The 284,988-nt window shown below is 44.7% G+C and overlaps 8 protein-coding genes and 15 long non-coding RNA genes across 44 annotated transcripts in view; 10 read left to right on the forward strand and 13 right to left on the reverse strand.

Moving 5' to 3' along the window:
• Nucleotides 1–7,557: 7,557 nt before the first annotated feature.
• On the forward strand, nucleotides 7,558–9,142 carry LOC148641090 (uncharacterized). 2 transcript variants are annotated; one of them, XR_015930313.1, is made up of 4 exons: nucleotides 7,558–7,677; nucleotides 8,184–8,236; nucleotides 8,380–8,430; nucleotides 8,890–9,142. It is a non-coding gene; the product is annotated as an uncharacterized LOC148641090 (long non-coding RNA). The 2 variants fall into 2 exon arrangements; XR_015930312.1 differs by lacking the exon at nucleotides 7,558–7,677 and having other exon boundaries at nucleotides 7,691–8,236.
• Nucleotides 9,143–10,206: 1,064 nt separating this feature from the next.
• On the reverse strand, nucleotides 10,207–13,397 carry LOC148641091 (uncharacterized). Of its 2 annotated transcripts, none has more exons than XR_015930267.1 (5): nucleotides 13,306–13,397; nucleotides 11,339–11,495; nucleotides 11,150–11,201; nucleotides 10,861–10,915; nucleotides 10,207–10,432 (listed from the first exon to the last, which is right to left on the reverse strand). It is a non-coding gene; the product is annotated as an uncharacterized LOC148641091 (long non-coding RNA). The 2 variants fall into 2 exon arrangements; XR_015930268.1 differs by having other exon boundaries at nucleotides 11,138–11,201.
• LOC148641092 (uncharacterized) lies at nucleotides 13,396–14,028 on the forward strand. The gene is made up of 2 exons (XR_015930266.1): nucleotides 13,396–13,526; nucleotides 13,815–14,028. It is a non-coding gene; the product is annotated as an uncharacterized LOC148641092 (long non-coding RNA).
• A 12,241-nt stretch (nucleotides 14,029–26,269) lies between these two features.
• LOC148641093 (uncharacterized) lies at nucleotides 26,270–26,986 on the reverse strand. Of its 2 annotated transcripts, none has more exons than XR_015930322.1 (3): nucleotides 26,843–26,986; nucleotides 26,654–26,705; nucleotides 26,270–26,419 (listed from the first exon to the last, which is right to left on the reverse strand). It is a non-coding gene; the product is annotated as an uncharacterized LOC148641093 (long non-coding RNA). The 2 variants fall into 2 exon arrangements; XR_015930321.1 differs by having other exon boundaries at nucleotides 26,642–26,705.
• Nucleotides 26,987–28,596: 1,610 nt separating this feature from the next.
• On the forward strand, nucleotides 28,597–29,544 carry LOC148641094 (uncharacterized). The gene is made up of 3 exons (XR_015930317.1): nucleotides 28,597–28,646; nucleotides 28,940–29,034; nucleotides 29,331–29,544. It is a non-coding gene; the product is annotated as an uncharacterized LOC148641094 (long non-coding RNA).
• Nucleotides 29,545–42,292: 12,748 nt separating this feature from the next.
• Nucleotides 42,293–44,687, reverse strand: LOC148641095 (uncharacterized). Its single transcript, XR_015930330.1, has 4 exons — nucleotides 43,432–44,687; nucleotides 43,243–43,294; nucleotides 42,954–43,008; nucleotides 42,293–42,525 (listed from the first exon to the last, which is right to left on the reverse strand). It is a non-coding gene; the product is annotated as an uncharacterized LOC148641095 (long non-coding RNA).
• Nucleotides 44,688–45,172: 485 nt separating this feature from the next.
• Nucleotides 45,173–45,987, forward strand: LOC148641096 (uncharacterized). Its single transcript, XR_015930369.1, has 3 exons — nucleotides 45,173–45,237; nucleotides 45,531–45,617; nucleotides 45,910–45,987. It is a non-coding gene; the product is annotated as an uncharacterized LOC148641096 (long non-coding RNA).
• Nucleotides 45,260–46,345, reverse strand: LOC148641097 (uncharacterized). Its single transcript, XR_015930370.1, has 2 exons — nucleotides 45,943–46,345; nucleotides 45,260–45,590 (listed from the first exon to the last, which is right to left on the reverse strand). It is a non-coding gene; the product is annotated as an uncharacterized LOC148641097 (long non-coding RNA).
• Nucleotides 46,346–55,161: 8,816 nt separating this feature from the next.
• Nucleotides 55,162–56,736, forward strand: LOC148641098 (uncharacterized). Of its 2 annotated transcripts, XR_015930393.1 has the most exons (4): nucleotides 55,162–55,272; nucleotides 55,779–55,831; nucleotides 55,975–56,025; nucleotides 56,485–56,736. It is a non-coding gene; the product is annotated as an uncharacterized LOC148641098 (long non-coding RNA). The 2 variants fall into 2 exon arrangements; XR_015930392.1 differs by lacking the exon at nucleotides 55,162–55,272 and having other exon boundaries at nucleotides 55,597–55,831.
• Nucleotides 56,737–58,109: 1,373 nt separating this feature from the next.
• On the reverse strand, nucleotides 58,110–59,557 carry LOC148641099 (uncharacterized). Of its 2 annotated transcripts, none has more exons than XR_015930245.1 (3): nucleotides 58,931–59,557; nucleotides 58,742–58,793; nucleotides 58,110–58,506 (listed from the first exon to the last, which is right to left on the reverse strand). It is a non-coding gene; the product is annotated as an uncharacterized LOC148641099 (long non-coding RNA). The 2 variants fall into 2 exon arrangements; XR_015930244.1 differs by having other exon boundaries at nucleotides 58,730–58,793.
• A 1,159-nt stretch (nucleotides 59,558–60,716) lies between these two features.
• On the forward strand, nucleotides 60,717–61,667 carry LOC148641100 (uncharacterized). 2 transcript variants are annotated; one of them, XR_015930236.1, is made up of 3 exons: nucleotides 60,717–60,899; nucleotides 61,129–61,223; nucleotides 61,459–61,667. It is a non-coding gene; the product is annotated as an uncharacterized LOC148641100 (long non-coding RNA). The 2 variants fall into 2 exon arrangements; XR_015930237.1 differs by having other exon boundaries at nucleotides 61,462–61,667.
• Nucleotides 61,668–76,075: 14,408 nt separating this feature from the next.
• LOC148641101 (uncharacterized) lies at nucleotides 76,076–77,922 on the reverse strand. Its single transcript, XR_015930303.1, has 4 exons — nucleotides 77,619–77,922; nucleotides 77,121–77,175; nucleotides 76,539–76,600; nucleotides 76,076–76,265 (listed from the first exon to the last, which is right to left on the reverse strand). It is a non-coding gene; the product is annotated as an uncharacterized LOC148641101 (long non-coding RNA).
• A 991-nt stretch (nucleotides 77,923–78,913) lies between these two features.
• Nucleotides 78,914–80,087, forward strand: LOC148641102 (uncharacterized). 2 transcript variants are annotated; one of them, XR_015930264.1, is made up of 3 exons: nucleotides 78,914–79,151; nucleotides 79,226–79,419; nucleotides 79,885–80,087. It is a non-coding gene; the product is annotated as an uncharacterized LOC148641102 (long non-coding RNA). The 2 variants fall into 2 exon arrangements; XR_015930263.1 differs by having other exon boundaries at nucleotides 78,920–79,151; nucleotides 79,888–80,087.
• A 6,401-nt stretch (nucleotides 80,088–86,488) lies between these two features.
• LOC148641103 (uncharacterized) lies at nucleotides 86,489–91,439 on the forward strand. Its single transcript, XR_015930262.1, has 3 exons — nucleotides 86,489–86,654; nucleotides 87,424–87,496; nucleotides 91,169–91,439. It is a non-coding gene; the product is annotated as an uncharacterized LOC148641103 (long non-coding RNA).
• On the reverse strand, nucleotides 87,256–91,331 carry LOC148641104 (uncharacterized). Its single transcript, XR_015930265.1, has 3 exons — nucleotides 91,230–91,331; nucleotides 90,533–90,680; nucleotides 87,256–87,478 (listed from the first exon to the last, which is right to left on the reverse strand). It is a non-coding gene; the product is annotated as an uncharacterized LOC148641104 (long non-coding RNA).
• Nucleotides 91,440–96,678: 5,239 nt separating the features above from the next.
• kmt2a (lysine (K)-specific methyltransferase 2A) lies at nucleotides 96,679–158,673 on the reverse strand. Of its 4 annotated transcripts, none has more exons than XM_088619834.1 (36): nucleotides 158,364–158,673; nucleotides 136,330–136,402; nucleotides 131,232–134,815; nucleotides 129,969–130,146; nucleotides 129,063–129,297; nucleotides 128,318–128,382; nucleotides 127,150–127,638; nucleotides 126,645–126,718; nucleotides 125,876–126,001; nucleotides 124,936–125,049; nucleotides 124,260–124,406; nucleotides 123,897–123,995; nucleotides 123,024–123,144; nucleotides 122,484–122,597; nucleotides 121,482–121,666; nucleotides 120,668–120,841; nucleotides 120,180–120,290; nucleotides 119,529–119,602; nucleotides 118,003–118,199; nucleotides 117,340–117,446; nucleotides 116,923–117,060; nucleotides 116,385–116,543; nucleotides 115,459–115,576; nucleotides 114,700–114,778; nucleotides 114,242–114,402; nucleotides 113,600–113,761; nucleotides 108,655–113,404; nucleotides 107,999–108,055; nucleotides 107,270–107,352; nucleotides 106,908–107,054; nucleotides 105,635–105,709; nucleotides 104,387–104,561; nucleotides 104,111–104,218; nucleotides 103,808–103,891; nucleotides 103,072–103,201; nucleotides 96,679–102,373 (listed from the first exon to the last, which is right to left on the reverse strand). In XM_088619834.1, the coding sequence occupies exons 1-36, from the start codon at nucleotides 158,607–158,609 to the stop codon at nucleotides 102,098–102,100; spliced, it is 13,215 nt and encodes a 4,404-aa protein (XP_088475960.1). In that variant the 5' UTR covers nucleotides 158,610–158,673; the 3' UTR covers nucleotides 96,679–102,097. The 4 variants fall into 4 exon arrangements, with proteins under 4 accessions (XP_088475960.1, XP_088475959.1, XP_088475961.1 ...); XM_088619833.1 differs by having other exon boundaries at nucleotides 123,897–123,992; nucleotides 127,150–127,641; XM_088619835.1 differs by having other exon boundaries at nucleotides 118,003–118,196; nucleotides 127,150–127,641.
• A 2,105-nt stretch (nucleotides 158,674–160,778) lies between these two features.
• On the reverse strand, nucleotides 160,779–163,841 carry atp5mg (ATP synthase membrane subunit g). Its single transcript, XM_088619428.1, has 3 exons — nucleotides 163,661–163,841; nucleotides 161,943–162,103; nucleotides 160,779–160,982 (listed from the first exon to the last, which is right to left on the reverse strand). Exons 1-3 carry the CDS (start codon nucleotides 163,722–163,724, stop codon nucleotides 160,884–160,886), a joined length of 324 nt encoding a protein of 107 aa, XP_088475554.1. The 5' UTR covers nucleotides 163,725–163,841; the 3' UTR covers nucleotides 160,779–160,883.
• Nucleotides 163,842–165,568: 1,727 nt separating this feature from the next.
• On the reverse strand, nucleotides 165,569–189,011 carry ube4a (ubiquitination factor E4A (UFD2 homolog, yeast)). Of its 2 annotated transcripts, none has more exons than XM_088620003.1 (20): nucleotides 188,898–189,011; nucleotides 184,681–184,853; nucleotides 183,631–183,807; nucleotides 182,532–182,644; nucleotides 181,532–181,684; nucleotides 179,932–180,091; nucleotides 179,486–179,688; nucleotides 178,768–178,959; nucleotides 178,178–178,511; nucleotides 177,407–177,533; nucleotides 176,470–176,777; nucleotides 174,793–174,925; nucleotides 172,962–173,152; nucleotides 172,063–172,163; nucleotides 171,340–171,453; nucleotides 170,492–170,666; nucleotides 170,017–170,197; nucleotides 169,564–169,711; nucleotides 168,812–168,969; nucleotides 165,569–168,330 (listed from the first exon to the last, which is right to left on the reverse strand). In XM_088620003.1, the coding sequence occupies exons 2-20, from the start codon at nucleotides 184,808–184,810 to the stop codon at nucleotides 168,195–168,197; spliced, it is 3,234 nt and encodes a 1,077-aa protein (XP_088476129.1). In that variant the 5' UTR covers nucleotides 184,811–184,853; nucleotides 188,898–189,011; the 3' UTR covers nucleotides 165,569–168,194. The 2 variants fall into 2 exon arrangements, with proteins under 2 accessions (XP_088476129.1, XP_088476128.1); XM_088620002.1 differs by lacking the exon at nucleotides 188,898–189,011 and adding an exon at nucleotides 188,083–188,207.
• A 13-nt stretch (nucleotides 189,012–189,024) lies between these two features.
• On the reverse strand, nucleotides 189,025–203,015 carry LOC148641108 (Na(+)/H(+) exchange regulatory cofactor NHE-RF3-like). 4 transcript variants are annotated; one of them, XM_088620013.1, is made up of 11 exons: nucleotides 202,830–203,014; nucleotides 198,412–198,439; nucleotides 196,641–196,705; nucleotides 195,629–195,840; nucleotides 194,869–195,073; nucleotides 193,759–193,895; nucleotides 192,837–193,041; nucleotides 191,934–192,130; nucleotides 191,291–191,476; nucleotides 190,237–190,458; nucleotides 189,025–189,701 (listed from the first exon to the last, which is right to left on the reverse strand). In XM_088620013.1, the coding sequence occupies exons 1-11, from the start codon at nucleotides 202,843–202,845 to the stop codon at nucleotides 189,669–189,671; spliced, it is 1,506 nt and encodes a 501-aa protein (XP_088476139.1). In that variant the 5' UTR covers nucleotides 202,846–203,014; the 3' UTR covers nucleotides 189,025–189,668. The 4 variants fall into 4 exon arrangements, with proteins under 4 accessions (XP_088476139.1, XP_088476138.1, XP_088476140.1 ...); XM_088620012.1 differs by having other exon boundaries at nucleotides 191,291–191,506; nucleotides 202,830–203,002; XM_088620014.1 differs by lacking the exon at nucleotides 202,830–203,014 and having other exon boundaries at nucleotides 191,291–191,506; nucleotides 198,321–198,416.
• Nucleotides 203,016–204,304: 1,289 nt separating this feature from the next.
• nlrx1 (NLR family member X1) lies at nucleotides 204,305–224,272 on the reverse strand. 7 transcript variants are annotated; one of them, XM_088620005.1, is made up of 10 exons: nucleotides 221,264–221,432; nucleotides 217,740–217,899; nucleotides 213,711–213,839; nucleotides 213,540–213,615; nucleotides 213,068–213,174; nucleotides 211,867–212,492; nucleotides 210,006–211,450; nucleotides 209,179–209,265; nucleotides 208,147–208,398; nucleotides 204,305–207,395 (listed from the first exon to the last, which is right to left on the reverse strand). In XM_088620005.1, the coding sequence occupies exons 2-10, from the start codon at nucleotides 217,804–217,806 to the stop codon at nucleotides 207,065–207,067; spliced, it is 3,120 nt and encodes a 1,039-aa protein (XP_088476131.1). In that variant the 5' UTR covers nucleotides 217,807–217,899; nucleotides 221,264–221,432; the 3' UTR covers nucleotides 204,305–207,064. The 7 variants fall into 7 exon arrangements, with proteins under 7 accessions (XP_088476131.1, XP_088476132.1, XP_088476133.1 ...); XM_088620006.1 differs by lacking the exons at nucleotides 217,740–217,899; nucleotides 221,264–221,432 and adding an exon at nucleotides 223,596–224,272; XM_088620007.1 differs by lacking the exon at nucleotides 217,740–217,899.
• A 7,509-nt stretch (nucleotides 224,273–231,781) lies between these two features.
• LOC148641110 (ATP-binding cassette sub-family G member 4-like) lies at nucleotides 231,782–264,926 on the reverse strand. Of its 2 annotated transcripts, XM_088619098.1 has the most exons (15): nucleotides 264,283–264,926; nucleotides 256,696–256,936; nucleotides 242,289–242,406; nucleotides 240,700–240,832; nucleotides 239,671–239,721; nucleotides 238,897–239,042; nucleotides 236,684–236,807; nucleotides 236,327–236,441; nucleotides 235,957–236,105; nucleotides 235,382–235,480; nucleotides 234,825–234,993; nucleotides 233,989–234,089; nucleotides 233,481–233,639; nucleotides 232,924–233,042; nucleotides 231,782–232,330 (listed from the first exon to the last, which is right to left on the reverse strand). In XM_088619098.1, the coding sequence occupies exons 2-15, from the start codon at nucleotides 256,925–256,927 to the stop codon at nucleotides 232,105–232,107; spliced, it is 1,941 nt and encodes a 646-aa protein (XP_088475224.1). In that variant the 5' UTR covers nucleotides 256,928–256,936; nucleotides 264,283–264,926; the 3' UTR covers nucleotides 231,782–232,104. The 2 variants fall into 2 exon arrangements, with proteins under 2 accessions (XP_088475224.1, XP_088475225.1); XM_088619099.1 differs by lacking the exons at nucleotides 256,696–256,936; nucleotides 264,283–264,926 and adding an exon at nucleotides 248,267–248,839.
• An 11,316-nt stretch (nucleotides 264,927–276,242) lies between these two features.
• Nucleotides 276,243–279,366, forward strand: LOC148641111 (transcobalamin-2-like). Its single transcript, XM_088619366.1, has 4 exons — nucleotides 276,243–276,402; nucleotides 277,521–277,677; nucleotides 277,914–278,038; nucleotides 279,104–279,366. Exons 1-4 carry the CDS (start codon nucleotides 276,333–276,335, stop codon nucleotides 279,166–279,168), a joined length of 417 nt encoding a protein of 138 aa, XP_088475492.1. The 5' UTR covers nucleotides 276,243–276,332; the 3' UTR covers nucleotides 279,169–279,366.
• Nucleotides 279,367–281,838: 2,472 nt separating this feature from the next.
• Nucleotides 281,839–284,988, forward strand: part of LOC148641112 (cobalamin binding intrinsic factor-like) — a 3,695-nt gene continuing 545 nt past the window's right edge. Inside the window, exons 1-3 of the mRNA XM_088619365.1 lie at nucleotides 281,839–281,996; nucleotides 283,014–283,158; nucleotides 284,528–284,652. Coding sequence (XP_088475491.1) covers nucleotides 281,927–281,996; nucleotides 283,014–283,158; nucleotides 284,528–284,652 — 340 coding nt within the window. The 5' untranslated portion in view covers nucleotides 281,839–281,926. The remainder of the gene's footprint in view (nucleotides 281,997–283,013; nucleotides 283,159–284,527; nucleotides 284,653–284,988) is intronic.

Below are 284,988 nucleotides of genomic sequence, written 5' to 3' on the forward strand. Positions count from 1 at the left end.
TCTAAAACAGATAATTCTCCTGGATCAAAATACACAATTCTTAAAGCTAGAAAAATAAATACTTCAATTTTCTCCCTCAAAAATAGATTCAATCTTTTCTTCTTACCAATATAAAATAAACTGCCTTATAATTGGGCGTTTCTTATATTCCTTTCTTTAATAATTAAACCCTGAATTCAGAGAGAAACTACAGTATGCATGCTTGTTAAGTCATTTTTATCTTTCCAATTTCTTCATTCTCTTTCAGTCTCTTCTACAGAGTACTATGAATGAAATGAGTGAAATAACCTTTATTGCCTCAAAGGCAGCTTGTCTTGCTGATCAGGAGCACATAACATACAACATATATGACAATAATACAATATTACAAAGGTGCAATACTATGATGCAAATCAACATGTTAACAACATTGCTCAGTCAGAGCTCGATCCTATATCATAAGATTAAAAACAGACAACTAGCTAGTAAAGTGTCTGAAATACCAACAATAACAATAGGAACCCTACCTCTGAACGATCTTTTCACTGCTCCACAATTGGATGCCTTTAGGTAGAAACGAAGTAAATACTTGCCTAGTCTTTATACAGGGGATCTGGTACCTCGATCTAGGGGATAGGGGAGTATAATCTAAAAAGAATGAATGACAGGGGACATGTAAGATTTTATGTGCAAGATTAATAATATGTCGCTCCATTAGACATGTTCTTGAGTCCAAGGATGTGCCGGTAATCTTGCCACCAGCCCTGATCGCTTTGTTCAACTTGTTTTTGTTCTGCCAGGACAAGGCCCCGCCCCAGCTCTGAATACTAAAGCTTAAAATACCTGGAATCAAACTGACAAATAGTGTCAAACATTGTGCTGTCTACATTACAACTCCTTACGTTCCTTAGGAAATACAACCTTTGCTGCATCTTTAAATACCCTGCCTCTGTATTGGCGATCCAAGTTATTTTACAATCAATAAGAGTGCCAAGGTATTTATATTCATTTACTGTTTCACTATCTGTTCCATTCAGAGTTACAGAGTTCAGAAGAAAGGAACATTTCTTCCTGGATTCAATGATCATTTCCTTTGTTTTGTGTTTAAAAACTTATCCTGACACCAATTAGAAAAAGGATTTACTGTATCTCCTGTGTGTAATTGTATCATCACAATCACCAGTGTACAGTGTGAAAAGCAATGGGGACAGCACACAGCCTTGGGTTACCCCTGCGCTGGTGCTGATGATGAGAGACTTCCCCAGGATCGCTCATACATACTGTTCCCAATGAGTAAGAAAATTGTAAGTGTATGATGTACTCCTATATCCAGAATCTTCACTATCAACCTGTATGCCTGAATAGTGTTAATTAGTAACAAAACGTCCTGTATGTGCACATACGATGATGAGGTTTCTAAATGCTTTAATACTTGACTTAACAAGGCAAGAGACTCACTTTCCACTGCTTGTTTCACCCTGTACACAAATGGTTAAGGGACCTTGAGGACACTGTTGGCCAAATGAAGATGGAGCAGAACTTTTGTCCAAAACATTTCATTGAAACTAAACTTAAGTTTTCAGGATGGAAATCTTGTTATTCAACAGGTTTTGTTCTTTTAGATATTGGTATCACTGCAGATGTCTTCCACAAACTCAGAACTGTAAATATTCCAGTTACTTTTGGGAAAGTTAACAGAATACAGGACTAAGTTGTTGAGGACATTTCTGCAAAGTATTGCCTCCCAGATTTTCCAGGCCCATTGATTTTTGAGTACTTACTTGCAAAAACAGACTCCCCACTTCTTCAGATGTTATTGTAAGGGGAGACACACCAATGAGCTCAATTGCATGTTAAAGAGTTCTTCACCAGCATTTCTTTTAATCTTTACTGTTTGTATAGCTAAAAATGTGTTTGGATGGGATCACATTTTCAACACAAAAATGTTATTTGAAGGCGATACCATCAGCCTGGTCATTATCATCCTCACAGTCACCTCACAGTCTGTTGAATCGAAGCAGCCTTGCAAAGCTTGGACTCTTTCATGCTCCAACGCATGCATAAGTCTGGTCTTTGGCTTCACTGTTTTGAAATTCTGTCGGTACAATGGTAATAGGCAAACAGATCAGATCATCCTGTCAGTGGTTTGATAAGATCTTTACAGGCATTCTTAATGTTTCAATAACAGAGATCTAATGTTCTAGAACCTTTTGTGTAGCCTTTTAAGTATTGATAATAATTAGTCTTAAGCAAACAGCCAATTAAATCTCCCAGAATTAATTTCGGGGCATATTATTCAAGGTCTTGACTATAATTGTAAATAATTTCAGAGGCAGTTTTATATTTAGCATCAGTAGGAATATAAGAGCTACAAACACCTGCCTAAACTCCCATGGCAGGTAGCTCGTTGTGAAAGACACAGATGGGGAGCTCCAGGTCTGGTGACTCTAATTTTGTCTATAACTGTCTTATACTATCTGAGGGTCTCTTCCTTATCTCTTTACCTTTTTTGCTTCCAACACAATCCCATTATGTCCTTTTCCAAATGGGAAATCATATACTCACCGAATACAGTCAAATGTAGTTTGTGTGCAGCTTGGCTTCAGTAAGCACTGTACTTTCTACTCTCTGCCATCTCTGGGTTCGATTTATATGGCCTGCAGGTAGGAGCACACCTTTGTCTTGTTCCACTATTGATGTCATTGCGGCGATCTATGTTGCTGTACCTCTGTTCTGCCATCTGTGGTTAAAAGTCTCAGAGAAATCTATGACACTCCTGTTTCAGCGAGCTCAATAACAAAGACTGAGTTCAAATTATGTGTTGTATGTACACACTGTGGCGACCACACCTCTAGATCACTGCAACACACAACGCAACACACAGCTCTTTTAGCAGCTCAATTGAACACAGTATTTGTTAAAGGTGGATTCTATTGTCAAACATGATAGTTATAAGGGCTCTGCCTAACTAATTTGTGGTCATTTTAATGCTGAGTTTTTATGAAGATGTAAAAGTTATTCATGGGTTAGAAAGTTGCCTTCTATTTGATTTGAGCAAATTTTTTGTTATCCTACCAGGTCTATATTTTCAGGAACTTCAAACATCTACTTTCATAGAGAAGTGTATCAAGATTGTCATCTAGTCTTGTCACCGATATGATTGGCTGCTCAGCTCCTTATGTCTGGCCAATCGGAATTGAAAAGATGCCTCCTCTTATCGACCAATAGGAATTGCTCTTCAGTATACTGTATGAACAACTGATCAATAGGAAGTACATGTACGTCAGCTCCCTCCCCAAGCTGATAACAGACCTAGGCATGTGGATTCTGAGCTGAGCCCAGTAAAATCTCCTCACCTTTTCAGTAAGGAAGCAGATCTGGAAAATAACCTTGTAGTTTGGTCTTTTATTAAGCAAGGCCAAGCCTACTTAGGACTGGTACAGAAACTGGAAATCTATTCTGTTTCTGCAATTGTTGTGTGGGGTGAGAGAGACCTATTGGTGTCGCTTTTCCATCTTATCCCAAAAAGATTTGATCATTTGGATGATAAGTTTAAGCAAGGTCCCTAACGATTAAAGGGTATTGGTGTTAACCCCAGAATCCTGGCGAGATACCTGTCTAGACTAACAACCTGGGCAAATAAATGGGAAATAATGTTTCCCATTTATTTAATTTCTCATTTCTGTACCTATTAGAGGGTCTGTTGGTGCATCTCACCAGGTACTGCTGCATTGTTTGGCAAACACTAATCTACAGAAAAGGACTTAGTCTTGTACTTCTTTTGCGTGGTGGTGAAATGACTGCAGTAGGATAAATCCTTTAAAAAAATGAAGATGAGGTACAGCTCTGCTCTACAAGTATTTCTAAAGACATGTCTGCATGTGTGACAATAATGCAAACTTTGTAAAATCCCCTGCATTCTGTATCAATGCTAAATTACATAGTAAGTACATGCCTGCCTCCAGCACACCTCCAAAACGCAAACTACATGAAGTATTTATACAAAATATCTCAAGAAGAACAGTAATTTTGCCATGTACCAGACAGCAATTACATCTAATAAATTAAAATAGTTGTACTCGAAAATGCACTTCACTTCAGATCATCCACATTGCTTGATTTTGAATGCAACACCCTCAACATCTACACAGATCATCACTGAACAGAAGTCCTGCAAATGCAATTTACTGCACAACTTCAACCCACCCCAATGGAATTTACCCATGATCTGGTGCACACACACCACCTCAGCACATGGGGCACTCCCTCCTAGACAACATCGCTTACTGCATTTCCAAGCCACAGCACAGCTTGTCACTCCCACCGATGATCAGCTGGCTCCAGTAACAGTGTTCTGGTAGAATATTCCAAGCCATTGACATCTTGCTCTTCTCACTAACCAGATCTCAATATTCCAGAGCCACAGAAATATTGTTAGTACAGCTCACAATAAATAATTCTTATGTTCCCCTCCAACTCAAAGCACAATCTTTTCCTCCCAAGCTTCATTTTTTAAGCCATTAATTACAGATGCTCGAGTAATTCCATTAGAACCTTTCCCAAAAGCTCTAAAATCCTCATGTGGAATGCCCAGGTGTGTCTAGCTCAATAATGTACACCTGCTTCGAAACTCCCTGCCTGCTTAGAAACCATCTTGACTCAGAGAAACAGCACAGCCTGGGCTTCAGCCAAAATGCTTTCCTGTAACAGCCTTCTAGGGACACTACAGCATTGTTTGAAGAACTTTTCCTTGAACAATATTAGAAGTGTGTTCTTTCTAAACTTTTCAGTATCCTCAGTCTATTTCAGAAAAAATTTAAGAGTGAAGGATAGTGAATTGATTATTTATATTTAGATATTTCTTTATACATATAGAGATTATATCTTAAATCACTTCAGAACTCAATCTGATTTTAATACCTGCATCAGAGGATGTCAATGCCTCCTATGATCGGAATGGAGTTCTCAGCTGATGTCTTCCAAAAAGGAGGTCAGTGCTGCAGACCCACTATAAAAACAGGCTTTGCAAAAAGTGTCCTTCATATTTAAAATAGTAATGACTGATGAGATCGTTGTAATTTCAGTTTATAAAATAGATTGAGGCATTAATTTGAGAAACATTATTTGCCTTCCAATATTTTTATGCCATCTATTGGCTGATGATTTTTAACTGTTTTTCTCCTATTGAACACCTTCCTTCCATTCTCAATCAGAACTGGTCCTTCTGCTTGGTAAGTAGGAGTTTAAATAAACTAGCAGGCTGACTGTTTTGAATCATCAGTAGAGTCTGAAATGACATCTTATTTGTTTCTGATAATGGTTTTGTTTTTTCCTCATGTACTCAAACAACCCCATAACCTATGAGTTTTCATTTCTGTAAATCCTTTTTCCCCTGAAAATGTGGCATCATCATTGTTTTCTCCTGGCTTCCCCTACTCAGGCACAACCCATTATTAATTAACTCCTTTGTCTGCTTCCAGCATTTTAAAAAAGCTGGGGATGGGAAAATGGACCTTCCTCCAAAATGTTTATACATCCCCTCTCTTTGGGGACAGAAACTCAAGGAATGCTATAGGAGATACCGTGTTTGTGTAATACCTGCAAGAGAAACACTTACAATTAACTAACACAGGGCTTCCTGTAGTTTGCTTTAGTTTGCCAAAGCTTATTCCTTGGAAACCAGATTTGTGAGGATACTACATGTATTTGCTTAGTGATTTGGGCCACTTACTCTTTGTTTCCTGCTTCTTTGACAACAAGCAGCCCCTGTCCTGTCCAAACTGACTGTCCTGCAAAACCCCTATAGCCAACATCAGTTGGAAGACTCCATACTCTCCATCTGTTCTACTGACACTCGAGGATGAGAGACTGACATTTACCTAAGGGCACTAGGTAAGGTGTTTTGGCTTTCTCTTTGCTATCTCTAGTCCAGTTGCCAGCTGTGTGAGAACCTGTTCATGTTGCCACCTATTTCTCCCATCTGACAGACTTGCTTGACAGAATGAGAGCTCATTCTCTAAACTTGCAGGTCGTCCACACTGTGTGAAATTAGTTCTCTCTACCAGCCCCCTGTATGGAGGCTGGTTATTGTGGGCAGAACTTATTCAACAGCAAAGCAGTAATTTGATCCCTTGTACATCAATATTCCAGATGTCTTGCCAGGTCAACGATCACTCCCTTGTCCCTCCCCAGTGTATCCAGTTGCTCTCCTTCTTCATTTCCACTGCTCTTATCAGTTCCTGGCAGCCGGACAATCCTGAAATGCCACTTTTATACAGAAGAATCAATAGAATTTTGTTCAACATGCACCTAGTCAACCTGCTTCCCAAAACTGAGAAAATAAATGACCTTCCACATTAAGAAGTGAAATGTTTTTTAATTGTTTGAGATTTGTTGACTTAATGTAATGAATGAGTTGAGTCTGAGTGTACGAGTGACACGTTGGAGACACCAGGCTGTGTGAGTCCCTGACCAGTGGTGGTGGGAGGTGATGTCAGCGGCTAGAGGAGGACCTGGTCAGCAGCAGAGCAGTGCCTACGGTGAAGGAGCAGGAGGCACTGTGAATCATCTGGAGGCAGGAGGCTCCTGGAGGGGTGTCTGGGAGTAGGGAGACTGCTAGAGAGATCGAGTACAGTCATTGAGCTGCAAGGAAGCCCTTAAGGAGTAGAAGGTTGCTGCTAGCCGGTAAAGCAAAGGAGACATTAGAGCTGGTCTTTTCATGGGACCGACCAAGTGAAGGGTGTTCCACTGCTACTCCTTGAAAGGAAGTAACCAGAGGGGGAGATCTAAAGCTGAAGCTCATTGAGCTCAGGGAATCATGACTGAAGGGCTCACACCCCTTTGCCATAAGCCAGCTTTCTTTGAGGTAGTTCTTCCTCCCTACAGATTTCAGCAGCTTCCGGAGTCTCCGCCTGAGTCTCTCGCAGAGTCTGTGATCCTCTGGCTCTGACACTGATCCTGCTCTGGACCTTTTCAAGAAATTTGTCATCTCACACCAGGTAGGTTCCCACTCTTCAGAAGGAATGGTGGGTTCATCTGGTTTAAACAGTGTAGCCATCATCTCTAGCTCTTTACACAAAGGGTTGTGGGAGAATGGCACAGGTTTTCCAACGATTTTGTTGAAACCAACTGCTTGTCTTCTTTTGAGTCATTTCTGCATGACAATACAAAACTGAGAGCAGTAACCAAAAGGGCAACATGGATCCAATACTGTCCTCTCACTTAAACTTTCTCATGTCCTTGTAATTTCTTACATGAACACATCTGCTGCATGACTAATTAGAAGTACAAAGGTAGTAAACTGAGTGTGTGATAAATGTTTAGAGAGGAAAAATGTCTTCTTGGTGCAGTGTTAAGATAAATCAGGTTACAGAACAGTAGGTGTCCTGCTGTAAACATTTTACCCCACAGCTCACCTCCATATTTCTAAACGCTCATTCATATTCCTGAGGCCCTCAAATACTGATGAGGATTAAATATACCTGGTGGCCATGGGAAAAAAAGGATTTTGAAACTTGTAACTAATAGGTACTTCTGAAAACGTGCTTGATTGCTTCCGCACGCTTTGGAAAAGTCAAGAAAAAAAAAAGAAAGCGACCTGCAACGTCAGGCTGTAGCCACGCCCACTTGAATGACATCTCTCGCAGGCCACGCCCCGCACACCTGTCCGCCGGCTTCTGCGAGAGAGAAGGGAGCTGGGTGAGTTTGTTCCGCGTTTTCTGTGGTTATTTTTAATTTTTCGTTTGTATTTGAATGTAAATAAAATTTAACTAATGTAGTTATGTAGTCTACACCTCACAGGAGAAAGGGGTAAAACAAGTATTCTCGATAGGGGCTAAATTGTATTTTTAATGTCTTCTCCCCCGATTCTCTTGTTTTTAAGAAGCCACTTGTTTTACACAGATAACATATTTCTTTTACACTGAAGAAAAGCTCTGTTGTAGCCATAAAGACATTTGAATTGGCTTTTTTTGTGAGTTACTTTATCCTAATCTTTATCAAACACCTCTGTTCACAAAATTAAGCGTGTGCAATTATCCAAATCCGAAAATAGCCAATTTAGAATTGAAGTTCTTTCATTATATTCTAGAGTATGGTAGGTGATTATGTGCTTATATTCGTGATAAACATTTCACTTGCAAAGAATACTTCTCAGTTTAAATGGTCTTTCAATTTTAAATTCTGCTTTTTTTGTGTGTTTTCAGCTTATTATCTACGGGCAAGACATGGTTCGCACTAAAGAAATTGGAGTATTAACGTAAGTATAAATATTTTATTTATTTCCTTACACGCATCTTATTCAAATATTTTCTGTTTTATATGTCTTGGTGTTAGCTTATAAGAAACCTTGTTTTAAATTATCTTTAAATGATCTTCTAAATGTGTTATTGTGTTTTGCAGTTGGGCGTCTTCGGGAAGGACATACTTGGCTCAGGTGCTGCAATTATCTCTGTAAGTAGAAACTCTTTAATTCTTTCACACGTATCATATTGAAGTACACTATATACTGCACCTCCCGAAAATTGTTGGAAAACGTGATGCACCTTTTGAAAAGGAGACTCAGGCTAGGTAGTATTAGATTAGATTTCTCCAAGGCAGATACGGTTCTGAAGCGACAAAAAAAACTATCGGCCTGCTGTTTATTGAAAGCAATTTCTGCTAAAACTGCGATCACATTTGCTTTTTCGATGCGCAAAATACAGTTTCAGAAAAAGAACATGCTAACCAGAATGGAAGAAAAACAGTAGAATGTGGTAGTTCTGTCTAATCGACACATGTAGCTGTATTGATTGTATTTTGCTTCGGTACTCTACACACTTCAATACCCTGTTAAACAGGAACATGTCCCGTTACACCAGGCTAAGCGCTTTATTCCAAGCTCAGCTAATACGGATTTCTGTTGTTTTGCAGGAAATGCAACAAAGTTCCAGTCTTCACTCTGGTCGCTGCCTCGACAGATCCCTTGGAGAAACAGTAACGTGCCGTATGTTTCTGTGCTTTTCCATGTAGTTGCATGCAACTCTTTTCGTACCCTTTTTACTTGTAAAAGCATTTAGCGTAAATGTACCCGTGCTTTGACATTTTGTTATTTAAATGCATGTTACTTTTCACTTCAGATCCTGTACATCTATCGTATGTAATGGAATGCGTTGTTTAATGTTGGATGCTAATGTTTTGGACTCTGCTTACTTGTAAAAAGTCTTTATTGTTAATGTAGCCTTGCTTTGACGCTTTGTAATTTAAAAGGTGTTAATTCTCATTTCGAATCTGTGCATCGCTCGTACTGGAATGCTTTGTTTTGTATGCAACTTTCGCTCAATAAATTGTTGATTGGAGTTTGATGTGTTTTGTTGTTTCTGTTCTCATGCAGAGTTCCGTACACCCTTGGTCCTGAAAAAGCCCGGTGTTGGTGAGTTTTTTGGCGGAGAGATTTTGCAAACAGTTTCCGAGAAGCGAGGCGAAGGGCTGTTTTTTCCTTGTTGTCACTGACCGCAAGGGGACACCCTATCGCTTTGTGACTTGGAAACTGCAGAGGCTACCCCCTTGTTAAGTCTGTCCAGATTTTCCCGCCAAAAAACTTAGTATATACCGGGGCTCTTGCAGGGCGTGGTCTCCTCCCATCAATCAAACCCAGCCCCGTCTACTCCTCTTTTTGGAGAGAGGGGCTGGGCGATTGACTCCAGCTCTAGCCAAGCCCACTCACTCCCAGCAGGAGGGGAAGGCAGGTTGGTGATGGCCTAGGTCCCTGCAGCGAGGCAGGTCTCCTGGTGTGGACTTAGAAGTCTGTTGGTTGCAAGCTGTGACTGATAGGCTGAGTCCACCCTGGGTGCCTCCTCTCTCTCGGGCCAAAGCCACCTTCAGCCCGCCTTCCTCTCAGCTGGGAGTGAGGGGGCTTGGCTAGAGCTTCCCTCCCTTCTCCTCCCCTAGGGGCTGTACCTCGGCTCCCTCCTAGGGACCCTAACCCCCCAGAGACTATCTAAAAAGGCGGGAAAATCTGGAGCAACTTAAAAAGGGGGTAGCCCCCGCAGTTTCCAAGTCACGATGCGATAGGGTGTCCCCTTGCGGCCGTGGCGCAAAGGACAAAACAACCCATCGCATCGCTTCTCGGAAACTGATTGCTCTCTCCAGATTTTGCAGCCAAAACTTACAGCAGTGAGACACCAGCCCAGAGCAAACCCTTCCAACACACCTTGAAAAAATAACAGAAAATGCAAAACAATGTTTTTTTATTTCAGAATGCACAGCACATACAGTAGCAGCAGTCAACAGGAAACAGTTTAACAACATAACGACATTAAGAGCAAGATACAACACTGAATCGGTACATTACAGTCACTGTTGTCAAAAATAAAATTTAAAGAAAAGCACACACTGTCAACAATAACTTGCCAACGCACGAGCTGCTGGAGTGGAGACGAGATCGACGGAGCGCTGAGGATCAGGAGCAGCAGAACTGAAGGCAAAAGAAAAAAGATCAAGTTAACAAAACACGGGATTTGCAGAACGGATTCACTTGATGTGCTAAATAAAAGTTAAACATTTAAACGTGGTGCTTGAATATATATATATGTATATAAACACGATGAAATGCAATGAGAAAACAACTGATTAAATGAGAAAGCAAAGATAGATCCCTGTCCCGCTACTCCAAAAAACTCCAGAACATACGTTCAGCCACATGAGAATTCAATTCCGTTGAAGAACCAGCGTCTTAAGAGTTTGCTTTTTCCGTTCAACAAAAGCACAACGAAACGAAAAGCAGCAATGTAGTTAATATATGCCTGTTCCGGGTAAAAATGTGTGAAAAAGCAGGCAAAACGTGTTGTCTTAACGAGTTACACAAATATTAATAGTATAGCAGAAGGTGGGAATATAACTTACCGTTAAAAAAACACTTTTCAGAACTGGTATCCCGTTCTTGAAATCCTTTTGGCACCTGGAGAAATAAAAACCTAACGAATTAATCCGTTTAATCTTGACAATATTTGTATCATTTCGGAACGAAAAACGTTCTTTTAGCCCCAATCCGCCAAAGGACATTACACAGCTAAGGACTTTAAAAAGTTAATATTAGAAGAAAAACTACATCCCCAGACACCTAGAGATACCATATTTTAAAAACATACAATGAAAGTACAAAGCATGATAGTATAAGAACCTTTATACAAACTTTTCAAACTTCGAGAGCACGCTCCAACGGACAGGACACTCATTTCGGCGTCCTAAAACACAAAGAAAAGAAAAAACAACAATTAACAACAGTAGCAACAACAAAATAATTTTCATCTTGCTTTCCCCAAAGTGAAATTTGATTTTTTGCACTTAAAATAAGAAACTTCGAAATAAAACGCAAACGCACCTCGAGCCGCACCAGCTCGTCCCGCCGCCATCTTGCCGAGCGCACCTGTGGAACAGGTGGACGGGGCGTGTCCGCTGAGGAAGGTCACTCTGGAGGCGGGCTCCGGTCCTGACGGACAGCTGCGGATTCTGTTACAAGGGCTTCAACACTGACGTTACTGGAGATACATAGAAGCTTCAACTCACCAGATTATACATAAAGCATTTGTCGGCTAAGGATTCTCAGAAAACCTAAAACAGTGACACTCCCCTACGAGGCTGTGCTCGACGGGAACTTCTAGCTTGCGGCCAGTTGATCGAATCAAGAGAAATGTGCTGGATAGGGACCCCTGCCGCTCCTAGTTAGGACTGCACCTCTCTTTCACTGCTAGTGCCACACCCGTCCTGCAGGTGTCTCAGTGGTATAAGGGGCTGCTTTTTAGAATTCACTTCATTACTATTCATTCATAAAGGACTTAAACCCCCCATTTTCCCTGTTTTGGAGGGCCCCGAAAATGGAACCCCCCAAAACGGCCGGCGTGGCAGAGAACAGCCACCTACACAAACTCACCCCGACAGCATGAGAGCTACACCCGGGGCTTAGATCTCAGACTGACGGGGAGGCTCGGGGCTCGTCTTTAACTCCCCAGCGTCTCTGGGAGTCGATCCAATTGTCTGAACTTTAGAAAGTGCCCGATGGGTTAGCCCACGGAGCCACCAGGCCGGCCAGGCTAAAGACCGGCCATGTAACTCTCTTATTCAGTCTTAAGCCAAGTCACACTTAGGAGACGAGGCGGTTCCCCCTGTTCAGTCAGAGGGGGTAAAATGTGAATGTTTTTTTTTTTTTAATGTCTGAAATGATTTTAAAGATAACATTTTAGAAACCTACATGAACGATTTAATTGTTCTCAATGTTTTTATGCCCCGGCTGGTGTTAGGGTAGAGTATCCCTTCAGTTCCTTTATACTAATAGTTGTCACGACATGATCTGTTTATATTTCCATGGGCGTTTGACAAGGTTCCATATCTAAGTTTTATTCCCTCAGATGAAAGATGAAAAAATCAAAAGCTATGCACGTAAATAAAATGGGAACGAGTGTATGCATAGAAAACAGAATAGTGATAAGGATGTAATAACTAGTTTTGCAATCAGTGGATAATCACATCACTCTTATTATTATATATAAGAAGCTAATATTCAATATCCTATAAGATAAGAGAGTTACTGTAGTCAAGTGAAAAGAGTGCAGGTGGTTAGAAAATGTTTTCTATGAATATCAGACGGCTGGCACTATTTTGATTAATTAAAAAAAGTCAACAAAATTCTATATACTATTATTCACTGTGTACACAGGTATAAACAGGGATATACACAGTGTACAGTGATGAGGAACCACTGTCAATGAGTGATTTACAGTACAGTAATCACAGGTGAGATTGACTGTCAGACAGTAGCAGTTTAATTCTTACTGTTAAAAGACGGGAATTCTGAAACTGTTTCTAACGCAAGGATCACGCTAATTTCTAACCTTTTACTATTCACCAGCTGAATCCCTGGGGAAGAATAAAGTATTCTGAATTGAATTGAAAACAAATCTTAAATGTTCAATTAAAGTTGAATAAAGTTACTTTATCAGCGGCTCAGTTGAAAATGTGGAGTGGGAATGTACTCCAAATTATTTGCGTGGGAAGGACCATTTTCAAAGCGGAGACGGCCAACTCCAGAATCCAGTCCGTGTTTTAGACGTTTCTAATTAATTAAAAGCCAGAACCCAGGTGTGATTCATCTCGTATCAGCTGTCAATTGGTCTCCTTTAAAAACGTTCTGGTAGGCGCATGGCGTCTTTAGCTTTATATAGGGGTTTTTGCAGCCAAAGGAAGATCATGTCGGACAAAAGTCTCTTTGTATTAGGGAAGGAATAGCTCAAAAGTAATCGAGAGAAGTTTTCAAAGAAACATTAATTGAAAATAAACCAACAACTTGCGTACCGCTAGCAGGGGGCGAACTACAACGTATCGTTTTTGCTACTCCTTAATCCTGCTGTTTGTATTTGTAGACCTTGGTCAGGTATGTTCCTCGTGTTTCGGCAGGGCTCTCATTTAAGGCAGTTTCTCCTCTCCAGCCTTCCTGTCCTCCACAACCGTCTGAAGGCCGAAGCGCAGAGCTCCCGTGTAGCGTGAAGCTGGGGAGATGAGCGGCGAATGCAAAGGTGAGAGAATCCGACCGGTCTGTGCTTTGCTGATCGAGACTCTTTAAACGTGAAAGCACGTCGTGTGCTTGTACTTGGGTGGGGGAATTACCCCGTGAAAAGGGAGCCAAGCTTTTTTTTTTTCCTCCCCCACCCCCGTACCGACTGCTTAACACATCCCTGCGAATAAACCGCTTATTTCTGCCTTCAAAAAGTGGTGCTACCTTTGTATCGGCTATGGTGAGAAGCCGAGACTTGACGCTTGAGACCGGTATAGGAACGCGAAACGCTTTCTCTCCTGTGTTCAAGCGGCAGTTGATCCCGGGGAGCAGCCGGACTCACCTCGCGGTCCCTGGTTACCCACCGTCTCTCCGGCTGTGTCCTGAAAGAAGCGCTTCCTCTCCCGGGGCTCCAGACTGCGGACCGCCTGAGCGATGTTCAGTACTGGATATTAACAGCCAGCCGGGTTATTCCTATGCGGTTTCTTCTTGTTTAGTTATTGCAATAAACTCGTGTCCTTGGATTGTTTTTGAAAGGCTGTGTGAATTTCTCCACTTTTGATTATCCTCCCAGTTTTTTTTTTAATGTTCCCCTTGCAGGCTGTTCAGGGTGCTTCGTCTTCCTCTGGCGTAGTTACTGCGCAGACGTCTTTCCTGCAACTCGGCTGTAAAATACAGCCACTACTTGCATGTATCTAAAAAAAAATGAATCTCCACATTAAATTGGATAGAGTTTAATCTTGTTAATACTGCTCTTGGACAAACTGGTGCTTGAAATAAAGATCTGAAACAGCAGCTTGAGCTCTACAGCTGGCAGGTCTTTCTCAGAATCCAGTCCTGTTCACAGCTTCACCCCTGAGAAATTAGAAACTCAGGAAGGACAAAAGACTCTAACGTTAATTACAAAGTACTGTGTGTAGAAATGGTTCATGTGTTGTTGCCAGGAACTTGAGAGAATGCAAATATGTTGGGGAGCTTGAAATCCTTTCCTGAGGCTGAGCACATCATTGGGGGGGGATGATCACAGCACTTCAGGAACCAATCAGACTGTCCTCTGAAACAGCATTACATGGTTAATCATGGGCCTATGTGGTGCTGTAACACATACACACCCACAATCTACTGTGCAACACTACAGCTCTGAATGCTGTTCCACTTCTAAGTAGAGGTTTAGAGAACAGACTCAATGGAAGCAGTTTGTCTTTTAAAGATCTGTATATGCTGAAAGGAAGAAGTACTCAACTCTTCAAACATTAACTATCATTCAGTAAGAGGGAAAAAAAACTTTAAATATTCAAGGAATTAACTTTAAATGTGCATGAAATCCAACTTTGGGGCCCTTCCTTAAAACAAAATATACTGTTCACTACTTTTGGACAAATGTAAATCAATATGTATCTGTCCAGTTCCCCAAAGAGATCTGTACAGTACTCCCAGTCTACACACAACAGACTGTAACTCCCTCTTAATCATATAAGTAACTGCTCTTACTGTGATTGTATTTCTCAATTCTCATTAGCGCTGAGAATCATTAACCATGGAAATAGGATAATTTTTCCCATCGATGCACATGAAAACAGATTTCATTATGTGACAAGGCTACTCAGAACCAAAACTGCTTATGTAACCATTGCATGTCCATTTAAATGTAGTAAATTGATATTGAACATCATTATAACCTTAATATCAGTTTATTTCTCAACAGTGAAGGTTAAAAACCTATTCAACATCCCTCTGCATTACACAGACAGTAACTGGCCTTTTACAGGCTCAGTTTACATTGTCCCAGAGCACCCACAATACAATGTGTACGTACAGACGCATGTTTAACTGCAGATACATATACATACACATACATATATACTGATGGAAAACAGAAACTCAACACCTCCTCCTCCACACTCTGTCCCTCCCGTCTGCGTGGAACAGGCTGAAGAGTGACTCATCTGTGAAGAGGACCTGATCCCACTGCTGACGAGTCCATCGCAGCCTCGTAATATGTTGCACTAAGTATTCAATGAAAACTAAATGAAAGTATGATACTGTGAGAGTTCAGTCATCTTTTGGGTCAGTTGGTAGACAGAACTCAAGTCCAGAACACACTTTAAGCAAATTACAGTTAAAAAAAACAAGTCTTCATTTCAGAGCGAGAAAAGTAATCAGAAAAATAAAACAGATCCTTCTGGTAGGCATATTCTACAAAAAATAGCCTCTGTATGGCAGAAGCTGGTCTACTGTGATAAATTAAAACACAATAACAAAAAAAAAGACCTGACACCAAAACACTCTAAAACAGATAATTCTCCTGGATCAAAATACACAATTCTTCTCAAAGCTAGAAAAATAAATTTCAATTTTCTCCCTCAAAAATAGATTCAATCTTTTCTTCTTACCAATATAAAATAAACTGCCTTTTAATTGGGCGTTTCTTATATTCCTTTCTTTAATAATTAAACCCTGAATTCAGAGAGAAACTACAGTATGCATGCTTGTTAAGTCCATTTTATCTTTCCAATTTCTTCATCCTCTTTCAGTCTCTTCTACAGAGTACTGTGAATGAAATGAGGGAAATAACCTTTATTGCCTCAAAGGCAGCTTGTCTTGCTGATCAGGAGCACATAACATACAACATATATGACAATAATACAATATTACAAAGGTGCAATACTATGATGCAAATCAACATGTTAACAACATTGCTCAGTCAGAGCTCGATCCTATATCATAAGATTAAAAACAGACAACTAGCTAGTAAAGTGTCTGAAATACCAACAATAACAATAGGAACCCTACCTCTGAACGATCTTTTCACTGCTCCACAATTGGATGCCTTTAGGTAGAAATGAAGTAAATACTTGCCTAGTCTTTATACAGGGGATCTGGTATCTCCATCTAGGGGATAGGGGAGTATAATCTAAAAAGAATGAATGACAGGGGACATGTAAGATTTTATGTGCAAGATTAATAATATGTCGCTCCATTAGACATGTTCTTGAGTCCAAGGATGTGCCGGTAATCTTGCCACCAGCCCTGATCGCTTTGTTCAACTTGTTTTTGTTCTGCCAGGACAAGGCCCCGCCCCAGCTCTGTATACTAAAGCTTAAAATACCTGGAATAAAACTGACAAATAGTGTCAAACATTGTGCTGTCTACATTACAACTCCTTACGTTCCTTTGGAAATACAACCTTTGCTGCATCTTTAAATACCCTGCCTCTGTATTGGCGATCCAAGTTATTTTACAATCAATAAGAGTGCCAAGGTATTTATATTCATTTACTTTTTCACTATCTGTTCCATTCAGAGTTACAGAGTTCAGAGGAAAGGAACATTTCTTCCTGGATTCAATAATCATTTCCTTTGTTTTGTGTTTAAAAACTTATCCTGACACCAATTAGAAAAAGGATTTACTGTTTCTCCTGTGTGTAATTGTATCATCACAATCACCAGTGTACAGTGTGAAAAGCAATGGGGACAGCACACAGCCTTGGGTTACCCCTGCGCTGGTGCTGATGATGAGAGACTTCCCCAGGATCGCTCATACATACTGTTCCCAATGAGTAAGAAAATTGTAAGTGTATGATGTACTCCTATATCCAGAATCTTCACCATCAACCTGTATGCCTGAATAGTGTTAATTAGTAACAAAACGTCCTGTATGTGCACATACGATGATGAGGTTTCTAAATGCTTTAATACTTGACTTAACAAGGCAAGAGACTCACTTTCCACTGCTTGTTTCACCCTGTACACAAATGGTTAAGGGACCTTGAGGACACTGTTGGCCAAATGAAGATGGAGCAGAACTTTTGTCCAAAACATTTCATTGAAACTAAACTTAAGTTTTCAGGATGGAAATCTTGTTATTCAACAGGTTTTGTTCTTTTAGATATTGGTATCACTGCAGATGTCTTCCACCTCAGAACTGTAAATATTCCAGTTACTTTTGGGAAAGTTAACAGAATACAGGACTAAGTTGTTGAGGACATTTCTGCAAAGTATTGCCTCCCAGATTTTCCAGGCCCATTGATTTTTGAGGACTTATTTGCAAAAACAGACTCCCCACTTCTTCAGATGTTATTGTAAGGGGAGACACACCATCATCCTGTCAGTGGTTTGATAAGATCTTTACAGGCATTCTTAATGTTTCAATAACAGAGATCTAATGTTCTAGAACCTTTTGTGTAGCCTTTTAAGTATTGATAATAATTAGTCTTAAGCAAACAGCCAATTAAATCTCCCAGAATTAATTTCAGGGCATATTATTCAAGGTCTTGACTATAATTGTAAATAATTTCAGAGGCAGTTTTATATTTAGCATCAGTAGGAATATAAGAGCTACAAACACCTGCCTAAACTCCCATGGCAGGTAGCTAGTTGTGAAAGAAACAGATGGGGAGCTCCAGGTCTGGTGACTCTAATTTTGTCTATAACTGTCTTATACTATCTGAGGGTCTCTTCCTTATCTCTTACCTTTTTTGCTTCCAACACAATCCCATTATGTCCTTTTCCAAATGGGAAACCATATACTCACCGAATACAGTCAAATGTAGTTTGTGTGCAGCTTGGCTTCAGTAAGCACTGTACTTTCTACTCTCTGCCATCTCTGGGTTCGATTTATATGGCCTGCAGGTAGGAGCACACCTTTGTCTTGTTCCACTATTGATGTCATTGCGGCGATCTATGTTGCTGTACCTCTGTTCTGCCATCTGTGGTTAAAAGTCTCAGAGAAATCTATGACACTCCTGTTTCAACATGCTCAATAACAAAGACTGAGTTCAAATTATGTGTTGTATGTACACACTGTGGCGACCACACCTCTAGATCACTGCAACACACAACGCAACACACAGCTCTTTTAGCAGCTCAATTGAACACAGTATTTGTTAAAGGTGGATTCTATTGTCAAACATGATAGTTATAAGGGCTCTGCCTAACTAATTTGTGGTCATTTTAATGCTGAGTTTTTATGAAGATGTAAAAGTTATTCATGGGTTAGAAAGTTGCCTTCTATTTGATTTGAGCAAAATTTTTGTTATCCTACCAGGTCTATATTTTCAGGAACTTCAAACATCTACTTTCATAGAGAAGTGTATCAAGATTGTCATCTAGTCTTGTCACCGATATGATTGGCTGCTCAGCTCCTTATGTCTGGCCAATCGGAATTGAAAAGATGCCTCCTCTTATCGACCAATAGGAATTGCTCTTCAGTATACTGTATGAACAACTGATCAATAGGAAGTACATGTACGTCAGCTCCCTCCCCAAGCTGATAACAGACCTAGGCATGTGGATTCTGAGCTGAGCCCAGTAAAATCTCCTCACCTTTTCAGTAAGGAAGCAGATCTGGAAAATAACCTTGTAGTTTGGTCTTTTATTAAGCAAGGCCAAGCCTACTTAGGACTGGTACAGAAACTGGAAATCTATTCTGTTTCTGCAATTGTTGTGTGGGGTGAGAGAGACCTATTGGTGTCGCTTTTCCATCTTATCCCAAAAAGATTTGATCATTTGGATGATAAGTTTAAGCAAGGTCCCTAACGATTAAAGGGTATTGGTGTTAACCCCAGAATCCTGGCGAGATACCTGTCTAGACTAACAACCTGGGCAAATAAATGGGAAATAATGTTTCCCATTTATTTAATTTCTCATTTCTGTACCTATTAGAGGGTCTGTTGGTGCATCTCACCAGGTACTGCTGCATTGTTTGGCAAACACTAATCTACAGAAAAGGACTTAGTCTTGTACTTCTTTTGCGTGGTGGTGAAATGACTGCAGTAGGATAAATCCTTTAAAAAAATGAAGATGAGGTACAGCTCTGCTCTACAAGTATTTCTAAAGACATGTCTGCATGTGTGACAATAATGCAAACTTTGTAAAATCCCCTGCATTCTGTATCAATGCTAAATTACATAGTAAGTACATGCCTGCCTCCAGCACACCTCCAAAACGCAAACTACATGAAGTATTTATACAAAATATCTCAAGAAGAACAGTAATTTTGCCATGTACCAGACAGCAATTACATCTAATAAATTAAAATAGTTGTACTCGAAAATGCACTTCACTTCAGATCATCCACATTGCTTGATTTTGAATGCAACACCCTCAACATCTACACAGATCATCACTGAACAGAAGTCCTGCAAAAGCAATTTACTGCACAACTTCAACCCACCCCAATGGAATTTACCCATGATCTCGTGCACACACACCACCTCAGCACATGGGGCACTCCCTCCTAGACAACATCGCTTACTGCATTTCCAAGCCACAGCACAGCTTGTCACTCCCACCGATGATCAGCTGGCTCCAGTAACAGTGTTCTGGTAGAATATTCCAAGCCATTGACATCTTGCTCTTCTCACTAACCAGATCTCAATATTCCAGAGCCACAGAAATATTGTTAGTACAGCTCACAATAAATAATTCTTATGTTCCCCTCCAACTCAAAGCACAATCTTTTCCTCCCAAGCTTCATTTTTTAAGCCATTAATTACAGATGCTCGAGTAATTCCATTAGAACCTTTCCCAAAAGCTCTAAAATCCTCATGTGGAATGCCCAGGTGTGTCTAGCTCAATAATGTACACCTGCTTCGAAACTCCCTGCCTGCTTAGAAACCATCTTGACTCAGAGAAACAGCACAGCCTGGGCTTCAGCCAAAATGCTTTCCTGTAACAGCCTTCTAGGGACACTACAGCATTGTTTGAAGAACTTTTCCTTGAACAATATTAGAAGTGTGTTCTTTCTAAACTTTTCAGTATCCTCAGTCTATTTCAGAAAAAATTTAAGAGTGAAGGATAGTGAATTGATTATTTATATTTAGATATTTCTTTATACATATAGAGATTATATCTTAAATCACTTCAGAACTCAATCTGATTTTAATACCTGCATCAGAGGATGTCAATGCCTCCTATGATCGGAATGGAGTTCTCAGCTGATGTCTTCCAAAAAGGAGGTCAGTGCTGCAGACCCACTATAAAAACAGGCTTTGCAAAAAGTGTCCTTCATATTTAAAATAGTAATGACTGATGAGATCGTGTAATTTCAGTTTACAAAATAGATTGAGGCATTAATTTGAGAAACATTATTTGCCTTCCAATATTTTTATGCCATCTATTGGCTGATGATTTTTAACTGTTTTTCTCCTATTGAACACCTTCCTTCCATTCTCAATCAGAACTGGTCCTTCTGCTTGGTAAGTAGGAGTTTAAATAAACTAGCAGGCTGACTGTTTTGAATCATCAGTAGAGTCTGAAATGACATCTTATTTGTTTCTGATAATGGTTTTGTTTTTTCCTCATGTACTCAAACAACCCCATAACCTATGAGTTTTCATTTCTGTAAATCCTTTTTCCCCTGAAAATGTGGCATCATCATTGTTTTCTCCTGGCTTCCCCTACTCAGGCACAACCCATTATTAATTAACTCCTTTGTCTGCTTCCAGCATTTAAAAAAAGCTGGGGATGGGAAAATGGACCTTCCTCCAAAATGTTTATACATCCCCTCTCTTTGGGGACAGAAACTCAAGGAATGCTATAGGAGATACCGTGTTTGTGTAATACCTGCAAGAGAAGCACTTACAATTAACTAACACAGGGCTTCCTGTAGTTTGCTTTAGTTTGCCAAAGCTTATTCCTTGGAAACCAGATTTGTGAGGATACTACATGTATTTGCTTAGTGATTTGGGCCACTTACTCTTTGTTTCCTGCTTCTTTGACAACAAGCAGCCCCTGTCCTGTCCAAACTGACTGTCCTGCAAAACCCCTATAGCCAACATCAGTTGGAAAACTCCATACTCTCCATCTGTTCTACTGACACTCGAGGATGAGAGACTGACATTTACCTAAGGGCACTAGGTAAGGTGTTTTGGCTTTCTCTTTGCTATCTCTAGTCCAGTTGCCAGCTGTGTGAGAACCTGTTCATGTTGCCACCTATTTCTCCCATCTGACAGACTTGCTTGACAGAATGAGAGCTCATTCTCTAAACTTGCAGGTCGTCCACACTGTGTGAAATTAGTTCTCTCTACCAGCCCCCTGTATGGAGGCTGGTTATTGTGGGCAGAACTTAATCAACAGCAAAGCAGTAATTTGATCCCTTGTACATCAATATTCCAGATGTCTTGCCAGGTCAACGATCGCTCCCTTGTCCCTCCCCAGTGTATCCAGTTGCTCTCCTTCTTCATTTCCACTGCTCTTATCAGTTCCTGGCAGCCGGACAATCCTGAAATGCCACTTTTATACAGAAGAATCAATAGAATTTTGTTCAACATGCACCTAGTCAACCTGCTTCCCAAAACTGAGAAAATAAATGACCTTCCACATTAAGAAGTGAAATGTTTTTTAATTGTTTGAGATTTGTTGACTTAATGTAATGAATGAGTTGAGTCTGAGTGTACGAGTGACACGTTGGAGACACCAGGCTGTGTGAGTCCCTGACCAGTGGTGGTGGGAGGTGATGTCAGCGGCTAGAGGAGGACCTGGTCAGCAGCAGAGCAGTGCCTACGGTGAAGGAGCAGGAGGCACTGTGAATCATCTGGAGGCAGGAGGCTCCTGGAGGGGTGTCTGGGAGTAGGGAGACTGCTAGAGAGATCGAGTACAGTCATTGAGCTGCAAGGAAGCCCTTAAGGAGTAGAAGGTTGCTGCTAGCCGGTAAAGCAAAGGAGACATTAGAGCTGGTCTTTTCATGGGACCGACCAAGTGAAGGGTGTTCCACTGCTACTCCTTGAAAGGAAGTAACCAGAGGGGGAGATCTAAAGCTGAAGCTCATTGAGCTCAGGGAATCATGACTGAAGGGCTCACACCCCTTTGCCATAAGCCAGCTTTCTTTGAGGTAGTTCTTCCTCCCTACAGATTTCAGCAGCTTCCGGAGTCTCCGCCTGAGTCTCTCGCAGAGTCTGTGATCCTCTGGCTCTGACACTGATCCTGCTCTGGACCTTTTCAAGAAATTTGTCATCTCACACCAGGTAGGTTCCCACTCTTCAGAAGGAATGGTGGGTTCATCTGGTTTAAACAGTGTAGCCGTCATCTCTAGCTCTTTACACAAAGGGTTGTGGGAGAATGGCACAGGTTTTCCAACGATTTTGTTGAAACCAACTGCTTGTCTTCTTTTGAGTCATTTCTGCATGACAATACAAAACTGAGAGCAGTAACCAAAAGGGCAACATGGATCCAATACTGTCCTCTCACTTAAACTTTCTCATGTCCTTGTAATTTCTTACATGAACACATCTGCTGCATGACTAATTAGAAGTACAAAGGTAGTAAACTGAGTGTGTGATAAATGTTTAGAGAGGAAAAATGTCTTCTTGGTGCAGTGTTAAGATAAATCAGGTTACAGAACAGTAGGTGTCCTGCTGTAAACATTTTACCCCACAGCTCACCTCCATATTTCTAAACGCTCATTCATATTCCTGAGGCCCTCAAATACTGATGAGGATTAAATATACCTGGTGGCCATGGGAAAAAAAGGATTTTGAAACTTGTAACTAATAGGTACTTCTGAAAACGTGCTTGATTGCTTCCGCACGTTTTGGAAAAGTCAAGAAAAAAAAAGAAAGCGACCTGCAACGTCAGGCTGTAGCCACGCCCACTTGAATGACATCTCTCGCAGGCCACGCCCCGCACACCTGTCCGCCGGCTTCTGCGAGAGAGAAGGGAGCTGGGTGAGTTTGTTCCGCGTTTTCTGTGGTTATTTTTAATTTTTCGTTTGTATTTGAATGTAAATAAAATTTAACTAATGTAGTTATGTAGTCTACACCTCACAGGAGAAAGGGGTAAAACAAGTATTCTCGATAGGGGCTAAATTGTATTTTTAATGTCTTCTCCCCCGATTCTCTTGTTTTTAAGAAGCCACTTGTTTTACACAGATAACATATTTCTTTTACACTGAAGAAAAGCTCTGTTGTAGCCATAAAGACATTTGAATTGGCTTTTTTTGTGAGTTACTTTATCCTAATCTTTATCAAACACCTCTGTTCACAAAATTAAGCGTGTGCAATTATCCAAATCCGAAAATAGCCAATTTAGAATTGAAGTTCTTTCATTATATTCTAGAGTATGGTAGGTGATTATGTGCTTATATTCGTGATAAACATTTCACTTGCAAAGAATACTTTTCAGTTTAAATGGTCTTTCAATTTTAAATTCTGCTTTTTTTGTGTGTTTTCAGCTTATTATCTACGGGCAAGACATGGTTCGCACTAAAGAAATTGGAGTATTAACGTAAGTATAAATATTTTATTTATTTCCTTACACGCATCTTATTCAAATATTTCCTGTTTTATATGTCTTGGTGTTAGCTTATAAGAAACCTTGTTTTAAATTATCTTTAAATGATCTTCTAAATGTGTTATTGTGTTTTGCAGTTGGGCGTCTTCGGGACGGACATACTTGGCTCAGGTGCTGCAATTATCTCTGTAGAAAGTAGAAACTCTTTAATTCTTTCACACGTATCATATTGAAGTACGCTATATACTGCACCTCCTGAAAATTGTTGGAAAACGTGATGCACCTTTTGAAAAGGAGACTCAGGCTAGGTAGTATTAGATTAGATTTCTCCAAGGCAGATACGGTTCTGAAGCGACAAAAAAAACTATCGGCCTGCTGTTTATTGAAAGCAATTTCTGCTAAAACTGCGATCACATTTGCTTTTTCGATGCGCAAAATACAGTTTCAGAAAAAGAACATGCTAACCAGAATGGAAGAAAAACAGTAGAATGTGGTAGTTCTGTCTAATCGACACATGTAGCTGTATTGATTGTATTTTGCTTCGGTACTCTACACACTTCAATACCCTGTTAAACAGGAACATGTCCCGTTACACCAGGCTAAGCGCTTTATTCCAAGCTCAGCTAATACGGATTTCTGTTGTTTTGCAGGAAATGCAACAAAGTTCCAGTCTTCATTCTGGTCGCTGCCTCGACAGATCCCTTGGGGAAACAGTAACGTGCCGTATGTTTCTGTGCTTTTCCGTGTACTGAAGTTGCGTGCAAATCTTTTCGTACAATGTTTACTTGTAAAAGGTTTTAGCGTAAATGTATCCGTGCTTTGACATTTTGTCATTTAAATGCATGTTACGTTTCACTTCAGATCCTGTGCATCTGTCGTATGTAATGGAATGCGTTGTTTAATGTTGCATGCTAATGTTTTTGTACTCTGCTTACTTGTAAAAAGTCTTTAGTGTTAATATAGCCTTGCTTTGACGCTTTGTAACTTAAAAGGTGTTAATTTTCATTTCGAATCTGTGCATCGCTCATACTGGAATGCTTTGTTTTGTATGCAATTTTCGCTCAATAAATTGTTGATAGGAGTTTGATGTGTTTTGTTGTTTCTGTTCTCATGCAGAGTTCCGTACACCCTTGGTCCTGAAAAAGCCCGGTGTTGGTGAGTTTTTTGGCGGAGAGATTTTGCAAACAGTTTCCGAGAAGCGAGGCGAAGGGCTGTTTTTTCCTTGTTGTCACTGACCGCAAGGGGACACCCTATCGCTTTGTGACTTGGAAACTGCAGAGGCTACCCCCTTGTTAAGTCTGTCCAGATTTTCCCGCCAAAAAACTTAGTATATACCGGGGCTCTTGCAGGGCGTGGTCTCCTCCCATCAATCAAACCCAGCCCCGTCTACTCCTCTTTTTGGAGAGAGGGGCTGGGCGATTGACTCCAGCTCTAGCCAAGCCCACTCACTCCCAGCAGGAGGGGAAGGCAGGTTGGTGATGGCCTAGGTCCCTGCAGCGAGGCAGGTCTCCTGGTGTGGACTTAGAAGTCTGTTGGTTGCAAGCTGTGACTGATAGGCTGAGTCCACCCTGGGTGCCTCCTCTCTCTCGGGCCAAAGCCACCTCCAGCCCGCCTTCCTCTCAGCTGGGAGTGAGGGGGCTTGGCTAGAGCTTCCCTCCCTTCTCCTCCCCTAGGGGCTGTACCTCGGCTCCCTCCTAGGGACCCTAACCCCCCAGAGACTATCTAAAAAGGCGGGAAAATCTGGAGCGACTTAAAAAGGGGGTAGCCCCCGCAGTTTCCAAGTCACGATGCGATAGGGTGTCCCCTTGCGGCCGTGGCGCAAAGGACAAAACAACCCATCGCATCGCTTCTCGGAAACTGATTGCTCTCTCCAGATTTTGCAGCCAAAACTTACAGCAGTGAGACACCAGCCCAGAGCAAACCCTTCCAACACACCTTGAAAAAATAGCAGAAAATGCAAAACAATGTTTTTTTATTTCAGAATGCACAGCACATACAGTAGCAGCAGTCAACAGGAAACAGTTTAACAACATAACGACATTAAGAGCAAGATACAACACTGAATCGGTACATTACAGTCACTGTTGTCAAAAATAAAATTTAAAGAAAAGCACACACTGTCAACAATAACTTGCCAACGCACGAGCTGCTGGAGTGGAGACGAGATCGACGGAGCGCTGAGGATCAGGAGCAGCAGAACTGAAGGCAAAAGAAAAAAGATCAAGTTAACAAAACACGGGATTTGCAGAACGGATTCACTTGATGTGCTAAATAAAAGTTAAACATTTAAACGTGGTGCTTGAATATATATATATGTATATAAACACGATGAAATGCAATGAGAAAACAACAGATTAAATGAGAAAGCAAAGATAGATCCCTGTCCCGCTACTCCAAAAAACTCCAGAACATACGTTCAGCCACATGAGAATTCAATTCCGTTGAAGAACCAGCGTCTTAAGAGTTTGCTTTTTCCGTTCAACAAAAGCACAACGAAACGAAAAGCAGCACTGTAGTTAATATATGCCTGTTCCGGGTAAAAATGTGTGAAAAAGCAGGCAAAACGTGTTGTCTTAACGAGTTACACAAATATTAATAGTATAGCAGAAGGTGGGAATATAACTTACCGTTAAAAAAAAAAACACTTTTCAGAACTGGTATCCCGTTCTTGAAATCCTTTTGGCACCTGGAGAAATAAAAACCTAACGAATTAATCCGTTTAATCTTGACAATATTTGTATCATTTCGGAACGAAAAACGTTCTTTTAGCCCCAATCCGCCAAAGGACATTACACAGCTAAGGACTTTAAAAAGTTAATATTAGAAGAAAAACTACAGCCCCAGACACCTAGAGATACCATATTTTAAAAACATACAATGAAAGTACAAAGCATGATAGTATAAGAACCTTTATACAAACTTTTCAAACTTCGAGAGCACGCTCCAACGGACAGGACACTCATTTCGGCGTCCTAAAACACAAAGAAAAGAAAAAACAACAATTAACAACAGTAGCAACAACAAAATAATTTTCATCTTGCTTTCCCCAAAGTGAAATTTGATTTTTTGCACTTAAAATAAGAAACTTCGAAATAAAACGCAAACGCACCTCGAGCCGCACCAGCTCGTCCCGCCGCCATCTTGCCGAGCGCACCTGTGGAACAGGTGGACGGGGCGTGTCCGCTGAGGAAGGTCACTCTGGAGGCGGGCTCCGGTCCTGACGGACAGCTGCGGATTCTGTTACAAGGGCCTCAACACTGACGTTACTGGAGATACATAGAAGCTTAAACTCACCAGATCATACTTAAAGCATTTGTCGGCTAAGGATTCTCAGAAAACCTAAAACAGTGACACTCCCCTACGAGGCTGTGCTCGACGGGAACTTCTAGCTTGCGGCCAGTTGATCGAATCAAGAGAAATGTGCTGGATAGGGACCCCTGCCGCTCCTAGTTAGGACTGCACCTCTCTTTCACTGCTAGTGCCACACCCGTCCTGCAGGTGTCTCAGTGGTATAAGGGGCTGCTTTTTAGAATTCAGTTCATTACTATTCATTCATAAAGGACTTAAACCCCCCATTTTCCCTGTTTTGGAGGGCCCCGAAAATGGAACCCCCCAAAACGGCCGGCGTGGTAGAGAACAGCCACTTACACAAACTCACCCCGACAGCACGAGAGCTACACCCGGGGCTTAGATCTCAGACTGACGGGGAGGCTCGGGGCTCGTCTTTAACTCCCCAGCGTCTCTGGGAGTCGATCCAATTGTCTGAACTTTAGAAAGTGCCCGATGGGTTAGCCCACGGAGCCACCAGGCCGGCCACGCTAAAGAGCGGCCATGTGACTCTCTTATTCAGTCTTAAGCCAAGTCACACTTAGGAGACGAGGCGGTTCCCCCTGTTCAGTCAGAGGTGGTAAAATGTGAATGTTTTTTTTGTAATGTCTGAAATGATTTTAAAGATAACATTTTAGAAACCTACATGAACGATTTAATTGTTCTCAATGTTTTTATGCCCCGGCTGGTGTTAGGGTAGAGTATCCCTTCAGTTCCTTTATACTAATAGTTGTCACGACATGATCTGTTTATATTTCCATGGGCGTTTGACAAGGTTCCATATCTAAGTTTTATTCCCTCAGATGAAAGATGAAAAAATCAAAAGCTATGCACGTAAATAAAATGGGAACGAGTGTATGCATAGAAAACAGAATAGTGATAAGGATGTAATAACTAGTTTTGCAATCAGTGGATAATCACATCACTCTTATTATTATATATAAGAAGCTAATATTCAATATCCTATAAGATAAGAGAGTTACTGTAGTCAAGTGAAAAGAGTGCAGGTGGTTAGAAAATGTTTTCTATGAATATCAGACGGCTGGCACTATTTTGATTAATTAAAAAAAGTCAACAAAATTCTATATACTGTTATTCACTGTGTACACAGGTATAAACAGGGATATACACAGTGTACAGTGATGAGGAACCACTGTCAATGAGTGATTTACAGTACAGTAATCACAGGTGAGATTGACTGTCAGACAGTAGCAGTTTAATTCTTACTGTTAAAAGACAGGAATTCTGAAACTGTTTCTAACGCAAGGATCACGCTAATTTCTAACCTTTTACTATTCACCAGCTGAATCCCTGGGGAAGAATAAAGTATTCTGAATTGAATTGAAAACAAATCTTAAATGTTCAATTAAAGTTGAATGAAGTTACTTTATCAGCGGCTCAGTTGAAAATGTGGAGTGGGATTGTACTCCAAATTATTTGCGTGGGAAGGACCATTTTCAAAGCGGAGACGGCCAACTCCAGAATCCAGTCCGGGTTTTAGACGTTTCTAATTAATTAAAAGCCAGAAGCCAGGTGTGATTCATCTCGTATCAGCCGTCAATTGGTCTCCTTTAAAAAATGTTCTGGTAGGCGCATGGCGTCTTTAGCTTATATAGGGGTTTTGCAGCCAAAGGAAAATCATGTCGGACAAAAGTCTCTTTGTATTAGGGAAAGAATAGCTCAAAAGTAATCGAGAGAAGTTTTCAAAGAAACATTAATTGAAAATAAACCAACAACTTGCGTACCGCTAGCAGGGGGCGAACTACAACGTATCGTTTTTGCTACTCCTTAATCCTGCTGTTTGTATTTGTAGACTTTGGACAGGTATGTTCCTCGTGTTTCGGCAGGGCTCTCTTTAAATGCAGTTTCTCCTCTCCAGTTCCCCAGCCTTCCTGTCCTCCACAACCGTCTGAAGGCCGAAGCGCAGAGCTCCCGTGTAGCGTGAAGCTGGGGTGATGAGCGGCGAATGCAAAGGTGAGAGAATCCGACCGGTCTGTTCTTTGCTTATCGAGACTCTCTTTAAACGTGAAAGCACGTCGTGTGCTTGTACTTGGGTGGGGGAATTACCCCGTGAAAATGGAGCCAAGCTTTTTTTTTTTTCCTCCCCCACCCCCGTACCGACTGCTTAACACATCCCTGCGAATAAACCGCTTATTTCTGCCTTCAAAAAGTGGTGCTACAGTACCTTTGTATCGGCTATGGTGAGAGGCCGAGACTTGACGCTTGAGACCGGTATAGGAACGCGAAACGCTTTCTCTCCTGTGTTCAAGCGGCAGTTGATCCCGGGGAGCAGCCGGACTCACCTCGCGGTCCCGGGTTACCCACCGTCTCTCCGGCTGTGTCCTGAAAGAAGCGCTTCCTCTCCCGGGGCTCCAGACTGCGGACCGCCTGAGCGATGTTCAGTACTGGATATTAACAGCCAGCCGGGTTATTCCTATGCGGTTTCTTCTTGTTTAGTTATTGCAATAAACTCGTGTCCTTGGATTGTTTTTGAAAGGCTGTGTGAATTTCTCCACTTTTGATTATCCTCCCAGTTTTTTTTTTTAATGTTCCCCTTGCAGGCTGTTCAGGGTGCTTCGTCTTCCTCTGGCGTAGTTACTGCGCAGACGTCTTTCCTGCAACTCGGCTGTAAAATACAGCCACTACTTGCATGTATCTAAAAAAAAAATGAATCTCCACATTAAATTGGATAGAGTTTAATCTTGTTAATACTGCTCTTGGACAAACTGGTGCTTGAAATAAAGATCTGAAACAGCAGCTTGAGCTCTACAGCTGGCAGGTCTTTCTCAGAATCCAGTCCTGTTCACAGCTTCACCCCTGAGAAATTAGAAACTCAGGAAGGACAAAAGACTCTAACGTTAATTACAAAGTACTGTGTGTAGAAATGGTTCATGTGTTGTTGCCAGGAACTTGAGAGAATGCAAATATGTTGGGGAGCTTGAAATCCTTTCCTGAGGCTGAGCACATCATTGGGGGGGGGGGGATGATCACAGCACTTTAGGAACCAATCAGACTGTTCTCTGAAACAGCATTACATGGTTAATCATGGGCCTATGTGGTGCTGTAACACACACACCCCCACAATCTACTGTGCAACACTACAGTTCTGAATGCTGTTCCACTTCTAAGTGGAGGTTTAGAGAACAGACTCAATGGAAGCCGTTTGTCTTTTAAAGATCTGTATATGCTGAAAGGAAGAAGTACTCAACTCTTCAAACATTAACTATCATTCAGTAAGAGGGAAAATAAACTTTAAATATTCAAGGAATTAACTTTAAATGTGCATGAAATCCAACTTTGGGACCCTTCCTTAAAACAAAATATACTGTTCACTACTTTTGGACAAATGTAAATCAATATGTATCTGTCCAGTTCCCCAAAGAGATCTGTACAGTACTCCCAGTCTACACACAACAGACTGTAACTCCCTCTTAATCATATAAGTAACTGATCTTACTGTGATTGTATTTCTCAATTCTCATTAGCGCTGAGAATCATTAACCATGGAAATAGGATCATTTTTCCCATCGATGCACATGAAAACAGATTTCATTATGTGACAAGGCTACTCAGAACCAAAACTGCTTATGTAACCATTGCATGTCCATTTAAATGTAGTAAATTGATATTGAACATCATTATAACCTTAATATCAGTTTATTTCTCTTTAGTGAAGGTTAAAAACCTATTCAACATCCCTCTGCATTACACAGACAGTAACTGGCCTTTTCCAGGCTCGGTTTACATTGTCCCAGAGCACCTACAGTACAATGTGTACGTACAGACGCGTGTTTAACTGCAGATACATACACATACACATACATATATACTGATGGAAAACAGAAACTCAACACCTCCTCCTCCACACTCTGTCCCTCCCGTCTGCGTGGAACAGGCCGAAGAGTGACTCATCTGTGAAGAGGACCTGATCCCAGTGCTGACGAGTCCATCGCAGCCTCGTAATATGTTGCACTAAGTATTCAATGAAAACGAAATGAAAGTAGGATACTGTGACAGTTCAGTCATCTTTTGGGTAAGTTGGTAGACAGAACTCAAGTCCAGAACTTTAGGCAAATTACAGTAAAAAAAAAAACAAGTCTTCATTTCAGAGCGAGAAAAGTAATCAGAAAAATAAAACAGATCCTTCTGGCAGAAGCTGGTCTACTGTGATAAATTAAAACACAATAACAAAAAAAAGACCTGACACCAAAACACTCTAAAACAGATAATTCTCCTGGATCAAAATACACAATTCTTAAAGCTAGAAAAATAAATACTTCAATTTTCTCCCTCAAAAATAGATTCAATCTTTTCTTCTTACCAATATAAAATAAACTGCCTTATAATTGGGCGTTTCTTATATTCCTTTCTTTAATAATTAAACCCTGAATTCAGAGAGAAACTACAGTATGCATGCTTGTTAAGTCATTTTTATCTTTCCAATTTCTTCATTCTCTTTCAGTCTCTTCTACAGAGTACTATGAATGAAATGAGTGAAATAACCTTTATTGCCTCAAAGGCAGCTTGTCTTGCTGATCAGGAGCACATAACATACAACATATATGACAATAATACAATATTACAAAGGTGCAATACTATGATGCAAATCAACATGTTAACAACATTGCTCAGTCAGAGCTCGATCCTATATCATAAGATTAAAAACAGACAACTAGCTAGTAAAGTGTCTGAAATACCAACAATAACAATAGGAACCCTACCTCTGAACGATCTTTTCACTGCTCCACAATTGGATGCCTTTAGGTAGAAACGAAGTAAATACTTGCCTAGTCTTTATACAGGGGATCTGGTACCTCGATCTAGGGGATAGGGGAGTATAATCTAAAAAGAATGAATGACAGGGGACATGTAAGATTTTATGTGCAAGATTAATAATATGTCGCTCCATTAGACATGTTCTTGAGTCCAAGGATGTGCCGGTAATCTTGCCACCAGCCCTGATCGCTTTGTTCAACTTGTTTTTGTTCTGCCAGGACAAGGCCCCGCCCCAGCTCTGAATACTAAAGCTTAAAATACCTGGAATCAAACTGACAAATAGTGTCAAACATTGTGCTGTCTACATTACAACTCCTTACGTTCCTTAGGAAATACAACCTTTGCTGCATCTTTAAATACCCTGCCTCTGTATTGGCGATCCAAGTTATTTTACAATCAATAAGAGTGCCAAGGTATTTATATTCATTTACTGTTTCACTATCTGTTCCATTCAGAGTTACAGAGTTCAGAAGAAAGGAACATTTCTTCCTGGATTCAATGATCATTTCCTTTGTTTTGTGTTTAAAAACTTATCCTGACACCAATTAGAAAAAGGATTTACTGTATCTCCTGTGTGTAATTGTATCATCACAATCACCAGTGTACAGTGTGAAAAGCAATGGGGACAGCACACAGCCTTGGGTTACCCCTGCGCTGGTGCTGATGATGAGAGACTTCCCCAGGATCGCTCATACATACTGTTCCCAATGAGTAAGAAAATTGTAAGTGTATGATGTACTCCTATATCCAGAATCTTCACTATCAACCTGTATGCCTGAATAGTGTTAATTAGTAACAAAACGTCCTGTATGTGCACATACGATGATGAGGTTTCTAAATGCTTTAATACTTGACTTAACAAGGCAAGAGACTCACTTTCCACTGCTTGTTTCACCCTGTACACAAATGGTTAAGGGACCTTGAGGACACTGTTGGCCAAATGAAGATGGAGCAGAACTTTTGTCCAAAACATTTCATTGAAACTAAACTTAAGTTTTCAGGATGGAAATCTTGTTATTCAACAGGTTTTGTTCTTTTAGATATTGGTATCACTGCAGATGTCTTCCACAAACTCAGAACTGTAAATATTCCAGTTACTTTTGGGAAAGTTAACAGAATACAGGACTAAGTTGTTGAGGACATTTCTGCAAAGTATTGCCTCCCAGATTTTCCAGGCCCATTGATTTTTGAGTACTTACTTGCAAAAACAGACTCCCCACTTCTTCAGATGTTATTGTAAGGGGAGACACACCAATGAGCTCAATTGCATGTTAAAGAGTTCTTCACCAGCATTTCTTTTAATCTTTACTGTTTGTATAGCTAAAAATGTGTTTGGATGGGATCACATTTTCAACACAAAAATGTTATTTGAAGGCGATACCATCAGCCTGGTCATTATCATCCTCACAGTCACCTCACAGTCTGTTGAATCGAAGCAGCCTTGCAAAGCTTGGACTCTTTCATGCTCCAACGCATGCATAAGTCTGGTCTTTGGCTTCACTGTTTTGAAATTCTGTCGGTACAATGGTAATAGGCAAACAGATCAGATCATCCTGTCAGTGGTTTGATAAGATCTTAACAGGCATTCTTAATGTTTCAATAACAGAGATCTAATGTTCTAGAACCTTTTGTGTAGCCTTTTAAGTATTGATAATAATTAGTCTTAAGCAAACAGCCAATTAAATCTCCCAGAATTAATTTCGGGGCATATTATTCAAGGTCTTGACTATAATTGTAAATAATTTCAGAGGCAGTTTTATATTTAGCATCAGTAGGAATATAAGAGCTACAAACACCTGCCTAAACTCCCATGGCAGGTAGCTCGTTGTGAAAGACACAGATGGGGAGCTCCAGGTCTGGTGACTCTAATTTTGTCTATAACTGTCTTATACTATCTGAGGGTCTCTTCCTTATCTCTTTACCTTTTTTGCTTCCAACACAATCCCATTATGTCCTTTTCCAAATGGGAAATCATATACTCACCGAATACAGTCAAATGTAGTTTGTGTGCAGCTTGGCTTCAGTAAGCACTGTACTTTCTACTCTCTGCCATCTCTGGGTTCGATTTATATGGCCTGCAGGTAGGAGCACACCTTTGTCTTGTTCCACTATTGATGTCATTGCGGCGATCTATGTTGCTGTACCTCTGTTCTGCCATCTGTGGTTAAAAGTCTCAGAGAAATCTATGACACTCCTGTTTCAGCGAGCTCAATAACAAAGACTGAGTTCAAATTATGTGTTGTATGTACACACTGTGGCGACCACACCTCTAGATCACTGCAACACACAACGCAACACACAGCTCTTTTAGCAGCTCAATTGAACACAGTATTTGTTAAAGGTGGATTCTATTGTCAAACATGATAGTTATAAGGGCTCTGCCTAACTAATTTGTGGTCATTTTAATGCTGAGTTTTTATGAAGATGTAAAAGTTATTCATGGGTTAGAAAGTTGCCTTCTATTTGATTTGAGCAAAATTTTTGTTATCCTACCAGGTCTATATTTTCAGGAACTTCAAACATCTACTTTCATAGAGAAGTGTATCAAGATTGTCATCTAGTCTTGTCACCGATATGATTGGCTGCTCAGCTCCTTATGTCTGGCCAATCGGAATTGAAAAGATGCCTCCTCTTATCGACCAATAGGAATTGCTCTTCAGTATACTGTATGAACAACTGATCAATAGGAAGTACATGTACGTCAGCTCCCTCCCCCAGCTGATAACAGACCTAGGCATGTGGATTCTGAGCTGAGCCCAGTAAAATCTCCTCACCTTTTCAGTAAGGAAGCAGATCTGGAAAATAACCTTGTAGTTTGGTCTTTTATTAAGCAAGGCCAAGCCTACTTAGGACTGGTACAGAAACTGGAAATCTATTCTGTTTCTGCAATTGTTGTGTGGGGTGAGAGAGACCTGTTGGTGTCGCTTTTCCATCTTATCCCAAAAAGATTTGATCATTTGGATGATAAGTTTAAGCAAGGTCCCTAACGATTAAAGGGTATTGGTGTTAACCCCAGAATCCTGGCGAGATACCTGTCTAGACTAACAACCTGGGCAAATAAATGGGAAATAATGTTTCCCATTTATTTAATTTCTCATTTCTGTACCTATTAGAGGGTCTGTTGGTGCATCTCACCAGGTACTGCTGCATTGTTTGGCAAACACTAATCTACAGAAAAGGACTTAGTCTTGTACTTCTTTTGTGTGGTGGTGAAATGACTGCAGTAGGATAAATCCTTTAAAAAAATGAAGATGAGGTACAGCTCTGCTCTACAAGTATTTCTAAAGACATGTCTGCATGTGTGACAATAATGCAAACTTTGTAAAATCCCCTGCATTCTGTATTAATGCTAAATTACATAGTAACTACATGCCTGCCTCAAGCACACCTCCAAAATGCAAACTACATGAAGTATTTATACAAAATATCTCAAGAAGAACGGTAATTTTGCCATGTACCAGACAGCAATTACATCAAATAAATTAAAATAGTTGTACTCGAAAAATGCACTTCAGTAACAAAACTGTGTATGCTCTAGACTAAGCAGAGACTCTCTCAACCCTGCTTTTGGGGAGTGTGAGCTCAGCAGGTTCTATAATTTATTACTAATTGATCAGGACCTGCATTAAACCAATGCAGGTTAGTAAATGTAAAATTCTGAAAGAGTTGATGGAAAAAAAAAACAGAAGACCCAGCAAGGTAAGGAGATCTTATCAGTGAGAGAACAAATTACATAAACAGCACAATAACTTTCCAAGGTGCTCCTAGTTTAACAGAGGGTGACTTGGAACACTGCCTCTAGTCCAGCATTTTGCCCCTGCTCTAGTCCAGCATTTTGCAGGAAACAGATCTTCAAAGAGTTGAAAGTCACTGGGGCAGCTTATGGTGGGAATGCAGGGCTGGGTCTTTACACTGTTTGGAAATGCCAGGTAAGCTACTCTGCATCTTTGAAGAAGGAAACTGCCCTGCAGCTGTGGTGGGAACAGACCAATTCCAGCCAGGAAACCCTGTCAGCTCCCAGCTTGTCACCTTGGCTGCTGAGCTCTAGCAGCGCTGATAAGCCTGTGCTACCCTGGTCCTGTCAATACTAGTGTTCATCTACAGCCTCAGTATATTTTATCTGTGCAGTATTGGTGTGACAACTGCATAACTGAAGCTCCTTGGTCAGTTCATGGTGTGATTTGTCTGTTAAGACCTAAGCAGTATATATCCCCAACATTCCCTCATTATACATATTACAATATAGCAATGTTCCTCCAAGTGGCACTGTTGCCTGAGAAAAGCTATCCCTGAAGATACTGTTATCATCAATTACTGTCCTCCCACTGATCTTCAGATCAATAAAACATTGGAGATTATCCAGTGCTACCATAACACCAGAGGACAATTCATAGAAGGTAATGGTAGTATACAAGAGAGACTTCCAGTGACACCTTTATTTTATTGCACCGACATGATACAGTTGTTACAGGATCAGGGTCAAAGACATGACAGGTCAGAGGATCACCGTACAAACCAGACATGTTTGTTCCCCTTTACAGACCCAGTGTTGAGGATGTCCTATTCCTCCTATCTCCTAATTTTGCAGAACGCTCAGTCTTGTGCTTAAGAATGTACTGCCTCCAGGGGCAGTACAAAAGAGCAGCCAGCTAGCCCTGATCTAAAGCAAGTATTTAAAATATTGAAACATTAAACACACCTTGTCCACATTGCTTGGTTTTGAATGCAACACCCTCAACATCTACACAGATCATCACTGAACAGAAGTCCTGCAAAAGCAATTTACTGCACAACTTCAACCCACCCCAATGGAATTTACCCATGATCTCGTGCACACACACCACCTCAGCACATGGGGCACTCCCTCCTAGACAGCATCGCTTACTGCATTTCCAAGCCACAGCACAGCTTGTCACTCCCACCGATGATCAGCTGGCTCCAGTAACAGTGTTCTGGTAGAATATTCCAAGCCATTGACATCTTGCTCTTCTCACTAACCAGATCTCAATATTCCAGAGCCACAGAAATATTGTTAGTACAGCTCACAATAAATAATTCTTATGTTCCCCTCCAACTCAAAGCACAATCTTTTCCTCCCAAGCTTCATTTTTTAAGCCATTAATTACAGATGCTCGAGTAATTCCATTAGAACCTTTCCCAAAAGCTCTAAAATCCTCATGTGGAATGCCCAGGTGTGTCTAGCTCAATAATGTACACCTGCTTCGAAACTCCCTGCCTGCTTAGAAACCATCTTGACTCAGAGAAACAGCACAGCCTGGGCTTCAGCCAAAATGCAAGTTTCCTGTAATAGCCTTCTAGGGACACTACAGCATTGTTTGAAGAACTTTTCCTTGAACAATATTAGAAGTGTGTTCTTTCTAAACTTTTCAGTATCCTCAGTCTATTTCAGAAAAAGTTTAAGAGTGAAGGATAGTGAATTGATTATTTATATTTAGATATTTCTTTATACATATAGAGATTATATCTTAAATCACTTCAGAACTCAATCTGATTTTAACACCTGCATCAGAGGATGTCAATGCCTCCTATGATCGGAATGGAGTTCTCATCTGATGTCTTCCAAAAAGGAGGTCAGTGCTGCAGACCCACTATAAAAACAGGCTTTGCAAATAGTGTCCTTCTTATTTAAAATAGTAATGACTGATGAGATTGTTGTTATTTCAGTTTAAAAAATAGATGGAGGCATTACTTTGAGAAATATTATTTGCCTTCCAATTTTTTTTATGCCATCTATTGGCTGATGATTTTTAACTGTTTTTTTCCTATTGAACACCCTCCTTCCATTCTCAATCAGAACTGGTCCTTCTGCTTGGTAAGTAGGAGTTTAAATAAACTAGCAGGCTGACTGTTTTGAATCATCAGTAGAGTCTGAAATGACATCTTATTTGTTTCTGATAATGGTTTTGTTTTTTCCTCATGTACTCAAACAACCCCATAACCTATAAGTTTTCATTTTCATCCTTTGATTTCTGTAAATCCTTTTTCCCCTGAAAATGTGGCATCATCATTGTTTTCTCCTGGCTTCCACTACTCAGGCACAACCCATTATTAATTAACTCCTTTGTCTGCTTCCACCATTTTCAAAAAAGCTGGGGACGGGAAATGGACCATGAACATCTTCCTCCAAAATGTTTATACATCCCCTCTCTTTGGGGACAGAAACTCAAGGAATGCTATAGGAGATACCGTGTTTGTGTAATACCTGCAAGAGAAGCACTTACAATTAACTAACACAGGGCTTCCTGTAGTTTGCTTTAGTTTGCCAAAGCTTATTCCTTGGAAACCAGATTCGTGAGGATACTACATGTATTTGCTAAGTGATTTGGGCCACTTACTCTTTGTTTCCTGCTTCTTTGACAACAAGCAGCCCCTGTCCTGTCCAAACTGACTGTCCTGCAAAACCCCTATAGCCAACATCCGTTGGAAGACTCCATACTCTCCATCTGTTCTACTGACACTCGAGGATGAGGGACTGATATTTACCTAAGGGCACTAGGTAAGGTGTTTTGGCATTCCTATGCTATCTCTAGTCCAGTTGCCAGCTGTGTGAGAACCTGTTCATGTTGCCACCTATTTCTCCCATCTGAAAGACCTGCTTGACAGAATGAGAGATCATTCTCTAAACTTGCAGGTCGTCCACACTGTGTGAAATTAGTTCTCTCTGCCAGCCCCCTGTATGGAGGCTGGTTATTGTGGGCAGAACTTAATCAACAGCAAAGCAGTAATTTGATCCCTTGTACATCAATATTCCAGATGTCTTGCCAGGTCAACGATCGCTCCCTTATCCCTCCCCAGTGTATCCAGTTGCTCTCCTTCTTCATTTCCACTGCTCTTATCAGTTCCAGGCAGCCGGACAATCCTGAAATGCCACTTTTATACAGAAGAATCAATAGAATTTTGTTCAACGTGCACCTAGTCAACCTGCTTCCCAAAACTGAGAAAAAAAATGACCTTCCACATTAAGAAGTGAAATGTTTTTTAATTGTTTGGGATTTGTTGGCTTAATGTAGTGAATGAGTTGAGTCTGAGTGTACGAGTGACACGTTGGAGACACCAGGCTGTGTGAGTCAGCTTTCTTTGAGGTAGTTCTTCCTCCCTACAGATTTCAGCAGCTTCCGGAGTCTCCGCCTGAGTCTCTCGCAGAGTCTGTGATCCTCTGGCTCTGACACTGATCCTGCTCTGGACCTTTTCAAGAAATTTGTCATCTCACACCAGGTACGTTCCCACTCTTCAGAAGGAATGGTGGGTTCATCTGGTTTAAACAGTGAAGCCATCATCTCTAGCTCTTTACACAAAGGGTTGTGGGAGAATGGTACAGGTTTTCCAACGATTTTGTTGAAACCAACTGCTTGTCTTCTTTTGAGTCATTTCTGCATGACAATACAAAACTGAGAGCAGTAACCAAAAGGGCAACATGGATCCAATACTGTCCTCTCACTTAAACTTTCTCATGTCCTTGTAATTTCTTACATGAACACATCTGCTGCATGACTAATTAGAAGTACAAAGGTAGTAAACTGAGTGTGTGATAAATGTTTAGAGAGGAAAAATGTCTTCTTGGTGCAGTGTTAAGATAAATCAGGTTACAGAACAGTAGGTGTCCTGCTGTAAACATTTTACCCCACAGCTCACCTCCATATTTCTAAACGCTCATTCATATTCCTGAGGCCCTCAAATACTGATGAGGATTAAATATACCTGGTGGCCATGGGAAAAAAAGGATTTTGAAACTTGTAACTAATAGGTACTTCTGAAAACGTGCTTGATTGCTTCCGCACGTTTTGGAAAAGTCAAGAAAAAAAAAAGAAAGCGACCTGCAACGTCAGGCTGTAGCCACGCCCACTTGAATGACATCTCTCGCAGGCCACGCCCCGCACACCTGTCCGCCGGCTTCTGCGAGAGAGAAGGGAGCTGGGTGAGTTTGTTCCGCGTTTTCTGTGGTGATTTTTAATTTTTCGTTTGTATTTGAATGTAAATAAAATTTAACTAATGTAGTTATGTAGTCTACACCTCACAGGAGAAAGGGGTAAAACAAGTATTCTCGATAGGGGCTAAATTGTATTTTTAATGTCTTCTCCCCCGATTCTCTTGTTTTTAAGAAGCCGCTTGTTTTACACAGATAACATATTTCTTTTACACTGAAGAAAAGCTCTGTTGTAGCCATAAAGACATTTGAATTGGCTTTTTTTCTGAGTTACTTTATCCTAATCTTTATCAAACACCTCTGTTCACAAAATTAAGCGTGTGCAATTATCCAAATCCGAAAATAGCCAATTTAGAACTGAAGTTCTTTCATTATATTCTAGAGTATGGTAGGTGATTATGTGCTTATATTCGTGATAAACATTTCACTTGCAAAGAATACTTCTCAGTTTAAATGGTCTTTCAATTTTAAATTCTGCTTTTTTTGTGTGTTTTCAGCTTATTATCTACGGGCAAGACATGGTTCGCACTAAAGAAATTGGAGTATTAACGTAAGTATAAATATTTTATTTATTTCCTTACACGCATCTTATTCAAATATTTTCTGTTTTATATGTCTTGGTGTTAGCTTATAAGAAACCTTGTTTTAAATTATCTTTAAATGATCTTCTAAATGTGTTATTGTGTTTTGCAGTTGGGCGTCTTCGGGACGGACATACTTGGCTCAGGTGCTGCAATTATCTCTGTAAGTAGAAACTCTTTAATTCTTTCACACGTATCATATTGAAGTACGCTATATACTGCACCTCCTGAAAATTGTTGGAAAACGTGATGCACCTTTTGAAAAGGAGACTCAGGCTAGGTAGTATTAGATTAGATTTCTCCAAGGCAGATACGGTTCTGAAGCGACAAAAAAAACTATCGGCCTGCTGTTTATTGGAAGCAATTTCTGCTAAAACTGCGATCACATTTGCTTTTTCGATGCGCAAAATACAGTTTCAGAAAAAGAACATGCTAACCAGAATGGAAGAAAAACAGTAGAATGTGGTAGTTCTGTCTAATCGACACATGTAGCTGTATTGATTGTATTTTGCTTCGGTACTCTACACACTTCAATACCCTGTTAAACAGGAACATGTCCCGTTACACCAGGCTAAGCGCTTTATTCCAAGCTCAGCTAATACGGATTTCTGTTGTTTTGCAGGAAATGCAACAAAGTTCCAGTCTTCACTCTGGTCGCTGCCTCGACAGATCCCTTGGAGAAACAGTAACGTGCCGTATGTTTCTGTGCTTTTCCATGTAGTTGCATGCAACTCTTTTCGTACCCTTTTTACTTGTAAAAGCATTTAGCGTAAATGTACCCGTGCTTTGACATTTTGTTATTTAAATGCATGTTACTTTTCACTTCAGATCCTGTACATCTATCGTATGTAATGGAATGCGTTGTTTAATGTTGGATGCTAATGTTTTGGACTCTGCTTACTTGTAAAAAGTCTTTATTGTTAATGTAGCCTTGCTTTGACGCTTTGTAATTTAAAAGGTGTTAATTCTCATTTCGAATCTGTGCATCGCTCGTACTGGAATGCTTTGTTTTGTATGCAACTTTCGCTCAATAAATTGTTGATTGGAGTTTGATGTGTTTTGTTGTTTCTGTTCTCATGCAGAGTTCCGTACACCCTTGGTCCTGAAAAAGCCCGGTGTTGGTGAGTTTTTTGGCGGAGAGATTTTGCAAACAGTTTCCGAGAAGCGAGGCGAAGGGCTGTTTTTTCCTTGTTGTCACTGACCGCAAGGGGACACCCTATCGCTTTGTGACTTGGAAACTGCAGAGGCTACCCCCTTGTTAAGTCTGTCCAGATTTTCCCGCCAAAAAACTTAGTATATACCGGGGCTCTTGCAGGGCGTGGTCTCCTCCCATCAATCAAACCCAGCCCCGTCTACTCCTCTTTTTGGAGAGAGGGGCTGGGCGATTGACTCCAGCTCTAGCCAAGCCCACTCATTCCCAGCAGGAGGGGAAGGCAGGTTGGTGATGGCCTAGGTCCCTGCAGCGAGGCAGGTCTCCTGGTGTGGACTTAGAAGTCTGTTGGTTGCAAGCTGTGACTGATAGGCTGAGTCCACCCTGGGTGCCTCCTCTCTCTCGGGCCAAAGCCACCTCCAGCCCGCCTTCCTCTCAGCTGGGAGTGAGGGGGCTTGGCTAGAGCTTCCCTCCCTTCTCCTCCCCTAGGGGCTGTACCTCGGCTCCCTCCTAGGAACCCTAACCCCCCAGAGACTATCTAAAAAGGCGGGAAAATCTGGAGCGACTTAAAAAGGGGGTAGCCCCCGCAGTTTCCAAGTCACGATGCGATAGGGTGTCCCCTTGCGGCCGTGGCGCAAAGGACAAAACAACCCATCGCATCGCTTCTCGGAAACTGATTGCTCTCCAGATTTTGCAGCCAAAACTTACAGCAGTGAGACACCAGCCCAGAGCGAACCCTTCCAACACACCTTGAAAAAATAGCAGAAAATGCAAAACAATGTTTTTTTATTTCAGAATGCACAGCACATACAGTAGCAGCAGTCAACAGGAAACAGTTTAACAACATAACGACATTAAGAGCAAGATACAACACTGAATCGGTACATTACAGTCACTGTTGTCAAAAATAAAATTTAAAGAAAAGCACACATTGTCAACAATAACTTGCCAACGCACGAGCTGCTGGAGTGGAGACGAGATCGACGGAGCGCTGAGGATCAGGAGCAGCAGAACTGAAGGCAAAAGAAAAAAGATCAAGTTAACAAAACACGGGATTTGCAGAACGGATTCACTTGATGTGCTAAATAAAAGTTAAACATTTAAACGTGGTGCTTGAATATATATATATGTATATAAACACGATGAAATGCAATGAGAAAACAACTGATTAAATGAGAAAGCAAAGATAGATCCCTGTCCCGCTACTCCAAAAAACTCCAGAACATACGTTCAGCCACATGAGAATTCAATTCCGTTGAAGAACCAGCGTCTTAAGAGTTTGCTTTTTCCGTTCAACAAAAGCACAACGAAACGAAAAGCAGCAATGTAGTTAATATATGCCTGTTCCGGGTAAAAATGTGTGAAAAAGCAGGCAAAACGTGTTGTCTTAACGAGTTACACAAATATTAATAGTATAGCAGAAGGTGGGAATATAACTTACCGTTAAAAAAACACTTTTCAGAACTGGTATCCCGTTCTTGAAATCCTTTTGGCACCTGGAGAAATAAAAACCTAACGAATTAATCCGTTTAATCTTGACAATATTTGTATCATTTCGGAACGAAAAACGTTCTTTTAGCCCCAATCCGCCAAAGGACATTACACAGCTAAGGACTTTAAAAAGTTAATATTAGAAGAAAAACTACAGCCCCAGACACCTAGAGATACCATATTTTAAAAACATACAATGAAAGTACAAAGCATGATAGTATAAGAACCTTTATACAAACTTTTCAAACTTCGAGAGCACGCTCCAACGGACAGGACACTCATTTCGGCGTCCTAAAACACAAAGAAAAGAAAAAACAACAATTAACAACAGTAGCAACAACAAAATAATTTTCATCTTGCTTTCCCCAAAGTGAAATTTGATTTTTTGCACTTAAAATAAGAAACTTCGAAATAAAACGCAAACGCACCTCGAGCCGCACCAGCTCGTCCCGCCGCCATCTTGCCGAGCGCACCTGTGGAACAGGTGGACGGGGCGTGTCCGCTGAGGAAGGTCACTCTGGAGGCGGGCTCCGGTCCTGACAGACATCTGCGGATTCTGTTACAAGGGCCTCAACACTGACGTTACTGGAGATACATAGAAGCTTCAACTCACCAGATCATACATAAAGCATTTGTCGGCTAAGGATTCTCAGAAAACCTAAAACAGTGACACTCTCCTACGAGGCTGTGCTCGACGGGAACTTCTAGCTTGCGGCCAGTTGATCGAATCAAGAGAAATGTGCTGGATAGGGACCCCTGCCGCTCCTAGTTAGGACTGCACCTCTCTTTCACTGCTAGTGCCACACCCGTCCTGCAGGTGTCTCAGTGGTATAAGGGGCTGCTTTTTAGAATTCAGTTCATTACTATTCATTCATAAAGGACTTAAACCCCCCATTTTCCCTGTTTTGGAGGGCCCCGAAAATGGAACCCCCCAAAACGGCCGGCGTGGTAGAGAACAGCCACCTACACAAACTCACCCCGACAGCACGAGAGCTACACCCGGGGCTTAGATCTCAGACTGACGGGGAGGCTCGGGGCTCGTCTTTAACTCCCCAGCGTCTCTGGGAGTCGATCCAATTGTCTGAACTTTAGAAAGTGCCCGATGGGTTAGCCCACGGAGCCACCAGGCCGGCCACGCTAAAGAGCGGCCATGTGACTCTCTTATTCAGTCTTAAGCCAAGTCACACTTAGGAGACGAGGCGGTTCCCCCTGTTCAGTCAGAGGTGGTAAAATGTGAATGTTTTTTTTTTTAATGTCTGAAATGATTTTAAAGATAACATTTTAGAAACCTACATGAACGATTTAATTGTTCTCAATGTTTTTATGCCCCGGCTGGTGTTAGGGTAGAGTATCCCTTCAGTTCCTTTATACTAATAGTTGTCACGACATGATCTGTTTATATTTCCATGGGCGTTTGACAAGGTTCCATATCTAAGTTTTATTCCCTCAGATGAAAGATGAAAAAATCAAAAGCTATGCACGTAAATAAAATGGGAACGAGTGTATGCATAGAAAACAGAATAGTGATAAGGATGTAATAACTAGTTTTGCAATCAGTGGATAATCACATCACTCTTATTATTATATATAAGAAGCTAATATTCAATATCCTATAAGATAAGAGAGTTACTGTAGTCAAGTGAAAAGAGTGCAGGTGGTTAGAAAATGTTTTCTATGAATATCAGACGGCTGGCACTATTCTGATTAATTAAAAAAAGTCAACAAAATTCTATATACTGTTATTCACTGTGTACACAGGTATAAACAGGGATATACACAGTGTACAGTGATGAGGAACCACTGTCAATGAGTGATTTACAGTACAGTAATCACAGGTGAGATTGACTGTCAGACAGTAGCAGTTTAATTCTTACTGTTAAAAGTTCGGGAATTCTGAAACTGTTTCTAACGCAAGGATCACGCTAATTTCTAACCTTTTACTATTCACCAGCTGAATCCCTGGGGAAGAATAAAGTATTCTGAATTGAATTGAAAACAAATCTTAAATGTTCAATTAAAGTTGAATGAAGTTACTTTATCAGCGGCTCAGTTGAAAATGTGGAGTGGGATTGTACTCCAAATTATTTGCGTGGGAAGGACCATTTTCAAAGCGGAGACGGCCAACTCCAGAATCCAGTCCGGGTTTTAGACGTTTCTAATTAATTAAAAGCCAGAAGCCAGGTGTGATTCATCTCGTATCAGCCGTCAATTGGTCTCCTTTAAAAAATGTTCTGGTAGGCGCATGGCGTCTTTAGCTTATATAGGGGTTTTGCAGCCAAAGGAAAATCATGTCGGACAAAAGTCTCTTTGTATTAGGGAAAGAATAGCTCAAAAGTAATCGAGAGAAGTTTTCAAAGAAACATTAATTGAAAATAAACCAACAACTTGCGTACCGCTAGCAGGGGGCGAACTACAACGTATCGTTTTTGCTACTCCTTAATCCTGCTGTTTGTATTTGTAGACTTTGGTCAGGTATGTTCCTCGTGTTTCGGCAGGGCTCTCATTTAAGGCAGTTTCTCCTCTCCAGCCTTCCTGTCCTCCACAACCGTCTGAAGGCCGAAGCGCAGAGCTCCCGTGTAGCGTGAAGCTGGGGTGATGAGCGGCGAATGCAAAGGTGAGAGAATCCGACCGGTCTGTTCTTTGCTTATCGAGACTCTCTTTAAACGTGAAAGCACGTCGTGTGCTTGTACTTGGGTGGGGGAATTACCCCGTGAAAATGGAGCCAAGCTTTTTTTTTTTTTCCTCCCCCACCCCCGTACCGACTGCTTAACACATCCCTGCGAATAAACCGCTTATTTCTGCCTTCAAAAAATGGTGTTACCTTTGTATCGGCTATGGTGAGAAGCCGAGACTTGACGCTTGAGACCGGTATAGGAACGCGAAACGCTTTCTCTCCTGTGTTCAAGCGGCAGTTGATCCCGGGGAGCAGCCGGACTCACCTCGCGGTCCCTGGTTACCCACCGTCTCTCCGGCTGTGTCCTGAAAGAAGCGCTTCCTCTCCCGGGGCTCCAGACTGCGGACCGCCTGAGCGATGTTCAGTACCGGATATTAACAGCCAGCCGGGTTATTCCTATGCGGTTTCTTCTTGTTTAGTTATTGCAATAAACTCGTGTCCTTGGATTGTTTTTGAAAGGCTGTGTGAATTTCTCCACTTTTGATTATCCTCCCAGTTTTTTTTTTAATGTTCCCCTTGCAGGCTGTTCAGGGTGCTTCGTCTTCCTCTGGCGTAGTTACTGCGCAGACGTCTTTCCTGCAACTCGGCTGTAAAATACAGCCACTACTTGCATGTATCTAAAAAAAAAATGAATCTCCACATTAAATTGGATAGAGTTTAATCGTGTTAATACTGCTCTTGGACAAACTGGTGCTTGAAATAAAGATCTGAAACAGCAGCTTGAGCTCTACAGCTGGCAGGTCTTTCTCAGAATCCAGTCCTGTTCACAGCTTCACCCCTGAGAAATTAGAAACTCAGGAAGGACAAAAGACTCTAACGTTAATTACAAAGTACTGTGTGTAGAAATGGTTCATGTGTTGTTGCCAGGAACTTGAGAGAATGCAAATATGTTGGGGAGCTTGAAATCCTTTCCTGAGGCTGAGCACATCATTGGGGGGGGGGGGGGGGATGATCACAGCACTTTAGGAACCAATCAGACTGTTCTCTGAAACAGCATTACATGGTTAATCATGGGCCTATGTGGTGCTGTAACACACACACCCCCACAATCTACTGTGCAACACTACAGTTCTGAATGCTGTTCCACTTCTAAGTGGAGGTTTAGAGAACAGACTCAATGGAAGCAGTTTGTCTTTTAAAGATCTGTATATGCTGAAAGGAAGAAGTACTCAACTCTTCAAACATTAACTATCATTCAGTAAGAGGGAAAATAAACTTTAAATATTCAAGGAATTAACTTTTAATGTGCATGAAATCCAACTCTGGGGCCCTTCCTTAAAACAAAATATACTGTTCACTACTTTTGGACAAATGTAAATCAATATGTATCTGTCCAGTTCCCCAAAGAGATCTGTACAGTACTCCCAGTCTACACACAACAGACTGTAACTCCCTCTTAATCATATAAGTAACTGATCTTACTGTGATTGTATTTCTCAATTCTCATTAGCGCTGAGAATCATTAACCATGGAAATAGGATAATTTTTCCCATCGATGCACATGAAAACAGATTTCATTATGTGACAAGGCTACTCAGAACCAAAACTGCTTATGTAACCATTGCATGTCCATTTAAATGTAGTAAATTGATATTGAACATCATTATAACCTTAATATCAGTTTATTTCTCAAAAGTGAAGGTTAAAAACCTATTCAACATCCCTCTGCATTACACAGACAGTAACTGGCCTTTTCCAGGCTCAGTTTACATTGTCCCAGAGCACCTACAATACAATGTGTACGTACAGACGCATGTTTAACTGCAGATACATATACATACACATACATATATACTGATGGAAAACAGAAACTCAACACCTCCTCCTCCACACTCTGTCCCTCCCGTCTGCGTGGAACAGGCTGAAGAGTGACTCATCTGTGAAGAGGACCTGATCCCACTGCTGACGAGTCCATCGCAGCCTCGTAATATGTTGCACTAAGTATTCAATGAAAACTAAATGAAAGTATGATACTGTGAGAGTTCAGTCATCTTTTGGGTCAGTTGGTAGAACTCAAGTCCAGAACACACTTTAGGCAAATTACAGTTAAAAAAAGTCTTCATTTCAGAGCGAGAAAAGTAATCAGAAAAATAAAACAGATCCTTCTGGTAGGCATATTCTACAAAAAATAGCCTCTGTATGGCAGAAGCTGGTCTACTGTGATAAATTAAAACACAATAACAAAAAAAAAGACCTGACACCAAAACACTCTAAAACAGATAATTCTCCTGGATCAAAATACACAATTCTTCTCAAAGCTAGAAAAATAAATTTCAATTTTCTCCCTCAAAAATAGATTCAATCTTTTCTTCTTACCAATATAAAATAAACTGCCTTTTAATTGGGCGTTTCTTATATTCCTTTCTTTAATAATTAAACCCTGAATTCAGAGAGAAACTACAGTATGCATGCTTGTTAAGTCCATTTTATCTTTCCAATTTCTTCATCCTCTTTCAGTCTCTTCTACAGAGTACTGTGAATGAAATGAGGGAAATAACCTTTATTGCCTCAAAGGCAGCTTGTCTTGCTGATCAGGAGCACATAACATACAACATATATGACAATAATACAATATTACAAAGGTGCAATACTATGATGCAAATCAACATGTTAACAACATTGCTCAGTCAGAGCTCGATCCTATATCATAAGATTAAAAACAGACAACTAGCTAGTAAAGTGTCTGAAATACCAACAATAACAATAGGAACCCTACCTCTGAACGATCTTTTCACTGCTCCACAATTGGATGCCTTTAGGTAGAAATGAAGTAAATACTTGCCTAGTCTTTATACAGGGGATCTGGTATCTCCATCTAGGGGATAGGGGAGTATAATCTAAAAAGAATGAATGACAGGGGACATGTAAGATTTTATGTGCAAGATTAATAATATGTCGCTCCATTAGACATGTTCTTGAGTCCAAGGATGTGCCGGTAATCTTGCCACCAGCCCTGATCGCTTTGTTCAACTTGTTTTTGTTCTGCCAGGACAAGGCCCCGCCCCAGCTCTGAATACTAAAGCTTAAAATACCTGGAATAAAACTGACAAATAGTGTCAAACATTGTGCTGTCTACATTACAACTCCTTACATTCCTTTGGAAATACAACCTTTGCTGCATCTTTAAATACCCTGCCTCTGTATTGGCGATCCAAGTTATTTTACAATCAATAAGAGTGCCAAGGTATTTATATTCATTTACTGTTTCACTATCTGTTCCATTCAGAGTTACAGAGTTCAGAGGAAAGGAACATTTCTTCCTGGATTCAATAATCATTTCCTTTGTTTTGTGTTTAAAAACTTATCCTGACACCAATTAGAAAAAGGATTTACTGTTTCTCCTGTGTGTAATTGTATCATCACAATCACCAGTGTACAGTGTGAAAAGCAATGGGGACAGCACACAGCCTTGGGTTACCCCTGCGCTGGTGCTGATGATGAGAGACTTCCCCAGGATCGCTCATACATACTGTTCCCAATGAGTAAGAAAATTGTAAGTGTATGATGTACTCCTATATCCAGAATCTTCACCATCAACCTGTATGCCTGAATAGTGTTAATTAGTAACAAAACGTCCTGTATGTGCACATACGATGATGAGGTTTCTAAATGCTTTAATACTTGACTTAACAAGGCAAGAGACTCACTTTCCACTGCTTGTTTCACCCTGTACACAAATGGTTAAGGGACCTTGAGGACACTGTTGGCCAAATGAAGATGGAGCAGAACTTTTGTCCAAAACATTTCATTGAAACTAAACTTAAGTTTTCAGGATGGAAATCTTGTTATTCAACAGGTTTTGTTCTTTTAGATATTGGTATCACTGCAGATGTCTTCCACCTCAGAACTGTAAATATTCCAGTTACTTTTGGGAAAGTTAACAGAATACAGGACTAAGTTGTTGAGGACATTTCTGCAAAGTATTGCCTCCCAGATTTTCCAGGCCCATTGATTTTTGAGGACTTATTTGCAAAAACAGACTCCCCACTTCTTCAGATGTTATTGTAAGGGGAGACACACCATCATCCTGTCAGTGGTTTGATAAGATCTTTACAGGCATTCTTAATGTTTCAATAACAGAGATCTAATGTTCTAGAACCTTTTGTGTAGCCTTTTAAGTATTGATAATAATTAGTCTTAAGCAAACAGCCAATTAAATCTCCCAGAATTAATTTCAGGGCATATTATTCAAGGTCTTGACTATAATTGTAAATAATTTCAGAGGCAGTTTTATATTTAGCATCAGTAGGAATATAAGAGCTACAAACACCTGCCTAAACTCCCATGGCAGGTAGCTCGTTGTGAAAGACACAGATGGGGAGCTCCAGGTCTGGTGACTCTAATTTTGACTATAACTGTCTTATACTATCTGAGGGTCTCTTCCTTATCTCTTTACCTTTTTTGCTTCTAACACAATCCCGTTATGTCCTTTTCCAAATGGGAAACCATATACTCACCGAATACAGTCAAATGTAGTTTGTGTGCAGCTTGGCTTCAGTAAGCACTGTACTTTCTACTCTCTGCCATCTCTGGGTTCGATTTATATGGCCTGCAGGTAGGAGCACACCTGTGTCTTGTTCCACTATTGATGTCATTGCGGCGATCTATGTTGCTGTACCTCTGTTCTGCCATCTGTGGTTAAAAGTCTCAGAGAAATCTATGACACTCCTGTTTCAACATGCTCAATAACAAAGACTGAGTTCAAATTATGTGTTGTATGTACACACTGTGGCGACCACACCTCTAGATCACTGCAACACACAACGCAACACACAGCTCTTTTAGCAGCTCAATTGAACACAGTATTTGTTAAAGGTGGATTCTATTGTCAAACATGAAAGTTATAAGGGCTCTGCCTAACTAATTTGTGGTCATTTTAATGCTGAGTTTTTATGAAGATGTAAAAGTTATTCATGGGTTAGAAAGTTGCCTTCTATTTGATTTGAGCAAAATGTGTATTTTTGTTATCATACCAGGTCTATATTTTCAGGAACTTCAAACATCTACTTTCATAGAGAAGTGTATCAAGATTGTCATCTAGTCTTGTCACCGATATGATTGGCTGCTCAGCTCCTTATGTCTGGCCAATCGGAATTGAAAAGATGCCTCCTCTTATCGACCAATAGGAATTGCTCTTCAGTATACTGTATGAACAACTGATCAATAGGAAGTACATGTACGTCAGCTCCCTCCCCAAGCTGATAACAGACCTAGGCATGTGGATTCTGAGCTGAGCCCAGTAAAATCTCCTCACCTTTTCAGTAAGGAAGCAGATCTGGAAAATAACCTTGTAGTTTGGTCTTTTATTAAGCAAGGCCAAGCCTACTTAGGACTGGTACAGAAACTGGAAATCTATTCTGTTTCTGCAATTGTTGTGTGGGGTGAGAGAGACCTGTTGGTGTCGCTTTTCCATCTTATCCCAAAAAGATTTGATCATTTGGATGATAAGTTTAAGCAAGGTCCCTAACGATTAAAGGGTATTGGTGTTAACCCCAGAATCCTGGCGAGATACCTGTCTAGACTAACAACCTGGGCAAATAAATGGGAAATAATGTTTCCCATTTATTTAATTTCTCATTTCTGTACCTATTAGAGGGTCTGTTGGTGCATCTCACCAGGTACTGCTGCATTGTTTGGCAAACACTAATCTACAGAAAAGGACTTAGTCTTGTACTTCTTTTGCGTGGTGGTGAAATGACTGCAGTAGGATAAATCCTTTAAAAAAATGAAGATGAGGTACAGCTCTGCTCTACAAGTATTTCTAAAGACATGTCTGCATGTGTGACAATAATGCAAACTTTGTAAAATCCCCTGCATTCTGTATCAATGCTAAATTACATAGTAAGTACATGCCTGCCTCCAGCACACCTCCAAAACGCAAACTACATGAAGTATTTATACAAAATATCTCAAGAAGAACAGCAATTTTGCCATGTACCAGACAGCAATTACATCTAATAAATTAAAATAGTTGTACTCGAAAATGCACTTCACTTCAGATCATCCACATTGCTTGATTTTGAATGCAACACCCTCAACATCTACACAGATCATCACTGAACAGAAGTCCTGCAAAAGCAATTTACTGCACAACTTCAACCCACCCCAATGGAATTTACCCATGATCTCGTGCACACACACCACCTCAGCACATGGGGCACTCCCTCCTAGACAACATCGCTTACTGCATTTCCAAGCCACAGCACAGCTTGTCACTCCCACCGATGATCAGCTGGCTCCAGTAACAGTGTTCTGGTAGAATATTCCAAGCCATTGACATCTTGCTCTTCTCACTAACCAGATCTCAATATTCCAGAGCCACAGAAATATTGTTAGTACAGCTCACAATAAATAATTCTTATGTTCCCCTCCAACTCAAAGCACAATCTTTTCCTCCCAAGCTTCATTTTTTAAGCCATTAATTACAGATGCTCGAGTAATTCCATTAGAACCTTTCCCAAAAGCTCTAAAATCCTCATGTGGAATGCCCAGGTGTGTCTAGCTCAATAATGTACACCTGCTTCGAAACTCCCTGCCTGCTTAGAAACCATCTTGACTCAGAGAAACAGCACAGCCTGGGCTTCAGCCAAAATGCTTTCCTGTAACAGCCTTCTAGGGACACTACAGCATTGTTTGAAGAACTTTTCCTTGAACAATATTAGAAGTGTGTTCTTTCTAAACTTTTCAGTATCCTCAGTCTATTTCAGAAAAAATTTAAGAGTGAAGGATAGTGAATTGATTATTTATATTTAGATATTTCTTTATACATATAGAGATTATATCTTAAATCACTTCAGAACTCAATCTGATTTTAATACCTGCATCAGAGGATGTCAATGCCTCCTATGATCGGAATGGAGTTCTCAGCTGATGTCTTCCAAAAAGGAGGTCAGTGCTGCAGACCCACTATAAAAACAGGCTTTGCAAATAGTGTCCTTCTTATTTAAAATAGTAATGACTGATGAGATTGTTGTTATTTCAGTTTAAAAAATAGATTGAGGCATTAATTTGAGAAACATTATTTGCCTTCCAATATTTTTATGCCATCTATTGGCTGATGATTTTTAACTGTTTTTCTCCTATTGAACACCTTCCTTCCATTCTCAATCAGAACTGGTCCTTCTGCTTGGTAAGTAGGAGTTTAAATAAACTAGCAGGCTGACTGTTTTGAATCATCAGTAGAGTCTGAAATGACATCTTATTTGTTTCTGATAATGGTTTTGTTTTTTCCTCATGTACTCAAACAACCCCATAACCTATGAGTTTTCATTTCTGTAAATCCTTTTTCCCCTGAAAATGTGGCATCATCATTGTTTTCTCCTGGCTTCCCCTACTCAGGCACAACCCATTATTAATTAACTCCTTTGTCTGCTTCCAGCATTTTAAAAAAGCTGGGGATGGGAAAATGGACCTTCCTCCAAAATGTTTATACATCCCCTCTCTTTGGGGACAGAAACTCAAGGAATGCTATAGGAGATACCGTGTTTGTGTAATACCTGCAAGAGAAACACTTACAATTAACTAACACAGGGCTTCCTGTAGTTTGCTTTAGTTTGCCAAAGCTTATTCCTTGGAAACCAGATTTGTGAGGATACTACATGTATTTGCTTAGTGATTTGGGCCACTTACTCTTTGTTTCCTGCTTCTTTGACAACAAGCAGCCCCTGTCCTGTCCAAACTGACTGTCCTGCAAAACCCCTATAGCCAACATCAGTTGGAAGACTCCATACTCTCCATCTGTTCTACTGACACTCGAGGATGAGAGACTGACATTTACCTAAGGGCACTAGGTAAGGTGTTTTGGCTTTCTCTTTGCTATCTCTAGTCCAGTTGCCAGCTGTGTGAGAACCTGTTCATGTTGCCACCTATTTCTCCCATCTGACAGACTTGCTTGACAGAATGAGAGCTCATTCTCTAAACTTGCAGGTCGTCCACACTGTGTGAAATTAGTTCTCTCTACCAGCCCCCTGTATGGAGGCTGGTTATTGTGGGCAGAACTTATTCAACAGCAAAGCAGTAATTTGATCCCTTGTACATCAATATTCCAGATGTCTTGCCAGGTCAACGATCGCTCCCTTGTCCCTCCCCAGTGTATCCAGTTGCTCTCCTTCTTCATTTCCACTGCTCTTATCAGTTCCTGGCAGCCGGACAATCCTGAAATGCCACTTTTATACAGAAGAATCAATAGAATTTTGTTCAACATGCACCTAGTCAACCTGCTTCCCAAAACTGAGAAAATAAATGACCTTCCACATTAAGAAGTGAAATGTTTTTTAATTGTTTGAGATTTGTTGACTTAATGTAATGAATGAGTTGAGTCTGAGTGTACGAGTGACACGTTGGAGACACCAGGCTGTGTGAGTCCCTGACCAGTGGTGGTGGGAGGTGATGTCAGCGGCTAGAGGAGGACCTGGTCAGCAGCAGAGCAGTGCCTACGGTGAAGGAGCAGGAGGCACTGTGAATCATCTGGAGGCAGGAGGCTCCTGGAGGGGTGTCTGGGAGTAGGGAGACTGCTAGAGAGATCAAGTACAGTCATTGAGCTGCAAGGAAGCCCTTAAGGAGTAGAAGGTTGCTGCTAGCCGGTAAAGCAAAGGAGACATTAGAGCTGGTCTTTTCATGGGACCGACCAAGTGAAGGGTGTTCCACTGCTACTCCTTGAAAGGAAGTAACCAGAGGGGGAGATCTAAAGCTGAAGCTCATTGAGCTCAGGGAATCATGACTGAAGGGCTCACACCCCTTTGCCATAAGCCAGCTTTCTTTGAGGTAGTTCTTCCTCCCTACAGATTTCAGCAGCTTCCGGAGTCTCCGCCTGAGTCTCTCGCAGAGTCTGTGATCCTCTGGCTCTGACACTGATCCTGCTCTGGACCTTTTCAAGAAATTTGTCATCTCACACCAGGTAGGTTCCCACTCTTCAGAAGGAATGGTGGGTTCATCTGGTTTAAACAGTGTAGCCATCATCTCTAGCTCTTTACACAAAGGGTTGTGGGAGAATGGCACAGGTTTTCCAACGATTTTGTTGAAACCAACTGCTTGTCTTCTTTTGAGTCATTTCTGCATGACAATACAAAACTGAGAGCAGTAACCAAAAGGGCAACATGGATCCAATACTGTCCTCTCACTTAAACTTTCTCATGTCCTTGTAATTTCTTACATGAACACATCTGCTGCATGACTAATTAGAAGTACAAAGGTAGTAAACTGAGTGTGTGATAAATGTTAAGAGAGGAAAAATGTCTTCTTGGTGCAGTGTTAAGATAAATCAGGTTACAGAACAGTAGGTGTCCTGCTGTAAACATTTTACCCCACAGCTCACCTCCATATTTCTAAACGCTCATTCATATTCCTGAGGCCCTCAAATACTGATGAGGATTAAATATACCTGGTGGCCATGGGAAAAAAAGGATTTTGAAACTTGTAACTAATAGGTACTTCTGAAAACGTGCTTGATTGCTTCCGCACGTTTTGGAAAAGTCAAGAAAAAAAAAGAAAGCGACCTGCAACGTCAGGCTGTAGCCACGCCCACTTGAATGACATCTCTCGCAGGCCACGCCCCGCACACCTGTCCGCCGGCTTCTGCGAGAGAGAAGGGAGCTGGGTGAGTTTGTTCCGCGTTTTCTGTGGTTATTTTTAATTTTTCGTTTCTATTTGAATGTAAATAAAATTTAACTAATGTAGTTATGTAGTCTACACCTCACAGGAGAAAGGGGTAAAACAAGTATTCTCGATAGGGGCTAAATTGTATTTTTAATGTCTTCTCCCCCGATTCTCTTGTTTTTAAGAAGCCACTTGTTTTACACAGATAACATATTTCTTTTACACTGAAGAAAAGCTCTGTTGTAGCCATAAAGACATTTGAATTGGCTTTTTTTGTGAGTTACTTTATCCTAACCTTTATCAAACACCTCTGTTCACAAAATTAAGCGTGTGCAATTATCCAAATCCGAAAATAGCCAATTTAGAATTGAAGTTCTTTCATTATATTCTAGAGTATGGTAGGTGATTATGTGCTTATATTCGTGATAAACATTTCACTTGCAAAGAATACTTCTCAGTTTAAATGGTCTTTCAATTTTAAATTCTGCTTTTTTTGTGTGTTTTCAGCTTATTATCTACGGGCAAGACATGGTTCGCACTAAAGAAATTGGAGTATTAACGTAAGTATAAATATTTTATTTATTTCCTTACACGCATCTTATTCAAATATTTTCTGTTTTATATGTCTTGGTGTTAGCTTATAAGAAACCTTGTTTTAAATTATCTTTAAATGATCTTCTAAATGTGTTATTGTGTTTTGCAGTTGGGCGTCTTCGGGAAGGACATACTTGGCTCAGGTGCTGCAATTATCTCTGTAAGTAGAAACTCTTTAATTCTTTCACACGTATCATATTGAAGTACACTATATACTGCACCTCCCGAAAATTGTTGGAAAACGTGATGCACCTTTTGAAAAGGAGACTCAGGCTAGGTAGTATTAGATTAGATTTCTCCAAGGCAGATACGGTTCTGAAGCGACAAAAAAAACTATCGGCCTGCTGTTTATTGAAAGCAATTTCTGCTAAAACTGCGATCACATTTGCTTTTTCGATGCGCAAAATACAGTTTCAGAAAAAGAACATGCTAACCAGAATGGAAGAAAAACAGTAGAATGTGGTAGTTCTGTCTAATCGACACATGTAGCTGTATTGATTGTATTTTGCTTCGGTACTCTACACACTTCAATACCCTGTTAAACAGGAACATGTCCCGTTACACCAGGCTAAGCGCTTTATTCCAAGCTCAGCTAATACGGATTTCTGTTGTTTTGCAGGAAATGCAACAAAGTTCCAGTCTTCACTCTGGTCGCTGCCTCGACAGATCCCTTGGAGAAACAGTAACGTGCCGTATGTTTCTGTGCTTTTCCATGTAGTTGCATGCAACTCTTTTCGTACCCTTTTTACTTGTAAAAGCATTTAGCGTAAATGTACCCGTGCTTTGACATTTTGTTATTTAAATGCATGTTACTTTTCACTTCAGATCCTGTACATCTATCGTATGTAATGGAATGCGTTGTTTAATGTTGGATGCTAATGTTTTGGACTCTGCTTACTTGTAAAAAGTCTTTATTGTTAATATAGCCTTGCTTTGACGCTTTGTAATTTAAAAGGTGTTAATTCTCATTTCGAATCTGTGCATCGCTCGTACTGGAATGCTTTGTTTTGTATGCAACTTTCGCTCAATAAATTGTTGATTGGAGTTTGATGTGTTTTGTTGTTTCTGTTCTCATGCAGAGTTCCGTACACCCTTGGTCCTGAAAAAGCCCGGTGTTGGTGAGTTTTTTGGCGGAGAGATTTTGCAAACAGTTTCCGAGAAGCGAGGCGAAGGGCTGTTTTTTCCTTGTTGTCACTGACCGCAAGGGGACACCCTATCGCTTTGTGACTTGGAAACTGCAGAGGCTACCCCCTTGTTAAGTCTGTCCAGATTTTCCCGCCAAAAAACTTAGTATATACCGGGGCTCTTGCAGGGCGTGGTCTCCTCCCATCAATCAAACCCAGCCCCGTCTACTCCTCTTTTTGGAGAGAGGGGCTGGGCGATTGACTCCAGCTCTAGCCAAGCCCACTCACTCCCAGCAGGAGGGGAAGGCAGGTTGGTGATGGCCTAGGTCCCTGCAGCGAGGCAGGTCTCCTGGTGTGGACTTAGAAGTCTGTTGGTTGCAAGCTGTGACTGATAGGCTGAGTCCACCCTGGGTGCCTCCTCTCTCTCGGGCCAAAGCCACCTTCAGCCCGCCTTCCTCTCAGCTGGGAGTGAGGGGGCTTGGCTAGAGCTTCCCTCCCTTCTCCTCCCCTAGGGGCTGTACCTCGGCTCCCTCCTAGGGACCCTAACCCCCCAGAGACTATCTAAAAAGGCGGGAAAATCTGGAGCGACTTAAAAAGGGGGTAGCCCCCGCAGTTTCCAAGTCACGATGCGATAGGGTGTCCCCTTGCGGCCGTGGCGCAAAGGACAAAACAACCCATCGCATCGCTTCTCGGAAACTGATTGCTCTCTCCAGATTTTGCAGCCAAAACTTACAGCAGTGAGACACCAGCCCAGAGCAAACCCTTCCAACACACCTTGAAAAAATAGCAGAAAATGCAAAACAATGTTTTTTTATTTCAGAATGCACAGCACATACAGTAGCAGCAGTCAACAGGGAACAGTTTAACAACATTAAGGTCAAGATACATCACTGAATCGGTACATTAAAGTCACTGTTGTCAAAAATAAAATTTAAAGAAAAGCACACATTGTCAACAATAACTTGCCAACGCACGAGCTGCTGGAGTGGAGACGAGATCGACGGAGCGCTGAGGATCAGGAGCAGCAGAACTGAAGGCAAAAGAAAAAACACCAAGTTAACAAAACACGGGATTTGCAGAACGGATTCACTTGATGTGCTAAATAAAAGTTAAACATTTAAACGTGGTGCTTGAATATATATATATGTATATAAACACGATGAAATGCAATGAGAAAACAACAGATTAAATGAGAAAGCAAAGATAGATCCCTGTCCCGCTACTCCAAAAAACTCCAGAACATACGTTCAGCCACATGAGAATTCAATTCCGTTGAAGAACCAGCGTCTTAAGAGTTTGCTTTTTCCGTTCAACAAAAGCACAACGAAACGAAAAGCAGCAATGTAGTTAATATATGCCTGTTCCGGGTAAAAATGTGTGAAAAAGCAGGCAAAACGTGTTGTCTTAACGAGTTACACAAATATTAATAGTATAGCAGAAGGTGGGAATATAACTTACCGTTAAAAAAAAAAACACTTTTCAGAACTGGTATCCCGTTCTTGAAATCCTTTTGGCACCTGGAAAAATAAAAACCTAACGAATTAATCCGTTTAATCTTGACAATATTTGTATCATTTCGGAACGAAAAACGTTCTTTTACCCCCAATCCGCCAAAGGACATTACACAGCTAAGGACTTTAAAAAGTTAATATTAGAAGAAAAACTACAGCCCCAGACACCTAGAGATACCATATTTTTAAAAACATACAATGAAAGTACAAAGCATGATAGTATAAGAACCTTTATACAAACTTTTCAAACTTCGAGAGCACGCTCCAACGGACAGGACACTCATTTCGGCGTCCTAAAACACAAAGAAAAGAAAAAACAACAATTAACAACAGTAGCAACAACAAAATAATTTTCATCTTGCTTTCCCCAAAGTGAAATTTGATTTTTTGCACTTAAAATAAGAAACTTCGAAATAAAACGCAAACGCACCTCGAGCCGCACAAGCTCGTCCCGCCGCCATCTTGCCGAGCGCACCTGTGGAACAGGTGGACGGGGCGTGTCCGCTGAGGAAGGTCACTCTGGAGGCGGGCTCCGGTCCTGACGGACAGCTGCGGATTCTGTTACAAGGGCTTCAACACTGACGTTACTGGAGATAAACAGAAGCTTCAACTCACCAGATCATACATAAAGTATATAAAGGCTAAGAATTCTCAGAAAACCTAAAACAGTGACACTCCCCTACGAGGCTGTGCTCGACGGGAACTTCTAGCTTGCGGCCAGTTGATCGAATCAAGAGAAATGTGCTGGATAGGGACCCCTGCCGCTCCTAGTTAGGACTGCACCTCTCTTTCACTGCTAGTGCCACACCCGTCCTGCAGGTGTCTCAGTGGTATAAGGGGCTGCTTTTTAGAATTCAGTTCATTACTATTCATTCATAAAGGACTTAAACCCCCCATTTTCCCTGTTTTGGAGGGCTCCGAAAATGGAACCCCCCAAAACGGCCGGCGTGGTAGAGAACAGCCACCTACACAAACTCACCCCGACAGCACGAGAGCTACACCCGGGGCTTAGATCTCAGACTGACGGGGAGGCTCGGGGCTCGTCTTTAACTCCCCAGCGTCTCGGGGAGTCGATCCAATTGTCTGAACTTTGGAAAGTGCCCGATGGGTTAGCCCACGGAGCCACCAGGCCGGCCACGCTAAAGACCGGCCATGTAACTCTCTTATTCAGTCTTAACCCCAGTCAAGGCTTTGAGACGTGACAGTTCCCCCTGTTTGCTCGCTTTTCAAGCATTAAGCCTACTGAGACGCCTTTGTAATGTATTTTTCTAGGTTTTTTGCGACTGGACATGATAAACCTTTCGAACGACAGTGAAAAATAAAGTATTAAAATTAGCAGTAGAGTTGGAGGAGCCTGTATGTCATGAGTCAGACGTGAAGTCTGAGAGACTAAAATGTTAGTTTTTATTTTTTTAAACACAATGCCTGAAATGTTTCTAAAGACAACTTTTAAAAAAACTACATGAGCAATTACATTCATCATGATCATCAGTCGGTGTCACGACATGATAAATTTATATTTCACAGACTAGTGATGATGTAATAACTCGTTTTGTAATCAATGGATATCATATCGATCCGTTTATTGTTATTTTATATACTATGTACTATAAGATACAATTACTATATTCAAATGCAAGAGTGCAGGTGGTAAAAATGTTGTCTATGAATATCAGACGGCTGGCACTGAACTAGCGGAAGCAGTGCGCGCCAGGTATTTAGGGGTTTAATTCATAATTCTAATCTCTAAGAGATGTGCAAATTAATTTTGATTAATTTAAAGTAATCAAAACTATAGTGTTATACACTGTGTATACAGGTATATAGACAGTGTACATTGTTGGGGTACCACTGTCAATGAGTTGTGTACAGTACAGTAATCACAGGTGAGAATGACTGTCAGAAAGTAGCAGTTCTTACTGCTTGATCCAAAGGTAAAAAAATCCGAAACTGTTTCTGACGCAATGACGCTAATTTCTAACCTTTTACTATTCGTGATCTGAATCCCTGGGGATGAATAAAGTATTTTGAATTGAAAACGAATAAACAAGTCGTAAATATTCAATTGAAGTTTGAATAAGGTTACTTCATCAGTGGCTGTGTTAAAAGTATGGAGTGGGATTGTACTCCAAATTACTTGCGTCTGAAAGAATGCGTTTTCAAAGCGGAGACGGCCAACTCCAGGATCCAGTCCGTGTTTTAGACATTTCTAATGAATTAAAATCCAGAAGCCAGGTGTGATTAATCTTGTATCGAGCTTCAATTAGTCTCCTTTAAAAATTGTTCTGGCAGACGGATTGCGTCTTTCCCTTTAAATAGCAGTTTTGCAGTAGAAGGAAAGATCCGTGATGTTTTGTTTATGTAACAGAAATCTGTATAAAGAGCATCTTCCTATTAAGGTGGGAACAGTTCCAAACTAAATGACAGGAAGCGTCTGAGCTACGGAGTAATAAATAAAATGACCTTGCATTAAAAAAAAAAAATTGAGTTACAGCTAAGCCAACAACTTTCCTACTTGTAAAAGGGTGAAAATGTTATACCATTCAAAAGTGCGAGCTATGTTTTAATGCTTGGCCAGGTACGTTGCTCGTGTTTCGACAGGTCTCTAATGCAGTTTTTCCTCTCTAGCTCCCCAGCCTTCCTGTCCTCTACAACCGTCTGAAGGCCGAAGCGCAGAGCTCCCGTGAAGCTGTAAAGTGGGGAGATGAGCGGCGAATTCAAAGGTGAGAGAAACCGACTGGTCTGTGCTCTGCTTATCGTGCCTCTTGGCTTCAAGTTAAAAGAGCTTTGTGTTTGTACTTGGAGAAATCTCGGAACCGGTTGAGGTTTCTCCCTGCGAATAAGCCGCTTATTTGTGCCTTCAAGAAGTGGTGCTACCTTTGTATCGGCTATGGCGAGAGGCCGCAGTTTGTGACTAAAGGTATTAAAATGTGAAACGCTTTCTCTCCTGTGTTCAAGCAGTAGTTGATCCCGGAGAGCAGCCGGACTCACCTCGGGGTCCCAGGTTACCCACCGTCTCTCCGGCTGTCCTGAAAGACCAGCGTTTTTCTCTCCCGGGGCTCCAGACCCCTGACCGCCTGAGCGATGTTCAATACTGGCTAATAACGGCTGGATTCGTTACGCCTGTACTGCTGTTTAATTTTTCAATAAACTAATGTATTCCAGGATTGTTTCTTAATGACTGAATTTCGAGGGCGAAGTGGTTCATGTATCTGTAGCGGGGTTACCTCATCTAGGACTAGCGAGTTTCCATGTGCGATCTTCCCATCTCTTTAAAGAGCCTACAGCTATTTCTCTTGTCGCTGCAGGCTATTCACGGTGCCCGTCGGTCATGAAGTTAGGTGCTTCATCTTCCTCTTTATTATGTACTGCATCAGCTTCTTGACTGTAAAACCCCAGTTGTTGCTTGTATGTGCACAAAAGGATGCTGCCTGTGAACAAGCACCTGCTTGCTAACAAAACGATCTTGCATCATAATACTGGTAAAATACACTCGTTATCCTGCAGTCCTCTTTTGGGGAAATATTGCTCTTGCCCAAACTGTTGCTGGCAATGATAAAGATCTTGAAGAGCAGCTCCAGCCTTGAGCTCTACTGCGGGCAGGTGTGTAGTCCTGTTAACATGTAGACTGCTGAGCAGCTAAAGGCAGGAAGGACAAGAGCCTCCAGTGTTAATTGTAAAGTGCTCTGTGTAGAAATGGTTAACGTGTTATTGACCAGAACCTGAAAGAGAATGCAAACAAGTCAGGGAGCTTAATGTGCTTTTGTGTGGCTGAGCTCACCATGTGAAAAATCACCACAGCACTGTATGAGCAAATCAAACTTCTAAAAGCGCATTGCAGGGTTAACCAGGAGCTTATGTGGTGCTGAACACACACGCCCATAATCTGCTGTGCAATGCTATAGTTCTGAATGCTCTTCCAAATTTACGTAGATATTTTGAGGACAGACCCAGAACTGAAGCAATTTAACTTTTAAAGATTAAGACGTGTGCATGTTACTCGGGAAGTCTTCAAACATTTAACTATTGGTCAGTGACTGGAAAAAAATAAAATTTCAACATTCAAGGAATTAACTTTCTATGTGTATGATGCAGAATCCAACTCAAAATCGTTTCCTCAAAGCAATATGTATTCTTCACTACTTTTGGGCACATATTTAACAAATGTAAATCAACATCCATCTCCATCCAATTCTCCAAGAGATCTGTACAGTACCCACAGCATAGACACAACCAGGAAAAAAATGGACTTTACTCAGAAAAAAACAAATAAGAAAACCATTCTGCGTTTACATACTAAGGCAGTTTACATTTCCTCTTTTTTTCACAAAACAAACACTGAACTACTGTATGAACAGATTGTTTGAAATACAAGAGACATAGAAAGGTTCAATATTTGTTGTTCCAGGTGCAGAGCTGTTACTGAACATGGAGAATGTGTATCAAGTGATACAATGATCACTGTATTGTTTTCCTAACTATTCAATCTTTTTATATCAACATTTGTTCCACAAACTGGGAATGTGATATTTTTTAATCCACTGAAAGAGAAAACCCTGCATCATGACTCCCTGTTAACGATGTAAGAAACTGCTGTTAAGAGTGACCTCTTATATAGGTGAAGCTGCAGACTGTGTTGACTGTCCAGGTGTCCTCATGATCCTTCCAGCTCAGGAATCAGGGTAAAGGCCTGTGCTCGTCAGCACTGCTGAGAATTGAAAAATACAGTCATTAATCACTGGAAATAAAATCATTTTTCCATCAATAAATACGAAAACAGATTTCACTATGTGACAAGGTTACCTAGAACTAAAACTGCTATATAACAATTTTGTGTGCATTTCATAAATAGGAACTGATACTGAATATCATTACAGCCTACATCTCAGTCTGTTTCACAAAAGTAAAGGTTAACAACCTGCCTAACATCCCTCTGTATTACTCAGATAGTTACTGGCCTTTGCCAGGGTAGATTTACACTCTCCCAGAGCAAATACAGTATATACTGTACACATACAGACAAACACGTTTAACAACAGATACTAATATAATTCTCAGAGTTCAAAACAAGTATTGACAGGTTTTCAGAGGAATAGGGTGTCAGCAGCAGGGAAGGACAGTTGCCGAAGACCAGAGGAAATTATAATCAATATAAAGCCTACTGTTTAATCATTATCTATGATGAATTATATTGCTTTTGATAAAAGCATATTATGAGCTCAAATGACAGTGATAAAACTTAATTAAAGCAGTCTAAAATAACAGTACACATGCTAGTGATGGATTTCTGCTCTGACAATTTGGCCCCCTAATCAAACAATTGAAATTCATAACATGCTTTTATCTGGCTGCATAAGTAAGGTTGGAATTAACTTGCATAGTGCAGAAGTCAAGGAGTGTGTAAAACTACCTGTTGGCAAATACTGAACCCAGATAAAACTGCGAGAGGATGAGTGGCAGTGTCCTGTCTGAGCCCTGCATAACCTAGGATATACAGTGTAAATATACCTCAGGAGTTAGGAAATGTACTTTGTAAACTGGAATATATTACATCCACACACAAAGTATATATGACAGAAATACAGAACATGCTTTTTCATAACATGGTAGGAAGTCAGTAAAGCAAATTCACCACAGTTACAGACCTCCAGCTCTTCAAGAACCCCTACCAGGTGCACTGATAAAGTACTTCTCACCCCACAGGAGGGGACCCACTTCACTCACCCCTCAATGCAGCTCTCCTGGGTCACTGACGTATAGCCGCAGTTCAGTCACAGCAGACCAGGTGAAGGAGTGAGAACAGACTGTGAGGGAATCAAATAGGACATTTCAGGAGGCCAGACTGCTGCTGCAAAAACACAGGAGAGTAAAAGTTATATAAGGCTTTCCATTAGGAACTGAATCCCTAGCATTTAGATTGAAACGTGTTGCACTTACACTAGGTAATAAGTATTCAATGAAAACTAAATGAAAGTGTGATGCCGTGGGGGTTACAGTTATCTGTCAGGGAGATTAGGAGATGGAACTCAAGACCAGACCACATCTTAGGCAAATTCCAGTTCAACAAACAAGCCTTAATTGTTGAGAGAGAAAAGTAATCAGAAAAACAAAACACCCTCTTCTCGCAGGTATATTCTTAAATAATAAGCTCTATATCAGGGAATCTGGTCTACCCTGATAAAATAAAACACAAAAACAAAAAATACCTTGATGCCAAAACACTGGAAAACAAATAAGTCCAGGTGTCCTCATGATCCTCCCAGCTCTGGGACTCAGGGTAAAGGCCTGTGACTGACAGCACTGCTGAGAATGGAAAAATACAGTCATTAATCACTGGAAATAAAATCATTTTTCCATCAGTAAATACAAAAACAGATTTCACTATGTGACAAGGTTACCTAGGACTAAAACTGCTATATAACAATTTTGTGTGCATTTCATAAATAGGAACTGATACTGAAAATCATTACAAGCCTAAATCTCAGTCTGTTTCACAAAAGTAAAGGTTAACAACCTGCCCAATGTCCCTCTGTATTACTCAGATAGTAACTGGCCTTTGCCAGGGTAGTTTTACACTGACCCAGAGCACATACAGTATATACACACACATACAGACACACCTGTTTAACTGCAGATACAAATACAATTCCCAAAGTTCAAAACGAGTATCAACACGTTTTCTGTAGTGTCAGCAGCAGGGAGGGACAGCTGCTCAAGGCCAGAGGAAAATATAATCAATACAAAGCCTATTGTTTAATCATTGTCTATGATTAATTATATTGCTGTGGATAAAGGCATATTATGAGCTCAAATAACTGTGATAAAAGAAACTGCCAGACAAACCCAACCCAATTAAAGCAGTCTAGAATAACAGTACACATGCCAATGATGGATTTCTGCTCTGACAAAGTGGTCCCCAAATCACAACAATCATGTTCATAAAAAGCTTTTATCTGGCTGTATAAGGGAAGGTTGTGAAGGTTCACCCACCCCTCAGTGCGGCTCTTCTGGGTCACTGACGTGTAGCAGCAGCTCAGATTTCAGGAGGCCAGACTGCTGCTGTAAAAAATAGGAACATAAAAGTCAGGCTTTACATTAAAAACTGAAATGCTAGACTTTAGATTGAAATATGTTACACTTCGGTGAAAACTACAAAGTGTGATACCATGGGGGTTACAATTATCTATCGGGTCGATTAAAAAATGGTATTTGAGACCAGTTAAACAAGTCTTTATTTTCTAGAGAAAAGTATTTGGAAAATAACAGGATTCATTTACATCTGGTTAGTATGTTCTGAAAAAGTAACCATTATATTGAGGACAGTGGTATACCCTGTTTAAAAAAAGACTTAACAAAAACTGTTGGAAACAATTATCTTTTATTAAAAAAAAACATACATTTCTTCTGAAAGTTAGAAAAATACATCTGGTCATTTTTCTCACAAAACAATTGATTCAATCTTATCTTCTTAAAAGTATAAAAATAAACTGCCTCAGTAACGGGTCTTCCATTTATTCCTTTTCCTTAGTCATCAGTAAACCTCCTTCCTTGAATTAAAAAAGTGTGCCTGTTAATCCCATTTTATCTTTCCCTTTTTCTCATCCTCTCAGTCTCTTTAAAAAAGGACTACCGGGGGGGGGGGGGGGGGTCTCTTGCTTATTTATTTACCTTTCTCTTTTTTCCACTTCTCTCTTCTTCCTTTGCCCTTCCTTTGTTTTGCTATGTTTTAGTTTTAGTTTTAGTTTAGGGAATTACATTACCAAATACAGTCAGATGTAGTTTCTGTGCAGCTTGGCTTCAGCAAGCACTGTACTTTCTACTCTCTGTTATCTCTGGGTTCGATTTATATTGCCTGCAGGTAGGAGCACACCTTTGTCTTATTCCACTTCTGTCATCATTTTGGTATTCTACTATGCGGTACCTCCACTCCACCATCTTAATGCGATCAGAATTCTCAGTGAAATCTACAACACTTCTTAAAGGTCTTCCCATTCAGTACTGTGCCTCTAGCAGCAAATTCATAGTTTAGAACAAAGTGATGTGAAACTAAACATCAAACATTTACCTTCCTTGGATAACTGTTTCACAGTCCTGAATATCAAGAACATTCTTGCATTCTACCAGTGAAGCAGCTGGACAGAGCTACAGCTAGAGAATCCAGTTCATACTCAAACACTGCTGGAGAAGGACAGTGGAGCTGTTATTTTACAAAGTCCCTTACATTAGACAGGGGGCTTCGAGCAAAAGAACCTGGATTATAAAACACAGGTTGTGTGTCAGCAGAGCAGAAATACTCCTACCTACATTGTGGCAGCTGTGTCCCCTAACAAGCTCAGTGTGCAGGATCTCTCCTTCCCAGAAGCAGCAGCCTTCAGGTCTGAAATAAACCACAATGCACACACTCTCCATTAAAACTGGAAAGAGTCCCCTCATTAGCAAGTGAACACTGTAAATTTCAGTTTCTCTCATTAGAAAGTGAACATTGTCACAGAAATAGGCATTACTAAATTCTCTCACCTCACTTGCACGCTCTTGGCATTCTGTATAAATCTCTAGGTTAAGGTACTGTTTGCTCAAATTCCTGATAGGGAGGAATCCGGGTTTTCTCCATTTTGTATTTTGTGCTTGTACGGTGGCTGGATCATCCCTACGGCTTATTGGACTGTTACAATTCTGCCTGAATGGCAAAGCCGTCATCCTCATAGCACGTTTAATGGTCTGTTACAGTTTTACAGTGAAAGCCTGCTTCATGTGTAGGCAATAGCTAACTTTTTCTGGGGGTCAATTAATAACGGCTCGTTTAAAAATGCAATCAGATTTTATTCCTTTAAACAATCATACTGTAGCTTGTAAATGACACTTTTTCTTAATTTTTAATGCAGTTACCTGACTCATAATTAAAAATCATCTCCTGCTTCGGTGAACACTAACTTTCAAAAATTGTGCGCTACTTGTACACACTGGTGCCCGCACCGTAAAACACAGCTCCAGGGTCTTTTAGCAGTTACCCCGAAACCTACGAGTTTGCCCAGAAACAACACACCGGTTGAAATACACCATACAAGATATGAGAAACCTTTAATGTCTACATGCCTATACACACACACACAACAACAACGTTTGCTAAAGGTGGATGGTGTTGGCAAACATGGTACGTATAAGAGATCTGCTTTAACACGTTCGTAGTGATTATAACGCAAAGACATAAAAATATTCAGACGTTAGAAGGTTGCCTTCTATTTAACTTAAAATGTGTCCGTCCTTCTACCAGTTCTGTACTTCAAACATACCCTCTCTCAGGAGGAGTATATGAAGATGGTAAACGATTTGATTGGTTGCCATGTCAGGCCAATAGGAACTGAACAGACACCTCTTCTGATTGACCAATAGAAACAGCTCCTCCGTATATGAAAGACTGACCAATAGTAAATACAGGTACTCCGGCCCCCGCCTTTGACAATAGAGCTGGTCTTTGGTTTCCGAATGTTGCACAAAAACGTATTAGTAGAGATCTTTGTGGTGCTCTTATGTCACTGCCGTAAGAGGTTTTATCATTTGGGTAATGTGTTTCAGGTGAGGGGGTTAAGACAAAAGTGTAGGGGTGTTAATGAAGTTGTCCCCACTAAATTCCAGTCTAGATTAATCACCTGTCCTTGTTAATAATCCCATTTATTCAATTTGTCACTTCACTACCCCATAGAGAGTCTGTGGGTGAAGAGTGCCTGGTGTCACCTTAGGTACTGCTGCATTTACATTTCCAAGTAAATCCCTGCCAAGATACTTCAGGATGAAAAGCACTATCTACAACAGAATACTTCAGTTTTGCACAGTATTGAAATGACTACACTAGTCAAGACGTGAATGCTTGATCTTGAAATGTTTAAATACAGCTCTGGTGTCTCTCTAATTACATCCAAGAAACTGCTGCCTGTGTGACAAATGGAAGGTTTATGAAATTCTCATGTAGAATATTACTACAGCACAGCAGTTGACAAAACCCAGCTGCTATTTTCTGCAACTGCTGCAGGGTTGTTTCTCCAATGGTGCAGAGTAGCTTAGCCAGTATTTCAGAAGTGTGTGAGGACTCCACACTGGACTCTTACCAGAGGCCGTCCTCCACTTTTGCAACCTGCTGTACAGCTTTCTACAAAAAGGTTGGACCAGAGAAGAGTGTCTCCAATCCTAGAGAAAATAAAGGCTGGTTTTACAAGTCATCCACTGTTTAACTTAGTGCACTGGGAAAATTAAATAATGGAATAACTGACCACTCACTGTTAGGTGCTCCTTACCTTGAGGTATCTGCTACTAGGTGGTGTAGATTTTTTACACAACCTGTAAATCAGCTCCTTATCCCCCCCCACCCCAACATAAAAAAAACCTAACTGGGACTCCCCAAAACACAGCTTGAGAGGCACAGGTTAAATCTGAGCATTGGTTATAGTTACAAGTAGCTAGTGAACTTAACCTAGCTATTACTTATGACATTAATTTCTATCTGTTAGATAGCAAGGTTACAACTCTACATTGTTTTGCTTACTTAGTATAACTGGACTCCAAGTAGAAATAAGACCTAATGAGTTCTTAATCCAACCCCTCCTTATACATCAAGGAAATTGTACAGTTGACAGCAGGTGGCAATGCAGTCTGAAAAACTCCTGAAGGAGTATTACCCTTCCACTGATCTTCAGATCAAAGTGTGCAAGATGATCCTGCTGTTCTGGTGCCACTGAAGATAAAGCTCACACTGTATAAGGTAATGGCTGTACACACAAAAAAAAAAAACTTCCAGTAGACCTTTATTTTATTGCATAGACATGACAGGGACTACACAAACAGGATCAAATACTTGACAGATCACTCAAATACCAGGTTTTCTCTTCATCCCATCTGCTCAGTGGGGCCTCAGGTCCCCATCTCCATTTTTTCTTCCAGTGATCAACAGGGCTCAAGGTAGGGGAGCATCCACTGCATCTCTTAAAAAGGCATCAATGGAGCTCTCAGAAACCAGAGGAGCCATCACTGAAAGATGGCCACACCACCTCACAGGCGTACCCAGTGATGATACTGCCATGATGGAGCTCACCTAAGCTTCAAAAGAGAAGGTTGTTAGATTGCCACTTATCAATTCCTCCACTGTTCAAGACGCCAAGCACAACCATGTCCCATTATTTCTCCCTTAGTAACTATACAGTTGAGTTTCTGTATCCCAAGACAAGCAGCTTCCAGTTGACCAATATGAAAGCCTACAAGCTTAGTCCTTCAGAATGGGACTAATGTGGCAAAGAGGAATTCTTCAAGGTTCCTCTAGACAAGAGCCATTCCACAACTATGTGCTGCAAACACATGCAAGATGGAGTTTCAGGTGTCCACTTAAGACCAACAATATTGTACATACCCATGAAGTCCGTTTATGACACCATTCCATAGCGTCACAAGACAATAGACCTGTAAAGGGTAAAAAAAAAGGGAAGCCACAGTAGCTGGAAGTCCTAAACGCCAAGCATCCAAAATCCAGAAAACGAGCAATAAGCCAGAAGAACAGCAGAGGGCAGTAGAAGCTAGTTAAATCCAACTCCGAAAGGCGAGAGCGATAACCAAGAAACAAGTAAGCCCGTAAAGAATCCACATCCGGAGAAGACAAGAGCAAGAAAGGAATTCAAATAGCAATGGCAGAGAATATAGGAGAACTACTTACTGCGTGAGTTTGTGAAACCTGATGCGCGTGGAATGAGTTACAGTTCTACTTAAAACAGCTCCAAGAGGCGGTTTTAAGAAGCAGCCAAAAATAAAAGCTAGCCTCCATCTAAAAGGAGGGCTTTTAAAACAGCAGAAGCTCTCTAAACCCAGCTTGTCCCCCTCCCTCAGGATTTTGTAGATACAACTGTTCAGGGTACTGCATTCAGCACCCCTGTCTGGGAGCTCTGTAATGGTAGTTTAGCCTCAATTTAGGACTCACCTCACACTCACAACACACTTTTTTTTTTTCTCCAACTTAGAGCACAAGCAACCCAGGCTTCACTTTTATAAGCCTCTTAATCAATTACACAGGCTCAGCTAATTTCACGGGAACCTATCCCAAAGCCCTAAAATCCTCATGTGGAATGCTTAGGTATGTCTAGCTCAATAATGCACACCTGATTCCCTGCTCAGAAGCCATATTGGCTCAGAGAAACACCACAGCCTGGACTTGAGCCAAAATGGCAGGTTCCAGCGAAGTCTACTAGAGGCACTACCACAATGATTTAACAAAGTTTGCTTAAACATGGTTTCTCGACCTTTTAGGATTCCACATGAACTAGATTAAAAGAGAAATATAATTATTTGAATATGTTTTAGATATGCATTCCAGATTCCAGATTTGTGATTTTAACTCTTAAATCATTTCAGCACCCAATATTATTTCTCTTACTGTGTCAGAACACTTGCTGACGCCTGCTGTGATTTTAAATGGAGCTCTCAGTTAATGTATCGCAAAGGAGAAAGTCAGTGCTGCAGACCATTACAAAAATGTGCTTTGCTCTCTGAGTCATCTGTGTTTAAAAATAATCATGATTGATAGAAAGTGTTGTAATTTCAGTTAACTAAGTAGATTAAGGCATTACTTTGAGACACAAAATTTCCCTTTCAGTATTTTTGGTGCCCTGTACTGGCGGATGATTTTTAACTGTCTTTTTCCTTCTAAACACCTTCCTTCCATTTTCACTGAGAATTGGTCCTTCTGCTTGGTAAGTAAGCATTTAAATAAACTAGCAGGCTGACTGTTTGGAATTATCTGTAGAGTTTAAATTAACATCTTATTTGTTTCTGATTATGGTTTTGTTTTTTCCTCATGTACTCCAACAGACCCATCGCCTATGAGCTTTCATTTTCATCCCTTGATTTCTGTAAATCCTTTCTTCCCCTAAAAAGGTGGCATCATCATTGTCTTCTCCTGGCTTCCCCTACTCAGGCACAACCCATTATTAATTAACTGCTTCTACCATTTTGAAAAAGCTGGGGATGGGAAATGGACCATGAACATCTTCCTCCAAAATATATTTGTATATTTTCACACATATTCCCTCTTAGAAAGGTGAGAAACTCACAGTACAATAAAGGAGATGTCTTGTTAGTGTGATCCCTGCCAGAGGAGCATTTGCAATAAACTAACGCAGTAGTATGAAGAAATATAGCCCAAATTGTCTCCTGACCTCAGGAGATAAACTTGATTGTTTACTGTATGGCTTTGTGCAAAGCTGTTACGATTTCATACATAATGTTCTTGAAAATTTCTTTATAAACAATGTATTTACTCAAGACACAGTAATATAATCCATGACTCATCTTGGTATGTAACGTTATCGTTCCTTAATTTAATTGGGGAAATAAATAAATCTGGAGGGCATTGTATTAATATATCATAAATACAATGTGATCATCACTACCAGAACTCTTGATAGGTACTCTTTTTCCTGTACATTACAAGAACCTCCTCCGCCCTGGGTAAGCTGTTTTGGTTTCCTCTTTGCAATCTCTAGTCTGGTTGCCAGGTGTGTCAGATCTGATCCTGTTGCCACCTCCTGTCACCACCTACATCTCCCATCTGACAGACCAGCTTGACAGGACAGCACATGCTGTAGACTAGCTGGCCTTCCACACAGTGTGAAATTAGGACTCTCTACCAGCCCCCATGTGTGGAAGTTGGGTAATGTGGGCAGAACATCATAAACTGAGCAGAAATTTGATCTCATTTTCTTCTATGTTCCAGTTGTCTTGCCATGTCTGTGATTTCTCCCTTTCCAGCTGCCCTGCTTTTTCATTACCTTAAACTCTTCTACCACTAATCATGTCGGTAGCTGTAACTTGCGACCTATGCTGTAGAGGCTGATGCAAGGTGTTCAAACTTCCGACTCTTCAAAAGGAATGGTGAGTTTGTCTGGTTTAATGAGTGTAGCCATGTAGTCTGGGGTCACTGTGTGAAATATTCTTCCACCTCCTCCTTTGTAAACTCAAGCTTTCCTGATCTTTTATCATCTATAATGATTAGGGTAAGGATTAAAGTTACAAATTGGGGTTGCAGTGTGCTTGAGAAATTTGAATTTCTTTGCATATAATATGTACTTCAGTTCGTTGCACGTGTGCTAATGCTTAAGTACCCTCTGTTAATGCAGTTAACCAGTTAAAAATTAAGTTGCAGCAATACATTGCGAACTTCTTTGACACAAACCAAGGGAAACATGAAAAGATGTCAGGGAGAAGTGTATTTACAAGATTGGTTGTGGGAGAATGGCAAAGGTGATCCAGTCATTTTGTAGACACCAACAGCTTGTCTTCTTTCAACCGATGGCAGCATGAGATTCTGGAATCAAAATGGTACCAGAAATCAAAAGGACTACGTGGATCAAATACTGTCCTCTCATTTGAATGTTCTCATGTTCTTGTAATTTCTTAAATGAACACATCAGCTGCATGACTAATAAGAAATACAGAAGTAGTAAACTGAGTATCTGATAAATATTTACAGATGAAAAAGAAATCTCACTTCTGGGCACAGCTTTAAGATAAATCAAGTTGTACAACAATAAGAATAAGTGTCTTGCTATGAACTTTAGACCCCACAGCTCGACAACATATTTCTAACTTCTTTATTCTTATTCTTCTGGCCCTCAAATACTATGGATAAGGATAAGATGTACTGTATGCTGGTGGCCATGGAAAAAAAAAGAGTTTCAAGTGTTACAAGTGTAATAAACTCAGGGGGGCTTCTGAAAATATGCTCGATTTCTTCCACGAGTTTTCAGGCGGAGCTAAGAAAAAAAGCGCCCTGCACCGTCAGCTTGTAGCCACGCCCACTCGCATGACATCCTCCGCAGGCCACGCCCCGCTCACCTGTCCGCCAGGTTCTGCGAGAGAGAAGGGGGCTGGGTGAGTTTGTTCCGCTTTCCGTGGATTTTTTAACCTTTCCTTTATTCGGACATAGATAAAATGTATTTAATTCCTGTAATTATGTAGTCTAAATCTCGTAGGAAAATTGGGTAAAATACATATATTCGTTGGGAGCTAAATAGCCATTTTTGCTCTGTCTTTTCTTTTCCAAAGCTCACCGCGTTTTTAACAAACAGCTACAAAGTGTGTACTTTACATCGAAGAAAAGTTTTGTTGCAGAAATAAAGACACTGCTGTATTCACAAAATGAAAACGCCGCCTTTCCGTATGTTTTAAATTAATGTTTCTTTATCAAACACTTCATAAATTTTGCTCACAAAATCAAGCGTGTGCATTTATTCGAAACTAAAGTAGCCTACCAAGAATTAGCAAGTTATTTTATTATCTTCCAGAGAAGTTGTGTATTATCTTGTATTTGTGGTAAAACCACCGCTTTCAACTTATACTTATTAATTTAAATACTTTAAATTCTAAATTCCGTTTTTGTGTGTTCAGTTGAGCTTTTTCGGGTTGGATATGATGTATTTACTTATTTATTTTATATTTATTTTCACGTATATTGTTGAAATATCTGTTCTGGTGAAAACGCCGTTTTCTACTAAGAAACTTGGGTTTAAAATATCTATAGAATGTCGTCTAAATGTGTTCTTGTGTTTCCAGTTTGGAGTCTTCGGGCAGGACAAGCTTGGCTCAGCTGCTGGAATTATCTATGTAAGTATAAACCTTTTTATTCGTTTACACGTATCATATTGAAATTCACTATATACTATTCTTCTTGTTGGAACGTGTTGAAAAAACGTGATGCACCTTGTCATAAGAAGATTCAAACTAGGAGATAATAGATTTCTCCACGGCAGAAGTGGTTTTGACCCGACAGCAGTGTAGGTCTGCTGTTCATAGGAATCATTTTCTGCCAAAATTGCGACCACTTGTGCTTTTTGATGCGCATAATACATCTTCGTAAGAAATCGTTTTGTCTTCCGAATTGCATCACAACGGAGCCTATAAAGATTTGGATTAATTGTTCGTGTGTTAGTTCTAGCCTTTTCAGAACATTTTGAATATGAATCAAAAATGAAATTGTAAAAAAACAGTAGAATTTAGTAGTTTCTATCTGATAGATACAGTATACTGTAGGTGTATTGCTTGTGCTGTGCCTTCGATATTCTCACACTTTAAATGCAAGCCTGATTTCTTCAATACCCGTTACACCAGGTTAAGCGCTTTATTCCAACTGTAGATATTTTAAAGCTCATCTGGACGCGTCGGTTAGCTCGACCTAACTAGCTGGCATAATTTCGAGAAAGCACCGCTAATACTGATTTCTGTTGTTTTGCAGGAAATTTAACGAAGTTCCAGTCTTCACTCTGGTCGCTGCCTCGACAGATCCCTTGGAGAAACAGTAACGTGCCGTATGTTTCTGTGCTTTTCCATGTAGTTGCATGCAACTCTTTTCGTACCCTTTTTACTTGTAAAAGCATTTAGCGTAAATGTACCCGTGTTTTGACATTTTGTCATTTAAATGCATGTTACTTTTCACTTCAGATCCTGTGTAACTGTCGTATGTAATGGAATGCGTTGTTTAATGTTGCATGTTAATGTTTTTGTACTCTGCTTACTTGTAAAAAGTCTTTAGTGTTAATGTAGCCTTGCTTTGACGCTTTGTAATTTAAAAGGTGTTAATTTTCATTTCGAATCTGTGCATCGCTCGTACTGGAATGCTTTGTTTTGTATGCAATTTTCGCTCAATAAATTGTTGATTGGAGTTTGATGTGTTTTGTTGTTTCTGTTCTCACGCAGAGTTCCGTACACCCTTGGTCCTGAAAAAGCCCAGTGTTGGTGAGTTTTTTGGCGGAGAGATTTTGCAAACAGTTTCCGAGAAGCGAGGCGAAGGGCTGTTTTTTCCTTGTTGTCACTGACCGCAAGGGGACACCCTATCGCTTTGTGACTTGGAAACTGCAGAGGCTACCCCCTTGTTAAGTCTGTCCAGATTTTCCCGCCAAAAAACTTAGTATATACCGGGGCTCTTGCAGGGCGTGGTCTCCTCCCATCAATCAAACCCAGCCCCGTCTACTCCTCTTTTTGGAGAGAGGGGCTGGGCGATTGACTCCAGCTCTAGCCAAGCCCACTCATTCCCAGCAGGAGGGGAAGGCAGGTTGGTGATGGCCTAGGTCCCTGCAGCGAGGCAGGTCTCCTGGTGTGGACTTAGAAGTCTGTTGGTTGCAAGCTGTGACTGATAGGCTGAGTCCACCCTGGGTGCCTCCTCTCTCTCGGGCCAAAGCCACCTCCAGCCCGCCTTCCTCTCAGCTGGGAGTGAGGGGGCTTGGCTAGAGCTTCCCTCCCTTCTCCTCCCCTAGGGGCTGTACCTCGGCTCCCTCCTAGGGACCCTAACCCCCCAGAGACTATCTAAAAAGGCGGGAAAATCTGGAGCGACTTAAAAAGGGGGTAGCCCCCGCAGTTTCCAAGTCACGATGCGATAGGGTGTCCCCTTGCGGCCGTGGCGCAAAGGACAAAACAACCCATCGCATCGTTTCTCGGAAACTGTTTGTGCTCTCTCCAGATTTTGCAGCCAAAACTTACAGCAGTGAGACACCAGCCCAGAGCAAACCCTTCCAACACACCTTGAAAAAATAGCAGACAATTCAGAAAATGCAAAGCAACTTTTTTTATTTCAGAATGCACAGCACATACAGTAGCAGCAGTCAACAGGAAACAGCTTAACAACATAACGACATTAAAGTCAAGATACAACACTGAATCGGTACATTACAGTCACTGTTGTCAAAAATAAAATTTAAAGAAAAGCACACATTGTCAACAATAACTTGCCAACGCACGAGCTGCTGGAGTGGAGACGAGATCGACGGAGCGCTGAGGATCAGGAGCCGCAGAACTGAAGGCAAAAGAAAAAAGATCAAGTTAACAAAACACGGGATTTGCAGAATGGATTATTACAGAACACACAACACATACAGTAGCAGCAGTCAGCAGGGAACATGCAGGCTAAGGGCAAGATGCAAGCACTGAATTGGTATATTATAGATAAAGTAATTGGTGTCAAAAACAAAATTTAAGAAAAAGCAGACGTCAAGAATAACTTGCCAATGCACGACGAGTTGCTGGAGTGGAGCTGGAAACTTGATCGTCGGAGCGCTGAGGATCAGGAGCAGCAGAGCTGAAAACAAAGAAAAAAGATCAAGTTAACAAGATGTCGGATTTGCAGAATCGATTCACTTGATGTTACGATGTCCGTTATCTTTTTTTAAATATGCTGCCTGAATAAAGAAATTCACAAGCACTCTCCATATTTAATAAACAAGCAACGGGTAATTTCATGAGAAATCACGGATACATTCCAACCCACTACTCCACTTTTCAGAAAATACGTTCAGCCACATTAAATTAAATGCTGCAAAAAAGAAATTAAGAAATTAATTGCCACTTACAGCGTGTATCACATTCGATTTAACTCCCTGCTTTGCAAAGCGCCGTTAAAAGTTGTTAGTATTGTCCGTTTCCTCCATTGATTTAATAGATTAAGAAAATAGCCTGAGCCGTCTGGAGCTTTTTGTTTCTATTCAACTAAATTACAGCGAAATAAGTTATGTGGTTAAAACCCGTTCACGTTCAAATACGTGTTCTTATCGAGTTACACAAATATAAGTAATATAATGGAAAACAGGAATTTAACTTACCTTATAAAAACACTTCTTCATAACTGGAGGTCTGTTCGTGAATTTATTTTGTTACCTGGAGAAAGAAATAATAAAAAAATACGAATTAGTTAATTTAATCCTGAAATGTTTTATAGTTTCAGAGACGAAAACGTTATAAAAGCGTTTGAATCAGCAAAGAGATATTACACAGCTACTGACTTCATAAAGCAAGTGTTGTAAAGCTAACCAAAACGGTTTTTCGTTAATGGAGCGTTAACGTCCAAGAAAAACTATATGAAGAAAAAAAACACATTTAAACGAAAGTTAGATAAGAACCCTTGATGAAAACTTAAACCTTCGAGAAAAATAGGATAGGATACTAATTTCGGCGTCCTAAATCACCAATTAAACCGAAACAAACAAATTTAACCAAAGTAACAACAAGAGTAGAATTTTGTCAGGTTTTCCTCAAAGTGAGAGTTGTTTTTTTGCAGTTAAAATAAGAAAATTCGAAATAAAACGCAAACGCAAACGCACCTCGAGCCGCACCAGCTCGTCCCGCCGCCATCTTGCCGAGCGCACCTGTGGAACAGGTGGACGGGGCGTGTCCGCTGAGGAAGGTCACTCTGGAGGCGGGCTCCGGTCCTGACGGACAGCTGCGGATTCTGTTACAAGGGCTTCAACACTGACGTTACTGGAGAGACATAGAAACTTCAGCTCACTAAATTATACATAAAGCATTTGTCGGCTAAGGATTCTCAGAAAACCTAAAACAGTAACACTCCCCTACGAGGCTGTGCTCGACGGGAACTTCTAGCTTGCGGCCTGTTAATCGAATCAAGAGAAATGTGCTGGATAGGGACCCCTGCCGCTCCTAGTTAGGACTGCACCTCTCTTTCACTGCTAGTGCCACACCCGTCCTGCAGGTGTCTCAGTGGTATAAGGGGCTGCTTTTTAGAATTCAGTTCATTACTATTCATTCATAAAGGACTTAAACCCCCCATTTTACCCTGTTTTGGAGGGCCCCGAAAATGGAACCCCCCAAAACAGCCGGCGTGGTAGAGAACAGCCACCTACACAAACTCACCCCGACAGCACGAGAGCTACACCCGGGGCTTAGATCTCAGACTGACGGGGAGGCTCGGGGCTCGTCTTTAACTCCCCAGCATCTCGGGGAGTCGATCCAATTGTCTGAACTTTAGAAAGTGTCCGATGGGTTAGCCCACGGAGCCACCAGGCCGGCCACGCAAAATAGCGGGCATGTAACTCTCTTATTCAGTCTAAATCCATGTCACAACTTTGAGACGAGACAGTTCCCCGTTCGCTCGCTTTTCAAGCATTGAGGCTACTGAGTCGCCTTTGCAAAACGTTTTGGTTTACAGTATACGTTAAACTGCACAACCCTTACAGCAAAGTAAGGTGTCAGAATCTGTAATAGAGTTTGAGGACTCTGTATGTCCTAGATTACGTAAAGAGTTTAAAACAAACGACTCAGATGACTCAAAATTCAATTTATTAAACTACATGAGGGATCAAATTAATCTAAATGTCAATACCCTCGCTGGTGTCTGGGCAGAGTATCCCTTTAGTTCCTTTAAGGTGTCACGACATGATACAGTATATTTGTATTTCCAGAAGGCGTTTGGAAGGGTTCCCACACAAGCGTCAACCGAAGGCACCCTCTGTCAATTCATAATGTAATCACAGATGAGATTGAGTGTCAGACACTAACTAAATTTTTTGTTTTGGTTGATCCAAATCTGAAACCTAATCGATAAGATTACTTCACCAATCGCTCATCGAGTGGGATTTTCCGCCAAATGTATTGCGTTTGAAAGCCTCGTGTTTGCAAAGTTTCCAAAGCGCACACGGCCAACTCCATGATCCAATCCGCGCTTTAGACATTTCTCAATAATTAGAGGCCACTAAGCCAGGTTTGATTAATCTTGTATCAGGCTTCAATTAGTGTCCTTTAAAAACTCCTCGATTGCGTCTTTGCCTTTAAATAGAGGGTTTACGGAGAAAGGAGAGAGGCTGTGGAGAGGAGGATTTCGACCGAAGACGTCTGAAGTGGGATTTTTCTCCTAATGGGTGTGGGAGACGCTTGTTAAAACTGAAGCATCGACTTCCGTCCTTTATAAAAGTAAATGTTTCTGTTACTTGTCCAGATTTCTCCGCCGTGTTTTGAAGACAAGCTGGGTTAAGCGCAGTTGAGTCTCTCCATCCCCCCTGAGCGGTTGAAGCACCTGGACGCCGACCTGCGGTGTGGCGAGTGACTAGGAACAGACCTGCGGGGAATCCGAAGAGAGGTGAATACTGCCAGGCTGGAGATGAGAAGGTACGTTTTGCTTTTGTATTAACCCAAAGCTGCAGGGACCGGTGGTATTTGAATCCGTGCAAAGGCTTATATTCGCATTGGGAGCGCTCCTGGTCGTTTGACCCGAGCTGTGAAACGTTAAATAAAACTGATAGCTGGTGTGTGGGGAGTATATTCGCGCCGCACTACGGCTGCCGTCGCATCATCCAGGTGGGGCTGCACACTGGTGGTGGAGGAGAGGAGTCCGCGTTACATGTAAAGCACTTTCCTAGATACTCCATTCAAAGCGCAGTAGAAGTGTAAGGAATTCCTATTGAGTGAATTTACGAGTAACTTACCACGGGAAAGACGGGTGTAAAGAGCACAGAACCCTCGAGATGGGGTGGGGGGGAGATTAAACCCTTGCATGATTTTCAAAAGCGTGTTGCTTTGTCTGCTGCGAAAACGGTCACTTTTGTTTTTTGTGGGAAGGGCCGTTTCTCAAAGCAGGTAAGGAAGGCCCAACCTGGAGAGCACCGAGCTGCCAACGGGACTCCCGAGTCCACGGCGTCTCGTCTCCCCAGGGCTCCGGCGGGAGGCCCACCTGTAGCCACAGCCACAGCGCCGGACACCAATAAATGTGGTTAATAAAAGTCGAAGGACGTGGTTTTTTTTTTTCTCCTGCAATAAAACTGTTCTTTGAGTGCTTACTTCGAAAGCGTGTATAATGGGGGGCGGGTACAAACTACTGTAACAGGGGAGATTCTAAAACGTTAAGAACTGCCGCAGCTGTCCTAAATCTACTGCCCGTTTTGAATTAATTTCTGTGTAACTTTCAGGGGTAGTTAATAAGAATTTTTCCTTTTGCTTTGCATTCTTCCCTTTTCGCCTTGGTTTCCTCTCTTTACTAGTTTCTAGCCACTATCCTTAAACTCATTTCCTTTCCTCTTGCGGGAGATAATATTCGCTACCTCTTATAACCCCCTCCGTTAAAACGGCAGGAAGAATCAGATCTCCGCAACTATAAATAAAGAAGGGGGAGAAGCGACGGTTTGTTTCAGTCCTTCTTTGTCTAAATGTAAGAACTGACTTAATATTAAAAACAAAAAGAGGCAACATCCTACTTGTAACTGAAACAATGTTTCCATAGGTAAATAAGACTGAATATTACTAATTGTGCCGTTACATAATACGAATTTAAGGCTTTTTCCTAGATAATATTAAGGAAGTCGAGTACTAAGTGTAAGGAGCGCTGAGAGTTTCTCCAGAACCAGATTTTATTCGCCGCAAACGAACGGCCGACCTGTGCGAAGAGACGGTTAGTTTCCTCGCTTATTTAAACCAAGCGCGCGAGCTGGGAACCGTTAATCTGTCCACCCTCTCCCTAGCGGAGGACAGCCCGAACTGGACTGGTTCAGCTTCACCACAGCGTGACTCGAACCTTCTCTCCGGTACCTGACTGGGTTAGAGAGGGGCCACCCTCGCTTAGCAAAGCTCCATTGTTCCCATCACAGTGGCTCATGTAACAAAAAGTGCTACTTTTAGTGCCTCATACCCCTGCTTAAACCACACAATGCAAGTAGTGGTTAGCTGTTTACATTTATCTCTTCTACATTTTAGCAGTCAGATAAAATCACAGTGCATTTGACAGCACAGCACTCTCCAAAGCCCATGCAAGAGCAGGAAGCAGTGGCCTACAGTATGTGTAAAATAGTAATGGAGCAGCAGCACAACACCTTTAATTAAACCTGTTTCACGGCAGAGGTAACTTCCTACTTTCCAGCACTGAATCTCATTCCATATCTCATTAGGCAATAAATGTACAGAGACTAAACCACTCTTGTAAACTGAAGAGATCTTAACGGTCTTAAAAAAAGACTTTCAAGATGCCTTGAACAGATCTTCATGTTTTACATCTATTATTGCCTAAAAAAATAAGGGAATGAGCTTTTGAAATATTAAAGTAGAATCTATCTCTACAGTAAATCTCACCCTAAAAGCACAAATAAAATAACTTAAGGCAACTTGACCAGAAAGAGGTGGAAAATTAATCTGTCCCCTTCTCCTATTGTTACGTACACAAACAATAGAACTCAGAGTGAGGGAGCATTTGAAATTTAATCTAGAAATAAATATTTCTGAAGGGGAAGTCATAAGCAAAACCATTCTTTATATAACCCCCTCCTTTTAACTAGAAACACAACACAAGGCATTTTGTTTCGTGAAAAAAATGAACCACAAACTAATTCATGACGTACCAGAGAAACAAAGGGAGGGCGACAAGCTTTGCAGATTGTTCATTAAGGGTTAGTTTATTGCTTCGTGTCCAGACCTGTGTATTTTTAAAAACAAAATGTATATCTACTGATACAATGTTCACTACATACATTGTATCTACATACTGATACATGTTCACCTGCTCCCTAACACTTGTATCTTTTTCACTTCAACAGTTATTCAGGATGTTATGTTTAGGAATGCTCTGTTGTTAAGTGTCCTAAAAGGCTATTCCGTGCATCAGTGCCTCTTACTCACATGACCCAGTGCTGCTCAAGACCACCTCATCCTCTGGGCTGAAGGCCTGGGGTTGATGCAGAAGCATGTGTTGACTGTCCAGATGGTCCTCATGATCCTCCCAGCTCAGGGGCTGAGACTGAAGGCCTCTCAACACTGTTGAGAATTGAGAAATCACATTATTTTTCCCATCAATAAAACTTCAACATTTTTCACTACACAACCTGGCTGCTTACACGGGATACTGCTAACGAGTATCATTTAAATCAGTTTGATGTCCCAGAAATTAAGGCAGAAACCAAACTTGAAATCTGATTCACAGCAATCACCGGTTCTTTTTCAAGAGACTTTGTAAAAGAATGCAAAGCCCTGACTACAGTGGTCAGTGTAGGATCTTGAATGTGATCTTTGTTCTTGTAAAAGATGGCATCAGGTAAATGTAAAGAGACACTAGAAATTCATACGTATTGTATGTGTTTGGTTTTAAAACCAGAGGCAAAGTCTGAAATAAATCAAATACCATTAGTTATAAATTACACCATGTTTCAAAACTCATTAAAAAAACTCCTGTGTGAAGACACTGGTGAGATAAGTTTTACAGTGGCTATCACAAGTATTCACCTCCCTTGACCTTTTCTACATTTTATTGTCTTACCATATGGAACCATAATATATTAAATTCAGGTTAAATATACTTACCTACATGTGAGTAGTACAGGTCTCAATAAAAACTACATCATGGAGGTAAAGGAACAAAGCAAATCTGGGATGAGGTTATTGAAAAGCAATCAGAGGAAGAGTACAAGAACATTTCCAAAGCATTGAATATCCCCCTCAAAGGACAGTAAAGTCCATTATAAAGAAATAGAGAAAATATGGCACAGCTGTGAGTCTGTGTAGAACAGGGCATCCCCAAAAAGTGTCTAGTCAAAAAGGCACTAGTCAGGGAGACAACTCTAAACGAATTCGAGTTTTCCATGGCTGAGGTGCGGCAAACTGTACTAATATGACAATTGCCTGGGAGCTTCACAAATCTGGTCAACAAAAAGCCAATGTTGAACAAAATTACATCCAATCTCAACTACAGTTTTCCAGAAGGCATGTGGGAGACTTTGAGACCAAATGCAAGAAGATTCTATGGTCTGATGAGGTCAAAACGGACTATGTTTGGTCCAAGCATAGCACCACACATCAGAGAGCACCATCCCTATCGTGAATCACAGTGCTGGCAGGATCATGCTGCAGGGATGCTTTGCTGCTTAAGAACCTGGAAGAACAAGGCAAAGTGCAGAGAATTCCTGGAGAAAACCTGCTGCAGTCCGCAAGAGACCTGGCACGTGCGAGAAGATTCATCTTCCAGCAGGACAATGACCCAGAAACATACAGCCAAAGCCGCATTGGAGTGGCTTAAAAAAGTCAATGTCCAGGAGTGGCGGAAAATCACTCTTCGCCAACGGAGCCCATCCAACCTGAAGGAGCTTGAGCAATTCTGCAAAGAAGAATGGGCAAACATTAAAGTGTCCAGTTGTGCACAGCTAGTAGAGACCTATCCAAACCGACTCATGACTGGATTTGCCAATGGTGTCTCTACCAAATATTGACTCAAGAGAGGTGAATACTTGTGCAATTATTTCTTGCGGTTTTAGATTTCAAATTAATTTAGGATAATATGTATAATTTTGTTTTCACTTTGGCATTTAGGGTCAAATCAATGTGTCTAATAATGGCACAAACTCCAACTTTAACACATGTTATAGTGTTACAATAAGGAATTATAATGTACTTAATTGCAAGGGGTGAAATACAGGGCCACTGCATTTTATTAATTACACTTTTCGTTTAAGACCACTGTTAATCACTGAATATAATTGTTTACTACATTGTTTAAACAGCCTTGATATTCCAAATGCCTGCTCTTGTTTGTAACCATTATATTGTTCTTTGGTAGAGACACAGCAGTAATATAAGTCCTTTATTATGCCACCTATGGCTCCGTTTTCAAACAGTTATCGTTAAGGTGTGAATTATGCAAGGCAGAAAAAAAACCTTTCCCATTTCCTCTAAATCTTTTGTGCTGTTATGCAGCAGTTTAGTCAACAGTACATTTAAAAAAAAACTTATATTATATTGGGACAGATAAACTATTAATACTGCATGTCTTCAAACGCATCTGAGAAATGACACTGCTGAGTTTGAGGCAGTGGAAGAGCAAATTCAAGAGAATAATCTAATAACAGATTTAACTTGCTTTGTTCTGACCAAGTATCATTTACTCAAGTCTAAGTAAAATCTTTAAAAGAAGTAACACGATTGCAAACACATCTCAAAAGGGTGTAACACATATAAAACATTTACAAAGTATTTAATGAAACACTTGAAGAGGTTGTAATCCAGAAATGTTATAATTTATCAACAATGGGATATCGAAATATATATATTATGACATGTTTTGCAGGAATTGTCTCTCGCCATTTTCTATACAGGCAGAATTATATACTTGTAGGAAAATGCAAACTATAAGCTTAAATACTCATGATCCAACAAATTGCTAGGTAAATCTTAGTTATGTAAGCTGTCAAATAAAACAATGAGAAATACTGTACTTCTCAGATGTAAGGGACATCCAGGACAAAGTACCTTCAAAAACATAATTCATATGCCTTTGTGTGACATGTTTAAAAGCAAATTAGTACATTGTAAAGCAGAAAAAGGAGCTGCCAATGTGCTAGAATCCAAAGGGAAGCCTGTCAACTACTAGCTCACCAACACCACTTACAGAAGCAACCATTAAAGTTGTTATAATGTGCTCTCCTCTGCAGGAGTCAAAGAATGCACACAGTGGAACCTCATAGTAAAGGAAAGTGTCAAGTAACCATTTCGCAAGATGACATTCCTGACTAGACAATAGGTATAAATGTCCCAGAGTCTGTGATGTCAGTGAACCAATCTAAGAGGCAAGAAATGAGAAGGTACATCCTAAAACCATTCTGATCGCAGCTTCGGGTGACTGCGACGTGCACTGCCAGAGAAACTCAAAAGGAGACTGGAGAAGAAAAAAGTTTGATAAGAGTACACTTGCCAAGTGAGAATTAACATTAGAAAGGTAGAAGCTATATGGAAGGTCACTGAAAAACAGGACTTTTAGAACTTCTTAAGAAGATAAGCTATTGCACTCAGTCACTGAAAGCCTTTTATTACTAACTAAACTCAATAACCATACTTATACGTACCTTTGGCTTCAATGGGCTCTAAGGCACTTGAAGTCTAGGAGCGGACCGACTTTATCTCTCACTGAAGTGCAGCAGCAGCTGAATGATGGGCAGCAGCCATTATCACTGCAGCTCCACAGCACATCAGGCAGAGGAGTTCAACTGAGTTACTGGGAAACTCAAGACTGATCTTGAATCTCAAGAGGCCAGACCGATCAGGAGCAATCTTTCTGTGCATCTCAAATGGCCATATAAATCTGTTTTATCTAAACATAGGATGTCCCTATGATGATGAGACATACTGTATACTGTATGTTAAGGCAGGGACAAAATATGGAGTTCTAGACAATTACAGAATTAACTGAATGAGGAGATTTCCACATCCCCACCAGTCACTTCAATGCTGCAGCTGCTGTGAGTGAGTGTCGGTATGGATATATAAACCAACGTACTCTATAAACCACAGACCCGGGTGCTGACCGCACTGGCGATCTTCAGTCTCAATCCTCCGCAAGCGGGAGGTGAATTCAAAGACTTCCTTGCAAGCTGGAATGCCAGACAAGTGCATTCATGGGAACGCCGGAGATAAAATAAAGGTTTAACTGTTTTGTAACAAATTTTCAAGCCGCACTGAATAAGAACAGTCGTTAATGATTTTTCCTCCTGGAGTAAATGTGACCTTTTCAGAAGCCTGAATTTCCAGCGTGCCGCCACATGAACTCAAGGGAGACGCTGTTACTCTTAATTGCCGTCAGGTGATGTAGCCCACGCAGACCTGTAGTCACGTATACAGTCTCTATATACAGCTCTGGAGACGTCTGTTTACAGAGCTGATGTCTCGCTCCTGTTGGTCAAACCAGGGTACCAGTGAGTTGCCCGACAGACTTGACGAGGCTGTGGAAGCAGAGCGGTGTGAATTCCAAGTTCTGATGAAACACCACCACCAAAACACATTACAGAGAGAAGGATAGTTTACAAATATGACCTGAACTATTATATATTTCAGCCAGACCAGCTGTAAAGGTGTTTACATGCACAAGAGGCTCTCCTGTACGTTTTAGCTGGCTGCTTTTAAATGTGTGAAGTTGCACCACATTACAGCGAACACGAACAGCGGGACTACAGGTTAAAAAGCCAGGAGAAAAGTTTAAAATCAGTTTTTAACCCGTTTCTCACGATTCGGGGTCCAATTTAATACTTGCCTTCCTTTGGCATGGAAGAGGTTTGAACATATCAAGCAGAATTTATGGGAAAATGATATTTACCAATAAATCGGCGAAACAATTTATGGCTCTGCCCACCAAGGTTGTTTATTAATATTAATTTTAATAGGCTTTGATGTGACGTCATGATATCACGGACTCCCATTGGCTGGTGAGCTTTGTATTTATATAAGCCCCGCCCCCTCGTAATTGTTTCCGAAGGTTCTCCCATAATGAAGATGTTTGGTTTTATTGATTTTCTCATATTTTTCCCTACTTTTGGATGTATTAGCTTGAAAACTGAGCTTGCCACCTAACCGTGACAAATATGGACGCTTTTAACTTTTTACGAGTGAGTAAAAAGCTATATCTTACAGTTTTTCCTGCTCTGTCGTGCTTGCATGCCGATTTGCAAGATGGCGGCGGAAACACCCCTCAATTGCGTCTAAGTAGCTCTTTAACAGCGGTGAGCTACTTTGTATTTTAATTTGGCACACGAACGCGTTTTAGTTTTGGTTTGATGTGTTTTTAAAACAAACAGCAATTTTGCAAGCTAGTACTACTGGCTCAGCCGAGCTGAAGACACCGTTTTCAATAAAATAGATGGAATACGTTTAAAAAGCACCATGTTCGCTCTGTGCCGAATTAAAATACACCTCATTTAAAATGTTTTAGTAGGAATTAAGGCAGCAGATAAATAGGTCAGTTAACTTTACTACAAACGTTAATTTAAATAATACTATTTAATACCTAGTAATTTTCAGGGGTGGTCTCTAGTTTCCTTGATTTTACATACACCACCTTATGGATAATGCAACACAACACCCACGTATTAAATATGAAGCGGTCTTAGCAATATTGACCACACCCTTCATGAATATTTAGATTTCCGACTCCCCCCACCCCAAATATTTTATTTTAATGGATTTTGTTAATAAATGTTACTAGGAGAATAGAAAAAAAAGCCGTTAGGATTTTTTATTAAGAGTTGTGGTGTACAAGCCAAAGACTGTAGCAATGCACAGCAAAGCGTACAAACCAGAACTGGTCACAGGAGAAAACAGTTTGTCGGGCAAATTTCAGAATCGTTTCGTGATCGTTTCGTCTCTGTCCCACTGCAGGGGGTTCAGCTTGGAGTGCGCTCTGTCCCGGCGGCAGGAGAGGAGACCGGGAGTCCTGGAAAAATAAAGACAGGTAAGAGCGTCACACTGGGGAGACGGACAAGCGGTGGGGTCCCAGTAAATTACAGCGGAGAACATGGTGTAGGATTTCCACAGTGTTATAGAGAGGAATTTGTTAGTACAGACGTAGTTCGCTCGGCAACTGAATTGTGAAGATCATAATCGCGCAGAACGAGGGGTTATAAACACTTCATCAAGCATCCACGGACGCGAAAACGAAAGTGAAAACTAATAAATGTGCTTCTAACGGGAAAGCAAAACTCAAGTTTAACTTAATCCACTGTTTGTTACTATTTAAATAAAAAAACTTTAGTTATTTATTTTTAGTAAAAAATGTTATTATTTATAAAACTAAACTATTTATTTATAGTATATTTAAACTTTATAGCATACTGTTTATTTACATTATAAAAGTTATTTATTTGTAGTAACTACTGTTACTATTTAAATCAAAGTCAATGGTAATACACTTAAGATTTCATATTCCGCTGTTGGAGCAATATATACATATACACACACACACATTATACATTTTAACGATTCATCACTTAACAAGCGTCAGTGTATTTAGCGATATCGAGCGCTGAACGCGATGTGGTATTCACCCGCTTCGTTTTGTGGAAGGATTGGCTCTGTGGTTTTTGATATGTAACGCTATAAAGAATTAGGATGAAATCGTGTTGCACTGAACGACGCATAGCTCTACAATACGAAAGTGACACTTGTCCCAGTGCACTGTTGGGCTACTGAGCCCTACATGACAAAGGTAATATTAAAACACTAATAAATGTTTCATCCTAGTCATAAGGAAAAATGGTGCTTTATTTGTTTTATTCCCTTTGCAGGCATGAAACTTGTATTGTGATAAATAAGTATAAAGCACACTTTACTGTTATTCAAGCATACTGTATTAGCACAAAATGCATATAATGTACATTACAATAAAATATGTTGCATTTTTCAGTATCACAAATGCAAATTGCTTAACTGTAGTTTGAACTGTTCTAGTCCTCAGTAATCCCCTTAAGCACAAGCATATTAATTCCAAGGTAAATAATAGAATTTTATGTTTTTCAATTCAACAAGATGGATCCTAGCAACAACTTACTTATTTATACATGTCAAATGAAAAACATGCATTTTCAGTTTGGTCCCATAATAACCATACACTTTGACAGGAGGTGTTTCATGAAGTCAATCAAATGAGTGATTAATTCATGAGAATTCTTTATGCTATTTAAAACAGGTTGTTGGAACCATGCGTTTCAAGACATTTGTTTTAAATAAACTTCTGTGTGAACTAGTTTATGGTTGCATATCCCATTGAAGCAAAAACGTCATGAAGTCTATGATCCATTGAGCTTACCAAAGTTTGTTAAAAATGTAACTCTGCTTGACGTTTGTCGATTTGAAATGTAAAAAATTAAGCCCTGGCTGTATGTTTTTGGGTCACTATCAAGGTGCCTTTCGAGATGCCATCCAAAAAACTTGTAAATATTTTTGTCTACAAATCATTTTGTCTGCCTATGTTAACTTTAACGTACCGATAAATCCAAGAATAATAAAAAGGAGGCAGCCAGTTCCAGAGGCGGCCATGATGTTACCTCCACCAGGCTTCAGTGCAAAGATGAGGTAGTAGAGTTTGGAGCAAAGGTTCATGGACAGAGATGACCAAGGTACACCATTACTTGGGTGATGGAAATGTGGAAAGGATGGAAATGCAGATAGTCCAAGGAACACCACCTCATCTGTGAAACATGGCCTGGCATGAGGTTTTCTAACCTTAAGTTCTATGTGAGGGCAATGAACTTCATGCAGTTCTTGCCTTACATGTTAAGTATTTAGTTGCACATCCCTGTCTCTCAATACTCATATTTCTTTCAATTTCCTGGGTTGAATCCACAATGTAATTTTTCTGAGATTATCAAATGTATGCATGAAATTACCCAAACGTAAAATGAAGGGTACATAGTATTAATTGGTATTAATCTCTTGATCACAAATACAGATTGCTTGATGATAAAGAGAATAGTTTAGATTTGGCTGGCACAGGACTTTTGCAGGACACTGTATAGTGCTCTGTTAGCCCCTTCTCTCAGGCCTGTTCATTTCCTGGCAAAACAGGAAATCAGCTTATGACAAAACTCATTTTTACATATAGCCTCCAGATGAGGTTTCTCAGTTGAACAATACACTCTGACAGGAGAGGTTTGATGGACAGGGCCAATCAAAATAATGTATTTGTGCCATAATGTAAGAATTCTTTCTGCTGTTTATACCTTAAGAAAAATGATCTGAGTCATGAGCGAAGGGTGATTAGCTACAGAATTTGAGCACTTATGTTAATGCAGTTAGTGTCAAACAGCCTCAGCATGTTAAGGTAACCACGCTGAACAGATTGCTTTGGCTGTGGAGCATGCTTCATAGATACAGTAGATTCTCTTTGTCCTTTCAGTATGGGGGTTAACATCCACTTGTTCCCTATTTTTACAAGGGGTGTGATTGTTTGTAAAAGAGCATGAATGGTTATTTGATGTCTTTATCTGCAGCCTCACCAGTCCACTCCATCATAGTTAAATTAAAACCAGCTCCATTGAATTATTTTCAGAATGAATGGTAATTAATGGCTCGGTTGCATCATATGACTGCAGTGGAGAGCACTGGAAAGTCAGCGTGAGTATCTTGGACTTAACAAGCTTTTGAAATGAGGTGTTGCCTTGCACAATTTAAGAACACGTGGGACATATGAAGATTAATAAAGTGTCCCATTGAAACAGTGCGATATTTCGAACGGGCTGTTTGGAAGTTTGCGTGTTAAAAGCGGGGCACTGCCAATTCCGAGATCCGCACCCGTTGGGCGTATCTTAATTGTTAGACAGGTGTTGAGCATCTACCATTAGATTTGAATAAATTGCCGTTCATCGTTATTAGCTAAACGGGAGCTCTTTAAAATAGCGAGTTTGCAAACACAGGAAAGTTCAGGAAGAAACAAGGTGTCAAAAGTGAGCCTATAGCTTTTGTGCTTGATAAATTAAAACTTGCAACTTACCCATTTTAGCTGTACAATATTAATTTACTTGGTTCAGTTAGAGGCTCCAGTCTCTGGGCTTTAAAAGGCGCCTGTAGGATATTCCACGGCTTGGGGGACCGGAGCGCAGACCGACCCGTGTGCCGAGGTGAGTCCGAGTCTCTTCTTCCTGGAGGCCAAGAGAGGTAAACGGAGCTTAAAGCCAGGTTTCTAACAGGGCTTAAAAACCACTTTCACGGAAACACGACATCCTAATTCTAACCGACCCCTCTGTCCAAGTCTTGATTTTGGAGCGGTGTGGTCTGTGACGCTGCGGGACCGGAGCGGCTGGATTGCGTTTCTTCAGGACGGTGTGTATTTAGACTCGTCTGCTGCTCCGGTTTGCTTTAACGAGGGGAAAACCTGCAATTTACCGCAGGAAACTGCAGCCAGGCTTGGTGCAACGCGGTGAGAAAGTTTAAACTCTCGGTGTGACGAGAAATATTTAAAAACAAACCACTTTGCAATCGGACCCCGTGTTGCTCCTTTCCCACTGTTAGGATTCAAGTTAGAGAGACTTTCATTTGCTTAGAATTGTTTTTCTCCAGAGAAGTCTAAGAGGTTAATCGTCTTTTTTTTAAAAAAAAAGTTTAATGCTTTTTCTGTGCGAATCTGCAGCCGAGCAAGACGCTTCTTCTACCTGGAGAGCAGCGATATACCAACGGGACACCGGCCTCACCTCCTTTTCCTCCTTCCGGGACCCCAGTCTGCACGGACTTTTTTGGGGGGTGGTCTGAACCGCCCCCATTTATAACCTGAATCCTGACGAGCGAAAAGGAGGAAAAAAGGTATCTGAGAAATGTGAACCACGTGACACTTTATCAACGTACCAACGTTTCTGTAATTTCTTTTATAACCTCGTATGTTGTAATAAATGAGTGAATGTAAACTGTCATGCTTATTCCGGATTTGTGGTTTGGGTTTTGGGGAGGGTGGGGTTAGAGGATTGTACCGCGCCACCCACCGGTCGCCAGTGAACGCTTGGAGGGCCTTGTCCGTATTGAAGCAGGGGCGTGGCTAGCTGTAAGGGGCGTGGTATTGCTTTACAAGGACCAATCGGAGGTATGACATAGAGAAGGTGTTCTAGTGGGCGGGGTTGAGGATGATATTGTCCATTCACAGTGTTCCAAGATGTAGCCGATCGCAGCCAATCAGGGAGGGACAGTTTATTTTAATTTAAAGAAAGCTGCTCAAGGGAACGGGACTCGATCTTGGGGTGGTGTTGCGGTTGTGGTCGGTTGCTAAATCGATTGAGCTACACGGTGTCTCAAGCCTGGCAGTGCTACGAGGTCATTGATATCAATTCATTTGATTTTGCATAGTTGGAGGGAGCAAAATTAAGTATTCTTCTTCCTATTTTTTCTCTATTATTTTTAAAAATGTGTTGGGATTTTTATTTCGGAATTGGATAAAAACTCTCCCTAAATTGTGGAGACGACAAGTTTCGAACCTAGTCACTCAGCATCCCAGAACAGACGCCCTACCAAGCGAGCCACAGCAACTTTTAAAAAACGTACTTCATCCACCAAAATGTGGATGGCCTCGTGGGAAAAACTTTTTTTCATTTACTCATAAACTATTGTTCGAAAAACATTCATGTCGCAGTACTTGTCGGCAATAAGACGGAGTTTTAATAGTTGGATGAGCGAAGCTGAACCCAAAGAGACGCATCATCAGATTTAGCGTGAAGTAATTTTAAAATTACATTTTCACATTAGATTTATAGGTGTTATGTATCCGATTACAGCCATGTTTATACCTTCCCTTAATCCAGCAAATCACATAGAGCTGCTTTTGTCTTGCACAGTGCACAGTGTTTAGTGTAGTTTTCAATGGTGCATACTGTCGATAGTTTTGCTTCAGTGTTTAAGGAATTGCAACAAGTAACAATTCTTTTGCTTGTTTTGCCACAAGGCACTTGTGTTATGTAATTGCATAAGGGCATCTCCTATAATTTGTAGCCCCCAGAACTTTCTTTAGGTCGTTCTGTGCTATTGCTCAAATTCAGTAATATCACATACATAGGCTATGGTTTTCTCAGCCATAAAGAATAAAACATGAATGAAAGAAAGAGATATTCTGGATCCTAGTGTGTTGAGAGACTTTGGAGTCACTGCTCTAGATGTCTTGCTGCACACAGGCCCTGACAGGGCCATGAAGGAATTGAGCCCAGGTCACAGACAGAAGGTTTGTTAAAGAATCAAAACAAATGACAAGAAAACAAGTAACTAGGAGGATGAATATTGTTTTATTGTATGACAAACAGTAGTGAAAGTGAAAAGGATGATCTCAACACAAACACTAGCCAGCTGCCATCAGTGTCCATTCCTGAGGCTGGCCACAGAATTCTCCAAAGGCCAACCCTGAAAAATACAATCACAGTATTGTAGGAGCAAATTAGACTGAGGTATGAAAGAAAGAGCATAGTGTACTTTCAGCCTATGTGGGCCTGTAACAGAGATCATTTCATCCACATATAAAAACACGTTTTATATTAAAATAAGTACTATAAGAAAAAAAAAACAGTGACAACAAACATAAAAAAACAAATATTGACATTGCTAAAAATACATAATCAGTGACTTAGAAGAGTGCATGTAATATCCGTATATCTATATACAGTATAAAGCAAAATATATTTAACAGGTGTTCAAATCATTACCTGTCTGTCTATGTTGATTGAGGACTCTGGAAAGATTAACACTTTTAATGTAGACAGAATGTTTTTGTGCATTAATGCATTAAATGCATTAAACCAGAATATCACTATATTTTCCAAGGGCTTGGAAAAATAAATCCCATTTAGAATTTAAGTGAACTACATACATACACATTAAAAAGCATTTCTCCCTTTAATCTTACTCCACATCTGAACATGCAGTGTAGAGCTTCAGTGCAACACAACTCTTATTCCATGCAGAATTGCGTATACTTTAGGTTCCAAGAGGTCTATATACATCTGTTTCATCAAGCATATCTGGTGTTTCCTTTAAGAGAAGGCTAAGAAGAGGTCTTTTAGTCCATCCCAGGGCATTTCTCAAAAAGAGCAGGGGTGTTAACCCTGTTGCCCTAGCCTAATTTCCTCCTGGCCTCCTAAAGATCCCCATCTCTGAATTGGTTTCATCACTCTGCTGTCCTCCCCACTGATAGCTGATGTGTGGTGAGAGTACTGGCGCACTATGCCTTTAAAGTGCTTTGAGTGGAGTATCCAGAAAAGCACCATATAATTATATATGTATAGTATATAAGCACTTAACTATATAAGTGTAAGGAAATTACAATTATTTGCTTGGTAGTTAAATAACATCTTATCATAACAACAATGTGGATCTTGATATTAAACAGAAGAATTCATTGGACTGGAACTTTGTTTGCTCGTTGTGGGTATACAGTATACTGTTCTGTGCTACAGCTTTCTGACAGGGAAATAAGCTAAGAACTCTCATACCATCTACTGTACTGGGTGGACAGGAGGAGCTGTTTAGGGTGCTGAAGAGAAGTTTATACTGCAGCTTAAAAGCAATTCTACTTCTAGAAAATCTGTTTTTACACAATACCTAGGTTTGCTTTATTAATACCATTTCTTATACCAAGGCAATTTCACTCATAAAAAGGAAAATACAATATTCAGCTAGGAGCAAAAATTCTTTTAAATACGGGAGAGACACAGAGGTTGACAGCTCAGCGTTTAACCGGCTAATTCCAGCAAACTGATGCCTTTGCTGTCTTCTGTCTCTCACCTTTCATGACAAGTTCAGAATTTACAAACTCACAGCGTGCTAATGTGAAATTGGTGTACCTTAATCTTAACAACAACCTGGTGTGCTGGACAAGAGCACTTACTGTATTGATTCAGGCATGAAGTAAATGTACATACTGTACTGTAATTCTCAGCTCAATCCTATATCTTAATACCCAAACCTCAGCACAAACTAAAATCTAACTTTATAATCCAATACTAGCCAGCAAACACCATTCTAGTACTGTATATAGGTTTAAATCCCGCAACCTAAAGATAAGTTATTGGTTTCTTTATCTGAATATATTTAATAGTGTCGATTTTGTATTGTAGCCACTGGCCGTATAGATCTCAGAGTGCAGTACATGCACACAGAGTACTTGTGTTTTAGACTATAGACCTCAAAATTAAAATAACATCCGATATGAAGACATTAGTGGTTCACACTTTATTAAATGATTTGTAGTTTGTAATTTAAATTTAAATCATCAAAGAAAATAGGTAAGCTGCTCTCTTTTGCCTATCTGCTACCTTGGATCCCTGAGAATCACAGATATGTTATTACTGTCGTCTAAGTGTACCGACGTGGTCATGCGGGACGCAGTGAAGTTGTTTAATCTCAGTACAGTATGTGTATTGCATTGCATCTCCCCGCCAGTTTTAGCTCGGCGAATATGTGTCATTCCGGAAAAGAGGGCAAGAGCATCGCGTTTGTTAATGTACCTAAATCGGGTTTCACTAACTGAAATCCAGAAAAGAAAAAGGTCCCTTGTCCCGTATTTTGAGCACAATTACAGCTCACAATATCGGAAACTTGCAGTGGGTAATAATCATGCATTAATGTTACCGACAAACCAGTCTCATTGTTGATACAGTGTAATCTACAAAAAAAATGCTCACGTGGAGGGATTACTAAAGAACAGCAGTGTTACTCCTTTATTTATCGGTGTCTGCATAGTTCAAACTCGGAATACAGAGCTGTGTTTACCGTTCAGTAAAAGGTGTGTACGTACCTTAAGGATTTTTCGCTCTCCCACGGTATCCTCAATGTTGTCAGAAAGGGAAAAAACAATTAAAACCGATGTCCTCTGCAGTTTGTTTCACAAACCCCAGACGCTGTCGCTTTGACATTAAACCATCTGTCATGTCGTCCGAAACAAGCCCGCTATAGGGTAGCTGACGCCAGTTAAGAGGGAGCTCAGCGCCGCCTGTTGGACCCAAGCGGGACCGCACCTCCACTGCAGTGCACGACTCCAGCCACACCTGACCAGGTGTTGCTGGTTAAACAGCGCTTTAACAACTGAAGGCGTCATTCCTTACCCGTTTCTTAAACTACCAGTTTGTCGCCTGTGCACTCCCAGAACTACCGACTGGGGACAAAACAAGTCGTCAGGAAACAATTCACCCCAACAGCACAAGTGCTTTTTATTCCGTGCGCAGCGATTTCGCTCCCCCAGACGAGTCGCCACATTGACCAGACTCTAACATATCGCCAACGTTTTCAATTTATAAATAATCTGACACTGTAGCAAAGTATTTTCTTTACCTAGTGTCATTTAATTACGTTCACATAAAATATGCATTGAAATAAAAAATGACAGCAATGCTAGCAAATCAGAAATAAGAATAATATGTAACATTTTCAAAGTGTTAAATGAAAGCACAGAACAGTGGTTATAGATGCTTGGAAGGGATTTCCCCCTCTCTTATTAGAACAGATACTCTGCCAAGGGATGTATGGATATTAAATCAGCTACAACCCGTTTACAGTTCTAGAAAACAAGTGTAACATCTTGCTTGCCTTTATTAGGACTTGTCAGCCAGTCAAAAATGTACTTGTATAAATCTTTCAATACGAACAGCTGTCCAGTGTTTTTATGACCAAGCAGACGTTCGCTATGAAACGTGGGATAGGATTCATTACCTCTGACTGTAATAACCATCCGTTTTCACTAACCACATAACCCTATGCAGGGTTGCGGTGACCTGTCAGTGGACAGCATACAATCTGGATTGGACATAATATGCAAGAGCACTGTAGTGCTCATATGCATACAGGGGGCAGTTTTAGACATGATGGCTTTGGGCTGTGACAGGAAACCCACTATGATACAGGGAGACCAGGCACACGAGCAACGAGTTCTAGTGGAAGGACTCCAGCTAACCTCACCTGTGGAAAGGGAAAACCAAAAAACCCAAGTGAACTTAACAGTTCAATTCTGTTGCTTCTTGACACACTCTTGAAGTTTTCTAAATGTTCGAGCAGTTTTTCAGACACTAATAATTCCGTTTTATGCCTTTTCAGTTTTAAGTAGACGCATTCATACTAAGAAACAGGCGAGCAGAAGGGAACAAGGGACTCCAGTGAAGAAGCGTCGACATGAAAGGGTAAACTGAACATGTTTATTATTTAAACTATCACTTAAATAAAAAAAAGTGCATAGAAAATAAACATGATTAGAAATTTTCCTTTTTACAGTTATGTACAATTTTTTTTTCAGTTATTTTACATTCAGTCTTAAGTAGTTTTCAGTTTTTTTTCCAACGGTCTTTCCTTCATTTCTGCGATATTAGATAACACTGATGAGCTACGAACTCAAGAGAAACAAACACTTAATCATCATCACCATGGTTATTATAGTTGCCATGACCACGCAGGGGGCAAAGGGCAAAGGGCAGGGTGTTTCTGGCAGGACGCTAGAAGTTGAAAGTCCTCACGTGGGAAAAGGCAAGACAAGGAGAGTGTTGGTGAAAGGCCACAGAAAAAAAAAAGAAAAACCTGTTCATCTTCCTTCTCTCCCCCACCATCCTCCTTTAGCGCGTCACTTCTCAATGTGGTACAGAGACCCTTAAAAACTACACATATAAAAGTTTAAGATTCATTTGACTACCCTACCCTAAACTGTCACTGTCCTGGAGTTTAGAAAATAATTGCAAAAAAAACAATAAATAAAAATTCTATAGTTCTTTATTATAAAACACTACATAAAAAATGAATAAAAACTACAAATTAAGCCTTACCTATCAGAAGGTGGGGGAGCAGGAGGACAAAAGAAGCCCATCAGTGAGAGTTTTTTAAAACCGAAACAGAAAAGATCAAAAATAACTTTTTCTATGGCCTTGACTATTCAACACATTGAGTTACCACATCAAGAAAGCGGTCGAAGATTAAGAATTCCTGTAAAAAAAATATATGTCCAAAGAAAATAAAACATTCATTTTTTACTACAAGTTAAAATCACGAGAGTCAAATGGCTGACTTCAACAAGTACACAACCACATTATACATATATAGTTTCGTAATATAAATATCGTCGTTCCTTTAAAAAGAAAGAAAAAAAACAACCGCAGTGGGCCCTGTGACAAGGCCTCTAGACACAGGATAACGGATATTTGATATTAATTACAAGCTGCTGTTACGTTAGTTCTAGTATAGTAGTATCTGTAACACAAAAACCATTATAGAGTACACTGAAAGATGCAATTAACCTTAAGTAAGCTGCTGTTTGCTATTTGTAACTAAGTTTGTCCATTCCATATACTGTGTAGACACTGAAGTATGAGATACTATTTATATTTATATAAATGTATATATATATAGTGTAACTGGCAATGTGAAGGAGTTACTGGTTGTCCAAGGTGATGTGTGAAGAACTGCAATTGTCTCAGCACCCCTGTGGAGTTCATCTCTGAGGCACTGACCAAAATGACTTGCTTCAATCCAAGAGGACAGTATTCTTGCAATATTGCGTTGAAATGCATTACACAAGGAGAAGTCTCTGACCAAGCCCTTATTAATAGCATTAATGTTAATCGGTTTCTTTAATTTTCACAAAATCCCTAAAGGCCTTAATTGTACAATCGCTCGAGGATTTAACTTTGCCTTTTTTTTTCTCTCCTTTTTAAACAGAACAACCAGCGCAGGCTGGGTGGCTGTGATCAGTGTGAAATTGAAACATACATTCAATAGAGGCTGAGCTGCAGAATTCCCTCTGAACACCAACTCCATCCAGACAGGCCGGTGAGCAAGTATTTTGATGCAGAAAAAAAAAAGCTGACCATATCCCTGAAATAATTACGTCTCTTGGGACGATTTGTTTTTTGTGTTCTCCTTTATGGAAAAATAAATGGTCCTAGATTTCTCGGGCAACCGTCATTGTTGCTTTGGTTTCTAGAGCCGAGAGTTGTCGAAGGGGTACCGTCACTGTCTTGCTATGAAGTATTCTCCCCCATTCTTTAACTTGAACTTAAAAACAAAAACGCAGAGTTTCTATGTATGAAGTCTTCCTCTCACTCTGTAAGTGCTATACAGGCTACCGCAAGTGCAACTTGCTTATACTGGGAGCCTGGGTAGGTCAGGAGTTTAAGGAATTCTGCATCTTCTTTCTCGGATAAAAAACAAAACAAAAAAACAGCACACAGTTCACAAAACAGCAAAAACAAAAATATACAACACAAAAACAAGAACTCAGAACTGGCCTGGTGTGCTCACTTCTCTAAGCACAGTGTGCGCACAGCAGCTTCCCAGCGCTCTGTTCACAGAGCTCTTTCCTCCCGAGGTATGTAAGGAAGAATTTGGCTCCCTAACGCTCAGGGCTTCTGCAGATACAGCTGCGGCCCAAGTTGGATGGGATACTATGAAGCGCCGTCGGAGGAAACAAAACAGCAGCGCGGCACTAAGAAAACGACTCCCAAAGACCACCAAAAATATCCTTCCTACGGGCTCTGGAGTTAAAAATCAAGTGAACGGAACCCAGTGACAAAGAGGTTCAGAGTGTCATCTTGTTCAGTTTTGTCCTGGTCTGGGCTTAGTAGTAAAAAAAAGCTCTCTCTCTCAACAAATGATCACCGTGCCCCAGATCTGATATTCAAACTGGGCTCGTTGACCAAAGATCAGAGCTGTAGGACAGGGGGCAGACCCCTCACTCCCCCACAGCTCCTTCTGCAATAGGGGCAAGGAGGCAGGAGCAGCACAAGTGCTATTTTACTTGGTCTAATTTTTGTATCAGTTTGGGTGTACAAAACGCTGCTCTAATGAGGGACTGAATGAGGACAACAGTGGGGAAAAAAACAGCAGAGCAGCCCACTGTTTCCTCTTGAATGGAGCGCAATTTCGGGATTCTGTCGGCACGCCAGGTTGGGACCGATGTAGTACTGGGAGATGTAGAATGGCACCCCCACAAGAGAAACTGAGCCCCAGGCTTTCAGGATCTTTAAACGGGCGTCTCGGTGCCCCCACCCCGCTGCTGCCGAATACTGGATATCTAGTCGCCAAACGTAAAAGCCAGACCGAGAGCATCACGATAGCTCCTAGAGATGGGAATGAAAAGGCAACCCCCCCCCACCACCGTGTACTGGGAGACAAAAAAGTGGCAAGCTACCCTGAGGTGTGGAGCAACAGCACCTCCGTCGAGGAATTTAAAAAGGGGACACTCAAGAGGAGACCAGCTCTCGAGTCGGCCCACTGACAACCCTGCTCTGCAGCGCCACACCCAGGCAAGCACAGGTATCCGAAGGCTGCTTCCACTGAGGAAGATCTCCCCCTGTGAGGCAGACCCCCTCATTCCTCCCCCCACCCCGGCCCCAGCGACTGATCGTGGCAAAAGACACGGCTGTTTCCCCGAGTGAACCATCCCTTCGCAGGAATCAAAAAGGGAAAAAAAGCCCCCAAAGACCTTCTCACACTCCTCGAAGTATTTCATTGAGAGCGGCTACAATCCTGGAGGCAACATCCACTCTGACCGTGGACTGAAAAGCAAAAGGAGTGACACGCTGTTATTTTCTCTCAATCAGGGTAACAGACTGGCTGGTTTGCTGCACTTAAAACAGGTAAACAGGTCGAGTTTACACACTTTGCTGCACCATGCCTACTGCTGATGTCTAGTTATTCAAAAACGGACACAATCGATACTGGAAATCTGCAAAGACCAACCAGCCAGAGCTAGGAGGAGGACTGCTAACTGAGGGACAGGGACAGCTGTTGTTTTTTTAACAACCGAGAAAGCCACAGGCTATGAGAAATTAAATAACATTAAAAAAAAAACAACATATAAGAAGATCTATAAAATTTCTCAACCAAAGCGTCAGTGTTTGTAAACTTTGTTTCGTCTCCTACAAAAGAGGACCTCAGTAAAATAAATACAACTTGTTTCTTTTAAAAAAATAAATACAATCACTAAGTGCTTTTCACCTTTAAGCGCTTTTTGTCTCACGTATAGAAAAATATACATATTATTTACATTTAAAAAGAGAAAACATGAATTGCGTAACAAAAATATTAATATCAGTCAAGAGAACGAGAGAGAGAGAGACCTGAATGGGTCAGTCTATGGATATGTCTAAAAGATAATTGAAAATATTTTGGCAGTCTGTGTTTGGAAATAGTACTTGGAGCAACGATGCTTTTTCATGGACATTATTCTTATCCTTTAAAAAATTCCCAAGAGATCATGCTATTACAATGGAAATACCCTTCTTTAAACTGCAATATTTTGCTAGTTTAGAGCATTTAGGCTCAAGCCACATGTTCTCACCTCCTAAATCAGATGACGTAATTTTCTGGAGGGTCAAAGAAAACCCCACCCCCTGCAATGTTGAACCAGACTGGGTACAGGTTCGATCAGGCAACAGGCTGAAGAGTCAGAGTGGAATTTCAGTGGGGCTCAGAGCCCGGTGGTGTGGTGGGCAGTGTAGGCGAGTCGATGACAATGTAGTCCTTTCCTATGTCAGGTGTAAGAAATAAAAGGAAAAGCGCTCATGTCCCTTAGCTCTCAGTGTTCCGCTCAAGAACAGGCACTGTTCCGTCAGAGATCGAGTGCCACTGGCTTCCTTCCATCCAGCTTAACCCCTGTCGGATTTCTCATGTAGTATACAGACCCATCGCCGTCGTTATTCGGAGTATCAGAATTGAAAAAAATAAAATCTACAAGATTTCCTTTACAGGGCTATGATTGGCGCCGCATTGGGCACCATTACGCTCTCTAGTGTTCAAAGAAAACCCCACAATGGTCATGACTTGTCAGACGTTACAACTAGGGTTAGTATATAATACAGTGTATCGGAAACACAACTAAGAAATTTCAAAATGGACCCATGACATCTCCTAATGCGAAGACTCGCCCATACGCCACTATGTACATTCAAAGGTTGAGAGATAGGGGAGTGTGTTTGCCTTTACTATTGATTTCTCTTTCCCTTTCCCAGATTGCACTTATCATATGTCAAAGGTGTCCACTGTTGTTCGATTCCTGTATTGTTAATCAGTGCTTTACCTGCCCCAACCAAAACTAGGTACCCAGTGTGGCGTCATAGTTCCAGAGACAAGACCTCACCCCCAGAAAATCAGATCAGGAGTTCAAAATTCACCTGCTTGGTCAAAACTGACTGGGGGGAAGGGGAGGGACGCTATTCTTTAATAAATGACAAGCAAAAGTGCTCTGCTTTTGAAAGGGCCAGGGGGACACACTAACAGCATCTTTAAAAATGTTATCTGTTGTGTCAGGTAAGAAGTTTTGCACGCTCCCCCGTAGGGATGGAGGCCTTTTGACCCAGCAGACACCCTCCACCCTCCTCCATCCCATCCCCATTCTCTTCCTTGAAAAAAACGAGCAGCGAGAAATTCCTGGCAGCCACCTCGCGTGGCTCACTAGACTGTCACTAGACAGACACTAGTTAACAGCACACTGACGGACAGAATCCCTGCTTTCCCCACGCACCATCAACCAGTAGCAACCCAGAATGCCCTGAAAGCTCTCTGCAGGGGTCTGCTGACAGCCGGAGGGCGAGAGGTTCTTCGGGAGCCCGGCGCGTCAGTTGAGGAACTTGCGGCACTTCTTGGCCCCGCAGTTGCAGGGCAGCTTGTTGCCGGCGTCCTCGATGGGGAACTTGTAGTCGTAGGTGAGCTCCTCGCCGCGGTAGATCTTGCGCAGGGCGAAGATGACGATGTGCTTCTGGCCGTCGATGTTGATGACGCGCGAGTAGCAGTTGGGCTCGCAGGAGTGGTTGATGAAGCGCGCCGCATTGCCGTGCATGGTGGCGTCCACCACTTCGTAGTCGTCGATGCGGAACATGTAGCAGCCGATGCCCTGGCGTGGGAGAAAGGGATATGAAGTCACGGAAAAGAACGGGAGCGCGTCGGCAGATCATACCCTGCAGCGGAACTTCATGTGCAGCACGCCTGATCTCAAGATTCAAGAGGGTGCTTGGAACAGTCGGCCTAATCCACTGAAGCCAATGTTTTGCAATTAGTGGAGGTGCCTGTCTTAAAACACACTGCCAAGTTGAAGCAGCTGTCTGTAGTCTTTTGGAACCTAAAATATTTGTAAATCTGCATGGAATAAGATTTCTGTTGCACTATAGGTCTAGACAGTATGTGGCACAGAATTAAAACACTGTTTTATATGCCTGATATGTATCTAGTTGACCCATGTTACACAGCACGACATATACAAGGAAGCTGCAGCACAGACTTCCAGGCTACTATACAGAGAAATGCTTCTGTTCTAGCATGGCAAAATTCATATGGCTGAATGACAGAAATGGTTTCTGAAAAGGCTGGCAATTTCTTTAATAGCTAAACAGCAGGTGCCAAGTGGGTGAAGCCAAAATAAATGCACAGGCCTGGTGCGAATGATTAAGGGGGACAAGCCAGCCTTCCTGGGCCTGCGTGGTGTATGGGACTTGTTTCTAGGCAAGTGGCCTTGTCTGCTCTTTCACGGAGGACTGCAGGACACTCCCCTGGGACCCATGTCTTTGCTCTCGGGGGCGTCCCGGCCCCCCTTACCTTTCCGTCGTAATACTTCTCCCGCTTGTCAGTGAGGACGGAGCGGATGACGTTCCCCGAGTACTCGATCACCATCTCCCCCGCGTCGATGTTCCTCTTGCAGAACAGTCCCCGGCCGTGGATGGCGGACCTGATGGACACATGAGAAGCCAGCGAGGTCACTTTCACTGCACCAGCTCCCTTGTAATACTTAAAACTGGATTCCTGCACCTGTCTGTTTGTTTTCACTCCAGCCGAGCTCTACATCTCCACCGCTCATTCATGACTCAATTGATCTGCTTGCTTGTCTAGACCTAATCAGTTCTAAGTGTTCAAATATCCTACTTCAAGGGTTCTGGTTCCAACAACAGCAGCACACAGAACTTTACACAGCCTCTTAATTGCTTGCCGTTATTTCTAACTAAACAGCTCCTACTAGCTGATGACCATTTTAGTCCTTTTGCTCTGTGGTATGATAGACAGGGCTGGTTGTACCGGGAGCACACCTGCCAAGAATGAAATGCTCTCCAAACCCCTCCCTGAAAGAGGATAGCAAACAAAAACATGTGAACATGCAGACGCCACACAGACAGACACCCCAAGCTGGAATTAAACCCGGCAGCTTTGAGGCTGCAATGCCTGCCACCATGCTACCACGCCTGGAGAATCTGATGTGGAAATGCAGAAGAGTAACAGTTCAGAGCCCAGGGCCAAGTCTCTGGATTTCTGTGCTCGGAGTGCAGAACGGACCCCCTACCTGTAGACGCCCACCGCTTCCTTCGATGTCTTCTTTAAGTGCCTGAACCTCATGGGCATGGGCAGGTCCATACTGGTGGGACGGCTGGCAAAAAAAAAAGACCGAGTGAATCACTGGTCGATCCTCTCAACAAGCTTTGTTGTTTGGAGAAAGAGGGGAGAGAAAGACTGAGAAGAAATGAATGGAAGACAGAGCCACAGCATAAAAGGATGCGAGAAAGAACGGGTGAACGGTCTGACACAGAGAGGGCCCCCCTCAGGCCAAGGAGAGGGCAGTGCCGAATCCCCAAACAGAGCCACTCACCGGGCAGACTTGAGCTGCACCTCCTCTTCCTCCTCGTCGTGGGGGCTGTACTTGGGGGGCTGCCGGTGTTTGGAGGCCAGGAAGTTGAACATGTCAAACACCGAGCGCCTGAAAGGAAGAGACGGGAAGATGAGGAATGACACCACGAGCCAGGGGGCCTAGAGGAGCTGGGATCGACAGTCTTGGGCCCCACTAGTCAGCTTCGCCCGCTTGTTCCTCACCGCGACCGTCACTAGCCCTGGCCACGCCTGCGCGCGCTTTCCTGCAGCCGCCTACCTGTAGTTGACCTCCGCTCTGGCCGCGCCGTGCGGGTTGATGGGCGGCTCATCCGCCTCCTCTGGCTTGTGGAAGCGGAACTTGTAGTTGCGGCAGTGCCGGGCGCCGTACAGCTGCTCCAGGAGGAACACCACGGCGTCGTGGATCACCCCCAGCATCCACAGGCCGTTCACCCCTGAGAAAGAGCGAGGCAGCAGGGAGTGAGGACAGGGGGCGGCTAACCCTGGAAAACCTTGTACCTTCTGCTGCCTCCATCCTGTGCTCCAATTCACCCAGTAGTACATTTTTTTTACAAAGCCCTTGTTCTTACCCTGTATACCTTGTTCTTGTACTCTACTTATAAATATATACATCGTGGTTGTATCGTGATTAGAGACTGAGCTCCTGTTTTTCTTTTCTGCCCACTAGAATTCTGGATTTGTTCAAAAGGAACATCTGCAGAAGAAGACTAGCTCAAAGCTACTGATCTACGGGATAAACAAGAAAATGCAGAGGAACAAGTAAAGGTTCATCCCATGCTGAAAGGAAAAGAGACACAATGTTTTGGCTGTGGAGCCTTCTTCAGGTGTCGCACCTGAATAAACCTTTACATTTTCTTTTACCGCCTATGCATGCCTGAACTTAGGGGAATGTTTACTCCCTGAACGTCTAGAGGCTGTAATGAAGGCTCAGATTTTTATGCTTTGTTTTGCATTACAATACAACGCAGTATATAGCGCAGTGGACAGGTCTGTTGGTCTCTGAAGTGGGCGTTTGTGGGTTTGAGTCCCTGCTGCAGAGACAGCTGTGTAATGGAAACCAGCATCGCTAGGGGATGCCCTGGCCTGAAGGGTTGATATGGCTGTGCAACCCAGAAACCCACAATGAAACAAACTCACATTATCTTTTAGCAACACGTTACATCTTGGATTTGTATGGACCCTGAAACCCCATATACAGAGAAGTGTTTTTAGTAATGAACATTAAGTCTCATTAAGTCAAGCAGGGGACGTTTATCAGAAAACGTCTCTTCCAGAAAACCAGGTCATGCAAATTTCTGTCTTAACCCCAGAACTGTGTGATGCGAATTAGTTCCTTTAATACATACAAGCTTCATCCTGCTTTTGATTTCCGTTCTACTTAATAATATTTTGATTGTTTACCTCGAATGGGAAAAAGATTCGCAACCAATAAGTGAAGATCTTTTCAGGACAGGAATGAGACATTTAGGGAACTCAGTCGCACAGAGATCAGGGCAGGACGCCTAACCTTCAAAGGAGAGCTCCTTCAGCCTGGCATTGGAGCGTGCCTCCTGGACCTTGTCAGTCAGGGACTTCCAGGCCTCTACAGGGAGGAAAGGAAGAGAAAGAGGCGCAGTTGAGGAAGAGTGTATCGCTTCTGAAGTGGAAGCCCCTTGTGTGAGCGGAAAACTGGAAAAACACCAACACACAAACTCTCCATGGCTTACAGCACGCATCAAGATCCACATATAAAGCACCCTCCACCTCCTGTACTGACTCTATGGCTTCTGTTTTTAGGGTTTTCTCAGTTATATACAATCATAATGCACCACTGAACAATATAAGAAACAAACAGAATGTTAAAAAATAAAACCACACAAAGCACTTGTAAAATCTTATTATTATTACTGTTATTATTTTAATAACCGGAACCATCAATAACCTTTTTAATCATGCAAAGCCTAATCAAGACCTTATTATTCCTTAATAAGAATACTGTGTACAATGTTAGTGACCACAGTGCACAATGATCCTGATGCTCTGGAATCAGTCTAGTGAACAGCAACCTGGTACATTCCTGGGTTTAAGGAAATGTCAGACGTTGACAGGCTAAAAGATTTGAATCCTTTTGTCTTGATGTATGAAGACAACGAGGGGACCTGATATAGGTATTCATAATCCTCAAGGACACTGACTAGATGGACGTATTCAGAATAAACAGGAAAAACAAGAACCAAAGAACACAACTAGTACTACAAGGCATATTTAAAACTGAGAACAGGACACTTCTTTATGTAAAGGCTACCCAGGTGTACTGTCTCAGAAGGCATCTTTCAAGAACAAGCTGGATCAGATTCTCAGATCAATAAGTTACTACTAATTATGCCTCTGGTCTTCTCGTTTCTAACCTTTGTTATGCTCTTGTGCTCTTTTTCTTTTTTCTATTTTATTGAGCAGTGTTCAGAAATCTCTCTTTAAAAAAAGCATGTGCAACAGCAATGTCATCAGCACCAACAAACAAAACAAAACCTCAGAGAACATTAACAGGAGCTGTAAGCTGCTGTGATTTAATTAAGACAAATTGAAAAAGGCATCTCCATCAAAACCTGAAGTACAGCAATTTAAAGCAGATTAATTAAACCATTAAAGGCTTCTGATTTAATGTAACGCAAATGTGTGTTCACTGTGTCTGAGTGCCATCTGTAGGATAACAGGCCAAAAAAGAAGGCTTAATGATAAAAAGCATGAACTCAGGAGATGAGGAGGTCCGACACTGGACAAAATAAGGGGTCAGAGGTCACCTTCAATGCTCTCCGAGCGGATCTGGAAGCCGTCGTCGCTGCAGATCTCAAACATCAGCCCTTTCTTCGGCTTCCTGTCGGCCGGCCTGTCCTTCTGCTGCTGCTCCTGCCCCTTCTGCTGCGCCCCCACAGCCCGGGGCTCCCCGACTGACGTGGCGCGGGGCAGAGACGAGAGCGAAAGATTAGCCAGGTATCCCTTTTTTATTACACTCCGAGCACTCGGACTACTCACAAATCACTTTGCGGTTGCTACAGATGTAGTCTTTCGATCAGGAAGAGGAGCAAGGACTGAAGAAAACTCCTGCAGCCATGCAAGCATTTCCTGATCTACCGTGTGCACGGCCAGCGCGGGCGCAGCTCACCTGTGGCCTTGGGTTTCTCCTCGGGGGTCTCCAGAGCGCTGGTGCCCTGGGCAGGAAGTGCCATGGTCCCATCAGGAGCCTCACTGCAAGCACACAACCCCAGCAGGCAGTGAGACACAGACAGAGACCACAGGCTCCTCAAAAACACCTGCTAACTGCCACAGCCAAGGGCTGGTCAACACTGCTCGTGTGGTGTGATGGATCAATGGAACAACCACGCTCAGGGCTGCCCATCGTTTGATCAGTGGAGCCATTGTGCAGTTCATGACAGAAATCCCTTACAGACATTTCTAGTGGTATGCCACGGCAACACTGCACAGCGAAATTCTGGGAAAGCAAGGAGAAACCATAGGAAAAACTGCTATGGCAGAGTCAAATGCACGAATAGCGTGGTAAACCTTCACCAGGCATGTCACAAGCTACCGTATATCTTTACCACTGCCACTCGCCTCCCTCCCAGCTCCAAAACAAAACCATTATCAGTGTCGTCACGGTGAAGTGCGAACATGCACATTCTTACTCCACAAACACAATTTAACACAAGCGAAATGAGCAACAGGACTTCTCAGCAAGAGAGCTGTTTCAGCTGAACATCCTGATGCATTGTGTCTTTAATGGAAAGGGTGAGGGGAAACAGCAGGTTAGAAAGACGGAACTTTTACTGGGACAGCTCAGTCAGAATGTGAAACCTGGGAGACGATTCCCAGACCCACACTATGCAGGACTCACCCCTTCCTCGCCTCCCTCTCAATATCCATAGGTTCAGGAGAGACAGGACCTCTAGCCCTAGAAACACACACAATTACAAGTCTTTAGATTTCAGTCATATGGATATATTTCCACAAGTAGCTAAACCACATGCTTAACAAACTGCTTGTATTATGGAAGACAAGTGGAATAGAGAAACTGGTTTAAGACCCACATGGAACATGATACAGTTGCAAAGCTTGATGGCAGCTTCCCACTGAGTCGAGAGAAGATGCATCTTCAGGAAACCTCAAACTGCAGTTACACGGGTGGAGAAACCGATATGATCTGGGTCTAATGTGATCGAACTATCAACGATTAAATCTGGGTGTAATGTGTATTCTGACTTTTTGCTGAGCGAGAGGTGTAAAATGAGCCATCATCTATTTTTCACGCTCTCCTGCAGCACCGTCTTATTTGACATACTGCAATCTCCACAATCTTCACAGCTAGCCACCTAATCCCTCCCCCATGACAGAAGTGTGTGAAACATTTCTCACCAACGGCACTGCAGGCCCACAGGTGTCCAGCAAGTCACCGGAACAACGGGATCCCAACCCTGACCAGCTAATCCCAACCCGACCCCAGTGGTACTATGCCGGTTGTGCTTTGCCGCTTGGACAAACTCCCCCTCTTACCCTGGAGCGGAGGCATCTCGGCTGCCGGCGTTGGCCGCCCCCTGCTTTTCCCGAGGGCTATCCACGTGCATCGGCTTGTGCTTCTTCCCACTGCCTTTATCCGGGCTGGGCTGCGTCCGCTTCACCTTGACCTTCCCCTTCCCGGTGGCCTCGCTGGCCGCAGCAGTTAGTGCTGCAGCTGCCGCTGATGCTGCTGCTCCCGCTCCCAAGTTCGCCGTCTTGTGCGCCTGTTGCTGGTCCGAGGCCCGCGAAAGCGGAGTCGCCCTCGAGCTCTGCGCCGAGGTGCCCAACGTCCGCACCCTTTCCGGCGCCGCAGTGCTGGGCGCTAGCGGCGTGGGGGCTGATATGTTGGCGCTTGTGCCGTGGTCGAGCGCTTGAGGTTTGTCGGCCAGCAGCGGAGTCACTGGGTAGTGCTGCAGGTGGTAGCCGCCTTCCTGGTCGGCCGGCTGGGTGACGGGCATGCTGATGGCCTGAGGGGAAGGCAGTACGCAGATGCTGCTGGTGTTGGGAGTCGGAACTGGGCCGCTTAGCTGGGAAATCATACCAGGCCCAGGCTGCAGCACCATCTGCTGCTCAGGGAGGCCCAGACTCTGCTGTGTGGCTTTGAGGATTAGGTTGCTGATGGATCCTGTGATGTCTGCTGGTCCCAGGAGCCCTGGGGTGCTAAGGGATACCGATCCTGGTCCCAGGAGGTTGCCAGGCCCACTGGTTGGCATAGAAACAACATTCAGCACAGGCTGGTTGGGATTCAGACCAGACATTGTGCAGGGTACCAGGTGTGTGGAAGACTCATGCCCAAGGATGCCTGGTTGTCCAGCCTGGGCAACCATACCCTGGGGCAACAGAGGTGCCTGCTCAAAGTACACTGCGCTCACCTCGGATTTGGGGCGCTTGATGATGTTGGGAACTGTCCGGTGAGACGTAGCTGCTGCTGCTGTAGCCAGAGTGCCAAGCTCCACCAGCCTGGACTGCCCCTGTATTCCTGCAGGAATCTGGGAAGGTGAGAAGTTGATGAGGGTCATGTTGGGCGCAACCTCCGAGGGGGCTAACGTTGGTTGGGTCCCCGAGCGTGCTAGCTTCTTGGTCTTGCGTGGCTGGAGCCGGGAAATGGGGCGCTTCTTGCCATGGCCTGAAGCAGGTGCAACAGAGGAGGGAGAGCTAGATGTAGAGCTGGAGATGATGGAAGAGGCCACAGCAGCCAGCTCGGGTCGGTGACCAGCCTCAGAGACAAGCATCTGGGGGTCCTGGGAATGCTGAACCCCAATGCGAAGGCTGGAAGTGGTACTGGGAATTCCAGTTGGGAAGCTTGCCTGTGTTGCACCAGCAAAAGCATGGATCTGGGGGTGATGGGGCATGGGAACCAAACCTTTACCAGCAGTAGGGAAAATGGACTGAGACGTGGATATTCCAGGGTTCAAACTTGGTGCTAGCGCCAATCCTCCAGTCATTGACGCCAAGACTGAGGAGCTGGTGTCCATGACGCCAGCAGTTGTGCTGACTGATGGCGCGATCTGTATCTCTTGAGTGACCCCATTGGGGAGAGTCTGAAAGACATAGAGGGGCTGCATGTGCTGGTTAACCACAATCAGTTTCTCTGTGCCAGGCTTGAGATGGGTGGCAGTGGTCTGAACGGCGGTGCTTGCTACCTGGGTCGGGCCAGGACTCTCTGCAGTGGCAGGCATGTACTTCTGCCCTTGCAGTGGGATGGTAGGCGAACTGGGAAGTCCAGGTGTACCAGAACTTCTGGCTAAATCGCTGCTAGGCTCCACAACCTGACCAATTGGTGGACTGGTCATACGGTCTCCTTCTAGACGGGTGGGGATGAAATGCTCAGGGGTCATGTGGCCTTCTGTGACTTGTGACTCCCCGCTACCTGCTCCCCCTTGCTGGGTCTCACTGGAAGCACTGGTGGCCCCTCGCGATTTGTCACCACCTTTCTCAACCTCCTCTGAAGGCAGAGACAGGATGGAGCGCTCTGGGGGCTCAGGAATCAGGGCACTGTGGTTCTGGTTGGCCACCGAGGGGCTGCGTGTGGTCAGCACAGAGAGGTCAGAGGGCAGCTCCAGTGGGAGGTCATATTGCTCTTCCCCAGGAATGGAAGCATTTACTCCGCTCTCTACGGGCTCAGTGCTGGGCAGCTGCTGGGAGAAGTCCTCAAACAGTCCGATGTCCTTGCCCCGGTTGCCATCGAGCCCGAAGCCCTCATCCAGAGACAGAAGCTCAGAGGAAGAGGTCTCAGGTTGCTGTCCAAGAGCCTGCATGGAGGGCGTGTTGAGCACAAACTCCATGATGTCGGAGGGAAGGATATTGCCACAGTCGTCGCTGTTGGTGTTGTCCGAGTCAGATTTCAACAGCTCTGTGTTGAGGGTGAGCTGAGCCTCCAGGGGATCCTGCCCCTGTGATTTCACGCTACTCAGGGGAAGGCAGTTTTCCAGCTTGTTTCCATCCTTCAGGCTCTTTCTGGTGTCTCGACTGTTGCTGACACCACCATTATTCCCAGCTCCTCCACCACGGTTTTCAGCTTCTTTGCCAGTGCCCGAATCCTCACATGACCCCATATCCAGCTTCTCTCCCCGGCTATCTTTGCTCTTTCTCTTGCCAGTGCTCTGAGTGGTCTTGCCCGATGTGGAGGAGGTAGCAGCAGTGCTAGTGGCGTTCACGCTGGTGTCACTTTCTGAGCCATCATCTACGCCGTCCAGCTGGCCAATCTGTGGGCGGCCCAAGTGGTCCATTGCTCTACCTCCTCCTTCTTCCCCTATCCGGTCCTCTTCTCCCGACTCCTCCTTGAGGAAGCCATGGAGCTGGGAGTCCCTTCCGAGGCACTGCTCTATCCCTCCTTCAGGGGTCAGCCCACGACCCGGGTTGATAATAGTGTGAGTGAAATTGTAGTAATAAGCGTCCTCGTCGCTGCCCTGGCCCACGACCCCCTCCTCGTCCTCTCCGCTCTCGCCCGAGGAGGAAGTCGTCATGTCATCCGCCCCGTCCACCTGCCCTTCCGCTGCTCGCTTGCTGCCCCCGCCTCCTGACCGCTTCTTTCCCGAAGAGGAGTCCCCGCTGCTGTAAAAGGGAATGTCTTCTTCACCGTAGGAGCGAACGCCGTAGAAGGGCGTCAGGCCAAAAAACATGTTGGACCGCGCGCGGGCGCTGCGCCGAGGGTAACGCCGCTTCACCGAACCAGCACTGTCGCTGTCGTCCTCGTGCTGTTTGACTCCACAGCTGCTGTCGCCACTGCCGTCTTGAAGGGCGTGCTCAGCAGCGCCTTCTGGGCTGTCCTTCTGAAAAACCCCATCGTCCCCAGCACTGTGCTGGGCACCAAGGAGATGCGCCACTCCCTCGTCCTGCGGGTGCTGGGCTTCCAGTTCCGAGCCCTTCGAGCTCACGCAGGGCGGAGAAAACAGGAGGCTCCGCGACGATTTCTTGTGAGAGCCCAGGGGAGTAGAGGACGTGGAGGTTGATGTGGTCGTGGTAGAGGAACTGCTGACGGTTTTAGTCCCATTAGGGTCCATTTTCAAGGGCGTAAGTGTCACCTTGACTGTGCGTTTTTTCTGGGACACCGATGCCTCTTTCCCTGATGTTTCTGTGTGAGCTTGTGAAGCTCTGAACCCTTTTTCTGAGCCACACTTGTGCTGCGTCCCCCCAGGGGCGCTCGTGCTGCTGGTCTTCTTCTCTGAACCAGGAAATCTCTCTTTACACTTCAGAGATTTCTCTCCCACCGGACTCTCAAAATTCTCAGGGTCCAGCTTCCCAGAGCCTTTGGCATTGCTACTCACAGACTCCATGACAGAGGGGTCTGAGGTTTGCGTGGTACTGTTCTGGGAAGTCTTCTCCTTCTCCTTCGTCGTTTCCTTGCACCCCACTGCTTTCACTTTGGAACGTTTATCTTTGGGGTTGGGAATCCCGTGGCTGGCCCCCAGGGGTGGGGCTGCCAGCAAGCTGCGCTTTACGGTGTCCTCTGCTGGCCTTGGTCCCGATGACCACGCGGTCTTTACCGCGGGCAGTGCGCTGGGCATTGGTAGCTGCTCGCGGGGCTTCTTCACCCCACCTTTGTGATGCAGAAGAGGAAGAGGAGGCGGGGGAGGGGGAGGAGTAGAGCCAGGTTTTGGAAGGTCTTTGGAGGACACCGCAGCCGTAGAATTTCCATCTTTCACTGGCTCGCTGCTGTTGGCATCCTTTGGTAGCGCAGCCGAATGGTGCCTGGACGCCAGGCTAAGCCCAGCTGAAGGAGCCGTGTCTTTGGTGCTGCCTTGCTTCCCCTTTTCGGTCTTTGAGCTGCTGTTGCTTCTCCTGTGGCTGGTGAGGACAGCCGTCGCCACCGGAGGGGACACCTGGCTCTCTCTGGCCAGCGACGGTAGTTCTGCGCCACTTGTGGAATTCTGTCCTGCTGACTTGCCCACGCCGTCCCTGCCGCCCTCTGCCTTCCTCTCCTGGGTGCCGCTCCCGTTCTTCCGGGAGGCCCCAGGGCTGGTGCTCCCGGACTCCCGAGCGTGACCACCCCCTCCACCACCACTCCGGCTCTCCGCATCCCAGCTTCCGGGCTCGCGGGGGGTGGAGGAGAGGGAGGGGGCGGAGGAGAACCCCCCCGACCTCCCCAGCGGCCCCCCACCCCGCGAAGGGGAGGTGACCCGCTGTTTGGGCTGCTGCGGGGAGATGGAGGAGGTGCTGTGGCGCCGGGACCCGATGCTCCGAAGGCCGGAATTGAGCAAGGGGTCGCCCACGGTCACTATCTCGTGGGTTGTGGGAGAGGGGTCCCCTAGAAAACAACAAGACATGAGACGGATTTGAATGGACTTCATCAATGTGGATTCTTTACATTATTAAATCTTTAAATTATTAAAGGATTGTGCATTTCAAACCGTATAGTTTTCCTACAATGACAATTTTTCAGATTGTCAGATGTTATCAATTGCTACTCAACAGACAATGAATGCCTACAAGGTGCAGTTACCTGCCGAAGGAAGAGGCCTGGAGCTGGGAGATCTGTGACAAGGGGGGTAGCTGGGGTGCCTGTTGCGGGTGGCTGCCTGTGGCTTTTGGGGTGACGGGAGAGGCTTTTTGTCGGTTGGGCGCGCAGGTGCCATGGAGCCGGGGAGTGGGCACATCTCAACGTCTGTGCAAAAGAAAGACAGCATCTCACCACCTTGCCCTTCGAGCTCCACCTCGTCTAGGGCCAAACCCATGTAAAAGATGAGTTTTCTGTTCAACTCAAGCATCAATCAATTCAAAGGCAACAAAAAATGAATATTGCGAACAAAATAAGAATTGGGCCACGCATACTTAGATTAGCCTTAGGACTGAAGTGGACTCATGAACACACTGCTCCAATTTGGGTGGGATGTACCAAACTGAACAGTGAACCACAATGTGAAGCAACGCCCCACACTCTGAGCAATGACACATGAGCACAGTGGCCTACAGGATAACCTGACCATCACACCGTATTTCTCAGAGAGATTAACCCACCGAGGCCAACAAGGAACCTCTGAAAGTGGTACAACAGAACCTGTCAACACAGTGCGTCTTTCAAAAGCACATCCATTCTTCCCTGCGGTCGAACGGTGTTGTGACCTGGTTGTGACCAGGCTCTTACCTGTGACCCGGGGGGGGCTGTGGGCGATGGTCCGATTCTCCTCCCGTTCCACTGTGCTGTCCACATCGGCCTCCACCACCGGTGGGTGACATACCAGGATCTTGCAGGTGTACACGCAGCGCTTGCGGGCGTCCAGGGTGCTCCAGTACACTCGCGAACACCTGTCAGGACAGCGAGACGGCGACGTTCAGGGATCTGAGATTCCGTCATTCAGAGCAGAGGGCCTATTCTGCAGCAGCATGTCTGTGCAGGAACTGCTGTCAGACTGTTTCTGGTTTCTGCATTATTCACGGTTGGGTTTTCCACCTGCAGCTAAGCTTTTTATAAAGCAAGTCTTCATTGTGAGGATGAAACTTTGCACGCATACCTTTGGGAAATAGAGGGGTATATGCAAAGCCCAGCCCTCCTCAAAAATAATTTGTTAACTAGACCAAGCATCTCCGAAGGCTGGAACTTACTGATAGCCAATGGGGAAGAGCTTGCGTTCACAGTCAGAGAGTTCGGTCAGGATCCCCAGGCAGTCAACAGTCATGGAGCCTTTGTAGAAACACGAGACATATGGTTATACAGTTCACTCCATCAAACTCTTTTTCTGTAGTGCCCTAGTCGGACCATCACACTCCAAGAGATTAACCCACTGACACCAGAGGGGGTCTGTGACACTGACAGCTAACCTGTCAACACAGAAAATTATTAAATAGCATCCTCCCTCTATCTATCCAATGCTGATCAGAGGGTGCAGAGCAGAACTATACACCCAATGGAATGCCAACACACTCAAGCACAAATGGATAATTCAGAAACGCTAGGTAATCTAGCCAGCTTTGGAAAGTGGGCTTGTTGTTTAAGCATCCCACAGGAAGGCAGAAAAAACAAGCAACTTATCCAACCAGCCCTATCCAGAATCGAGCAGCATTAAAATCCAGTGCTCATGTGGAGCCCTTCAGAAGCACAATGAATGAAAAACCCAAGATCAGACGCATTCTATTTTAAAAACAACTTCTTTGAGGAAACAAAACAAATATATTAGCAACCAAAAACACAGTACACCACAGGGTGTACTGAAAAGCAAGTACTACATTAGATTGACCTCTTACGGGTCCGGTACTAAACTACACTGAGGAAATTTGGCTTTGTAATATATCTGATAAAAGGAAGCTGACATCTAGCCGAGGCACAGTGACCTATCTCAGCTTGCCAGACAAACACAGACATACCAATCATCAAGTGAATGTTCTCTGGTTCCAAGCCATTAAGAAACTTCCTCCGGAGGCTGATCCCTTCGAAATCCACCAGGATCCGCCGCGTGACCTCGAACCCTGTCTCCGAAACCACCTGCAAGAGCCGAAAACAGGCAATCACAAGACATTTGGCACCGGCAGTGATCCAATAACGATGCTTACAGAGAAAGGGGGAGTGTTATCACTAAAATACACTTGAATGTACAGTCTACAGGGGACACCAAATGTTGCATACTTTTAGAAATTTGGAATTGACCTTCGCCAGGAGGAAGCAGTTCGAAAATGGATGGATGGATATTTCTGCCTGTGACTCCTCTAGGGGGAGAACGAGCACCAGCAGACACGCACACCAGCAAGAGCCACAGTGCCTTACAGGTGAGCTGGTTTCCACTTGACAAGCAGCGGTGCTCTCGGCTATCACTGCAAGCCTAAGAGCACCCCACAGGTCTCGGGAGACGTGGTTTCAAGGGAAATAGAGGAGAATCTGACCAACGACTGCCCACATTACCCAGGCAGCACTCTGACAAGTGTGTGCCAGTTTCCTCTTGGGTAACCCTTGTCTGAGCTGGCTGAGCTGACCCAGGTTCGAACCAGAGGACTATTCCCTGGTTACATCACTTGGGGATCCCCAACTTTGCGTTGGCTTTATGCAAACCTTTGTAAGTTTGGTTTAAAGGAGACTAAAGATTTATAAACCACTGCCACAGCTACAGGTGTCTTAAATTGTGGGGAAAACCCTGCATAGTGAAGACTCTGAAAGGCCTGTAATAAACCATACAACTAGGTAGTCAACTGCATTGATGTAGTAAAACCCTGATAAGGTGCTGAGAGAGATTCTGTACAGGAGTTCCCAGCGTCCTGAAAGAACTGTAAAACCATGTCCGGTCACAAGAACCCCTTACCTCGCCCTTTATGAGATCACGGTGCCTCTGGCAGTACACCTTCTTGTCCTCCAGGAAGACGCAGTGCCGCAGGCGGGCACACATGAAGTGGTAGTTACTGGTGCAGGAGGTCAGGCAGCAGCCCACTGTGGCCCCAGGTCTCTGGCAGTGCTCACAGCGCTGGCAGGGTGGAACAGGATAGCCATGAGCCCGGAATTCACAGAGGTTGACAGAATGGCTTGAAACGCTATTCACAGACTTGAGTACAGTACAGTTCACATACAGTGAAAGGAAACCATAAAAGAATGGTTTATCAACAGCTGACAACTCTCAGCTCTGGAAGTGAAGAGGAAACCTGCTTACAGCAGGCTTGATGTCTGTGGGCTCAAGCTTCCCACCAGACAAATTTCTCACTGCATGCTTAAAGAATTGGAAATGATAACCATTTCACAGCTGATTTCCATAAGGAAAACCAGGTGCCGTGTCTTCATCCACACGCCCAAACTGGCAAGAAATTGGATCCCAAAAAGCTCTCAACTGCCCCCTGCCCAGCTCGTACCAGCTGTTTTCCCCGGATGACAGCCATGTGGACATTCTTCAGTGAGCCATCGTCATCCTCAAACACCTCCGCCGACCACAGCGCACAGTTGACGTGGGTCCATTCGTTCTGTCCAATGTACAGCAATCTCCCACCATCCTGAAAACAAAAAACAGCACCCGTCAGCAGGCTTTGTCCAGAAAGGACACAGGGCAATCAAAATAGTCACTCCCATTCCAGTATACAGTATATACAACCAGTCTACAGTATATATACTTCCAGCATACAGTATATACAGCTCCTTTTTTTAGCATATATTTGTATGTCCTCTTCAACCATCAACTGTGGCTTAAAACCGGGCATTATGACATTAAAGGCTGATGATGCTATGCAGTCAGTGAGGCGGTGGTGCCGTCTGTGGGCAACAGCAACACTCACATTGGTGTTGTCGTCGCCGTACTTCAGACACAGGACGCACTGCCTGTTGTCGCTCACCCCCGGCGGGGGGGCGAGTTCGGGGCTGTCCTCTCGACTGAGGTCCGCACCTGACAGGAAAAACACAGAGACGTCAGCCTGTTCTGGAACAGACACAATACCACACTCGAAGTGCACGCTTCTCCAACGCCTGCTCCGGCGCCAGGCCCCACGCTTTCCCAGACCTTCCCAGAGTCAATCCAACCTGACCCCACCCCCCCCAAAAAACTGCTTTTTTGCCATTACAAGTAAAGGGCTTTGAGTGGAGTGTCCAGAAAAGCGCTATATAAGGGTAAGAAATTATTATTATTATTAGTTTCGAAGGCATGCTGTGTACAGTACAGCATTCCCAAGGTCCAAGGTAGGAAAACATAGTAAAGGCATGGTATAGCCATACAAATGCTGGTAAAAGCCTGAATTGTACTATGGTAAACTTAACACAACAAGTTTTCCAAAGGGAACCTTTGCTCCAAGGTGTTGACCTGTTGAGCCGGCATTAAACCCTACACCAGCAAAAACATGCCCTCCCTTGCACACACTCAGAGTCTCTCGTCTTCTACAGTGTAACAGCGGCACAATATCCTTCCTTGCTCTGTTAAATTTTCCCTCTTCTTTGGGTGTTCTCACCACGAATAGGCGGGGGAGGCGGGGGTGGTGTGGGCGCGGGGGAGTCGGGGTCTCCGGGCCCTTTGGCGCGGGGCGCAGGGATGATCTTCTTCATGGGCGGTGGCTGCTCGGCTCGGGCGATGTCCTCCCGCTCCTGCCACTGTGCGTAATTGTGGTCGAGAGAGGGGGGCAGCACTGCGTTGGGGAGCAACCCACTACTGCAGGGAGAGAGAGAAGAAGAGATGGGGAAGCACAGCCCATTAGAATACACTGCTGGTCCGGCAGATTACAGGTTAGCCTTTCTGCACAGGAAACGAACAGCTAACACCTTCAGGCAACGTTACGGCCACGCTACATCGCTGTACAAACAGCTTGCCAACTTCAGATTCTTCAGTTAAGCTCCATAAAACAACTGTATATATCATAATCGGTAAGAAAAAACGTTTTTAGTTTATATTTATCCTAAACGTCAAACAGCTAGGTTTTGAAGAAGCCCAAAAACCACAATACACACATCAAGGCTTGCATATTGTAAATTACTCAAAACATGACCCAAAACTGGAATATGTCTCTTATTCCTTTGTAATTGGAACTGGGTGGCCCTCTTTCTGTCTGGAATCAGACAGAAAGAGCTATTTACTTTCATTCTACCTTGACCTTAAATTAGTACACTTAATATTAAAAATGTCAACAAGGTGACCTTTGTGTTTTTCCCCACCTGTCCTCTATGTAAGCTAATACTCAACAGAACATTCAGTGTCCCCAAAAGCAATCGGCACTGTTCTGCAGGAAAACAGCTACCTCTGTGCACAGGTGCAGACAGGAAGGGCACCGTGCAGTCCCTGGAGGCTCTGAGTCTCAGCCCTGGGGTAGCAACCACTGAGCAACAGACCACACAACACGCCCCACTCCCACTGCTCTTCAGCACGGGCAGCAGTGTTCTGCCAACGGACAGCTCCAGTCCTTGAAGGACTGCAGAGAACTCTGGTTTTCATTCCGCCTCTGATCGTGATGACTTACCAAGCAGGACACTCATTTGAGACAGACAACAAACGAACAGACAAAGCGCAAAATCTTCTTGCACTTCTCATCTTGTATTAGTCTTGCAGGGTATTTGTAAACTTTGAATAGACTGTGACCTCTAAATCCCATTCCAGAAGTCATTTGCTGAGGGACCGAGGAGTCAAAAAAATGAAACGGACCCCAAACCAGACTTCAACAAAGACCATGAGCTCTTCTCTTCATTCTATAGAGATAATCAGATGTTTAATCAGCATGTCTTTTGGGGTGCAAAACGGCACTTCCTTAATGCACAGAGCTGCTGCTATTTGAAGTACAGTGACTACATCAACGTTGTAGAAGGTGCCGCGCTGGGAACGAGAGACGGCTCGTTTAATTAACGAACGATCGAGTAATGAAATGAGAGACTCGCCACAGGCTTTTCTTCTGGTCTCATTTGGAATTTCCCATGCCTATGGAATCCTCACAGCAGAACTTGCGGTGATGCCTCCAGAGCTCTCTGCCATGACAACAAAGATCATACTCACTTTGAGGAGATCTTGTTCGGCTCCCAGAACCGGGACTCCTTCACCTTGAACCAGGGGAACACCCTCTCCATTTGCTGAAACACAACACAGCCAAGGTCACTTAAAACGTCAACAAAGAAGCAAGAGACCTGAGTCGGCTTTATAAGAGGACATATGAGAGACTTTCAGAGCAGAAGAGAGTGGGCATTATCTTTCACATCACGCTTGCTATTTTCTACCACAGAAAGCATTTTTAATAACTACATAAGAGCCGGAAATTAACAGCCAATGTTGGTCTCTTTTATTCACACAACACAAAATACCAGGCATCCTCCCCTCCCTCTAGGTTCAACAGCAGCAAGATTTCAACAGCAGATAAAGTGCTTACAGGATAATGGGCTTCTCAAAGACGTCTTGCATAAACTGGACAATGGACAATGAGCAAATTCTGCAGGGTTTTGAAGATAAGAGAAAGCAGTTGACCACACAATCCCTTTTTTTTCCAAGCCACACTACTTTCTGAGACTGCCTGGCTGCAATAAGTAGTAAGTAAGTAAGCAGTAAGTAAGGCCCATCCCTAAATGTCAGCAAAAGATGACTGATGAAAAACAGTGACGTGAGATTTGCCACTGAAGGCCAGGTGTCACTTTTCAGACCAGACTCTCCACTCACCCGGATGAAGAAGCACTTGACCATGCTGTTGGCCTTCTTGTTTTCTGGCTGACCCCCATCTGAGTTTATGGCCGTCTGAATTATCTTCACAATGTCGTCGCTGAACTCCAGCTGGAAGCACACGCCCAGACAGACAGGAGAGCTTTATCTCTGGACTCCCGGTTCGCCCGCATGCACGCCACACAGAAGACAAATTTATCTGCCCCAGGTGCTCCGGCCTATTCGTGGAAACACTCACACTCCAGCCTGTGGCTGAGGTGGCCTGTGTGGTTGTAAACTAAGAATGATTCATTTTTGCATAATGACTGGTATGACTGCAGGGACAAAACATATGTGAATTATTTTTTTTTAAAACAGGGAACGTCACGGACACCTAACAGGAGAAGGACAGAAGAAAAGGGAGAAAGGACCCAGAGAAAGCTGTGCTAGAGTCTCCTGCTCTCTGGCCTTTGTCAGTAGTGTCTGGGTGTCTGAAAGCAGAGACTCACCACAGCGTTGTACCGGCCCGTTTCCATCTTCCTCTTGACAGACTCCAGGTCCGGGGGCGAGTCGTTGGGGGGGGACACCTCAGTGAGGACGGGCGGGTCGGGTCCCTCCGGAGAGCTGCGGGATGGGAGGCTCTCCTCCGGCTCGGGGTTCAACTCTGGGGGCTTCATCACTGGCTGCAGGGGAGCAACCAGGGGTCAGGGTGGGCGGTCAGAAAAGGGCCACAACAGAGGTCAAGGGGAGGGAGGGTAGGAGAGCCCAGAATGCGAGTGTGCTGGGATGTTCCAAAAGTTTCTTTAAATCCAAAAGAGGCTATGCGCATTGATTCTGCTGGAAAGCGCTGCGTATTGTGGTTAGTGGAGGGGCTGGGGGAGGGGCACCGGGTGTGTTTGTGAACGCATGAATCCTTTTCCGTTTTTTCTACTTAATCATCGATCAAGAAGATGCCACTCAGTTCACCCGTTTTCTCAGCTTCCCAGCTGGGTTTGGGCTCAGAACAACATAACTATGGTTCACCTCACTAATCCAAGTGCTTTAAATCATGGTAAAAAAGCACAGTTGGTCAGAATATTATCCGGGAAATGCAGGTTGAGCTATGCGTCCCAGTCTGGGGCACGTAACTGGCCGACTGTAACTGGGATTCCCTAAATGGACAACTGGTTGACCACAGTCCACGCAGGACTGGGATTAGCCGGCCAAAGTCATGTCAGCCCCTGGCACATCCGTGACTCCGGGGCCTTTCCTAGAGTGAGACGCGCGGCTAGGTGGCTGGCAGGAGGAGCTTGCGCGGCCCCCCCCCCCCCCGGGAGGACTGACCTGACGGTAGCGCAGCAGGTGCGTGGAGGTGCGGGAGTTGAGCAGCGCGGTGAGGACCTGCCGCACCGAACCCTGCAGCTCCTTCTCCAGCGCGGTCCTCCACTCCGCCGGGTGGCGCTCCGTGCAGTTGATGCAGGTGTAGGCGATGCTCTCCGGGAGGTTCGACAGCATCTCGTACATCTCATCTGCAACAAACACAGGGGGCGTGAATGAGGGGCGTCCACGTGAACAAATGGACCTCCAATCTCCAGTTTGCCGTTTTTTCCTCTCCTAACATTGGGTCTCTGCTGCCAAACGGATTTCTTCTGCACATTGGGGAGCTTTCCTCCTCCTTCCGCTACACAGCTCCTGCAGAAGCCTGCTGTGAGAGGAGAAAGTCACAAGCTCATACTAACTCCGCATGAGTCTGAGTCATCGTTCAGGAAATTCTGAAGTGGCTGCCTGCTCGTTAGCCACGATTCTTTCGCAGGCAATCAGCAGTGCTCCCCATTTATACAGCAACCTTATCCGCTCTTACTGGTCAGAAAGCTCCATATTGTAACTGACTCAATGGGCATCATCAAGAATTACCAGACTGTAATTTCAGACTGTGTGGCTCGTTATTTGCAGCCCAGCACTAAAGACTGAAGAAAACCCTCACTTGAAGAAGGCTCCACAGCCGAAACGTTATGTTTTTCTCTTCCTTTCAGCATGGAATAAACTTTTATCTGTAGTTTTGCGGCCAATGTTTGCTGACACAGCTACCTCCTCAAACTCCTAAAGACAGCATGGTCAAGCTTCCATTATTTCACAGAGAGGCTGAAAACAAAGCTACATCTCTCCCCATATTCTGTATACGTCTGGGTAGTGTGGGACATGCACAGTCTGCTCCCTTCACCATATTAATCAAGGCATGACAATTATATTTCAGACCCTACTTGTGACTTACATGGAGCAACATACATTACTAGACTGGTCAGCCAGCAACGGTCAGTCACACACCGACCACAGTCAGCCCATTACCTGTGAGATTCTCGCACTTGGCGTGAACCCAGCGGTCACATTTCCCACACTGCATCATCTTGCTTTCGTAGTCGTCGTCGTCGTAGCACTTGTCGCACACTGGGCAGAAATTACCTGCGGACACGAGTGGGGAAAAATACCACGTTCAGATTCCGATGTGCTGCGGCGTGACAGGAAGAATGTCACCCTGGCCCAAACTGAGCCGCATGGTGTGCTGCCATCATGACCTCCACCTCACTGTGTTCACCCGGTGTCCAGTCCAAATTTCCCCCTGGCCTTTACCAATCATGGCCTCTTAACAATCCTCATCTATGAGTTGGCTTCATCACTTCATCATCCTCCCCACTGAGAGCCAATGTGTGTTGAGCATACTGGAGCACTCTGGCTGCCATCGCATCATCCCGGTAGGGGTGACACATTGGTGGTGGTGGTGGGATTCCCCATTACCTGTATAACGTTGAGTGGATTGTCCAGAAATGAGCTATATAAAAGTGTAAGGAGTTAGTATTAGTAGTAGTAAACTATGGCTGCCTGGCTCACCTTTTGCAAAGAGTTTGGCACAGTCGTGACACAGGGAGAAGTCGTGGGACCACTGGGCGTCCCAGGACTTGCCGGGGGTGGTGGAGCCGCAGCTCTTGCAGCGGACACACTTGGTGCAGATCTGCAGGACAGAACAGAAGGCACGCGGCGGGGCGTTAATGCAAAGGCCCCCAGAGACACAACCAGAGCTCAGACATAACCCAGGTTCCTAGTGTACGTTCAGACATTTCTTAAAGTTCCCAGCTAATCAAGAGCTAAAGAATCTCCCCTTTGGGAGCTTCTATGTCTTTTACCTAAGACATTTTTTTTGCAAGACAAAAAAAACAACATTTCCTGACAAGTTCCAGTTCTCTTACAGAACTGCGGATGTGTTCTGTTCATGCAAGTCAATGCAGCCGTCACTGTCACAGCGACCAAGCTACAGCTATGTGCAAATATTGTTGGCTCTGCTGGCGATACTGCTCCTTAGGCTGAAGTTAACTACTCAATATAGATCACTGAAACACCCATACCTTCCAATTATGTACAGAACTATAGTGAAAAATATCTTACTTTGGCATATTGGAATATGAGTTAATTTCTTGTTCTAGTTAGCTGCTATATCTTATTTAGTCCACTTATCTAATTTAGTTTAGTTATCTAGTTCTAGTTAGCTGCTGTATCTTACTTCTTCATGTTCCATATCATATTACTAATAAAGGAATCGGCTTGTGTTCTTGTCCAGATGGATACACGTCTGTGAACCATGGCGTGGAACTGTGCTCACTCATACAGCTGTGCTGCAGAGCCCGTTTCAGGCAGCCTGTCAGCTCTTGGGAATCTGGCTTGCTGATTCAGCAGCTCCTGGCAGCGCGTGTGAAACACTGTACTTGCCCAGATTCTCTTCTTCTTCGTGGGGCGGGTCGGGTGGTTGGGTCCCAGGCACTCGGGGTGATAGCTGTTTCGGCACTTATTGCACTCCAGCAGCTGCTGCTAAGGGACAGACCACACACAGGCACAGACTGTCAATCCCACAACCACGCCATTAACCGTCTTTCTGTATCCCAACTGTTAGAATTCGCTGTGAAATTACAGAACGCTTCTAATGTTCAATGAATTAGGAAGGATTGTCGAGATGAACAAAACGCTTCTTCCTAACTCCAGTTGTCATCATATTTGAGCATTCCCCAAAATACACGCCCATTTGAAGATCGGAATGACAAGACCGGCAGGCAGCAGGGCGCGCCCTCTCCTCACCTTGGTCTTTTGGTGCTGACGGCCGCAGACGTGACAGAAGCGGCAGCGCCGGCAGCACCAGTTCTCCCACTGCTCCTGTAGGGGGCGCTCTGTCTCATCCAAGCAGAAAAGATGGAAGGGCTCACAGCACACCTGGCAGAACACAAACTGGGGAGAGAGCAGCACATTCAGTCCAGCACGGTGAGCAAGCTCCCTTATGTGACTGTCAACACCCATTTGAGGTGTCAGCAGACTGCCTACCAGTAACTTGACCAACCAAATAATATCAATATGAGGCACAGCAAAAGCTCAGTTCCACAAACTATGAGGCCCTGTCCCTCACCTAAAACCATGAAAACAAGCTAACGGAATCAGGGACTGATGTCACACAGTGCTTTACTGCAAAAAAACAATCAACATTACTGTTTGTGGAAAAGAAAGGTGAAATAAAATTACATTACGAACAGCTACGCCACTGGAAAACTAAATCAATGGACTGCTATACACTTCAGTGTTATAGTGGCCCATTGTTACTGTTAAGTGTGTCACTGAAGAAAAACCGGCATCTCTCTGATTTGTTTTTCCCTTCTTAAGGAATGTGGATAGTAACAGAAGGGTTGCCCAGTTCCTGGTCACCGCTGCCACGCTCGCTCTGGTGTCTGGGAAGCACAGGGCCGCACTCCTGCCCCAGTCTCACCTCTACATGGCCACTGCTGGCACACAGGAAGCAGATGACCCTGGGGGTGATTGGCACAGAGGTGAGGACACTGAGCCCGCCCATCTCCCATACATTGTCGATGTCATAGTCCTCCTGCAGAGAAAAACCACACAGGCTTTCGGCAAGGCCTGTCCCATAGCAACAGCACTCAGCACTGCCCTTAGGCCTGCCACACAGGGAGAGACTGCACAAACAGAGATCAGGCTTGTTCGTTTACTATCGCGCACATCTCAGTTTTTATCTCACTGACAGTGTGTACACCAAATGACTGTCAACAAAACAAAACGAGCCTCGTTTCTTAAATAGGTGAATACATTAGAATATTTTAACTGCAAGTGTGAGGTGTGAGGTGAAAATGAAAAAGTTTCATTGACATATAAGTCTTAAAATGCATGCACATTGGGGAGCTTTCCTCCTCCTTCCTCTACACAGCTCCTGCAGAAGCCAGCTGTGAGAGGAGAAAGTCACAAGCTCATACTAACTATGCATGAGTCTGAGTCATCGTTCAGGAAATTCTGAAGTGGCTGCCTGCTCGTTAGCCACGATTCTTTCGCAGGCAATCAGCAGTGCTCCCCATTTATACAGCAACCTTATCCGCTCTTACTGGTCAGAAAGCTCCATATTGTAACTGACTCAATGGGCATCATCAAGAATTACCAGACTGTATTTTCAGTCTGTGGCTTGTTATTTGCAGCCCAGCACTAAAGATTGAAGAAAACCCTCACTTGACGAAGGCTCCACAGCCGAAACGTTATTTTTTTCTTTTCCTTTCAGCATGGAATAAACCTTTATCTGTAGTTTTGCGGCCTATGTGTGTACTCCATGCAGTAACAATGGGGCTGCCACTGCTCGCCACCAAGCCTCACTGACTCCTTCCAAGTGTTCAGAATGTGGTTCAGGGTGGCCGCAGGCCTCCTACCTTAAAATCCACTCTGATGCGATGCACTCCGTCGTAGGGCGGTCTCTGCTTGGCGCCGCCTCCAGTCGAGGGAGTGCTCAGCAAGTTTAAAGTACTGCTCTCGGGCTTGGTGGACGCGGGCTTCTCCTAACGGACAGGGGAGGTAGGACAAGAGTGAAGGGAGCCCCAGGAGGCAAACAGCACCTCGGAGCTACAAGTCCAACACTACGCTGCTCTACGGACGTGATAAACCGGCCGGAGGACTTTGAAACCATGACCGGATTGAAGCCTCTCCTGCAGACAGAAACACTGAAACCCTAGAGCAACATACTTTACCCAGGGTGCCTCACTCCATGCTCCAATACAATTAGGAGTCAGCACCTGCTGTGGGTGAAACTGCAATTATCTGGCGTCCCACCCTTATGCTCTGCTAGCTCTCGATGTGCAAATAATAAATCCCGAAAACGCATGAAACTAAGGCCAGCGAGATTCAACTAACGGAGGCCAATATGTGTAGCTCAGTTTAACACGAACAACCCCAGTCCCTGAAGGTCAGGTAGTTTCCTGGCTTTCCGGTTTACACTGCTTCACTGCCTCGGGTTTCCGTCTCACTTGAACAAATTGAGAGCACTGCAGGTTCAAAGTGGAAAGGGATCTCAAGGTATCTGCATACCCTCCTGGCCCAAGGGCAGCCCGGATCAGCCCTGCCCTAAACTGTGAGTCCCCCCTCTCTCACCCCCAGGGGGCACGCGGCGGTGAGGTTAGGGGGGGAACAGCATGGCACAGTTACCTTTTCTTTGGGTTTCTGCTTGGGCGGCGGGATGCATCGCATGCCCTGCTTCTTCGGCTGTTTCACCTCCGACACTGAAAAAGCATTTGAAAAGACAAAAGAAAATAGTTCAAGCACGCAGCAGGGATACTGCACACCACCTCCGCAGAGACATGCAAGAGGCTGACAAGTGAAACCACTGTAGAGGGCTACCCGCATGTGACAGCGCTGGTGATCTGCAAAAAGCAAAAAGATTTCTGAAACTCCCTGCTTGGAAAGGCCTTAGTTGGCCTTAACGTCTGTAGTCCAGCAGTTTCCAGTATTTCCTGACTTATGCTGCACTTTTTCTAGGCATCTAGTATTTAGTGGACAAGGAAATGACAACCTAACCACCAAAGAACAACAACAGTTTCTTAAGATGTCATGAGCAAAAGGCAGGATCAGCCCTGACAAACACATAAGCAGGGGTGGAACCTGGACTGTTCGTGTTAGCAGAGACCTGACAGCCCTACTGGGGAGCCCTGACCTGGTTCTGTCGCTGACGGAGTCGAGCTCGGCTGCTGCTGCTTCTTCTTGAGTTCGCTTGGAGGCGTCTTGCTAGAACCCTCCTTTTTTGACAGCGCTGGGCTTTGCTGGGGCTGGTGCTGGGAAGGTGGCGTCGGCGGTGGAAAAGGGGTGATGTGGGGAGAGGCAGGCGGGGGGGTAGGCTGGGGTAGTTTGCGTTCTTTCCTGGAGGCGCCACCAGGGGGCGCCACGGGCTGTTTGGTGTCCTGCGGCAGGGCGGAACTGGGAGGCTGGGAAGCCTCTTTCTGAGACGGGCTCGGTGGACGAGGTGGAGGCTGTTTCTGCTTCTGCTCGCTGTGCTTTGGGGGAGGGGTTTCGCTCTTTTTAGGAGTGGGCTCCTCCCTCGAGGGGGGCAGGGCTGGCTTCTGATTGGTCTCTGACGACTGAGTCTTGGCGGAATGCGGCGGCTCCTTTTTTTCCTGCGCTTTGGTCTTCTTCTTCTCCTTCTTTGCTGCTGGAGAGGAAATAAAAAAAAATGAATGGAGCGCCAAAGAAGCATGCGGCAAAGCAGCTTCATCATCAGTGGGTAGATCTGCGGTGGGTGTGATTACAGAACTCTCTAAAAAGTTACCAATAATGTATGGCATGGCAAGAACAAGAAAACAAGAACAAGAACGATGCTGCAGAGATCTCATAAAGTAAAGAATGTGCCTCATCGTTATACAGGCAATGTGACACAGTGATGTAATTTGACCTTTAAAACTCACTAGCCAGATGGGCTATCGAACACGGTAATGTGGAGACCCATGTATCTACCAGAGCAATCTGAGCAAAGATTAGGACACAGCACCACCCTACCCAGGATTTGAGCACCACGACCTTCTGGGTCAGAGTCCAGACCCCTGCTTCACATTACTACCCTACCAAGTCTGTTTCAGGTTAAAACATGAATCAGAACCACAATCACATTCAATACTCATCTTCTTTGTACAGTGAGCTTCATGAACTATCACTGCTCCATGAATACCTTAGTACTCTTCAAACATACTGTAGATACAGCTTTTATCTGTAATGGTAATAACATAAGCTGCAGGCAATACTGGACCCGCAGAGCTCTCCGATCCTGATGGGAATATTAATGCCTTGAAACACATTAACATGGAAAACTGACACGTTTTCAGGCCACTGACCTTTAGCTTGTTTCTGAAGGTATGCTTTTGAAGGCATCCACTGGAGATTCTGACACTTCCTCACCCTGGAAAGGAAAAAAGGGAGAAGAGATTGCTTTATCCCCAGGTAGCCCTCGACACCTTCTTGCCTTCAAAGTGCACCTAGTTTCATGTGCAAACTCGCCAGGAAGTTGAGCTGTGGTTCCGCATGCGATCACTGGATTTCTTTTTTAATGGTTATGGGGGAATAAAAGATAAAAAATACTGATCGCAGAATTCTGAAAATTAACAGCCGATGAATTCAGATATATCTAGTTTTTTTTTTCCCAAATCTCAGGTCAACTGCAGGGTTTTGTCATAGACCGGGGTATTCAGACCTGGTCCTGGGGCCACATGCCTGCTGGTCTTCATTCCAGCCGAGCTTAACTGCTTCACTGAATCAATAACTGCAATCGAACCAATCCGTTTCTCAATCAGAATATTTGTACGTTTTTTTCTAATCAAAAATTTGGGTTCCGCTACAGATCTATGAAACGGAACAGTTAAACGACGACCTCTGAGAGCTGGGAACAGCCAATGAATCCTCTTGAATGAAAGAGAGGATAAAGATAAAGGAGGATGGAAAATAAGAGGATGAGGATAGAAAATTCCTTAAGTGAATCCTTTTCTGAAGTCAGTTAGGGGTTCGACTGAGTAAACTGAGAGCTGAACAGGACTGGGAACCCCTGTCCCACACTGCGTTCAACACCGGACAGACAACACCCACTTGCAGCACTGTTTCTTGATGTTACGCCCCCCGAATTTGGGCTTGTCCAGGCAGTTGGTGCAGACGCCGCAGTCCTCGGGCACCTGGCACCCAGGGCACTGCCCGCAGCGCCGCGAACGCCGCCCCTTCTTCACCGGCGGCTCCTGGGGGGCCTTCTGGCGTGTCACCGGCTTAATGGGCTTGACTGGGGGGGCCGGGGGCTCGGCTTCTTCGGAGCCCGCCACCGACGACTTGTCTGCGCGGAACAGAGGGGAACAAGCCTTCGTGTTAGTGAAGCCCACTCGAAACACTCGAAACTGCTGCAGCTCAGCTATAACTTTGAGCCTCTGCTTCAATTCAAGCACCGAACCAGGCCTCTACTCTCTATACTTCCAAAATAGTGCTAAATGTTTAAGAGCACATCCTTCCAGGAGGTAATTAACAGGGGGGTAACAAGAGGTCTCGACGTGATGCGGCCCTTCCTGCTCACTAGTCCCTGTAATAACTCATGTAATGAGATGTCAGAGCAAATAAGTACAGGTTGTGCGGTAGACATTCACCGCAGAAATATTCTATCACGTCATCTGCGTGCAGAGTTAAAAAGTGAGTAGTATTTTTCAGGACTCTTGAAATCAAGAGCAAAGTTTCTATTGGATTAAAAGAAACGTATTCAAAACCCTGATTGTTTACAATGTCAGAGGGCCGGATCACGTCACCAGGAGTTTTGTTTTGCCTTGTTCTGAATCACAGAACATGGGCTGCGCATACCTGGAAATGTTGTAAACTGGAAGCTACTGTGTACATTTTACTGTCATTGTGGTTTGAAATGCACTCATCCATGCTGATTCTTTCTGTCCCCAAATATAAAAACAGCACTGCAGGTCCCCTTTAAGGGTGCGGTAAAGGAACCGAGTTTCGAGATCTCACCATCATTTCCCATGGAAGACAGGATCTTCTCCCTCTCCTCCCATGGCAAGGCACTGAGGGTGGGCATGTCGTCCGGAAAAACAGCTCGGTTCCGGCCCAGAGCCACGGCCGCCCGCCGGCAGACGTGTTTGATGCGCGGCCCGCGAGCCGACGTCTCCGAGGAGTCGCTCTCCTGGCCCTGTCGCAACGTGAGAGAGTGCACGGCGTAAAGAGCTGTGACGTTACAAGCGCACGCAAGGAAACGCGTGGCGAAACCAGCTACAGCTCCCTTCAAGCTTTACAACAGATGTTGACATTTCTGAATCATCCTTTTAACAGGTGTCGAAAAAACAGAGAGAACGGACTGTCCTTAACACATCGACTGGATTGCTTTTCCCTTTTATTTTCTGCAGACAAATGTCCAAGCTACATTGCAAAGGTATGGTGGGCATTTTAAAAAGTAGGAAACCTGAACCACCTGTGAAGGGGACTCTCCCAGGTGACTGTACCCAGCAGGGTGGGAGCTGGGATTAAACAGCCAAGAACTTGTAGTGATGTCAGAGAAAGCTGTGCTACCCCTCCAGTCACAAGCTCTCCTGTCGCACAGTATGGAGCCTGCCGAGTGTCAAATTACAAACATCTCTTGTGTGTCGGAGAGACATAATCCTATCCCAAGTGTGCGTGGCATAACATAACACAAGTGTGGACAAATTGGGAAGGCCGATCTGTAAGAAGAGATCTAAACAATAAATCCCAATCCATAAACAAGATAGATCTTAATGAATATCTACTAGATTAAATTACATAGATCCGAGGCACTGTTTTTATTATTTTGTAGGTTTCCGCATTGAAACAGGATGCATGTTTCTTTTCTTTTTTGATCTTCAGCCCCACCCCACCCCACACCCCCCCAAAAAAAACACCTGGTCTAATCATTTCAGAACACTACGGCCTGCAGCTACTGGAAAGCAAAGATGCTGCCCGCTGCTCTTTTCAGTTTCAACTGAAGCACTGCTAGTTTCACTACAGATCTCAGCAAACTGACTGCTTTTCAAATGACTGGGCTGCACAACAGGCAAGTTGGAGCATGTCTGGACAAGTTGAACACCTGGAATTACCACTAGAAAACCCCCCAAAATAAAATAAATGGCACGTGCTTATTCCGCAGTGGCTAGAGGTCGGGGAGGAGAGAAGTTTTTAAAAGGGCACCGCAGACAACAAATTCCCGGCTTTGAGGGTGTTAACACATTCGGTGAGCCCGACGGGTGTTTGCCAACAACTTACCTGTGCTTTGGGCTGGTCAGCCGTCTTCAAGGACTTGTTCTTTTCAATCTTGTACAGCTGCGCCTTTGCCTTCTTCAGGAGGCCGGCCACCCTCCTGTCTGCCACCTGCTGCTTTTCCACCTGGGCGAGCATGGACCCCAGGGAGGGCACGGGGGCCTGCTTGCTGGGCGGGCCAGGCTGCGGGGTTTGCTGAGCTGGGGCCGTGGCCTGCGAGTGACCTTTCGCCTTCTCCTTCTCCTTCTCGCCAGCGTCGGCCTCCTGGCCCTTCTCCGTCGACCTGCCCTTCTTGGAAAGGCGGCCCTTGGTGGTGGGAGGAGTGGTGGCTGCATGGGACGTCCCATCTGGAGGCCCCAGAGACGGAGGTGCCTCGCTACTGGGGTCGAGAGAGACGGGTTTCTTCCTGCCGGGAGTCTTCTTAGGGGCAGAAGGCGCAAGGGCTTCCTCACTCTCCTTGGCGTCCAGAGAGAAGAGAATGGGCGCCGAGTTGGCCTGCGTGGCTGCCTCTCCTCCAGCACCCTTGCCTTTCCTCTCCCGCTCCTTCCGGGCCTCCTTTTTATTCTCCTTCTCCCTTTCCCTGGGTCTCTCTGGTTCCCTCTCCTTCTCCTTAGGACCCGACTCTCGGGATGCCGAGACGCCTCTCTCCCTGCTCGCTTTCCCTGTTCCTCCTGTGGCCGGGGGGCTGGTGGCGAAGAGAGGGAAAAGCGAGGACGAGGAGACGGAAGGGCTGCTTCCCACTCCCACTCCGGAGGAGAAGGACTCTCCTGCTCCTCCCAGGCCCCCGGTCTGTCTCCTGCTGCAAGTCTGATAAGAGTCCGCTGTCCCCTCGGTCGGGTGACCCATGCAGCCTGGCGAGAAGGTGCTGAAAGGGGCAGGAGTTAAGGCACTGGTGGCTAGAGAACTGATGGCAACGCCTGGCAAGGAACTGGAGCTGCTGCTGGTACTTGTGACAGAAGCCGCCAAGGGAGAGAGTTCAGCGGAGGTCTTACCCAACTGGGTCCCGGACTGGCTGCTTCTGGTGGTCATGGAGTGCGAGGGCGACCTGGGTTGGCCCCGCAAGGGGCTGAAGACCCTCCTCCTCCTACACCGGCGCTGGTTTCTACTGGCAGAGGAGGAGGAGGAGGAGGAGCTCTGAAGAGGGGATGACAGGGAACCCTGGCCGCCGCCCTTGGAGGCCGGGAGGGTGACCGACTCAAAGATGCGGGAGTGCGCCTCGCTGGGGGTGAAGCGGGGGGCGCGGAGCAGGGGGCTGCGCTTGTGGAGCGACGGCTCAAACCGCGAGGGAGTATGGTCGTGCTGGTGGCGATGGTGGTGGAGGGGAGCGAAGAAACGGCTGCCGGCTCCCGCTGTCCCGCCGGACGCAGAGAAAGCCCCGGCTCCACTCCCACCGCTCCCACCCCCTCCACCTCCAGAGCTGGGGGACACCAGCCCCACATCTTCGGGGGTCAGGGGGGGTGGCCGGAAATTGTCGAAGATGGGCTTCCGGATGAGGCCCTCCTTGGCGTACTTTGCCGAAGAGAAGTACTGCTGGTCCGGGCGGGAAACGGAGGTCCAGCGGAAAGTGGGCTCCCGCAGGATTGACTTCCGCTTCTCCTGAAGAGGTGACACCACCGGCGGAGCAGAGATGAAGGGAGCGATGGGGTGAGGCATAATCCAGGGGGAATGCGGGTGAGGCTCCGCGATGGCAGCGGTCGTGGTGGAGCCCGGCTGCGGATGCTGCGGCGGCAAGGGAGGGGTGAGGAGAGGGGGCGGCGGGGGAGACGAAGACGAAGAAGCCGTGGAGGAGGCCTGCTGTGACCCCACCTGCGCCGAGGATGACAGCAACCCCCCCACCACGGCGCCGCTAACTGTCGTTTTCTTCCCTGGACCGGACGAACCGCCCCCGCCGCCCGATGTCAACGTCCCCCTCCCGATCCCCTGCCCCCGACGGCCCCTCCTGCCTCTCTCTGGCTCGGATGGGGGGGAAGGCGGCCGGGAGACGCGAAGGAGCCCAGACTCCCTTTCGCCCTGGGAAGAAGGGGATTGGTCAGGCTCTTCAGAGAGAGCCTGGGTGCCCTCCGAGGCCTGGGAGTCGCTGGAGGAGTCCAGGCTGGGGCTGCTGGAGCGGGAGGACTCCCCCGAGGAGAGCTGCGAGGAATGCTGGGACACGGCACTGGAGCCGCAGGAGGCCGCGCTGCTGCTGAAACGCCCGTTGCTGGTGCTGTTGTTGCAGCTGCCGCTGTTGAGCAGGGTGGCGGCGGCGGCGGCGGCGGCGGCCGCCACGTTCACGCTGGGGCCTGGCGGAGGAGGAGGTGTGGGAGTGCTGGTAGAAGCAGCGGCTCCACCCGAAGCAGCAGCACTGGCAGCAGCAGTGGACACGGGCACGGAGGAAGAGGGCGGCAGAGAAGCCACCGTGGTGGGCGCAGCCTCCAGCCGAGCCATCTTGAGGTGGGGAGGGGGGGGGCCGAAGCTACCCTCGTCCTCGATGAAGCGCTTGGGTGTCTTGATGATCCTCAGGGAGACGGTGCTGACCACCGGCATGATGAACTGGCGGATGTTCTTCAGCTGCGTCCTCCTCCGCCTCCTGATGCCCGAGTCGATGCCGGCAGAGCCCTGGCTGCCGATGGCGGCGGCCTCCTTCTCGAGCATCTTCTTCTTCTGCGCTCCCTTCTTGGCACGCTGCAGCAGCTGCTTGGCGATGGTGGCATCGGGCCGCTTGGAAGGCGGGACGATGCGCACCGGCTTGATACGCCGGGGGCTCTGCCGGACCCCCACAGCCCTGCCTGACCCCGGCCGCGGAGGAGAAGTGGAGAGCAGAGAGATTGCGGACAGGGTCTGGGGGACAGGGCCAGCAGCGGTGAGGGCATCCAGAGCCTGCGAGGGCCTCAGCTTGAGCTGCTGGGGAGAGCCTGAATCCCTCTCCTTTCGAACCCGGAAAGTCTTTTGCTTGAGAGACGCTGCCTCCACGAGAGCCGTCTGCGGAGAGGAGGAGGCAGAGACTTGTACGGAGGAGGCGGCGGCGGCCTGAGCTCTGAGACGCTCGGCAGATGGCGGCCTCCCTCGCCTTCGCCTTGGCACCACTGGTACCGGGACTCCTTTCCTCCCGATCGCCTTGAGCCGGGACTTGAGGGGGCCCAGCTTGACACTACGCAGCCGCTTGATTTTGGTTATCTTGGAGATCCGCCCCATCCTGGGCAGCTTGGAGAGCTTGGCCACTCCTTGCTGCTGCTGGTGCTGCTGCTGCACGGACCCCAGGGGCGTCCGTTTCGCCGCCTTCTTCTCTTTCTCATCCTCCGCCAGGTCTCTGCGAGGGGCTTCCCCCAGGCTTTGCTGCAGTGCCACGCTCTTGTCCTCTGCCCCAGAGAGGCTCCTGGGCTGCCATTCTCTGTGGCCTCCAGAAGCTGGAGGGCGGCCTCTCCTCTTCTCTCCCGAGCCAGGCGGCCTCCCCGGTGGCCTCTTCACCTTTTCCGGGGGCCGGCCGGGGCCCTCCGATCTGCTGTGGGGAGAGGTAGCAGGCGAGGGAGAGGAGTCGAAGGCCGTGGCCTCCCTCTGCGTGGTCAGGATCCTGGGGGGACGGCCCCTCGGTTTTCTTTCCTGACGAGACTTGACTGCAAAGACAAGGAAAACAATACAAGAGAGCCCTTATTAAAGAGCAGTTATTAAATCTCGGTAACAAAACAAATGAAGCTCTAGAAAAATTTCACACATTTCACACCAAGCACAGAATCGGGAACTTTGTGAAAGTCGCCACGTTGTCGCAAACTCGCATTCGATTTCCCACGAATTGCGACGTGAAGCAGCCCTTCCTGCTCACGAGTCACATCTGCAGATGTAATGTGTTTTACAAGCAGACAAGTACGGGTTCTGCAGCAAATATTTCGCCGCAGAAATGTTCCAACATGATCTGCAGGCAGAGTTAACATGCAAGTTGGATTTGTCAGCAAAACCATCTCAAAGTTGAGAGTAATATTTCTATTGGATTAAAAGAGATGTATTCACAAGCCTGTGAATCACGCCATATGGCGCTGCATATACCTGGAAATGCAATCTATTTTGTGGTATAAATTGGAGGTCTTACAAGTTACTGTGTACATTTTACTTTTATTGTGGTTTGAAATGCACTCAATGCTGATTCTTTCTAACCCCAAAATATAAAAACAGAGTTGCATTTCCCCTTTAAAGATTTCTCATTAAATACCGAACTGGGCTCACGTCATTAGCACCTATTGCTTGAACCATCAGAAACCTATCAGAAGTGAACCGAGACGCAGGCAATCAGCATTGTTCTGGGAAGACCACTTGAAGGAACCTCTAGAATCTAATATGGTATCATTAGCCAGCAGCCATATCTCTCTGCAACTCACAACTAGCAAACCACTGAAGTTAAGCTGGTGTGAGCCTGGTCAATACCTGGATGGGAGACCTCCTGGGAAAAACTAAGGTTGCTGCTGGAAGAGGTGTTAGTGGGGCCAGCAGGGGGCGCTCACCCTGCGGTCCATGTGGGTCCTTATGCCCCAGTACAGTGATGGGGACACTATACTGTAAACAGGCGCTGTCCTTCGGATGAGACGTAAAACAGAGGTCCTGACTCTCTGTGGTCATTAAAATTCCCAGGGTGTTTTTTCGAAAAGAGAAGGGGTATAACCCCGGCGTCCTGGACAAATTTCTCCTGGCCTTTATCCATTATGGCCTCCTAATAATCCCCATCTTAAATTGGCTTAATTACTCTGCTCTCCTCCCACTGAAAGCTGATGTGGGGTGAGCGTTCTGGCGCACTATGGCTGCTGTCGCATCACTCAGGTGGGGCTGCACATTGGTGGTGGTGGAGGGGATCCCCATTACCTGTAAAGCGCTTTGAGTGGAATGTCCAGAAAAGCGCTATATCAGTGTAAGCAATTATTATTATTATTAGGGGGTAAGAACTGCTTAAGGAACATGCCTGTCACATTAGTGACAGCACTTTTGGATTCCCCCAATCCTGAGACAAAAAAAAATGACCCAGATGTTTATGATGGGACAAAAAAAACTGAACAGTCCAAAATACCCCTGTTTTATCTGAATGTCAGTTCAGAAGAACTGTGAAAGGTCATAACAGGTCACGGACTTCACTGAAGCTCCATACCTGTAGGGCTCCTCGCCGAGCTGTGTATCCTTCTGTTTTCATGGTGCGTACCAAATCCTAAAAATGTCTCTTCCTAACGGAAAAAAAACAGAAGGGAACAACTCACATAATCAAGATATTACAAGGTGCATAACAATGACTTTCAAAATATCACATACTGATGCACAAGGAAGACAAGGTGCCAGGAATTACTGGTGTAGTGACGAATGGTTTGATGAAAAAATCAGAAAAGTTCTGCCATGGCCATTCATGAGAATCACAGAAGTATCAATTTTTTGCTGGACAGAGGCTGCTAAGGTTATGGTATGAAAGCTCTCGTTTCTGAACAAGTCATCCGTGCCTAAAACACCGAGCAAGAAATTAAATCCCCTTGACAAGTTGGGGAGGTCTGATGTTGCACTTGTCTGCTGACTCAATCGGTTTCTTTCATTCTGTTTCACAGAAGTTCAAGATTAGGCGCTGAACAGCTACAGGCTATTAAAATAGTCTTTTAAACTATATGACTCTGTCCTTTGTGCAAGTGAGGAACAGCAAAGGGCAAACAGAGAGGATCTTTTGTTCTGTCCTTCAGTTCAACCACCATCATCTCCTTTCCTTCATATTTCTGCTGACAGTTCATTTGCCTTGTCATTCTCAAGACAAGACCCTGTCTACCCCCATCACAACCCCTGTCAGAGCTCAAAAACCCCCAGCAGGAAACCAAAAATGGCCAATGCAGACCACAATCAAAGGGGCTTCCCAGTACAGTTTAACACATCAGAAACTGCACCAGGACAGCTCATTTTTGTAAACCACTGGCTTTTAACCCACATTATAGAAGAACAAAAACCCAGCTTTCTGTGGCCACGAAGAGCTGCTATCACGCCTGTACAAGACCCAGATTCTTCACTTAGTTTTATGTTGTTTTCTTACAGTGCATATTGCATTATATTGCATATTTTTCAAAACAGATTTCAAAGAAATCTGACTGTACATAACACGCACTCCTACATAAAAAAAACACTGAAAAACAACTTAAAAAAAATAAAACTTGCTGTCTAAAAGTCTTGAATCTCATCCAAGCCCAGATGGCCAGATGGCTCTCTGTGCCTGGAAAGGTGACACACTGTAAAATGCATTTACTCATGACTTTAGAAATTCAATCGTGCAACCGCTACAAAAGCCAAACAACAACAACAACCACCAGCTTTGGTCTCCTTTAATCAAGAAATGTATATATTTAAAAAAGCATCACGCTAAAATTTTGTAGGAAAATGGGAAGAATGATGAGAAGCAAACAAATGTTTTAAGATACTCCAACCAATGCTTGTGACTCATTTGTACATGATGAACCTTTAAAAATTGTGAAAATGGTTAAAAAAAAAAGTTACAGTTGCCCCTGTAACTCGAGGCTGATGAATAAGGACACTGTTCCTGCTTTTTCCCTGCGAGGCACTGAGGATGCTCAAAATCTTCACCCCCTCACTCTCAGCGGCCAGTCACAGTTTTAGCAGGAGCAGCTCACTTGGCAGGAAGTCGTGTCTGAGGATTCCCAGAATGCAACTGATGGCTGATTGCCACGGTGTTGGGAAGGGGCAAGTGGAGGGCTTTAACTCCTGTCCAGTCATATCTCTACACCAAGTTTATAAAACGAAACTTGTCGTAGACAATGGGCGTTAAAATACGCCCACGCAGAGTCGCGGTCTGTCGTTTAACAGTCCCAGCCAAGTCGCAGATAACTTTGGTGCGGTTTGAGGTATACATTATCAATCGGGCCAGAATTCACTGACATCGACAAGCAATGATCCCTTTGCAAGAGGAGATAGTGTCCTGGCATTTTTTTTTTAAAAAGAGGCCACAGTCCACCACACACAATTAATCAATTAAAACAGACCAGGTTTTCACATCAACATGTGAATCAGCTTAAACTTTCATTAAACAGTGACTGGCGTGAAAGAGACTAGGCACAAACGAGCTCTCGTTACCCAGATGAGCTGTAGGAATATTTTTCTGATGGTTCTCATACAGAAATTCAGAGACTAGAAAATGAAAGTCAAGTCCAAGTCTTATCTGACTCTGATCTGGTGTATCAGGAGGCTGAGATAATGGCAGATGTGCAGTTATCTTGTGGTTCAGGAGTAATTGGAAATGTAAGGTCAGGCAGAGATTATCCCAATTTAGGCGTCTAGGAAGCCCTTCACTGAGCTCATTCACACTTCACTGATGGAAAAGCAGTTCTAATTCACCACCCCAGCAAAAGCGTGTAATCTTTTGCCCAAAAATATACGTCATATTCATGTTTACGGGTATAATTAAAAGTACACTCTTAAAAAAAACCAAAACAACATAAAATCAACATAAAAACTCGCTGGATCACCTGTAAATATATATGCAATACCATGCACATTCAAGGCCCCTCTGGACAATTCCCAATCAGTCAGATGACATCTTGTACCTCCAGCAACCTTAATTACTGCAGCTGCAGAAAATGCCCAGCTGTCTACATTGGTGAAACAGGAAGAAGACTGGGAGACTGCTTCAGGGAACATGTCAGGGCTGTGAGGACCAAAGATCTCTTCCAAGCCCATAGTTTCTCATTTCACCTCTAAGGGCCATAATCACACTGATCTCTCCATGTTGTGTTTCTTTTCTTCTCTTTCAACATGGAATACACCTTTACTTGTTGCTGTGCAGCCTACGCAAGCTGACGCAGCTCCCTACTTCAACATCAAATCACTTTGTGAAAAATTAAAGCAAGGGCACACTTTGAAATCAAATGTACATAGAAGAAGGCACAGCACAAGTATATTGCGATCTCTCCTGGATGCAGTATAAACCTGCATCATCACAGTGAAACTCAAAGTCCGTGATTACTCAATACACACTGCTTCACCAGGGCTCAAAAGGATGTTCCTCACTTCAGCCACCAACAGCGACTTTTCCCCCCAGCACAGATGCCTGCTGTGTGATGTCACCAATTGCATCACGCAGCCTAGCAACAGCCGCTGCTACAGATACCTGTCTGAAGCTCAGAGGCCAGGTCACCTCACCGGGCGTCTTCTCTGCTTCCCGGGGAAAAATACTGTAAACAAATCTCTCCGGCTCTGCTGCCAGGATGAACGAGCTGTGCCTCAGCTGTGCCTGCAAACCACCAACTAAGATTTAAAGGAAATATCGGTATTGGTTTTTATTTTGTCCCTGAAAGGTGTTCCTTTTCCTATACACTACTCACAGGGCCACACTGGAACTCCAGTTACCAGCACCTTCAGCAAGACTCTGTTCATATGAGCAACCTCAGTTTTTAGCTGCACAAATTCATTCCGACATGCTGCGCTTAAGACTTGAAGATATCACAGAAGCAGGAGGAACACTTTTTTTTTGCCTTTTGAACTGCAACAACTGTGCACATATATTCACAGGAATTGCGAATTTCTCTTCGGTGTAACGGGCGTTCTGGGGGGGGGGGGGGGTCAGCCAATGCCCATCTCAAAGGGGGGGCGTGCCCACCCAGCCCCTGCTGACCCTCAAGCTTGGCCACAGCTTTTCCCCAACTCGTACTAGATCACACTCCCAATAAGGGCCTTACTCGGGCCCACCAGAGCACCACGCTTTCCAATCCCTCCGGTCCAGAAACAACACCCAGTACGTCTGCAAGACTCCCCGTCCGCAACTCAGGCTGTCGAGCAGGGCCAACTCGCTTCCTGGTTTATCGCACAGGTCTCTATACCCTCGCCCCGCGCCCCTCCTGTTGAAAAGAAACGATTAGGAAACACTGAACTGTAGGTCAAACATACCGCTGACAAGCACAAAGCAGCAGCTTTTAAGAAGGCCTGAAGTGCTCGGTGCCGTGCGTGAAGGGAGGGAGAAAAATCAATGGCCTGAAGTCATTCTGACAAGCGGCCCTCCAAGACACCGACACCTCTCCCGCACAGCGAGGCTCTCTCGCGCTCACACTCCCGGCCTGTCCTCCCCCCTCACGCCAGGAGCACTGCGAGATGTAAACAACCTCCCGGGACATCTGAGGGAGACAGAAGGAGGAGACGAGAGGGAGGGAAGCCCCCCCCCGCAGCCTCGCCACCTCGACAAAGGGACTCGCGGAGGGGCCCGACACGCCATACGGTCGCAAGGCGCGCGCACACACACAGGCGCCCTCGCGGCAGAACTCGCACACCTCCGCGTGTGGGATTGGGGGGGGGGGGCTGGGCAAAGGCGCAGCTCGTTAAAAATGGTGAGGAGGGGGGGGGGTGGGGGGGTGGAGGAGGGCCGATAAGAGGGGATACGCTCGGGAAATCAGAACGGAACACAAGGTGACAAAGAGGAGGAAAAGAGGGGGGCAAAGTGTCGCTGGGAACAGGAATAAGTGGTGGGGGGGGGGGGGGGCCGCAGGAGGAGACAGAAAACGCGCGACAAAACAGCTCGCGGCGGTAGCTGAGTGAAAGGAAACCGAAGCCAGCCTTCTGACTTTCATCAGCCTCGCTCAAAGCTACCCGTCCACCAAAAAGCCACACATTCTGGCTCTTTTCCGGGAGAAATAGCAGCGTTATTCCACAAGAATGCAGTCTCTTTTTAGGAATGACACAAACCCGCTTCACCACAAGATGCGGGAAACAGATGGATAGAGCTATAAACGTTTTGGAACAAAAAGGCCTGTATGTCGCGCTTCTTTTCTTCAATGCATTTTCGAGCAAGAGCTCACCATGTGCTCCACCATCACTACTATTTCACTAGCATCAGACACTGAGGGCTAACCTAATGAATCAGCATCCACAGTGCACCTGGTCATTTGGTCCACACACCTACCACTGTGGTCATGAGGGACCCATATTTAACCATGGTTCTGCACCCCCCTCAACATGTAGGCAGGCCCTCTGGCCCGAAGACAAGCCTACATCAATTTTTGAGAATGGTCAAGACCTTAGTCAGCGAAATGCCCCCAACACTTTGTAATGGGGCAGTAGCCTCCACTTCTGCATCTCACGAAATGCAGAGGGGGGGGAATTACGACAATGTACAACTGGATCACACCTTTAGGGCACACGATGCATCCAGTTCACACCACCAGTGGGATTCGTTACAAAAAGCCAGGGCATCAGCCAATGCACCTGTTCAGCTCAGAGGTTAAAATCGTCACTAGCCCACAGCTACTGGTATATTCGCCAAGATGCGAAACACACCGGGGCAAAGCACCGAGCAGGGTGGGCGTTGACTGACCAGCGTCCTCTCTTGGGACGAATCTGCAGGCCTGCAGTGACATCAGCGAAAAACCTGCCACACTTCCAACAGGAAAGGGCTGGAGATCAATGGCTCTGACCTTATTCGGCCTGTGCGGGTATAGAAAGGCATTGGAAGGTTGAATCTTAAAACTACTGGCAATCAGATGTGTATACAATAACAGATCCTCAGCCACAGCTTGGCCACGCGTCGGACACAAACTTTCCGGAGTGTGAGCTCTCCTCGATCTGAGAAGTCATCTGGGAGGTAGCACAATCCACAAGCCCTCCCACACTGCCAGTGCTATATATGGTTCCAGAATTAACAGCTGCTCATCCCAAACCTCAGCATCTCTTTACCCAAGTCCAGTCCCTGCACATATTTATTTCCATTTTGTCTGCACTCCCAGTTCCACCTACCCTCTCAGCTGTGACTGTGAGATCTGGGAGTCTCCAGGCAAGTGGTACAACCCTTGCTCATCAAATTAGTGTTTTGCTGATGCTTAACGTGGAAAGACGAATTAGTGCCACGGCTTGGCAGATGAAATAGTCCTTTAACAGCGAGACGGTGAACAGCTTGTTTGTTGTTTACTTTGCTTGTAGCCCACCTCTAGACAGCAGGATGTTATTTTTGCTCAACCCAGTCAAAGCACGCAGATTACTCATTGCCTTCATTCATTCCTGACTTCCATCCTCCCACAGCTACTCCACTGCTAACACTCGGAAATGGTTCCTTCTTCTGTTGTTATGGTACTAGCAGGTCTTTGTGCTTTTTGTGCTCATCATCCAAACTTTATTTCTCAGTGAGGCACAAAACAAACAGAAATCGTGTGTTAAGTCTTTCTCGCTGCCAGATGTCTAGTAACTGCTGTAGAGTTTTCTCTCCTTCTGTGCAACCAGCTGTTCCTATGCTCTGACCATGCATTCATATATATACTACATGTACATAGTACCCCATAGATAATACCATGTTAACTTCCTTTCAGTTTTCCAATTTGAGTGCCTTTCAATCATTACTTATCTTTCAGAATATTCTAAAGTGTCCCCCTACCCAACCACCCACACCCCGTATATATACTAGCATTTGAGGTTGACTAATTGCCAAAACTTGCTTTTATTTTCGAACACACTTCATTTCAGTTCTTTGAAGCTGCAGTTCTTGTAGGTTTATTCTTATTATCTACTGCTTGGGCTCACCTGCCCGTCCTGAATGATGTCTGATTGCAAATAAACCGTTCATTTACTGTTTGCGAATCCTACTGGGTACAGTCAGACAGTGAGTATTTTTCTTTATTTCCCAACCAAAGGAAATCAACAACCGAGATCGAATTGCTCTCCTCCAGTCGCATTTTACAAAGCCAAAACAAGTAGGATGTTGGTTCCCTGCGGTATCCGGAGATGCAGTGAACACCATGATCTCCCAACAGGCAGATTCACTGCAGCAGGGTCAACGAGTTCTTGCTCTTCCGCTGGGGAGTACGTGCTCCGGGACTGAGGGTCACAGATGACGAGGCAGGGAGTGACAGGGAGTGACTCACCCAGTGCTGCACAGAAAATCACAGATAGATCAAAACAAGCTCAGAGCCGTTTCATGTGGCGACTGCGAAAACCGAGAGCAGGGAACTGCGCGTAACGGGTTACTGAGGTCTGATGAAACGTTTTTCTGCCGCACAAATCTTCTAGAAAAAAAAACACACCCAAAAACCTTGATGTTTTCGATTAAGTCTTAGCGTACTGGTACTGCTCTCTAGCTCAGGTGGTCCCCCTGTTTCTCCTTCCCTTCCCTCGGCCCGCAGTGGCCAATGAGTCACTCCTGTCCTCTCGCTCGTCTCCTACACTTGCTTATCCTCGGTCTCTGACCACGTGTGGCGAGAGAGGGCCCAACTCCTTTCCCTGCCTGCCGCTTTCATCCCAAACAACCGATATTGGCTCCCGTTCATCCAGCTGGGCAGTTCGGGTGAAGCACCATGCTACAGAGTACAACAGCAATGTCTCACCTGGGACTGGTACCCAAGACCTTGCAGTTACATATCCAGAACTGTAACCAGTGCTCCATACGCCGGTACTGTTCTTCAGAACCAGCCTGTCTGGACCACAGATAGCTGTACAATCTGTCCTAACGTACGATGACAACAGCAAACTGCAATCATTAAAGACTGTGAAGTGACTGTTATCATAGAAACGTGCAGTACAAATACAAAGGATTATTTTTATTATTATTATTATTATTATTATATTGTGTTATTTAACACACAGATATTTCTGACATTTTACCACTTTACCTGACTTTTACAAAACTGTACTGTGCTTTTAATAAGGACGCATTTCCATTTATCCCCACAAGCACCTTATTCAGCTGCATTCTGCCTTGTCTAAACATCTGCTGTGCTACAGGAAGAAAACTATCCGCGCTTTTTTAACTGTGCATCTTAGAATTCTGTGACTCTGCTAGCTTCCTTGGACATGTGAAAAACAAATGAAAATCAAAAAAGGGGGGAGACAGAATCAACAATACAGGACTGAAAGCTACACATCGAGCTTTCAGGTAATGTGAGTTCTGTCGCTGTTACACAGCTAGGCACATTTTGTAAACTGTTTGAGCAGCAGTTAGAGAGATTCTGGGAATTCAGCGTGCGGGGGAACCTCTCTAGGTGCCGCTTCTATCTGCTGCCACCTTCCTGCCCGTCCGTTCGCACAGCAACATCCGGAGACCAAAAAAAAAAACACACAATGGCGCCAGCTGCGCGGCCCTCAGCGCACACGTGCCCCTTATCTGCGGACTCCGCGGGAACCTCACGCGTGCAGAGACGCTGCCCGAGACTCCTCAGAGTGCAGCTCTTCACGGCATAACCACTGTTATTACTGAAGAAGCAGCACGGTAGAAAGGGCAATATATCACAAAAAACTTTCCAATCCCTTCAAACACAGGTCTACTGAACGACACTTGGCAGCTGGCATCCATCAAAAGATCTCATCCAGCCTCTTCGTGAAAGAAGCCAGGGTATCGACTTCAACAGCACAAGCTGGGCAGCCTGTTCCATACCCCCCCAACCCTTTGTGCAAAGAGCGATTCCTGTTCTCAGATTTAACTGCATTTTTGAGTACCTCTTGTCGGGGGGAACAGCTTGCTTTGTATTTAACAGAATTACTTATTACCTACTCAAAACAATTAAGGAACATTTGGCTGTGCCAAATGTGTCAGTGAAATTAAGCTCTGTGCAGCTTAAGCATGGGTTACAACAAGGATAAGCAAGAAAAGAAACAAAAAAAAAAGGTTTACCGGATTTAAACATGTTAAATGGCCTGTCAGGACGTTGCTTGTAAATAAGTCTTCAACAATGAAAACCCTTTGAGTTATCTCTCTCACAGGGACCATTCGTACAATATAATGAGCACTTCTATTATTCAGAGAAAACCAAAAATAAATGGTTAACAGGTTAACCCATGCAATCAATTGTTTTTCGAGACTGTCACTGGAAAATATCAAAGCCCGATGCAGGTGGTTGTACCTTCACCATAGTATTAAAAGACACTGAAATAATACACTGGAATTTTGAACACTTACTGCTAGCAAATTAAATCAGGTCTGGTACCCGTAATGAGTCATGCTTAAGGTATAGTAACCATTGCTGACTTTCAAACAGTATACAGTAATGAAGCTGGAAATGCTCCAACACGTGTCTATTTCCATTTTTGTTTTACAAACATGCTCTTCTGACAATACTCCTGGTTCTCAAACACACATCTAGATCGTGTCTGTGTGGCTGGCTGTAGTTTGGAGTGGTAAATTACAGCTGTAGTTAATTGGAGCCATACCTCTCATCTGAAGAGTGAAAAAAAAACTGCAGGCAGGTTAGAATTGGGCTCAATTATCCAACAGGCCACCACCTACAGAGACCCTGAATGCATGGATCCTATAGGGGGCACCCTCATGACCCAGATGATGAGTTCTGACGAAGCTGTACAAGGGGTGAACCTCTGTAGAGAATGAAGGCAAGCCCTCAATGTGCTAAGGTACCACAGATCCCTCATTCACATCCACTTGCTGAATCTAGACCCAGCCTTGTGCTTTCCCCATCATCAGTCATGGAGAGCGACCAGTGACCCAGGTTTTTAATATAATTACTTTTTAACAATCGGAACACTGTATCCCCACCCCCCCACCCCGAGTTCGTATTTCCCCGCTGCAAATCTCCATATGTCTCCACAACCCAAACCCGCAGCAACGCCTTGAAAACCGTCAAGAAAGACAGGTATACAGTGAGATAGGGATGGTCTGCGCTCCCGTCGCCCAAAAGAAAGGGCGCCTGGAGTTGAAACAAGTGACATCATGCTCGTGGTACCTGGCTTCACAGTAAGACTATTGTTTCTGAGCAACGGATTAAAAAAAAACAGTCAGAGAGAGGGAACGGGAAAGCAAGGAGAGAGAGAAGGGCTTTATTGTTCGTACGCTGACAAGCTCAGTGCTCGGCCCTTTATTCTTTATTCAATTAGTTCATGATTTATTTATAGACTTGCCAGCAGCTGGCCGGGCGAGAACAGGTACGACGCCCCCATGGTGTCCAAAGCGCAGGCAGAGGAACAGGCAGGGGTCGCAGGGCTGGACAGGAAGAGGCCGGGCCGGACGAGGTGGAGAGCAGAGCAGAGTCTGGGTACAGCTTTCAGCTACCAGCAGCTCACAACCGGCGACCCACTGGAGCTCAGCAGGTGTGAGCCTGGCCAGTACCTGGATGGGAGACCTCCTGGGAAAAACTAAGGTTGCTGCTGGAAGAGGTGTTAGTGGGGCCAGCAGGGGGCGCTCACCCTGCGGTCGATGTGGGTCCTAATGCCCCAGTATAGTGACGGGGACACTATACTGTAAAAAGGTGCCATCCTTCGGATGAGACAATGTCCTGACTCTCTGTGGTCATTAAAAACCCCAGGGTGTTTCTTGAAAAAAGTAGGGGTATAACCCTGGTGTCCTGGCCAAATTTTCCCAGGTGTTTACCAGTCATGGCCTCCTAATAATCCCCATCTATGAACTGGCTTCATCACTCTGTTCTCTTCCCCACTGATAGCTGATGTGTGGTGAGTGTACTGGCGCACTATGACTGCAGAGTCCCCATTACCTGTAAAGCGCTTTGAGTGGAGTGTCCAGAAAAGCGCTATATAAGTGTAAGAACTATTCTACTGCCGGCACAGTCGTCTGTCGGCATTAAAGTCTTCATTTGAAAAAAGGTGGGGAAAGCCAACCTCTTGACTCGACTCACCTCTCAGAAAGGAAAACTAAACCTCTGACATTTCCTTCCCTACATGGAAACGCGCTCCCCCCCTCTCTACTAGACCCAATTGTGAGCCGGGTTTGTTGTCGGCGTGCCACCTGGTGCTGTGCCTCCCCAAGAAGAGGTATTCCCTGCCCAGGCGGCGGAATTGAACCAGCTTGTCACGGCACAGCAGGGAATTTTCATCAACTCGTTGGAGCATGCCCCTTTTCGGCAGGGCACGGCTGCGTTTTCCGAAGGAATCCCCGCGCTGCCTCCGCTGACTCGACTTGACTCCCCCGCGCTCCCAGGTCAGGATCACACGCCTCCCGGGCGCAGAGCCACAGATCCTCCGGCACGACGACGTACAGAAATCATCTTCTGTCCACCGCGGAGCGGGGCGGTCACGGGACCCCCCTCCCCGAGGAGAGGCGGTCTTCCCGTTCCTGCCAGCTCACCACCCTCGAAGGGCAGGCGGAGGAACCTTCCGGAGAATCCGAGCAGCTCACAGCTTTGAATCGCGCAACTGGGGCATGCTGGCCTGCTCTGAGGACTCCGACTCTGCACTGGTCCAGAAAGCCACGATCAAGAGAAGTCAACATCCCAGATTAAAGCCTCCATCTGGTCTGAATCAATTGTTCTCATGGCTGCTTTATCCAAGGAGTATTATTCATGCTTCACAAATCTTGTCTTGCTGTAACTCCTTGGAAACCAAAGCTGGTATTAAAAGGACTCTAACCTTATACAGACTACCTTATATTTTATGCTCAGTGGCAGCTGTCCATCCCCTTCACACACAGTTTGTTCTAGCAGCTGCCGATATCTTTACATTCTGACAAATGTGCTGTAAACCTGCATTTGAAAGCAAACTATGGGCAAGAACGAACATAACCAGGGGACAGAGGCAAAAAACAATGGCTGCACTTTGTAAATGAATTACTTTTTGAAATGTAAAGGTTTCTCCTAACTAGTTTATCTAGGAGAAGCATGCATGGTTCCTTTAACCAAACTCCATAGGCTGTCAGATTCAGCATAGGTTGCAAATGTAACTCTTTCACATGAAGTGATTTATGATGCCAACAGTGAAACAATCCCATTTGGACATACACAACAGCAGTCAATGTGAAAAACATCCTGAAAAAAGGCAAGTGTATTTGAAAACTGAAGACTGGAGGGACTGTGGGGGTCTGGAAGAAGCTACCCTAGTTACGCTGTTAAAGCCAATTCCCCAGCAGCTTTCAAGAAACAGCTGGATAAAAAGAAACAGCTGGATAAAATCCTGGGCTCTAATTACCACATAGGCTAGACTGACTCAATAGCTTCCTCTCCTTTGTAAATGTTCCTAACCTACTTAAAGTATGTCATTCCAATAGAGACGCTCACAGTGAAGTGTGTAGGCTTCAGCAAAATACAGAAAAGGTTGTTCACAGAAATATTTTGTTGGAAACCAGATCTTACAGATCAGCTTATTAGGCGGGTCTTTCACTGAAGACAAGTTCAACCCATTATCCTCTAAATAATAAGAAAGCACACAAAACTGTATATGAATATACAATACCTTAATACAAGAAGCAGGTGATCGGTTAAACTAAGTATTTAAGGGACCACGACACACATAAAACAGAATACACATCTGCCCTTAAGAACTACTTTCTTGTTTGAACACACAACTTGCTCAATGGATCAATAAATGTGAAAGTGTCAGCCCTCTTTAGAAACAGGTGATTAGGGGGGTCTATGAAACATGCTTGAGGCCCCTTGGCTGCAGACCCCTACTCTAATATGCTGACTACAGGAAGATTGTCCAAGATCATAAAATTAGGAAAAAAAGTCAAACATGTCAACAGCTACCAAGCGGTGCACAGCTGTAGTCATTGAAGGGAGTAGTCTACTCATGTTATCAAGCCACTTGAGCAATCGGCTGCCCATCTCCACCTCTTGGTAGCTTTGCTGGATCAGTGCAGCCCTTTCCAAAGCTGCAGAGCCAGCACTAAGACAAAATGACACTCCTGATGAACCCCCACTGACAGGGATGACCCCGTGGTGTGGGCTCTGAGGATCTAGAATACAAAAAGCCTTGAAAAAAATTTAATTAACCTTTTAATTCTGTTTATATATATATAGTGGCTTTTTCTTAACCTGCCCCTTCAAATGATGTAAGACCACACGATGCCAGCCGAAACACATGACCTTAACCTTTGCCCACAATGCTTTGTTAATTGAACCTCTTCTTGACCAGACCAGGGGTTACCAGCAACCCAGCTCTCCAGGTGGAGACCCACAAGGCCAACCAGAGACCTGTGAATTCCTGTCGGACCAAAGCCCACACAAACCCATGACGCACGGGACTTGAATGTAAAGGGTTAAGGGTTTAACACAAAGAACCGCAGGCAGGTGGATGGTTAAAAACCACCCTTAAACACAGCTATGCAGGGTTTTAAATCCAGATCATTGAAATGAATCTATGATTGGAGATGCAAATGCATGGCGGCTGCGTTAAAGAGGCAAAGGCGTGCCAGGAGCTGTGATATTTCCCAGGGCGCAGGCTGCTCAATATGCAGCAGGAGGAGATAAGCAGTGAACTTTCCACAACATCCCAGCAGCGGCAGGTCAGACGAGCTGGTTTCGCTCTGACTCGATCTGGGCAATGATCTGTCAACTGCCAACCTCAGGCCGTTGAGAAGCGGAAGCTTGAGTAGTTTATTAACGCAAACAGGTCGGCGAGAAACACCCCCCGCGCGGAACCGCGGCCCTGTGCTCTCCCCGCAGGGGGGGGGCCTCCCCTGGAGGACTGCAGCTTCCTGTTAATCCATCGCTCCGACGGCCGTCCTGCTCTCTCGCGCGTTCAGACGGACAGGTCGGTGCCTCCTGCCCGGCTGGAGCTCCACCCAGCAGCGCTGTACTTGGCACAACGCGAGAATGTCCTCTCGGTGCCAACGCAATGAAATGAGAAACAGTTTTTCTTCCGGCAGTTTTGAAGGCTGCTTCATTACACCAGCAATCTGATTCAGGACCATCGCACTAGACTCCCGTGCCCGTCTTTACTGTGGTAATCACCTTAGAAATCTGTGTCAAAGGGACAAAACTGCTTTTTAATCACTACCACAAGCTCTTACTATGACTCACCAGACTTTTGAAAAAAAAAATCTCTTTCCACTAAAGGGGGATTCCAGGTTCGAACGTGATGCCTTTCTCTTACTGCAAGGAGGTGTCCACATGCCTGGCTTTCCACTAGTTTGCTGGCTCACATCACAGACAAGTCACTCGGCACACTGGCAGGCTGGGGGCAACCAGAGGCCCGTGCGCACCTGCAATCTCAGTTTCTCAGACCGCATCCCACAAATCAATTTCTTGTCACAAGGCACAACACTGCATGCAATGTTTTTCTTTGACAAACGGCAGACCTGAACACATCTGACCCAGCTCCAACTTTAAGGGAAGACTACAACAAGCGTTGGATTTTTACTGACAGAACCAACGTTTTCGGGCACCAGGCACAGATTCACTGCTGCCTAGCATGAACATGAAAAGGAGGACCACTGTACTTAGATAAAATCAGATCGCGACGGTCAGGAGGACACAGAGCAATCTGTCACGAGCACGGTGAGCTAACCCTCTTCCTGGAACTTCAGTGGAGAATGAGCTCATTCATATATGGTGATGACATCATCCCGCTGGAACACCAGCTTCCTGACCCAGGGAAACTCCTGATGGCTGTGTGTACCGCAGACGCCAGCAACTGTGGTCAGACCAGAGGGAAAGGACTCCTAGAACACAGAAAGGCTACTGCTTCAAACCAGAGCCCACACAGGTCTCCGTGAGAGGGGGGAAAAAAAAAAGCCAAACCTTTTACAAGCCCAGCTGACTGCTTTATGCACCAGTGTTAGCATGCACCCAGGAGGAGGGGACCGACACTGAACTCTCGCTCACCTCAGCCGTAAGCCCTCAGCTGGCAAAGATCACTCAGGCTTCGACAAAAGAGACAAGACCGTTCCCCAGAAACGAGACGCACTGTCTCCTTAGGTACGGATGGGCCAAAGGAGATCAGCCCCATGCGTGATCCGGACCAGGCTGCTGGGTGCAGGGGGCTCCAACCCTGCCTGCTCCAAGCAAGAGAAGAGGAAGACTGGAACGGGAGCCTGTGACTGATCCCCCCCACCCCCCAAGGGTCCGCGCCTCATCTCCTCATCTTTGATACCAAAGCGCCCGTGTGCTTTCAGGCGCCGCGTTATTAAAGCGGAGATCAAAAGCAGACACAAAGCTTCCCGCTACGATCCACTACGATTCTGTCTGGGGGTGGGGAGTGGCGGGGAGAAGGAGGAGGGGTAGGAAGGGGAGGAACTCGCACATAGAGAGGCCTTGCACCTGCTGGACTCCTACCAGCCACAAACCCAAGGGGGTAAACAATCCTCCTGCAATTCACCGCCCCTTTCATCCGCCTGGTGCGCGGGGAGCCGGAACACTCTCTCGGACCTCTCCCAGCTTTGTCCCATTTGTCAGACAACTCCAGTTGCATCCTTTGGGGAGACTAGCGCCAGACACCCTCTTCCCTTCTCGCGCTGACTGGGACAATCAGAAAGAGGCGGGGGGGGGGGGGAGGAAAAGACAGATGGCTTTCTCTCTGGGCACAAAAGTTCAGTTAACGCTCCTCAAATCTGCTGCTCTCGGGGAGGGGAGTTGCTCACGATAGTCAAAGGGGCAATGAGATAAACTGAGTTTTGACCTAAATCTCGGATTTGATCTAATTCGACCAACCAAGAGCTGTCCAGACATTAAACAGAGATCAAAGTCTGTACTTAAATGGCTACCACTCACCCCTTTACCAGCACACATTTAAATTGTGGTTACTTTGCTGTGTCCCATCTCTCACCTGATTTCCATCCAAGAAGGCTCACAGCAGAAAACAATCTCCAGAAATAAAAACTATCAGGCAGAATTATATAAGTAACCACCCCCAGCTGAGAACAGATGACCAAACAGACACAAATAGAAGTATGCCAGTTTTAGGAACAAAAAGAGTCACAGCCCTGGTGGGCAAAATTCAGTACAGCGTGATGCTTTTGTACTTTCACACGAGTCCCCAGTGAGTTCCGACACAAACCCTCAAAGTGAAGCACCAAAAAACAAAACAAAAAGAAAGTCACACCTCAGATAAGATCTCTACCAACACTACAGAAACTCAGAACAAGTTAGCAAAGAATCTTCTTTCACCACTTCTATCGAGCAAAGGTCGGGAGTTGTGTCTAAAAGGGAAAAGATAAAAAGGACAAAGTTGGGCTGTGTGGGTTCTAGCAGACAGAACTGGTCTGGGCAACTTGTGTCTGGCTGCCAAGAGGTGCCCTCCTGCTCGACGCGCAGGCTGGCCCCGAGCTCTGGTGCCAACTCAGCAGGCTGCGCTGAGGCGGAACGATTCAGCCCGGGCACGCCAGCGGCCGCCACCCCCCCCCCCAAAAAAAGCGACGTCACAAAGCTGCGTTGGCTGCTGCGCCTCGTGAACTCCTCTGGGATTGGAGAACTGGGACGGGCTGGGGTGGGTGCCATCCTTGTCCCCCCTACTCCACACCTCCGCGGTCGGTCAGTTCAAGCTCCGTGCCAGCTCTCCACGGGCAGCCAGGCAGACAGGACGAGGAGGAGGACGAGGAGGAGGAGGAGGAGCCCTCCCGCACAGTCTCCTCTCTCTTGGCACCGTGCGCGTTTGGCCAGTCGTCAGGTATCTTACGACGCACCAGGCCGCCTCCCGCACTGCAGGACTGGCTTTCCAACAGGCCCACGTTTCCCTGGCTGCAGAACCCGCCGGCACATGTCAACATGTGGGGGGCCGGCCGGCCGGCTTTGTCAGAAGGGGAAAACGACAGAACAGGGAGAGAGACGTTCTGTCCCTTTCGGGTTTCCCCCGAAAATAATTATCCCCTCGGCCTAACTCCCAAAATTCACAACTTGCAAGAGAGAAGTCCAGGTTTCATTTGGAAACTGTGCTGTGAGGACCACTGCCCTCTCGCTTCTCGCATGACTATGGACAGCTGTTACAAGGCCCAGAGTAATTTCAGAGGGTGGAGGCGTAGTAGGAGTTTCTGCTGTAGGCTGCCATTTGTTAAATTCCCCAATAGGCACGGGGTCTTTACTGTCCTGGCATTTATATATATAGACACTTGGGCTCAGGAACGGAAATCACTGGACTTAAACAAGCACCTCACCACATGCCCTAACCAGCAACCTCCTGCTTTCACCTCCCAGGAAAACAGTGCTCCCCTCTGAATCTGGGCGGGTCATGGTCCCTGTCTTGCCATCCCCTGTAGATGGGCCATCCGTTCAAGCACTCTTTGTTGCTGTGGGATGGAGCAACAGCACCACAGCACCCGGCTCAGACAAAAAAGGCTGGACATCACTGTCCCTGCATTACAATCACATGGTTTTGAGTGGCCATTTACACAGAGCCTCGATACATTTGGGCAAACTGTAACTCAACACAAGACTGTGGCAAGATCACGAGCACTACAGCCTCACAGTTCCACGGTCCCGAGTTCGATTCCAGGTCGGGCATCTGTCTGTGTGGAGCTTGCATGGTTATGGCAGTTTCCACTAGGTGCTCCACTTGACGTTAGCTTGGGATTTCAAGGTAAATGTAGACTACTGCATTTCCACTGGGCGTGAGTGGGTTTCAACAGGCCAAGCATTTCGACTACAGACCGTAAGTGCCCTCCGATACAAATCTAGTCACCCACCGTCTTTAAAATTACTCTGGCCAGCACCCGTGCGTCAAGAGTCAGGCTCATTAAAAAAAAAAAAGTCTCCTTTTCAAATCTTCTTTGGTTGTCTTGCCATCATGGAAAGCACTACTCCAGAGCCAGTACAACTAAAAAAGCCAGTAACTTATCTTTAGAAATTCTCTTTATAAAGTGACAGAGTGATAAGGACACAGTCTGTCATACAGAGCCAAACTGCACAAAAAAACTCCTGCACTGATCTCCCTGCTTCTCCGATGTATAAAACACTTCCAAGAGGGACAATCCAAAACCGAAATCCGCGAACCCTTATATCGTGGCAAGCTAAATCCACTTACGGAGCCCACAAAATACAATCAAACCCTTTGTCAGCTCTGGCTTAAAGGTGTTGGATTCAGGTTTCGGCAAAGTAAACAGAAAAGGTTCACGTTTTGCCAGGTTTAGTCATTTAAGGGAGCAAACAGTGGACAGGCATCACTTTGGATTTTAAACCACTGGGGCTTTTGAACAGCTGGGAAAGCAGTAACACGCTGACCGACAGCCTTGCAAAGCATAAACCACGCACACAGAACAGTGCATTTTCACAAAATAACAATACAAGGAGCTTACAAAGAAATGTCAAACATTTGGGGAATTTTGTTACTGAATTTAAATGCTTGGAACTACGTTTTCCTCTTCACCCACTTACTTTCAGTCTTAATCGGAGGTATCCCGACACCTGGACAGCCCCAATCCAGTTCTCTGAACCTTTCTAGTCTTGAAGAGATAGGACTAAGAGGGCCCACAATACAAGTACAGTCTTTTCTGCTATTCCGTGTGTTTTGTCAACGCGAATTGGCTGGAACGCGATTGATGAATAGGTGAACGCTGTTCGGAAAACGCGAACTTTCGCAAAGATGTGTTGGCTATTAAGCGACTCCATTCCCAACACTTTAAGCGACGTGGTGGGTGGAGGAACACAACGCTTATGCCAACAGAGTCTCCGCGTCAACATCACATGCTCAGTCGACTCCCTTGCTTCGCTGTGAAGTGCTTTTCGAGAGGTCATTTTCGGGGGGGGGGGGGGGGGGGTTTCCGTACATTCTGCCTTGCCAGGCATCAATCTGGGAGGACAAAGTGACAAGGATGTTTACGGGAAGCATCCTGGTGAGAAAATTGCAGATTGTGAATGTAAAAGAAAGGCTTTAACACTCAAAAGAGAAGCTACATGTCATAAAGGGCTTTGAACGTAAAGAAAGAACATGGGATATCGTTCGTGCGACAAGAATTAAGGAGTCGACGGTACGCCCCATCCAAGACGATGCAGAAAAAATTAAAGCAAGCTGTATTTCTGGAACAAGCCTGGGTGCCAGCAAACCGGTGAGATCACAGCCACTTGAGGAGATGGAGCGACTCCTGAGAGGACAGAAGATCCAACTCTCCGCAGCTGATCTAGAACAACTTATTGCTGAGGGGGAAGTGGACAATGAATATGAAGAAGATGAGGTCCAGGATGCAGCACCACAAGAGCTTTCCCTCTTCTCTTTTGTCTCCTATCCTGAGGGCAGCTGAGAAGCAGTCGCCGCTCTCAGAAGACGACGATTTTAATGCAGAACGCGGCGGGACAGCTGCTCGTGGAATAAGGTCTTACCCTATGAACAGCTCCTTTACGAAAGAAGAAAAACGGCAAAGCAGCAAAAACTAGTTGTCTTTTTTTTAAACCAGCCCCCAAGAAACAGTCAGAATACAAGTAACCATCTGGATTAATAGTTTTTCGTCCCAACCCTGCACAACAACAGGTGAAGGTGATGGTGAGGACCCCTCAGTCCCCGTCTTCATGACTCAGCCACCCCTATCGAGTTATCAATTTTCGTCAAGATAAAGTGTTAAATGTACATTTATTTAAACTGTGCTATCCTTTGTGTTAGGCTAACTATTATATCTGTGTCACTTTTGAGTAATATTTCTGGTGGTCTGCCCCAGCCCTATTTTGTCCCCCATAAACCCTGTTATTTTTATTGCGCCATCTTGTATAGCGCAACTATCGCAGTATAGCAGAAAGGACTGTACTCAAAATTCTCAAAGGCACTGAACAAGTCAGCACAGAGGACTTCTTCAAAATTAACAGCGAAACACAAACCAGAGGACGCAAGTTGAAACTATGTGTAAGTGCATTTAACATCAAGAACAGGGGGCACTTCTTTACACAAAGGGTGGTGGGAGTATGGAACAACTGAAGGCAATTCCCCGATATCATTGAAGAAATTGCTGGATGAGATCCTCTGAGCTATTAACTACCAGCTACCAAATTGGCAGGGTGCACTGAAAGACCTTCTCTTACTTACAATCATCTCTATATTAGCATGAAATTGAGATCCTCTAAAAAAAAATAACTGCAATCGCTAAAGGAAATGTTTTCAAAATTAAGCAATTTAGAGATTATGCCACGCCAACTATCCTTCAGGCTTCAAGGACCAGACTTCCCTTCATTAAACCAATGACTTGATTACCTGATCAATAACTTACAAGTTCCTATTCTCTAAAAATGGGTTATGTTTTTTAAGGGGTTACCCTTAAAACTAACTGATCTAGGGCTCCCTGGGAATAGAGAGGGTAACCCCAAATTTACTTTAATTGCAAAATAACAGAACAGCCAAGAAAGTAGGTGGTATCAGTTTCCTGTGAGGAAATAAAACACTTTTATTGCTGATAAAAGATTAAGTGGGAAGCAGAAGACAAAGAAAGAACTTATCTGGATTTCTAGAACTAAGCTCCAGTTAATAATTAGTCATTTTCAGGAGCCTGTATTTACAATTTCGGTTCCCAGGTTCTTCCTCAATCCCCTCTTTAACTCTCGGGTTGGTGATGGGAAACGTCCAGCATGGGGGAACTTGGGAGTCTTTTAAAGCAAGCCGAGTGCTCCTCGTCGAAAAGCAAAAACAACAATCAGGACAGCTGAGCTCCGCTTGATTTTTATTCATGTTGGTATACACTCGGGTTAACCCTATAACCACATCCTCACTTCAGGACGGGTTACGACTACATCCAGCCACTCCTGTGCCACAGCCAAGTAATATACCCCTGGCGTAAAGACGCCAACGGTCACATACAGCCTTGCTGAGAAGCTCACGCTGCCGGTGGAGGACCGTGAGCTAACGCGAGATTGTTGACAGTTCAATCTTGCGAAGCAAATATTTAATTCTCTGCTGCGCAGGAGGTTTCTCATTCAAAACGGCCCTCACCTGTCCACGCAGCTCAGAGCACGTAGTTTGGTTTTTTTCTCCGCTACAGAAAGGGAAGACGGCGGTTACACTGTAACACCACCACCCCCCTCCCCAAAAAAAAAAAATTAACACCGTGTTCCGATGTCAAACTGTGCCTCGTTGCTACAGCTTACAGCTTTACAATCCCAGTACTTTAGCTCGGTTCCCTCCCCCCTTTCCCCTGTTATTTTTTTTTTTAAAGATATATCAGCCAGCGACTCTTGCCATCTTCTTCCGCGGATATTTATCATTCGCCAGATATCGCATCCTGTGCAACGCCAGCACGTTGCCGACATGATTTCGCTGCTACGCACTATATATATTATGCAGAAGGAGGGGGGGGGGGGGGTAGTCCACCTCCCATTTTCTCATGTATCAGCACCGATACTGTAATACGTAGCGAGGCAGAGGAAGTAGGCGTGCAGCGCAGCGCACCGGAGTGAATGGGCACACGAGGAGCAGGACGGACTCCGTACATATGCACTACTAACATACTGACAAACGTTTATCGATACGTATCTCCCCCACCACCTCCCAAAAACCAAGAACAGAAAAGCGCTGGGGGGGGGGTGCGACGTGAGGCTCATCCCGTTTTTAAAAACTAAGCAGGCGTGCAGTGGGGAAGGGGGCGACGTCGTTGTGGCGTATGCTAAAAACAAAAACGAAGAGAAGAAGCCCTCCAGTTGGCACAGTGTGGCTTTCGCGGTGTTGTCGGGCACAGCACCTTGTGCCCCCCCACCGGAGACAAAAACAACCATCGGGGGGAAATGCCCCCCCCCCCCCCTCCGATGCCACCGCAAAGTTGGGCTTTTAACAGCCCGGGGGATTCAGGACCGACAGCGGGGTTCTGGGGGGCTGAGAGGCCAGCGCGGACCCCGGAGTCAAGAGAGAGTTGACGTTTTGTTTTCATCCCCCTCTCCCTCCCTCCCTCCTGTCGCCACAGTCACAAACGCCGGGGAAGGCGGCGGGGTTGGGGTTGGGGCTGGGGTGGCCGAGGGAGACTCGTCTCTCTCTCCCTCCCTCCCTCCCTCTCGGCTCAGCCCCGCAAGCTCAGGCGGACCGGGCGACGCGAAACCACGCAGCTGCAAATTCACCAGACCCGCCGAGCGTGCGGAGCCCGTCCAGTCCCCGGCGCAAAGTTGAGCGCCGCACAATGGAGGGGAGCCGCGCCGACCGTAAAAGCCACTCGGAGCAGCATCTATCTGCAGCAGCCCCTAACTGCCCCAACGCGGGGGGGGGGGAATGAAGATCGCTTGTATCCCAGCTCTTATCACCCCCACCAGCACCCCCTCCCCTTCCCAAACAACGGCACAACCCCGGAATAAACTTGCGCTGCATCCCGTATCTGCTTCCCATCAAATCCGTCCTTTCCCATTAAATAACTGAATCAAACGAGACCTCCCACCCACCACCTTTTTGCTTTTCCTCCTCTTCTCCAAACATCACTTAACGCGTTTGAAATAGTTCGCCACTAAGATCAGCCCCAGCGCCTGGGAGGAAAACAGCACATGATCAGAGAAGATGGTAGCAGGAAAAAAAAGTTGCAGCATTTGGACCCGGAGGTCAATGCGGGAGCCGCTCGGAGGCAGGCTCACCCAACCCGCCCTGTGCCACTGTCTCCCCAGCTCGCTGCTGTCTTACCTCTCCGCTGCTGGAGCCACTCGCCTCCCCAAAAACATCCCGAAATTTCTGCAGGTTGTTGCCGATGGCAGCGGAGACTTGCAACGCGGCGTCAAAGCCCGGCCCGAGCCCGCTCGCGTTCGGCTGGGGCCCGGAGCCAGTCCGGAGCGAGGCGGTGACCCTGATCCGGCCCGCTCTCCTCCCGCTGCCCGCGTTGCTACTCCCTCCGGGCCGAGCGGGGAACCGCCACCGACAGCTGTGCGCCATTTTACACTCTGCCTGCTTGCCCTAAGATCAGGGTGCTGAGGGGGCGCGGCCCCGAACCTGTGTATTCACCAAGCAACCATTACATAAGCGCAGCAACAGTATGTCGTATTCAGATTCCAGGGCGGGGATGAAGGGGAGCCCCGATCGTGTGTTTTCCATAACGCTTCCGTAAACGGCACTTGCGCTGTGCTCGTCTATGCGCAGTCCTGGGCTGGGCCCGGGAACAAAAGCTGAACAATTACAAGTATAATTAACCATGTCAAGATTATGCTCTATACACAGCCAGGGTAAACCAAAGGACGCGGGGGGGGGTTAGCAACCTTGCGAGATTTACACGAGATTTCGAATAACTTTAAAGCATGAAATCGATCTTTAGAAACACGAAAGTGGGACAGATCCTCGATTTATTGTGGTGCGTTTAATAAAAAGATACACTGGCTGAATCCAGAAAGACTAAGTAGCAGGCGTGCAAACGGGGAAAAAAAACTATCGCTTCATGCATCACGTTTGAAAGAAACGTCAAGGGAGCTCAATTCCCTGGCCGGACTCGCCACCTAAACCCAGTCAGAAACCTCCGCACATCTCCATTCAGCGAGCAGGTCTACTACAGATCCTACCAGAGGAAAGTTCTAAGCGGAGGAGAAACGACATCAAGGCTAATGGAGTATTGAACACCTGGACCTTTATTAAATTACGTTTTCAAGACATTTTTTAAAGACTTGCCCATGCAACTCAGCGTCGTGCGTAACACAAGACTTTTAAAAGGCTCGCATAATGCAACAAGCTGAACAGTCCCGTTCCAACCCGATGAACTGAAGCTAGAATGACAGAAATCTCAGAAAAGTAGAATAACCCAATAGAGTGGTCAGAGATAGAGAAAAACACACTAACATGGTTAGGAAGACTAGAGCAACCCAGTCGCCACAAAGCACACATCCTCTCCCCAGATTCCGCTTGAACTTGGACTTGGACTGCTCCCTTCGTCGAGTCCCGATACTTCTCCCCTCGAAAAGCAAAAACAAGACATAACTTCACAAGCCGTGTAAAACAGACTCAACTTCTGAACATCTGTTAAAAAAAAACGCTCCAGAAGGCGCACCTGCGCAAACACTCGCATTTATTAGGGGCGCACCTGATTAGCAAAGGCGATAATTATGTCACGTGCAGAATCATAGCAAGGTGAGGGAAAACAACGATGAACGATACAGGTATCGAACACCTTGCATTTTTTACAAGTGAGCTTCAAGTACTATATTATAATATTTAGGCATGTTTACTACTAATTTGTACACGATTTAGTGGCACCTGTGTGGATAGGCATAAGGACTATAGAGATGATGTCTCTCCTATATTTAACACTCAGTATCATTTAAGTGCAGTTTGTGTGGCCCAGAGACTGGATTCAGTGTATGGGTTGTTTTGCATACCTAGTTATCTGGACTATTGTCCTGCCTTCAGAGGCATATGTAATGGCAGTGAAAGGGATTAGAAATTAACCCGCATAAACCAATTGAAATTCACATTTTCAATATGAAAATTCAGGAGCTGCTTGTGTGAGCCAACGAGAAGAACAAGAAATTGTGATATTCATCCAACGACAAATGCATGTTTAACCCTGCAAAGTGTCTTTGGAACCCACAGCACCATTAATCACAGAAGATCAATCCAAGTGACTATACATTACATTTTATCAAGAGTGTGAACTAATGGTGCATTGGAAGCAACTTTGTAAATGTGCATAAGCCAAGAACAGTAAAGAATACCAAAGGTTTTGAAGAGAAAAGTTTACTGGTCCAGCTGCTTCCAACTGCACAACTTGCCCTGAAAACTGCAAAGCTGTTCTAAGTTAAAATTCTAAACATATAGAAACCAGCTGTTTTTATATGTTGATGTTATTAATATTCCTGCTGTTGAGATACGATCCTCAGGAAACATACATTGGATTCATACCGCGCTTCTGAATTCCTTTAAGGTGCTCATAAATAAAATAATCTAATACTAGAAATGTATTTTGACTGTGCAAGAAAGGAGTTTGTCCACGTCTTCAGATCGAGGCCTGAAAAAACAGAAACCTGAGTCACACGCGGTTACACACTCGTGCTCGTAAATATGCAGAGCAGGATGGAACATTCTGAGAGCTACAGCAAAAGGAACATCAACACACAGTACTGTCGTTGAACATACAGATTTTATTGGATTCCAAGCAGTTGGACCCGGAGGTGAGTGCGTGTACAAAGCTCAGCAGAAAAACTCTGCAATGGAACAGTTCATGTTTTACACATTGTATCCAACAATACTGCCTTTCCCGATGATCTCTCCAATGTAGAACCACATGAGCACTTCTGTGGCGACCAGACCATTCCTCAAGGCGTCCTAGGAGCAGGGCAAAGAACACCAGATGAACAAAGTTAAAGCAAAATTAACTTGTACTGTATATAACAAGCCACACTTATATCCAGTCCTGGGTCTAGAATAATTTCCTTTAAGACATCATTCTTAACTGTTCAAATGAATAGGTTTACTCTTTTACAATTCCCATAATTAAAAATATCAAGAGCATGAAATAATTCTGCTTAAGCCCTGTGCAAAATAAGAGATCAAACATCCCAGAGGGGAGACTGCTTAAAGAATTCCCCATATGTTTCTGCTCAGAGACAGCAAATGTCCAGAACAACACCCGACTTTTGATTTGGGGGTTCTTGTAAACTTTCAACTTAAAACAAAACATTCATCGCTTCAGTCCTAACAATGTGTATGCAGCTCTCCCAACAAAAAAAAGTCTGAGAGCACCCCATGTGGCCCAGCCAGGAAAAGTGCCTGCCCAACTGCAGATTGTGCTCTTTGATCAAGGGTTCGAGCCTGGGTCATGACACTGGCTGTCTGGGATCGGGATTATCAGGCAGCGATACACAGGTAGCTGAGCTCAGCCCTGGGCAGGAAGGGGTTAGCTCGCCAGGGCTCTCCTGACGACCCAGTCACCCCTGTGGCCACCTGGGCACGCGCCGGCATGCAGTGCCCTCTGTGAGGGATGCACCTCACATCCAAATGGCTGTGAACTTCCCCCATGGGGCTCTACTGCCCGGGACACATTAGGAGACAAGTGGTTTGAAGGTGGTGTTGGCTATTAGAGCCATCTCCCCAGTGCATGGACACAGCGTTCATGGCTGGAAGCCGGTGGGAAAAATCCCAAATTTTCTGCTCCTAACCAGGAAGGCAGGAACACACGGCAATTCTAACGCAACAAAATGAATGCAGAGTTGTTGTAGATGGTCAACTGAGCTTCGGCCTTTAAGCCAACCCACTGAGAGTCACCGGGAGCTGCACGTACAGTACCTTGACTGTGGTCTGGGCAAGTCGGCCAGTCTGGAAAGCTTTGACGAGCCCCTTGGCGCTCTCGATAGCCTGGGGGATCTCTGCAGGGGTGGGGGGAACCAGCTCAACGCGGGCATAGTGCCAGAATGTGGCCAGCCGGGGCCTGGAGTAGTTCACTGTAGCTGAAAACACAAGACAAGCAGGGTGTGAGGCAAAAACGGCAGTGCATGAAAACTATTTCACTACAAACCATCTTTTGTCCTCCCTTCCGTCTTGGAAACCCGTGAAGATCCTGCAGGAAGGTGAAAGATGTGCGTAGGTGATTATTATTAAGGAGAAGTGCATTTAAATCTGGGACCAGCAGACACTCCGTTACGCAAAGGGTTGCAGGAGTCTGGAACAAGCTACCCAGCCGTGGTGTCTCAAAGCTCATAGCGTAGCTTCTTTCAAGAAATGGCTGGAAGAAATCCTCACATTGGTTTTAGCAACCACACAAACTAGCCTCTGGTCTGATGCAGGCTTTCTATGCTCTTATATAATCTTGCTAAAGAAGATCATTGTCACGTTGACCATGTTTTGGGAATCTCATGCTGCACACGTGCTACTTACCATTTCTCAGGTCTTATAGAACAAGAAAATCAAGAGGCTGTATCAGGACTGGCAGAACGGAATCGCAGTGAACGAGAGCACCAAATATAGGCAGTGTGCTCCTGCAAAGTACTAAAATTTGTATTTTGTTAAATCACTCAATTTTCCAATTCTTTAAAAAAGATATATGGCATTGTGCGATATATTGAGAGGATTCTGCTCCTCGGCAGTGTAAACTACATCGCTAATCTCAACGGGACTATGTGAAAGCACTGCAACACAGCATCAGTGGCTCCTATCAGTGAGAAACCATAGCAGAAAGCCTTCCTGGGCATCAGCTAACCCAGTTTTCATTGGTAGCCTTGACCACTGTTCCCTTTGCACGCCACCAGGAAGAAAGCATGTTAATCTGACATCATTGTAAATCACACAGCAATACTCCTCTTGGTTTTTTTTTATTACTGAAGGTGTCTGTTCTTGCTGGAAAAGAACAACACTCGCCACTGAAAACACTACAGTTAAACCACCGGTACATGCAGACGGCAGCTCTCCTCGGAACCCACTGAGTAAACGGACACTGAAAAGATTAATTAGTGCAGGACTCCAGGATTCAGGGTTCAGCCAAGTGCTCCAGCAGAATGATTTGAACTGCGACAGATCAAAATGTCAAACCTCCCGTTTGTTGGGTTAGTAAAAATAATAGAAACTCTGGAAGCTAGGCCGGCTCACAACCAAGGCAACAAAAACGTTTGTTGTTTTGGCCAAGGAAAAAATACAATGAGTCGCACAGTTTCAATATATTGAACGTCGTGGTAACTCATTTGATTTTAAAATGATTAAGTTTGTGTTTTCTATTTTATATAAATGCATATGTCGTACGCAACCCGGTTTTTTGATCGTACGCTGCAGCCAGAATTAAATTCCAAACTACCGTAGTCTATAGGTACTTGCACGGTTTAAATAAGCTGCTTAGATATACATATAACAAGATATATCCGTAGAATGGTTTAATAGAAAGTCAAATGCATAGGCTTTAATTTCTGTATAAACTACTTTGTAATTTTAACCAAAGGTCTGGCCTAAATGGACAGACCTCCCTGTAATACCCAGAATAGTTGACTTTTGCAATTTCAAAACAAAATGAATCTCACCGCTTATTAATTGTGGTGTCTTGGTGACCACGGATTTAACGAGTCTTTGGGCCGCCTGTGCCATTTTATCCGGGAGGTTTTACTTCAATTTCTGCTTTAAAACAGCATAAGACACCTTCGCCGGTTCCAACTCTGTCCGAACTGAATGTCACCTCCACTCCAAGGACCCACAGAAGATTGACGTCCACACATATGCCTGCTATAAAATCCGCCATCTTCTTTATAAAGACCTCATAAAAGAAAATGTTATCCGCGAGCCTATACACATTTTTTGTCATTTTTGAAGATATTATGGATAGATCTTTTAAATTACAATAAAACTGTTTGTTAAAAAAATATAGGCAGTGAGGTGGACAATTTAAAGATGGCGACATCGAGAGTGCGTGTGTAACATGGGTTGACTACTACAGTGGCACTGGATAAAATAAACGATATGATGTGAATTCTACAGATCGAAAAAAAACAAGTCTTTGTCAGAAATGTACAGATGTACTGCGGTCTTACTTTAAAACGCAGACGTCTGATTCTTTTTTTAACAACTTAAGTAAGGAAAGAGTGACAACCACATGGCAGCTTTGAGAGAAATTGAGTTTTTTAGGAATAAATAATACTAGGGCTCAGATGATAGGCCCGGTTTTCTATAAATGGATCACACAGAGAATCATGGAACACACATTGTGCCAAGGACACCACTGTCGAACCCTCCAGTCTGTTCTGAAACAAGCTCTGACTTGAACCTTTCCACGCAATAAGGGTAATTTGTAACTTAAAGGATAACAAAAGTATTTTTTATCAGGCAGCAGGGAGATGCTGATAAAGCATGCAATATGAGCTTTAATAATAGGCCTTATTATTTGATGCAGGTTGAGGTAATGATAGCTGACAGATTGTAATTCCAATGTCTAGAAATGGGGTGGAGGAGTAGTGTCTATCCTGCTGCCATTAATGCTACTACTAATAATAATTGCTTACATGTATACAGCCCTTTTCTGGAGACTCCACTCAAAGCACTTTACAGGTAATGGGGACTCCCCTCCACCACCACCAGTGTGCAGCCCCACCTGGATGATGCTCCAGTTCACTGACCACACACCAGCTCTCAGTGGGGAGGACAGCAGAGTGATGAAGTCAATTCATAGCTGGGGATTATTAAGGGGGACATGACTAGCAAAAGCCAGGGGGAAATTTGGCCAGAATACGGGGGTAACACCCCTACTCTTTTCAAGAAACACCCTGGGATTTTTAATGACCACAGAGAGTCGGGACCTCAGTTTTACACCTCATACAAGGGACGGCGCCTTTTTACAGTATAGTGTTCCTGTCACTATACTGGGGTGTTAGGACCCACACAGGCCACAGGGTGAGCACCCCCTGCTAGCCCCACTAACACCTCTTCCAGCAGAGTCCGTAGGTTTTTTTTTTCTAGGTAGTCTCCCATCCAGGTACTGACCAGGCTCACACCTGCTGAGCTTCAGTGGGCTGCCAGTTGTGAGATGAAGGGTGATATGGCTGCTGGCCATATTATTATGACTAATGATAATGCAATATTATAAATATACTCTATTCCAGGTTGTCGGGTACAATTATTTGGATAATCCCTAAAATACCAATTTTTTAACATGCAACTTTAAGTCCTAAAATTCACCCTCAAAACTAGGGTTCTCTCTTACCAAAAGTGCCAACATATGTTAATCCCCGTCTGAAGAGACAGATCTAAAAGGCTTGGGGTTCTCTAGGACAACAGCTGTACACCACTGCCTTAGAATGGTATTATTCTGGTTTTGTTTCATCCTGACAGCATTACTAACACACTCGGCAGTCACATAACACTGCTAATCTAAATACAAGATACCAAGCTTCTGTGGAATGAGAAAGGTACCATCGAAGTAGAAAAGAAATGCAAGAAACTGAAGCAATCAATATGAGCTTTAATAAAATTCTTAAAAATAATACATATAATGATTTTTTACAATTCTTATTTATAGAATTTTTGTATTTTTATTTTCTAAAGAGCCTATCTTGAAAGCATGTCACTGCTACATGAAAGGTTTAACTTTTTCTCTGCACTGTGCCTTCCCTTGCTTCTTTCCCAGTAAAGGCAAAAAAAAAACACCAACATGAGCTTTAAACTACTGAAAAATAAAGTAAATTAGCATGTTTCAAGATTTCCTCCATCTACCCTAAAGCCAGTTTTCTCAATATTAGAAGTAAAGTTCCAAAGCCTTCCTGTTTCATTCACGCTGTGAAATCTGAACTCCTTCGTGAACTCTATAACTTCCTTGAAATAAAACCAAAAGGACACCTGTCAGTCTCTCCGTCCACCAGAATATCAGGCATGAGGAAAATCTTGGCATTGTTATATATTCTTTCCAGAATCCTACGCCACTGCCCCTCAAATTGAAATGCTTGTAAAAGGAGTCTTTCTGACAACACTCTATTGCATCCCATTAACTAAACCCGCCATTTAGTTCACAAACAGAAAGATTTACTCCACTTTGATTTCTTAAAGGGCACTCAACACGAAATGAGGCTCCTGATGCTTTCTGTATGAAACGGGTTTCTTATAGGAGAATAGCTTTAATTCCCTTCCCCCCCTCGTTTTAAATCTGCATCCCAACAATATAAACTGTGTACTATTTCCTCGTTTGATTCATCAGAAAGGGCAATTTAAAACATTGATGCCGGACCCAGCACAGTCACAGTGCATGTTCAAGGGCAGGTGTTGATAAGAGACTCCTTGGCTGATTGTATTACAGCAGGCAGACGCATAAAAGAAGCGACTGGGATGCTAGCAACACAGGGTAAGTTATCAGAAATCATTAACATGTTACTAATGTTGTTATAAACAGTAATAACACATTATTTGACACTGTCAAACTTAGGGAAAGGGTTGAGGCATGAGTAAGCCTATGGTAAGGATTGGGGTTTAGCTACTACAGTACATAATGATTTTTACAGCAAATGTTAGTTGTTAGCACTGTGAGATGGGTTTTACCCCGGTCAGGAGGGTAATTGGTCTCACAGGACTCTGGATTCCTGATGGTTTTATTTATTGATTGACCGAGGTCATTGGGTTCGCCTAGGGAAGAAAAAAAACATGACTAAACTCTGTGGTTTACACTGTCAGAGCCCAGAATGTCCAAAAACCGAAACCTCGTGAACACATATTTAAATCGCCAAAACACCGCAAAAAAAAAAACAGGATCAGGGAAATTCCTTTGCTTTTAAGAACGAGTCCCTGTGCCTCCGTTTAAGCACAAATGGAAGCCACAGCTTGCAATTCATCATACAATACAGAAATAACCATACATTCCAGTAACAATGACAGATTTCTAAACAAAAAATAATTGAAGACTGCTGTCTTACTCGCTTCCAACAGGCACAGAACACACCAAAATAAACGGAAACAATGGATTCACATTTGCCTTTTTTTGCAATACTCCAGACTTTCGTATCACAAAGAATGAGAACTCCGCTGCACTGCCGAAGCCCAGCTGTTAAGCATCTGAAATGGCCTGCCAGATTAAAAGGGCCCCCAGTCTCTTTCAGGGTTTGTTACATCTGAAGATTCACGTAGAGTTTCTGGTTTTTGCATGAATCGACAGTCTGCATGTTCGCACTTGACTGAGTCACTCCCCAAACCGGTCAGAAATCAGCACATTTTTCGGAAGTAAAGGTGTTGGTTACAACTGAGACGCCCAAGGAAAACCTGCCGGACATTTATGGATCTGACCGAAAGCAGACAGGCTGCCTTTAAAATTGAATTGAATCAACATATAGTAGATTGGATACCATGCTAAATATTTGCCTACCTGATCCAGAAATTGTATATATACTATCAACAATACATGAAATATTTCTGTATTCTTTCCCTATACAATGTTTTATCTACAGCCTAAGCGGGGCCAAATAATATGCTACTGAATACAGTCAGCGTCATAGACATGTGAAGGTTGGTTTTGTGTGAAGGTCTCAATTGCTGTGCAGGATACCTCAAAGAAAAACATGTGACAACACCAAGCTCCAGCTGCAAAAAAACCCCATAGATATTTAGGTATTCCATGAGTTTAAACATCCTGACAGACTTTTCCCCACAGGCAATGCATGTCTGAACCTCAGGCTAGTGTTTAAAATAAAGGTATGCTTCAGAGATAATAATTCATTTGTAAATGTCAGACTTTTGGCCCTCCAGATGCAGATCCTTTCTAGCCAATAAACAATCATTTTAGCCGTGTAAACCTATTCTTTTCAGCACTAAGCTCCAGTTGAACGCCTCTTTCTTCTGGAGCGTCCCTTACTAACCTGCATGAGGCATTTGGGCACAAACACGGATGTCTGAATCAAGAAATTACAGGCCAGCGCCCTCCCACACCCCCATGTCCTGTTCTGAATTCCTTCCAGGTGGAAGGATCCACATCCTGTCGGCGGGGATGATGTCAGAAGGCGAAAGTGAGCGCGTGCGGGAAGGCTGCAGCAGTGGGGGGCGGGATGCTGTAGTGTTCCTGAAGAGGGGCACGGCAGGCCGGTTGCCAGGCTACCCACTAGGCCCCATTTGCAGCCTCTCCTGTTTACGTTCCTCCAGCCACTGCCGGATCCTCTCCTTCAGCTCCGCGTTGGGCCGGATCTGGTCCATGGTGAGGGGGCTGCGGTTGAACGGGTCCGTCTGGTCGCTGGAGGGAACACCACAAAGCGAAACTTGGGAAACGAAGCCAAATATTTTTCCCCCATTAAAGGAGAATGGCACCTTAAAATATATCACCGCGTGTCTTTTTTTCATTTTAAGCTGCACCGCTCCAGTGAGCCAAAGAAAAAGTTGGGATAAAAGTGTTAAGCTATAACAAAACCCAAACATTTGCCTTCAGTTTGAAAATTTCCAAAGCTCAATTAGAAACTCAGCCACAGAGTCAGACACGGATATGACCAGACACACACTCACTTGAAGCCGGTTTCCTGGGAGGCTTTTGCAAAAAGGAATAAGATCCCCTGACCAATAAACCGTGAGTAACCCAACAGGCAAGACGGGTCAACTTGTTCCTTCACCTTTTACACTGACTACTCTCTTACGAAAAAGCAAGCACACGTCAAACCAGGTGCACCGATCCTAGAAGCGAACACGCCGGATTTCCGAGAGACACGGGCGGAGAGGCAGACCTCAGCAGGTGCCTAGCGATGGTGGGGCGGTCCACGGTCACGTGGGAAGAGGGCAGTATGACGGGGTCCAGCATCAGGGTGCTCATGATGGGGTCCAGGAACTCATCGGGGGCGTCGTAGTACGTCTCCTCCTCCTGCTGCTGAATGTCAGCCAGGGACTGGGCACAACAAAACAGGGATACAGTCACAGGGTGAGTGGCTTCTCATAGCGGGCGGCAATAAAACCAGACTGGGCGCAAAGCATTGCCATCGTTAACGGGGCAGCCAAAGATCAGGATTTCAAAAACCGAAGTTATGCTGTTTGTTTTAAAGCCACAACTTGGGACATTCATTCACCTGTCCCCACTTTTCTGTCCAGGCGCTTCACAAACGACCAATGGGATGGTCATTTTACAAGCTGGACCAAAGCACGAGTGAAAACACACAACAGTTCCTGCATTTGCCTCTGCCTCGTGCCAGGTGTTTCGTGAAAAATGGTGAAAAGCAAACGAAAAAATAAAAAAGATATGCTGACTCTTTAATGAAGCTTGCAGGCAGGTGAACAACGGTGGGGGGGGTAAGAAATCGCTGTTCCGAAAGGAATCGCCCAGTTTTCACTTACTAAATCGTCACAGACATATATTAATGTCAGGTCAGGACAGTGGAGGCCCTCCTGGAGGATTCTGGGAGGAGCAGGACAGGCCAATATGGACGCAAGCCTCACTTTGTCTCCGCCGCCAAGCAGATCGGATCAACTCACGCCCGGGACTCACCTTGATCTTGTCAGCCAGCAGGCTGAAGGCCACGATCATGCTGCCCGGTTTGTTGATCTTCTTCAGCACGCGGACGGTCTGGGCGAAGAGGGTGGGGGAGTACGAGCGTCCGTCCTTTGGGACTGTGGCGCAGAAATTGTCCTCGTCTCTGGGGGAGGACAGGAAAATAAAAGCTCGCTCGCGCCGGCGCATCACCTCTGCAGCGTCATACCCAAGCTTTCCAGGTGGGTGGTCGTAAAAACAATGGAGTTTATTTTAGAATGGAATCAAACACAACCTGATTCGGCAGGAGTGCCATACAGTTTGGTTTCCTGCAGAAGCTACTCAGACATTGTGATGGGGAAACAAGCGCTGACTGACTCGATAACAGGTAGAAAAAAAGGGCATCTTGTTCATGTTCCCACACCGGTCACAAAGAAAGAACAGGTGAACGCCCACAGCTGGGAGACATACCCAAGGTTGAGGTAGATGGTACAGATGTCCGAGACCAGCTGCTGCGGCTTGAAGTCGAACTCGCTGAAGTCCTTCACCTTCAGGGCGCCCATCTTGGGACCCACCAAGTGCTGGAGGAAGTTGTTGAGCATGAAGATGATCTTCTCGGCCAGGAGAGGGTGGACAAACAGGACCTTGATCTCTGAATCGTCCAGAAAGACAGAAAGGACAGAAGATAAAAAAGGCAAATTCGCTATCTTCCAAAATCCATAGTTGTTTGATGGGGGGGGGGGGGGGCAGGGACAATTTTTTCCGATTCAAATTCAAATTGCTACATTTCGTCACTCCCTTTTTAAAACAAAGCAACAGAACGTACGACTCTTACTCGGCTCAAGGGAAAAGGTTCTGTTGAAGTGATACTATTTACAGTTTCACAGCTTGTATCGTCTTTCCACTCCTTCTCCCCACCACCCCTCTCCCTCTCTCTCTCTCTCACCGGACGTGAGGAAGGCCAGCGTGCCGATGGTCTCGTTGGACATGATGTTGTGGAAGCGGGCCAGCTGTCCGAACATCTGGAGGCTGGACTCCTTCTCCCGCCGGGCGTCAGGGGTCAGGGCCTCCCACTCACCCTGGTCCTTCTCGATCTGCAGCACCTTGATCTTGCTGAGGTACTGCGGGAAGGAGCGGAGCGAGGAAAGGAAACTAACTGGTCAATGACAAACACCGCTCGGTCAGCAGATGAAGAAGCCCGCCACCCCACATCCCTGCTACCTTCTTGCATTCTTATATTTCTTCTACATTGTCTATTGTTTGTACATTTGCACTGTACTGTAATAAACGTCTTGTATATACTGTAATGTCTACATGTTCCACACATCTGTACTGTACTGTGAGCACACAACACATCTGTACTTTTTGTGTCTCCTCATCTTTTGTATATTGTCCAATGTAATTATGCCAGTAATGTTAATGCTCCTTTTGCACCTGTGTGATTTTTACTGTTGAGCAGGTTCCACATGTGCCAAGGTACAAATCCCTGTACCTGACACGTACTGGTGAATAAAAGTGATTTTGATTATATTTGATTTCAAATATGGCATGAAGCAATTCCTTTTTTTCCCAAATCAGGAATTAGTCGATGCTCCTCCAGCTTGCATGATCCATTCTTAATGGTCAGCATGACGCCCCCTACTGCGGTCACTGCAATCCAGTAAGGCAAGATGCTCTCACTCACCTCAAACTGCACCACCAGTGCTCTGCAGTGTCTTAGGCTTTTGAAATAATGTTCCTATTGAAGCTGCCTAAGCTGTTTTTTTTCCTGCCCGTACAGCCTGGGTCTCCTACCTGGATGGCCTCATCCAGCAGGAAGATGGCGTCGTTCATGAGCAGATTCAGGAAGCGCAGGAAGAGAGGGAGGTTCATAGCCTCCACGTTCTCCGAGGCGTAGTCGGCCAAGCGCTGCACAAGACCAAACCGACACGCCTGATCAACTGACTGCCCAGACGTTCCTCAGCGTGTGAGCAAGTGCATGTTTCACCACAGAATAAAAGGGACTCTCAGCTCACACATTGCTTCCATTAAAAGCTCAAGATAATATGTATTTTCTTCCTCCTCCTCATCAAAATCTTAATAAGACTTACTAGTTATTTACCAGATCCACAACCTTCTAATTTAGCCATGAGATCTAGAGTTAATGTCACAACAATGCATTGAATTACTTTGTCTTATGACCTCTGGGACAGAATAAAACTCTGCATCAGTGGCAAAGAAAAACAGGTTGTGTACAGCAAACACATCCTTGGGTATTTCTCCTGCAACCACAGCAGAGCAGGAAGTCACCCCTACACAGCGAAACAGGAAACGCGCGCAGAAAGTCCCTTTGCATGAGCTCTGCAAACGGGCGAACATCATCTCTCATTTATCAGGTTCAATCCACCTAGTAAGAGAAGAGCATCGCTGCATTGTACCGCATCACATACTCCAGTCACCAGCAATAGTTTCAGATTTTGAAACGGTGGGAATTTTTTCAGAACTAAAAACGGTGTAGGGAGGGGGGGGTGTCTGTACCTTGATACTCTCCCTGTAGTTGTCCTGTTCCCACATGTATCGGAGGATGGGGTACATGGGTCGCCGATAGTTGAACTTCTGCTCAAATTGGTGGGGGTCCCCTAGACAGAAAGCAGCAAGAACAATGAAACAACAGGCACTTGGGAGGACAGCTTAGGGGGAAATGAAGGAGCCCACAGGCACTGTGGGTGACAACTGGCAGAACAAGGATACAGCCAGGACCTTCAAGAAAAAAACAAAACACCTCAGAGACCCGAGATGAACAGACAAAAAAACTGTCAACAACTGTATCACGAATGTGGGCAGGAAACGAACAAAAACAAGTTGTATCAGACAATTTGTTTTATCTTTTGTTCAGCTCCTCCTTTTTAGTTGTTTTTCCTCCAGGAAAGAATGTAATGTACAGAAAGGATTATTTCGACGGAGGGGCTTCACGGCAACAGCAGAACCACAAGGTTGACAGGTAGTTTCGAGAGAGTATACTACAGAAAGACCAAGGAGACAGGAGCTCAAATCAATTTTCACCATTCCTAAGAGAAACGTCGGACTGACGTTTTTGTTCAAGGGGACTTTTGCTGTAGCTCCTGTTTACAGCTGGTTAATCAAGTAAAGAGATCATTTTCATTAGATCAATTTCAGTTTCCGCAAAAAGAAAAAACATGACCTCCACTCTCAGTTTCTTTTTTCAATTAGAAACACAACGCCTTTACAGAAGTAAAGCTTCTTTTAAAAAAGAAAGTGTTTCCTTCCACTGTTTTTTTTAAATCAAATGACACAGCTAGTGTGTCGTGAAAATCATTTTTCAAACCCGGCCTGGGGTGACTGAGAGTTCCTTCATCTGGGACAGGCGACTGGGGCAGGCTGGGAGATTATAGGACAGAAACTGCCCGAGGAGTTACCAGTAAACTCGATGTCCACGAAAACCGCGATGAGGGCTTCGGCCAGTTGTGCGGCGTGGCGGTACGAGCAGAAGACCCTCTGGCGCTGGAACATGCTGGACTGGGTCGGACCGGGTGCCACGGGCTCCAGGTGGGGCATCACTGCCTCCAGAACTTCTGCCAGCTTGGCCCTTAGGTGTGGGTTCTTCATCCTGCCGGTGGGCACGCGAGAACTTCACACACAGTGCCCACACCTCTGTCATCATCATCATATATCATCATATATCATAATAATATAATTCCTTACACTTATACTTTTCTGGACGCTCCACTCAAAGTGCTTTACAGGTAATGAGGACTCCTCTCCACCAGAGTGATGAAGCCAATTCATAGCTGGGGATTATTAAGGGGGACATGACTAGAAAAGGCCAGGGGGAAATTTGGCCAGGATGCCTGGGTAACACCCCTACTCTTTTCAAGAAATGCCCTGGGATTTTTGATGAACACAGAGAATCGGGACCACAGTTTTATATCTCACCCGAAGGACCGCATCTTTTTTACAGTACAGTGTCCCCGTCACTATACTGGGGCAATAGGACCCACACAGACAGTAGAGTGAGCGCCCCCTACTGGTCCCACTAATACCTCTTCCAGCAGCAATCTTAATTTTTCCCAGGAGGTCTCCCATCCAGGTACTGACCAGGCTCACACCTGCTTAGTTTCAATGGGCTGTCAGGTGTGAGTTGCAGGGTGATATAGCTGTTGATATAGTGATTACCAACCCTGTACATCCAAAAGGTTTAAAAACACACATAACACGGAAAATGTGAGAACTGTGATCATTAATTACATTAACAGTGGCTCAGGTGGAACAAAACCCAGGGATTTGAACTTAAACATTCAAAAACTACGCTTAGCTCTCCTGAGTCTAGGGGTTTTCGTCTGAGACTGTACAATGTAAGCAGAAAAGCACCCACTCACAGGCACTGTGCTACAGGATCCTCACACGCCCACAGTGGGTTTATCTTCACCTTGCAGGGATGCAGATTTACACCGCAGGTCCAAAGCGGAAGAGCATTTAAGGGGGAGCTGCACTGCTATTTTTGTATTTCGGGGTTAGAAAGAATCAGCACTCTTGAGAGCGTTTCAAACTACAACGCAAGCAAAATGTACACAACTTGTAAAACCTCTAATTTACATGTCAAAATAGACTAAATGTCCAGGTATGCGCAGCGCCACAGTCTGCGGATCAGAGCGAGACAAAAAATTTCAGATGACCTGATGCGGTCCTATGACATTGTGAACAAGGAGGCTTGAGAAAACATCTCTTTTAATCCAATAGAAATATCGTGTGTATTTGACGGTTCTGCCGACAAATACTACTTACTTGTTGATTTTGCATGCAGATCAGGTTGGAACATTTCTGCGGTGAAATGTCGTCTGCACAACCTGAACTTATTCTCTCGTTCATCGCATTACAGTAGTCTTTACAGTGACTAGTGAGCAGGAAGGGCTGCTTCATGTCACAATTTGTGGGAACTCTCGCTCTCACCCGTGGCTAGACCAGGGCTTTTTCGACACCATAGTAACTTACAGTATCTTCACAAAGATCCAGATTTTGTGCTTAGTTGGGGATTTGTTCAATTTTTCTACAACGCCAAATAATATATTTTGTTACCGAGACTTAATAAGCGGTCTGAGAAATTGGGACTGCAGTTCCCCTTTAAATCCAAGGACAGGAGATACTTCTTTACTCCAAGGGTGGTGGGAGTGTGGAACAAGCTGTCCAGCCATGCGGTCGAAGCCGACGCCCAGGCGTGTCTAAAAGGAATGCTGAGATGCGACCCCCTACCTGTCCTCGCTGCCCATGAACACGGTGATGAAGTGCAGGACCTGCTCCAGGCACTCAGCCGACGTCTCCAGCACCTCGTCTGCGAAACGCCGCAGGAAGATGAAGAAGTCGCCCATGTTCTCCGCAAAGAATTCTGGGTTTTTTTGGAATACAAAATTGAAGGAATTCAATACGTGTAAAAACAGATACAGTTCTGTAAGGCTAAAAAAAATAGCTGAGATGTTAGACAAAAATAAAAACTCTTGCATCGTAGATTGGCGACAGCTCAGAGACTTGAACGGGCAGTACATAACTGAAAAGTAATCAAATCCCACTAACTGGGATCGCTGTCATGAGCACTATGTTTCTCAGGGCAAATCAGTGTGGCCTTATCCATTATCGAGACTTTTTTCCTGATCTCCCAACCAATGTAAAACTAGGAACAAGTAATAGGTTTGTTCCATGCTGAAAAGAGAAGAAAGAAAACAGGTTTGAGCAAACTGAAGAAGGCTCCAACAGCCGAAACACTGCGTTTCTTATCAGCCTGGAATAAACCTTTACTTGTTCCAATGTAAAACTAGCTTAGTGCAAACCTGGGTTATAGATGGGCTAAACCATATTATTACCTTTCATTTTCCTTGTTCAAATACATTAAACTTGGTCATGTATAACAATTACCTTACTATGATTAAGAACAATTTTAGCATACCCCAGCTTTTATTTTTGTTTTCCTACCAGTGACATTGGACAACAAGTGACGTCACCTGTTTATCTACACATTCCAGAGCTCAACTGCAGACAGAGGTGCTGGAATTTCTAAGCTTGACCTCAGTACCTGCCCTTTAAACTATAATTAAAAGTGTTAAACCGCCTTCATTCTTCTATGAAATCGCAACCAGCACATATAGCTTGTTAGTTACATTTATGTTCAAACATAAGAGATACACCCTGCTAAAATCTCCCAGATAACGCAGGTGCTCTTGTTAAAAATATTCCCGTTGAAACCACTATCAGCTCATGGATCTGTCAGGGCAAAGCACTCGTCAGTTTGTAACAGTGCTGCACTGCAGCTGGGTGCAGTGTCACGTGGTTTGTGTGTTCATCTGGAGATCACAGCTGGCAGCCCACTGAAGCTCAACAAGGTGTAAACCTGGCCAGTACCTGGTGTTAGAGGAGCCAGTAGGAGGCACCCCTGAGGTCTGTGTGGGTCCTAATGCCCCAGTATAGTGACGGGGACACTAAACTGTAAAAATGGCGCCATCCTTCAGATGAGACGTAAAACCGAGGTCCTGATTCTGTGTGGTCATAAAAAATCCCAGGGCATTTCTCGAAAAGAGTAGGGGTGTCACCCCGGCGTCCTGGCCAAATTTCCCATTGGCCCTTATCAATCATGGCCTCCTAATAATCCCCATCTATGAACTGGCTTCATCCCTCTGTTCTCCTCCCCACTAATAGCTGATGTATGGCGAGCGTAAGCCAGTACTTTAGCTGCCATTGCATCATCCAGGTGGGGGCTGCACACTGGTGGTGGTGCAGGGGGTCCTCATTACCTGTAAATCACTTTGGGTGGAGTATCCAGAAAAGAGCTGTATAAGTGTAAGCAATTATTATAATACAATCATTGCTGTTTTGAATACTGACAGCTGGCAGTCCTAAGTATTGACACACTTTGTGGTCCAGGGCTGAGGTGGCACATACCTGGCACATAACAGAGAAGGCTGTTGGTGACGGTTGGCAAGGGGAAGCTCAGCTCGACGTGCTCGGGGCCCACGTTGCCCAGGCCCAGCTGCACCAGCAGGGCGGCGGTCGAGGCCTGCAGGTTGAGGCAGCACTGCAGCATGGCGGGCTGGGTGGCGGCCGCCTTGGTGGACAGGTAGACCGTCATGAGGCGCTCAAACTGCTCGCGCAGCTGCTCGGCCCCGGGGCCGGGCCCCCGCTGGGCCTCCCGCCAGGAGCCCTGCAGCCGGTGCAGAGACTGGTTCATCTTCACCATCTGATCGTGGAGCCTGGGGAGACGGGGAGGCAGATCACGGCAGACAGCGTGAGCACCAGCTGCAGCGACAGGGGAAACATGCATGCCACTCTGCCACTTCCTTCCCAGACAGGAAGAGGTGTCTTAGCAACAATACAGTAAGAACTCAAGCAGGGCTGCAAACCAGAATCTGTAACCCAGGCAGAGATTTTACTAAGACATTTTCAGTGAAATGTATGCAATAACATCCAAGCAAATTAATCTTTGGGGTCATCCAAAGGCATGCTTTTATCCTCAAATAAAAAGAGGAGTTCAACTGGCGCATCGAACTCATTAGGTTGCTAGTGCTTACTTGATCCCGAGATCTGTTCCAACCGTTTGTGGAGTGAAGCCAGGGTATAGGCTTCAATCATATGGCTTGATGGAGGGGGCAGCTTGCTCCACACTCTCACAGTAACAATAGCTGAGTCAGATTGCTTTGAAATGCTTAGCTACTTTTTCTTACACATGAGAAAAAAAAGGAAAGCAAGGCCCTGAGTTATCACAGAGGGTTTGTAAGCGCCAGAGGGTTATTGTTCTGAATACAAACTGTACCCAGTTGGCCAACGTGACAGGAAGGGCCGCTCGGTACGGGCGTTTCAGCCGAACAGCACCGGCACGTACCTGTGGAAGCCCAGGTGAAGGGCCGACTGAGTGAGAATGAGGTTCTCCGTCAGCAGGTTGTAAGACTGGGGGAACTCTACCACCTGCTGGGGGTCAGCGGGGATAAGACAAGTCTCTTTATCCAGACCTGCCAAGGCAACAGGAAGAAAACACACGACAGAAGGAGATTTGAAACATTTTGAGCTCAAGGGTTTAGTAATGCCTGAGGTTCTGCGCCAGCCAATATTGTTGTTTTTTTTAAACCACCTGACACAAAATTGTTTTGCCAGACCCACCCGATGTTGTTCACATCCTGGCTCACAGCTACAAACCCTGTGGCCGCACACGGGGGAGAATGAAGAAGTGTAGGGTGACTCCTCCCAAGTGCACACAATCCAGCCACTTAAGTTTTAGCATACAATATTGTCTAGTATTGCCAATTCTTGATCAAAGAGACGGTAAAGACTAAATTAATGAGTGAACCGCACACTTAGTATCTCTTCAGCTGGTTAGACAGTAGCAAAGGTCCTACTCTTGAGTCGGTCAGACAAGAGCAAACTGTGTTAGCTACTCATGACTCAGTCAGACAGCAGCGAACTGTCGTAGCTACTCTGGACTCAGTCAGACAGCAGAGAACTGTCTTAGTACCATAAGTTGGTCACATAGAATCTTAATGCCTTAACAACCCTTTAAGTCATGCTTATAGTAGCACACATGTCAGGTGTAGCACACATCAGTTCAGTGAACTCTACAATCATGCAATACAAGCTATTATCGGCGTCCTGGCCTGACCTCGGGTGTGCACATTCCGATTCCGACGCTCCTCTTCGCTCAGTTCCTTCAGGGCGCAGTAGGTGGGGTTAAAGGTCAGTAGCTTGGCGGAGCGCGGTCGGCAGAAGGGCTGGCACAGCTTGAGCAGGGCGGCCCCCAGGTTGAGGAAGAAGGCGTCCGAGGCGTACATCTGGAAGAAGATCTCCGGCATCTGATTGGCCCAGATCTTGGCGCGCCCGCTGTTAGCCTGCAGGCAGCCGCCCAGCCAGGAGAGCAGCAGGTGGCGCATCTCGGTGGACTGCTGCAGCAGGTTCTTCAGGATCTGGTGGAGCTTGTCATGGAACTGGCCCATGAACTGTGGGGAGCCAGAGCAGAGAGAGGGCCGCAGGAGTCAGGGGTGTCCTTTGAGCGCACTTTGAACCAGGAAGAAATCACAGCCTGGCCCATGCGAAACCTCATCACAGATTGCTCGGAAAACTAGCACTTTCACGAATGAAAGCAGTATGCCTTTTTTGTTTGCAATATTCAGCCACAGTTCGAGACTCCTCAGCCAGATACTATGTTTCCCTACAATACTACGCAGGCACAGACAGATACAGAGCTCGTCTCACCTGGTGTATATTGGACTCTTGCACCTTCATCTCTTGTGGGCTGGAGCGCGAGGGGCTGAGGAAGAACCCATGGTTCTCCACCACTCCGGGGGTCTTCAGCAGGCAGGAGATGTTCAGCACCGCCCCCAGCAGGGTCTTCTGGTACTGCAGCCCGTTGTTGGGGTCTTTGGGCTGGATGTGCTCAACTAATACCTGGAACCAGAAAGATAGCGAGATTGTGGTTGAGCTGCTTCATGATCATGCCACTTAACACAGAGAGAAACTCCAGGGCAGCTGGGTTGCTCCACCTGCAGGGTGAAGCAAGGTGTTGGGATCTTGAAGAAAGCCTAAACCTGGTTATTTCTCAAACAGTGTCTTGCATGGAACAACCATCTTCCAGCATCTCAATCGACTAGCAATTTTATTTCTCCTCTTAGAAAATACTCTTTTTTAGCAGATTCAGTACATATATGGTATAAAATATGGCACAATCTTATAATTATTTGAGCACATCTAACAATGTTCTACTAATCATTCTATCACAGGAGAAATAGTCTCCTCCTCATTCAACAGAATGTGCCCAGAAAACTCATTAAAAACAAGAATTGTATAAATGCCCTTTTAAATTACTCTGAACTGAAGCCCAGCCCTTGAGGTCTTTGCTATGCACCTACAGTATGTGTGCTGCTATAAACGCCCTCACTGTCTCGGCCTGTGCTGGTGGCAGCGACACCCCGACCTTTGCAATGTCCCTCTGGCGGCTGAAGTACAGCAGCACTTCCATGTAGGAGTAGAGCAGCAGCTGGCACAGCTCCAGGTCCTTTATTCGTCCATGCAGGATGTCCAACACCGGCACCATCACTTCCCCGAAGGTGCGCACCTCCTGATCGGCCACCAGGGCGGCGATAGCCTCCTCCACAAACTCCACCACTTCATCCAGCTCTGAGGATACAGAAAGGGGGGATGCACGAGGCCGCCCGCGGAGCTGAGGGCAGAGCCCCGCTCTTCGGCAGAAGACAACGCGCCATCTAAACCGTGCAAATCTAGAAAACAACAAGTTCTGACGCTGCAGTGCATGATCGAGGCAGTCCCGTTTTGAAAAGCTGCCTCCCATTCCGTAAAATAATAACACGACACCCCTCCAACCAGGCCCCCCCCCCCACCCTCAGGGTCCTGGGAACTCACGCGCTCCGCTCACGCCTTCCAACAGCAGGTCCAGCAGCTGCTCATAGATGTTCTGGCTGACGTACATCTCTGGGGTCAGCAGGACAGTGCGGGCGTTGGACACGGTCAGGTTCTTGCAGCGCACGGCGTACGACAGCAGCTTCTCTGGCACTTTGGTGATCTGCGGGACAATACGTGCGGGACGCGGTTGGACGGTTGGACAGTGAGCACCCGTCAGAGGGGTGCGAAGGGGAACTGCAACGCTATTTTTCTAGAAAGAATCCGCACAAAATGTACACAGTAACTTGGAAAACCTCCGACCACAAACTAGACTACATTTCCAGGAATGCGCCATGTTCCGCAATTCAGACCGAGGCAACCCAATTTCCCTGTGATGTGTTGTGGCTCTGTGACATTGTAAACAAGCAGGCCTGTGAACACATCTGATCCAATAGAAATATTGCTCTCGACTTCAAGACGGTTTTGCCGACAAATACTACTTACTTGTTAACTTTGCCATGCAGATCAAGTTGGAACATTAATGCAGTGAAACATCTGCTGCACAACCTGAATTTATTCTCTCGTACATCACATTACATTAGTCTTTACGGTGACTAGTGAGCAGGAAGGGCCGCTTCATGTCGCTATACGTGCGAACTCTCGCTCTCGTCCGTGGATGAGACCAGGGGTTTGTGACAACACGGCGATTTACAGTGCTTTCACAAAATTCATGATTTTGTGCTTAATTTGAAATTTGTTTATTTTTTCTATACCATCAATGAATTTTAATTTTAATTGTTACTGAATTGTAATATCCGGTTTGAGAAATTGGGACTGAAGTTCCCCTTCAAACCAAGTAGAAAACATGCTTTTTCTCCCCTCTCATCATTTTGTCTCTGCATTGATTTTCACCCCTGAATCCAGTGCTTTTACCCTGGACTCATGCGGCACACTTAAGTGTCCCTTTCATCCACCCACTTCCTAACCACTTTATCCAATACATGGTCACTGGGGACGCTGGAGCCTAACCTGACGAGCAGCGGGAGGAGGCAGGGTACACTCTGTGCCAGTCCATCTTAGGGCACACGCCCTTACACTCACACCAGGGCCAGTTTTCCCAGAAGCCAGTTAACCTACCAGCATATCTTTGGACTGTGGGAGGAAACTGAAGATCCCAGAGGAAACCCAGGAGAACATACAGACTCCACCCAAACAGCACCCCAGAGATTAAACCCAGGGCCCCAGCGCTGCGAGGCAGCAAGGCTAATCCGTGGGCCACCACCCCACTCCCTCACTAAGGGCGTCTGCAACTCATAGCATTTCCTGCTAGGATATAATTCTCACATTACATTTATGTGTACGAAAAGATGAGAATATGTTTTTTTCCTCTTGCACTGCACTGAAACGAACCTCCTGGAGCTGCTTAGCTCCTCTTAGTCAGCTTTTCAGGAATGGCGGTAAGGTGGGACTCGGATAAGCAGGGAGCCCTGACCTTTCCGACACCAAACCAGAGCCGCCGTCAAGTGGGCTCGATCCCGACACCTCCTCCCCATTGCGAGACCACCTGCCTGGCCCAGGCTTGGAAACCCCCTTCTCCCTGCCCCCTGCCCCGCCGCCCTACCTCCTCCTTGGCTCTCTGATAGCAGGCGTAGAGGTAGGGCACCGCAGACTTCTCGCCAGCATCGCGGTCCGCCGACATGTTCACCGCGCTGGAGGAGGTCATGAAGATCAGGTGGTTTCCTGGCTCTGGCAACAGGAGCCGGTTAAACAGGGCCTGCAGTGGAGAGAGGAAAAGACAGAAATCCCAGGAATGGGTGTGCAGTATATAATAACTGGATGAATAAAGCACAAGTGATCTGCTGACTTTCCTTCTATTTAATTTACGGTGTCTTCCCATGTGTCCTTGTGTCCTGCTGGTATTCATCTCTGTGGCAGGGTGCCTGGTTTGCGTATATTCTTCTTGCATCTGTTTTGTTTCGGGCGATATGCTTTAAAATTACAGGTCTAGCTCTTACACCAACAGGAATCAGACCAGAGGACAGCGACCAGACTCACTCTGCGTTTAAAGTGACATCCTGTGGCCGGTGGGCTGAAGGAACTCCATGTTCTTGGTTTTCAAACATAGAAGTATTTAAAATCCTCCCAGGCATTGACAGCGAACCTCCTCCAGTGCGTCTCTTCAGATCGAGCAGTCAAGCAGATACCAGAGGACACAAGTGGACACCACGTGCCTTTAAAAACTGGGAATAGGAGACTCTCCTTTACCCCAAGGATGGTGGGGCTATGGCACAGGGCTGCCCAGCCGTGTCGTTGAAGCCGACATCCTGGCTTCTTTCCAGAAGAGGCTGGATGAGATCCTTGGATCAAAGAGTCAGAATGGGCCAGATGGGCCACCTGTGGTTTGTAACTATCCGCATGTTCTAATATAGTTTATCTTGCCTGGTCATTAAGAAAGTTCTCCTGTGTATGTGTTTTATATGGCACAGTGCACCACATATAATTCAGGATGCCTATTTTGTACCATGTCAATGCCCGTGTGTGTGTGAGAGGTGCTATACAACATAGGGCTCGGAGTATCTAGAGATACATGAACGCATGTCTCCACCAGAGCACTCTCCCACCTGCTCAATGTTGTCCATGTCCAGCCAGTCCTGTCCATCCAGGTCTGCAGCCATCTCCTCCAGATAGACGCATCGCGCTGGGATCCCGTTCCCCCCCCGCAGGCTGGGGTCACCTGCACAGCCGCACACAGACAGGGGCTGAGGCTACTCGCTCACCCCGAGAGAGAGGAGAGGCTAAGAAGACAAACTCAGACCCTACTGCTTCCCTTCTAGCATTGCAAGACCAGGGTCACTGGAGCAATTGTATCTTGGGGAGCTAGACTGATTGCATTATTTAGGGGTCAGCTAAGGGCGGGTGCGCCGACGTCATGCAACATGACGGACTGGAAGAGTCCGTATCATCTAACGCAGCTGCCGAGAAGCTGGATTTGACCGCTCTGATCAAAGGGAACCGAGACTGAAGCTCCCAGGATACGGTGCTGAGGTCCAGAAAATACTGCATATTCATCACATTAGGACATTAGGAGTAAATGACACCTAAAGCTGCAACAGCCTGTTTTAGAAAGGCTGTTTAACACTGGCATCATGAAAACGAGGCATCGGGTTTCGGACTGATCAATCTGGGCACACAGGTGCCCGAGATAGCCGGTAACCCAGCTGCAGCTGAAAACGTTTTCCCCTGTTTCATTAAGGAATTAAACAGCGCTTCCATCGTGAAGGTGCCAAAGATGAAAGAAGCCCATCAGCAGGGCTCCTGCCTGCGCCAGGATTGATGGCATGTGCTGCAGCACAGCGCACTGCCACTCAGAGAGGGGGAGAGCGAGGCCACGGGGTTTAATAAGAAGGTGTAAAGCCGGTGAAGGCGGGATCCCAGTTTGTGCTTCAGAAGCACAGCTGTTCTCTAAAGGCAGTAATGATATGATGGCAGATCCGCTCGGCTGAGTCAGATGGCCCCTGCCTTCCCTTCAGTGTAATGAGGATAAGTCATTCCACCTGGCATGAGCGTCAGAGCACTGACAAGGGCCGAGCAAGCGTTCTATCAGTGAGCAGCAATTACCCAGGTGAGAGCTCCCTGCTGGAAACAAAGCGCTCTCTGTGTTCCAGGCCAGCAGTACCCACGCCCGGCTGCACCTGGGCGCTGGGGAGGAGCGGCACTCACTGTTGTCCAGCGTGATGAGGAAGATCCTCTGGATCATGTGGTTGACGTTGAGCTGCTGGCAGAGCTCCTGCTGGGAGCGGAAGGAGCGGCTGATCTCGGCCAGCGAGTCGTCATTGTCGTCGATGCTGTCCGACACCGAGTTCTCCGACTCCTCCGTGCTCTCCCCCGAGTCGTCCACTGAAACAGGGCAGCATTGGGCGGGCGGTCACTCCCCGCTAGAGCACGCACACACGGTCACTCCTGCGATCACTCCCCGCTAGAGCGCGCACACACGGTCACTCCCAGCTAGAGTGCGCACACACGGTCACTCCTGCGATCACTCCCCGCTAGAGCGCGCACACACGGTCACTCCCAGCTAGAGCGCGCACACACGGTCACTCCCAGCTAGAGTGCGCACACACGGTCACTCCCAGCTAGAGCGCGCACACACGGTCACTCCCAGCTAGAGTGCGCACACACGGTCACTCCCAGCTAGAGCGCGCACACACGGTCACTCCCAGCTAGAGTGCGCACACACGGTCACTCCCCGCTAGAGTGCGCACACGCGGTCACTCCTGCGATCACTCCCCACTACAGCAGGCACACACAGTCACTCCTGCGGTCACTCCCCACAACAGCACGCACATACGGTCACTCCTACTGACACTCCAGCGATCACTCCTGTAGTCACTCCTGCAGTCACTCCTGGCTAGAGTATGCACATGCGGTCACTCCCAGCTAGAGTATGCACATGCGGTCACTCCCAGCTAGAGTATGCACACATGGTCACTCCTGCAGTCACTCCCGCTAACATGCAAGCACATTCTCATTTGTTCCTGTGTGTTCCTCTGGGTACTGTTTGGGCACTTTAGAATTTATGATATAATTTAAGATATCGTTTGATTTGCAATAAAAGTAATTTACGACTGTGCCCATACTGTCTGCTCGTCTGGAGTCATAAGTCATGTCTGTATGAGTAAGCACTGGTGTATGGGAACTGTGTACGCCAAGTAATACCGTACAAACACGTTTCAGGGCACTGCCAGTAACAGCAATGGGGACGGGACTCACGTGGAGGCTGTGTGTGCTCCTGCAGCTGTTTCTGTCCAGATGCAAACTGTCTGGCATCGGCCACGGAGCTGAAGAGAGCGGCAAAGGGGTTTCGGGAGAAGCTCTGGTTGTTATTGCCCTGGTCGGTCATTTCACTGGGGCAGCAACTCCATCCACAGGCACTGCCCAGCAGCCTGTGCACAAACAAACAACCCTCGTGACACCGTGTACAAACACATATCCCTGGTTACACTGCGCACAAATACATAACCCTCGCGACACTGTGCACAAACACATAACCCTCGCGACACCGCGCACAAACACATAACCTTTGCGACACCGCGCACAAACACATAGCCCTCGTGACACAGCGCACAAACACATAGCCCTCGTGACACAGCGCACAAACACATAGCCCTTGTGACACTGTGCACAAACAGACAACCCTCGAGACACTGCGTACAAACACACTGCAGTGACAGTTCCCAGCACTGACTGAGAAGTAACTCACTCACACCCCACTGCACTGGCTGACACAATCAGATAACTAACCCAGCTGACTCTTACCTCGCACATGTACACAAATACTCCAAGGCTCAGAATACTGACACACAGGCACACACAGACTCCACTGTGCCACACTTCACCTTTCTAAATCAATCAGCACCTGCCCCTGTGCCTAATCAGAGAGAAAAGCACTCCTTGCTTACCTGTAAACAGACACTCCTTCCCTGCCAATTCTGCCAGAACCTGTACATAAGCAAGGAGACCTGCGCTCACCAGAGAGGCTGGGTACTGCACAACACAGCCACACAGACAGGTGACGCGTGGTCTTCTTCCCAAACTCCACTGTATGAGAACACTGAACTCTGCACCACTGCAGCACACCAAGACTGCAACAGTCTAGGTAGAAATGGAACTATTAATTTCTTACCTCTGTCGATGTGCTGCCAAGACACAAAAGCCTATTCATTTGCTTGAGTATAATAACAGAGCTGGTGGGGCTTTCTCCTGCAATGTGACTGAGACTCAGAATGTAAAAAAAATGTGCCAGTGTTTTCTGGCACCTTGGGCACCCTGCCAAACTGGAGCAATATCTAAAGGCCAGGGAGCTGTCCTGAGCACTGGCTATTGCTACAGAAGGCTAATTGGTCTTCACCACCACCGGGAGAGGTCCAGCCCTGCTCTGTGTCTACAGTGCAGTTAGATCAGACCTGGGGGTCACAGTGACAAAGCGTCTCAAGTAGATTCCTCTCAGCCTAGACAATGACAATGCATTCTCCACAGTGACATGCCGCACCCTCCAAAATCAATGCGAACCAAAAAGAGTAAAAGGCGAACTCTTAAAGGAAAGATCTTTTTCCCCAGCAGGTAACTCACAGCAAGTCAGCTGAGACTGTGCACAGCCGCAGACCGACCATGTCAATCTACACTGGAAACAAGGGTACAGGAACGCTATCGTCAATGCCCAGCCTCTGAGCAGCACACGGTAGGTAATCCAAGTTACCTACTGCATTCATGTTCTCTAGACTGCTGCCTCAGCATAGTCTCCTTCCATGTCAGTGTAATTACATGAGCCACAACTGTGATGAAGTTACTCTGCTCTTCACAACAACTTTGACGTGATGATGATGATACCACTGCTGGGATGCTGCTCATTTGTCTCCTCCAGACTGTTAAAAGCCCCTTTCTCGATGTTCGCTGTTAACAGTTTAATATTCTTAGAAGCTGTGACTTCTAATAAAAACATCTGCAGCTGCCACGATTCACTCTTTGAGTAAGCGACTGTGTTCATCTCCCCGAGTGAAAAACACCGCCCGAAACTCTCTAAAACAGGGGCTTGGCATGCTCTTGATTTTGTCCTCTCACTTAGATCTCAGCTTCTTAAATTATTTCATTAACAGCATGATTGTTAAGACTTCTAACTACACCTGAAGGTGTCATATAGGTAACTGCACTTTTCCTAAAGTGTGTTTTTTTTTAGGGATCAACTGTATAAGACCTAAAGAAAAATCTTTTAGATGTCACTGTAAACTGTAACCCTGAACTGAATAAAGTGGTTATCGAAAGTCAAGTGGTGTCTAATTAAGATAATAACCAGGTCTGCTGTTTACTACACTACGTAGGTTGAACCACAAACCAGCAGACACTGTTCCCTCCAGCAAATGAGTCTGACAACCCTTCTCTAATGTCTGTCCCTGAACTTCTGTTACCTGTTATTAGATACAGTAGACTGGCACAAACACACAGCAGCACCACAATATAATGTTTAATACTGTTATAATGTTTAATACATAAATCAAAAACAGTGCCCATGGCAAAGGACTGAACCCTGCCACGAGCTCGTTTTGTAAGATTACAACGTTATGTAACTGTAACACCACTAAATTCATAAAAGATGTACGCACTTTAAAGTTATTAAAAATAAATGTTTCCAAGATAATTTTGAAGCTAAATAAATTAATTTATTTGGAAAGCACATTTCAAAATAGGAAGAATACTGAAGTCCTATTTATTTGTCTTATTTGTGCATAAACGTCCACACATTATAACCTATACTAATGCAGAGTTTTTAAATAACTATTTCGTCGATGGATAAATTACATTGATAGCGCAATGTTAAATAAACATTACATCATTGCAATATTCGTTGTGAATAAGTGTTCTGCTGATCTTTATCCTCCTCATGAGGAAGACGTCGCGATCTCAACTCTGACTGTCCTGATAATACACCCCAGTGAAACTGACAAAGCTTTAAATAAGTTAATTGGGGTACGCAATACACAAACGGAATTCAGTTTCAGTGTCGTTGCATCTGATGAAATGCACTAATGTCAGCCTCCTACTACAACATAACACAAACAATTTGTCTTGTTTTTTTTTCTAATCGATGGTGAATAACAACTTAAAACTGAAGCTCATAAAAAACAGGAGGAATTAGGAAATGAAAAGGTTGCAAAATCATTTAGCGTTGTGATGTTTACAGTGAAGTAACTTTCAACGACTCCTTTTGCGATGTACATTTGGATTTATCATGCAAACATGGCTTTAAACACATTAAAACATATGGCGAGCTGCAGATATTGAAGGCGAGTTGACAGGTGCTGTGGATTTTAAAGTTGAGCGTGGCATTACGTTACAGTTTAATCAAAAGTGACCGTCAAAACATAACAACTATAACAAAAACATGTGTACACTAACCGATTACATAACATATACTTGCCTCCTTATCAGTAAAGTTTAGATTATTGACCTTAAGATCGATGACAGTAGAGGGAAATGCAGTTCTGCACATCCAGCGACACCAGTTACCAGCAGAGCCCACCGGGCATAAAAACATTAATATCACTATTTACCAGTTTTATGATCTTCTTGTTGTAACACTGAAATGGCCCACCTTACCCAAAAAGACGATCGCCTTACCTGGCCACCTTTTTTTTGCTCTCTCTAGTAATCACACCGTATTTGCCTTTTCCTTTGGTACTACACAAGGACCCTCAGTTCCTCGATCAACAGAAATGAGTAAAACGTCATCAGTATGAGACGGCAGGAGCTGAAGTGTCTTAAAGGGAAAGGCTACAGGAGGGCGGTGGAATATAGGTACGCCGAATGAAAAGCGGTTTCACCAAGAACAGAAAGTGCTGAAGTAACTCGAAAACATATTGGGTTACTTGTGTATCTTTTATTGAATGTGGAATCCAAAGTTTTTTTTTTCCGGGCAAGGGAAGACCTTTATAAAACAGAAATCACATTAAAATTATATTTAAGATGCCAGAATATTGAAGGTTGAATTGCAGCCTTAGTAAACTTTGTAAAAGACAAACGTAACCACTGTCTGAGACTGTTACGTGTGCCAAAAAGCTAGTCTTGACTTGAACATATACACGATTGCTTGAGAGGGCCCGAGTGTGTGAGTTTAGGTGTGCATAACTGTAACTGGATTTTAAACCCAGAAACACCGAAGCGAGTTTCTGGATGTGATTTATAGACCAATACAATTTCAGGACTTCATTCCAAGCAGATTGGTTTCACAGGGCAAAAGTGTGGTATCGTTTTGTAATATGCTTCAGTGGCAATAAAACATTATTTTGTGTCATTTTCGCGTGAGCATTAAACAACGGCAACAATGTCATTTCATTTCGAGACCTGAATAAAAATGATTCAGACTTTATACTGTGTAACTTCTTTTTAACTATACAACACAAATGCACGTCACAAATATGTTTCGTTTTACTTACCAGGAAGTGGACTGACATATATCCAATTTATTAAATAAGAGGATAGAAATTCAATAAATAACAGAAATATAAAATCAGTATTTCTGCAGACTCACAAGTCAATCTATAATAACTAGGAAAATAAAGATTTTTAAAATCACATTTAATATCCCATAGAATGTGTAAGACATTTACATTTAGCCTTAGCATTTCTTTCAGTTTTAGATTATTAACAGAATTTTAAAGATGAGAACGGGAGTATTCTGCATCATCTGAGATGTTTTGATCTCTACTGTTCACAAAGCATTTGTCCTCGATTCAGTTCCAGCTTCCTAAACTGCTTTCTCTGCATTTGAGTCCCGATTGTCAGAGACATAGTGGCCACCGAACCGCCATGAACATTAACCAATACAGGAGCTCTTCAGTTCCGTAGTTACTAGTTTTTGGACTGAAGAGGGGACCGTTTTGCCTTGCCAACACAGCCAGCTGACTGCAGGGACGGTAGCGATGTGTGCTTCTTTTCGGACTGTATCTGCGAAAGCTCGGTGTGCTCTCTGTAGAAGCCTTCCTTGATATGGTTTGCAGTGTCAACACCAGCCGAGCCTGGGAGAAGCCCTGAACTCCAGTCAAAGTTTATTCAGCACAGACTGGCAGAAGTTTCCACAGAGCTGGGTGTTCAACTGGCTCCCACTGAGCAAAAAAAAAAACGATTTCTTTGTCCTTCAGCCCTTGCTGGATGTCTTCATCACTGTTATAAAGTCAGATCTACAGTTATTTGCATTTATTACATCTTTATATAAATGAATTATTTGGACCTTTTCGGACCTGTAAGAACAGAAAAAAAAGCAAGTCAGTCTCACCCGCTAGAGAAAACAAGTTCTGCTAAGATGCCGATTGTAACATTTTCCTAAATAGGCATGAAAAAGTAAATTAAGATATTTGTAGCTCAAATTTCTAGGGCATATCTCCCAGTGATGGCCAACTTGACGTGTAGCAGGATGGGGGTGACTACGCTGGTGGTGTCTCCATTAAAGAAATACACACAGTTCTCCTTTGTTTTAATTCTCTGGGCTGCTTAAGACTACTCCTGCTTTCAAAGACCCATTGAAATGTCAGGTATTCATTTTATTGCCATGCAGATCTCATGTCAGGCTTGGCCATACCCAGAAAAGAGCCACTTTATGTACCACTCACAGCATATAATAGGAGGAGATGTATAAGATACAGTATGTGAAAAGCATCCTGATTCTTGAAGACTTGGACGCTCTTAGAGCACAGCTAGTGCAGCAGCCTATTCAAGGGAGAGAGCTGATCAGCATCCCAGCTCGTGTGTGAGAGTGGAGGGCTGCAGGAGTCCCACCTGGGTGGCGTGAGCCAGGCTGGCCACGATGGGCGTCCCACTCTGCTTCAGCGCCCCGTACCCCCGCCGATCCACAACCAGCACGTCGAGGCGGGGCCCGGCCTCTTTCATCCTCCGCGCCACCTCTTCCAGCGGCTCCTCCTCCACGCTCTGTCCGTTCACCTCCACCACCACGTCCCCTGCCCTGAGCCCCGCCCGCTGGCCGGGGCCTCCCGCCGCCACCTGCAGGGCGGGGCTGTTACTGTTCTGACGCACCAGGCGGCAGGGCCAAACTCACTAACACCTGGATGATGAGACGGCAGCCATAGTGCGCCAGAATGCTCTCCACACACCAGCTCTCAGTGGGGAGGAGAACAGAGTGATGAAGCCAGTTCAGAGATGGGGATTATTAGGAGGCCATGATTGGTAAAGGCCAATGGGAAATTTGAGAGTCAGGACCTCGGCTTTATGTTGCAGCTGATAGCACCTTTTTTACAGTATAGTGTCCCTGTCACTATACTGGGGCATTAGGACCCACACAGGCTGCAGGGTGAGCGCCTCCTGCTGCCCCCACTAACACCACTTTCAGCAGCAACCTTAGCTTTCCCAGGAGTCTCCCATCCAGGTACTGGCCAGGCTCCCACCTGCTGAGCTTCAGTGGGGCTGCCAGTTATGAGTTGCAGGGTGATATAACTGTTCGCACTTTTTTCTTAATATTTTCACTGATGGTTAGCTGGAACTGCATTTAATGAAATAGTGAAGTATGGTTTTCAATTGTAAATGCTGCAGTGATTAATTTTCTAATGAGATTCATAATCTATTCATTCGCGAACAGAGGGATGTTAACTCTATATACTGTCAGCCTGCAGGTGATGCATTAGTCTTCGATTAAACTGGGCATGTGATGAGTTTTCTATCATTCTTATTGTGCACTATAAACATTTCTGTCTATGGAAGAAAAACTATCAAGCAAATTTCTGAACTAATAAACCAAACAATTACGCAATTGGTGAACAACCCACTGTGCTCTTGTACATTCACTGCTAGGCTGGCGGTTTGTTCACAAGTACAGTACCTGGCCTATGCATGTTCCTGGCTCATCCTGGACACAGCTAAGGTGGAAACCAAAGCCCTTGGGACCTCTTTCCAGTTGACAGATCCGCGGGAGTGGGAGTTCAGAGTGCGCTTCACGCAGTGGCCCAGCAGGTGGCGCCGCAAGAGCTGGAGGTGGCGCTGTCTTCTCCTTCTCGGGAGGGTCGTCCTCATACAAAAGCAAGGGCGACAGACCCAGCTAGCGGAGCACAGAAAAACCCAACAGACATCACAGGAGAATCAAGAGAACCAACACGCAAGGAAGGTGACACAGATGTTTAACCACAGCTAAGGGGGATGGAACAAGCTACCCGGGCATGCTGTTGAAGGCAATACCCCAGCTAAGGTCAAGAAACAGTTTGAAAGATCCTTGGATCCTTGAATAAATAAGCTAAATGGGCTGAATAACCTCTTTTTTGCATCCTTACTGCTGTTCCCATGTTCAACTAAAAAAAACAAAGCTGGGTTTGCATCTTTAAGCCGTCAAATGCAGAAGCAGGCATTGGGATGAAACTGATGTGGGGTTTATGATCATCAGCAAAAGCCAGGCTGACTGATGAGTGGTAACCGTGTCGCCGGCTGACTGGCAGTGAGATCCTATGCCCCCCTCCCCCCCCCCAGCTCACCTGGTAGTAGTAGTCGCCGCCCTGGCTGTCGATGGCGGTAAAGGCGACCCGCCGGCCGCTGGAGCGCACTCGGCTCACCACGTCCTCGTGCTCCAGCCCCTCCGCCACCTCGCCGTTCACCGCCAGCAGCTGGTCGCCCTCCCGCATGCCGGCGCGCTCCGCCGGGCTGTCGGGCTCCACCTCCCGCAGGGCGTGAACTGCAGGGGGCAGAGGGCGGGAAACGGATGGGGGTTCATTATCTAATTAAAAGAGCTGGGCAGAAAACCCGATGACACTGTGGTGGCGAGGACAAGGACTGAGGAACTGCCCTTCTCTCTACTGACTTCCATTCGTTTCTCACACGTTTTTTGTGCTGTCCTTTGTGAATTATACAAAGGAAAAAAGGGGTTAAACTGGGTAAGGGGTAAGGAATAAGGTTTGCTCACGCTAACTCCTCACTTATTCCTTTTCTCAGTCTCCGTTATTCATGGCTCACAGTACCCTGAAGGCCTCACTGCACGTGGCCTCTACAGCGGTGAACCCCAATCCTGGTGACTCACACACCTATCCGGTTTTGTTCCAGCTGAGCCCTCAGTTCCACAACCAAACCCTTCAGTGACTTATTGATAATAGGATGCACTTGAACTGTCTGTTCCCAGCTGTGAACCATGTTGGAGCTATAACCACAGTATTGTGGAAGTGGAATAAAATCCCAAAGTCGTGACGACAAACAAAATGCAAAAATTTCAGATGAAGTAACATCTTAGATCACGTTATAGCTTCAGTTACTGTACCTAACAAAGGTGGGATGAAGTGAAAACTGGCGCGTGGTGAACAGCACCAGGATTGGGTACCATCTGCTGTAGAAGATTGTGCAGTACACGCTACAGTCCAGCAGAGGGCGCCCTCCCCCTCTTCCCTCACCTATCCGCCCGGAAGGCATCTTCTCTTGGCGCAGCAGGAAGCCATACCCGGCAGGGCACTGGACCAGATGTAGCGTCCGGGGTCGGTGGGGCAGATTGTGAATCTCCGCCATGGCGGGGAAGATGGACACCCCACGCCGGGTGAAGCTTTGCTCGCTGGCACTCTCGATCACCAGCACGGTTACATGGTCCACGCACGTCCTGATCTGAGCAACAGAGCCGAAGATGAGCCACACGAAATTCATTAATTAATTAATCAATCAATCGCAGGAATGTCAGTCAAAATGTCAGTCTTGACTGTTCTGAGCATTCAGGCACTTCCATGATTTAAAACAGAGCACTGTTTTCACTTTTTAACACTTACTAACTGTAGCTGCAGACATTAACCCAAAACCTATTCAATCTTTTTGCGTGGGTAATTAGTTGCGTGTTGTGTCGTCAGTAATTGTATTTCCATGTGTAACCTCCCATGTGCGCTGTCATGATGTAAAGAACTCTATAATAAAATAAGTGTGAAATGAAAGATGAAAACAGAAAATTACTTTAAGTTGTATTTGTTCTGCCTGCAAATCCTTTCATCGCTAAATCAGTTTGTTTTTTTTTAATATTTAGATTGCAAGCCCCCTCCCAGAATTTATATTTATTCATCCTCCTGACAAATGTCGCGAATGGCTCTTTGGATTTTGGTATTACAGTCAGGATGGGATACAAATTCTTGCCAGAAGAAAGCAGCCAAGTTTCCACCTTAGAAACCCACCATTTAATAACTATATACTTTACAGGGACCTAAAGACTACTTACATACAACCTGATGTGCAATATCTCTGTAAATATCACCATCTATTATAATTGGGCTGTGGCTCTGTGATAGCCTTCCAAGACAATTGGTTCATTGGGACAGAATAGCGACAGAGTGGCCGTACCATCTTGCTGAGGGCGGAGTGAGTGAGGTCTGACGCGGAGGCTCCGTTGATCCAGAGCAGTCTGTCTCCGGACCTCACTCCTGCCTTCTCGGCTGGCCCCCCCGCCACGGTGGTCACACAGAACTTGCCCTTCCTCCCTGCCAGGAAGAGGTCAACACTAGCCATTGTGTAGCCAACTGCGTCACGGTGGGGTTCAAGCCCCCCCATCATGCTGAATCTCAAACCACAGGTTGGCAACCATCATACAGGGCCTCACATTTCAGAATACTTTCAGGGGGAATTGCAAGTGCACTGGAATTAAGACACAGCATTCTAACTTGCTGTTTAGATCTCATCTTCTTCACCAATTATCGATGTGAGGGTTAACAATCCGTTTAACAGCAGCAGGTGAGCCCATCTGAACAGCTGTGATCCCACCAGAAATCCATCACAAGCTGGTCACAAGCTGGGGCGTTCCTGGTGCTCCACTACTGAAGTAAATGAACACATCTGCCCCGTTTGGGGCTCGAACAGTCGAGGGTTGAAGATTGCAGCTGGGGATTACCCCAGTCAGGACTGGTGAAGGTTGTTCTCAGCCAGGAGCAGTGAACTCAGCTTGTTGGGTCTGGATTACGATCCAACAGGGATTTGGGGGTTTCAGACAGAAGCATGGCAAGTGTTTGAGATGCCTGTATCGATTAACGACCAATAAGGCTTTTTATATATGATACATTTATAAATATAATCCACACCCAAAGAAGGTTCCACAACAGAAACGTTGTGTTTCTTTTCTGTTCTATTCAGCGCGGAATAAACCTTTACCTGTTCCTGTATAAATATACTGTTCAAATGTTGAGGAAAAAAAAACAACGATGGCCTATTTTTACTGATGTCACTATTTACAGATTTAGTCATGGTTGAACCAAGGACAAAAACCTCAAAATAATATAAAAAGTAAGATAAATCACAATAACTTTTGAAAACTCATTTTTTTTACCTACTAATAAGTTTAAACAATGTAATCTTTGGAAAACTGAGGTTTTGTACTATTTTTGGGGTTTTTACATTTTGCTATTTTATTCAAGAAGATTTATTGCCTCGTCGTCGGCAGAGCAGGCTGTATATCTGTACCGTCGACAGCGGAGACGGTGAATCCCAGGCCGGCGCCGTGCTCCCTGGTGACGTGGCAGAGCCGCGGTCGCGTAGTTGCCTCACCGCGGTGTTCCCGTGCCAACGCCAGCAGGTCCCGCCCCTCCGCCAGCGCCTGCTCGTACTCCCCGCCCCCCAGCACCAAGAGCGACACCTGCTGGCCGCTGGCCTGGATCTTCCTCACCACCTGACGGACAAAGCAGAGGCCGCAGCGCCCGGCGGGCATGAAGGAAGGACGACTCATGGGTACATTCATGGGGACATTCACTCATTCGGCGGATGGGTTTTATCCAAGGCGATCTCTAATCCCAGCCAGGCCAGATGCAGTGGGTGCATCCGTTAATGGATAATATGCTGCACAGCCCTAAGCAGTTATACTGCTGCTTGACCAACAGGGAGCAGTAACGTAAGGGTCAGTAAGTGGGGGTTAATCACAGGCTTCTGGAGTTAGATATATCCTACAGAGATGGAAGACTGTGAGCGAGTCTGGGGTTCTGACGGTGGCAGATAGGTCGTATCACCACCAGGGGGTTAGCAGAGACAACAGTCGGGCCCCCAGCGCCCTCAGTGCCCAAGCACGAGCACCACAGAAGCACGGGAGGAAGGCACTAAGGTTTTGCACTGACGAGGGCCGCGACCGGAAGCTAGTGTAGAGAGAGCAATTTGTAAAAACGGTAAAAACCGGGGGAGACGTTACTGGATCCGAACGCTTGTTCGGCCGAGCTCCAGGGGCCGTGCTCACCTTCCAGTGCTCCTCTGTGTCCACGAAGTCCTGGTTGACTTCCAGGAGCCGGTCGCCGTCCCTCAGGCCGCTGCGCTCCGCCACGCTCCAGGGCTCCACCTCCCTGACCACGTGGCCCCGGCGGCCCAGCTCCAGCCGCAGGTAAAACCCGAAGCTCTCGCCCTTCTCGCACCTCATCTGGCAGAGCCGCGGCTTGGGGCCGCTCTCCCTCTCTGAGGAGAGGAGGAGGACAGGTGGACGGCGGTAACAGCAGGAAAACCAAGCGGCTCTCTCCAGAGATCAAAGGCCTCGATCTTGCCCGAGATGCGTCTTGTGGATTATGCTATTACTGTATTTCAATGACCACCTGGCAGAAGACCTGGGAGAAGTGTTGAATTCATTCAGAGCACAGGTGGACTGAAAACCGTAAAGTGCCCGCATCTGCCAAAGATCAGATTGAGCCACCTGACATACAGTCATGTCAAATAACCACTGAACACTCCATAACCACCACTCAGTGATCACCACACACTCAGTGACCACCACACATTCAGTGATCACCACACACTCAGTGACCACCACACATTCAGTGACCACCACACATTCAGAGATCACCAATCACTGATCACCAATCACTGATCACCAAACACTCAGCGATCACCAGACACTCAGTGATCACCAAACAATCACTGATCACCAAACACTCAGTGATCACCAGACACTCAGTGATCACCCCTCAGTAATCGCCACTCAGTTATGGCCAAACACTCAGTCATCACCAGACCACTCAGTGAAAGTTTGTGATCTTCAGAGCAGTAATTCATACACCCAGAGGGAACTACCAAGACATTAAAAGTGACAAAAAAAGAAACACTGGACATTAACAAACACATCTGTGTTTGTCGAGTGCCAGAGTCATATTTCACAGTGAGTATAAATGTTCTGCAGATTGCAGCTTAAAACTAAAAACTTGAGTGTGAAGCAAATGTGACAAACGTGTCAGTATCTGCTTTGTGACAACTCTGGGAGCTACCTGGGTCATCAGTGATCACCAGGGCTGGGTTATCAATCCCCTCCTTAGGATTAAAGGTAAATTTTCTGGAGGAAAGAAAGAAGAGAAGAAAGCAGATAAAAGCTTGCGTTATACATTATGTTTTAAGTTTCAGCATTAATATTTCATTGCACGGTTGTACTTATCCATCCATCCATTTTCTTACCACTTAATCCAATTCAGGGAGCTGGAACCTATCCCAGCAAGCAACAGGGCACTAGGCAGGGTACACCCTGGACTGGATGCCAGTCCATTGCAGGGCACACAGACAAGCACACACACTCACACTGGGGCCAGTTTTCCCAGAAGCCAATTAATAATAATAAAAATAATAATAATAATAATAATAATAATAATAATAATAATTGCTTACACTTATATAGCACTTTTCTGGACTCAAAGCGCTTTACAGGTAATGAGGATCCCCTCCACCACCACCAATGTGCAGCCCCACCTGGATGATGCGACGGCAGCCCCAGTGCGCCAGAACGCTCCCCACACATCAGCTATCAGTGGGGAGGAGAGCAGAGTAATGAAGCCAATTCATAGATGGGGATTATTAGGAGGCCATGATTGGTAAGGGCCAATGGGAAATTTGGCCAGGATGCCAGGGTTACACCCCTACTCGTTTCGAGAAATCCATGCAAACACAGGGAGAACATACAAACTCCTCATAGACAGCACCCCAGGTCCAGATTTGCACCCAGGGCTGCGAGGCAGCAATGCTAAGCACTGTGCCACGGTGCCACCATTTTAATTATCACCCAAGACAAAACAGGTGCATCATCAGAACATATGTCAATACTTGTCACAAGAAAAAACATGCAGTGTTGAATGTACTAATTTGACGGCGGGTGGACACGCAAAGGATTAAATCTCCAAAACATTACCACGGCTGCAAAGAGTTTTCACAAGGTTTCTTCAAAGATTTGGGTTTACCTCTGGAAAACAGCTGTTGTCGCCAAAAAAGACACTATTTTCTTTTCGACCCTGCGACAACACTAGCGCTCGAATTGGACAGCGTGAGGTGCGATATTGACGGACAGCTCTGGTCAGCTTAATAAATCTCCTCATCATCTCGCGCTGTGCTGTGTAAGATCTCCAGACATGAGGGCAGTCACCGATGACGTCCATCGCCCAGCAAATTGAGGTGACCGTGCATCCAAAAACCACGTTTAAATGTATCGAATGTACAGGAGCTTATCCACTGCTGTACTCTCATCCTGTTCACACAACAAAACAACATTTCTTGGGCCAGCAGGAGTGGTGCCTTAGTACTTGAAGAACTCAATCAGCTCTGGTGTAAACCTGCAGTCCACAGAGCACTGCAATACAGCAGTGGCTCCAGAAGAGATAATGAAACCTTATCTCATTCAACAATCTCTTACCCAGCCCAGTGCAGTAAAAAGTGTGGAACTCTCTTCAATAAAGCCGTTGAACATAAAGATCAGTGGCCCTGAAATCTTATCAGTGCGTAAAAAATGTAGACATAGCTTATAGCCTCCACTCTCTGCTATCGGCATGTTTTGAGTTACAGTGTCTGGGTGCTCGGGCAGATCTTAATTCCCTATCCAGGAGCTGCAGCGCTCTCTAACAGAGTTAAAACCTGCTGGATGATCACTAGCAAACTGAAGACAAGCTGCTAATCAGGACTCAATGTACCTTAGCTAGTCGCTGAACTCAAAGTCCTGAGGAAAGAAAGACGAGGTTCGGTGAAAGTTTAGCTAAAAAAGGTGATAACAGGCTGACTTACTGTGTTAACTCCATCGCATCCTCCAGCCCTGGAAAGGGAAAAGGTCAGACAGTGAAATGGCAGGGCTACTGTAGACATGAACTGGGAGGTCTACATGACCAAACAGCTACCCAGCACCAGTTCCCCACCCTGTGCAATAGCCAGAACGAAGGAGGGTCACCACCTTGTGTGCTCTTAATCTTTAATCAAGATGAAAACTCTCACTGACTGAGCTTTAATGGGACTGTACCTCTGCATTGCCGTTTATAAATGTTTTATCATCGGATTTAAAAAAACACAATGTCTGCAATAACCATGTTGAATGATATGGCAAGTGATTTTTTGAGTGCAGTTCAGTTCCTGGGACCTGTAGACACATACAGTACCATAGGTATAATGAGAGAGTCTGCTGTCTGTGTGCCCCTGTGTGATCATTAACCCCCCACCTTCCACAGACTGCAAGGACATTACATCTTCTCTTCCCTCTCCCTGGCTGGTGATTAAATCAGTCAAAGTCTACCTTAACGCTGTCCAGAATCTCAAATTACATGTCAATATGCACAGTACAATGTGAAAAATCCCCCAATTCCTCCAGCTACAGACTCTTCAGATGTAGGGCATGAGTGGCTCAGTGAATTGTAATTAACAGGATGGTAAAAACACATGGCTGATACTGTGTAAAGCTGGTTCCCCATTATACAGAAATTGATTAATTACATGTGAAAGTTATGAATAAATTAACAAGGCTTGTATCATTTCTGGAAAAACTGCCCTTTCCTAAAAAACAGGAAAAGCAAAGGAACAACGAAGGAGAAGAGAATGCAGTCTTTCTCCGACACAGTACTCTCCAGAGTGCACCTTCTCACACAATATACTGTAATAATAACATCATAAAATAATAAAATACCCTGCCTGGGCTCTGCAAAGTGATAACTCTCACCTGGCCTTGCATGGTGTAGCTCTGATCTCGACAAACAGCATGACCCAGAGAGCCCAGCAGAGTCCAGCTGTTCCTCTAGACTCGAGTCGTTTTGTCTTCCTGAGCTTTTGGGGTCAGATTTTGACTAGGCAGCGCTGGGCTAGGTCCCTGCAGACCGTATGTACAGACTCCATCAGTCTCATATTACCCCTGCTGACTGACTGTATGAGGCATAATTACCAGCGTCTTTCCCCCTCGCAAATGACAGTGGCTGAGTGTCTCAAATTCGGGTGACTTTCAAGGAGTCATATATTGGTCCCTCTTAACATAAAAACAAGAGTCATCACAATCAGCGAGCCTGCTGAGAGCTTAACAGGCTCTAAAATTATCTTCACACAAATGGATCTCAGTGTGTTTCAGACTATACTCTTGCAAAGGGAGAATTTACCAGACCTCAGAAAGTGTCATATACTGCTGACTGGTCTCATTAAACTTCAAGTTCTGACATCTTGCTAAACTTCAAGTTAAGGAAGTCCAGTGGTCCAGTCCATAACAGCTGCATAATGCTACTTTAGCTGAAACTGTTTTTAATTAAATCTAATTGTAATACAAGAGCAATGTGTTGCAAAATCAGTACTAATATTAAAAAGAGCATTCACTTAAATACAGTGCCTGTTGCTCTCTTAATCTTTGTATTCTTCATGAGTTGAGTACTTTTTACACCTTGACTGGACCCCTGGCAGAATAAGACCTGTCCACCTGTCCAGAAAAGACCTAGCCACTTTCACAATTCTGAAATTTCACCTCATTTTTGTTTTCAGTAGAAAATATGCAGTATGACTCCACACAGTGGATTATATCCTTTCAGCTCAAGAGATAACGTTGAACATGGTTAGTTTTGCAAAACCAACAGGGATAGCTTCAGAAAAATAGGAGCAGTTGTCCGTTTTCTTTCCCACTTCAATTAAAAACTTAAATTCCTACTTGATTTGTGAAGTATACTAACATATTACCTGGATGTGTTGGTAACTTCTTTACGTTAATGCGTATATTGGACTGGAAGGTATAGTAGATACAATAATATTTCTGCAATATTTTTGTCCTTTTTCCTTCTCTGGAAAAACAGTCTTTAACACACAAATCTTGAACTAATAATCCTTTGAATATTTACAAGAATCCTTCAAACATTTACTGTACATGCTAAGGACTGGAAATCGTAATGATTCCCAGTAACATGAGTTGAGCCGTCCCATAAAATAAGCCACTTCTGTCGAGGTTTCTAATCACATGATCTTTGATTATTGACCTTTGATCTTAATACAGTACAAAAGGTCAGCAAGAAGAGAGGCAATATCAATATCACAAGTGAGAAATAATGAGAATATCAAGTGTAGTGAGTGCAGTAAATATATAATGACATTTCCTTAGATGCAAAGTCAAAATAAATTATCAGCATCATACGTTTCTTACTTTAACTCCAAATGGTTGTGGTGACTATTTGCATTATGCATTATCAACAATGCTTTTTTTTAGTTTTAATCAAATTATAATGCCTTTGAAATATTGAGGTGCTGGGCATGAAATCTTTGCATGGAGCACATCATGTGCTGCAACACTTACAGGCCTGCTTTCCATTAACTCCTCAGTCACGGGGGATATAATGTTTGCAGTAATTAAAAACCAAGACATGTGCCAGTATGTTAGCTTGCCCTCAATACAACGTTATTGCACTACAGGGAAACGAGTGTAGGGCTCACCATTACCAGATTATGCCACCGCTGACACCACGGGGCCACTTAACTGCACTGACTCATCTGAAAGATCAGAAATCCAATTTTAGGAAGCACTGCAGAGGCAGCAGATGAAATTCAAAAATAATTAGACAAGCTGCAAGACGGGGAAAACTTTTTACTAATAAAAACAACTTGGGTGTTTAAGTTAAGGGACATTATCTTATAATTGTATAAATCACTAGTCAGTATCATTTAAAATATTCCTGGCTTGGTTTACAACTTTCTTAAAAAACATATTGCTGCTCTGATGTCCAGAGAAGAACAACCAGATATTTTCTGTGACTGAAAGGAATGTCCTACAGAACTACAGTATGCTGACAGGCTGAGGAAAATGGAAACGTTTTAGACATGAACAGAGAAAATGACTGGGGAACTGTGTTTAAAATACTCAAGGGCATTAAGAGTGTAACACAGACCAAGGAGAAAGCACATGGAGGTACATTTAAAATGAACAGAACACAAGAACATGTCATTACACAAAGAGTTGTGGGAGTGTGGAACATGCTACTCAACCTCACTGTTGACATTTATACCCAGAACTCAAGAAATGTCCGGATGAGCAATTCACTATGAATTACCCAGCAGGCTAGGTGAGAGAAATGGCCTTCTCTATTTCCTTATATACAGTAACTGTATACAGCAAACCACAGCCAGAAATGGGGTGCCAGAAGAAGCTGATCTAGGCACTATAGGCCAATGGCACTCAGCTCAGGATAAGACCTATATTAGCCCACGTTTGGCTTAACACTTCTGATCCAGACAAGTAAAGGAAAAGAGTGCCCAGGGAATTTATAAAGAGAGCCGCTGTATGTAGCAATGTGTTAAAATAGCATTAGGGCAGAGAACTAGCAGCACTGAAAACAGACATCAATGAGTGCAGCACACTGAACTGTCATTATACTGCAGCTTGGGCTGGGGCTATCTAATTATCAACAACACGTCCAAGAAATGTACTGGAAACCACTGGAAAAGAAAACAGAAAAGGTCTGCAGTTGGATTAAAGGACAACATTTAAGTACAAAAACAAAGATAAACCCCAAAAGTCAAAATGAAATATTTAAACAAACAACTGTGGCGTATCTATGGGTTCTGGGCAACCTGAAGTGCATAAACTGCCGAGGCACTCAGGGGCAAAGGTTATTTTACAGGACTGCACTATTCACCATGGAGCTTGAGACCACAGCTATGGAACAAATATGCAGTTTTGATTACTTTGGCACTCCACTCGTCTGAGAATCCCACTGTCACAACAGCAGCCGAAGAGAACAGAACCACAAGGATGCCACTCCCCCACTGTCATTAACCAATGATATCGCTCCCCTACTCTCGTTAACCAATGATGTCGTTCAGCCGCCTTTGTTAACCACTGAGGTCACTCTCCGACTTTTGTTAATCGATGAAAGAGCATAATAAAAGCTTAAGGGCAGGAGCAAAGGGCCGGGAAAGAATGCAAGCTGTGAGACGGACAGTTGCGATGACCGAATGACCCATACAGTGGGCAGAGGGATAGGACAGTCCAGATGCCCTGCATACAACACGCTGCACCTGACTGAAGCCTGTTCCCATGTACTTCCCAAACAGACAATGCAGGGAGGAAGGAAACAGACGTAAAAAAAGACTCGGACACGAACAAGAGGGGAAAAAAAAGCTAACTGCATCAATTGCTTTCTTCAAACAACAGCAAGAGGAGTGCGATGACGATGAAGTGATATTGCAGTGGAGCTCACCTGTTTTCTGTTTCATGGGCTGCTGCTGCACTGGAGAGTGGACCTTCGGCAGGAAGACAGCAGAGGTTCAAGGTGCAGAGGCCTGGGGCACTAAAGGAGAAATGGAAAAAGTGGTTTATCTGTAACCTGGGCTCCTCCTCTCCTCCCCGCCAGCTTAATGTTTAATCGGGAGGCTGAAGCAATGCAAGCGCACCACCGAAGGAGCTAGTGGCTTTCCCCCTAACCAGCCCACACCACGGCACAAGGACACAGCATCCTCCAGCAACATGCCCAGCACTGCAGCCGGGTACCTCAGTGGGTCTGATGCGAACAAGAATAGCAAACGCCATCTTAAAGAATCTTCCGCCCTAAGATAAGATCAGATCACCTTATTGGCCATAGACAATTTCTTGCATTAGGAATTTGTCTTTTCGCAGACCCCAGCTTGCTCTCCATGAGACACACGGACAGGAAGAGAAGCCTGGGGTCAGAGCGCAGGGTTGGCCTTTTATACGGCGCCCCTGGAGCAGCTGGGATGAAGAGCCTTGCTCAGGGGCCCAATGGAGTAGGATTCCTCTGCTGGCCGTGGGATATGAACCGGCAACCTTCCAGCCACAGGCACAGATCCCGAGCCACAGAGCCTCCGCACCACCCCTAAGGGGTAAAGTACACAACAAAGAGCTGTCACTGCACTCTACCAGAGGAGCCGGTTAGAGTTCTCCTAACATCACGTCACGTATTCTAGCCGAGCAGCAAATGCAATACATGTCCGTGCTCGTCTGTGCCAGATTTTCAAAGGAGAAACAAACTAGGGGCCAGAGAGGAGAGCACCTCTAAGATAGATCTCTGCAATGTAAACTGTTACTGTACGTAAATCCCTGCACTCTTTCAGGCCTCAAACATACCACACATGCATGCGAGTCTAGGAAAATGCTTTGCCACTTGAATAGGAGCTTAATTCCCATCTATAATGAAACCGTTCGTGGCAGTGACCCTCTTGTTTTTGTACAATACCGAAACTCTCCACTTTCCTGCACACGTGGTTGAGCCTGGAAGAAGGGGCCTCCAGAGCATTTTCGTTGGTTCTGCTGTCTGCCGCTCTGATAGCTAAAGGGACGGACTGACTGCCTTCTTGGTCTTGAACATGAAGGAAGTGATTCCCCTTCCTCTCCACAATCAGAAAGCCGTTTCTTCCTAGCAAGGAATGCGCCAACCCAGATCCATCCCAGAAGCACAGGAACAACATTATGGCTAGGTTGCCAGTCCAGCACAGAGCCTGGCCCACACAGGGGCAATCGAGAAACACTAGGGAAGGTAGCCAGCACGAAGGAGGGAGAACACCAGAGAAACTAGAGAAAACCCTGGTGAGCACAGGAAGAACATGCAAACTCCACACAGAAAGCACCCTGATCCAGAACTGAACTTGGGGCCTGTCGGACAATTCTGCCACCTCTCACTTTCACTAGTAACTCTAAGAAGAAATGAGCACCCACATCAAAAAGGAAACAAATATATTTTATTAATGTATGTTAAAACAAATACCAGACAAAAAACCACAGAAACCCTTCTAATGTTTTTCCCCTGACAATGTACAGTCTATGACAAAGCACACATGCTATGACGTATTTCATTAGCAATGTCTTTAAGGCCCTGTTGAACTTGCAGCTCAATACATTCTACAAGGTACAGCTCAGATATTCCTGTGTTCACTTTTTTCAGGGTCAAGAAAAACAGTCTGTTAGTTCATGATTGCCTCTTACAGCTCTTTAAAATGGAAAACAAATGTTTCCAAAAAACACCCAAACACTGTTGAAGACAAAAAAGTAAGACAAAAAAACCCGTTAATTGTAGCAAAAAGTATTGTATTAGTAATGATATTGCTTTATGTTGCATTTCTGAAGCTAAGGGAAAACCTTCTCTGGTAAGTAAACCAGAAACGTGCGGTAGACACAAGTGTGCAATACATGGGCTAGCCACAAGAGGGCACTCCTGATAAGAAATATGAATCCAGTCAAACGTGAGACTGACCGTTCTGTCCAGTCTCATTTTTTGTAATTGCTCATTAAAAAATACTATCCATTAGAACCACAAAAACTGCTTTTAAATAATATACATAATATTAGGTGATATGGTACATCAGAATGATGCCAGTTAATGAATAAAACTATATGACTGTTAGACTTTTAAGATATTAGGAATTTAATACCAGAGAAAGATGCTTTTTTCCCATGGCATCAGCACTTGTTCAAAAGACCCTGGGTTTTGCTGGACTTATACGAATACACACTGTTTTCTACAGCGGCTGTAGATTCTGATGGTAATTGTTACAACAATTAAAAAATAATTAATACATTATAAATAACGTTTCATTTCTTGAATGTTATTGCTTTTCAGCCACACCCTGGCGACTACAAAGTTTTTTGTTCTTGCAGTCATATTCAGTTACATCCTGCTGGAAGACCTGTATTTGCAGCTCACAAACTGCTCCGTCCACTGCTGCCCTCCAGTGGCGAGACTGGGAACGCCACTGCCCTGCTCTGACAGGAGGCAGCAGAATTCCCGATCTACAGAAGCACACCAGAATCACAACCCCGGGCACAGAAAACCAGGATCCGAAAGTCGGGGAATTAATTCAAGAACTAGAAATAGAGTGAAAAACGGATCCATTCTTGTCTGTGTAACAAACACTTGTTCTCCTTTAGGTTACCCTCCTGAGCCTTAACAAAGTTGCATGGGACACATAGCTAGACCACTCCTACAAGAAGACACTGATCTGCTTAGAAACATCCAAGGTTCATTTGGCATCTTGACATCTTTCCATTCTGAATGGGCACAGCGATGATATTACTAGCGGGTTCAAGTGAATTTATCCGATGTGCAATGTTGCTTTATTTCCAGTTATTTTTTCATCACGAAGGCACAGTGCATCCTGTTCCCAGCCAGCAGCACAGTGCTTCTGCAGTCTTTGGGACAACTACAAACGTGCAACACCACAGCAGTGTCAAAGGGTGCAGCAGACACATCCTCTTGTAGATAACTGGCGCGTTCTACCTGGATTCATCTGAGAAGAGGATTCCTTCGATGCAAAGCAAAGCAAAAAACAAATTCTCTCCCAAAAAACATACAGTACGCGCAGATTTTACAGCTTGCACACAAGATTACAACGTACCAGTATGGTCCAAGTCACCCTGAAGATATATAAAAAGGGACTGAAGCCCAAACGTGTAAATGATAAAAGATAATTCTTTAGATGCTGTCATTGTGGGAATCATCAACAGAAACTACAAGGAAGAGCATTTAAATCTGAAAACACCTTTTTTTACACAAAGGAGTGCAGGAGTATGGAGCAAGCTGTCCAGCCATTTTGCCGCATCCAGTATGGCTGGATGAGATCTTCGGATCATTTAGGCAATAATAAAAAATGGAGCCAGATGCTCAGAATGAACCCCTCTCACTCGTCACCCTTCCTATGTGCTTATATCTGTGCTCCCAGTTAATAGCATCTGTTTGCTGAGTCCCACTGAGAACTTGGAAATATACAGACTCACTCAAATATTGAATCACCTGGGGCTAAAGCCCATCAAAAAAACAATCTGTGACCATTAGATACTTTTGGATCACTAGTATTGCAGTTCTAAGGATGATGATGATAATATTACCGATGCTTCTGATCCTTAGTGTCAGTAGAGACATATTCCACAGGAGAGGAGCAGAAGAAGAAATCTGTCAGGCATAGGCTCAGTCCCAGGTGAGGGTTTAAGGCACTGGCTGTTTTTTTAAGTTTCCTTAAATAAAATCATGCCATTTTCTGCTTAAAATGCACATGCTACTATTTATTCTTATGCTACATGTTTTGTGTCCTATGGACGCCAACAGATTATTCACCTGAGATGAAGAAGGCAGGCACAAGGCTTTGATACTGCATATCCAGTTTGTGCAGCCTTTCAGTACTGCAATGCTGTGCTCCTGCAACATACAGCAGACTTAAGCATTTGCAATGCTATAGAGAGGAAACAGCATAATTGAATTTGCCTTTTTGTGCAGCCTTGACTCCGGTTAAGGAGCACTCTAAATAATTAAAGGAAATTAATCCATTTAATGTCCCAGGAGCATCTGATAAGGTTAGGAAGCAGTCCTTGGTCAGAGGGAGAAGGACCCTCCTGTACCCAGTTTGATTCAGAAAGCTGGCTGAGCTATGGGAGAGTCGGCATGCATGGTCAGTCTGGCAATAGAGTTGTAGTGCCCACCCCCGCCCACTAGGGGGCGCCCCGCTCCAGCATGCGCAGCGTCTGCTTGACGTCCCTCTCCACCCTGCGGAAGTACAGCTTCTTCGCCAGGCTGCGCGTCTGCCTCCGGCCCCCCTCCAGGTCGCGCAGGAAGAGCAGCAGCTGCTCCCGCACCCGCGGCCTCTCCCAGGAGGTGCAGTTCCGGCGGATGATGCCCAGGATGGGGTGCCAGTCCTCGGAGAGCTCCCCGCCCTCCGTCACCGAGGCCAGCACCTTCACCCGGCGGCTGGGCCCCTCGCCCCCCTGGGCCCGCGCGTGCAGGGACTGCTTCCCGGCCTCGCTCAGCTGGTTCAGGTACAGGCTGCGCGGGGAACAACACAGGACGAGGCTCAAGCAACGGCACCCTCCTCTCCTGCCCCCTGGAGGACGGGAGTGAAACTGCAGGGGAGCGTTTCCCACAGCCATCGGAAGGCATAATTACACACATGTCCAGAAAACGACATTTATATTTATTCCGAGAAACATTTCAAGTAGGTCGCTACGTCACCATGCGTAGGCCGCAAAGGAACAAGTTTCATTCCGTGCTGAAAAGAGAAGAAAAGAAACACAATGTTTCGGCTGTGGAGCCTATTCGGGTGTGAAGGCACACCCCAACCTACACCCGAAGAAGGCTCCACAGCTGAAACGTTGCGTTTCTTTTCTTCTCTTTTCAGCACGGAATGAATGGAAGCAGAGGAGGGATTTGTGTCGTTCATTTTACCTGGTAACTACAAGTTTGTGATTACTGTTGTTTGAGTTGATCAGTCATTTCAATTAACTAAAACAAAGTGATACATTAGTTCATTAATTAACAAACTGTATAAGGGAGGGGTACTTATGGTTTTTTTTAACAGAACCACTTTAGAGGTTTATAATATGTATTTCAGTTTATTTTCCAGCTATTTTTACTCTTTGCAAATCAGTTGCACGTAGAGGTTATTCTGCTAACTACTTCTGCCTCTACTAATTATTGAAAGTGGTGTTGCCGGCACTCGAAAGAGAAACGATACAGTGTGCTGTGGGGCTGGCTCTGCCCTGTTCCCTGAACGCCGTGCTCAGGCGGGCGTACTCACTGAACAGTGTTGATGGTGGGGTGCTCCCGGCAGGTGTCCACCAGCTGCACCGCGGCGCTGTCCCCGATGGCGTTGTAGGCCACGTTCAGCTCCTCGAGGCCCTTGTTGTCTCTCAGACGCGCCGCCAGCTCCCTGGCACCCCCGTCCCCCATGCCGGTGTGCATCAGGGAGAGGTGGCGCAGCGAGCGGTTCTCGGACAGCGCCTCCAGCAGGCAGCTCACCCCCGGCTCCAGCAGGGAGTTATCGCACAGCCTGCAGCGACAGAGACGCGCGACTGCCTCGTCCGTTTCTCTCCAGTTCTCAAATTCTAGAAACGGCACTGAAGCAGCACACCGGCACGGACGATTTACTATAAATCATCCATGAGGATCAGATTTGGCTTAAGACCTTTATTATCAACAGGGAAATCTAAGGATGAATTCAAGTCAGATTTAGTGGGCTTCTTCGTTTTCTTTCTGCTTGTAAGAGCATTCTGAATTTTTATCAACTCAGGGCAGGATTTTGGTGTTTGTGGGCCCTAGGCACTTTCACTCCAAAATGTGCAGAAAGAGGGGTCAACGGCAATTGAATTACGTCGATCTGACATGACGCACTTTAAACTATTCGAATGCTAAACCACGTGATTGATGGAGTGACCATCACTTCAATCCTTCTAGTTTCTAGAACAGCCACTAGGAGAGCGTATGATTATTGATTTGGAGTACTGTATGTGGTTTCAGCTTGTTTTCATTAGTCACTAGTGTTTCCCTCCTTCATAGGCCCTAAAAATGTCCTGATATCCTGGGCACTGCATAAATTCTCATAAAGTATGCCCTTCGAGTGTGTTCACAGTGAAAAAAACTTCAGTCCTGCAGGATTTTAAATGTCCTGCATGCTGTGGAAAGTGTTCGCTCGAATCACATCGACCACGACTACCTGCATCCCAAAAATTTGTTTCAGTTTCAGATGCCACTTCTCTGTTCATTTCTCTACCCTCCCCGCCGGTTATCCCATAACGGCTGCATAAGGAAGTAAAAAGAAGGAAGGCCTTACTGCAGGGTTCGAATTTGGCAGTGGCTGTCCAACAGGAGCTCCTTCAGCTGCGGGCAGGCGTCTGGGCCCAGGTTGTTAAACTGCAAACTGGAGCCAGACGGGAAATCAGAACACCAGCACAGGCTTGTGGGTAACCAAAGGCAGGACAACACACACTTCTGAGTTCCACAACGCACACTCTTTGAGCTTCAACACGGTACGACTGTGTGTTTCTAAACAGCATAAAGCTCATTAAGAATGAAAAAAATGACACTTACAGATGCCTAAGATCATGAAAGTAAATTTTAAAAGCTATGTAACATAAAGTACACAGGCAGCAGGTGTAATGCAAGGTTTTGTCTTCTGCACTAAAATTTTTTTTTAACATACAGTATTCTACATGTATACTAAGCATAAAAAAAGGTCAGTGAGTTCTCCCCATTTCCTTCGACAGATGACATCTGCAATGCTAGCAAAGACCAAAAAAAACCAATACTGAGCCTGTACAGTATATTCGTGAATTCAAACACTGACCTCGTTTTGCTTTTCCTAATATTCCAAACTGAAAAGCACAACCTGCAAAATGCTGGAATGACCTTTTAAAAGACAGCGGTGTTAAAGCACTGGTAGCTCACACTGAAGAGTAAATAAAGCAGGGTTTTTGAAACCGCACAGCAGTTTCATCTTTTGCTGCACACGTGACACAAAGCCTGCCTGGTTTTATTGTCAAACAAGGACTGAACCAGAATAACTGGAATAAGTTGTCGAGGCAATTAGGGTGTTACTCACTGGTGGAGCAAACCAGCTGATTCTTACTGGGACAGTGTGTGAGTGGATTCTCTACTCACTTGAGGCTGTGGGCGCGCAGGAGGGAGGGGCCGAGGGTCTCCAGCAGGTCCTTGGTCAGGTGGCAGGAGGACAGGTCCAGCTCCTTCAGCAGGTGCTTGGAGGGGGCGCAGCTCAATACGCAGCGCAGCACGTAGCACTTGAGCGGGGTCATGCGCACCCGGGCCAGGCTGATGGCTTTGAGGGAGCCCAGCACCTCGGCCGTGAAGCGCGGGTTCTGGAACTCGTAGAGGAAGAAGAGCAGATCCATCATCTCCTCGGGGGGCTGGTGTTTCTGGCTCTCTTTCACCAGGTTCTTCTTCAGCGTGCTGGTGATCTGGGCCACCGCGGTGCTCTTGATGGTGCACCCCAGCTGGTCCAGGAGCACCCTGTTCCCGTAGGAGAGGAGGCCGCCCATGAAGATGGGATAGAGCTCGAAGGCCTCCTTCTCCTGGCGCTCCTGCGGCAAGGGGCCCTGCACCCCCAGGACGCTCTGCTCCACCTGGTCCAGCACGTCAGCGTTGAACTGGTCCTCCTTGCGGAACATCTCCGCCGCCATGGTCCGGGCGATCCGCCCCTTCCCGTGCCCGCTGACGCGGCGGTAGAGGCTGGGAAACATCTTGAGCAAATTGAAGATGGCGAAGATCCTCAGGGGGAGGAACTTGGACAGGATGTTGAGGAGGCTGGTCAGGTCCTCGCTGGCCTGCCCGATGGCCTCCGAGGCCTGCTTGCCCAGTTTCTCCAGGACCGTCTTGTTCTCGCCCAGCACCACGTAGAGGGCCGCCAAGTACTCCTGCATGGCGGGGATGGCGAACACGTAGCGGGTCTCTCCCACGTCCTCCCCCGGCCGGGAGCTCCCCACGTAGGGCACCAGGAAGAAGTCCAGCACGTCAGTCTGGAAAACCGCCAGTTGCCGGAGCTCCTCGTCGGTCTTGGTCTTGCCGCCAATCCACTGCTCCAGCTCCTCTTCGGAGAAGCACGTGCGCTTGTAGTTGACACCGTCGAACGCTAGCTTGCCCACTGTCTGGGCCACGTAGTACATCAGGGAGCTGCCCTGCTGGTCCTCCGAGCCCCCCGCCCCACCTAGCCTGCTGCTTGCCTCCAGGACCTCACCACCAAAGTTGAGCCTCAGGAAGCTGGTGTAGATGCCGGTGAGGGTGCGGATGGGCGCCTTGGCGTCTGTAAAGTGCAGGAAGTGCAGCGTGGCGCAGGTGAGCCAGCAGTAGGACGGTAGGAAGCAGGCAGCCGCCAGCTGGCTCTCGCTCTGTAGATTGAGGTACAGCATACGCAGCAGAGCCTCTGCCTCCTGGCTGGGTTGCTCCCCGCTGGCATTGTGCAGCAGCCGACTGGTGAAGTACGCCCTCTGCTGGTCGGGGTTGTTAAAACCGCAGATCTGCACGTAGCGGTTCACGTACTTTCCCGGGATGCGATCCAAGGCAGAAAGCCTGGTGGTGACTAGAATGCTGGCCTGAAGAATCAGAAGAATCATACAACTATGACTACATACAACATACTGTACGTAAGCATGAGCACTTATTTGCGGCTTCCTCTTTGACAAGTCTCAGATGCTAAATATGCAAAGAATAATATCAGAACTGGTTATAGAGGAACTCTTCATAGCAACCTGATCAAACTACAACCACCTGATTACTGCTTATCTACAGCCAATCTCTCTGGAGAAGCAGGATTAAAGCTTTTAGTCCTTTTTTGTCAACTGCGCCACTTCCAGAGGCAATTAAATATGCAATTTTCCTAGAGTCGGGCAATAGAGAAAATGAGACCCCTTAGCCATTTAAAGCTAGAAAAAATTGCTTCAAAAGTCTAACATGATTTTGCCAATTCAAATTGTCTGGTATTCACAGGGCACTGATCCTGCCCACTCACCTCGGGTAAGAGATACTTGCGAAACAGGTTGACCAAAATGGTTCCGGCAGGGAGGGGCTCGTCTGGGTCAGCGCAGAGCTCGGTGGTGGAGAGGCGGAAGTCCAGCTTCATCTGCTCCATGCCGTTGAAGATGAAGAGCACCTGTCGGGCCAGGGCGCCCTCTCCGCTGAGCAGGGGGGTGTCGCGCAGGTGCAGGTACTTCCTCCTCACCAGCTGCCGGAGCGAGGCCGGCCGGCCCAGCAGGGAGAGGTCCTCGCAGGAGAAAGGGATCACCAGCTCGAACTGGGACAGCGCCGACCCCCTGCACCAGTCCAGGACCAGCTTGCGCACCACCATGCTCTTCCCGGTCCCCACGCCGCCGTAGAGAACGATGTTGTGCCCGCGGTCCGGGCAGGACCAGGGGGCGGGATCAAAGAGTCGCTCGGTTGTCAAGGAGGACTGGTAATCGTTGACTCCGACGTCCTTCATCCAAGTGTCGACGTTCTGGCTCTCCTTGGGGTTCCTCTCCAAGATGAGGGGGTCAACGTGCATGCTCTCCGGAGAGAAGAGCACCCCAAACTGCTTCTCCTCCTTTGGTAGGTGGCTGAACCACTGGGTCAACTTCTGCTTGTGAAGCAGAATCGGGTCTGCGTGCACAACAGGAAATATGATGGCAGGAAATGCAAACCACTTCCACCTTTCTCTAGTTTCTCGTGAAGTGAAAAGATCTAAACATTGTGACCTCTGCGTTAGATTGCTCTCTGCATGCCAAATGTATCTTCAGCAGAAATCTTTGAATTGCCGCTGGAAATAGCAGGAAGCAAATATCATTTTTTCCTGCACGCATCCAAGCCGATGCACTTTCTCAAAAGGGTCGTCTTGTATTTTTGTATGGACCAAAAATGACGTGCATTTACTAGAGAGCAAGAAAAAACAACCTAGAATCTTCCTAGGTATCCGACGAAGGAAAAATGCCCCGAGACATCCTCCTGGTCCACATGTTTAACAAATTTGAGCTAACACACTGTGCCGTCAATGTGTGACTGGTCTTACTGCTACTGTGGAATCCCCTTACAGCGCAACCCCAGTTATCATTCCCACAATCCAAATGAACACAGCCAGCACACTTAGCAACGAAGCCAGGGTCTGTGAGGAGCAACAGCAACAGGAAATAGTGTTGCTTTCCACATATGTTTGCAGTTACTCAGAGCCCCATGCTCACCTGGATTAGAGGTGCCGGAGCTGAACGGCCTCATCTGTGACACAGAAGTGAGAAAAGAAGGACTGTCTCTTTGTCGGCTCCACTGTCCTCCTGCGGGACACAGATGTCTATAGACGAAGAAAGCAGGAAATTAGTGTATTTTATGAAAAGGCCTTCCAACAGGGAATTTTCAAGGGGCACGTGGCAGCTCTTAAGATAACTCAAGTTCCTTCATGTTCCAAGTCTTAGAACTGCTGCAGGCTAAACGAAACTAGAGTAGGAAAGTTCATCCTACAAAGCCTAGAACAAAATCCTGCTAATCCACCGGGCCAAATCTGTACCACTGGGGTGATGAATTTAAAAGGGGTCACTTCTGCTACTTCATAACATTAGGAGTATTTTTTAGCATAGCACACAAATAGTTAACATGTACTAGGATTTGTAAAACCCTGTAAGGCTCGTTCACAAGAAAGAGAGAAAGTTTTTATCTCACCTATGGTGGATAGTGGACACATGTCTCCCATCAATCAGAATATAGACTTTACTGGACCGGCTGCTCACTTTCACTCCTGCGTCAAAGAATAAACAACTTTTTTTAGCCAATTTAATGAACGCAATGCCTGAGAAATTAAACTAATGGCAGGAACTACGGGAAATGTCCTACCTCGACCCCAGAAAGAGACATGATCTCTATACAGGATGTCCTGCCAGCCCCTACCCCAGCTCCTCATCATCTCTGGGCCTGGGGCGCGCCACCAGCGCTGCAACGTCCCACTGAGTTCACAACCGCCCCCTGCAGAGAGAGCACATCATCACAGCCCACTCCCAAGCACAACAACCCAGGAAACAGGATTAAGGGGAGATTTACCCTGCAGCCAAGAAAATCGAGTCCAGGAAAAGTTTTAAGTTCCTTCATTAAGTGTACTAACGAAGTGCTTTGAGAGGCTGGTGATGGTGTACGTTGACACATTAACAAGGACAATCTTGATCAACTTCAATTTGCATACCGACATGATAGCACTTAAAAGCATTACACACTGCTTTGGCTCATTTAGACAATATAAACACCTACCCCAGATTACTATTCATAGACTACAGTTCTGCATTTAGTACTATGATCCCATCCCAGTTAGTCACCCAGCTCTTGGAGCTGGGCCTTAGTACTTTGCTCTGTAACTGGATCCTGGACCTCCTGACATCTAGACCTCAATCTGTGAGAACAGCAACATCTCCTCTACTCTGATCCACAACACAGGAGCCCCCCAGAGCTGTGTGCTCAGCCCCTCGCTCCACTCCCTGCTCACTCATGATCGTGTGGCTAGACACAGCCTCAACTCCATCTTTACGTTCTATACCACCATTGGAGGCTCGGTGAGTACACAGTACAAGAAAGAGGTAAAAGGGGAACTATAACGCTATTTTTATATACTGGGGTTAGAAAGAATCAGCATTGATGAGGGCATTTCAAACCACTGTGAAAGTAAAATGTACACAGTAACGTGTAAAACCTCTACTTTACATTACAAAATAGACAAAATTTCCAGGTATGTGCAGCGCCAAAGGGAACTAAACTTCTGGTAAAGTGAAGCAGGCTTGTGAATACATCTCTCTTAATCCAACAGAAATATTGCTCTTGACTTTGAGACGGTTTTGCCAACAAATACAACTTACTTGTTAACTCTCCATGTTGGAACACTTTGGCAGTGAAATGTCTGCTGCACAACCTCTACTTATTTGCTCGAACATTAGTCATTACAGCGACTAGTGAGCAGGAAGGGCAACTTCACGTCGCAATGTGCACAAACTCTCGCTCTCGTCCGTGGTGAGAAAAGGGTTTTTTCGGCAGCATGGCGACTGTCCAGTACGGAGAGGAATCCTGGAGCAGTTGGGGTTTAAGGGCCTTGCTTAGGGAGGCCGTATAACAGGCTGACCCTGAGTTCTGACCCCAAGCTTCTCTCCCCCCGTCCGTGTGTCTCATGGAGAGCAAATTGGGGTATGCGAAAAGACAAATTCCTAATGCAAGAAATTGTGTATGGCCAATACATGATTTTGTGCTTATTTCAGAATTTGTCAAATTTTGCAACACCGTCAATTAATTTATTCTGTTGCCAAAATTTAATAACCGGTATAGAATTTGGGACTGCAGTTCTCCTTAAAGGACTTGGTGGTATGGTGCCAGGACAATAACCTCTCCCTTAACGTCAGCAAAACTAAGGAACTGGTTGTTCATTTCAGGAAGCAGGGAAGAGGAGGCCACACCCCTGTCTATATCAATGGGGAAGCTGTGGAGATGGTCAGCAGCATTAAGTTTCTGGGCATTTACATCACCAACAATCTGACCTGGTCTCATCATGTGGATGAAGAAATCACAAAAGCACTCCAGCAACTCTGCTGCCTCAGGCAACTCATGAGATTCAGTACGTCTTCACAAACACTTACAAATTTCTACAGATGTACAACAGAAAGCGTTCTCACCGGATGCATGACAATTTTTGTTATGTCAACTGCTCAGCTCATGTCCACAGAAAACCACAGAAGGTGGTGGAGACAGTCCAGCACATCCCTGGTACAGAACTCCCTTCCATCCAGACCATCTGCACCACACGCGGTCTCAGGATGGCAAACAATATAATTCAGGGTTAAAAACCACCCTGGGTATGCACTGTTCTCTCTTCTTCCTTCTGGCAGAAGACTGAGGAGTATAAAAGCTTCTATCTCATATTCATAAGACTTCAGAACACCGCCTCTCAATCCTCCTACCCTCACATTACACCCTACTGCTTCTGAACTCGCAATACTACTTGTTTTTTTGCACATTGCTGCTAATTGAATGCTGCTGAAGATTTCAGTTGTTACCCTTCTAATGTATAGTCCATTGCTCCTATTGGGTTCTGCATTGATCTCATGTATAATCCTGCTAACCTCATGTTTAAGCATTATGCTCCTACAGTACTTTTATTTTACACTGCCACTTTTGACTGTTATTGACACACCCTATTGGTTCATGTTCATTTATTGTGTGAAGAAACATGAAAGTAAGCATTTCATTGGACTCAGGCACTGTACATATGACACTAAAACTTGAAATTTGAACTGTCCTCTATGACAATATCCAGACCTGTCTGACAACTTTTTAAATAATTACATTACAAAGGGCATTACAACACTTAATTCCTAATCTTTTGAACATGTCTAGCATGCCTAGTTTTTTGGGGGGTATAAGACTATAAGATCCTTTCAAACAGAGTTGCTTTTGAGCTGCATGTATTTTTGTTAAAAGGCTGTCCACTGGCATTTAAAAATCACTCAGACACCACAAATGGAGATGCACCTATCACTGTAGGAGCTTAGTTTCTTCCAGTACACATTTTACAGCTCATTCCTCATTCTCAGGGATTAGCTCTAAGCACCCTGAGAATTAAACACTCTCTTAAACTGGTAACTTTGGGAGAAGTCAGGTTCTGACAGGCAACGACAACGACTGCAGCTGGACCACGTGAACACAAACAAAACCTTCAACTAGTTCATTCCTTCAGATGTGGAATAATAAGCTTTAAACAATTTTTCCACAACCTGGGAGGTGGGGTAGAGAGTACAATTCCTGGTCTTAAAATATTAGACTTGCCAGCATACCTTAATCACAGTAAGTGCATCTTGCAACACGAGCAGCTTTGAATGCTTTTTAAAAATTAACAGAACAAGGTGATCTCAGCGTGAATTATGCAGCACCTATTTTGCTCAAATGTACAAATTGGAGACTTACACACATATCCTCAGCACCTTTCAGAACACAGAAAAGAGTTTATAACTCTCTGCCAAGTTCTTATTGACAGAGCACCTGTGTATAACAATTTTGTAGAAACTGTGCATTTGATACCTAAAAGCAACATGAATAGTCTCTGCACTGAAAACAAGATCTGTCATCCTAATATCCTAATATTGTATACAGCTGTGTGGCATTTTTTAGTAAAAGCAAGCTTAATTTTGAAAATTTAAAGAAACAAAGACCTGCTTTTGCTTTCTTTCGCCTGGTATTTCTACAGTCCCATATTAGAAATGACATTACAGGAAGCACAGCTCGGATCTTTTGAAAACAGTTAAAACGTACGCTAAAGCAGAACAACAAAACTATTGTAGAAGAGTTAGAAAAAAAAACCCCCGACATAACCATAAACCCTCACAAGCAAGTCAAAATGAAGTCTTTTTCTTTAACCTCAACCCGCTCTCACTGACGATGAGAATCTCAAAACCCTCTCCCTCTACATGGATAACCAGACTACTCAGCTATGAGAAGCTCACTCTGTTCTCACCCTTAACACAGCAGCTGGTGCTTCCCAGCTGCAGCTCCAGGATTATTAAATCCCTGCGCGTGAAATCACCTCTCAAGCCACGAGCCAGGCTGCCTGCTGACAGTCTGGCTCATATCCGGATCTCCCGAGGACGGCAGCTGCGAATTGAGAAGCTAGAAGCAGCACAGTCTCCCTGTACTTAACCTCTCCGCTGAGGGACGCCAGACTCCCACTGCTCTCCCAGGATTCCACTGCGGAGCGACAGGCCTGCACGCCACTATGCTAGGCCCTCCTTCTCTGCTCCCGCTAAGCGCCTCCCTCTGTCTCTGTGAAAAGTTGCCAGGATAGGGCTGTGCTTAGTGAGCATTTTCTATCTTTTTGGGGGGGACATGATTACCACTGACCTCCCTGCGTCAGATGCAAGAGAAAATGCAGCATCTCCTTGCTGCATCTCGAACAAAACTCAGGCATTCCCTGTCTCGGCCCCCATATTCGTCTTCTGAGAGGCAGGCTGTGCAACTCTTCTACATCAAGAGCGTGTGGTCCTGGTCAGGAAACGGGGATCTTCGAGATAAATGAAACAGGGTACATACACGCAACACACACCACGTGATACTGACAACACCTCACAACTGGCCCTCAAAATAACACTTTGTCTTCTGCTCTCGTGTTCTATTCAGATTGATATCTACAGACTTCTATGCTTACATATCGCTTCAGATGCAGAAGGAAGGGTTTTCAAAACTTTTTAAATGAAAAAAGCATTTACAAAAGACACATTAAGGAACATTTTTTAATGATAAAAGCCCAAACGGTAAAAGAAACTGTTCTGATGTGCGCTGATTCCTCATCTATTATATACATGTCCTATTAGCAAACAAGTGCGTGGAACCAAAGAGAAATAGGAGCTAACGAATTCTGAACCAAAGTGCACGACAAGTAAACACAGGTACATTGTACAAGCATCGATTTTGATCATGTATATGTTAATTCAGATGCCATAGGTGGTGTCTGAGGAAGAACAAACAAAAATTTACATTTAGTCTTTCCTCAGGACCAACATTTTTACACCGGAGATCCAATATGATGACAGGGGTGCACTGTACTGTAGGGTGTGCTGTCTTACAGATATAGACATTAAATCAAAGTCTTACTTGGTTATTAAAGCTTTAAGATAAGATAAGATCGCATCACTTTATTAGTCCTATACAATTTCTTGCATTAGGAATTTGTCTTTTCACATACCCCAGCTTGCTCTCCATGAGACACACAGACAGGGAGAGATGCTTGGGGTCAGAGAGCAGGGTCAGCCATTGAGCGCCCCTGGAGCAGTTGGGATTAAGGGCCTTGCTCAGGGGCCCAACGGATCAGGATTCCTCTGCCGGCCGCGGGATACGAACCGGCAACCTTCCAGCCACAGGCGCAGATCCTCAGTTTTCAGTATTGGCACTGATTGCATAAGAAGAACTGTTAAACCCAGTGTGCTGGCTAAAATACATTCTGTGTTTGCACAATGGCACCTCCTTAAAGTTGCCCCTTAATTCCACTAATTGATTGGTGAAGCAATTTCTCGCTCCTCTGTTGATCTCTTGTGCAGCGGGCATGCTGGTGCGGAATGGCTACTGGGCTTCACCCAGGTGGTGAAGTGAAAATGCACTTCAGTTGTGAAGGGATCCTCCCCTATGTGTAACGTTACACGTGTAAAGTACTGCAGGATCCTTTAGGATGAAAAGTGTTATATGAAATGCAAGGATGTAGATTAAGATGAAGAAACTTGGTATACAACTGAGTCAGCCAAGCATCTGCAAAACCCTTTTTATTCATTCAACCGCCCCATCACAAACCACCCTGCCCTCTACAATCAGCAAGTTAAGTAGTTTTCATGAAGGCTTCCTTCCAGAGCACAACATTTCTTAATAAGAAAACTCAGGGACTTTCAGTGCTTTTTGACGATCCCGATCGCACTGCCAGTATACTGCTCGTCAAGCTTTAAACTTGCAGACCGGACAGGATTTCCGGATTATTTACGGCAGAGTATTCTTCTAGGCGTTAAGTGTTCAGACAGAATTCCTATCTGCTTTCTGCAAAATATTGTGCTGGAGGTGTAAGGGATTTTGGGGGCTAGAATCCCTTCTTTAAGGAAACTTTCAAGCCTTTTGCAGGATTCCATTTTTTCCTCCGCAGACACTATCCGGCAGAATCTGCCCTGTTAAAGAACAGATTTGGAGCTGGGGCCGAGCCCCTGTAATGACACACTTAACAAAGCAGTGCTGTACCACACAAAGCCCCAGAGACCTGACAGCTATTCCCACTAGCCAGTTATTTCAGGGGGCAGGAGAGAATTCCTGTCCTAAAAATAGCATAGAGTGATTTTTAATACATTGAACCTCTGGACTGATAAGACTTGGTGGGTCTTTCCTTTCTCCGAAAGAACACAAGAAACATGTTAAAGCAGAATTAATTTGTGATCCGGTGTAGTTCTGCTCACGAAAGCAAAAGAGCAAAAACCTCAGAAAAAAGTGAAGTCACTGGATTTGCCACTAGTTTAATCACTAGATCCCCCCCTTGTTTTCCCCTTGTTATTTTATGCACATTTGAGGGGGAAAATTTACATTTTTACCAGCAATATTTCCGGAACGTTCTGAAACATAGCGACCATGGAGAACTTCCACGGTATCCCAGCTCAAAGGCCTGTGGCTCCCTCTGACAGTCTGATTTTTGTATGCTGTCAGTTTTCTGGCCCCTGCAGCAGAATAGGACAAGGCTTCTTTAATTATGCAAGTGAGATTTTAAAAATAAGAGGACCGTCCGGTTCACTTCCATGACAATACGGAAATTCATAAACCTTTTGTGTAAGGAAGTGTCACCTGCTCTCAACTGAATGCACTTGACCTTGGTTTCTGTGTCCTCTGGTTTCTCTCTCACTGTAATTTTAAATTTGGTGGGGTTAGGGTTGATACCTTTGAGGCCTTTGCACAGGGTTCTTTCAAAGACTTCTCAGTTCAAGACTAAAACAGTTAAGTTCTTTTAGCCTTTCATAATAGGACATTCATTTGAGTCTGGGGATGCACCAGCATATGGTCTCTCTTCTCCTGTGTCCAGGATAGAAATATCCTCTTTCTCTTATTGTGACCAGAATATTCTAAAAGAGGTCTTACAACTACAATGAACAATTTTTAACTTGACATCACTTGATTAAATTAAAGGTTTAACTATGAAAATATTATGTATATCGCCTGACATTATTTGCCTTTTTATTTCCCCACAGTGTCTAATGTTATGTCAACATACTTGACTCAGACGAAGTGTTTCCTATGTTATGTTTTTGTTTTTGCAATCTTCATGTTACACACAATCACTGCACGTAGCTACATTAAAATGCTCCGAGTTTTTTTCAGCAAGGATTTTTATCTAAATATTTTGAATTTACTTTGCAACTTCTACATTGATTATTAATCAATGCCGGCCAGAGAATGTGCTTAGTTTACCAACACTAAAAACAGTATCGTGTTGCCTTCCTCACTGATCAGACCACAACCTTAAACCCTGTAATTCAAGCACATACTGTACTTATGCACTACCTTCTAGTTCAGTTACTCCAAATTCCCCAACACCCTTTCAGAGACTGTTTAGCCCTGCTGGAAATCGAAAATAAAATAAAAACAGAAACACGGAACTCCTGCTCATTTTCTGCCAAACCCAAAGCCAAGGACATACATGCAAACGTGTCCGTTTTCAAAAACGGTACTAAAAAAGAGCAACGCGTGACAACAAAAACTAACCCAGGCGCCCATTCCGTGTCTTTAGGAAGAAAATAATAAAAGTGAATGCAGCATCATTTTATAACGTTTCATTGATCAAAGAAAACGAACATGCACACATGTTTTGTTAAGAGAAAGCAAAGATTATATTTAAAAAGGTACAGTACCCGAGATAGCGATTTGGGTCTTCAGCTAGGATACAGTTTAACATCAACTGTGACGTTGTCACTTAAACGGCCAGTAGCTACTATAATTAAAAACCGATTATAACCGGTATTTTCCCTGAACTTTCCTGTTTGCTACATTGCACGAACGTGTGTCAGTGGATTTGCCCCTCCCCGTCTTATACATCTACATGTGTTGGCAATGACGTCCTGCGACCGTTTAAAACTTCAGCAGAAAGCTAAATGATAAAAAAATATATGTATTGATGTTTGACCTTCGTTTTTGCATACAAAACGAGAGCGGTAGGGCGTAAAAAATATTTGTACTCCTAGATGGGCCGAAGTGGGTTAAATCATTTTCATTCCCTTTATTTTTCTGGACTGTAGTCTGAATCATTTCCACCATCCAATTTACAGCACCTTAATAAAAACAAAATAACATATTGCGTTGAGCATGTTTGAGGCAGGCTGTGGAAGAAAGGAGACTAGGGGGTTGTTCTGGTTCATAGGGGAGATTTATTGCCCTTTTATTTACAGCCGGTGTGCTTTCCACGGAGGGAGGAAAGGCAGGATAAAGAGGAGAAAGAAAGAGAATGATTACCCCCCGAAAATCATTTTATATTAACGTGGAAATAGTGTTTTCGTTGATTTTTTTGGGGGGGAAATATTGAAAAATATGTTCTGTAACTACTCTTAACATTTCAAATTTTCTTTTTCTGTCAGGACGAATGAAAAAAAAACCCGTAGCTGGGCCTCGTGTCCCATTTGAGGTTCCAGGACGGGATTTATAATGCAACACACACAAGGCGGTTTTGTAGCCAGAAATTGTTTAATCTCATTTCGTTAATCAGAAAGCTAGGCTAACAGTAGCCCAAATGATGGCTATAAGAAAAGGGGTGGCTAGAAGTGGGGGAAAAGAAAATGGAGCAGAAGGGAAGCAGATACAGTAGGTGCTCCACGTCGACAGCGGCAGAACTGAATGCTAATTTTGCTGATAAAGACAGAGCAGGTGTACCCAATAAAGACTCCTGTCCGGTCATTTGTGGACCACTGCCACAGCCCCCTGATGACCTAGGGATGGAAAAACCCAACCGGGTCGTTCTACATTGATACCCTGCCCATCTGTTTCAGGTAGGAATTGCCCTTTTGTATCTTCGTGGTACCACGATCGAGAAGGGCTCGAGTATAGCGCCAAAGCCGATGCAGCAGTTTGCTATCCCTGTAGGAAGTTCAACAGTGCCCGCACCACTGACTCAACTTTTACAGTGAGGGGGGGTACCATGACTGGAAACACAACACTTCACAGGAACATATAACCCGCATGGCCGTATGGACGGAGCATGAAACGCGCATTAAAAATGACAAGGAAATTTCCACTCTCCTGAACACAGACCAGCTCAGAACAAATTGTTACTACAGCATGTGTCCGCTGAGTCACATGTCTCAAACTGGCCCCCCCGGCCCCCCCCACAGTTAAAACCAGATGCCCACCCGGTCGAATTGTTCTGGCGAGGCCCTGTAGACCAGCAGCCCTCACCCTGACAGAAGGGTACACAGGTTGTGAAATCAGCACACACAGGAAATTGATCTGCGCACAGAAAATTAAATTCCCCCAAAAATATGATAATAAGAAAACAAACACGGTCGGCAATGGAAAAAGGTTAAATTGACCACAAGACTGCGAGAGGCCCAACGTGGCTGGGTGCATTATTACTGCTACTCGATCATCGATATCTACGCTCTCGTAGTCTCATACATCACTGCTCATGCTCGCTCGACACTTGGTCTCTATGACTGGGCTCGCTGAATTATGTCCCGGTCTTTTGGATCTTTATGCTTCTATGAGAATGACGATATTAACAAAAAATAATTTCAGGTTTACAATTTTACATACACTCAGTTGTATGTGTACAATTCGCACTGTGCTCCGAATTATCCCGAATGGGGCCTTGATCCGGGGGCGCTTCCCAGTGACCAGGTGTGCAGCCGGTGGACTTCTGGACCACTAAGCTGTGGGAGAGGACCACCGGAGGATTTTGCAGGTCCCAGTCTTCTTGGTGCCGTGCACCAACCGGGGACAGCTGCATGCCCAGGGTGCGCTTGAACCACTCAACAAGCCCGTTACCTTGGAAGTGTAGGGGGTGGTCCGAGTTTTTCGGATACCACATGCACTGGAACATATGGGAGTCGCAGTTTGGTCTGCGTGCACTTCCAGTGGCATCCCCACACCAGCTGAAAACCTCCCCCAGAGTAACTGTAAGACCTCATACTCTGGTCTGGCAGGGCCTAAGCCTGTGACCAGTGGGGAAAATGGCACCTTTCCATAAGCACATACCTGTTGCTGCAGGTGGACCCAGGACATCTATGGCGCCCATCTTCATCAGGGCCCCCACAGGACGTGGCTACAGTGTAGTGCAGGCAATAGAGTGAAGACAGAAGTGTGCAAAGTCTCTTTGGACCCACCCCCAGTTATAGGGTCTTCATGAGGCTGAGGACATGGGCCACCTTGCACCCCTCCTCTCCTGAAGTTGGGGTGCACCCAGCACTGCTTTAACATGCTGTCCTGGATGCTGAGTCCAGGGCACTGACCCTGGAGAGCTTTGAGAGAAGATGGAAGTCTAGCCATCTTCTCCAGGTGGGGCGCTCACCCTTACTCACTCAGGGAGTAAGTGGGCTGAGTGTCTGGTGCCAGTAGCTACTCTAGGGGTGAGAACCAGGACGCCCCCTTCAGGTGGTCCAGGGATTCCTCAATACAAGGTACGGGGTAGGAGTCTTTCTGTGTGGCAGCATTCAGGCTCAGGTAGTCAACATAGATCCACCAGAATCTCCTAAGGCGACCATTACTATCGGTGACCTTCAAGGGCTGTTGGAAGATTTCACTATCCCTGTCTCCTCCAGGGCTATCTCGGGAGCCTGTCTTCGCTGATGCAACAGACAGCAGGGCTGCTGTCTGTTGGGACGGGTATCCCCAGCGTCAATGCACTGCCTGCAGAAGTCCTTTGGTGCCAACGCAAAGATGTGCTGGAACTGCAGGAGAAGACTCTGGTGACGCTCACCTTGGCTGGGGGTCAGGTCCCTGGCACACCTTCCCCCTACGGCTCTTGAGTGTGGCCTGTCAGTGGTCGCTCCTATTGGCGATGCATCTGGTGAGCTTGGGGCTTAAGCCCTTTCTTGCGAACATGTCAGGGTGGGGCATCAGGTTTCGCTGGCTGTTGGCGAGGCACCGGCGACGTACCCTCACGCAGCCAGCCGGTGGTCAGCTCCAGTGCAGGTCAGACCCTGATGCTGGCGTACTGTTTGGAGGCCATCTGAAGATCCGGCTGGGTGCGGGCTCCCCATAGAAAGTCCAACCCCCAGGATACTATGATGGGGGGTCATCGATAGCATTACTGGCCAACTTCCATCGCAGCAGTGGTTCACCCATGAGTGGGTGCTGTCTCCCCAGTCGCGGTGCTCAGTTCTAGGCCCGTGGTCTGAAGTGACATGTGGCAGCAGATCGGAGCGGACAATGGTCATGGTTGACTCTGTGTCCACCAGGGTCCCTTCAGTTTGGCCAATGAGGTGGTAATAGTAGGGCGGTTTGATGGCTGATGCTGCAGGCAGGGGGCGCAAATTGTGCACCCACTGCATGGGGGGGGGGTGCTGGTAATGGGAGGGCCTCCTACTTTAGGCCTTGCAGGGCCTCAACCTCTCAGCCACATAGTGGACCCGGGACTGTGTGGTGCTGGGGCTTCGGCGCTTATTCGGCTGGTGTTCTTTTGGAGAATATCCGTCCAACGGGCCAGGTGATGCAGGTTATCGGGGGATGAGGCCGTCCACAAACCGCTGAATCAGCAATTCTTCCTGGGCCTCCTTGGCAGGCCCGGTGCGGGAGGCAGCACAGGTCCACTGCGCCGGCTCCAAGCTGTGCTCCAGACTGTCTTTCGCGATGCTGTCATTTCCCCGGCCCGGCTCCTGTGACTTGCAGCCCTTTGAACAGCTCTCTGAACTCCCCCGTTATCAGACTGTCTCTGGTTCCAACAGGGGAACTTATTGCTAAGCTGGAGTGCTCGGGCCATACCTGACTGGGAAAATCCACCGTCTCTTCCAGGTGTGGGTGAGCGCGTCGCTACCACTCCGTACTGCGGATTCGATCCCAGCCCTTGTTCGGTCCCGGGGTTTCCTTTCTAGACGAGTGTTGTCCCGATGTGAGATTGAGCATGTTGGAGGCAGGCAGCAGGAGAATGGAGACTGGGAGGCTGTTGTTCTGGTTCACAGGGTTGATTTATTGCCCTTTTATTTACAATAGGCGTGTTCTTCACGGAGGCAGAGAAGGCAGGGTGAAGAGGAGAGAGAAGTGTTGCCTGTGAATAATCCAAGGTGTAAAGAGGGTTTTAAAAGGAGGGGTCAAAGGCGGTGTCAAAGGGGAAAGGGCAAGGGGCACAGGATCAGTCCATTCCAGGACTTGGGGTGGAATGAAAGAGGCTACAATATTAACACACGGCACAGGCTGCTACAATATAAATATATGCTTTTATTAGTAGTAATCATGTTAACAGAATACAACAGGAACATCTTGCAACATGATAACTGAAAAAAAGATTAAACCTGATAATAAAAATCTTCTATGTCTTTTACAGCAGTGGAGCTTTGTGGCTTGGGGCCGGGCTAACAGCGCGCTAGAGAATGATACAGGTGCACTAGCCCACTCACAGCACCGGGTATCCACATCAGCACAGTCACCTCAAAGCCCGTGTCAGGTAATGCAGGTGCTGATGCAAGGGGAGATGTCTTTTTCAACGTCAAATCCTCAGATTGACACCAATCGTGAAGCCCAGGGGTCTCCAACCCTGGTCCCGAAGGCTGTGTAGGTCACCAGTTTTGGGAGACATTGAATAATTCCATCATGAATACTGAATGGCATGTGGTTTATTAGACTGAGTAATTTAGAGACCATTTAGAACTAAAATATAAATACACCTCAGCCCTCAAGGACCAGAGATCACTTAATTGAACATATTATTTACTTGATTCATCTACCGTATATCTTACATGTTTAGTCATACTTTTAAACTGGGGCTGTATGGGACCTGGCTGGAGACCCCTGCTCTAATCAGTAATGGGTAATGTGTGTATGTGTGGGGGCACGGTATAATTCACATTAATGCTTGCAGTTGTTATAGTTTATTCTGTTCAACTGGGTGTGTGCTTTGCATTTGCTTATAGTGAGAACGAAAACATCATAAAGTGCTTTTAAAATGCATTACTACTTGTTGATGCACAGTTATTTGTCTTTTTTATTATTATTATTGTGAAGGGTGTAAGAAAATGGCACTAATTAACAGTCCCACTTAATCTGCAATAGACAAAAATGAATGACTAATTAAAATCTGGAAAATGCTGCCGTGCATAAAACGTCCTGTGAAGACTGAGCAATGAGTAGTCAAAGTGCTCCCCTTCTTATTCCTACAGTGAACAGATCTAATTGCCATCTTTTATTATGTCATTTAACAGATTACAGTACATTCATCACAATGGCAAAAAGGTACAGAGGACAACAATCAGTCTGGTTTTGGAACCATATAACACCCAGATGTGTAGACCTGCATAAACATCTTATGGTTTAGTCCCTTTTAGATGGAAATATCTTTAATCTCCCACCAACTGGATGTTTTTGGTAGCAGCCCTGAAATAATCATTACGAAGCCCTCCATCTAAAGTGCAAAAACAAAGTCCAAAATAGTAGCCCATCGATAAGTAGAACAAAATCAAATAGGACACAGAAAAGCTTCAAAACCATTTTTTGGTCAAACCCTTTCAAGAGCAGATAGGTGGTCGAGGCCTGGTGACACTCTAGGCTAAACATGAGACAAAATCAAGAGAAGTAAACGCTACTGACAATGGCAAATGCCAGAAGATGGCAGGATGGTGTGTTTTTTTTAAATATACCACTAAATAAAAACTTTGGCATTAAATGTCCTACTGATTGTTCAGGTTCCGGTTTTATTGGGGTGGAACAATGGTGACAGGTTTTGAAACTAGCCTAGATCTACTTAACAAAGCATAACTGGAGCCCAAATACAAATACAAAGACTGAGTTTCTTATAGAACTTATGCGCACAGTGACCTGTTAATTTGGAAGGTACTACATATTATGACACTATGACACACATATGGTGTTTGTATTAAAAAAAGAATCACTCTGTGGGAGTTAGATTGCTTCAGTGTGCTTTCACTTTAAAAAGTTCTGTTTCTTACTGTATGTCCTATTGTTTTCATGTGCTTCCCAATGAGCCTCACATTCGCCTGTTGACTCTACTGCAGAAACTCACTATGAATCCAAAAACAAAATGACCCAACTAGTCAGGTAGTATCTCGATTCAGGAGAAAGATGCACTCAAATTCGTGATACGTGCTTGAAAAGGTGTGACCACACGTTTTAACAGTCTTGAAAGTTAAAACTTTGACATCCCTGTTGAAACCTGAGGCTATGTTCTGTGAACCTAACCTGTGTACTAACCAGCTGTATTATTTTATGATTTCACAACCTTCCTGCGAAACACAAAATTCACTGGAAAGCCTAAGGCTTTTAGGAAAAACTCCTCAGTGCAAACAAACAGACAAAGCTACATTCTTTTCCTTTTTCCAGGTCTCTGCAATTAATCACACAGCAGTTTTGACTTTATACAAACTTGAGATACAGTGACAGAATACAGCTCTCAATGATGGCGGATTGGAGGGGGACTCTTACAGTATCTGTCTCTACAGCTTTCACTCTTTGGGGACTAGGCTGGAGAGGGAGAGATTGTACATACTGTAACAAACACATACAGTATATAAATAGCAACAGAGCACACACTCCGCGAGTTTCAGGAACGCCCTCACTTGTTCTACAAACAAAATTGCCAGAACCTTTAGTAACACAGGCCAAACGTGTTGCAGAAGAGCAGACATGCTTGCAGGTTTTGTGTTATTAAATAATGGATTCATACGTACTGAGAGGAGCCAATTCTGCACAGCGAATTAGCTTCATTTGCTATTTAGTTGGCAAAACAACATTGAAAGGACCCTATGTTTGTTCTAGAGCTGGAGTTGAACAACTCCATGGCGAAGCAGTTCTTGGACTGCACATCCCCTCCCCTTAAAACAAACACGGTCCCAACTGTAAGAAAAAAGTACATTTGCAATTTATTTGGGTCTTCTTCATGCTGTGTCTCAGCCTGATGAGTTTTGAGATCTACTAGGCGAGTAGAAAATTGGTCCCTTTTGTAAGGCACACAGAAGAGACCCAAAGAACTGTTGACTCTGAGACTAAGTCGAGATCTCATATCTGTTCATCTTAGTTCATCTGGTGAGCCTCATTCTTCCAGTACTGCCATTCACTTCATCGAACCACAGCCACCACTGGTTTCCTGGGATTCATTACGGATGCGGAATTTAGAAAAGGGAAACTGTGTCGGTAAGTCTGCTTTTTCTAGGAGGGAGTTCCTGAAATGCGAGAGAGCTGTCTGCGTGGCTCTCCTTCTCATTTGTGCAAACGCCGGTCTGCTTTGAAGTTATTTTGTGAGAAATTCATTCAATTAAAAATGAAGAATGGGGTATGCAAATCAAACAGTTGTTCACAGGAAAGAGAATATCCTTGTTACTGACTAATATAAATTGGACAATCGTGGTAAAAATGACACTGTACATGCCTGTTCCAAACAAGATGAGACTCGTTTTACCATATTAAATTCCTCTACGCCTGCTGTCCTTCACTGCAGGTCAGGAAGTAGCTCCAGCAGATCCCTCAAGATGTCATACTTCCTCAGAAAGGAGACCACTTTTTACATCCCACTGAGTTCAGCTTCTCTTTGTCTTCTACGCTTTGCTTGTGAAACTTTTCCTTCAAAAATCCAGAAGCTTTGTACAATTGCTTGCATTCGCTGACCAAAAACTAAAACAACATGGTCTATACTCCATTTTCCCAGAATGCCTTTCCTGCATGAGTTACTCAACAAAGTCACAAAGCTGTGTTGTTCTTTTTCTTCTTTTCTCTTTGTCTAAATCCAGTTTCCTCTAACGTGCAAATGGTTCAAAAACCAACATGGAAAAAAGAAAACTTCAGCAAACAAAAAAAGTGCCTATTTACATTTTACAGCATAACACTTAGGCTACTGTACAGTCATTATTATATTATCAGCATGAGTATTATTCATAGTAAGTACAATAGTTAGAATCAGAACTCATCTCATAGCAACAGAGTCTATTGGGATTCAAGACATTTTGCATTGCTTTGCAATAGAGTGGTACAGAGTAGAGAGCTGAGGTGACGATGAATCCACATTTAGGAACGTTTGAGAGATATACAGTGTACTGTAGAAGGACATGGGTTAGGAATTTCACAAGGTGATCAGTCCTCCCAGATTGCTCCATAACAGTGGAACAGCAGTCTCCCACACAGAAGTTTCAGTCTTTGTTACTATTGAATATACTGTACACACATACAAGCCAAACTTGACTAGTTTTCACTTCATACACATTCAGTTTCTTTGCAGGAACACGTTGAATCTCCAGGAACAACAAACATCCAAGTGTGCGTTCCTGTAAGGAACAGAATTCCGACTGATCTTCTCCCTCGGGTTTTCCATTTCATGCCAGCGTTGCCGGTAGTCACACTTCTTTTATTAATCCCATAATTGGGATCCCAGTTCGTGAATACGCCAGCACGCTGTAACACCGCACTCAGGTGACAACCACTTTCAGCGGGGGTTGTTTTTTTTTAAATGCTATAATATATTTACAGACATTTCTTTCAATACGAAATGGCTTCATTCTGAAGTACCCGGCTAGTTCAGAGATTCAAATGAGAGACCATACAATGCAATATACTGTATAAGGTCAAAATTGGGCACATGAATTACAAACCTTTAGCCCAGCTGACCTGCAGAAGGAATTTGTAAACGCAAGAATGGCAATTTGTCACAACAAATGCAGAACTGCAATGTGGCAGGTACTATACATCAATATTCTAAGTCCCAAGCTCGGTCTCATCTTTGCCATGTTGAAAACATTTTGATTAGACGTTGCCTGTTTTTTTTTTTTTCAGGGTCAGGAGAACTGGACTCGGAAAAGCCACACAAGCAAACCTACGGATCTCGGCGAGTGAGCAAGTGACACAGCCCCTGGAGGGAGAGAGGGCTGGGGAGACTTGAGTTGACCTGGAAAACGAAAAGTTCCCCCAGGCTTGGTTTAACTGACATGTTGTGGTGTCACGCTGCAAACCCAGCCCAAACGGTATGTGAACAAGACAAAAACACAGGAAGGTAACTATGAGACTGGCAAAATCCAGTTCCAGGATATGAATCCAGAGCTTTACATAGACACCAAGGTTTAGCCCATTAGAGTGCAAAGGTATCCAACACAGTGGGCTTCTCTCCCACAAGCAAACATGGTTGGTCCGTCTCTTATATTGAAATACTGAAACTGCAGTGAATGCCCTGGGGTCCCACCTAGCCTTCAATTTTTGTCAGTGTTTCCAGACCAGCAGCATAGTCGGCCTTTTGGGGGGAAGTATTCCATGGGGCTTCGAGAATGTGAGGAAAGGGCAAAGACTGCAAGTGGAGCCAGTTCTGTGACAGTCGTCGTGGAACAATGTTAAAGCTCAGATCAGTTCACGTTCTACAGTAGTTCGAACCTAGTCCTGCTGGGAGTGTCTCCTGTCCCATGGAAGATACTGTCAACTGAATAATTCCTGTATTAAGAGTGCATATAGTATATATGCCGTATATATACACACACTTCTTTGAGGCAAACTGCCTATGCATTAATACAAACGTGCAAGATGCAGAAAAAAGAAACAATGGTATTTACATACTGTATAAAACTCATGGTCTAGTAATCTGATACAGAATGGAGTGTGAAATCCAGACTTAAGTGATAGGATTCAGGCACCTTTTTGAAAAAAATTATTAATTCAAGGTAAAACCAGACTATTCAATAAGCAATCAAATGTTCATTAACTTAAATTATTGAATAAAAAAAACAACAAACCAATAAGTTCCTTTCTAAACGTCCTTCCTACATATGCCTGACACTCAAAAGGTGAAAACTCTCCCCAATGTTTAAAATAATTTTATAATAATTTGTCATCAAACCTTCTTGAATTTATGCCAAAAATACTTTTGTTTCTTTTATGCTCCTTTTGTATAATTTTTTCCATTGGCCAAGTGCATGGTTAATAGATAGAGAAGTAATGGGAGTGTGAATTATTCCGGCTCAGGGGCATAACCATAAAAGCTAAGATTCTTGGAGAATGGTAGCTCGGTTTTCCAGTGAGGTAAATATTTTTACCAAGTCTTCGTTTCCAGTTGCAACACTTGTCATGTCTACTTGTTTTAGGTTTTCCATGTCTCACAATTCCTTGTGCGATCTCAGCACAGGAGCTACCTCCCATAGGTCATCAAGAGGTTAAAGGTCAAGATATTGATCACATGTTTAAAGTCTGATCTTCGTCCTCTGGGTGAGAACAGGAAGCAAATCAAGGGTCTGGAGGACTTACAGTATAGTCTTCAGTTTTATTGTCTCATCTCTCCGAGACCACCAGGAAATAGAGTTCTTGTAAAACAAAGTACCTTAAAAAACAAAAGGCCCAGGGAACAAAGCTCGTGTCTGATTTCAGCTCTCACTCACGAACGCGTGCGAAACCCCCCCCCCCATGCAAACACCTCTGCTGCTGCCCAGTCAATAGTAGCAGGGAAAAGAACGTCCCCCACTTCTGGTATCTCCTCGGATGGTTCATTTTTGCAATGTCAGAAGTAGATTTCTCCCGCTGTGACGTCAGCTCGACTGCTTCTTAAAAGAGGTTCTGGAGAAAGGGGGCTGGCCTATCGCTCGGACTTGACCTTGTAGCGCAGCACCAGGTAGGTGGCGAGCCGTAAGACCACGAAGAAGATGCCCAGGATTATGAAGTCCAGGTACAACTTGGCGTCTTCTACGTCCAGCATCTGAAGGACCTCCTCTGGCTTCTGGAACTTACACACTTTCCCTGGACACTCCAGCTCCGAGCGGTTCATCCCATAGATGGACAGGATCACCCCCTCGAACCCGTACCTGAGTCGTGAAGAAAACAGAGTCCCAGAGGAGTGTGACAATAGCAATGAGAAGCCGATGCATTGAGAAACAGTAGTATACAGCGATATTGACAGAATTTTCTGTGGTCTTTTCTTGGCCAGAATCAATTAAAAAAACAGATGGTCTAGACAAACAGAAAAATATCAAATATGCAATGTACAGCAACGTCAGGGATGATGCCCATATTCTTACCACAAGAGGGCACTGTTAATACTCAGGGTCAAAGGAGAAGAAGTCTTACACCTGGCTAGTAGCATTCTGTGCCTCAGCCTCAGTCGCTCCAGTTTTGGAAAACCAGGCCAGAATTGTTACCAACCAAAAACAATCCCTTAAAGGGACAACTACACATCTTCTCTAACCATCATTTTTCACTTGCTGAGCTTTAAGATGTACAAATTGATGTAGGCCTGCGACTCAGTAATAATGTTGCTTTCACTCATTTATCAACACTTCTTTAATGATCCCTTTTTGCATCTCGTTTTTCTTTCAATGCTACAAAAAAGAGCCTATTCGTCTATACAAGAGATCCTCCTGGCCATTACCTTTGAAACATACAGTATAGTTGTTCTTACCTGACATAGGAAACATAGGAGCTCCATTGCAAGTATTTGGGAATGGTGTCAAAATTGACAAAGAAGCCAGAGAAAAGCAGCACAGGGATAGCAGTGACAGGCCCCACGAATGTTGCCACCTGGAGACAGATAAGTAATTATACCATCTGATATCATACAGGAAATACATTTCATTCCCTGTCATTCCCTGTGAACAGAAAGGGCATGCAATCCAGAGTCCGAGAACAAATGCTGTGTCTGTTTTTAGGAGATTTGCACATAATGCCATAAACTGTAACTGTATGCAAGATAAAAAAACATGATCCTAATTATGACTGAAATTTGGACTAATTTCTCTTCCACACTCACTGTGGCAAAAACGCCACACTCCTGTCTGCTTTTGCGCCTGCAATAGCACTGGATGCCATGCGGCACAACCCCAGGCTGTGTAAGCAGTCACAGTAGTGTCTGCATTTCTAACATCTTGTTAAAGGCAGAGCAGCAGGTGGCTAGTGCCTACTCCCTTGAATGCTCCGTGTTGTGCAGCGCCGGAGGCTGCGGTGTCGCTCTGCGAGTACCTGCAGGGAGGTGGAGGCAGCCCCTATGAGGAGCCCCAGGGACTGGGCCACCAGGGCAGTGGAGGTACAGAGAGCCACGAAGAGCAGGTAGCGGGTAGCTTCGGGGGGCTGCTCTGTCATCCAGTACACAATACTGCAGTACATGATGGGGCAGATGACCTGGGCACAACAGAGCACACTTTTCAGAGAACAGACCCGGATGTGCACGTCTTGCACGTCTACAAAATTCTACGACTTTATCGGAATACGGTTTAAGGAAGAGCTTAATGATTTCCTTGCAAATTTGTAAAAAAAAAAGGTTTGGAATTTAAGCTCTTAAAATGGCTGGACAGATCAATGCATTTACTGGATCAATGGTTGCAACGAGTCTGGAAATGAATGGGCAAACAGTCAACGGGCCCATTATGGAAGCAGTCCAGGATCCAGCCTTTTGCTGCCAGAGGGTTTGCAATGAAGGGTGCAGCAGCTACAAGCCTGACGCTGACAGGTCTCTGATGTCTGAGCTCACCTGGAATGGTATGTCCGCCATCGTCTTGGCCAGATAGTAGGCCTTCAGGCTGTACCAGTAGTTGAGGTGCTCTCTCAAAAACACTGACATCTCCAGAGGAACTGTGGAGACACAAGGACACGCACATCACCACTAGAGTGCGCCCTAGTCAACAACTTTCACATGACTGAATCATCATTGTCACGGTCATTTTTATTTAAAGATATTTTGTTTTGTATGAGTCTCCAGTACAAACAACAGACAGCGATCTTAACATGTTTTTGTAAATCATCTGTAGAGCAAGAAGCACACTTTGAAATGCACACTTTGTTACTAATGACAAATAAGCCAATAATAACAGTGATACTAAAGCAAACAAAAACTGTACAGGCAGCCTTGGTGTTCTCTTGGCTTATTCTTCTCGATCCTCTCTCTTTTTTATGAACCCTGCATCAACTAAACCCCACTCAAGTGCGCATGAGATCCAGAACTGTGCGTTGGGCTCTCACTACCTTATGCTCCTTTAATATGGGGGACAAAATCGAACAGAACCCTAAATGATCCAGTGTGTAGAATTCAGAACTCCCTGAACCCTAAAGGATCCCAGTATGCAGGATTCAGAACACCTATAATCCTAAAGGATCCCAGCTGTCGGATTCAGAACACCCTGAACCCTATGGGATCCCAGCTGTGGGATTCAGAACACCCTGAATCCTATTGGATCCCAGCTGTGGGATTCAGAACACCCTGAACCCTAAAGGATTAAAGCATTTAGGATTCAGATCTCTCTCCCTCAAACTCCCCCTCATATCTCCACAAGTACTCCTCACCCCACAACAGGCGCCAGGATAACTTACAGGTGAGGACTGTGGGCATGAGAGCAGCGAACATCAGAAACAGCATGGAGAAGAAGAGGAAGCCAGTGTTGTTGAAGACCTTGCTGGCGTCGTTCCCAATGTTGAGGTACAGCAGTCCTATCAGCACTCCGATGCTGATGTGTGACATCACTCTCAGGTGCGTCAACACCTGAACTCACAGAAGACACACACACCCGCAGTTAAAGTTGGCTCCCCTGCCTCATGTAGGCATTACACTTCTGATTCACAGCCTCACTAAGCAGAGCACATTTCGTCATGAAATGTCAGCCCTGGGGACTTTCTCCTCTTTGGCTTTCAGTGCAACAATACACATCATATGCACTTACAGTATATACACTAATATCTATTAGTTTTCAATGTAAAAATCTGCCAAATGTAAGTCATCTTGTGCAGTGAAAACTATAAATTCCATATTGTAAGACGGAGAGAGGCCTTTCCATAGTGAACTCCACCTCAAAGGCTTTAAAAAGACCAAATTAAGATAAAAGGGAACCGTACAAGGAAAAGCTGAAGTACTACAGGTTCAGGGCTCATACCGTGTCCCTGCAGATAGTGATGAAGGTCCTCTTGAAGAGAATGCAGAACTGGGTCAGAGTGCTGGTGGCGAAGGTGTGGCTCTCTATGTGACCAGAATCCTGACAGAGAAAGACACCGATGGGGTTAGTTATCTTCCACAGCTTGTGTAAGCGTGTGAGGTGGCTCACATCTGGGTCCGGCACCGATGTTCATCATGTCTTGGTGGTTCGGAGGCTGAGATTTTCCTGTCTGAGCCCCGTGTGATGAACGGACACGTCAAAGAAGAACTTTAAAGCTCCAAAAAAGAATTTGCGTGTTGTTGAAATTCAATTAGTTCATCAGTTTTTAAATCATATTTATTGTTATGTTCGCTTTTTGGGATCTAATGGAGAATCAGATCTTAACGGATAAAACTATCACAGTACGTTTGATCAAACTGACCCCTCCCAGAAGGTCATGGGTTCAAATTGCAAGTTGGTCACTGCTGTTGTACCTATGAATGACCACGGAGGAGCCTCGTTAAACAAGGCGCGATCTTCGGAACGCGGTTTGTGGCCGCCACATGGAAAGTCGGGACAGTGGGAGCAGGACTCACGCTTAAGCACTGCGAGGGGCAGGAGGAGGAGGCCATGCCAGTCTTGTCGCTGGACGGCTTCTTCTCCCCCATGGCACACATCCCACCCTGCACCGCCTCAAACAGCACGGGGTTCAGGTCTCCATACTCCCCCGACGCCACCTCGATGACTGACCGGGAGAGAGACAGAGACACACAGGAAATCACTGACGGTTTTATCTCATTTGAGTTCGCTCTTAGACAAGGCCCGATTATCCCCAAAGTGCTGTTGATTACACAGCAGAAGGAAGACCCCCCGGATGAAAGGACAGAATACGGAATTCCTTCAAAGCCCTCTGGAATCCATGACAAGTCTGTGCCGATGACGAGGATAGCGTCCTGGGGTACTTACTGAAGTCCGCTGGGTTGTGGTAGGTGGGACAGTGGAGGCCCAAGTTTTTCAGATAGGGAATGAGGTGTGGAACAGGCCCCTTGTAGATACACTGGCCTTGGCTCAGGATGTAAAGCTAGAACAAAACAGAAAGACTGCCATTAACATCATTATCAAGACTCATACCAATTACTGCTTAGACAAGATTTTCTAATTTGGTCAAATTTCTCTAGCCTGCCCAAAGGTCTCCTCGAGTGTATGTATGAGTAGGGGATTCTGTGCAACTGCATTCGCTTGGACTCTTTTAACCCTTTGTGAAACCGTTACGCGAGACAGCTTTGGCCACTAGAACGTCGTCATCGGGCACTAGGCTCCTACCTTGTCGAACATCTCGAAGAGCTTGGCGCTGGGCTGATGGATTGTACAGATGATGGTGCGTCCGCCCTGAGCCAGAGACTTCATCAGGGACACCACCTGGAAACACGACGCGCTGTCCAGACCACTGAGAGCGATGGCAAGAGAGAAAAAGATGTCAATGAGTCATCCTTCATTGGGGGGTCTGAGCTCATGCAAGGAAAGCAGCAATTCAGAATCCCAGGTTTCAGAGTCATGTTTCCCAGCCCATACTGCCATGGCAGTGTCTTTTCACACAGTGCGTCTAACTGAAATCTCATCAAGGACCCGCTTTTAATGGGTTAGAATTAAACCCAGACAAGAACAGAGTTACTGTTGATTTGCTCTGAATGCAAAATATTCCAACGTAACCATGCTAGGATCATCTTGGAAGAACGTTTGTTACTCTTTGTCCTCAAGTATTAAGAGCCCGGGGTGTCATTCTGGACTCACTTGAGAAACATTTCTGAAGACAAAACCTGCCTGGCTCAGAAGGACACATAGATAGCTGGTTCATGGCTTTGTAAGATCTTGACAGCTGTAATTCCTTGCTTGCTGGTTAGCCAACCCAGTAGGCTCCAAATTTGTCAGGACGGTGATGCCATGCTAGTAACCCATACCTGTCCCCTAGGTAACACCACTCCTGTACTTGGTTATTTGTTCATTTTCCAGTTGACTTCAATGTATTAATTATAATATATACTGTAGAGCTTTACAGATCAGGATGTACCTAACCAGAACCAGATTGTTCAACAAGAGCACAGCTGTACCTTGGCACTGTTTAAAGAGTTTAAGGTGCTATGCTGATCCATTTTTAGAAAGTCCTCTACATTCACAGGAGAAACTCTAGGACGTTTATTTTTAAATGGAAACTGAAAGCTTGTCTTTTAGATGTGCATTTTTAACTGGAGATATTTGATATTCAAATTTGGAAAGCTCTCTACAATACCAGCGCTGGATGAACACTTTAAAAAACGCATTTGTTTTGATTAATTAGAGATTAACCCCGCAGAGCAGCAGCCGGGGTGAGTCTGACATCAATGAATCTCTAATTAATCAAAACAAACACATTTTTTGGCATGGCAGCTACCTCTGCTCCACCCACCTGTCACTCAACGCTCGTTGCCATGGACGCCAATTGACAAGAAACCCAGATCACCTGGGGGCAATTACCATCTCGCCACTCCAGGTGATTCAGGGAAATTTAAGAGCTGCTCGGACTTGGGACCCTGATTACAGAGTTGCTTGGGACTCTGATTACAGAGTTTGACTTTGAATCTCCAAAGCTGGTTTCCTTGTGGTTTTTGAAGCCGCAAATGTCTTGTAGTTTTCCTGTCTCGACTTGTTCCCTTGACCATGGTTCCCCTTGCTTTGTTACCTTCATACCCTTGTGTGACCCAGATCAACCGACCTTGTCTTATCTTCCCCAGCATTTCGGGCTCTAGCCTACTTAACCTTTCCACTTGGAGTTTCTGCCTCTTTCCCACCTGATTGGCACGCCTGAAGCTCTGAGACCGCTGCATGGCTGCCTTGCTGTGCAGCTCCATCCCTGCCTGTCTGGCTGTTGAGCTACGAACTCAGCTTGGAAACCCTGCCTTCTACACCACCATCCCACCTGCCTGTGGGCAGCACTGCACTTGAAATCTCCGTCTGAGGTCGCTGCCCATAGTTTGCCTGAATCTCAACTGCCTCTCGCCCAGCAGGTGGGTTCTTCCTACGACTCCTGGTCCACTGCTAGTGCCACTTGTCATTACAAATTTCAAGCTGAAATTTAGTAAGAGAAAATGCACTCTTTCCACATGAACACAGCATCATGGCTACAGATGAAGCCTACAACGTGAAGAAGGCTCCATAGCATTATTTTCCCAATTTTCAGCATGGAATTAACCTCTTCTACATTGATGCAGATGTAGAAAAGCCCATGTACTTAGCAAGTCACAGAAGTGATGCCGCCCTTCCCCAGAAATACAGACTGTGTAAAACTCTGCTGTGGCAAAGCACCAGGTTCTTTTCAGAACGGTGCTGTGCAAGCTCAGACCCTACAGGTGACCGGGATTGGAGTCCCAGCAGCAGCAATGAGCTATGCCCCTCAAACAATTCCCAGCACTGCATTCGGACAGTTTTGCACAAAGTCTTTACTCTCGCAGGCCGCTGATGATTTTGATTCAGGTGACTTTGTGTCCACAGGATTCATGTACCTGGTGGGCTCATCGAAGAACATGACAGGCGGGTTGTTGACCAGCTCTAGTGCGATGGCCAGGCGCTTGCACTGCCCACCGGACAGGGAGATGGTGCGGGTATGAGCGCACTCCTGCAGCCCCAGGGCCGTCAAGATCTCATTCACCTGTCGGCAAACAGACACATCCTCACTGCCAGACCCAGACCTCCCCAAACACACGGTGCTACAGCTGGAGCAGAGCAGGCCAGCTCCTGATGTGCCCCATTCATCTTCACAAGGCAGTTTTCAAGGGACTCAAATGCCTGTTTGCACATCACTCACAAATGATGCTTTATAAGAGAACCACAGATGGGATAGATAAAAACAAATGAGAAATCTGAGATGTAAAGACATTGAAAGTCAACTTTTTGTGGGAGACAGCTAAGCTACAAAGCCACATACAGCATTCATAGAACTACATTCTCTTCCAGTTCTTGGCTGACAGGAGGATTGACAGTTAGCTGTCTTTAAACCTTTCAAAATACTGATTCAGATACTATTTAATGGTTTTCACTATTATCATCTTCAGGAGCTTTTATCAATCCATTTCTGGATATAGGGCTCTGACCAAATTCTCCCTAGAACGTCTCGTCTTTTTCTCTTTTAATCTCTTTCTGCTATGCAACAGGTCTTCTGCATGGCTGTTTCTACTCAGTGGGGCTTAGATCAGCATGGCCTTGGTCCAACAATAATACACTCTTTCCTGCCATGTGTCCACCTGGCATCATATAGGTTGTCATAATGTTGTTCTTACCAGCTCTTTTTTCACTTCCATGGTCTCGTTTAGCTTCAAGTTGACTGAAACCTTCAAAACAAAAATACCATGACGCATGAAAATCTATGGAGGTCAACCTCAACCATTCTGCACAATCATACTGTGGCATGCTGTGGGCCTTTCCTCAGAGAGCATATTAAAACGCATTAAGTAAAGCATCTTTCCAAAACTGAGCGTTGGTTCATTGTTTCTCAAGATCTCACAAAAAAGTAACAATTCTTACAACTAGAGGGCTCTTGTGAAATGTGAAAGCACATTTAAAAAGCAGTTCCAAAGTTCTCCAATACTGCTAATACAATAGCAGTAGTGTTTGATTGTGTGTGTCCTATACATTTGCCTGCAAAGAATGAAGCATAAATAATAAACAAAACAACCATAAATATTGCAACTTGGCTTTGTGAGTATACCTAGTAGGGATGATACAAAGATGCAAGAGAGGCAATCACTGTTAGTTCTAATGACTGTAGTCATTGCAAGGAGCCATGGTGTGTGCATGAACAAATCATGTATCATTCTGCAAAGTGTTTAAACCCCCACAGTATTACAAAAAGTCTTGTTTTTTTTGCCCAGGGCTGGCTTGCATACGAGCCCTTGATGTGAGCCCTCACCATCATGGATTCTCCAACAGTGAGCCCTTACCATCATGGATTCTTCCACAGGAAGCCTTTACCATCATGGTTTCCCACGCAGTGAGCCCTTACCATCATGGCTTCCAGTGGAGTGAGCCCCTACCATCATGGCGTCGCACACAGGGAGCCCTTACCATCATGGCGTCCCACACAGGGAGCCCTTACCATCATGGCTTCCCACGCAGTGAGCCCTTACCATCATGGCTTCCCACACAGTGAGCCCTTACCATCATGGCTTACAGTGGAGTGAGCCCCTACCATCATGGCTTACAGTGGAGTGAGCCCTTACCATCATGGCCCACACAGTGAGCCCTTACCATCATGGTATCCCACACAGTGAGCCCTTACCATCATGGCTTCCCACGTAGTGAGCCCTTACCATCATGGCTTCCCGTGCAGTGAGATGTGGCAGCAGCATGTCGTCCTGCATGATGTAACAGGACATCTTTCTGAAGGTGCGTAGGTCTCGCTGCTTCCCATTGACCAGGATCTGACCCTTCATTCCCGTTTCCCTGCAGCAGATGGGGAAAGCGTTAGTAGAGGAAAGGATGTGCTTTTTAGTTCTAACACAAAAGACAAGACATAGGAATGGTTAAATTCCAGAAGAGGCAACACAGCCTATCTATCCTGTTGAGTAGTAAGAAGCAAATGGATCCAATCTCATCTGGCAGCTTCTTGAAAGAAGCAAGTTGCCAAAATGGCTGTGTAGCACATTTTCATATTGCTGCATTCATGGGCATTTGCCATTGACTCTCATTCTACTTTTATTTACTAATCCATACTCCATATTGCACATTTTTACTGCCCCAAAACAAATACACCTTTTGATTCCAAAGAAAATGGCCTCTGGTTTGTTAGAAAAAGCCATTTCCACTGTAGGTGTGAAGGAGAACATCCCCTACAGCGCCTGTTTGCCTGGAGTTAGTATCTTTGTTGGGCCATTTCTCTGGGTTTTGTCTCCGCAGCAGTCGTGCGACACTCCCATAGAAAATCAAACATGCCCAGACACAGTCACAGAAACAAGTTATAGGTTTATTCCGTGCTGAAAAGAGAAGAAAGAAAACACAACATTTCGGCTGTGGAGCCTTCTTCAGGTGTGGAGAAGAAGAAGGCTCCACAGCCGAAACGTGTTTACTTTCTTAGGAATAAACCTATTACTCATTCCTTTGCAGCTTACGCATGTTGACGCAGCTACCCACCTGAACTACTACAGTCACAGAAAGAAAGATAAACTCACAGAAAACAAGTCTGTGAAAAATCATCTCCAAGATTAAAAGCAGGCGTCTATGAAGCCCTCCGTGAATGTTCACATGGGCAAATCTGAAGCAATTTCTTGCATTTCACTTTCCATTTTGCCATGCAAACAGTATATCCTTTTCTTTGCCCTGCCATTACTGTTCCAGTGTATGATTTAACATCCCTTTATGCAGTCCCTTCTGCTTTTACCACAATAACCTTTCTGAAGGCTCCCAATCCTTGTCCTGGAGGACACACACACCTGATTTTCATTCCACCTAAGCCTGACTGCATCGTTACCTCAAAGCCTGAATTGAACTAACAGGTAGCTTAGGAACATGGCCGAAACGTTGTGTTTTCTTTCTTCTCTTTTCAGCATGGAATAAACCTATTACTTTTTCCTTTGCAGCCTACGCATGCTGACGCTGCTCCCCACCTGAACTACTAACAGGTTGCTTGATTGGAATATTTGCAAGTTGTTTTTGTTTCGACTCAGGCTGTTTGGGATTTTATTTTACTTGCAGGCAGTATGAAATATAAGGGGATGTTTAAGAGCTGAACGCAGTCAAACCGATCCTATTATTTAAGATAACAGTCCATTAGGGGTTCAGTTGTGTAACAGTGAGCTCGGCTGGAACACCGGGAAAACCCGGAGGTGGCCTACAGGATCTGGATTGGGCACTCCAGTGTTTCTCTCATGCAGTTGCAGCCTCCCTCCTAGACCTCTCTCACCTGTATCCAGCCAGGATGTTCATGAAGGTGGACTTGCCAGCTCCTGAGGGTCCCATGATGCCAATGAGCTCCCGGCTGCAGAACTTTCCCGACAGGCATTTCAGCAGAGCCTTGTAACCTGTGGGCAATGAGAGAGAGAGAGAGAGAGAGATGTATAGTACTAGAAGATAAGCAGACTTTTGAAGAACACAAATTTACAACTTGCAAGCTCTAAAGTGGTATCTGTATTTTGTTTCTGAAGGCGGGCAACAGAGCAGAAAAAGCAGACACCGACCAAGAAACACCCATTTTTATGGCTCATTCATTCACTCCACCAGCCATGTTAGGCCACTTCCGGAACACTCATCTTGTGGGGAGGCTGAAAATAAATGCGAATAACGCTCTGTTCGATCTCTCACTTGGAGCCGTAAAGGTTTACACTGCATCTCTAATGTGAAAAATCAGACACAAGTGCCTGCGTGCGAGTGAAACAACAAGAGCTTTTCCATTTTGAAGCAGGAACACCTAAAAGCACCCCTCTGGAGCTGAGCTTTGGGCTGTCCTAACAGAATATTTAAGCAACAGATACCGGGAGACGCTGTTCTCCCCCTGGTTCTCACTGAATATTAGAGAGTTTTTGGCTCCGGCAGTGTCCTCTTATTGATCTGCTCAGCCCGGGAAAGCATGAGAGACGCAGCGGAAGAGAGACTGGGGAGTGAGAGGAAAATTAAGGGGAGGCAGGAGAAAGAGAAGACTGGAAATAGGGAATCAATTTATGGAGGAGGCTGAGGACTGGCAACCTTCCAGACCAGGAAACTCAAGCTCAGCTCCTGGAGGGCCTGGTGTCTTCTGGGTTGTTCCCCACCCAAACTCTCAGTTACATAACCAGTCGATTTATTTTAACAAGCCACATAACTGGAATACTCCTTACCAGGCTCCTCTGAAGTCTTTGATGGGTAGATGGACCTTTAGCTAAACTGTATGTTATGAGTAAAAGACATTAAGAAAAACTGTATATATATTGAACAAAGAATTTCTGTTAATTGCTTTGTTAATTGCAAAGGCTAAAACATAAACTGGAAGGCATCAAGATCTCTGCGAAACTGTTTGGCACCCCTGTTTTAAGAGATTCGTGAGGCTAGCCTGACACCAGAACAAGAAACTGGTGACAGCTGTTTCCCAACCAATATGTCCCTTGAATTTAAAATATTTTTATATTATATTTATAGAAACCTGAGTTTTGGCTGTTACAAGCTGATTTTTTTAAGTGACGAAAGCTCGACCTTCAGCTTAACGTCACCAACATCTGCATAACTGATACAAAGCAATGCAAGAGGATGTGCAGGGTTTAACCTCGGGTAAAAACAATGAATATCTCCATTCTAGTCCTGCATGGAAACACTGTGTTAATACTGACTAGTATAAAACATTCTGTTCCAGTCCTCTCCTGTCCCTGTACTCAACTCAAGATACATGATGCACATTTGGTCATGGTGTTAACATTGCTTTCCTTTCTTCCAGCAGTGTCTTACAAAATTTATTTCCCCAATTGATGCAAGAGCTCCTAGCAATATGAACGCCCGCGTGAGATTAATGCCTCCTGCCAGTGTCCTACAGTATAAAACTCGAGAAAAGACATTTCAGTGCACTGTCTTACTCAGCTCAGATCCCTTCTCTAAGTCTCTGGCCTCTTACTTGACCATACTATCTCCCTCTCTCTCCTAGTCCCCCAGCTATAACCACTGGTTCACAATAATAATAATTTTCAAATTGCACTCAATTTAATAATGAAATCCTACCATATTGTAATGTATTCTGGACCACAAATTAAATACAGGTTAATTACAACATATGAATTTCTGAAACAAAATCCTGAACTGCAGCATATCGGTAAGAGTCTACCAGACAATTTACATTCCTCCTCATGCCTGTAACCTTTCTGTGTCAATGCCCTTCAGACTAAGCCCCTCCTCAAAGCACAGCTTTGGTTGGTTGAGCTCCTAGATTGATTGACAGGGAAATAGTCCATTAAGGCCTCACAGATGAAGAAAAAGTTCCTGTTTTAGGCAGGGTTTGATTTCATGCTGTGCACAAGGTCATCTGCATCACAGCTGTCACTATCAGCTTCAGGGTAAAACCAGGCCCACATATTCAGCTCTCAGGGGATTGTGATGCTCATGTGAAACATTAGATAAGCCCTCACACATACAGTACATGCCACAAACACATAGGCCTATCAATAAAACACATGTACCAGCACAAAAGTGCTCATACATGTGCACACATGCATGCAGCTCCCTTTGATTGATATTCCCAATCAAATTTTACATTTTAAATCTATACAAGGGGGAAAAAACGTTTAGAAGGAAAACACATGGCTCAAAGTGAGAAAACACCTCCTCCAAAAAACCCTACAGTACAGCTACTCATTTGAAATTCTACATATGCTCGACGTTCCTCTCTTCAAAGTTTCAAAAGAAGCCTACGCCCACTGAAAACAACAGATCAGCTCTCCACGGCCTCCCGCTGATCTCTTGATCTTCGTCTGGTACATCTCCGATCCAGCCCTTCCCCCTCCCCCCCCACTCCATCCCTGGATCAGCTCAGCAATCTGCTCTTGAGCGCTGGGCGGGCTCTGTTCTGTGAATGGTCTACAAGGCTCCGTCGCTGTCGGCTGGTGCTGGTCTATCTAGCATTCAAGCTGCTAAATCCCTTTCCTGTCTTCAGCGCACTTGCTCTTGTTTCCCTTTCTGGCTTTGCTCCCTGTAGGCTGTAGTCTGCCACTGGAAACGCTCATTATAGAATCTCTCTTCACTGGGAGTGCCGAGATCTGTTTCACACTAAGGTGCAAATTGCTGCTAATTCATAAAATTGCTCAAATTATTTTATGGCAGGAAGGCCATGCAAATTCCAGAGTGGGATTTTTAATCCTAGTGGGCACCCTCCAGTTTTGCACAGACCTTCTTAATTACGGATTTTTTTAAGGGAATCATGTAACCTTGCATCAATTTACTTGTCTGGCTCTTGGCTACCATGCTACATGTATTCGATTGAATTAAGTCCCCAGGGTCCTGAGACGTGTTTTAAAAGGTCACATTTAGGGCATTTTCTTAAATGTGCTTGCTTAAACCTGTTTTTTGGAAAATTAGGAATAAAAGTGCTTTAGAGTTAAAAGTGTTTATTTTAGCTGTAATAATTTATGATGCAATGTATATTAATGGGCGGCATGGAAGCAATTTGGTTAGTATTGCATCCTCACAGATCTGGGGTTCTGGGTTCAATTCTGGACCTGGAGTACTGTCTGCATGGAGTTTGCATGTTCTCCCCGTGTTTATGTAGGTTTCCTCTGGGTGCTCCAGTTTCCCCAAACAGTCCAAAGATGGGATACTAGGTTATATACTGTCTAGTAACTAGGGTACAGTATATATAGTATATATACCCTGCACATACAGTATATAACTAGGTTAATTGGCTTCTTGGAAAACTGGTCCTGCTGTGAATGCGTGCCCTTGCTTGCGTCTCTATGTGCCATTCAGGGTGGGCTAAGGCTAACTTCGATGAAGCATTTAGAAAATGAATCGAAAGGCGTATATTAATAGAGTGCAAGTTTTTCACCTTTGGAGCAGTGGAGTTTTGAAAGTTTTAACTGTCCCTTAATGGTTATTCTCCGAATGAAATAAATGAAAACCCATCCAGATTAGGTTCCCAGTATGTGCTGCAACAGGACGCTGTGGTCCCACATGCTACCAGCAGGGGCTTTCACTGTCGAAATTTGTTTTCATTCGCGGATATTGACATTGTGAATTTGTTGCAGCTGTAAGTGATAACGTTTCTTTTCGTGCTACATATCCTGCTCAATTATGAAAATCAAGCCCAAGAAATACACTACATTCCAAATCGAAGGAAAAAAATACCAACACCACAACTGTTTTAAATTCAGCACAATGTACATATGAATAACACAGGGTGTAGGCTGCTATATTAGGTATACAGTGCATGTATATAAATCTAGTGTTTGTGCAAGAGAGCTCTTAAACCCTGACTCAGACAGGGAGCCCTGCTGAGGTATTATTCAATGCTGAGGGTTTCCTTTCAGGCTTAACTGCAATGCAGCTGGATTTTATTATCATCGACTCAGAAGAGCTATACAGCATGGTCCAGTGTTCAAGACTGAGGTGTTGAAAACATACATGTTAAATAGAAATATCCATTATTGAAGGAAGACAGTGAGAGTTCATTTCTTGTTAGTTACAGAACTGATATTGTTTACTGATTAAGCGTTTTGCTCCAAAGCTCCACGCAACAGTGAAATCAAACTCAAATCAAAATTTATATTTTCCTCACTCATGGACGTTGCGTTGGAAAATAAGTTGCATTTTTTTTTAACAGAGTTAAAATGAGTGAAATTTGGAAGCTACGCAAAAAAACCTTTTGTAGTCCCCCTACAGATCCACTAGGTCTGCTCTCAGACTAACTTTCCACTCCATTTCCAAGTAGTGGTGAAGTAATCAGGACGCCTGTTTCTGCTCCTCCAGATCACGCCCAGATGCACCAGGATCACCCTTGATCTGATGGCCTCCGTCCCAGCCCTCTCCCTGTCACGGCTTGTGGTCACAAGGGCTCTTACACAACATCCTCGGTGTGTCACACATCCGACATCCCACCTGCCTGTATGCTGATCCTGATCTGATTTATTCTACTGACAGAAAACATGAGTCACCTTCACCCCCAGCTAGAGCCCAGTTCATTCCCCACTCACCCAGAGTGACGTTAGCTTCCTTGGCCAGCTGGACCAAAATCAAACCTTTAATCGGCCACAGCCACTGCCACCGTCGCCAATCTCAGGCCTCCAACCTGTTTTTTGCCTGCCTAGGCAGGAGTACCAGACCTCAGGCAAGTAAAAGCTGTAATCCAACACTGAGTGATTTTATTTCAAATCATTATAATTACTGCTACAGTAGGTGACGCAGTGGTGTCTGAGATAGGGGAGCACTACAGCCTCACAATCCGTCAGTCCTGGATGTGGTTCTGGACTGGTGTACATTCAGGGTGGAGCTTGCATGTTCTAACCACAGTTGCTAGGTTATTTGTGGTCTCTGCAGCTTGTGTGGGAGTCCATCACAGTGCTGGCTGGCCTTATACATTGTCTATCAGTTTGGGATTGAATGGATTGATTATTACTATTACTATTATCATTTGCATATTCGATTTGCATATATGTTTTTGCTTCCAACTGTGGACAGGAGTGCTATGCCCTTGTTTGCAAGTTACGGAAAACAAAAACTCAGAATTGCAGCAAAACAATAAAACAGGAAAACAAAACAAGTTAATCTCTTCTAATAGGAAGCAGAACTGAACATACCCTGCTGTTTTCAAAGGCTGTTTTCCTGTCTGTCTGTGAATTCATTTATTTATGTTTTCCTGCATGTTGCAAAGGACTGCTCCCTGTCAACCAAAATATATTCCCAGAGGAATAATCTTTATTTTATGCCTTGGTAGCTAACATACGCCATTTCAGCACTTTCGTGTAAGTGGAAACTCGACTGGGAGACAGAGGCAGTCAGGACGGAGAACAGATGCTGATATTTTTTTACCATTACAATCTAAAAGCACAAAAACTACAGTACCACAAAGAGAAATATTCTTCACTGTGGTGGGAGATGAGTAGCTCCCGTCCACCACTTTGAGCATGTGGAGTCCCCTTTAACTCCCCAAAATATCTTTTCATTCACTGCAACACTACAGACACGGTTACATATGGAAATCCAACATAATAACAAAAACATAATCAGCACCTAGTAGACGTTTGTAATGTACACATCGCAACTTATGTGACATTCTTATTCATTAGCTTAACGAATAGGTACTGCAGTACCTACAGTATGTGTGAGTGTACAATGTCTACAGTATATTAGTGAGGTGGCTGGTGGTGACTCACTGGAAAGTTAGGATGTCAGATTAGGGAGATGAGACTTTTAGCCTCAAATGCAATTCCTCACCATATTTATGTTTTCCACGGACCCATCAGAGTAGCTTCATAGATCTCCAGGGATCCACGGATCATAGTTTGGGAACTCCTGGGTTGGCAGTACGGGTGGCAGATCTGAAACGATCTCTCAGATGGACCAGTCTGGTGTGTCGGTCCTGCTCTGGTGTGGTCACTCAAGGGTGACCAGATCTTGGACGGTCATCTGCCCTGCCGGTCTGCTGTAACCTTCTCTGCAGTCAGGACACTCCATAGTGCCAGCAGCATGCCAATGGCCCTCTCCCTTGCTTCTGGTGACATTCGAGGCATTATGGAATGCACAGAAAAATGATTAAGTGTGGCCTTTTTCTTGCAGTGACCTAAGCTTTAAATTAAGGACTTTTTAAAGGTGACCTGATCAGGCATTATTCCACGTGGACCTCATTGGGTAAAAGTGCACCTAATGAGCTTTCGTGTGATTGGAAAGTTGCAATGCCTCACTGCACAAGCTGTACTGCTGGTCAGAGGGCTTAAAACAAACTGACAACTTTTTACGGAAGTACATAAGCTATAATGATAGTATTCTCATTCCAGAAAATGTTGCGTTTGTTTTTTCCATCAGTATATATAATTAAAATGTATGATCTTTATATCAATTGATAAAAGCAGTTAGTAGTAAAACGCAGACATTGTGTTTAAATAGACCACAAACTGGAGCCAAATCATGTCAGCTTAAGAGCTTTAACTGGGTGAGATGTTTGGCAATAGCTCAGTCACAACTCTATTTAGGTTTCTACAGCTCTAAATCACTGGTTGCAGGTTTGCAAATCTCAGTTCACAGGCTGCAGGGGACTCCAGCCCTCACGAGGGCACACTCTTCTGCAGTGGTCACAGAAAACTCTTTTCCTGGAAATGTTAACAAGGAAGCCCAAGGGAAAGACTGGCGTCTCTCCAGAAAACCTTAAAATGTGTTTCTTCAAACACATCACCTCCTCTACATCATCCTTAAAAATCAGGACCTACTCTAAATACGTTTGATCTGGTGGTGCACTCAAAGGTTTATTATTATAGCCAGCTGCTGTATCACCCCGCCACCCGCTGAAGCTCAGCAGGTGTGATCTTGGCCAGTACCTGGATGGGAGACCTCCTAGGAAAGCTAAGGCTGCTGCTGAAAGAGGACCAGTAAGGAGCACTCAGACTGCAGTCTGGGTGGGTCCTAATGCCCCAGTATAGTGACGGGGACACTATACTGTAAAACAACGCCATCCTTCAAATGAGACGTAAAAGTGAGATCCTGACTCTCTGTGGTCATTATAAATCCCAGGGTGTTTCTCGAAAAGACCTTTACCAATCCTGGCCTCCTAATCATCCCCATCTCTGAACTGGCTTCATCACTCTGTTCTCCTCCCCACTGAGAACTGGTGTGTGGTACTAGCTCATCGTCTAAGTGGTGCTACACATTGGCGGTGGTGGGCGTTTTGAGTGGAGTGTCCAGAAAAGCACTATATAAACGTAAGGAGTCTCTGCCACCCCCACTGTGATGCTGCTGCCTCAGTCTGGCATTGTCTGCCTGGCTACCTGCCTGCGCTGGACCCCTTCCATGGATGATAGCCTACTATCCGAACCAAATACAGGACAAAACAAAGCATGAGGACAACTAAAACATACAAATTGAACAGGAGACCCCTGGAAGGCTAAAACCTTGCTTGTTTCCCACTGAAATAGCATCATGATGATAGTAACAAAAGACCACCTTAAAGTCATATCATTCAACAACTGCATACACGAACAAATGGACATGATCCAGTGTTCACATCTTACTGTTGCCCCTTAGTTTCGATTTACATCTGCCTCTCCTGGTCTGTGGAAGTGCTCATTATAAGACACCTGGCACATCAAGCCCCGATCAAAATCTACTTCCAAGTCTGTTTATCCTTCATTCTCTGTGAATGTTGCTGATTATCCCAGCTACTGCGGAGAGTTTTGGATCTGGCCCAATTTCTCGGGAACTTATTTTCCAGGCTCTAAGATTCAGCCCATTGTAAAAACCAATTACCTGTCTGTTAATGGCCCTCCCGTGGCCCCAACAGCATACCTGCTGAAAGCTGTGCTTCCATATGCTGCACAGTAATGTGATCATTAATCACTACATTGATCTGACTGTAGATTAAAAGATGTCATGAAAAAGCATATTTCATGTTTATGGTTTTTCCCACATTCTTTTCACAGACTTGTATCTGGATTTGACCTTTTATTGTCCTTTTTGTCATTGAGGATAAAATCATACATCACAAATGTCTATTTATTTTTTATATATATATTCAATTTTTCCATAAATATATATGTGCATCTTTTGCCATGACCATCTATAGGATCACGTAGACAGGGATAATGGATAAAAAAATGTATCCTAAAAACCATGACGCAAAACTGTCTGTCTACCCAGATGTGATTCAAAGACCCAGAATTCTACCGTTCCTAGTATGAAGAAAAACAATGTTTGATTGCCTTTCCAGTCTGCAGTGTGGAATGCAGGAGCTTTTGAGAGCTCTCAGTCATTAACTCCACTTCCTGCCACGGTAGGCTGCAGGATTCATTTGTCTTGTCAATTATTGATGACCTCAGACTTGCTCGGCCAGCACAGTTACCGGAAAGAGCAAGAGCTGTTCATCACACACACACACATCGGCCCTGTATGCAAAACGGGCCTGAACCCGTCAGAGAGGAGACAGCTCACAGTCAGGAGGCTGTGAAAAATCAGCTCACGCAGCCCTGTCATCAGCTAGGTGGACACACGCTCTCCCTGCGGAACAGCGTGGAGACCCTGACAGCCCAGGGAGTGCGTTCCAGCCCGGGACTAAACGCTTAGCATCCGAAAGTCTGCACCTTTTCAAAATTGCAAATGGACAGTCATTAGATAAACACTAAATCTGATTCAATTACTGGGTGCTTAATGAAATGGAAGACGGATTTTCAAAAATGTAAGCAATTTCATGGGCAGCGTTTGCCCTTAAAATATCTCTGTTGCAGCTGTGGCATTCGCAGTCACAGGTTCACCGTCTTGTGCCGACAGGAACTGTTTTCTCCATCTACTTCAGACTCCTCGAAAGCAGGCACCGCGTTTGAGAAAATCTTCATCAGGGCAATGATCACACTCTTCTCATCCTCCTCTCTGGTGGCCCCATTGTGGAACCACATACCCAGAACCATCAGAACTTTGTCACCTCTGATCACCTTCTGGGATCTCCTCAAGACCCACCTGCCTGGACTCTGCCTTTAGCTTGTTCAGCCTAGCAGTGTGATTTCCTTTTGCCATGTGTTGTGTGTTATGTTCCCTTTCACTCCATTTATCTCTTTTAGCTGCCGGACGCGGGAGTACTTCAGTGCTTTGCATTTCAACTGTTGCAATGGCTGTCGTGTGATTAACTGCTTTCATTTGTCTGTCATTCACCACTGTGCATTTGTGCTCTATTCATTATGTTTCAGCTGATGGTTCGGAGATTGCCTGTGACCCTGTCTTATAATAATAATAATAATAATAATTGCTTACACTTATATAGCGCTTTTCTGGACACTCCACTCAAAGCGCTTTACAGGTAATGGGGACTCCCCTCCACCACCACCTGGCTAAAATGTTTAAGTGGAAAACTGGAAAATGGATGGACGCCTGTGAGTGTTTTTGGATGGTAAGGTGACAGCTCGAGAAAACTGAGGATGGGTGATTGTGTTGAATTTGCAGTGGTAGTGTCTATCAGAGCCATGCAGACCTACTGTAGAGACTGGCTGCTATTGCTCAGCTGTCCCACCTGTAGCCCTGCCCAGGAAGCAGAGAAGCTCTAGATGTTCAAGGCTGAGCAGGAGGGAGGCAGGGCAGGGTTAATGTAGCCACGTGCTGAGAGCTGAAGGTGACCTGAGGATTCAAAGGCAGAGCTGGCTGCGCGCAGACGCAGGGGATTCAGAGGGAGAGTGAGCTCTCTTTCTTTTGAAGAATGAAAGGGAGCAAGAAACAAAGGAAGAACTATCCTGGGAAGGAGAGGGATGTCAGTGTGGGAAGCACAGCGCTATTCAGATGCAGAGGGCTTCATCTCTGAGGGAGCAATTGAACGGGGTGCATCTCCCATTTCGTTTTTTGGTTTCTTTTTCAGAAAAGCTCAGAAAGCCAGTTTCAGCCGGATTGGCTGACGCTGCAGACGACTCCTTGCCATGAGGTCAAGTCTGGGTCAGGGCACCTGGCCGCTGTGACTGGGACCCCTCCAGTGGTGCGCACAGGCCTGCGTGAGTGGGCCAGGATCGTGCCAGTTCGAGGTGACGCAGTGACTCCCAGACACCGCTCCTGCTTACTGGCTCCACCTCTCCTACAGGGCAATTTTGGGGTCATGCATCATGTTGAAAGATGAACGGAGTTCCCAAAAGGTGCTATCGGCCAATGAGCCAAGAGGAAATAAGAAAATGATGAGATTTACTTCAAAACCTACAATTTACCTACAATTACTGTATTCCAAACCCTTTATATGTGTAATTCTGCTGTCTCCTCACATTTTCTCATCTTTTCTTACTTTAAAGTATTAGTATTAGTATTAGTATTACTTTAAAAGCACCATGCACATTTATTGAAGGATGTAAAGGCATTTAAATATGTAATTACAGTACGTAACCCTTTTTGCATTATAAGGATGAAACAGAGAAAGAAAACTGTGGTTCTTGCTTTGTAAGGTGGGAGTTTCCAGGAAACCATAAACCATTTTGTATTTTAATTTAAGGTTAATGCTCGGTTCATCTTAAAGGTGGCCTAGTACAGCCAGTCAATGTGAAGACATACCTTTCGGCATAGAAAATTCAAATCAGGCCCAAGAGAACCTTTTAGAAGACTATAATAAGCCAGGGACATTCAGCCTTAAAAAGATCAAATCACTGAAGAAAACCAAGAGCACAGAGCAAATCTATTTTCTATGTGTTGAGCTGGCAAGACACATCTAGCAAGGTTTCAGATTCAGACTACAATGTACAGATACCGTACATGCTAAAAGACAGATATATCTGAAAACCCTTTCCAGCAAATGTGTGTGCTGTTTTCCTCCATGCTTTGAAACAAAACAAGAAAGGCCTCAACACAAACACTGTGCCTGAAAGGTCAGCGCCATCTACCAACTTATTAGTGAATTACTAATCTGCTCATTGTTAATGCAATCAATATTTTTATGTAGCTATTCTTCACAGTGAGCAAAAGCATTCTCAAATCTCAAAGCATTATGTTGGGATGCAACATGGTTTAGAAATTTAAGACAGAGATGTAGAGTAAGCAAGTATTAGCAGAAGAAGGTTTTCTGTCAGCCTCAGGACAGACAGGCAAAGTTCACTAGGGTTCACAAAACACAGAAAGAGGAAGTGGTAAAAGCTGTGAATGCTATCGTGTCCTGTGACTTCTGAGTTTGCTACCTGACAGTGAAACTGCGTGCTGTGGGTCACCCTGGGGGGAATTTGCACTCACGCAGTAAGAAGAAAAGAAAATGAAAACAACAACTGCAGTTTACCGTGTGAGAGAAAAGCTTGCAGAGACTTTACAGAGAGAAACCCTGCTCCTCCGGTCGGCTTTAACTCGCCTATAAGGCGCAGGAGAGCTTGCCGGCCCAAAGAGACGAGTGTCCTTTTTCCAAAAGGGGGTCGATATAAAATGAAATATAAAAGAAAACATAAACCCCAAAAAATTGGTGAGGTCTGTGAGGCTGGGTTTCGATTTCTGACTTGAGATGAGTCCGCTTTCAGGAAAAAAAGGCTGTGCTCTTAACCGTGGGTAGTGGTTCACCGAGGCTCACAGAGCACAGGATAAACATGCGAGGTACAGATCTCTTAACCTTGCTATGAGGCCAGGACTGAGTCGCACTTGTAAGAGCAGCATACTGGGCCCGTCATTAATTATTTACTGAAGCCAGAAATGAATTTGCTGAGAGCAGCACAAGAAGGACGAGAGGCACGGGACTGAGCCGGGAAGAATGTGGGTCAGTGGGTGTACAGCTTGGGCAGGGAGGACAAGGCAGGGAGATTCAGCCCAGAGAGCTTGGTTCTGAAGGAAACCCCAACTCTGCACATCTCTGTCCTGTGCCCCGAGGAAGGAAACGTGATCAGCGATGAGTGATGGCCGACTGAAACAACTGCCCCTTACTTTTCAGCGTTTACATGTTTCCACTTGGTCAGCTTTGAAAATCACATGGCCTCAACTATCATTTCTATGCTGATGATACTCAGATATACAGCCATACCAAACCTGACACTGCTGTGGCTGCCTCTAGTCTGTCCAATTGCATCTCCGGCTTAAAAACTTGGATGACTCAAACCTTCCTTCATCTTAACTGTAAAAAGACTGAAGGGATGCTTATTGGCACCCCCCATCAACTTTGTAAATCCAATGCTATAACCCTATCTGTGGATGGTACTTTACTTGAGCTTCAGTCTAAATTGAAAAACCTTGGGGTGATATGTGATTCAGGCTTGACATTCAACCCACTTGTGCAGCATACTGTCAAAACATCTTTCTTTCGCCTCAGAAATATTGCTAGACTACGCCCCATGTTATCACTAACTGTGGCTGAAAAGCTAGTTAACACATATGTCTCCTCCCAAATTGACTACTGTAATGCTCTACTCACTGGGGTTTCTAAATCCACATCGAACAAACTCCAGTATGTCCAAAATTCGGCAGCCAGAATCCTGACCGAGGTCTAGTGCAAGTGATCACATTACTCCTATCCTGGAGTCCTTGCACTGGCTTCCTGTCAAGTTTCATGTGGACTTTAAAATCCTCATGCTCACCGATAAGGCTCTGCATGGCTTGGAACCAATTATCGCACTACTCACCACCTCACAACCTTCGCTCCTCTAATTTTGGTCTCCTATCTGTCCCCCAAGCCCGTCAACACTCTATGGGTGATAGGGCCTTCTCCTGTTATGCACCAAAGCTCTGGAACTCTCTCCCCAAGGACATCAGAACGTCATCTTTTCCAAACTTCTTGAAATCCAGACTCAACACCTTCTTCTTTAGAAGAGCTTTTACTGAACTGGTTCCATTCTTTAACCCTCTGCCCCTGCTGTATTCAGTACCACCATCTACTGTCTCCTCTAACTGTGTATTCTTATCCTGCTTATCTTCTGTATTTTTTTTATTGTTGTTGTCATTCTGTAAAGCGTTTTGAGAAGCCACCTTTATAGGGCAGTATGTAAAATAAAGTTGTTTATTATTATTTTTATGACAAAATAGTCTTCCGTGCCATTTTTTCCAATTTTTCCTGCAGATAGACACGGGTTGCTTCTGTTATTGGCAATTTTGTATCTGTTGAGAAGGAAGCTCTGTATCGTGTTGCCAATTCCACACTCTGCAGTTTGAGCAATAATAGTGAGAGGAGTGTGGTACTGTCATGTGTGTGGTGGGAACTGCCTCCAAATTCCCTTCAGCTTTAATATAATAAAGCGATCAAAAACATATTGCCTGGTATATTCTTTACTTCACTCAGTTTATGCATGAGGGTTGATAGACTGTTTTCTGACTTATCAAGAAGTGTGCAATAAATTCTGCAGAAAACAGAATCAAACAGATGAAGTGCATCAGAGGTATTCAGTATTAATTTTCCACAGTTCTCATACTCTTGAATCCCTGATCTGCTTACACATGCTTTTTTAATATTTAGTGCCTCTTTGTACAGACATTTCTCCCAATTTCATTTATTATACGCTATAATTCCAGCCGACTATAAACTTCTCAGTCTCAACAAAGGTATAGGAGCACAACTGCAGCCACGTTCTCACTGGCCTAATTAATTTCTCATTCTGCAGCCGAAGGGAGCTCTTTAATCAAACCTTGCTTCCCTGCGAACATTGCTCAAGAGAACTGTGGATTTGCCGAGCGTGCTGAAAGCAAGGAGGAAAAAGATAAAAAGACAAATTCGGGCAGAATTTTCAGGCAGAATTAGTCTAATTTCACCTCAGCACTTCTGCGTGTAAGAACTTCAGACTCAATCCACAATCTGAAAGCGCAGATCTTGCACTTCAATTCTAGTGCAGATACAAAAATAGCCAAGGCAGAAACAGAGAGCATCCTGTCCTGTAAAAATATACAGTTAAAAAGGTGCAGCTCAAAATAACCTGATCTCTGTGTCTTTCATTAAAATAAGCTTATCAGGTTTCTATTTATTTCTACATTTATAATAATAAGCAGCGGTTTAATTCTTCAAATATCACTCTATTTCTGTGCCTGTCTCAGCCAAAAAATATTCCCTTTTTTATTTCAGGAATAAGACTTGCACAGGTTTTATTCAAGAACTACTTTCATTAAAAAAAGCACCATTCTGGAGAATGGAGGACAGCGGCTCAGGATTGACTCCTGTTCTCCAGTCGCTTTCTCCTCCAATCACTCTCATCCCAAGCATTTCCAAGGCAGTACCAAGAGGCACAAACACAGACAGGCCACCCTACCTCTCTTCCTCCAGAAGGGGCCCTCGCGGATAGAGTAGGACAGCTCGGTGAACTCCACGTCCACAGCAGAGCGCTTGGGCAGGTGGGAGAATCGCTGGGCCTCTGTGATGTGGTTTTCCACCTTCTTCAGGTGAGTGCTGGTCAGCAGAGGTGCTTCCTGGGCACCCCCGTTACATATGGTCTCTTCCATGGGGATGCCGACGGAGCCAGGCTCCAGCGACTTCTCGGCCATACCAACTCCCTGGAGGGGGACGGGGAGAAAAACGGGTCATTCGTGGGAATGCTACATTTTTAATATTGTATTGTATTTTAAAATCAGTAACTCTTTGTGGGAAAACATAACAGAAAGCTTTGTCAGATCAATTAGCTATTTTGCTTTAGATATCTGGATATTTGTATGTACAAAAGTCTTGAACACTGTTGCATTCCCCCAAGCAAATACTGTCTATACTTCTACGGCATATTGACAATGTCATTCCACCGAGTTCATTTCATCCATCCATTCTCTAACCCAGCATACAACGGCACAAAGGCAGGGTACACCCTGGAAGGGACACCCTGGAAGGGACACCAGTCCATCACAGGGCACACTAGACACACACAATTTTTCCAGAGGGCAATTAACCTACCAGTATGTTGTTGGACTATGGGAAGAAACCAGAGCACCCAGGGAAAACTCACACGAATATGGAGAGAACACACAACCTCCACACAGATAGCACCCCCAGTCCAGAATTAACGATTTAGAGCTGCAAGGTAGCAATGCAAACCACTGCACCACGAGTTCAATTAATTCAAATCACATTTGCCGGCATGAGGACAGATAAAAAAGGAGTCAAGTGGATTCCATCTATTAATGAAAAAAAGTGGACAGAATTAAACTGTTATAATACAGAATCACAACATTACTTTCTTCAAGAGCCAGGTATTTCCCTTCCTTGGGTGAAACTGGATACAACTTTTTATCTCCCCTTATTGCTCATACAGTCCCATTTGAAAATCTGCCTCTGTGGTTTGAATCTGGATTCATCAAGATGATAACAAAAGTTTAAAACAGCAAACAATGGTCAGAAAGAAAGAGCACGGTATGATGAAGAAAGGGCCCTGTTCACTGGGCAGTAAAGTGCCAGTTTTCTTACTGGGAATATTAATAGTTTGAACTCAGGTGGTTCTTCTGCTGAAGACAGCAGTTAAAAACGTTGAATACCTGAACTGTGGGCTGCAACCACACATAGCTCTCCGCTTGGCCCTGGTTATCCTGCTGCTCACACAAAACTGAACTTTGACGAACAAAAGAAGAGAAACAAATGCCACACCTGATTGAAAAGTGTTTTGTTGTGCACAAGAAATAAGTGGGAGAGCAGACAGGTGGCTAAATTAATGCTTCAAGGTAAAAAAAAAAAACCCTTCTGTGAGCGCTCAGCCCTTCTCGTCTTGAAACAAGACGAGCCATTTAAGTGCCTAACCATTGATCAAACGTTTTCATAAGAGACTTGGCTCAGTTGACCTTTTTAATGGGTCTGCAGCATGAACTGTTTTATTTTTGAAAAGCGGAACATGGAAGGAAAAGAGAGAGATCGGTCCATTACAAAAAAAAAGGCTGTCTTTTCCACTCTGCTGTAAAAACAACAGCATAATATAAAATTGCTTGGATTTATATGGCGGTTTTTATCCTCAAAGTAGTTTACATGAAGGAGGGGAGCCACTTAATCCACCACTGACCTGCAGTTTCCTCTGGAGCGACTTGATGCAGCCCCATTACACAGCAGATGGAGAAGAGGAAAATTTGTCAACTGCATTAAGGGAGAAATTCAGATTTTGACAGCCCGGAGTGAAATTTGTGTGGCACCTTAATTTTGCTAATGGCTTTTGAGATAAAAATAAAATGTATCGGCCACCAGGGCTTGTGCTTTTTATTTGAATTGACAGCCCATAATTCTCAAATAACATGGGACATTCGCAGATGAACAAACACAAACGGTTCGGGCTTGTAAAAAGCTCCTGTCTTATAATATGTGAGTAGATATTGGTTCTTCTGCTTACTTAAATTCCACCTCTGCTACAGTATATCTATATTCTATGAACATGTGTTCACATATCAAATAGGGCACAATGTAGTCCAACACTGCGGGCGATGTCAAGGAAAAACAAACATCTGTGTGAATACCAGAGGCTGCCTGGATGTCTGAGTGACAGGTGCAGACACAGAGACACAGGAGGCCTGAGGGATCTACAACTCAGGGCTAAATATTCACCCTGCTGTGCTGTGGGCTCCCTACCCAGCAGCCTAGACACTCGATTGTCAGGCCTACTGCAGGGAAAGAGACAAACAGAGCATGCCAAACAATGCCTTACTGCAACTAAAGAAAGACAAAGTCACTTAAATATTTTTTGCCATGCTGGTATCAGTGTGCTTTACCCAATAACGATTATTGCAAAAAAAAGAAAGTGATTATGTACAGTCTTACCAGCTTCTGATCTGAACTCAGCTGATTTCCTAAAAATGCAGAAACTAAACTAGGCCAGACACATTATGTACTGGGATGGGAGACTTCTAGAAGAAAACAGACAATAGGCAACGCTTTTCCATCTGGACCAAAATTCTCAAACAGATCGCCCAGTATGGCACCCAGGGACACTGTACTTTGGATAAAACATTAAATTACCGTCCTGATTACTTGGCGATTACAAATCTCATGGCACTCTTTGCAAGGGCAGGGTTATTACAAAGACTAGCGTCCTGGCTAAATTCCACTCTGGGTTTGTTGCAAAATGGCCTATAAACAAATGTAATAAAGATGAAGTCACCTCTGTCCTTAAGGACTGTGCTACTGACAGACCCTGACGTCATGCACTGCGATATTCCAGCACTGAGACAGTGAACACAGTGTAAACCAGTGTAAATGCCAAGCTACTGAACACAGTTCAGCTCAGCTCTCTAAAGCTACAGTGAGCTACTGAACACACTGTAACCCAAACTCTAGATACCAAGCTACTGAACACAGTACAGCTCAGAACTTAACATTTTACACTGTGCAGCAAACCAGATCCATCCATGTTCTAACAGCTTCATCCGATTCCGGGTTCATGGGGAGCTGGAGCCTATCCTACTGTAGCATTGGGCACAAAGCGGGATACACCCTGCCCATCACAGGGCACACATAAACACAGACACGCTCCAGGGCCATTTTTCCAAGAAACCAATTAACATACCAGTCTGACTTTGGACTGTGAGAGGTCAGCAGAGCCCCCCGAGGAAACCCACTTGAACCCAGGGACAACACGCTGTCCCCACAGAGACGGCACCCCAGTGCTGCGAGGCCGCAATGTCACCAAGCAAACGATCCAACCACGGTGCGACAGGGAGCGCTACAGGAGGTCATCCTTGCCTTCAGCCATAAGACTGTACAACGCAGGGCAACATTGACATTGATCTGTTTTGGACTAAACGGTAAACTCTCTGTTACATCTGGCTTTTCTTGTTTACAACCCTTTTTGTGCAATATATGCCACGGACTTGTGCAATACATTTATATTTATATTGTGCAATACAACTTTTTGTGTACTGTTCTGGTTGGTTCCCAGTGGTTCTGTATATTCTGGACTGTGAGTTACTCTTCTTAGTGTACTTCTCACTGACTGTACTGATTTAATTGTATTATTGTATCATTTTGTTACACTGTGCTGTGTTGACTGTGTTAAACTGCTGTTGCACTGCAATTTCCTTCACGGGATCAATAAAGTATCTATCAAATCAAATCCTAAATCTCTTTTTAAACGGCGGTCTAAGTTGAGAGCAAGCCTTGCTCTATCCTCTGGTGCTGTGGCAGGACGAATGCATGTCCCAGCCCCAGAGATAGCGAGGCACTCAGAGGCACATTACCGCCAGAGAAGCCTGTGCCCTGCCAGCAGCCGCTGCCTGCTGAAGAGAAAGGGCAAGCCCTAGCTGTTGCTAGGAAGACTTAGACAGTGCAACTCCCCAGTGAATTCCGAGCGGAAGTGGAGCTAAATCCCCTCCCCACCTCCACACACACTCACAGAGACAGCGGCCCGTTTTGCACCACGTTCTTGGGACGTGACCTGCCGAAATGAGGAGCAGGGAAAGGAATCCACACGTCTGGTTCCCCCTGGCTCAAGCACAAAGCAGGTGCAGTGCATCTCAGCTGAGCGTTTGCTCGACACCTATTCAGATTTTGTAGACCTGCTCCCCTCCGTGCCTCACAGGACCTGGGGCAGGGAAAACCTGGAACTCACAACTGTAGCACAAATGGGGTCGCTACCGATCGCAGTTCAGCGCCATGTGAATCTGAATCACAGGCTCGGTTGGTGAATAGATCCTATCGGCAGCCATATCACCCTGCAGCTCACAACTGGCAGCCCCAATGAAGCTAAGCAGGTGTGAGCCTGGCCAGTACCTGGATGGGAGACCTCCTGGGAAAAACTAAGGTTGCTGCTGGAAGAGGTGTTAGTGGGGCCAGCAGGGGACGCTCACCCTGTGGTCTATGTGGGTCCTAATGCCCCAGTATAGTGATGGGGACACTATACTGTAAACAGGCGCCGTCCTTTGGATGAGACGTTAAACCGAGGTCCTGACTCTCTGTGGTCATTAAAAATCCCAGGGCTTTTCTCGAAAAGAGTAGGGGTGTAACCCCGGTGTCCTGGCCAAATTTCCCATTGGCCCTTACCAATCATGGCCTCCTAATAACCCCTATCTATGAATTGGCTTCATTACTCTGTTCTCCTCCCCACTGTAACCCCAGCGTTCTGGCGCACTATGGCTGCCGTTGCATCATCCAGGTGGGGCTGCACATCGGTGGTGGTGGAGGGGATCCCCATTACCTTTAAAGTGCTTTGAGTGGAGTGTCCAGATAAGCGCTGTATAAGTGTAAGCAATTATTATTATAATTCTTCACACGCAGGACTTCAAATATATGTCCACGATGCTGCATTTCAAGCTACACCAGCAGGGCACATTAGGGCCGTGCAGATCACATTTCTTCCTTTTCTCCCTCTGTTGCACGATCGGTGGAATTTCTTTTATTTCAACCCTTTTGTTAAGAGCTCGGATCTTATTTCTCCAAGACTGCAGTGTTGTGCTGATGCAGGGAAATGGCTTGATCCCTGAGAAAAAAAAAGATTAATCCCTGGAGCTCATATGAGGGCACCACTGGCTACTAAGTGTAGTGTGAGCATCCCTGGTAAGAAATTAAATACACCGGGGGCGTGATCTCTGTTCTTCTCACGCAGGAGAGGGCAACAGCCCAAGTTGGGTGACGGTTTCATCAGCAAAGCCGCTTTGAAGTTCCTGGATCAAGCCATTTCTTTCCAGAAACACCTTAGATAGAAAAGAAATTCCACTGGGATCCTGCTCTTGTTTCGGAGGGCCCAGAGATCCACTCGCGAGGTCCTCTGGAGCAGGTCTGCCGCAGTCTCGGATGAAAATAGCACGGCTTTGTGTGGATTCGCTGCGCGGCATCATCAGAGAGCCCAGCAAGGACAGGCGCTGGCATCGAGGACAGATAACAAAAGCTGTGTAACACAATGTTCTTGAGACGCTTATCCCAGCTTCCAGTAATGACAGAAGGCAATGTGCAGGCTGCCAGAGCTGATCAGCCTGACTGAGACAGAGGGGGAGGAATGACACCACAGTGAATCCTCAACAACCGCACACAGGTTTTCCTGGAGTATCCATGATTCCCTCTTTTGAAATCATGTTGAGCCATGCAAAACAAAAGTCTGCCGCCTTCAAGGTGATATAGTGTAATCTGCATGCAACACAACCCTAAGACCAATTCAGGGCTGACACACAATAACCTCTGGCTTGGCCCACTGCATTGTAGAGATGCTCAATCAGAGGTCTGATCCCTTCCACTGAAAGGAATATTCACTGGAAAATGTTCCACAGCACTGGGAAAGGGGACCAGCTCTAATATAACATATGATGTTAAGGAGAGAGCTGGCGAGACGGAGATAGTAGACCTTTGCAAAGACCCAGAAGTCCTCAGCTAGCGGGATGAAGACACAACAGCAGACTCAAGGCAACAGGACACATAGGGGTGGGAAGGATTGGAAGACCGCAGCATGGCCTACAAAAGGGCATGTCTGGAGCTCATCTATTGAAGGGTTTATGTTTGAAAGGTAATGTCCAGTGGAGTACCTTAATTCTCACCTTCACCGCCCACTACAGTAGGCAGCATTTCCAACGAGTGAAACCTAGAAATTGGTGAAGTACTAGACAAAACAATAGCAGGAGAGCTACCCGCTTGGATGACCAATATTAAATCTGTGTCTTAACACAGCTGAGTAGTCCGAGCGCAAGGCTAATTGGAATGAAAACACCATTTAAATATGTCAACTGGGTCCTACTTAATTCCTTCAGAGAACCGAAAGTGTATTTAGGAAGCGGTCGCGCTCATTGACTCACTTGGCGCTGTGATTATGCCTTTGAGCTCGAACAGTTCCTCTTTACCGACACTGCGATCTTTGCAGATTGGTCTTCCATACAATCAAGAAGTAAAACGAGAACGAGAGGAATGGCTTTGAAACACTTCACGTAGACCGTTGTTGGACAAAACACAGGAAAATATAAGAACATAAACAATCAGTGAAGCACATCACACAGATGTACAAACAATGTTGCTTATTACCATTAGCGTACTACAGGTCTCGTTGCTATAATTACTATGTAGGCATCCACCAAAATTAAGAGCCCTGGTAGCCAACACAGCTGACTCATCTGTATTGCTGTTCATGTGGATAACACGTACCAGTGCAGCTGTACACAATTCTACCTATCCAGCAAAGCACCAGCTTCATGACAGTCACAGACTTTCTTACCAGCTGTTTATATTCTACTCAAATTAGGATGTATGTTCATACCCATATGGACAGCACTGCCTCCACAGGAGACAGACAGAAGGCGGAGAAGGAACTACCAGCTCCGGTGCTGCTTTTGACTCAAAATACGATCGACCCCTGGGCGGCTGGGTAACCCTGAATCTCTCTCTCTGACAGCAGCTCCCCTTAAAATTAAACCTGATGTGCAGCCGACGCAGACAAACCCATAACTATGCGCATCGTCAAGCTTCCCGCGGTACAAGGACCGATGCGGGTTGTGCCTGCTGTACCATTTTCCAATGAGCAAAAACAATCAGGCTATTTTAACAATGCACTAGTCCACATCAGTAACAGGTAAGCAAAACCCCCCGAAAGAAAAACAGAGAGGAAAAACTCATTCCCCGGCTCTTATTTGAAAAATGAAAAACAGCACGCATACCCTACACAAGTAGGTCCATTAATAAAGTATTATGTAAAGTAGAATTATGTTTGGGACACGATTACACATCAATTTCCTAAATATATAAATATGTACAAAATTCCGTGCAATGCCAACGCATGAAAACATATCCTGTAAGAAAAACAAGGCGAGAAAATATATACTGATTGCATTAAGTCTAAACGTGCTCAGGTCCCGCTTTTACTCATCCCAGATAAACTAAAGCACTGTTACATAAATAATGTCCTATTCTCTATATTTCTGTCTTTGCAATCATAACAATAACACCACGCAAGATAAGGAGAACACACCTTACTGTGTGGTGATGCGCAAACCGGACAGACACGCTCCGCTGTCTACAAACCACTCCGCCGTTACAGAATTAAAACGAGGTCCCGACTCATTCCTGGAGCTAAATACGCTGGTGATTGAGGATGAAGCCACGAAAGAAAACACCAGAAATAGGTCCGGTGATCAACGCCTGTAATCGACCATCCTTGTACGGCTCCAGGGGAGAGCAACGCGTGAAGCTACAGTATCTTCTGCCTCCCTTGCTCCGGAGCTTGGGTTTCTGCAGTGTAGCCCGACTCTGATCCGAAAACCAGCAGCCCCCCTTCCAGTGACAACAACAAATCTCATGGAAATAATCCCAGCGTGGAGATTTTTTTTTTAAAAAAGGAAACGCTATCGGCTTGTGGGCAATTGACGAACTCTATTGAGCAAAAGCAACTTGATCTCCGGCGCCTATTGTGTAACAGCAGCGTTAAAACGTTGGGTACATTCGCCGCTTGAAGTTTTATTCCAGCACCTCTTCAGCACCTCCGTGCTTCGATTCACTGTTGTTCTCGTGCTCTCTCTCTGTCATTTCCAGTCTCGAAAACGCACACCACAAACCCCAGTCATGAAGCAGCGAGTCAGTCTGTCGCCTTATCTCCCGGTCTTGCAGACATCACTAACGCACACCGGCCCTGGGTAGGGCGTCACTAACAGGTTCACTTAGAAAATACAGCATACTGTATTACTGTATACATACTGGTAGGGTAAATGGCTTCTGGGCAATTTGGCCCTGGTGTGAGTGTGTCTGTGTATAGACAGTATTTATTTTAGGAAAATAAAAAAGGTTATGGAGCTTATGGAAGTCCAGAACAAGCTACCCAGTCATATTGTTATTTCAAGAAAAAGCCACCAATGTGCAGCCCCACCTGGATGATGTGACGGCCAGAACGCTCACCACACACCAGCTATCAGTGGGAAGGAGAGCACAGTAATGAAGCCAATTCTTAGATGATTAGATCAATGTGAAATTTGGCCAGGATGCCAGGGTTACGCCCCTACAATTTTCGAGAAACGCCCTGGGATTTTTAATGACCACAGAGAGTCAGAACCTCGGTTTTACGTCTCATCCGAAGGACAGTTTACAGTATAGTGTCCCCGTCACTATACTGGAGCATTAGACCACAGGATGAGCGCCCCCTGCTGGCCCACTAACACCACTTCCGGCAGCAACCTTAGTTTTTCCCCAGAGGTCTCTCATCCAGCTACTGACCAGGCTCACACCTGCTTAGCTTCAGTGGGCTGCCAGTTGTGAGTTGCAGGGTGATATGGCTGCTGCCATCTACTAGCAAACAGATTGACTAGATGATCTCCTCTTATTTGTAACCTTTATTTGATTTTTTTAAAAAGTATTGTAGCAAAGCAACACTGCGTTCAGAGAGAAGTCTCCCTCATTTTGAAGAGCAAAATGACTCTCCAGCTACAGTCACGGACTGTCATGCGATTGGAGACTCTTTGTGTACATTGGGGTTGAATTCCCCAGGAGCTCTGCGGACAGTACCAGCAACACACCAAGACTATCCATCTGAGGGGACACCACCAGTGTGAAGGGGGTTCCTCTCCTTCTCCTCCCCACGACAGAGCAAGTTTTGGCCTGAACAACAAGCGACACACCCACTCAGCTTCGATCCGCTGACGCCTGCAGGGATAATCGGAGACTTTGCCGGTCAAAGACAGGGAAAGGACAGCTCCTTAAGAGGCCATTACTGAAGGAAGCCCTTGTTCTGAAGTGTCCTTTGCAGTGGGAGTCATGTAATAGGATGGTCTCAGACCTGTTAGGAAGTAGTAGTGAGGACCCTGTGCAGAAAACCAGGGCAATCGCCAGAGGCGTAGTCGATAGAACAATCCGAGGTTCCGAAACATGCAAAAACCAGAAGTTAAGCCAAAGTACCAAAACCAAAACCAGGAGCCATAGTTAAGGAACAAAACAGGGTCAGGAAGCCAAAAACCAAGTAGTAAGTTATAGCGAAAATGGAAGTAGCTCTAGCCAGGAAATACGCTCATACTGAGCCCAGGGGAGAGTGTGAAGCAGCATTAAATAGGCTGGGGTAAATGGGCTAGTTGGGAACCGTGCTGGAATGCAAGGTGGAATGACAAGTCCTCCGGGGGCATGGCGTAACTAGATCAGCCTGCAGTTCATCAATTTTTTCACTTTCCATAAAACAACCCGTCCCACAGAATGTGAAACAATGGCCAGTCAAGTAAGGCTGTCTTGCTCATGCTGTCATTCAGACTTTCATTCTCTCAAACTCCAGGGGAAGGCCTGTAAAGGTGTTTTCCCCCACCGGGGATATTTATGCATGGAAGTCAGCCTGTCTAGAAGAAGGGGCACGAGCCGATATGCCAGAACCAGGACGAGCTCATTTCTCGCCGCAGAGCACTCATCAGCGCGAGTGGGAGCCGTTCCTGTCAAAGATGTGCATTCTGAGCCTGAAAGGGTCCCTCTTGTTCAGGTGGCCCCGTTGGAGAAGAGCTGAGACCTGTAGCTATTCCAGCGAGGATGAGAGTTTTTCAACGCATGGCCTTCAATCTTTAAACTTTTCCAAAAACGTAATCAATACCTAAACCAATTACAATGTCTGTGGATTAATAGAATCCACTACCATATACTAGCCATGAGGTTGAGTCCACAACAAACCTCATTTAAACTTGATGCAGATAGTCTTTATAATACAGTACTTTTCAATCTGGTCAAGAGATTTGTGCAACGGCACCTGTTGTTGCTGACAGAGGCCTAATTCCACTGAGGAATTAACCTGCTCATCCTGGGGAAACTCCTCCTTAAATCCCTAAGCTGCTGAAGGAGAAAGAAGAAGGGTTTTTAATAAGCTTGGTTTATTCCCCACTGGGGTGTGAATTCAATCTGCTTCAGCCAGAAACGGCTCTCCAGCTCAAAGCTTGCCTCAGATGAAGAGCTGGGCAGAACATTCCCAGACGCAGCCTTCCTCAGCATCTGCCAGACGACAGGCTGAGTGTACTTTCGATACTGCAGCATGAAGTCAGCACCGCAATAATCTTAGTCAGTCGTGCATCATTATATGATTCGACCACTAGCTCTAAATGTTAATCTGATTCCTCAACGACTTTTGAAAACATTAGACATTCCAACTGCATCCTGTTTGTGTGCTTCAAGACACTGAAACCCCAAGCCACTCGAGGAGCTGTTTTTAAAATAGCATCCAAAGCAGTCGACCAGGAGAAAAGTTAACGCTATTTCTATAAAAAACACTACACAGATTCTAGAAGGACATACTGTAAACCTCTAGAGAATACAAAGCAGCCCAGAAAAGACTTTGTTGCAAACATGATGCTGTACTATAGGAGCCGGAGAGCCTGATATTAGACTTGACTGCAAATAACAATAAAGATATACCGTATAGGATCTGCCAGATGAGCAGATTACAAATCACAAAATTCTTTTCACTTACAGAAATATTCTCAGACGACTGGGATTTTCAAGCTAATCTCTGAATGGGTTATTCCACACATGTAGACGTCGGCTACCCCTTCCAACTTTGCACTGACCAGAGGTGGTGAAGGGCAGTAATTAATACAAAGGAGCTCCTTCAGTACCTGCAGTTGGAAATACATCAGGTACTGCGCTCTACCCCAGGTTTCACCAGTGATCCACAGATGCCCTTTATAGGCAACTACAGAGTTAACGAATGCAAGAGGAAGTCAAACAAAATCTGTAAAATCCTTCACCCAGCGCTCTCAGAGGAATGAAGAGGAAGGCTGGGAGGTGGCTATGAAAGTACTTTATTCCTGACAAGGCACTTCAGAGAAAAGCAAAAAAAAAAAGTGGTTCAAAATCAGCAGAAATTCAAAGTACACCCACCCACCCTGCTCAAAAACTCCCGTTTCATCTCAGTCCCCACAGACTGGGGGGAGAGGCAAACACCCTGAGCACTCTCAGCCCCTTGAGGAAAATGCATGCATAATTTCTCAGTAATGAAACGATACAGTACGTGACATGGCACAGTCTTCGTTTTGCACATTGTTTGTCTCACACTTTCGCGTGCAGCAAATGCGCTCTTCTGATTTTCTGCAAACATTTAGGCTGGAGGTGCGGAGCAACCTGAAGAGGGCGTGGCGCTTGAATGATAACATTTTGCTCACAGGCGGCAGATGGGGTGCAAATTTTGCACTTGCACAAAAGCTTTCGAGCACTCTCTTGTAAACTTGTCATTTACAGTATGGGATGCTGTAAAGACAGTTGTGCTGAATGCACACTAATACATACAAATAAACTGGGGCTACATTGTGGGGTAGTTATTAGGGCTCTGGACCAGAGGGCTGTGGGTTCAAATAATAATAATAATTCCTTACACTTATACAGCTTTACGGGTAATGGGGATTGCCCACCACCACCACCAATGTGCAGAACCACCAACGGCACCAGTACACTAAACACACATCAGCTATCAGTGGGGAGGAGAACAGAATGATGAAGCCAGTTCAGAGATGGGGATTATTAGGAGGCCATGACTGGTAAGGGCCAGGATGCCGGGGTTACACCCCTACTCTTCTCGAGAAACGCCCTGGGATTTTTAATGACCACAGAGAGTCAGGACCTCGGTTTTACATCTCATCTGAAGGACGGTGCCTTTGAACAGTATTGTGTCCCCGTCACTATACGGGAGCATTAGGACCCACACAGACCGCAGGGTGAGCGCCCCCTGCTGGCCCCACTAACACCACTTCCATCAGCAACTCTAGTTTTTCCCAGGAGGTCTCCCATCCAGGAACTGGCCAGGCTCACACCTGCTGAGCTTCAGTGGGGCTGCCAGTTGTGAGCTGCAGGGTGAGATGGCTGCTGGCAAGAGCAGACACCCTGAATGGGACATGAAATCCTAGACTGCAGTTGCAGGCATGCTGTTGTTCTGGCCTTCAGCAAGATGTTTCACTCACACTGCCCTGGTAGGTCTCCAGCTCATCACTGCTAAAATACCCTTTGGTCTCAATTCACTTCTCAGTGAACTGCACATAAAGAACTTAAATACTCGTCTGGTGCTTTTTGAATGCCTGTTTCACATGGGATCACAGGTAGTCTTTTTGTCGTCTGATCAGAGCAGAAAGACTCCGAGCACTCAAGCGTCTTCGCTGCGATTTGTTTTCGTTCAGATCAAAGTAAAAATATTTGGGGATCTGGAGACCCTATCAGTTCTTCATCGGGTTTTCCTAATGGTTCCAGAAAGTCATCTTCATAAAACAGTCCTGATATCCTAGTCTGCGAACTCCACAGCAGGTTCTGAGGAGCTTCAAAAACAAGTCTTACCTGTGAGCATTTCAGCTTCTGTGTGTGGGAACAGCAACTCAATTACCCGTATCTGCTATCGGCGCTCTCTGTATTGGGGCTCATGTTTATAGCGACAAAATGTGACGTGTGGGATATTACCCGTTAATCTTCTTCAGTAGAGCTGGAACGCAGTGAAATATATTAGCTTATGCTAAAATTATGTTGCATTCGTACTGCATTTATTGCAACGATTTGTGCTGACCTGGACATATTTATTGTGCTTTAAAGGATAAGAAAATAGAGAAAGGAACAGGTCAGATCCAATCCGAAACACGCCTATGCGTGCTGAGCTAGGTACAGTAATGCGTTTCGTTCCAAAATGCCTCATCATCCTTTCCCAATCCATGTGCGCTAAAGGGGAATCTGGCAGCTGGAGCCGCGCTCTGTCTGTACATCCTGCACCTGTGTCGCTGAGCTGCTGAGCTGCTTTGCTGCCGCCGATGCTGCAGAGCCGGGGTTACTGTCGGTCGAGTGCAGGAGGTAACTCGCGTTCAAGCGCCGCCTCCACATCACAACTGCGAAGCTACCTCGCCTCGGTCGGTACCCAGCGCGGTCGGAATAGCCGAGAGGAAACCGCGGAACTGAAGATCAAGCCCGTGCTTCTTTTTTTAATCAAGGCAACCGGCTTAAAAAAAAGCTCATGCAAATGCGGAAAGAACAAACCGATGCAAAAGTCAAACCATGCACAATTGTAAAAGATAAAGAAAAATATAACTGGAGCTATTATTGTTGTACATGTCCAATCGATATACATCTTAGTCTCAATAGCTTTGTTTCTTGAACCCTGCGGTAAACAAACAAACAACAACCATATAAAAGTATAATAATAATAGGTTTTTAGCAATCTCATTTCATCTCCTACGTAAGGAAGATATTTTTAAAGATTAAGATATGTTTTAAAAACAGTTCGCCCTCACAGCTGTTGGATTTAACACACGTGCTCCTAAATCTCGTGTGATTCAAAACCTAGGAGAGACAACATCAAAGAACAGCAAAAAATTAACGAGAGGGGGAAAAAAAAGCACCGAGCGGCAGCATCGCCGGGCTCATGAAGACCAGCCATCCACCATGAGCAGAGATGTTTGAAGACGTTTGTTTTAAAAGTCTTGCTTGATAGTAAAGTATCAAACTTGGCTTTTTTAGCTGGTGTGAAGGGTGGTCTATGGTCTGTTGTGTTGGTATTTTTAATCTAACAGCTGTAGCTCACCTGTAGGAGGCACTATTAAATATCCATCAGTGTTTACAGTTCAAATGCTGCCTAGAACACTAGCACTAAATTGTATTCTTTTTTTTACCTGAACACAATGCATGTGACTCTATCCGTGGAAATAAAGTAATTCTAACGGTAGACGTTGCCGTCTAAAATCCTAGATGGACATATCATTTTGTATAACCTTACAGTATAGGAAGAAGTGTTTTGTTTAGCGTCGGCTTGTATTTAAATAATTCTGAAAGTGTACAGTACGAAGGAAACCACTGCATATTCCTGGCAGCACAGCGACACCTGCTGGAGAATAAAAACATTTCTTCGGTCCACTTAAAAAACAGCAGTCGGAGCACTAGCTGTGGAGTTTCCTGCCAGACTATTTCAAAAAGCCTATAAAATAGGTATTTAATATTAAAGGAGAGAGTTAAAAGCACCTCAGAAACTGACAACTCCAATCCTTTGGCAGCAGGAATCCTGCTATGTCTATGTCTTCCTTAAGTTACAAACAGCTTTTCGCTGGGATGGAGTGTTGAATTGATCCAGGTAAGGTTTAGTGTTTATGATAAACTTAAGTTTAAGTGTCTTAAGTGTCTAAACTGGCACAGTACAGTCAAGTGAGCTCACATTAGGACCAGGACACGACCAGGCAAAAAAAGGGAAACCAGAAATCCTCTATTTGAGAGCTCTAGGAATAAGAAGACAACAAACGAGCTGATATGGTGTGGTCTAAATCCAGAATTCTCGATTTGAACACATTTCCTGATAAGGAAGTCACCCTAGCGTAAGGAAACACTGACAAGACAGAATCCCAGAGACTGACACATCAACAGAGGGTCTTTTACCAGCCTGGTCCCAAGGTTTTCCTGAGATCTGAGCCCACTTGACGTTACTATCTCCTCACCGGTCTCAGAAATGAATTACAGTGCCTTGCAAAAGTATTCACCCCCCCCGGACCTTTTCACTTTTTTATGTGTTACAGCATGGAACCATGATGTAGTTAACTGAGAAGTTTTGCCACTCACCAACACAAAGTACTCTATAATGTCAAAGTGAAATAAAAAAATCCATACAGTACATTGCATATCCTTTTCTGGACATGCTCTCGCTTATAAATTATCATTAATGAAATGACTAGGCAAACAACCATTTGAAACCAAGTTTATGTATTAAAGTTTATTTAGGTGACTGGTAAGTGAACTAAGTTATTTGTCCCCAATCTGGTCTGAGCCATATTACTGTATGTCATTTAGCTCTAATATAGAGCTAATAATAAGTCTCTCTTTCACATGAATGTGATATATTTGAAGCATACGATACCATGACGAGTGTCCTGCTAACTTTAGGCTGTCTATACATTCTCTCTCATTTCGTAGTCTAAGAAAAACAAACTATATCAGATTTAAATGATTCAACTCAAGGGAAAAACAGCTTTCAAAACGTCAATACCAACTGCCCCTAAAAAATGGATTCTTTATAGACAAACCACTAACCCTTAAACTCTCCATCTGCTTACAAAAGAAACTGAGTCTTCCTGAGGCCAAATTCTAGTGCTGGTATAGTCTCCCACAGTCCAAACTGGAGGAAAAAGTGCCACCTCCTACCCCCATCAACAATTCCAGTAGCAGCTCAACTCTTTTCAAAAAGCACCCCTGCTCTGATCCTGCTACAGGTCAATGGTTTGTTTCAGTACATCTTCAACGGGACTTTAAAAACACAGAGTTACCAAGCAATCTGTCACCACTGGGCCTATTTTCTTAATTATCCACATTCATCCCCAAAGTCTGTCAGCTGTCTCAGCAATTGCTCTGAGGGAAGAAGAGCCAATTAAACTCTCTGCAAGTCCTGTCTCACCCAGGATGTCACAAAGTGTTTGACGTCTTATGAATTATGAGAACATGCAATTGATTTAAAGTGCGTAGAAATATATATACCTGTACTGTATACGCCCACCCACCCATGCATTTTCACATCTAAAAAATTAACTATGCAACGCAGATAACTGGTGTAGGTATCGCACAAGATATTTTGACAAGAGATAAGTCGATTTTCACCACAACATAAACACAACAACAGAGGTTTGTCTTATGCCCTTTTTGATGGATTTCATCTATTAAGATTCTACCACACAACCATTTTGCATGAATCAATACGATTGTGATCAGGAAGGGAGAAAATCCCATGCACACTAATTACAAATTGCATTCGGGGAAAAAAAACAACAAAATACAGCACTAAAAAGCTGTAGCCCTGTCTAACTATCTCAGGAGTTCAGTGTTAAAGGGGATGAGCAGACATGGGCATTGCAGATGAACCACGGACACGCAGGCAGACAGTCACCCGTGAAGAAATGCATACAGAGAGACAGAAGATTTGATTTTGCAGCCACACACAATACCTTTTCACCCGGCGAGAAAGCAGCGATGAAGCAGGAGCAGGCCATAGTTGGAGCACAACAAGGTTTTGCAGTAGTGAGGCCCAGGCACTCCCAGTTCTGGATGACAGTGCTGCTATCCGCCCAACTTTCTGCAAATGAGCAGAACATCCATCAGAGAGGAGAGAGACGCAGGAGGCAGTGGCTGTTCTGAACTGACTTAATTCCTTTCCTTTTCAGCCTGATGTTTGTGTGAGGTCTGAGTACTTATTTTTTTATTATCCCTGCCTGGTAAGTGGTACCATTAAGGACTCAGAGCACATCTATCTGTGATAGCATCAGGAATAGGGAGAGTAACAGTATCTCTTACACAATAGATTCACCTCTGCAGGGGAATGAGAAGGATGTGCAGTAAAAATATCTTCAACAAGTCTCCCAGAGGGGCAATCACAATGCTCTGAGCCTTTATCCTTTGATATCTACATAGAGTGTTCCCCATCCCCCTATAGAACAGGAGTCCTAACTCCTGTCCTCAGAGTCTGAAATCCATCAGACTTTTTATCAATCTTTAAATTATAAACAGCTTCAGATAAAGTCCTTTGTGATAGGAGAAAAATAAAGGCAATTGAGTTGCCTTTAGATGTAACTCATAGAAATAAATGCAAACCTAAACTATTAAGAGAATACTGTGTATTTTTGCTTTCTTGTATCAACTATGAAATTTTGCATCTATTTAAAACCTAAAATCAATCTCCTCCAATGAACAGAATCCTCACTAACGAACATAAAGGAAACCCCTCCAATTAGAATAGTGCAGGTAATTGCTGCTAGATGAAGGAGTCCTAGGCTGACCTCTCTGTGGCCTGAGAATTAGTCTTTAGAGATATTTCAGGTTGGAGCAGTGAAAAAACAGAAAAGAGTCCTCAAAAAATCCAGCAAGCACAAGTTCGCGAATCGCATAAATGTTTTCTAAACATTTTGTGGGCAAAACGACAATGTGTTAATTTTAATCTTTTATTACACAGGATATTGTTATTATCCAATACCCTATAATGTTATCACTCTACTGCTACTACACTACTGCTAATAATATTTTCCTTACACTTATATAGCGCTTTTCTGGACACTCCAAAAGCGCTTTACAGGTAATGGGGACTCAACTCCACCACCACCAGTGTGCAGCCCCACCTGGATGATGCACCAGGACTCTCACCACACACCAGCTATTAGTGGGGAGGACAGCAGAGTGATGAAGCCAGTTCAGAGATGGGGAATAATAGGAGGCCAGGGTTCACCAGGGTTATACCCCTAATATTTGTTAAAAAGACCCTGAAATTCTTAATGACCGTGGAGATTCAGGATTTTGGTTTTACATCTTATTCAAAAGACGGGGTCTTTTATAGAGTAAAGTGTCCCCATCTCTTAACAGGGGCATTAGGACCCACACAGACCACAGGGTGACTGCCCCTCCTGGTCCCACTAACACCTCTTCCAGCTACAACCTTAGCTTTCTCAGGAGGTCTCCCATCCAGTTCCAGACTCACACCAGCTGAGCTTCAGTGGGCTGCAGGGTGATATGGCTGCTGGCGACTGATTTACAATCGTCAATGAAATGTTCAAATAAAGGATAAGCATTGGTGTGTCAGCTGACCCCGTCCCCTCTGTTGTGGTCTGTGTAGCTGTGATTTGAAACATGCAAGTATCTCTTCCAGTTTTATTCTGTAAAGTCACATAGTCAAATTATTTCGCTTCATCTCTCCTCTAGTCAATCTGAATAAGCTCTTTGAGGGTTGGTTATGGGTACTTCTTGATAAACCAGCCAGAATAACATAAAACATCCCAGCCTTCTGCTACATTAGCACCTCCTCCAAACAGCAGGTGGTTCTGCCATACCAGAAGGCCAGCCCTCCCTTCACTGGAGAGTTCAAGCCGGTGAGCTCAGCAGGTTTCTAAGGGATTATAGCACAGTATCAGCCTGAATCCTTTACACAGCAATGCATTCCTTCAAAACAAAACCGCCAGGTGTTCCTGAAGTGGATGGCACACACCACAAAAAAATTAATAAAAGCTAAAGTTCAGTATTATGCCAGATCCTTCCCCAAAAGGATGAAGATATGTTGCTGTGGAGGTAACCCATTAGCCAGACACGTGAGTGGTGAGAGAGCATGGAGGAGACTGCGATGAGACGTTCTACCTTCATTTCAACCTCTTCACGATGACTTCAGGCCTGCTGGAGAGGCTTGCTGACAGCAGTTGTATAACAGCGCTCGATAAAAGTGCGAGCCGGCTCCCTCACCCATCCCCAGTCCGCACCCATTACAGAAACCTTCAAGTCAACTATCAATAGAAATGCTTTAGCAGTATACATGTATCAGCTCAAAGTAGCTTGCAGCACTGAGACATGAGTGGCATAGCTCTCTGCTTCTAAAACATACAGATAAATATTCCAATACATTCTGTGAGAACTGATGTAATGGAAAATGAACACTACCACTAATAATAATAATATTAATAATACATTGAATCTCAATAGCCGTCACATAGAAAATAATAGAGAAGTTAAATAACTTAAAAAATCACTAAGAAGGAAAAAAAAATAGGTAATCAACAATTTACTGCATAGTACTGTAAGTTGATACATTTGCAGGTAGAGAAGGGAAGTTACAACTCAAGTTCCTTGATGTTCCGTATGTTGAGCAACAAAATCACAGACCAAAGAGCAAAAGCACGACAAACAATAGAGACATTGTCGTCTCAGCCTCCCCTGTGTTTGCACAGGTTGGTTAATGCTTGGGCAGCAGAGGGCAAGGCTGTTCATCCAAAGTGATAAAAACCCACAGCCTAGATTCCTGGAAACTACTCCAAAACATATGCAAAGCGCAAAGAATACAAAATCAGACGTCAAAGTGCGATTTATCATAATTAAATAGAGTGAGGACAATTAAACGGAGTGTTATGCAGGTGTTCCAATAACTACTGAAGTGTTTAATAGTGTTGACACAAGGATAAGGCATTCTGGCTAATTCACTTAGGTGAAGAGGGCACACATACCATGTGGGAATGAAACAACTTTACCCAGAAGGAGACTGGCAGTGGTATAAGTAGCCCAGTGTGCCAGCACAGGAGGCATTCGACTGAGACGTCAGGCAGGATGGCTCTCGCTGTGACCATGATCCTCTCCACAGTGCTGCTGCTGGTTCCAGCGCTTCTGGTTCAAGCAGGTAAGACAGTTCTAGCAGGTGCCTCAGCATATATTCATCGGACTATGTACTGTATATGATAACAACCCTGTACAGCTCGTTAATTAAACCAGTAATCATCATTCTTTAGTATTATATACAATGATGTTTGTCTTGCTGCATTTTCTTTTGTACCCTCTGAGACAATTATGTTCTGCTGGCAAAAGTAACCATAGTGATAGTAATTATTTGGTTAAGAAAACACCCTTGCCTTAGTTCTGTCAGACGAGAAGTGAAACAGAGCGACCGCTCTGTGCTGTATTAAGGTGATATGTGTTGACACAAAACTTTTGAGGGAGCATTTTGATTTTTGGAACCAACTGGAGAGTGGACATTGGAATAACAGTAGATAATAACATGGGAATTCAATTTTTGCTCCATGAGTTTTCAACTTGTTGTTTTTTTTATATATTTCATTATTCTGTTTAAGAATTCTTTGTGTTGCCCATCAGTGAAAAATGCAGGACAAAAACATGAGAAAATGACAGTTTTAGCCCATGACATCCTGAAATAAAAAAACAGAGAAACATTGAAAGAGTAGGTAATTCCTGATAAAAACGTGAGAGGTTGAAAACGTACAGCTTTTTTGCAAGACACTAAGAGGAAGGACAGAAAAGATTTGTTTCGCTGCCAGAGGAGAATTGTAAAGGATGCAAAAACAAAAGCAAAGTCTTTTTTTTGAAGTAGAATACACAGTCCCTAATGGACTCACCATGTTAGCAATTCAGGAATAACTCCTAGCATACTAACACTTAAAAAATGCTGAACAGCCCCTTTACAGATGTCAGAATTTAATATTTTGTGTAAATACATGTTAAATACATAACCTTCATGATTCACTAATACAACCTACTGTACTGTATATAAGGCATGTTTTAGTCAGTTTCTAGCACTCAAAGGCTGTGTGTCAGTAACAAAATAGAAACACTTGGCTTACAGATGACTCCCAATGTCCAGATCTATAAAATTCACAATCCTGAAGTGCCTGCATGAGTCCCCAGGAGTGAGAATAGAGTTGGAAAGACACTCAAGAAGAAAAGCACTTTCATAGTCAGCATCAAGACCCACGCCTTCAATGACTGAATGTCCTTACTTCCCAGAATCGAGTGAAGCAAGAAGCAAGTGGTCTCCGATTCAGTTGTCAGTGGAGAACGCCATCGAAAGTACCCCTCGACTGATCTTCAAAGGCTCTGTGCCCTACAGGGGAGTTCTTCTGGGGGCGATGTGGAGAATACAGCAAGAAAACTCAAATTTCAGGTCGGTAATAAGAAAAGAGGCAGTTCAGGAGTACAATCTAAAATTTAAAGAAACTCAAACCTACATTTACCATGACTTTGAAGCTTCTAAACCAAACTCTTCCATTCTGAAAGAGGCCAATTTCCTGCACTGTGAAGTTTCATGGCCTTGTCAAGCAGTATGAATTAACACCAGGAGCTGTCGCTGTGGGCTAATGGCCTGGGCTGAGCTACACAAGGCTGTGTCTGTTTCTGCAGGTATGAGACCAGGGATGACATCAACTATGGCCCCTACCTGGTGAGTGTGAACGGAGTGGCTGGGAACGACACGGCCCACACGTACTGGCAGCTGCTGAGGTACCCCAACATGCCTCTGGACCGGGGTGAGTCACTGTGAGAATCCCATCACACCCCTGTGGGAGCTGTCAAAGAACCGGAAGAGACAGGCCTGCCACAGCGCTGCACGATCCCTGTCCTTACTGGAAGACAAGGGAGAGGAGCTCGGCTCAAGGGCTGTGGGAGTTTGGAACAAGCAACCCAGCCATGTTGTTAAAGCCACTATCTTGGCTTCTTTCAAGAAATGGCTGCAGGAGATCTTTGGGTCAATGATTTGCTAACTACTGAACAGGCTAGACGGACAAAACGACCCCCTGTTGTTTGTAACCTTTCTTCAGTTTTAATTACATTTAATTAAAAGTAATTACCTCACTCCTCCTTCCACTTTGTCTTCCGTTGGACAAACCCTGGCATGGTGAATATGCATCAATGCCAATACAGATACCAGCTAAAACACAGGACAGTTACTGTTACCCCCATTAACAGGTGATATAATTCAGCTTCATGGCACTGGAAGAAACAATTAATTAATGTGAAGTGTTTGACACATAATCTAGGGAATTACATCTCCCCTTGTCCAGAGGACTTCATCCACAGCCCTAGGGAGAGTATGTTCACGTAGGTGTGTTACCATGGGCTGAGAAAGATTCTAACCACAAGAACCCAAGACCCACCAGTGAAATTACTGTAATCAAACGAAAATCAGCAATAAATGATCAGTAAATGAATCTGCAGCCATAGCATTCTGGGTCCTGGATGAGCCCAACACCCAGGAATGAGCAGTGTTTGCTTTCGATTATCAATGTCAAGTTGATTTCAGCCAGACAAGCTGGTGCATAGATAGTTCTCATCACAGATGTGGAAAGTTAGGAAATTACCCTGCTTTGGGTTCCAGCAAAACAGATGACAACATTAGAATTTGCCTGTGACGTAGAGGAATGATGATGCAAGTCTCCTCACTGTGACAACAGCTATGAAATCCATGCCTTGTGATTTGTCCAGTTGAGTTCCTGATTTAATTCATACTTCTCCCTGCATCTTGGCTCGCTTGTCTCTGTGCTTCGATAACTTAATTAAGCACATCTGTTTGTTTACTCACCTTGTCTTTCCAGGAGTTGGGTGCTACATTCCAGGGGAAAACGAGCACATCATCCTGAGATTCACAACTTGGGATTAGAGGAGACCACTGGAATAAACTAACTGGGAGTCAGACTTTTACCCTAAGTCTCTGCTGCAAGATCAGCTCGCTAGAGATGGAAGCATTTCCTGACAGGGTCTTCCAGGCTGTCCAGCTCTAGAATACATTTTATTATCCTGAATGATTTTATGAAACCACTGAAGGTGTCCCAATAAAGTCTAGAATGATTAAAACTCACTGCCATGTCTTGTCTTGGTTGAGATGAATTTCACTCTTCAACCTGAAACACAAGTGTGTTGTTGCTGGACTGAACTGGTCAAGCAGTTGTGCTAACAGGTGGACTGCTGCAGAAGTTAGATCTAATGTCCTAATGGCCAGTACACGCGTCATTAAACTTACTGTTATAGGTATATATTCATAGCAAGTGTAGCATGTGCTGCTTTTGCAATTTGCAGAGTTTTGGACTGTTGATGTTATGTACAGTAGACTGTTTTATTGAACTATTCATGTTCTGCCAGCTTTTCCATCCACCCAACCACCCATTTATGCCTGGTCTCGCAAAAAACATAAGATCAACCATCACTAGCTTTCCATTCGCAAAACAATACACGAATGCAAAACAGAATTATTTGTATTGCTGAACAGTAAACGTGTTTCTTGTAAATACCGAAAAGCAAAGCTTCAGCCTTTGCTTAAAATCCAAACACAAGTGTCTCCTTAGAAAAATTATATTCCTTTTCTTATAAAAAGGGACACACGTGTTCCTCTCGGGCTCATACACACCCATGCAGAGATCTTTTCTTTCTGGGCTTTGTGAATAAAGACACTACTGGGGCATCATGGGGAACAAGGCAGAACTACACCATGGATGGGATGCCAATCTGTTGGGAGGTACATGCACACCTGGACAGTTTAGAGAGGCCTGTTAAAACCAGTGAAAGCCTGCGCTGAAAGTGTTGCTATGGTGCTGCACATGTGCACACACCTTCCTTCCCTATACCCATTAAGCCAGCCAGCATGTTTTCAGAACACTGGAGAAAAGTGGGGTTACTTAATTATCCCCCCCAGAAGACGTTGATTGGTTTTTCAGTTTGGCAACAATATGTTTTCGTTACCTGCCATATTCATTCCTGGTCCTTGAAGGCCACAGTCCACTGAGGTAATTTTTATACTGTATCTTCACGAGTATAAAAATGGTACAAGTGTTAATCAAGACAGTGGATTCCAATCAAGTCAATGAGAGGCCAAGCTGGAATGAAAACTGAAAGACAGCAGTTGTACAAGACAGCTTTCCCACAGAAAACCTAGCCTTAGCTAGTTCACACAGCTATTTCCTTTTCCATCTAGATATAAATCCCTTCCAAACCCAGAGGAGCAGAGTCTAAAAGACATTTTCCTCAAGCACACATTTTTCCAGAAACAAGAATATAAAAATAAACTTGCACTTGCACAAAGGAACAAAAGCACCAATCTCTTCTGGCTGGTCAAATCCAAAAGATATCTTCAATATATCCAAATATGCAATGTATATTCCAGAGGATATCTTCAATCTTCAATTCAGAAGAAATCCAAAAGATATCTTCAAAAATTTTATGGATGGAACTTGGAAAGAAAGGACAAGAAAAAAGTTCACCTTACAAGGGTGGCTTTATTAACTTTTGTTCTGTTTCAGCTCAAAGGGTTGTACTGTTCCAATTCAATAACAGAAACCCTTAAAAGCCCAAAGAAATGTTTATGATATTTTATGACATAAAATCTCTTGACACAGACAAGGAAGAATTAGAATAATAGGACCTTTGAATGGATGTAAGAAGAGCTGGAGAATCCCAATTGAGGTCAAACAGAACAGAAATATTAGACCTAAAGCAGTTTATGCCTTGAAAAAACAGGGAAATGACCTAAATATGAAAAAACAAAACATTGTTCAGAACAGCAGTAGTCAGTGATCTCACATTTTAAGGTCCAAGGATTCCAGTGACCTTGAAGAAAGGAAAGGACATGGGTCAGATTAACAAGTTATAGCCATAAAGGTGCAAAGGGCAGAAGTATCTCAGGGGAATGGAGACATCTGTCATCCATTCAACTGTCATCAGTGAGCCATTTATCCCTGTGAGGGTCAAAGCAAGAGCTTATTCCAGAAGCACAGGCAGGACTTTGAGCAAATGGCTGCTGTCATCCCTGCTCTGGACTTCAGTCTACTTCAGACCTCTGCAACCCTGAGACCAAAGGCAATGTATTGGCTTAAGTGCTGGTGGTTTTTCCCATATCGTAAACCACTGAGGGCACCATCACACTGAAAGGAATATATTCCCCCATGCACTGCTGGCATAGCCTGAATTTGAACCATCCACCTCCCCTCTGCCATGCCGGAGTGCATCCTAGATTTTAAAGGGCGTGCCAGGAGATGGCACACCAAGTCAATGAGATTAATAACCAGGCTCCTCAGGCGACCACCGGATAACCTGAACAATCCAGATCGAGGAAATGCATCCTGCAGCCCTGCGCCCAAAAGATGAAATAGCATCCAGACAGGGAAGCTTCTGAGAACAAGCTGGGAAAGATTAAATGGTCCAAGAACAAATATTACACTTTGGAAACTAAAACGACATTCTAAAGAAGGAGGAGGGAGATTTGAGACTATCAGAGCAAAAACAAAATAGCTTTCTTTGACCAGCTAAATCTGCACTGAAAGCTCAGTCCTACCCCATTCCTCCTCCCCTAGACCTGTGACAGTAGAGGAAGTATAAGTAGCCCAGTGAGCCACCACAGGAGGCATTCGATTGAGACGTCAAGCAGGATGGCTCTCGCTGTGACCATGATCCTCTCCACAGTGCTGCTGCTGGTTCCAGCGCTCCTGGTTCAGCCAGGTAAGACATCCCAGATAGCAGCCCCTGCCAAGCAGGTGCTTTAGCGTATACTATATTAATCAGACTATGGATATGATAACTACTGTACCCTGTACAGCTCTTTAATCAAACCAGTAATCATCATTCGGTTGTAATTACTGCATACATAATCTTGATTTCACACTGCATTTTCTTTTGTGCCCTCTGATAAAATTTGGTTCTGCTGCCAGAACTGCTGTGAAAAAAATCTTAAGTATCAGTATCAACAGCTTTTTATATGAGCAGTTCTGTGGAACCGCCTTATGAAGGGGTGTGGACTGTTACACTCATTCATTTTCTTACTCTCTTGTTTTTCTATCTGACTATTTCCTTATCCAATTTAAGAATGCCTTTGTTTTTTGTCCATCAATGGAGTGCAGGTTGCAACACTAAAAAGGTCTTCAGATGAAAACATTCCTGAATGCCATTATTAATCACAATTTTCTGAAGTAAAACGCAAGGAAACATTGCAACAATTACAGATAAAAAGAAACTTGAGGTTGTTTGCTGAATATGTGCAGCTTTTTTAAAAAAAACCCCACAAACTAACAGGCTTATTTTGCTGCCACAGGTGCATCGTGCAGGAAGAAGAAACAAAAGTCGATGAAAAGGGGTGTAATCCTTTGCTGTAGAAAACAGTGCACAGTCCCTACTGGACTCACCTGTAAGACATGTGTTAGCAATTCAGGAAAGGCAAATTAACAGTGACTAGCTAAGCAACACTTAGCAAATGATTAACGATCTCTGTATACAACTTAACTACTGTTCTTACGTTTAATAATAAATGCCTAATAATCTTCATGTTTCACTAATACAGCCTGTATAAGGCATGTTTTAATCGGTGTCTAGCACTCAAAAGCTGTGTGTCACTTATAAAGTATTAACAATTGCCTTACCGATGATTTCTAACATCTACATCTAAAAATAAATCACAAACCTGGAGTGGCTGCAAGAGTCCCCAGGAGTGAGAGTAGTGACTGATTGTCCTTTTTCCCACAGAATCTAGCGGGTGGTCGCCAATCCTGTTGTCAGTGCGGAACGCTATAGACCAGAAAGCTCCACTGTGCTTCAGAGGATCTGTGCCCTACAGGGGCTCTCTTCTTGGGGCGATGTGGAGAATACAACAAGCCAACTCTAATTTCAGGTCAGGACACCATATCGGTGCAGAGTTACTGTAAGACAGCAGTTAAAAGATTTCTTAACAATAATATAGTCCAGTATCTCAAATGCAATATAGCAGAAACAGTTCCCCTGCAGAATTAGTAAATAATGGCCAGTCTTTGGTCATGTTGCCCATTTTAGACGAGTACTGTACTATGAAGTGTAAAGGACAGTGTAGAGTACTAAGAAAGTCTCTGGACTCATATTGGTGGGTTGTGGGTTCAAGTCCCTGTTGGAAACCATCATCAATATCTGCCTCTATGAACTCAGAAAACTTAGGTCTTATGATAACGTGTTGTTTCTCCAGGGTGGAATAATGTGCTCCCAGATTGCTTGTCCTAGAAACCAGGAAGAGCCTGAAAAATAAAAATGGTGACAAATGAGCGATAAATTACCTACTGATTATGAAGTGAGAATTTAAGTCACATTTAGCACATAAGGTAAATGAGAAACACAATATCAATATTAGTATTATATTCCATCCTGGAGTGTGTGATTCCAAACTAGGCAGTGATAATTATATCAGTCAGCTGCTGTACCTTTGGATACAGTAGTTTAGTTGCATTGCTCCAGTACATCCTGCTGTAGAAATGGGTTTTGGTCTCAGAAACGGACCCTCTTTTTTTAGAAAAACCTCCATGATAAAAAAGAGGCAGTTTTGGAGTACAATTTAAATTTTGCAGAACTGCAAACCTACATTTACCATAACTTTGAAGCTTCTATACTGTAGAAACCAAGAGATTCGAGCCTGAACTGTCCGTTCGTCAAGCCAAGCTTTATTGTATGCATACAAGGAACCACAAGAAGAACCATAGTAGCTATAGCAGTTATAGTAGCTCAAAGGGGATCTGGCTCTAGACAGCTTATATATACACTTTTCTCTACACCCTCCTCCTCCTGTCTTTGAGGTAGCTTTCTCAAGAAACTCCAGGACTCAGAAAGCACTTAAAACATTCCTTTCTTATCAGGGAGTTTAGTAGAAACATTCCGTCCCCATCAGGAGGTTAGAACAGAAGACGGGAGTTTAGTACAGCGTGGGAAAAGCACCTGTGCTAAAGCAAGTGTGAAGGTTAGAGTTTAGCATGTGAATTCAGCAGGAGTTCACAGCAGCTACCACTATATGGGTACAGAGTAACATACGGATTCTGCTAGCAGACTCCATCAATACAAAACACTTCCATTCTGAATGAAGCCTAAACCGCACATAATTTTTCCTACACTCTGAAGTTTCTTGGCTGTGTCAAGAAGTATGAATTAACACTCTTTCTCCAGCTGCCTGTGTAATTGCCAGAAGCTGTCGCTGTGGGCTAATGGCCTGGGCTCAGCTCACAAGGCTGTGTCTGTTTCTGCAGCTTTGAGACCAGGGATGACATCAACTACGGCCCCTACCTGGTGAGTGTGAACGGAGTGGCTGGGAACAACACGGCCCACACGTACTGGCAGCTGCTGAGGTACCCCAAGACGCCTCTGGACCGAGGTGAGTCACTGTGAGAATCCCATCACACCCCTGCAGGAGCTGTCAAAGAACCGGGAGAGACAGGCCTGCCACAGCCCTGCACCATCCCTGTCCTGACTGGAAGACAAGGGAGAGGAGCTCGGCTCAAGGCTGTGGGAGTCAGGAACAAGAAACCCAGCCATGTTGTTAAAGCCATAAATGTGTGGTAATAAATAAATCTGTAGCCACAGTATTCTGGGTCCTGGATAAAGGCAAAGACATTTTGTGCACTGGTCATTCTCCACCCAAGAATCAGAAATGTTCGCTCTGAATGATCAATGTCAAGTTGATTTCAGTCAGGCAAACTGGTGCATAGAT

The sequence above is a fragment of the Lepisosteus platostomus genome, chromosome 25, assembly GCF_059453375.1.
Source record: "Lepisosteus platostomus isolate fLepPlt1 chromosome 25, fLepPlt1.hap1, whole genome shotgun sequence".
Lineage (NCBI taxonomy): Eukaryota > Metazoa > Chordata > Actinopteri > Semionotiformes > Lepisosteidae > Lepisosteus > Lepisosteus platostomus.

Excerpts from the sequence above, each read along its gene's own strand:
- kmt2a (XM_088619832.1), bottom strand. The coding sequence starts at position 158,609 with ATGGCGCACAGCTGTCGGTGGCGGTTCCCCGCTCGGCCCGGAGGGAGT. Across the intron at positions 117,061-117,339 it reads ACGGCGACGACAACACCAAT|GATGGTGGGAGATTGCTGTA; the intron begins GTGAGTGTTGCT and ends TTTTGTTTTCAG. Across the intron at positions 107,055-107,269 it reads GGAGAAACCCAAGGCCACAG|TCGGGGAGCCCCGGGCTGTG; the intron begins GTGAGCTGCGCC and ends GCGCCACGTCAG.
- atp5mg (XM_088619428.1), bottom strand. The coding sequence starts at position 163,724 with ATGGCACAGGCGGCCCAAAGACTCGTTAAATCCGTGGTCACCAAGACA. Across the intron at positions 162,104-163,660 it reads GACACCACAATTAATAAGCG|CTACAGTGAACTACTCCAGG; the intron begins GTGAGATTCATT and ends TTGTGTTTTCAG. Across the intron at positions 160,983-161,942 it reads TTGCCCAGACCACAGTCAAG|GACGCCTTGAGGAATGGTCT; the intron begins GTACTGTACGTG and ends CCCTGCTCCTAG.
- ube4a (XM_088620003.1), bottom strand. The coding sequence starts at position 184,810 with ATGACCGACCAGGGCAATAACAACCAGAGCTTCTCCCGAAACCCCTTT. Across the intron at positions 178,512-178,767 it reads AAGAGTCCAATATACACCAG|TTCATGGGCCAGTTCCATGA; the intron begins GTGAGACGAGCT and ends GGCTCCCCACAG. Across the intron at positions 176,778-177,406 it reads CTTCACCTGGGCTTCCACAG|GCTCCACGATCAGATGGTGA; the intron begins GTACGTGCCGGT and ends CCGTCTCCCCAG.
- LOC148641108 (XM_088620012.1), bottom strand. Across the intron at positions 192,131-192,836 it reads GATGCCTTCCGGGCGGATAG|TTCACGCCCTGCGGGAGGTG; the intron begins GTGAGGGAAGAG and ends TGCCCCCTGCAG. Across the intron at positions 189,702-190,236 it reads GCCTGGCTCACGCCACCCAG|GTCCGAAAAGGTCCAAATAA; the intron begins GTGGGACTCCTG and ends CTGTTCTTACAG.
- nlrx1 (XM_088620005.1), bottom strand. The coding sequence starts at position 217,806 with ATGCCTGAGTTTTGTTCGAGATGCAGCAAGGAGATGCTGCATTTTCTC. Across the intron at positions 213,175-213,539 it reads GTGTCCACTATCCACCATAG|ACATCTGTGTCCCGCAGGAG; the intron begins GTGAGATAAAAA and ends CTTCGTCTATAG. Across the intron at positions 211,451-211,866 it reads GCAAGTATCTCTTACCCGAG|GCCAGCATTCTAGTCACCAC; the intron begins GTGAGTGGGCAG and ends CTGATTCTTCAG.
- LOC148641110 (XM_088619098.1), bottom strand. The coding sequence starts at position 256,927 with ATGGCCGAGAAGTCGCTGGAGCCTGGCTCCGTCGGCATCCCCATGGAA. Across the intron at positions 234,090-234,824 it reads CATGCCCACAGTCCTCACCT|TTCCTCTGGAGATGTCAGTG; the intron begins GTAAGTTATCCT and ends GTGTCTCCACAG. Across the intron at positions 233,043-233,480 it reads CTGCCTCCACCTCCCTGCAG|GTGGCAACATTCGTGGGGCC; the intron begins GTACTCGCAGAG and ends ATCTGTCTCCAG.
- LOC148641111 (XM_088619366.1), top strand. The coding sequence starts at position 276,333 with ATGGCTCTCGCTGTGACCATGATCCTCTCCACAGTGCTGCTGCTGGTT. Across the intron at positions 276,403-277,520 it reads AGCGCTTCTGGTTCAAGCAG|AATCGAGTGAAGCAAGAAGC; the intron begins GTAAGACAGTTC and ends CTTACTTCCCAG. Across the intron at positions 278,039-279,103 it reads CAACATGCCTCTGGACCGGG|GAGTTGGGTGCTACATTCCA; the intron begins GTGAGTCACTGT and ends TTGTCTTTCCAG.